The 288,358-nt window shown below is 41.7% G+C and overlaps 1 protein-coding gene and 2 pseudogenes across 4 annotated transcripts; 2 read left to right on the top strand and 1 right to left on the bottom strand.

Annotated features, from left to right (window-relative positions):
- Positions 1-36,237: 36,237 nt before the first annotated feature.
- On the top strand, positions 36,238-37,052 carry LOC308437557 (prohibitin 1-like; annotated as a pseudogene). Its single transcript has one exon. The product of its transcript is annotated as a prohibitin 1-like (transcript).
- A 29,302-nt stretch (positions 37,053-66,354) lies between these two features.
- On the bottom strand, positions 66,355-234,500 carry RNGTT (RNA guanylyltransferase and 5'-phosphatase). Of its 2 annotated transcripts, none has more exons than XM_080938781.1 (16): positions 234,355-234,500; positions 227,766-227,875; positions 223,291-223,394; positions 223,123-223,211; positions 218,654-218,729; positions 217,462-217,702; positions 213,360-213,469; positions 212,316-212,417; positions 196,755-196,890; positions 194,199-194,270; positions 192,272-192,436; positions 183,320-183,388; positions 162,176-162,276; positions 131,839-131,905; positions 70,295-70,418; positions 66,355-68,994 (listed from the first exon to the last, which is right to left on the bottom strand). In XM_080938781.1, the coding sequence occupies exons 1-16, from the start codon at positions 234,416-234,418 to the stop codon at positions 68,831-68,833; spliced, it is 1,794 nt and encodes a 597-aa protein (XP_080794907.1). In that variant the 5' UTR covers positions 234,419-234,500; the 3' UTR covers positions 66,355-68,830. The 2 variants fall into 2 exon arrangements, with proteins under 2 accessions (XP_080794907.1, XP_080794908.1); XM_080938782.1 differs by having other exon boundaries at positions 66,355-68,933.
- Positions 234,501-274,039: 39,539 nt separating this feature from the next.
- On the top strand, positions 274,040-275,315 carry LOC308437668 (aspartate aminotransferase, mitochondrial-like; annotated as a pseudogene). Its single transcript has one exon. The product of its transcript is annotated as an aspartate aminotransferase, mitochondrial-like (transcript).
- The last annotated feature ends 13,043 nt before the right edge of the window (positions 275,316-288,358 follow it).

The following is a 288,358-nucleotide window of genomic DNA, read 5'->3' as shown; positions in this document are numbered from 1 at the left end:
ACTATGTGCAATGGCCGGCTTGGATCTGTCTCCACCACCTCACTAAGGACTGGTAGACCTCGTGTCTACGCATGTTCAAGCATTTGCACAGTAGCTCCATCCCACATGGTCCCCTTTTGTCACAGAGTTTAAGGCCTACTGGATTTGCAACAATTTCATCTCTAATTAATTACATCTGCAAAGGAGGCTCATCTTCCAAATAAGGTCGTGCTCCCCAGGACCCATGGATTAGGACTTGCCTGTCTCTTCCTCTTCTTCCTCTTCCTCTTCCTCCTCCTTTTTTTTTTTTTAAGATGTATTCATTTATTATATATGTTCACTGTCGCTGTCCTCAGACACACCAGGAGAGGGCATCAGATCTCATTACAGATGGTTGTGAGCCACCATGTGGTTGCTGGGATTTGAACTCAGGACCTCTGGAAGAGCAGTCAGTGCTCTAACCACTGAACCATCTTTTTAAGGCACAGTTTCACTCACTGCAGACATAGCCTCCACATCCAATAACCCCAAGTACCTCCTATATGTTGCCAGAGGAAATGACTGCTCCCGGGCCTGCCAGTCACTTCCCAGTGCCCTGGGCGCCACCGCAGCTGTTCATGGGCTGTGGCTGCCCTACATCTGCCTCTGGTTCTCCAGACCAAGGAGAATCATTAAGTTCTACGGCCTGTGAGCCAGTCTCAGCAGCCAGAGCCACCGGCATCCTGCAAACATGGTTACAAACATGGCTCACTGCCTCCAGTTTCAGGAGTATGTGAAGTTGGCAAAAACAGGTTTCACTAGGGAGCATCTGCCTCTCCTCCTAACTCCACCGTCCCCTTGCTTCCTCTTTGGGGCTTTGAGGGGACAATACAAAGAGCCCTTTCCCTGTGAACTGTCCCCTTCCAGGCAGTATAGATTGACTGCCTGCGAGTCTAGTGCTAAGTTTCCAATTTCTGGCTACATTTCAGTCTTCCCGAGGTCCCTAATCAGACGCAGGTCACGCTCAAGAGCCGTGGAACAAGGGGACTCCCTGCTTTCACTTCTGTTGTATCTGGGAAAGGCACTGTTGTTCAGCAGTGTTCCCTACCGTCTTAAAAAGGGAAAGTACAATTTTTTTTCTTATGGGGAACATGTCTACTGGTCTCTCTATGTGACTCCAGAAAAACCGTTTCCTAGGCAGAATTCACTTCACATCTCTATTTTGTATTCTGATGGTGAGTGGAGCAGAATCCGTTCTCCCTGAAGTACTAATCAACTTACTTGCCAAGTTCTTTCCTAAACAAACTAACTCTCTGCTTCCCCTTCTTTCTCCATATGAAATACAGAACTCAAGCGCTTTGTGGTTTGCTGATGAGCCCTGAGACCATTTCATTACCCGGCAGTCCGCAGCCCCGTAGGGAGAACTGCCCAGAATATCTGTAACCTTCTGTTGTTGAAGTTCATTTCATCTCTGTATCCCGCTTCCATTGTGATCATGGACATGGGCTGTATACCAAAATGCTACCAGGCAGAGGGGAATGCATGAGTAAGATGATTGCCAAGGCAGAAGATTACAGTCTGCTTAAAATGCCCACTCCTCTGTTCACCTCGGCTTTATCAGCACCGATGTCTGATCATGAAGAGCATCATCAACGGTTCTGCAGTAATACATGTGGCTCAGCTGATCACATTCAGAGAGGAAGCTGGTTTGTATAAGAGCAATTGTTGCGCAGAATATTCAGACACTGTCAGACCTGGGGAGGACTATTTGGTGGGTTGAGTCCTTCAGCCCCCGCCGAGCCTCAGCAAGGACACTGACAACCCCGTGGATTTGACAGGGCTCATTTGCAGCTTCAGAGACAAGCGCCATTTAAATTCACAGCCTCCACAGCACTTGGATGGAAGGGATGATGGTAACATTGACATTTGCCCCTTTGTTCAGCTGTGAGTCAGACCTGGAGGAGATGGTGTTCATGCTCTGGTCTGAATTAATATGAGCAATACATATGCTTGTCCTATGCCCCGTGAGCATCTGCAGGGATGATGCCATTCGTCACTAAATTCAGACTCCTCTTGAGAGCAAAGGGAAATGTGCTTTTAGCGACTTTCAGGAAAAATATTAACCTGCAGGACCATCTCAGGTAAATATAGAAATGTCCAACCATCAACACCACCACTTTTTACGTTTCTCCCTCCTCCACTCACCATCAGCGCCTCATCCCTGAATGTCCAATCCTGCAGACCTGCAGTGACGCTGTGGTAGTGATAACCATGAGCCGGGGCAGAGCCGGGATGGATAGGAACTGGTAGCTGCTACTGCTCCAATGCCTCCTCTTACTCACATTCCGAGTTTTCCACTGTCGTCACGTGACACTACAAGGGACAGCTGACTGTGGACCTCTGCAGGCATACATGTGACCCTGAGTGGGCCATGATGACTTTACCAGATCCCCAACCAGGTGTATCAAGCAACCCAGAAGCATCTAATTATCATAGGCAAATTATAGAGAATGGAGGAGTCCGCTCAAAACACCTACAAGACCAAGTTCCCAACACAAAGAACCTTTATTTGTCCCAGAAGACATGGGTAAGGAACAAAAGAAGAGATAGAGGATGTTTGTGTCAGGGGACAAAGGACAACTTCTGGGAAGAGATGAGACAGGCCTGGCCCATAGGCAAATGACAGTTTATAAAGGTAAAAGGGGAAATCTTATGTTAAAAGATGACTGTTTAATTTTAATTGTTAATTAGGTGGCCCAAAGGGGGCTCTTGATTGCTGGACTTCAATACTTTGGTAGTCAGCCTCAGGAGAAGTGGCCAAATAAGGGAAGAGAAGGGAGGGGTTAGCAAGCCAAGGGAATGGAGAAGGGCAAGGCCCACCAGACTCGTGTTTGCCATTCTCGGGCTGGCTAGAGTTTCCTCACAAACAGAATCGAGCAAGGCCCACCAGCTTTCTGTCTGAGCCGCCTTAAGTCTTGGAGGCAGGAACAGATTTAAAGTCATAGATGTGGAAGAACACTCCAGAAACACAGTTATCACATCTTCTAATCTCCAAACATCAAAGTTCAGTTATTCCAAAATTATTGAGGAGGATAAATGTTGTTTTTAGAATTTGCCTCAAACTAAAGCTCTCAAAAACTATTTCAATTATTCTAGCTTCATGTTTGCTGATCCAGACAGAAGAAACTCTGTCTGTTTACCATGCACTACAGACCAGCGCTTGCTTCGCATCTGCTGACACAGAGCCTCTCTGTGGAGCTCTCTCTGTGGAGCATGCCTGTGGAGAACTCTGTGGAGCACTGTCTGTGGAGCACTGTCTGTGGAGCACGCTCTGTGGAGCACTCTCTGTGGAGCACTTTCTGTGGAGCACTGTCTGTGGAGCACGCTCTGTGGAGCAATCTCTGTGGAGCACTTTCTGTGGAGCACTCTGTGGAGCACACTCTGTGGAGCACTCTCTGTGGAGCTCTCTCTGTGGAGCATGCCTGTGGAGCACTCTGTGGAGCACTTTCTGTGGAGCACTGTCTGTGGAGCACACTCTGTGGAGCACTCTCTGTGGAGCACTGTCTGTGGAGCACGCTCTGTGGAGCACTCTCTGTGGAGCACACTCTGTGGAGCACTCTCTGTGGAGCACTCTGTGAAGCACTTTCTGTGGAGCACTGTCTGTGGAGCACTGTCTGTGGAGCACGCTCTGTGGAGCACTCTCTGTGGAGCACTCTCTGTGGAGCATTGTCTGTGGAGCACGCTCTGTGGAGCACTGTCTGTGGAGCACTGTCTGTGGAGCACGCTCTGTGGAGCACTCTCTGTGGAGCACACTCTGTGGAGCACTCTCTGTGGAGCACTCTGTGAAGCACTTTCTGTGGAGCACTGTCTGTGGAGCACTGTCTGTGGAGCACGCTCTGTGGAGCACTCTCTGTGGAGCATTGTCTGTGGAGCACGCTCTGTGGAGAACTCTCTGTGGAGCACTCTGTGGAGCACTTTCTGTGGAGCACTGTCTGTGGAGCAATCTCTATGGAGCACTCTGTGGAGCACTTTCTGTGGAGCACTCTCTGTGGAGCACTTTCTGTGGAGCACTCTCTGTGGAGCACTTTCTGTGGAGCACTCTCTGTGGAGCATTGTCTGTGGAGCACGCTCTGTGGAGCACTCTCTGTGGAGCACTTTCTGCAGAGCACTGTCTGTGGAGCACGCTCTGTGGAGCAATCTCTGTGGAGCACTTTCTGTGGAGCACTCTCTGTGGAGCACGCTCTGTGGAGCACTCTCTGTGGAGCACTCTCTGTGGAGCACTTTCTGTGGAGCACTCTCTGTGGAGCACTTTCTGTGGACCACGCTCTGTGGACCACGCTCTGTGGAGCACTCTCTGTGGAGCACTCTCTTCTCTATGCTCTTTTCTAACACATCTGTCATCTGCCTTGGTTCATGAGGTTTCACAATAGACATCTGAGGGTGGACCCAGGATAAATGGATTTTCTTGTTATTTCCAGAGCCTGGTAATGTGACTGTGTCATGACACCTATCTGCCATCCTTATTTATCTAGCCAATTCCTGCCTTTAAAACTTGGTTCTAAATATGTGATCCAGAGCTAGAATTTTAAGTGCCATATCCTGGGGTAAAGGGTTCCTGGGTTTGTAGCTTCTAATTCCTTCCCTGGTTAACTGAAGCCATTTCTACATCTCTGTGTTAATTAGGCCAATTAAGAGGAAAGCCATCACAAAGTTAGTTGAAATAGATCTATGAGAGCCTTGTCTAGGGAAAATGTATAATCTCTTGCAATTACTAGACACCCAATTTGTTTAGCGACTTGAATTCTGTTCAAGCTCAACCTGTCGTTTTAGAAAAATGTTCACACATTTGCAATGTCTACAGTGAAGAACCCATTACTTACCTCGGAGTGAGATCAGGATATATGGAATCATTAGGAAGGATTTGCTTCCAGTCCATGCTTGTGATATATGCTGAAGCTGAGGCCCCACTCCCTGAAGTATGGACATTAATTACATCCTTTACGGAACCAGTTTTGTGGCCTTAAAAAATTACCATTCTTCTTCGGGTTTGACATTCTCATTCATAAAACATGGACTGCAGATTAGAATTAGACTTGACCCCCTGGGTCATAAATGTCATTACCTCATTCCCACACTCGGGCAAGCAACACCATTTCCTTACGTTTGTAGAACGTGTTCGTGTGAAATGCTCAACATATACAGACAGTTTTAGAGGGAGCTAAAATATTTCTTTGGAACCTTGTGAAGGAGAAGAAGTTGAAGAAAAAGAGGAGGAGGAGAGAAGGAAAGAAAGAGGGAGAGGAGGGAGGAGGGGAAGGAGGGAGGGAGGAAGGGAGAGAGAAGAAGGGAGGGAGGGAGGGAGGGAGGGAGGGAGGGAGGGAGGGAGGAGAGCCAATAATGCCATGTAAAATCCTGAAACCTCTGTCTCACCTCAGCTGCCAGGACCTTTGGGATGAACACCTTTATTGGATGAGCTGGTGAGGTTCCTGTTGAGACTGTATCTCAGGACTCACCTTATCCCGTTAATCACCTTTGTTTTTCACCTGGGAGCTCACTTAGGCTTCCATCATGTCCTTGAACTTGGCTACTTGCTGTCTTAATCTACAAGTGCGCATGCTGAAGGAGAAAAACACCTCTGACCCTAAATTTTAGATTTTAAACATTAAATGAGAGTAGCAATTATGGAAAATGACTCCACTATGTAGTGAAGCTTCTCTAAAGAATCGTAAACAGCCTCCCATCCCCTTGTCCTGAAGAGAGGCAGTTCACCCGGATGTAAAGAGGGATGGTTGCATTTTGTTTCTAGCCAGTGTCTGTTGGGAAGGCTCCAAGGTCGGCTCACTAAACACTTGGATGGACTGACAAATGTCTCCCGCTTACTCCTCAGAATAGTCTCTCTTACAAGATAAGCTCAGGGGCTCTTTATCTTGCTGAGTGTGTTAGAGCAGCAATGCACACAGGAGCTTGAAAATAGACATGGCAGACTGTTCTAGATGCGAGGCGCAGGGCCTGAGTGGGGGGCGCTGGGGGGAGAGGACCGAGACAAATAAGAGCAGATTGTAACCTTTATTTGGACCGAAATTACACACCCTGTAATTATCAGACCAAAAGAAAATTAGAGTCAGCATTATTAAATCCACTTCGGCTAAAAATGGGTGAGAGCGTTAATGACCACTTACTTCTGACCATCTCACACTAATACAATTCTCCAACATCTGGCAGAAACCTCACTTCTGTGTTGTAACTATTTCTGTTCTAGGAATACTGTGAGTCCGTGCTATTAGATAAAATTGCAGAAGCCAAGATGTGAGCTCCAAGAGAGAGAATAATGCTAACTGTCCAGAGAAGCCTTGAGTCTGGGCAACAGAAAACACCCCCAAAACCAATTAGATACTAAGCTTCCAAAATAAAGTCCAAGTTAATTTTCCACTTGAGGAACATCTGCCAGATTAGCAGCTATTCACCTGGGACAAGACAGTTCCTCTCTAAGGGTCTAAGAGACTGGAGACATGTTTTTAAACTTGGATGAGGGCTATGTTCAGACAAAGCATCAAGTGGCCCTGTCAAACTGTTTGCCGTCCTGCAGCTGAGCCTCAAAAGTCAGAATGGCAAAAGAAAGGCTTCTGGGAACACCTTTCCAGCCTGTTACCAGAGTGACAAGTGACCATGGAAACCAGAAATGATGGAGAGACTTTCTTAAGCATGAAGAAGCAATCTTTACACCTGAGGGAGTGTATCTGATCTTCTAGGAAATAGTGAAAAGGAAATCCAACCTTGGTTTCACTCCCACATCATTCTCCCAACATTCCCCTAGCATTCTTTACTGCACAAAGCAGGAGTTCGACTCTGTCTCATTGACAAGAAGAATATCATTTAGAATTGTTTAAATATATTGATGCAATCCCATCTTACTAGGTCTATGATAACCGTTGATATTGACTGAACCACTGCTTTGTATAAGGCGCCGTGACCAAGGACTTTACATGCATCTCCCCACATCATCGATGCTGTGTTCTGTGGAAGTAGCATGGAGGGGTGTGAATAGATAACCCCTTATAAACAGACTTAGCAAAAAATCATGACAGTAAAGCAAAAGTCCATGGCCAGCCTATGCAGCGCTCGATGCTAAGATCACTGCTGTCTCTGCCCAGCTGTAATGTCTGCTTGGTTCGTGTCGGACAATCCAACCATGCCAAACCTCATTTCCCCTCAGCTTCTAGGTCTAATGGAGACTCTGCAATCATTTTTGGAAAGTGACCCTGATTCTGAGAAGGTCACACTCGGGACACAGAAAGTGCCATTTTCTCAGGCCCAGTGTCTATAATACATCCCTGAGTAATAAAGGAAATTCCACCTGAGCATCTGGGCTGAAAGTAGACAGAGGTGTGCTGAGAAGGGTCTCTCAAGAGGCAAGGTGGGTACTGAGAAATTGACTGCTATGACTTCTTTCTTTCCTTCTTTTCCTTCCTCCCTTCCTTTTCTCTTACAAACATAATACATAAAGGCTGAAAATACTCTGGGTGAGAAAAACAAGTCCACAAGTGTTGGGGGAAGTAAATGCAGTGCTGATTACACCAGCAGAACACAGACTCGCTCTGTAAGAGATTGATGGCAGGGTCTTAGAAACCAAGACCCACCGGTGCTCTGGCTTCCGGTATGAAATACCATTGTGTCTGTATAAAGTTTGTGCCTGTCTTTCTAATGTGTGTCAAATCATCTCTAAACTATGTATAAGTCCTAATGCATTAAACAGGGGTAAGTTATAGAGAAAATGTCTTGTGTCTGTATGGATGTAGCACGTGTAACTGTGGTGGCCTGTAGCTTAGGCAGAAGGTAGGAGATGGGACATCCTTAGGCAGAAAGGATTTGGAGACAGCACAGGCCTAGGGGATTTGTCTGAGAAGATGTGCTGAGAGAGATGCATGGTACCTGAGCACAGGTAGCCAGCCATGTGGCAGAATGCTGAGTAATATTTATCTTAAATTATAATCTAGTCAGAGAAGAGCCTAGCTATATGGCCAAGGTCTTTGTAACTATATTTTGGTCTGAGTCTTATTTCTGGGAACATGGGACTGGGAGGCAGAACCAGAACATAACTTCTACACTAAGTATACAGTGTTCATCTTGTTTAGGGACTGATGACAAGAGAAAAATCCCAACCCCAAATTTTTCCAAAACACACACACACATATATATATACATAGTTTTTGAGTCAGGATCTTCTGAGGCCCAAGCTAACCTCACATCATCTTAGAGGTGATCTTAAACTCTTGATCCTCCTGCCTCCACCTCCCAAGTGCTAGAATCACAGGTATGCAGAACCATGCCCCATTCAATACTGAGGATTGAACCCATGGTCTGATGCATATTAGGAAAGTACTCTCCCAACTAAGCTATATCCCTAATCTGTACGTCGTTTGGGTTGCTTTGCTTTGCTTTGCTTTGCTTTGCTTTGCTTTGAAGTCAGAGTCTTTTAGACCCCAGTCTGTCCTCAAACATGCTACATAGCTAACATTGGCCTTGAATCCCAACTCTTCCTGCCTCCAGTTCTCAAATACTAGGATTATAAGCTTGTGCCACACAAAGCTCTTCCCCGATGGTTTTGATTCTCAGTTGGCTGATGCTGCTCTTATGAAACCCATTGAGAGCAGGAGCCAACTGTACTGAGACTGAGGAGCAGGAAGCCCTTCTAGAGCAAGCTATGCCCATGATAGGCGAGCGCGTACAGCAGACCTGCAGTGCAGGCCCTGTTCAGTTGGCAGTAGTCACTAGACTTGGGAAAAATGAGATGAAAAATAATTGTAAAGACAAATGGTTTCTGGAAATTTGAAACAGAGATGAAGAGATGCAATTCACTTTTGTCTTCTTTCATGGTCCACCCCTGATGTCTCCACATTATCAATGCTGTTTGTCTTAAGAACAAGGACAACTGAGGGGTTTTAATGGGCTTTCCCCGCTAGACAAGGGTTGTAATTCCAGCACTCAGGGAGTGGAAGCAGGAAGACCAGAGGAACATTCTCAGCTACATAGTGAATTAGAGGCCATCCTGAATCACACGAGACCTTGCCTCTGAAGACAATTAATAAATCAATTAATTCACCATTCCCTTAAATGGAAGATTATAGACCATTAAGGTGGCTTCTTCTAAAATATTAATATAATCCTTGAGATTCAAAGGGCACAGCCTTGGCAAGAACTATGTGTATTTTATTTAATTATTATCATTTCTAGTGAGTTCGAGTCCCATGAGGATTTGGAACCAGCAGAAATGGCATTGGCACATGTGTCCCTTCCCACTGCATGGCCTCACTAACTCAGATGAGATTTTGTACCTGAGATATTTCCGATGAATTGTCAACCTGACAGGGTCTAGGATTACCTCGGGGACAGGCAGGGGGCATTACCCCGTGTCACTGTGCAAGGACAGTCTTACCTGTGTAAAGTAGAGAAAGGAGCTGAGCACCAGGAAACACTTGCTATCTATCCTGTGTCCTGACTGCGGTAGATGCTCCTGAGAAGCTGCGAGTCCAGCTACCATGACCTTCCTCCATGACAGACCGCGCCTTAAACTTCAAGTCAGAATAAATTCTTTCTCCCCTGAGTGGCTTGTGTTGGGGGCATTTTGCCATAGCCACAGGAGAAGCAAATAATTGCTTTACTGTTTGAGAAAGAACTATTTGACATCACTGGGTTTCACAGCTGAAGAGAGAGGAGGCTCTGTGTCGAGAGAACATAGAGTCTGAGGAGAGGCTTTCTTCCTGTCCACACGCCTACTGTACTGCGATACCCAGGAACGTGACGTGGTTATCTTTAATATCTTTAACGTGACGTGGTTATCTTTAACCACAGTTGACCTTTAGAGGGGGCAGCAAGGAGTCAAAGGAAGGACTATAGACCATAATAATAATAATAATAGCAATAGCAATAATAATGCCTGCTACAGGTTTTTGAGGAAAACTTGGAATCCAGGAACTATTTCTTTACCTCTGTTTGCAGGTCAGTCCCAGTTTGCCCTCGGTAAGACGTCCCATGGCAAAATTCCAAGGCATCTCCTAAATATGACACTTGTAGTGGCTCCTTCTACGTCACTGTGAGAGAACGTCTGATAAACATAAGCCTCAGATGGGAGGAGGCTCGACTCACACTGTCAGGGCCGAAGTAGCAAAGGCATCCGTAGCTAAGTGGCCCTGACCTCAGGGGCAAGAGCAAGCGGTGGATCTCCATATTTCTGGATATCTGGGGACCCCACGAGGAGCAGGGAATGGGCTGCAACCCTACAGACCTGCCCCTAGGGGGCACAGCCTCCAGCACAAACTTTTGTCCCAAGGTTCCCAGCTCCTCCCTCAACAACAGCTCTAGAGCACATAGTACGCGAGGAACGTTTCAGAGCCAAGTCCTCAGACCCAAGCGTTCCAACATGTCAACTAAAGGAAGCTGACTCCCCACATGGCCGTGTGCGCCCCTCACAGGCCCATGTCTGTTCAGGAGGTCTACACAAAACCAAAGACTTGGCAGGAAGCAGGCGCAGCAATCCACAACGAGGTCCGTGAGAAATCCGGGGCCTTGCACAGAAAGCCAGTCTAAGAAAGGCCGTTTCTTTCTGAGCTGAGAGGCGTGCCCCCTATTCGTGATTAACCTTGAGGAAGGCAGTATTTCCTCCCTGTCGTTGTGAATGTTCTATTGGGGAGGGTACCAGAAGCCCTCCTGATGGTCCACAGACCACCGGCACAAGCCATGTCTGACCTTGACTTTAGCTGCAAAGAAGGAACGGGACTTCTGGAGAGGGAAGTCAAAAGTTGGTGAGCTTTCTCCTCTGCCCATCCCAGATGCAACTGTTCCCTGCTACCTAAACACCTTCAGACTCTTGGGCTTAAAAAATGAGCTTTAGCTTACAAATATTTCCCCTTACATCTCAGCAGAGGCTATGAAATTTAACTGGAAGACATTTGTGATTCTGGTGAAAGGTGCTCATTAAGTGTAATTGTGATCATTATCTGGATTCTATTTTTACTTCCCTCTGCTTTTTAATGTATAGATGCTATGCCTGGTCCAGAATTTGCTGCAGAATTTGCGTTTTTCCTCTTCCACACATACCTCAAGTTTTGTCCTAGCCTACAAGGTGGGGATTTCAAAGCCCCAGGTCTGATGGCACCCTAGCTCTCCCGCTTACGTGCGTAGAGCAAGCATGACATTTCATTCCAAACGATTGCACCAATAATCAGCTGGCTGTGGGACAATTAGTCACTTCCTCATAATAAGGAGCAAAGGGCTAATTGTTCTGCAAGTGGACAATTGCTGCTGTGATTATTAGCCCCTGTCATTTTTCATCCACACATAATTGCACAGGCGGATGGGGAGGCTCGGCGGGCTTCGTACCCTGCACCCCAAGGCTTCTCTCTCAGGCTCAGGGTTTTTTCCACTCGTCTCTGCCACAGTTGGTTGTGTTTTTCCATGATTGTCTTTCTCTATTCTACAAAGTGTAGAACAGAGCACAAAGTATAAATGCAAAAGCAATTTTGAAAAAGTTCCCCCAGAATAATTTAAACCCTGAATCAGCCCTCTAGTTATGTGGTTTTTGTTAAAAAGTAATTTGAGTATTTACAAATGAGAGCTGATAGCTGGAAAGGAAGGAAGCTGTGAACATGCCCTCTGCTCTGCTCTCCCCTGTAGCCCGAGCTCTTCGTGGAAGATCAGGGGGGCCGGGGCGGGGAGCAGGGACGGGGGCGGGGCGGGGGCGGGGGAGAGGGAGGGGTCAGCCTTCTTCCTTGCTGGTGTGCTGTGGGATACTGAGAGTTCCAGACCTCATTCGTTCCAGGCTTCTGGAATTGGGCTGGTGGCAGGAAGCGGTTTTTAGTGGTGAACCTGTCTCTGGCCAGCAGTACCTACAGGCAAACTAACTGGCTTTAGTTTTAGTAAACCGGATAAACGGGTTTTGAAGCAGCTGATGTTTCTCAGGAAGCATTTGGCAAGATGGACTGTGCTCGCCTTTCACCCCTCCCATCTTCCATCTCCACACCCTGAACTCAGAGCAGACATCACAGAGCATCGGAGGGCGCACAGGGCAGCTGCCTCTACCTAATTTACAAAGCTGCTTGAGAACTTCTTGTAGCAAAGGGCATCCTATTGTTCTCCTCCAGAGCAAACAAGCTCACAGACACCCGCCGCGCTGCAGGCCTCTCCTCAGAAGAAAACTCGGAATGCTCGAGAAAAAGCTTTCAGCTCTGTGAGCTCTCATCAACAGGACAAGTCACAGAGCTTGGTAATGCTTGGGAAAGCAAAATTGATTTGGAGGATTTGGGGAGAATCGTACCATTAAGCAACACTCTGATTTTGTTTTTTTCCTCTCCCTTGTTTTTTCACTGGTCTCAAAGAAAAATGAAAGTCACTGCAAGATACAATCTGTACCTGATGAAGTCGAGAAGTGGCTCCAGCCAGATGCAGGCAGCTGGCAGATGGCAGGCAGGCACACATGCGTGCGCACATGCACACACACATACACACAAACACACAAACACACAAACACATATACACACAAACACACATACATACAAACACACACACATAACACACAAACACACATATACACACAAACACACATACATACAAACACACACAAATAACACACAAACACACATATACACACAAACACATATACACAAACACACACACATAACACACAAACACACATACACACAAACACATATACACAAACACACACACATACACACAAACACACATATACACACAAACACACACACATACACAGAAACACACATACACACAAACACACATATACACACAAACACACACACAAACACACACACATACACACAAACACACAAACACACACATACACACAAACACATATACACAAACACACACACATACACACAAACACACATATACACACAAACACACACACATACACAGAAACACACATACACACATACACACAAACACACACACATACACACAAACACACACACAAACACACACACATACACACAAACACACAAACACACACATACACACAAACACATATACACACACATACACACAAACACATATACACAAACACACACACATAACACACACATAACACACAAACACACATACACAAGCACACACACACATAACACACAAACACACCTCTAATCTTCCTGGCAGCCTCAGAATGTTGCCAGCTGTTCCTCTCTTTGACCCTAAGAGCTAGGACCCAAGCTCCATGGAAAACTGAGGATAGCTCCAGAATTCTCTTCCTGCTCAAATGAGTAGGAATCCAAATGTGCCACCTAAGCCTTTGTGAAGACACATTTGCAAGTCTGCCACAGTGCGAGAGCAAGGGCACCAGTGGAGCTAAAAGGAGGGTACTGATCTGAAGAGTCTTTTGTCCCTAATGCTCACCCCCAAAGGAAACGTGCTTCTTACTAATGACAGAGACGGAGACGGAAACCTAGTCCATTGATCAGCCCCAGCCTGGCGGTCAAGGCTCCTGCTTCCCGGGAGTGAGGTGCTCATGGGAAGGCTTGAGCAAGCCACCCCTTCCCATCTGCCTGTCTAAGGCCAAGGCCACTACATTTAAACTGGGGTCGGGGTGTACAACTGGGGAACGAGTTGACCGGAAACAGTGGTGAGAAGAGCAATCATGTCCTGGGCTGTGTGATGGGCACTAGCATGGTGACAGCTGGCTCATGCCTGTCACCAGTCCACAGGAGCCGCTCACTACAGCTGTGGAAGCTGATGCTGGGCTGAAAATGTTGCCCAAGACCACACACCCAGATGAGACACTGCCTGTGTGCAGTGCTGTGTGTATCACAGCTGTTACAGGGGTGAAGATGGGCTTATACATGCCTTCAATTAGTGTCAAAAACACGGAAGAGAGCAGACGGGCTCTCCTAGTCCCCAAAACATACCCATAAGGCTCCCCCCGTCATTCAGTGTACGTGTGTTCTCTCTTTAACTCTGACTTCAAAATCCGATGTGATTGTAAAAAACATAGTTGTGGGCCTTCACCCAGCAATAGTCTGCTCCAGATTCCCTTGGAGGTCCCTAAATGCATTTGCTGTACGGCACACATGCAAGAGTGTCAAGCTCATGATGAAGTGTCTGTCACACGACAGCACAACACATCAGATGTACAGTCGGTAAGGCTCCATCCAATGTGATACCTCCTCTTAGTGCTGGCTGCTAATCTCTGAGCTGCACAATGCCATCAGACAAGTCGAGAGAGCTCCACACATGTTACTGTCTCACATGTTACTGCCGCTCACAGACTCATCCTCTGATTAGGACCATCTCAAAATACCACAGGATAATTACTTCTTCACTACCTACATAAATATTCTTTATTACTTTAAAGCACGTTTTCAGAAGACATTGGGCTTTGCAAAAATTAAATAGCCCATAGTTTCTTGTTGTATTTGTCTGTTAAACAAAAACAAGATTTAAAAATAAAAAAAGTCTTAGGTGTTCATTTTAATATGATCAGCAGGATCTCCACAGATATAATCAGGAAAAATTACACAAATCTCAATATGAAAATCTTTCTGAAAGCCAAAAGGATTGGTGGCCGGTGTGCTTCCCTGGCTGGCTGGCTCGTTGTCTTATTTCTTCTGAGGTCACTGACCCACTGACACTGATGGCCACCTGTCCCCTTCTCAGAGTTTGACTGTGAAGCCAGAATGCAGTAAATATGCCTTCTCCCTAGCTGGTGTAGAACCGCCGTGACCAGTGTGGTTTAGCAGAACATCTTAATTTGTAAGACTGTTAAACTGATTGTAGGTTTTACACTACAGAATGCTTTCCTCCGAGTGAGAAATGGGAACCGTCCCTAAACCACCAATCTGCATCCCCAACCTATACCTTTCCAAGTGTACTTCTTATAACTAATAGTGTTTCTCTGCAGAGTCATTAACTGGAGGAGAAGCCAGCAATCTGCCTGGAGCTTAACCTTCACTGGTTTCCAACTAAAAACAAAAGGAAAAGAATCCAGCATTTGGCTGCTAGCCCAGTCCCTGCTCCCTGCCAGGACTGTTCTCAACAGGTGCTGGTGCAGCCAGGGACCTGGGGACATCAATTCTGAGCAGCAAATGCTGTTTCTCTTCTGCCTCCAGCTTCCTGGGTCCAGAGATGATCATATTTAACCAGTGACCTGCAGATCTCAGAGGAGTTTGTTTTTCTCCAAGCAAAGGAAAGCGCGAAGCCCATGTATATTTTTAAGCAGTTTCTAGCAGTACCGTAATTAAGTATTAACCTTTCTGTGAATAATTATAAATTGAATCAGATCATAAACGTCAACCAACGACATTTAAGACCCGAGCTGAACTTATGCAATGTTTCCAATAATAAGTGTGTCTATTTAAGATGTCATTTAAAAGTTCAAAACCTTGATTTGTGGGTGCCACTAAAGAGAACAGCTAGAGCCCACACACTGGGGTCTTTAGAAGGAATCTCCAGAGAGATGAAATGTTTTGATCGAAATTGAAACTTGTGGGTTGAAGGTGAAGGATATTTCATTCTCCCACCTTCCAGGCGCTTGGGTAAATCTCAATAACACAAGTATTTACAGTCGGACTCAACAATTCTACAACACAAGCTATGATGCCTTTTTTCCTTCTTAACAAGACAATCCCCTGACTGACATCCCTCATCCAGGAGTCATGTTCTTGCTGCCTCTGGTCTCCCAGAGTCCTCTGCTCTCCCAGAGTCATTTGCTCTCCCAGAGTCCTCTGCTCTCCCAGAGTCCTCTGCTCTCCCAGAGTCCTCTGCTCTCCCAGAGTCCTTTCCATCTACTTAAGGGAAAGAAATGGCTTTCTCTTCGTCTGTCTGACAGACGCCATAAACCGCATTTGTCACCCCTGAAGTCAGGGCATCGATAACTTCTACAGACAGAGTTGATAATCATCTCTTGGTATAAACTTGTCTTTTAAAACATTAGATAAATGTGAACCTCTCCACACTGTCACTGTTGTCAAAGTGGCTCCGTGGGCTTTGGCAGCCCCTGATAGCGGGACACTGCCAGCCACAAATGCGGGTGTTTGCAGCCCATTGTTATCCAAAACCTCCTTCTGAACTCTGGGCAGCCTGACACTGTGTTTGCCACACCTTATCTCCCCCACACACACACCCACACCCACACCCACACCCACACACACACACACACACACACACATCCCCCCTCCCCGCCGCCACCACCACCAAGTGGGCCTGACAGCCCTGTAGCCATATGCCTGGCTCTGCGAACTGCTGACACTAATGAATGAACCGATGGCCTGCCTCCTGATCGCAAGTCCATGGCCTGCCTCCTTCTGATCACAGCCGACGGCCTGCCTCCTGATCGCAAGCGGACTGTTTTTGTTAATTCTCAAGAACTGAGAAGAAGCGGTGACAAAGAACAAGTCCCAGCGTGAGCTGAGACAATGTATCACACTGTGACAATCACATTAGAGGGTTTTGGTTGTTTTGAAGATTTACTTTAACTCTAATTGTGTTTACGTCGGGGGCGGGGGTATGCACACGTGAGTGAGACGCCCGTGGAGGCCAGAAAAGGACATCATCAGATCCTGTGGAGCTGCAGTTACAGACGTTTGTGAGCTAACTGATGTGCTGCTAAGAACTGGCCTCGCTCAAGCACTAATTACTCTTAACCACCGACCGGTCTCCCCAGCTCCAATATTGAAAAAAAGCAGAGCCTCACTCCATAGCCAGGGCTGTTCTTGAAGTCACTGTCCTCCTGGTTCAGTTTCCTGAGTGCTGAGACTACACCATGTACCACTACACTCAGCTTGAAAGTCATATTAATTAAAGAAACAAAAGTCTTAAACATCTATTCGGTTGGTTTTTGTATGTGTTTATATGTACATGTGTTGGACATGTATGCCATAGTGCAGGTTAGGGTTAGGGTTGGGGGGGAGGTGTGAAAGCATGGGAATTAATTCTCTCCTTCTACCATGTGGGGTTCAGGGGTAGAACTCAGGTTACCAGGTTACTGGACTTGACTATTTTTCTGGCCTCAAAAGGATTTACAGTGCTTGTGAGTTGGTTAGTCCTGAACTATTTCCTCTAGTCCAATCTAGGTTCCAGGCTTCTGGAAGGGACCTCTTTCCTCTGGACCACGACTCTCCTGTAAAATCCAGCATCTGCTGCTTCAGAGGTTCTTCCGGTCTGTGCCCTCCGTCAGGCATCACTGAAGATGTAGATCCTGTCTTCCCAACAGGCATCTGAGACCCTACACACAGGCGTGTAGGGCATTGGTCCCTAGTTCCCTACTTTGGAGTCACATACTCAACAACTAAAACTGCTGTACCCTTTAAGAGTTCCTTCACTAAGATTTAAGGTTTGTGAGTTCAAAAAGATCCAGGACTAGTGCAGATCAAACTTGCAACAGTTTTGTTTCAGTCACAATAAAAGAAGTCCATAGAATAGTTAAAACCTGTATATCTACACACACACACACACACACACACACACACACACAAATGAGCATGCAGGCACATACTCCTACATGTGGACATGAATACAGTCACAGAAACACATGCACATACTCACACATGTAGACATGAACACACTCACAAACACACATGTACATACTCCTACATGTGGACATGAACACACTCACAAACACACATGCACATACTCACACATGTGGACATGAACACACTCACAGACACACATGCACATACTCACACATGTGTGCACACACACAAGTACAATAACAACATTTTTCTATTCCTTCCAGTCTAGCTCCTACTTCTGGCTGTTGCTTCTGCCTGGGACTTTCTTTCCCTCAAGTCCCCTGAGTTTACTCCTTTGCCTGCTTCAGATCTTTAGTTAAAAGCAACCTGTTCACTGAGGCCCAGCTGACCACTGTGTGTTCAACCACCTGTCCCTACCCTACACTCACGCCTCTGACCCCTTTACCCTGCTCTGTGATTTCCCCCATACATTAGCTATTTCCCTAACAATTTTGTATCAGCGGAGCCACAGAGTCCTAGGTATTTGGGTGAACCCTCGTCTGAACTTGTCTATAAGAACAGACAGATAAAGCATGTTGACATTGTTGGTGTGGGGTAGCCTTGCCACCGGAGGTCCAATCAGGACAGAGGGCAGAGGAAGATTCTGCACTCCTCCTGGTTTTCTCCTCTGCTCTGGGGCTGCAGCTAATAACAATGCTTCTCCGACTGTTAGACTTGGACAGAACTACAACCGCAGCTCTATCAGGTCATAGCCTTTGCAAAGCAGAAGAGCCTGGGTGGTTGGCTCGCTTTGAGAAGCCCCTGCGCCAAGGGAGAAAGAGCATCCACAGCAGACTGCAGGAGCCAGGGAGCTTACACAATCCATCCTGCACTTACAACAGACATTCTAACTGGAACAAAGGCAGCAGCATGAGTGGCAGCCACATTGGCAGAAGGAAGTGTTAGGGGGAAAATTGTGGTCGTGGGGGTGTTGAGTGGGGAGCTACGTTGTCCACAGACAGGGTACTTAGTACTCTACGGAGCAGAAACTGGGTGCTGTTTTTTAAAAGTACCCTCCTGGGCATCTTGGTAGCACTCTGTGACGTCTCGAGAAACTCAAGTACCAAGGGACTGTGTGCTGTCCAGCCAGTAGGCCATAGCTAGACAGGAGAAGATGCTTCCCATCTGGGTCGTTGGTAATTTGTATCTACAGGGTCATGCACATGGTACTTTGTATCTATAAGGGACACACACACACACACACACACACACACACACACACATGATATTTTGTATCTGCAGGGGACTTGCACAAGGCACTTTGTATCTTCAGGAGACTTACACATGGTACTTTTTATCTACAAGGGACTTGCACATGGTACTTTGTGTCTACACTTGCACACTGACAACAGTGCCCTTGACAGTGGAAAGGATCACAGTGAGTAGACCCGAATTTGCAGCCTGTACCCTGAAGGAAAACAGGAAACTGTGAGTAGCGTCCGAGACTCCACCCACAGATGAGCATCTATAATCAGACCATTAAAAGCCAGACCTAGAGGAGAAAGCAGCCACCACTGCAGAGGAGCTCCCTAAGTGAGACTCCTGGGAAGCAGTGCGCCCAGCTATCAGACCACGTCCCATGTCCCATTTTGCTACCCACTATTCTTCCCTCCTCCGTATCTACTCCTCCCTTACATAATACTCCCTGTCAATCTAGCAGGCCAGATCTGTCTGCTACATTTCCCCCCTTTTCTTCAATAAGCAGTCTAACAAAATGAGCAGGCAGTTCTCAAAAGATGAAATACAAATGGCTAATGAAGTCATTAAAAAAAAAATCCCTGTGAAACCACACTCGACATCAGAGAAATGCAAATCCAAACTTCTCAGAGATTCCAACTTTCCTCAGTCAGAGCGGCAGTGTTAAGAAAACAACAACAAACGCTGTTGAGGATATGGACAAAAGGAGCCTGATGTATTGCTGATGGGGATGTAAACTGGTCCATCCAGGATTGAGTCAAAAAGACGGAAATTAGCCCTAAACCGTAGGATGCAGCTGTACCACTTCAGGGTATTTATCCAAAGAAGTTCAAGTCAACATAATCACCAAGAGAGTTGTACATCAATGATTACTAAAGATCTATTCACAATAGGTAAGTTATGGAACCAACCTAAGAAAGTGCCTGCCAACAGAGACCTGAATAAGTGTGTGTGTGTGTGTGTGTGTGTGTGTGTACACGGAAAAATTTCCAGCAACAACAACAATAAACCAGAGCTATGCAGAAAATGGATGCATTTTTAAGAATCACGTTAAGCAAATCAAGTCAATCACAAAAAGGTAAATAATATATGTTTCCTCTCATTTGTGGCTTTTAGATTTTATAGAGATACATAAAATCATGTATACATACATATGTACAAATAAGACTGTCAAGGAGAACAAAGGGGGTCCATGGAAAGAAGGGGAGGAGGGAGAGAGTAGGGAGGTATGAAGAATATAGTCAGCATACAATATGTGTATATAAAAGCTTAAAGAAAAAGATTTAATAAAATTTCGAAAAGAAAGATGAAAGTAAAACTGGTCAGATATTTGTCAGTATCAACTAGGCCATTCCTTTTCCACTTTACATCAAAAGGGCCAATGAAAGAAAACACCCCAGAAAAATAAAACACAAACGACCTGGTAGCCCAGTCCAGGGTGAGCACACGTACAACAGGACGCTTTCCACCCACACATTCACTTTCCTGCTCCCCAGCTGGAGGACAGAACCGTGGCTGTGTCTGCATGCTGCTGTCCTCGCAGCCTGCTGTCTGAGAGCTGCTCAGACGCTGTTCGCTGTGTAGCAGGTCTCACAGGCTGCTACAATAGAAGAGGGACAGGAGGCAGGAGCCTGTTCTAGGAGCAGAAGAGTACTAGGCACCCTCTCCAAACAGTCTGGACTTCCAGAAGCTTCCTCTACTTCCTGGCTAACATTCTGTAGTCCTTCCTCTTGCCCCGCCTCTTCTGTTTCTCTAGTAATACCTTCTAACATTACTTCTGAGCTCCACCCAGCATCACCCAGGCTGAGTCTACTGAACACGAATCTATACATATACACGAAGCCCCTACCTTCATACCGGAAATGTTCTAGTGGTGCCACAATGAACAAAACAGTCAGAACTCTGCCCAGGAGCCTTATAGTCTAGCTGGTACAGATAATCACGACTAACAGGTCAATTATATGCAGGACAGAAGGTTGGTACTAGCTTAAAACCTGTAGTGGGTCCCCAATGTCCCTGGATAAAGTTCAAGCCACTGCACCCAGAACCCAAGAGCCCTTTTGTGTCAGCTTCTCCAGCCCCAAAAACGTCTGGCTGCATGCATCCCACATTCCAGACAAGACACATGCATCAGATTCAAGTGCACTGCTTGACACAACCATGCCTGCCGTGCTGTTGTCTCTGTGTAAGGTGCCCATCACCCTCCCACCTTCATTTGTCCATCTTGCACGATCAATACCCAGCTGAGCTTCAGGTTTTCTACAGGCCGTCTTCCTCCGAGCTTTATGACACCACTCACCCCCTAGCTCAGTCAGGAATCCCTCCCCTGCTATAAGGCCTTTGCCATCTCACTGGGCTGTACTGAGAGTTTCCCTGTCTGATTACAACTGTCTCGGAAAGTCTCTGATATTACTATTCCAGAGTCGCGGAATCAGTTACAGGCTACCAATCATTATTTGTGGAGAAAATGAATGGGTGGATGGATAAACGGGTAGAGGATGCTTTAATCCATCTTCTGCTGCTATCTCAGAACACTTGTGACTGAATAATTTCTAGTGAACGAAACCACATCTCTCCCACTGCAACCCACAAGCAACCCTGTCATCTCTGACTCCAAACACTCAGCTCTCCCAGAACTTGCATGCAAGCGCTCCACAATCCCAACCCAGTGGCCAAGTGATTGTAGCTGGCCTCTGTAAGGGACTCCTAGGCCCTCTCTGACCCGTACTCATTCCCCACACATATAGGACACTGTTGACCTCATAGGGCTTCAGTTTGGGGAATCTCAGGAAATGAATTCAGGAGACAGAGGAACAAGGCCCTCGGGACTGGGGAAAGCATACTGCAGGGAAAGACACTTCAGCCAACCAGCTTCCTGTAGTTCAAGCGGTGATTGAAGCCCTCAAGTTTGCAGTTGCTGGGCTGCTCAGCAGAGCCACAGAGGCGGGGAGTGGAGGAAGAAGATGAATGTGAGGAATGCTTATCTAGAACCTTTAGCTCTCGCACCGAGTGGTCTCCCTCTCATGCATAGAGACTCTTCTATTCATCTAACAATACACCATGCACTAGTAGATGCTTTGAAGCTCCCGCAGGGACACCTACATGATTGAGATGCTTGATGAAAATGGTCTTGCAACACCTTGGGATGATGAAGTTCACCTAGGTCTGGGCTTGGTACCATGTCTGTCTCAGAAAAACTATAGTCATAGCTGGTGAGTTGGGGAGAGCATTATACGAGTGCCGAACCCCTTAGCCCAAAAAGCAAATACCTCCGAATATCAGCTCAAAGACTGGGCATCAGGTCCTTGCCTTCACTCAAAGACTCAAGTGACAGTCAGGAACCCTGAAGACAGAACAAAGTCCCAATGTGAAACCCTGTGCCTGCCCATCCCCACCCATAGACATAAGAGTCCCTGTTCCCATTAACCAGCCACCTCCCAGGGTGCGGGGATAATCTCCTCCCAGTGGTCGCTCCACAGGGACAACACATAAGAATCATCCAAAGTGCAAGGGGATTGACCCTGCTCCGCAGCGTGCTTTCGGTTTAATAGGAACAGCTGGTCAGTGAAGTGTTTGCCAGCAATTTAACAAGGCTCAAGCAGAAAGACGTATCTGCCGATAAATCAAAAGGGAGCGTCTAGCTAAATGAGGTTTAATTTAAATTCCAATCTCGGAGAACAGTACATTGTGCCTCCTGGTTGTATTAGCACCAGCAAGACCTCAAACCCTGGCATCCATGCTGACCCCCACCCAGCCTCCTCTGCCCACGCAGCGCCCCAGGAGTGAGCCATCAAACCCAGCCACCCTGCTGGGAGGAGGCAGAGGAAGCAAAAGAGATAAGATGTCATTTGTTTTCAAGAGAAATAAAAAACAAAGGGGTCCATGTGGATGCTGTGAGCCCCTCCTTCATGTCCCCAGAACACCCAGGGGAGCTGCAAAGAACCAGAGGCCAGCACACAGGTGACCCTGTGGAAATGTCACCAGTCAGCCTGCTGTGGTGACATCGTAGGAACACAGAGCTGTTTTCTTCACAGGAAACTGGACAGACTTCACCACCCACATATGAGCCAAGGGCTAAAATACAGCCTTCCTCCCAGGCTGCCCTGCTAACAGCTGGTATTTTCATATGCAAACACTGGTCCTGGATGGGTCTGCCACATTCTGCTTTTAAATCAAGGCTCCTGAACTTTCATCAGGGATGAACATGAGCTGACTCATCCCCAGGGCAGATGGAGAACCAACTGGCAAAGGGTGGCACAGGAAGTGGAGCAGCTGTCACTTCAGGTGAGTTCTTCATCACGCTGCTCAGCCTCCCTTCTCCCGGGTCATCTCACTGGGACAGCATGTCACTGCATGGGCGGGGCCCCAAGAGTTACTAGGCAGCCCAGCTCCTAGGACCCACTAGTTGGGAATCTGACTCAGAAAGCTGCCTGCCCATGGTGTTGGGGGTTTGAGAGGGGAGAGTTCTATACCAGCTGACACCAAAAGTAGATCTTAAAGCTCACGGACATTCAGTCAGCGTCAGTCAGAAGGTATTAGGATCCCGACAACTGGGACAGAAATACGGAGTGGCCAACGCAGACCTGCGTCCTGATGACAAATGATGTCAGTAGCCTCCAAAACTGTTTCCTAAAACCAGAAAGAAGACAGAATCTTTCTTCCTGAACCAAAGGGCAGACAATAGGAAGCAAGTAAATATAGCGAGTAAGTGTGGCGAGTGTGGAGGCTCTGTGGGAGTCTTCGGAGGAGAGGAATGGGAAGCACGGGGAATATTTTGGTCTGCGTTCTGACAGTGGAGGCTGGCCCTGACGCCTCTGGGAGCTTAAACATACACAGATACCAATATGGCGAAGTAAATCATGTTTCTTCCCCCACATATTATGTCTGTGCTAAGTGGCTACGTACTGACAGGTCAATATTAGCCACTGATCTCCATCCTTTGGTTTCCAAGAGAGTCAGAAAGGAGATGCGGACAGTGGCCTAGCGCCCTCATGCCTAAGACGGCCTTGAATTCTTTCAGATATTTTGGGCACAAATGTGTCCGTTTGAAAGGTTTTTAGTATGCTTATTAAGGGACTGGATGCATTTTTTCATAATTTTTTATTAGATACTCTGTATTTACATTTGAGATGTTATCCCTTTCCCCTGCCCTGCTCCCATCTCCCTCCCCCTCCATTTGCCTTCACAAAGGTGCACTCCCTCCTAATCACCCTCTCCACCCCAGTGCCTTGCCATTCCCTACATTGGGAAAATGTGCCCTCCCATGGCCAAAAGCCTCTTCTCACATTGATGCCAAACACTGGTATCTTCAGCTACATATGCAACTGGATCAATAGGTCTCTCAATGTGCGCACAAAGGTTGGTGTTTTAGTCCATGGGAGTTTTGGAGGGTTTGGTTGTTAATAATGTTGCTCTTCCCATGAGGTTGCAAACCTCTTTCAGCTCCTTAGGTCCTTTCTTTAGCAACTTCATTGGGCTCCCCAGGAACTGGATAAATTTAATGGCCCAAAATGGGCCAGTGTCCACCACACTTGACCAGGAGCAATGCCGGCCTGCACACAGTGATAGTTAGAACTGTTTCTGTCTGAGTGTTTTCATTTCTTGAGATTTTATTTCAATTCTGTGTTAAATGCTCATCTGTGTAGCTACGTGCACATGACTGAAATACCTAAGCAGAGGTGCTGGGTCAAGATCTCTCTAGAGCTAAGTTATATATAGGTGGTTGTGAGCAGCCCAGTGTCTGTGCTGGGAACTGAACTCAGATCCACAAGAAAAGCAACAAGTGCTCTTAACCAGTAAACTACCTCTTCAGCTGCCTGTTGGATTTTAGTTTGCATGTCTCTATATTTTTGGAATGTTAAACTTTTAGGACTTATAAAAATAGGCAGGAATTCCCATGTACCTTTCACCCAAATTTCTCTATAACATCTTTAGAACCACAGGACAGTGTGTTCCTTCCAGCCACCCAGGGTCCAGCCCAGTGAGTCTCCTGAACCTCTCTCTTCCCCTCGTACCATATCTGCTACCCAAGAGCAGTCTAGCCATAACTCACCTGCTTAGCAGCCAACATAGAGATTTCCACCAGGACTAGAAACACTGGCCACCATTCACAGGTGACTTCTGCAACACTGCCAACCACCACAACCACCCATGCTGCCAAGCTCCTTCTCCAGGACCTAGGCAAAGGATTCTCCCTGACCTTTCCATCTATGTCTTCCCTGCAACCTGCTAGAGCAACCCTGGGTCCCGCCCCCTCTGCTTGCACTGAAAACAAGTACTAGGCTTCAACCAGGATCTGCCCCACCTATCCACCAACAAGACCCTCCTACAACATATCCAACCTTTCCCCCGGGCCAGAACTAAACCCACACTCCAGGTTTAAACCAGAAAGCACATCCCTTTGTCCATCTCACTTCATCCCACCCTATTTCCAACTTCTAGACCCAACACACCCACATAACCTCTCTTCTGCCCCGTCCTATTTTGTCCATATCAGAGTCAGAACTAACAAAAGGAGTTCACATATCCACTCTCATGGCAAAAAATACCAGCGATATGACGGATCAAGCCTATATCTTCACTCCAAAACATACATTCATATAGAACTGACAGCCGATGAGAATTACCTGTATATGAACCCCAGAGCACAGAGTTTAAAAGAAGAAGCACAATCTTCATCAAATAATCCAAGGAGTTTAAGGAAGACACAAAGAAACAGCTCAGTGAATGTGAGGAGAAAAAACTGTGGTAGGCCTGACCTTGTCTCCTGTTGACAGAATGTAGACTTTGGGGATCTGGACTAGAAAAACAGTTGAATACTTCAAACAGGGCTCAATGGACCACATCAGTAGAAGTATGGAAGACAGTGGTGCAGAGATTAATATAGATTATAATAGCTCAAGAGGTTTCAAAGGAAAGAAGTGGCTGGAAGACAAAGAATGTGGCAGATTTTTGCCCTTGTCCCAAAAGTCTGCCTGAGGCTAATTTGGAAAGTTTTGGATTAATGGTGTTGGCAGGGGAGATTTTAAGACAGCCTGACATTAACTGTGGTGCATAGTTATTAGTGGCCACTCTTGTGCATATCTATAAAGAATACAGAAAGTAGAGCAAGGAAAATACAAACTGTACCATTTAAAGAGTAGAGGAACACCAGGAAACGTAATGATGGAGACAATCCAGTGCTCAAGATGATAAGTTTAAAGAAAATCCTAAAGTTAAATGGAGTAAAAGGCGTGGTGACCTCAGGGCAAGACCCCATCCAACTAAGCTTCCAAACCGAGAGGAGAAATTAAAGAAAAAGCCTAAGCAATGAAGGCAAAAACTGAAAGCTGATACAAATGTATCAGGCTTTTGAAAAACAGCCTTATGATTTTTGGGTTCCTTCAGTGTCAGTTGACAAAATCCAACCCATTCGTGGTAAGGTCCTACAGAGGCTAGGGATACATACATACCTACATATAATAAAGGCAATTTACAGGAAGACTATAGCCAACATAAAATTAAATGCAGAGAAACTCAAAGCAGTCCCACTAAAATCAAGAACAAGACAAGGTTGTCTACTCTCCCCATAATTATAGTACTTGAAGTTTTAGCTAGAGCAATAAGACATGTGAAGGAAGTCAAAGAAAAAATTAGAAGGAAAAAAGTCAAAGTATCTTTATTTGAGCTGATATAATAGTATACATATATGGCCCTAAATTTTTCACCAGGGAACTCCTACAGCTAATAAACACTTTCACCAAAGTGACTGGATACAAGATTAACAACAACAACAACAAAAAACTTGGTAGCCCTTCTATACACAAATGGCAAGTGGACTAAGAAAGGAATCAGGGAAACACTACCATTCACGATAGCCTCAAGTAATAGAAAACATCTGGAGGTGAGACTAACCAAGCAAGTAAAAGACTTGCATGATTAAAACTAGAGGTCTTTGAAGAAAGAAATTGAAGAAGGTATCAGAAATTGGAAATATCGCTCAATGCTTCACGATTAAAATAGTGAAAATCCTACCAAAATCAGTCTACAAATTCAATTCAATTCCCACCAAAACTATGAAAAGACAATTCTCAATGTAATATGGAAAAACAAAAAACACAGGATAGCTAAAGCAATACTGAACAATAAAGTAACGGCTGGGAGTCCCAGCATTGCAATTTCAAGTCATACTCCACAGCTATAGCTGTGCAAAAATGAAAGAAAGAAAGGAAGGAAGGAAAAGAAAGAAAGAAAGAAAGGAACATAAAACAGACACATGGATGAATGGAGTTGAATTTAAGACCCAGATGTAAATCCACATACCTATGGACCTCTGACTTTTAATAAAGAAACCAGAAATAATACACAGTAGAAAAAAGACATCTTTAACAAGTGTTGCTGGTCAGACTGGATATCTGCATGTAGAAGAATGCAACTAGCTCCATATGCACCACCTTGCATAAAACCCAAGTCCAAAGGGATTGTACTGGCTGGTTGTGTGTCAACTTGAGAAAGGAGCCTCAGTTGGGGAAATGCCTCCATGAGATCCATCTGTAAGGCATTTTCTCAACTAGTGATCAAGGGGGGAGGACCCAGCTCAATGTGGGTGGTGCCATCCCTGGCCTGGTAGACCTGGGTTCTATAAGAAAGCAGGCTGAGCAAGCCATGGGAGGCAAGCCAGTAAGTAACATCCCTCCATGGCCTCTGCATCAGCCTCTGCTTCCTGACCTGCCTGAGTTCCAGTCCTGACTTCCTCTGGTGATGAACAGCAATGTGGAAGTGTAAGCTGAATAAACCCTTTCCTCCCCAGCCTGCTTCTTGGTCCTGATGTTTGTGCAGGAATAGAAACCCTGACTAAGACAGGGATCAAAGACCTCAACACCAAACCAGATACTGTAAATCTGATAGTGTGCAATAGCACTGAACCTGTTAGCACAGGACACACTTTCTGAACAGAACACCCATAGTTCAGGCACTAAGATCAATAGTTAATAAATGGGACCTTATGAAACTGAAATAGTCAGCAGTACAAAGTGTTATTCTACAGAGTACAAAAATATTTTACCAACTTCACTTTCAATAGAGAAATAATGCCCAAGATATATAAGAAACTCAAGAAACTAACCACGAAACAAAACAGAGCAAAATAATCCAATGTAAAAACAGGGAACAGATACAAACAGAAAATTCTCAATAAAGGGATCTCAAATTGCTGAGAAACACTTGAAGAAATAGTCAAGATCCTTAGCCATCTGGGAAATGCAAACTAAAACTATTTGAGAATCAACCCACCTCAAGACCCAGCTACACCACTCCTGCCCTTCTTGCATTTGGGCCAGTCTCTTAAGGTCCATCCAGATACCCAGAAGTTCACGGAGGAGGAGATTTGCAGATCGAGGTCCAGTATATCCTTCGCCCATCTAGAAGATCTGCATAATAGTCGCCCGATTGTTGCAACAACCTGCATGGGAACAAACCACCCAATATTTTCCAAGAAAACCTTTTATTTCTGTATTGGGGATGAAGCCTCCCAAATCAGTCAGGCCATCTGCCTGGGCCCACTTTTTCTCAGAGGTTTGTCTTAGTGGGGAAGCATCCGCATCTGTCTCCCCTGGGTCTACACCGGGAAGCAAGCGCTCTGGGCATGCGTGAGAGCTCGTTCAAGAGGCTGGAGTAGAACGAGAGTGCGGCTGTGCCGCTGGCCGTGTGGCACAAACGAACGGGAGGATCACATTCTTGAGCAATAAGCTCACATACGAAGGGAAACGAGTGTGGATCAGACAGTGTCCGACTCAGTGATAACCCTGCCCAACCTCGAGGATGTCAAGCTGAGCCTGGAGTTTTATGCTGATAACCCATGGCTGGCTGGAGTGTTTGAGCCAGACAATCCTGTTTGTTTCCTTAATACAGATAAAGTCCCAGATCCAGAACAAAATGAGAATGGTGGCGTGAGCAATAATGTCTCAGAACTAGACGCATCTACTTTCTAACCTTTTATAAAGGCAGGCAGGCTGCAGCACCGCAGATACTGCATGGTACCGGCAGCAGCTGCGGATGTCACAGACTTGGTCTTGTGTTGGGGTGGTCGAGGTTAAAACAGTAGTCACACACTGAGGAAGGGACAAGAGTCTCATCCCGGTGTCCTTTGTTAGGAATATTTGAGATTGGAACTCTTGGTGAGCTCCTGAAAGATTGGCGTAGACTCAACGTGGCAATAACCAGAGCCAAAGGTAAACCAATCCTGCTGGGCAGCGGCTAAAGCGCTTCCCCCCTTTGGAGAAGCTCTTTGACCATTTGAACGCAGGGCATGAGTCTGTGCCACAGCCTGAGTGACTGTCAGATTAAAGCACTGCACTGCTGCCCGCTGAGGCATAGGCAGTGACAGCGTCACACGATGTTCCAGCTTAGGTTTGCGGGGAATGCCACCCTGATTGAAGATGACGTTTAGCCAAAAGGTACAAAAGGACGTAGAGGTACTTTTTTAAGAGTTCCAGATCAGTTCTGTTTCTATGTAAAATTCTACTTTAAAAGTACTGGTGTGCCCACAGTTGAGAAGTCTGAATTTGGAAATACTTCAAGTGTGTCTGTGTATGGCCAAGGGGGAAAACAGTGAGATTTCCACCTTAAGAGCCTTAGGGTCTGTACTGGAAGGTGGAAATCTCACAAAACACACTAGGACTTGGGTCAGATTCCAGGATTGTGAAAGGTCAGACAGACCGGCTTGTCTCATTGCTTGAAGCCACCCTGTGCCAAGGAGACCAGGGTGTGATTATTCTTTGAATTTTGGGATTTCCTGGTTGTTTTGTATTTAATATTAGATGAGGACTTGATATAAAATGTGTTTCGATGAATTTGATATAAACCAAAAATTCTTTTGAGGAGTTCTGGTTTCTGAATTGGCGCCAGCTTGCGAGGCCTGCCTTGTTCCACCCTAGTTTGCCTCCTTGGGGTTGCTGCTCAGTTTTCTCACCTGAGTACAGGTGTTTTTATGAAAAAATTTACCACAAGTAACTAAGCACTTACATATATGGTGACATTTTCACATCAGGTCTTGTCTCCTGGAATGGAAAATTTTCTACTTCGCTTAAGTGGAAGTTAAAATAGTTAGTGCTTCTGCCTTTTTTATTATTTAATGTACAGATTAATACATTTTTGTCCTGATTTTTAAGACATTATGAAGTTAGCGGGAAAATAGAAGGAACTGGAAAAGAATTACCACGAGTGAGGTAACGCAGACCCAGAAAGATAAATTTGGTATGCATTCATTTATAAGGGAATATTAGACATTAAGTAAATAATAACCAAGATACTATCTGTAGGCCCAGAGAGGTTAGGCGTGGGGTGTGTATCATGTGAAGGAAGGGGAAAGAGAATAGAGTTTCCCGGCGGACTAGGAGTAAGTGGGGATGGGAGCAGGGGGTCATTTGGGGCCAGAGTTGGGGTGGAAGAAGAGAATGGGAGAAGAGACATTGGAATGGGGGTAAAGGGCATTTGAGGGATGATGTGGAGACATCCTAGAATCTATGAAGGTGATCCTAAAGAAGATTCCTAGTGATGGTGGATAGAGTCTGAATGAGCCATCTCTGGAGTCAGACAAGGCTTCCAGTGGCAGGCCTAGGTTGCATCATCTAGTCAAGGGGTCCCATAAAACCCCCCAAACATCCCAGGCTGTTGTTAAGACAAGAAGTTGCTGTCTTAGTTAGTTAGAGTTTTATTGCTGTGAAGAGACATCATGACTAACTCTTATAAAGACAAACATTTAATGAGGACTGGCTTACAGTTTCAGAGGTTCAGTCCATTATCGTCAGAGCAGGAAGTGTGGCAGCATGCAGGCAGACATGGAGTGAGAGGAACTAAGAGTTTTCTACATCTTGATCCAAAGACAGTCCAGAGGAGACTATTCCTTAGGCCGCCAGGAGGAGGCTCTTTTCCACACTGGGTGGAGCTTGAGCACTAGCCAACCTCAAAGCCCGCCCCAACAGTGACACGCCTCCTTTAACAAAGCCACGCCCACTTCAATAACAACTCCTAATGGTGCCAATTCCCACAGGCCAAGAATACTCAAGCCACCACACTCTGCTCCCTGGCACCCCTGGGCTTGTTCAAACACATGATTCTATGGGGGCCATACCTAGCCATAGTATAATGCAAAATACATTTAATCCAACTTCAGAAGTCCTCATAGTCTCAACTATGTTAAAAGTCCAAAGTTCAAAGTCTCTTCTGAGATTCATGCAATCTCTTATCTGTAATCCCCTATGAAATCAAAATCAAAAGGCAGACCACATACTTCCAACATCACAGGATATACATTTACATTTCAAAACATCTTAGTGAGGAAATACTAGACCAAAGCAAGATGGAAAACCAGCTGGGCAAAGTCCAAACTCTGCTTCTCCACATCTGATGTCAAAGTGCTCTTCAGCTCTCTAAATCCTTTCATCTTTGTTGACTACAAGAAATTCCTCTTGGGCTGGTTGCACTCCCTCTTTGTAACCTTCTTCAGCAGGTATCCTACAGCTCTGGCATCTCTAACATGTTGGAGTATCCAAGGTAACTTCAACTTTACAGTTTCTTGTTCCAATGTCTGAGATCCACACATGATCTCAGACTCCTCTGAAGGGCTGGCATCATATCCCAGCCCTGCCCTCTGTAGCACTCTAGGCTCTGGTTGACTCCACTCCACTGCTACTACTGTTCTTGGTGATCATCCCACGGTACTGGCATCTCCAATACACTGGGGTCTTCTGATGCAACTAGGCTTTACCAATAGCCTCTTATTGGCTCTCTTCATGGGACTCAAGCCTCAACACCTTTGACCCCTTCAATCCTGGGCTGTCAATAGGGCTTCATCTTCACCAGTGGCCTTTTCTGGCCTCTCACAGTACCATGCCTTTAAATCAGGACCACCTGGGTGACTCTTACACATTACCAAGTCCAGGTGCCAGCACAATGTGTATCTCTGGAACACAGTCCTTTGTGCTCTCAGAAAACATTTCCCATATTTCACTTCAGTGATGCAGATCTCTTCTTAATTCCTTAGCTCCAGATAACCAGCATCAATCATCCTGGTAACCTTTTCTACTTGTGACTCTAAAGTCAGAGCCACATGGCCAAAGATGCAAAGTTCTGCTGCTTGCTGGGGCTGAAACATGCCTCCTTGTTCTATTCCGTAATCACCAGCTTTCTGTTTTCTAACTCTTTCACTGCCTAAGCTTGGCTGTCCTGTAACTTGCTCTGTAAACTGACTTTTAACTCGAGAAATCTGAATACCTGTCTCCTGAGTGCTGGAACTAAATATGCCCGGACTTAAGCTTTTCTTTACTTTATCATGAGATCTTTATAAATTCTGGATTATAGCTCTTTCCAGATATAGTCAAGTTGACATCCAAGAATAGCCATCACAATCCATCCCTTGTCAATTTGAGACATAATTATATCTCCTTATGTCCAAATAAAAACAATAACTAGATCACAATGATGCCTAACATGATATAACTATCCCTGGTTTAACTGCAAATGCATAATGGGCTTACATGTGTGAAATCTTGCCCTAAGGTTACCACTCCATTAATTGTTTAATGTTTTTGAACACAGGATTTAGCTTCATTCTATTTCCTAGTGCCTCCTTAATCTTTGAGGAATAAATTTTGTAGTTTTTCCTTTCTAAGCTTGCTATGCTTAATTAAAACACTCCTCATAAGAGTAAACCACTGAACAAAGTCTATGCTAGGCTTTTTTTGAGATTTCCTTTGTCAATGCAATTAATCTAAATGTCTTTTACCTTAGCTTCAGGTAGACCCTTTGGACAAGGACAAAACAGCAGACACAGTCTTCACTAAAACACAACAAGAACAACCTCTAGGCAACATAGCAAATTTGTTCTCCTCTGAAACCACTTGAGCCAGGCTCTCAGGGTTTTTATTACCCTCAGCATCACTATCTTCCATGCTTTAGAATGGCCCATTAAGCTGCACATAAAAGCATTCCACTGCTTTCTGAAACTGTCTGATTCCATGACCATCTTCAACTGGCAGTTCAGGAGATAAGGCCTAAGTAGTAGGCAAGTTCAGGCAAGCCCAGGTAAGTCAGTTACTAGGAGGAGGGGGGGGGGACCAAAAAAATAAAACAAAAAACAGGCTTCAGGCAACCTGTCATAAGTTGCCCTGCCACCCAGCCTGAAGCAAGGGCAGTGGCTCAGCAACAGCTTCCAGCTCCTCAGAAACAGCTTCCAGTCCCTACTGTTGGGATAGAAGTCTTGGCTCACATCTGGACAAACCACCCCAGGCCAACACAGTTGCACGTGGAGAGGTTTAATGAAATGACAAGACAGGGGAGGGTCAAGAGAGGGGAGAAGAAAAGAGGGAAAAAGAATGAGGGATCTGTTTTCCATGTGGGTAGTGAGGTCACTTGCTCTCAGGTGTAGGTAAGCATCTGAACCGGTGTACACTGGGAATGTTTGGCTGTTCCCATGGAACAACTGGACTTTAGAAGGCGAGACTCTGTACCCTTGACTGGACAGGAAATTTAGAAGAACAGGGATGTCAGCTTGGCTAATTTTTAAGGAAAGACTACAAAGGAGAAGATCATCTTAGATTTAAATCTTAGATAAAATACAATCTTAGATTTAAGGAGAGACAAGAACAATCAGAAACCAGGATCTGGCCAAACAGGTGTGGGCTGTCCTGGAACCCCTGAGATAGAACAGTCCAGGTAAATTGAGTAAAGAAGTGGGTGTCAGGATCTGTCCAGGTAAAGGCAAATATGTCCTGTGACTGTGCATCTAGAGGGATAAAAGAAAATGCATACTTGAGATCTAGGACTGAGAAATGGGAAGTCCCTAAGGGGATAGTGGAAAGAATAGTATGAAGATTAGACACAATAGGATGGAGGGGAACCACTGCAAAATTGATGCCCCTGAGGTCTTGAACCAGGCAATAGGTTCCATTAGGCTTCTTAACTGCTAGTATAGGGGTGTTAAAAGGAAAAGAGGTAGGATGAGGAGTTTTTTCCTTAAGAAGTTAGAAATAATAGGCTTAAGACCCCTGAGACTCTGGAGAGAGAGAGAGAGAGTATTGAGCTTGGGGTACTACCTGGTAGGGTCTAGTAATTGGATGGCAACAGGAGAATGATGTTTAGCAACAGAGGGGTTCTGGATGTCCCAGACTCCGGGATCTACCTGAGAAGCAAGTAAAGGAAGCAATATGTTCCTATTGGTAGGTTGACTGGCCAGGAGAAGGAGAAGAGGGGCTGCTGGCAAACTTGGGTTCAAGTGACTGCAGGGAGCAAAGAAAATAGAGGTTCCCAACTTAGCTAGAAGATCCCTTCCCAATAAGGAGACAGGACATGTTGGCACTACCAAAAAGGAATGGGTAAGAAGAACATCCCTAAAAATGCAACTAAGCAGTGGGGTCTGGTAGGGAAGGTAAGGTTGTCCTCCTACCCTGACAATAGGAAAACAGGAGGGAGAAGTGGGTCCCCAAAATAACTCAGGCAGGACTAAGTAAGTGGCCCCAGTGTCCAAGAGGAAGGAGATGGGCTGCCCACGTACCATGATAGCTACCTGGGGCTCCCTGATAGTGATGACAGTTGTCAGGTCAAGGGAGCTTGGGGCTCTTCAGTCGTCCATAGCCAGGCCTAGGAGATCAGCTGGAGGGTTATTTTGGTGTGATGTCCCTCTGTCCTGTGCAACATGAGGGCTACCAACAGCCCAATGACCCACTTGATGGCACCTAGGACATGGCCCCCTTGGCTTGTGGAAAACCCTCATCTTGTTGACCATGTTTGTAGCAGAAGTCTGGTGGCCCCTTAGCCTTAGAAGACCAGGAGTCTAAGGCAGTATCTGGGGCCATTCAGACAGCCTTTGCCAGCAAATGGTATTTTTGTCTGCAAGCCTTCTCATGCCTTCCATGGTACACTTTAAATGCAATGCCAAAACTTCTGCATGTAGAGATAGGGGCCCCCTCTCTAGCTTTTTAAGTTTGTCTTTTATATCTGGTAAGCTCTGGGAAAAGAAATAGGTCATCAGAAGTTGCTTACCTTCTGGGTTTCCAGGGTCCAGATTAGTGTATTGCAATAAAGCCTTTGTGAAACATTCTAAAAATTGAGATGGGCTTTCCTGTTTGTCCTGGATGACCTCTTGGAGTTTCTCAAAGTTTACTGGTTTGAAGGCAGCTGCCCTGCAGAGACTAGCCAGGAGCCAGGTTATAAATCTTTCTCTGGCTAAAATAAAATAAAACAAATTATAATTCCATCAGGATCTTGGTCAGGCACTGCCTCAGCTCCAGTTGGGTGTGTTTCCTCTGTTTGATGAATCTCATGAATTCATTCTCGCCTGCTCCCCAACTTGCCGGTGTCCTCAGGAAGTGAATCACTAGTAAAGATTGCATGTACATTGTGGAAAGTCAAGCTATAAAACTGGGTAATGTAATGGAACTCTTTAATAAAGGCACATGAGTTAAAGGTATAGGAACCCAGTCTGTTTTCTATTTGAGAAAGTTCATTTAGCAAAAAAGAAATGTGTACCTATAGCCACACATTATGTACAGAGAGAGTCTGAATTGTAGGTCTCCATCAAATCCCTTCCTTAGAACCCACAGAGACTGAAGCAGCATTCAGAGGACCTACATGGGTCTGCACCAGGGCTTCTGGTATACTGTATAGTGATGAGCTTAGTGTTTTTATGGATGTGAGAACCAGCGGGTTTCTGACTCTTGTGCCTGTTCTAGGGACTCTTTTCCTCCTGTTGGATTGCCAACATCGACATGATGGTTTTTGATTCATTCCATTATATATTCTTTTGTTATGTTTGCTTGTTATCTCTTAGAAGCCTTTCCTTTCCTTCTTCTTTTCTTTTTCTCCTTTTTTTTTTCTCCCCCGAGACAGGGTTTCTCTGGGTAGCCCTGGCTATCCCACAATTCACTCCATAGGCCACACTGGTCTCAAACTCACAGATCCATCCACCTCTGACTTTCAAATGCTGGGATTAAAGGTGTGTGTCACCATCACCTCCCAACCAGCCAGTTCTGTTCTAAAGAGAGACAAAGGGAGTATATCTGGAGGGGAGGGAGGGAAAAAGGAAGTAGAAGGAGTAAGGAGAGGGGTAACTATAGGAAAGAGGGCAGGAGCCATGGGGAAGAAAAGCATCACCAACAGAACACAAGAGAAAGAAGAGAGAATCTGAGGTGCAGAAGATACCATAAAAACATTGACACAATAGTCAGAGAAATGCAAAATTCAAAAAGCTCCTAACCCAAAACATCCAGGAAATCCAGGACACAATGAGAAAACCAAACCTAAGGATAATAGATGTAGAAGAGAACGAAGACTCCCAACTAAAAAGCCCAGTAAATATCTTCAATAAAATTATAGAAGAAAACTTCCCTAATCTAAAAAAAGAGATGCCCATGAACATACAAGAAGCCTAGAGAACTCCAAATAGATTGGACCAGAAAAGAAACTCCTCCTGACACATAATAGTCAAAATACCAAATGCTCAAAACAAAGAAAAATATTAAAAGCAGTAAGGGACGAGGAATCCATGTGGAGGTCAGAGAGAAAGCAGGTGTGAATGGAAGCAGCAGAAGGAGTCATGGCTGCCAAAGAGTCTGAGTCCATTGGAAAGTTCTGCCTGGCGTTAGCAGTTGCAGGAGGTGTGAACTCTGCTTTATATAACGTAGATGCTGAACACAGAGCCGTCATCTTTGACCAGTTCCGTGGTGTACAAGACATTGTGTCAGGGGAAGGGACTCACTTTCTCATTCCTTGGATACAGAAACCAATTATCTTTGACTGCCACTTGATCACAGAATGCACCGGTCATCACTAGTAGAAAGACTTGCAAAATGTCAACATTATAATACGCGTCGTCTTCCAGACAGTGGCTAGCCAGCTTCCTCGTATCTACACCAGCCACTGGCAAGGACTACGATGAGTGAGTGGGTACTGCCATCTACCACCACAGAGATCCTCAAGTCGGTGGTGGCTCGATTCGATGATGGAAAACTGATTACCCAGCGAGAGCTGGTCTCCATGCAGGTGAGCGATGACCTCACAGAGCGAGCAGCAACATTTGGGCTCATCCTGGTTGACTCTTCCCTGACACATCTGACCTTCGGGAAGGAGTTCACAGAGGCAGTAGAAGCCAAACAGGTGGCTCAGCAGGAAGCAGAGAGAGCCAGATCTGTGGTGGAAAAGGCTGAGCAGCAGAAGAAGGCAGCCATCATCTCTGCCAAGTGACTCCAAGGCAGCTGAGCTGATCGCCAACTGGCTGACCACAGCAGGCGTGGAAGCTGGAAACTGCTGAGGACATCCGCATACCAGCTCTCCCGCTCTGGGAATAACACCTACCTTGCTCCTCCAGCTTCCCCAGTGAGGCCAATCAGGCCACAGCCTCGATTATTCTGAATGACTTCTGCCTCACCCCAGAAATCACTATGAAATTGAATGATTGGCTTAAAGTGAAGGAAATAAAGGTAAAATCACGTCAGATCTCTTAAAAAATAAAAGACAATCAAACAAATACCAAAAAGCAGTAAGGGAAAAAGGTCAAGTAACATATAAAGGCAGACCGATCAAAATTACACCACACTTCTCAACAGACTATGAAAACTAGAAGATCCTGGACAGGTGTCATGCAAACCCTAAGAGAACACAAATGCCAGCCTAGGTTACTATATCCACGTTACTATATCAATTACTATAGATAGATACACCAAGTTATTCCAGGACAAAACCAAATTTACATAATATCTTTCCACAAATCCAGCACTACAAAGGATAGTAGATGGAAAACTCTGCCACAAAGAGGGAAACTTTACCCTAGGAAAAGCAAGAATGTAATCTTGCAACAAACCTAAAAGAAGAAAAGCACACAAACATAATTCTACCTCCAACAACAAAAATAACAGAAAACAACAGTCACTATTCCTTAATACTTAATATCTCTTAACATCAATGGACTCAATTCCCCAATAAAAAGATATAGACTAGCAGAGTGGATGCGTGAACAGGACCCAGCATTTTGCTGCATACAGGAAACTCATCTCAGTGACAAGAGAGACACTACCTCAGAGTAAAAGGCTGGTCCCAAGAAACAAGCTGGATTAGTCATCCTAATATCGAATAAAATATATTTTCAACCAAAAGTGATCAAAAAAGATGAGGAAAGGACACTTTTTACTCATCAAAAGAAAAAAAATCTATCAAGATGAACTCTCAATCCTGAACATCTATGCTCCAAATTCAAGAGCACCCACATTCATAATAGAAACTTTATTACAGCTCAAAGCATACATTGTACCACACACAATAATAGTGGGAGACTTCAACACCACATTCTCATCAATGGACAGATATTGGAAGCAGAAACTGAACAGAGTCACGGTGAAACTAACAGAAGTTATGAACCAAATGGATTTAACGCACATCTATTAACATTTTATTCTAAAACAAAAAAAAAATACCTTCTTCTCAGTACCTCATGGCACCTTCTCCAAAATTGACCATATTTTATGTCCATCACAAAACAGGCCTCAAAGATAAAAAGAAGATTGAAATAATCCCATGCATCTTATCAGATCACCATGGACTAAGACTGGTCTTCAATAACAACCAAAACAACAAAAAGCCCACATACACATAGAAGCTGAACAATGCTCTACTCAATGACAGCTTAGTCAAGGAAGAAATAAAGAAATTAAAGATTTTTTAGAATTTAATGAAAATGGAGGCACAGCATAACCAAACTTATGGGATGCAATGAAAGCAGTACTGAGAGGAAAATTCATACCTCTGAGTGTCTCCAAAAAGAAACTGGAGAGAACATACACTAACAGCTTGACAGCACACCTGAAAGCTCTAGAAGAAAAAGAAGCAAACACACCTAAGAGGAGTAGAGGGCAGGAAATAACCAAACTCAGAGCTAAAATCAACCAAACAGAAACAAAAAGAACTATACAAAGAATCAACAAAACCAAAAGCTGGTTCTTTGAGAAAATCAACAAGACAGATAAACCCTTAGCCAGACAAACCAGTGGGCTCAGAGATAGTATTCAAATTAACAAACTCAGAGATGAAAAGGGAAATGTAACAACAGAAACTGAGGAAATTCAAAAAATTATCATATCTTACTACAAAAGCCTATACTCAACAAAACTGGAAATTTTAGAGGAAATGGACAATTTTCTAGATAGATATCAGGTACCAAAGTTAAATCAGGATCAGATAAACCATCTAAACAGTCCCATAACACCTAACGAAATAGAAGCAGCCATCAAAAATCTCCCAATCAAAAAAGCCCAGGACCAGATGGGTTTAGTGCAGAATTCTATCAGACCTTCATAGAAGACCTAATAAAATACTCTCCAAACTATTCCACAAAATAGAAACAGAAGTAACACTACCCAAGTCATTCTTCGAAGCCACAATTACGCTCATCCCTAAACCACACAAAGACCCTACAAGTGGCTCACCTCCTCAGTCTCTGTGGCGTATAGGCAGCTTGTGGCCTTAGGGAACTGGTTGCTTTCCTCAGAACCTTCAAAGCTACCGACATAGCATTGTTTGTACTTTGCCTTCTTATCTCAGAATCTGAACGATCTATGTAATGAACCCCCCACACCATCTTCATTCTAGATATTGGGCATTTGTGTCTTCAATCATTTTTGTCAGACTTGCTGGAAATTATGCAATGTTACTGATCCTTTCCCAGAATGAGCCTGCGGCTTTATAAATGCTACCTGGTCTCGTCTTCTGTCTCCTTAATTTCTGCTCTGCCCTTATCTTCTCACCCGTTTTCTCTTCATTTTCTGGTGTCCTGAGGTGGAAGCTTAGAAAGCCGGTCACAGCCTTTTCTATCATGAGCCTTTTGGTGCTGCAGACCCTTCTGAGCAGTACTTAGACCCCATCAGCCTCACCCCATTCCATGCATTTCAAGCATCTCTTGAGACACATCTTACAAAGGAAGATGTTGGCATGTCGGATGACGGCTCCACTGTAGTGATTAGAGTGTGTTTGCTGGTGGTATGTGTGGACTGTCTCACATCCTCCTCGCGGTCATATCTAGAGCTCTCGTTACTGAGAGAACAGGGCAGCCACAGTTGTTTGGGATTTTATGTTTGTTTGTCTCAGAGGAGATGGAGGTTTGTCTGTTTGGAAGAAATGAGATATACACAGAGACAACAAATCTCAACAGCTGGTATCCTCCCTCGGGAGCCTTCCCTTTGTTTTTTGAGGCAGAGTCTCTTACTGAACCTGGAGTTTACCAGCTTAGCTAAAGTGGCAGGTCAGTAAGCCCCAGAGCTGTATCAGCCGGCACCACTCTGGTGGTGCTTTTCTTTCTTTTTAAACCTTGGTTGCATGGCAAGCACTTTACCAACCACGCCATCTGCCTGGGTCTGGATTTTATTTGTTGAGACAAGCTCTTGCTGTATAGCTTGACCCTCCAGCCTTCCAAGACCCTCAGCTCAAAAAAGAGTGTATGTTTCAGATACTTGAAATTGTGTGGTGTATAGAGTAGGAACAATAGGTCTTCTCGCCATTTTCTAATATCCTTCTTTTCCTCTGGCAATTTCTTATGCACAGCAATCTGCATTGCTCGATATAAACACATTCAGTATTCCCTTTGATTCATTTACAGGCTTTTCTTTTCATGTTTTTACACTTTAAAAATCCTGTATCAGTCCCTTCAAGCGATTATCCATGGAAAACATGAGAGTTAGGCCATGTTTTTTCATCCGTGCTGCTAAACTCTGTTATTCTGTGTGTTTAGACTTTACACTTACTGAATTTGTCGGCATTTCAAGATTTTAATCTACTTGGGGGGCAGGGGAAACATGTAGTTTCCGTGCTTTCCTACATGTTTAACATTCCTGTCTTCCCTGGTGCCTTTAGAATATATCATCCTTTTCAGGATGCAGTGGAATTATCTCCACTTTTGTTTCTGCAAAGTAAATTGTCTTCGCTGCAAACTACAGCAGACTGTGCTGGCCCTGAGAGCGATGCAAGAAGCGCATGCTCACGATCGGCTAAGCGCATGCTCACGATCGGCTAAGCGCATGCTCACTATCAGCTAAGCGCATGCTCACTATCAGCTAAGCCCTCGCCGCCACCTTCCTTCATCACTAACACGCCCAGGTTTCTCTGTTACTCACCACTTGCCTTCTGACTTTAAAATGTTGCACTGTAATTCTTCAGGCAGATTTATGAACGATGGTCTCAGTTTCCCTGTGTCACGGGATTTTTGTTTTTATTTTACCTTTGTTTCTGAATGAAGTCTGCTAGATGTAGAATTGAGGGCTTGCAGTTCTGTTCTTCCAGCACCTGCGAAGCACACTGCCCTTCTTCCTAGCCCCTGGTCTCTGATGAGAAATGATCTGCCCTTTCCATCACTCTCTGCCCCATACTGCAGGCTTCCTGGAGCCTGTCTGTAAGACATTCTCTCTTAGGTTTAGGAACTTTGTGTGTGTGTGTGTGTGTGTGTGTGTGTGTGTGTGTGTGTGTGTGTGTGTGTGTGTGTGTGTGTGGTTGAGTTTGGGGAGTTGCTGACATTATTTCGTGCAGTATTTGGTCAGCCTCTTACTTAGTCTTTCCTTCTGGGACTCCGATGGATGCTCTGTTACGGTTCCACAGATCCTTGATACTCAATTTATAAAATATCTTTTATCCTCTGTTCGGATTCAAACATTTCTATTGACCTACGTCTTAGTCTCCTCTTTCCTTTGACATCTAACTCTGAAGGTGAGCCTGCTGTTTGAGTTTTAGAATTCTTTTTTTTTTTTCATTTCTATAATTTCGATTTCTTTTTCCTTTATATCATCTGAATTTTTAACTGAGAGTTTATGTTGAGAACATTCATAATTGATAGTTGTGTCACCTATATGATTGTTATAAACAAACCCTTTAAGAATGTTCTGTTATTCCTGTTCCTATTCTTTCTATAAAAGTTTGTCTTGAAGAGTTGGGGTATTATGTCATGAGACTCCTTAAGTCACCTACTTAAATATTCCACATTCATACAAACTTAATCTTCTAGGTTCTGAGCACAAATTTTCTTTTGTGGGAATGAGGCTGGTTTCCCTTTCAAGGTCTTTATATTGCTTTTCTCCTCTGCCCTCTTTGGGTGTGGGAGATCTCTACAAATGCCATGTCCAGAAAGCTGAGTATCAGTCTAGGGAAGACAAGAAGGGAATTTGATTCAACACAATTCAGTAGCTGGTGTTGGCTCAAACACTGAGAGGCATTTGGAAGAAAGGTTTCCTGGTGATAATTAACCCAGGTCTGTATGCACAACAAAACTTACTAAATGGTTACATTGAAACCTTGACAAGTACAGGTGGTATCATCCATAAAGATATTCTCTAGAATATCTTAAAAATAAATTAGACTCTCTAGATTAACTGAGACAAGCCAGCTCAATGTAGGGCCCGGGGTGGGGCAGTGTGGGGGTGGGGCAGTGTGGGGGTGGGGCAGTGTGGGGGTGGGGCAGTGTGGGGGTGAGGCAGTGTGGGGGTGAGGCAGTGTAGCCTGGCCATACTAAAATCACAAAGTCACCAGGCCACATTCTGGGTGGTAAAGTGGGTCTTACATGTCTTCTTTAAATAGAACGTCCTAATGTTTAGCATTCCTGTCTTCCCTGGTGCTTATCTGTGAGCCCAAGGATCTACAAGCCTTCTACACTTGGGTACCATTCAGGGCTTAGTCTGCAACCTGTGTGGTCTGATTTTAGTTCTCAAATGTATGTTCTGTTGATTCTAACCATGTTCATTCATGAGGCCCTTGTGGCCTGCCCATTAGTTCTTTAACAGAGCCTGACAATCTCCTGATTCAGAGAAGAACACAACATGGTCACAATGAAAAAGTAGGGGCATAATGTCAATCCCTTTGTGGGAAAGTGTTCTAATTTCATTTCTGTTGCTTTGACAAATACAATTCTAGCTTATTCTCCTCAATCGAGGAAGTCAACAGAAAACCAAAGCAGTGGGCCACATACCATCCAGTCAGAAGGGAGAAAGGAATGCAGTGGTTGAGCATCTAGGCAGCTGACACTTAGCCTCTCCTGCCTCTTACATAAAGAAAGGCTCTATTTACTGTAAAATAGTACCACACAGTGGACCTGAGTCTTCCTACATTATCAAACTGCTACCCAGGTGATTCTAAGTCATGTCCGGTTACTATTTATAGCCAATCATTACAGTTGAGGAAAGAATAGCACAGACACTTGAGTCACATCCACCACCAAAACGCCAGGGGAAGGGCATGGCTCAGTGCTTCCTTAGTATACGGTAGGAACGGCAGAGGTCTGTCTCACATTACCTTCCTTTCCCAGGGCTGCAGCTACAGAAGTCATGTTTAGCAAGTCATTTTTGTCTGAGCCTGTTAACATTTCCACATCTTGGGCTTTTCTAGTGCTCAAGCCAGGATACATAGGACTCCTTTCCCCATCACCACCCCCTCTCTCAAACACACACACACACACACACACACACACACACACACACACACCTTTATGGATGCCCATTGTCTTTCCTTTGTAATACAGAATTTTCTGGTAGTTAGCTTTTTATGTATTTTGTCCAGGATTTTCCATTGTATCTAGCGGAAGTAGTGGGGTACCATTATTCCATTTGTCTGGCATTATAAATCCTGTTTTTTTATGTATTTACCAGAAAGCAGTGTCCAAGTAAACTCAGCCTTCCCAATGAGAGCTCTCTGACACTAGGATTGGAGCTTGGCTGTTTCTGTCATACAGAATACCTGTGTCTTAGGCTGTGCTTTGGGTGTCCAGACAGCATCTTTTCCTCTGTACTAAACGTAGAAAGTTGATCAATTTTATTTTTATTCATTATTTTTATGCCACATAAAAGGAAAGTTAATTCTTTCGTGTTGGGCAGCTAACTCATCAGAGATACTAACTAGCATTGGGGAAGGTTTTAGACAAACCAATGAGCAACCAGGGGTCTCCCCACACCCAGGGGAGGTCATGTGAGAGACATTTGCAGTGTCTCACTTGCAAAGTCAGTAAGAGGCTGAGCAGTGAGACATTTTTCTTTGAAGGACAAGCTCCAGCTCCGTTCACATGTGCAGGGGCCACGCCTCCTCACGAGAGAGGCTGTCATCGTCTCAAACCATGCACACACACCTTCTAACTCTTTACTAAGCAAGGCCAGCTTGGCTTGAATCGGAATACAGATTGGCTCCAGCAGCCCACTTCAGGCAGTAGCAACAGCAAACAAGATAAAGCAGTGAGCTCTGTGGGAGGAAGCAAGCCTTGGGTCCCTGTGGATTTGCAAGGAAGACCTTGAGGGGTGTGAACTCCAGTCTGTCACCCACATCTAATCATCACCTCAGCATTAACCTGCTGGGGAAGCCTGGCAAAGGTGCCCAGCCTTTGTGAGCATCAGGAACGCCACCTGCTAGGCAGTGCTGGGGATGCCCTCTGCTGAAAAGTGAAAGTCTCTTTTCCCAGGCAGCTGTGACAAAGCCTGCAGAGGGAACCGCAGGGCCGACCAGAGAGTCCTTGGCTTGCCATCCTAACAGAGCACGGTTTCTCTTCCATCTTGGTGTTAAGGGAATTTACATTTCTGCCGCTGCTGTATCTTGACAGCCAACATTTTCTGTGTGTTTTTGGTGTGGAAAACGATCGTCCCACAATTGGCATGGTGAGATTCTTCCTTGGGCGAGGCATTTCCTTTGAGACTACACTGCCACTTGTGCGGTGTTGTTGTTGGAGACAGCACATTGCCAGGCTGCTCGGGAAACAGAACTGAGGTGTGTGAGAGCCATTCTCAGGTCTTGCAGAGAGAGAACGCTGGAATCAAGGTGCACAGGCAGGGAGCACCTCCCTCGCCTCACGAAGCTATCAGCCTCACGCCAAGCCCCAAGGTTACATACCTGCCCTTTACCCTTGTCTCCGGCAAACCCCCGAAGAGGCATTCCTTCCAGAGCAATGCAGAGTCTGAGCAAAAACTGTGAGCTAGCTTTCTCTCAAACTCCAGGGGGTGCTCGGAGCCCCTCACACCCTGGACTATGGATGTTCGCATTTTCATTCTCCATGGGCTTGGAATGTGTTCCTGAGGAACATAGCTGGAATACGCATTGGGCTTTAAAATGCAGGCACACATGTCTGTAAAGGCTAGAACATGAAATGATTTTGTTATACGGTGTTTGGTAACTGTGCCCTTAGAGGTACTTAGAGGCCCTTACCTCCAGGTACTACTGGTTTCTGTTTTTGTGTTGTTTTCCCAAATTCCAACGCCAGGAGGCCTTCCTGCCACTCTGCAGCTCCCCATAAAGTCATGTTCCTATCAGTCAAATGCAGATGGATGCTCTGTGGGACTGGTCAGCACTACAGCCTTGTCACCCACTCCCTCTGCCTCGGAGCCAAGGAGCCACACCACACTAATGGAGCCACACAAATCCCTCAGACCCATTAAATCAAGCATGTGGAATCTACCTGTGCTGGTTTGAATGAAGATAGCTCCCATAGGCCAATAGGGGGTGGTACTATTAGGAGGTGTGGTCTTGGAGGTGGGCTTTGAGATTTCAGATGCTCAAACCAGGCCCACTGTTACTCTCTTTTCTGTCTGCCAATCCAGATGTAGAACTCTCAGCTACCTCTCCAGCATCATGTTTGCCCACATGCTTCCTGCCGAGATGATAATAAACTAAACCTCTGAACTGTAAGCCAGTCCCAATTAAATGTTTTCCTTTATAAGAGTTGCAGTGGTCGTGATGTCGCTTTAGCAATAGAACCCTAACTAAGAATTACCCTTCCCCTCTGATCCATGTGGCAATATGAGGTTCCTGAAGAGTCATCAACTGACCCAGTGGATGGGTAAATGCTGGAGAGGTAAGGTAACTGGATAGATGAATAAATTGGTAGATAGATGGATGAGTGGGAGGATGGGTAGATAGGTGGATGTGTATGACAAAGGAATGAACGGCAAGGCGGTAGGGTATGCGGCTCCATGGTGCCTCGAAGCCCGGTCTGCAAGGGAAACTTTCAGCCTTGCTGACATCAGTGTCTGGTAGGAAAGCCCAGCTCCTTCCCAGTGCTGGCCCTGAATGGCGGATATAGACGTAATGAGCTGGACTTGGAGCTCTCTCGCCCACGCTGACATCTGTGCCTCTCCTTTGGCTCAAAGAAGAATATGGCCTCTCCTGGAAAAGGAAGAAACTCATTGGCAAAGGCCCTTGGCCATGCACCAAGGCGTGGAGCTATTCTATGCCAAAGCCAAGACTAACCGGTTACCACTGCCCTATTCTCTAGGTAAAAAAAAAAAAAAAGAGTCATCAAAAGAAAAGGGAAACAAATCTGTTGTGCTGGCACCTAGTCTCCCGCCCAGTGAACCCCAGCAGCAATGGGACACCAGTGTTAAGAAGGAATGCCAAGCTAAGCCCCTCCCTCCCCAGCTGTCAGGCAGCATAGCCAAGAGCCCCAGCCTGGCAGTGGGCAGGAAATGGCTGGGTGCCCACATATATTTCCTGGCTCTGAGCCTGAGGTCATTGGTTTTGGGACTTGCACCAAAGGAACTAGACTATAGGACTCAGAGTGCACGTGGTTTATAGCAAGTTCTTCAGGAAGTAGACTATCTTTCTTCAGTGACCAATCCATCACTGGCACATGTCACAAGGGACACGGTCTAAGCTGGCAGATGAAATCAGCGAGTTTCTCCTGGAGACAAGCCACTGAATCCAGAAAAGACACACCTGGGAGAGTACAATGGTCTCCAAGTTTTAAAAATAATTTATTTAATTTTATGTGCATTGATGTTTTTGTCTACATTCACGTGTGTGTGTGTGTGTGTGTGTGTGTGTGTGTGTGTGTGTGTGTGTGCGCGCGCGCGCGCGCACGTGTCAGATCCCAGGCAGTTGCTATGTGGATGCTGGGAATTGAACTCAGGACCTCTGGAAGATCAGTCAGTGCTCTAACCACTGAGCAGTCTCTCCAGCCCCAACAGTCTTCAACCTTAAGTTGTCTGGTTCTATGGTACCAAATCTTTCTTGTCACCTTGTCATGCCTGCCGGTTTGGGGGGAATCAGAAAAGCCTTCTAGATTATTCTTTCCTATTTCAGACTGAAATATGTGAGACTCTGACAATTCTCCAAGGAGTTATGTGCATGTGTGAGTGTGTGTGTGTGTCTTGGATCTGAGAACTGGACAAAGTCCTAATGAGGCAGATCTGAGTTATCATGCCCAGGGTGACTTCTTTACTTCTTTCTGAAATATCCCTCCTGCCCTCCAATTTGAAACAAGATATACATTCAGTTTTCCTAGCTTGGGTGGATTAGGTCAGTGTGGGCCATGTGGGAGGTTGACTGAATTCCCGACCCAAACAAGAGTGGGTAAAGTGCCCTTTAGAAGCTCCCTGACCTCTGTGGGGTAGAGGGCTACGGATCCTTCCCGCATGTTCTGTACAGCTCAGAGAACCCTCTGCAGCAGTCACTGTTTGTTTCCTTTCGTTTTGTTTGAATTGAGTCTTAAAAATATCCAACAGAGATGGATTAAAGGAATGCCTCTGAGGCAGTCAAATTGGTGAGTTCCACAGAGTCCACTGGGCAAAACAGTGCCCCTTCAGGTGAGCCTTCCAAGGGAAACATAATAGCAACAGGCAAGGGCAACGTTACCGAATGTTTGCACACAGCGTCCAGCAAAAACTGACCAGGGAAGCTGAGGCAGTCAGCTAGAGGTCTAGACGGAACTTCAGGAAATTCCATGCCAGGCAATAGACAAGAGGAGCCTGTGCTGGGTGTTGGGAAAGTTTCGCTGGGCTGTTTCCTTGTTTTCTCCTTCCCACCACAGAATTAGGGGCCAGCAAGGTCTTGGACAGAAAACACATTATATAACCACACTTGAGTCTGAAGTGCAGGGTTTGGGGGCTGGGGGTGGGCGGGGCATCAGACTCTCATAGTTTCTCAGTGAGCTCAAAGCATATGACAATGTGCATTATACCAGCTCCTTCCTCAGCCTTACCCTCTTCCTGCTGAAGATATGCCTGCCTCTCTTTGCCCTCCAATACTGAATGTCCCACCTCTACCATGATCCCTCTTCTCACCCGTTCGCTTATGATGGCTATTTCCAAACAGAGTTGTCAGGTCTGTTCTCCATACTGTTCAGGGAGGCCTCTGCATTGCCGCCATCTTGGCATCTGGACTGCAGCTGTGCTTAGCCAATGGGAGACACTGACAGATAGATAATAAGACAGAAGAGATTCGGGCAGTTATGACCTTAGCCTCGTCTCTTCTTGGTCTTGCTGACATTCTGGTGGACCTTTACGTTCCTCAATCTCTCTTTCATGTCACAGCTGCTGCCAGGCTGCTAGTCACCTGGTGCCCTGCCCTTGGAATGGCCCTTCCTGCTTGCTGTCACCAGGTCCAATCATGCCTGCCATTGCAAATCTCTTCTAGCTCCCTTCATCGTGGGTGCTCTTTGTATGTGCCATGTGCTTTCCACCAGCTCGCTCTTCCCATGTTCCACTCACCCATCATTGCATCAGAAGCCACCAGATACAGTGGCCCCGTTAGGCAGAGTCACCGACTCTGTTCCTGGCCTGACGTTGGCCCCGCCCTTCTGCTCTCTGACGTTGGCCCCGCCCTTCTGCTCTCATCCAGAGTCTCCCACAACACCGCAGAGAACATGGCTGTGAGCATCAGTGGCTTCCTCACTCATGTCAGCTGTCCTTTGGGATTTCACAGGGTACCCACCTATGGCTTTCCCATGTGGCTGGACCCAGAGCCTCAGCTGCTCAGGAGAGACCAGTGTAGAAGTGAGGCTGTCTTCTGGGAGCGAGTGTGGAAAGCTTCTGCTGTGCTCCTTCTGTTAAACTGAGCTCATTAGCACCGCATTAAGACAAATTCACTCAGCTTCCAGAAGGGAAAACTCCTGTGGAAACAGATGTAGCATCAACTACTGTAGCTCCACCTGCGATCAGCCCTGATGCATACCACCCGAACCCTTCTGGGTCCACAAGGCAGAGCAAAACAACTCTCCAGACTCCTCTCCTCATCCTCCATATAGTGGGTACCAAGGCCTGGAGACTCCAACCTCTCAGCTGCTGCAGCTGTCTCTCATTGTCTCCTCTGGGTCACCTCCCTCCTCTACAGCATTCCCAACCATCCCTGGGATACACCCCAAACCACCCACACCCCTGCACTCTTCTGACTGGAGCCTGACACCCATGTGTCTCCCGCTAGGCTGCTGGGACACAGGTTTTCCACTGGTCTCTTCTGTAGTCCCAAGACAAGATGACAGGACAGGAGGGGGCAGGCGATGGGAGGGTGGGGAGAAGGATGGAGGATCTCTGGTTGTTTGTGGAAGGCATTCTCCTTCCAGAGGCCTGAGATGGTTTCTTAGGCTTTTTATGCTACGACTGAATGCTGGGCTTTGCAAAGAAATTATTACTGGTGAAGCAAATAGCAACTTCCGTCATTTTCTCTCTCCTAACTTATCATTTAAATATGCGTGTCTAGATTTCCGAGTGTCATCTCAAGAAGGAACTATTCTTACTGTTAAGGGACATCCATGCTAAAATTGTGCACGACTCAGACAGAGGAGACAGACACAGAGAGAGACACTATGCTTTTCTTTTTTTGGTAAGGGTTGGGGGAGCGCAGCAGAGGGACAAAAAATAGAAAAGAATAAAGAGAGATCGGCACTGTGGCAGATGGAAATTGTCAAGAAGCAGCAAAGAGTTTGATGGGATCTGTCTCCAAGGAGAAGGGATTTCAGAGCTGCACGACCATTTCTTTATTTTTGCATCTGAAACTAGCCATTTTATGCAACTGAGAAAATCAAATACAATTAGGCCAAACGGAGCTTTAATTTGGGGCTTCATGTGTGATCCTTCCACAGAGAACGCCCTCTCACGAAATCTGAAATTACCAGTTCACTGAAAGAAGCTCCAGAGCTATCAGCCTAGATACTGTGAACTTATTGCCTGTCAGAAATGAAGATGCTGATAAGAGCCACGCTCCTCCAGGGAATCAGGAAGTCTAGACGAGATGCAGATTAAGGACACACCCAAGGAATGTTCCTTATGATGTTTCCTGGTGTACAGTTGGCCCAGCTTTGGACTGAGAAGGCTTGCAATCAGTGAGTCCAGCAAGCATCCTTAGAGCCGACTTCTCGTTGAGTTTTCTAGGATGAAAGCTGTTTGTTCATCTGTTACCTAGTCAGTAAGCCTAAAGCAAAATGGACAGGGCAAAGTCCAGGAAGCTATGGTATGTGTGCGTGCTGAGCTTTCCTCCTTCCCAAATCTCCGTCCTTTGCCAATCTGGTCTAAAATGAGAGGCCAGATGGACCTGCAGCAGGGCCAAGGCCAGGTGACCTGGAAAAATCGAACTTCTGCTCTGAGCTTTGGGATTTGTACCCATTAAGTGCCACAGGCCATCAGAGTGGTGCCCTCCTGGGCTGTAGATGAGCTGAGAGCCCAGGTCGAAGCCTGTGTGACTCTTAACCTTCCTTCGTACCCTTTCTCAGCAAAGGCCTGGGCAAGAGTTCCTCCTGTAACAGAATGCTTGTGTTGCTTTTCAGGAAAAGCTTCCAGAATCTCCTCTAGCAGCACGAAGCTGGCTCCTAAAACACCACCACACAATGGCACACCCATTTTATTTAAGCAATGACTCTAGCATGACAAGCTCAAAAGCCCTAGGCAGAACATAGTTTCCTCCAAGAGGACACATGCAACCTGCGGAGAGTCCTGGTGGTCATCTACAACCGCACAATGGGTGGATTCTAACTCCTTTCTCGTTAACCACCCGATGAGCACCTCTCCCCACTCCAGTGCCTGAGGGACATTCCATCCTCATACTGACTGGGGAAGAAGACTTAAGTTCCTCTGTGCTCCTGTCCCCTTTGCCAGCCAACCTTGCACTTGGTTTTGGTTCTGTTTGTCTTGAGGAAACGTGGACCACAGCATAGATTTTAGCTTAGCATCCTTTCTTTCTCTAGGGCACTGGTTCTCAACCTTCTTAATGCTGCAAATCCTTATACTGTGGGGAACCCCCCAACCATAAAATTATTTTTAATTATTGTTGCTGCTTCATAACCGTAATATTGCTATTCTTATAAATCATAATGTAAATATCCAATATGTAGGATATCTGATATGTGACCCCTGTGAAAGGGTCGTTTGATCCCAAAGAGGTTGCGGCCCACAGGTTGAGAACCATTGCTCGAGGCATGTGGCCACTGTTGCAGATTTCTGTGGGAGTGCTGTGAAACCAGAGCGGGGTGGTGTGTTCTTACTGCAAAGGCTATGAGGCTTGACACTTCATTCTTGTCTGGTGCCCTTCAACTGTTAGGAAGGAAAGTAGGATTGAAGCCACAGCAACCCGAGAAGAGAACACAAAGGATTCTATTACTTATTTATGGGTTGTTGTTGGCCATGTTGGGGATCAAAGCCAAGACTCACAGGAACAAGCGCTTTATCACTGAGCCACACATTCAGAACCACTCCAGACTTCAAATCCCCACTGGGGTCAGAAGCTCTCTGAGAGATAAGCTCAAGGCTTGATTCTTCTAGAGGGATGAGGACCAGGGGCATGGACAGCGTGTGGGGAGTGTTGAGCAAGTAGCATCTTAGCCCTACCCTCTGTGGGTGCCAGCTAGCTGGTTGTCAGAGACCAAGTCACAAGTACACCCTCTGCCTTTTGAAACATGACTGTCTTTCTCATCACACCTGGGTTGCCTTTGTTCTACAGGAACTGAGTTGAAAACCTTGCTGGACATAAAAGAAAGAAGAAAGGAAATTACCTTCCTCATTGATTGCAAGGGAAAGTGTTCTTGGTTAATATTTATTGTCAACTTGACATAAACTAGTTACTTGTGAAGAGGGAACTTCAACGGAAGACTCATCTTCATGGTGGAGGCCCGTGGGAATGTCTGTGGGGAACTGTCTTGACGTTGATAAGGGTGGGCCTGGTTCACTGTGGGTAGTACCATCCTTAAGCTTAGTAGGGTGTTTGGTGGGAGCTTGGGAGATAGAGTGTTAACAGAAACATAGACAGTGGAGGCTTCCTTACCTATGAACTTTCAGAGGGAAGCAAAGACTCTTTGAGGACCATTTGTGTGACATTTCAAATTAAGGATATGTGGTTGCTTGACATCTGGGGCTGAAGAATCGGCCATGATAAATACAAGATCAATGCCACTCCAGTGAAAATTGCTGGGAAGTATTTCCCCAGGGTCAGCACACTGGAGTAGTCGGAGAAGGGGCCAAGGCATAAAGCTATACGTCAAACTGGAAGCCAAACTAGGTGATGTGAAAAGATCCTCTGTGTGGTGCTGGTTCTGAAGGCATGAAGTGACCATGGAGAGAAACTGAGGCTTGCCAGCATGTGACTGGGAGACTCCTGAAGAGATGCGGGAAAAGGTCATGGTGAAGGTGTAGAATCAGATACAGGAGATACATGGAGATTTCAGGACCATGGGATGTGTGCCAAGGACATCAGCAGGTGTGCAGTGGAGCTGCCTGACACAGATTTTGTGTGCTGAGGATGGCAGAATTATAGACATGGATGACTAAGGCCTCTGGATCATTAGTGGGCCAGGTGTTGGACACTGAACTACCTTCACTGCTGGATTTGGGTTTGCTTAAATGTGATCATTTTACGTCCTTATTCTTCCCTTTAAAAATGAGAAAGTATGGGTTTGCTTTTTGTTTTTTTTTTTTTTTTTTAATTTTACATGGGCCTACAGTTAAGGGATTTTGGACCTTTAAAAAGTCATCGAACCCTTTGGTTTGGGTTTTATTTCTGTTTTCTGTTTTTATTTGTTTTCCACGACAGGGTTTTCTTTTTGTAGCCCTGGCTGGCTTAGTACTCACTCTGTAGACCAGGCTGGCCTTGAAATCACAAAGGTTTGCCTGCCTCTGCCTCCCAAGCGCTGGGATGGAAGCTGCCACTACCCATCTGACATTAAATATTTAAACATTGAAAAATTTAAAGACTGAAACTTTTAAAAGTTGAACTAGCTATGCTTTTTTAAAAAATCACGACAATAACATGAGATATTGGGGACAAACAAGGAAGGAAAGGTTATAGCTTAACAGTGATCTGTTTGTGTGTTAAACTGACAAGAAGTAGATTGAAGAGGCCCATGAAGAAAGGCAGATGGGGCCCATATAACAGAAGGCCCGAAGGACAGGTGATGACAAGCCTTGGAGATTTGAGACAGGGTACGAAGGACTAAATTTGTCCCAGCCACATGCACTCAGGAATGGTTGTTCTATTTCTGTTTTGATGAATTAATAGAGTGCTATTTCTTCATGTCTTGACTTAGGAATCAAAGCCAAACAAACCGACTTGATCTTTATTCTGTATCCAAGTATCATTTATACATGGGTTTAAGAAGTCAGCATGCTACAGGCACACAAGAGAAGACCACTGTGCCCGAGTCCACTCCTCCTTCCAATCCTCAAGTCCTGGTACTTTATATCACCCACATCCTTATCCAGGATACATCCTTGGGGAATTCCTTTCACTTCTCTTTCAGACACAAGCTGTATCCTCTTTACCTTCCCAGTGAAGCCGTCCCTGCTCCAAGGAAGGCAGTGTGTGCTTTATTTATTCAGTGATTTCAGAGCCAAGCTTCTCATGGAGTCTCCACTGCCTGTTGCTCTCCTTCCTAGAGCCAAGGCTGTAGTGGTGTCTGGCTTGGGTTTTTGTGCTACTATCATTTTTTTCTTCCCCATCCTCTCTACCTCATCTACCCCGCACAGCTCCCTCCTGGCTCATTCTGGGAGCCCACCAGCCTCAGTGGGAAATTTCAGGGGCCCTGTTTCCTTCAGTATAAAGAGTGCTACAGATTTTTTTTTTTTTATAGTGTAATAATTTTGAACTTCCCTGACAAGTTCATGGGAAATTACTCTTATCTGCATGAATGTGTTGGATTTCTAAGGGCACAAAATCGAATCCCATCTTTGGTTTCAAATTTGCTACTGCTTCTATTTTTACCAGACTGATTTATACAATACCCACAAGAAAATGCAGCTGGTGTTCCTTTCTTCCAGGTGCACAGTAATTTAACTCAACACTATCAAATCCTTCCCAAGTAAAAAAGGCGTCCCAGGCTTGTTTTAATGAATAGATAAAGCTAATTTGTAATTAGTAGACTCGGTCGTTAATATGCAAATGAAGCCTTCTGTTATCTGTAATTAGCACCAAATACTTGATTGCTAAGGATGCTACTGAGGTCCTTTCTCAGGTCCCCCGTGGACCCCCTCCAGCTGCACTCCTGTGGGTACCCTCCATGGGAACTGACCTCTCTCTTTTCCTTCCACCATCTGCCTCCCCTTCACTCCTCATGAGAGGACATACCACCATTCCTCTGCTGCCCCTGGACTCTGCATCCAGGGATGCTTTATACCCTTCAGTATCTCTCAGTCCTACTAAAATCTCACTAAGTTCCCAGGCTGTGTCTGGGACATTGGCATCTACCTACTGTGCTACCCCAAGGCCCCACTACCCTTTTCTAGACTACCTGTGTGGGGAACACCAGCTCTTGCCCCCTTTCAGATGTCAATTTCAACAGGATTTCCTCTGGAAAGGTGTCCAAATTCCTGGTTCTCCACCCTTGCCATAAAAGCATATTGGCCACCATTCAAGTGAACCTCCTATGCCTCCCATTTAACCACTGAGGAACTCAGTCTGTGTTTGCCTGCTGTCTCTTTCCAGTCCTAAGCACAGTACATGTGCGTGTGCGTGTGTGTGTGTGTGTGTGTTGCTATCTTTTATCAACTCACACACAGTAGAGCATCAGTTAATGTTTGTGAAGAATGATCAAATTATCCTGTTGCTTTAACGTAAAAGCTCTTTATCATTTTTTGTTATTTAGAGAATTAGCTTGGCGAATGATTCTACCTACTACACCTTTCACCAATGGTTAGGAATTCCGAATCAGGAAGCCCCATCCCCGGTGTGGGGGTTGGGTTACCTAGTCTGATTCCTGCCCTAGGTCAGCACAGTTCACTCCTGGAGTGCCCAGCAACAGAGAAGTTTCAAGGAGTCTGAGCCCTTCCCACCTCTAGAGTGTGAAAGTCAGCTGGCCAACTCCCTGATGGCCAGCCAGTTGAGTCCCTGCTCTGTTGGCCACATCTGCAGCCACTGGCCTCACAAGCATATTAAGTCTTCTGACAACAGCTCTAAAAACAGGAGAAAGATTTTCATTTTGGCAGGAACATTTGGAATAACATTTTTTCAAGTGTGTAGATCAGAATATGAATAGGCTGGGGGAGTGGTAGGAAGGGACTGGGAAGGAGGGGCTGGGCCCACAGCTTGGACCATTCTGAAAGGGCTGGCCAGCCAGGAAGCTTGCTTTCTTTCTCTACAAAATGACAAAATCACTGTGGGGACATTTACAGCCAGAATTTCTTTGACATTTTAAAAATCTCTGAAATCATCAAAACTAGAAGTGTGTGTACCATGTGCGCTGGCAAGGGAGCCGCTTATGGAATGGGGCTGATTTGGAAGGCTCCCTAGGGCCTGCTTGCTCTAGTCAGGTTTGTTGTCTGGGTTTTGCGTAACGGAAGGGAAGCACTTGTCAGTTTTCAGGGCAATTTTGACTTCATGTAGAAGCTGGGAAGAGGGCTCATTTACAAGTAGCTCTACATGCGTGTCTCCACTCTCTGGTGACAAAGTGGAAGGACAGGAATACGCACACCCGAGAGTAAAGATGGTTGCTGAATTCAGCTGTCCCTCATAGTAGGCACTGGGCGATTGTCCTAGACCCACAATGGGCTCAGGGCTTTGGGAGAATCAAATATACTCCCTCCACAGCCCGAGGGTCCTTGAGTCTTCATACCTGTTCTCTGCCTCCAGGCTTTGAGAGGCTTCTCGGAGAAACTCCGGACCAAGCATTTACCCCAGAAGGCAGAAACAAGTTGACTCCATCCTTCCAAACATGGGGTCACCTAGAATATAGCACCCCACATTCTACTCTCCACCTGGGATGCCTGACTGTTCTTCCCTCCATAATCCTCCCCCATCAATCATCTGTTAGGCTCTATGATAATGTTAAAACCCAGCAGCACTTGGGGACAACTTCCATGACAGGGAATCTGTCCCTGACCTGTTTGGGTAAATAAAAATGGTGACCCTTTATCTTGCGCTAGTTGCTGGCACCATTAGGGCCACGGGGTGTCTTTATCTCAGGGGCTCCACGCTGCCTCCAGGTGAACCCTGAGCCGCCCTCTCCCAGCTGTCTTCCTGCCAGCCCGGAACTGAGCTCATATTCCCCACAGCCCGGTAAAATCATGACTCAATAATCAGTAATTTATCAATCAAATTTATATGCTAAATTCTCAATCCACAATACATCCACACGATAAGTTTACAACCATTTGATGAAGATGTAAACCGCCCACCTAGATTTAAAAAATTGACCCACAGAAACCCTTAGAAATAATCATATCTACCTATCGACAATTAAGGCCATTAGAACGGCTTCCTTCGACTCCATCTTGATTCCCTTCTTTCTCTCCCGCTTTACGAAAACTTGGTCCCCGCCCCATCTCTACCGTCCAATCATGTATCACCTTGACCTAACTAGTGCCAGCCCTCAGCTGCATATAGACCTCAACCTACACTGAGCTGCAAATACTACTTACTCTTCCTTTATACAGGCAAAAGAAAGGGAGGAAGGGAAAGGGGTCTAGGTTTTCTGATTCTAACCTCAGAGAATGTGCCCTTTAGCTCAAGCCTGAAGCAACTTCCTCAACCCAGTGTGGCTCTTTCAGGAAGCTCCGCACAATCTACAGGCAGTTTTGAGGAACTCGGGCCAGTAACAGTACACTGTGTTCCACTTAACTGAGGCCAAGCACTGGGACCCTAGGTCACTAGTGTGGGATGGCACATTCTGAAACAGGAAGTAGATTAGCTTTGGGACTGGCATTCCTTCTCTGTCACTTTCACAGTGGAAAGGTTTAGTAACAAGATTTGCAGGTGACAAGGATGAAGTAGACTGCCAATCAACAGCTTACTAGCAGTGGCCCATGCAAAGAACAGTTCCGCGCTTCTGGGAACAGGTGTGCAAAACCATTCCAACTTTATCTGCCCAAAGAATTGCTTGCCAAGGCTGAAATTCCAGGATGAAGAATCTTTGGGGTACCAGACAAAAAATACACCTTGTTTCAGAAAGATTCTGCCAAGGACTTCTCCCAAAAGCAAGGCCCCCAAAGCTCATTGACAACCTTGACTTAAGAGTGTGACTGAAATCCTCTCCAAGGAGGGGTTTCTTGAAGAAGCAGGTGGTCTTCAAATGGAGAAGCTGAAGGAAATGGGCTTTCTCCAGAACTGGTATCAACTGTACCCCCAGGTCTAAGGAAGAGTCAGAGTTAGCCCATCCTGGGCTCTTCTCAGACAGTTTACTGCATTCTGTCCCTTTAAAGAGCACTGTTTGTCTAGGCCATGGCCAGTGAGTGTTAGTAATGGCCTTCAGAGGAGGCCACTGCCTATTTACAGCGGGTTCGATCAGCCGCCTATATGGTAAATGTCAAGAGCCAGCCTTCCTTCAGGTTCACTCTCTATTTTGAGGCCACCCACCCTCAGCATCTGAGATGTACTGTCTGGATCACACAGTGTTTTGGTCTGTATTCCTGATTTAGATAAAGTCAATGAAAAAAAAATGTTTTTCTAGGGATGGCCAAAACAAGCAAGATGCCCGTAGAGTGCTGGCAAACCAGAGAGAATGGAGAGGGATGACCGTGCCACCCTGTACAGCTAGTGCTCACCAAGGGCTGCCAAGGCACCACGCTGCTGCAGCCTCGTAGTATCTGGTGGCTTTAGACTTTGGCTTCTGCTTATGGGGCATGGATATCAGAAGCTGAGATCTGAAATGATCTGCAAAGTACCATCTCTTAAAACTCATGACAGATGACACCTTAGGGCCACGTGGACAAAAAAAACAGTGGCCAAGTCACAGCTCCCTGGCCATGTGATTCTGGGCAAGTTACCACAGACCTCTGAGCGTAGGTCTCCCGCAGAAGCACAGATGGTAACTATCCCAGAGAAGCTTAAGGCTCACTCACAGGGTGGTCACGATTCGGTCAACACTCAGCTCTCACCAGTGACCACACTCCTCCCTCCAGGAAGTGGTTCCTGGAGCCAACCAAAGACTGTCCAGCTTCTTGACCTTCTGCAGCAATATGTCCCTTTCATTTCTTCCCCAGTCACTAGTCAGCAATGTAGTCACACTGGCCATCTACCCCTGACCCTTGCCCCCAACACATACTTCATGTATAGCTTCTGAATCTCTAGCATGATTGGGGGTCAGCCCTGCCTGGGCTGAAGCACTGAGTAAATGTTCAAGCCCATAAAGAAAGTGCAGCCACATGGGTGGGATGGTAGAGGATGCCAAACTTGAAGATTTCCTGTGCAGCACTTTCGACCAGCAATCAGCTTGGCTAGCCACGTAAGTCATTTTAAACAGCCTACAGAATCATCATTGATTTCAATGCATTGATTTTCTACATCACAGCAACACATTAAGTCTCTTTTCTGAAAAAGACAAAGGAGAACTCAAAGAATAAACCATCACTCCAAAGCACAGCCACATTCATTCAATACGCTCCACACCAGGGTCTAGATGACTCGGAAGGACATTTGCTTCTGTCCAATAAGTTGTTACTTAACAAGCTGAAGACTGACGATTCCTCAGAGAAGAGGGGATATGACATTCCTACATATAAGTTGTGCCTGTGTGACAGGCTTCAGAGACACCCCCTTCACTGGTCAGGTGTGAATAGGCTCACACTCCAAATATACATACTCACACTCCAGATATACATACTCACACTCCAGATATATATACTCACACTCCAGATATACATACTCACACTCCAGATATACATACTCACACTCCAGATATACATACTCACATTCCAGATATACATACTCATACTCCAAATATATATACTCACACTCCAAATATATATACTCACACTCCAAATATACATACTCACACTCCAAATATACATACTCACACTCCAAATATACATACTCACACTCCAAATATACATACTCACACTCCAAATATACATACTCACACTCCAAATATACATACTCACACTCCAAATATACATACTCACACTCCAAATATACATACTCACACTCCAGATATACATACTCACACTCCAGATATACATACTCACATTCCAGATCAGGGGTGGCCATATCCCAGCATCTGGCTGTGTTCTGGAAACTGCAGAGTTTTAAAAAGAAGCTCTGACTTCCAACCGTGGCTCTCAACTCTGAGGAAGATCTCTAGTCACCTTTCATACAAATTTCCAACTCTTTGTTGCTGTGAACTTTGGTTCTCTTCCTACCTCAACAGACTCCCAGCAGAAAATGTTAATAGCAGAAACATATATACTGCTTTTTTATACTATTATATATATAATATATATGTATTATATATATACATGTATGTATGTACCTCCCGCTACCCTTTATTTTACCATCCCCCACTCCTTTAACCCCCCACCCCACTTCTATACGTAGTTTCCAGCTCAAGTGGATTTTATTTATTTATTTATTTTTAGAACTCGTCAGTTAAATCTGTTCGTCTTTTTTGAGTTGAAAGACTGGAAGAAATCACACATCGCTTCAGATGTGAGATGCGCATGGGCGGTTTGCGTCCTGCCCAAAGATAGCTCAACTTCATTTTGAGATGTTTTGCCTTCTTTGGCAATCAAAATCCAACTTTTCTGCGTAGGCATGTGCCCACGGGTTACAAAACCTGAATATCTTAGCATTGGTCGTGGTCTTTGCCTCACCCCCAGGTGCAAACTTGTACACCTTGGGGAAGGTGTAGGCCAGCACAGCATTCTAGAAAACCTGGGCTGTTCAATCTCCTGGGAAGGGGAACATGCTGTTAACTACACCTAGAAGACTGTGGGCAGAAAAGGAGGCACACAGGAAGGCGGAGAGCTCAGTTTTGGCGTATTCAGGTTGAGGTGACTATTAGACACCTCAGCAACGATGACAAGCTGTCAGTGGGATGTCTGAGTTCAGCACTCAAAGAATGAGAGCCATGTTCTAAATGCACTTGGAAACTTGGATGGAGTGGACGGAGGCCAGCAGTCCCTATGTAAGAGGCACCACGAGCAAATCAGCTCCCTCAAGGTTTCTGAAGAGTAGCAGATGATAGGCTGGCTTTCTCCAAGAGCGATCTGCCTAACTGAGGGAATCCACCTGCCCCCCCATCCCTATTTACAGAGAACCAATAGCAAACAAGCTGGAAATCTGAAAACCACAGTTATGTGAAAAAGTCACTTCTTTATCAGTCTGTTCAGATGTAAAATGGGAGCATTTTATCAAGGCTCCAGATGAGCATCTGGCTTTTCTTTCCTTTTGGAAGAGCCCAGGAGGTCATAAGGGGTCAGAAAGTAAGTTCCTAGACCAAAACTTCCTTCACAGCAGGTATACACCACCCCAAGCTACAGCTCATCTCTTCTCAATTACAATTGTCTTAGTCACTGTTCTGTCGCTATGAAGAGAAGTCACAACTACAGTAACTCTTATAAAACAAAGAATTTAATTGGGGGCTTACTTACAGTTTCAGAGGCTTAGCCCATTATCATCGCGACAGGGAGCCTGGCAGCACATGTGGTCCTGAAGCAGTAGGTGTGAGCTACATCCTGAGCCACAGGCCAAAAGAAAGAAAACCACTTGGCCAGCGGGTGTGTGCTTTCAACACCCCAAACCCATCCTCGGGGACACACTTCCTCCAACAAGGCCACGCCCCCTAATCCTTCTAATCATATCAGTTTCACTCCCTGATGACTAGGCATTCAAATATAGAAGCCTATGAGGTCCATTCTTACATGTAAAACACAACATAAACAAACTTGATAAATTCTTCTCCAAGACCTACTTAGAAATTCCAATTCTTTAGTTTTATTCTGTGGTTTATATCATTTTCCTGAGTTTAGAGAAATAGCTCAGTGTTTAAGAGCACTCGCTCCTCTTCCAGAGGATCTGGGTTCAATCCCCAGCACCCACATGACAGTTTATAATCATCTGTAACTCCATTCCCAGGGTACCTGATACCCTCCTCTGGCTCCCACAGGTACCACATGCTATACATATAAACATAAAGACAAAACAACCACATACAGAAAAACTAAAGTAAAACCCCCAATAACAACAAAACCACTCTTTTCTCTGTCAGAGTGTGTGAAGGAGGGAGGATTATTAGATACTTTGAGATAAAACCTTTCCAGAATGTCTGAAAAGATGAGCCTGCATTTTTAATATAGCTTAATGCTAGAGAGGATGCTCTTCATCCTCATAGTCTCCTCCAATATTCAGCAGTCACCAATGATGAGAAACTGCATGTTGGAATAAGAATTTAAAACTATTTTTGCAATCTTTCAAAAATGTCAACAGTCGAAACTATATTTAAAGAATCATCTTTTCTCATTTTCATAAACTCCTTGTGATTTCTTGCTGACATTCTTGGATGACTCAAGTGGACTTCTAATTCAATGGACATTTCAAACCAGTTCTTCAATCAGTGATGAGGCCCTAACGTGCAGAGAACGTTGCTACCCAATACGGAGAGGAAAGCCTCCCAAGCAGACCATCATCTGTCTCAGCCCCACTCCTGGACCCTCCGCAGCCTCCTCCACACCCCGCTCACTAGCTGCCCAGGCAGACGGGGCTGCAGCCAGCCCATCCCCAGAGAGCAGGCCACAGGGCCTTGTGAATTTGGTTGTCATGCTTTCATCTACAGGGACCACAGGCTGTTCTTGCGCAGAAGCCCATTCCAGGAAGGGACCAGGCTAGTGGGTTGAGAGGGCAGACATCTTGTCATCCCTGGTGACAAACTGCTAGTTTCCTGAAGGAAAGGTTGGTCAGAGTGCTTGTCCTCAGTCAGCATGCTCAAGTAGGCCTGCCGCTGTGCGGGTTGTCCAATCTCAACACACTTTTGCAGGATCTCCCGAAACTAGCCTGTAGGCGCTTTCCTCTGCCTGCATCTCTGTCTTTTGACTTAACTTTCTTGCTCACTTTTCTTGCTGTATTACTCAGCTGGTTATTTTTCTTTCCCATTAGCTAGTCATGCTGGGTCCCCAGGCCCTTTTTAACTTGACAGCAGTTGCTGACTGCATCTGAGTCCTGCTCTCCTTGATCCCTTATCATACTCAGCATAACCCCCATGGCTCTCTCTAGCCAACTCTTTGGACTCAGAAAACCTCTTTTCATCCAGCCACACATGGCTTCTCCTCCTGCCCCATTTCCACCAATGGTGCCACTGCTGTCCCACCTAGACTATGGTGGTGTCTGGAGATTTAACTTTCTGAGTGCCTATCACATCCATCCCGTCTAAGCTTTGGGCTGCATCCACTTAATACAATAGACTCCCAACTTGCTTTTCTTTGGTCTACTGTTCCTATTATCAGATGAGTCTCACACAAAGAAAGTTTGGCTTACACTCTAACTTCTTGGTCAGACCTTCAAAGCCCTGCACTGTCTGAATAAACCAGATTTTACCCAGATTCTACAAATAATTACACCCATACTTTATGCCTACATAGTTTAGGTGCTGGGAATATAGCCACTGAAAAAAATACTTCATACAGAAGTTTTCTAGAGGGGAGAAGACTTAAAGACAGAAAGCTAACACCACTAGAAAAGACCTGTAAGGAGGACATGGCACTCCAGGTAGTGTGGTCACTACAGGAGCAGTGGAGATGTAGACTTCTCATATTTGTGGGAAGAAAACTCCACAGTGCAAAGTTCAAAGCCCTAAGTTGAGAGCTTGTTTCACGAGTGGAACATAGCATAGAAACTGGAGTTTCAAGTAGGTTGAACTGGAGCAGGTCATGTTGCTACCAAACTAAGGGGAACATGGGGCACGTTGAATTAGTCAGCACCTTTCAGAGTGTCTCCAATAGGAAAGTGACTTGCCTCCCAAGGCAGTGCATCTACACAGGGAAACAGGCAGACGCTGGGTGTAACCAAGAGGCTATCTTAAAGGTCTGAACAGAGGTTGCAGAAGCTGTGGCGGACAGAGGAACTGCTCTGGGAGATGGAGGAGTTGTATTTTGAAGGTAGTGCTGACAGCATTTGCTGATGCACTGATTGTGTAAGAGAAAGAAGAGAGTCAAAGACAATACAAAAGCAACTGGAAAAGTGACTGCTATTTACTCTGGGAAGATGACTGTGGGCAGAGAAGGAAGCACACAGGAAGGGGAAGAGCTCAGTGTTAGCCTTTTGTAGCAAACAGTATCAGAAGTAGCCGGCAGCTTGAAGGAGATGGGGCTTAAGGACAGAGATTACAGTTCTCTTTCTAGGTAATCTCCCTGACAAAACTGTAAACAACCCCAGGAAAGCCTAGGTCACCCCCTGAATTCCACCCATAGAAGGAATCTCAGGCATTTTAGCTCCACCTACAAGTGACACTGTCCGGAAACTTTGCAAGACTTTAGTGGTGATATGTCCAAGACTCACCTTGATGTCCATCCCAGCACGCTGTGTTTATTCTAGACACCAGAGCCACACAAGGATGTCCAGACGGAGGAAAGCAGAACCTACATGGAAACCCCATAGTTTATTCCTTTAGATACTAGACGACATTCAAGAACAACCTCCTTCATTTGCTCCGGGACTTAGCCAAAGGGAAGCAGAACTTATCATTCTTTAATGTGCATTGGTGATTCCCTGGAACATGAGTTTCAGGCAGTTGTGAGTGACCATCTGGGTACTGGTTATTGAACCCAGGTCCTCTGGAGGAGCAGCCAGTGAGAGCCATCTCTACAGCCCCAGAAATGTTTGCTGGTGACGGTGGAATTTTCTGTTTTGTTTTTAGATTTATTATGTATACAGTGTTCTGCCTGCACATATGCCTACAAGCCAGACAAGGGCCCCAGATCTCATTCTAGATGGTCATGAACCACCATGTGGTTGCTAGGAATTGAACAGTGCTCTTAACCAGCTCCTAGAATTTATTTTTAAAACTGAAAAGTAAGTCCCAACAGTTACCATAGGGCCATCCTGTGGAAACAAAAGAAAATGGGTGATGGGCAGGGTTGAGCCTCCTACTTGTGACGTTGCAAGTTCAACGAAAATACACTTAAGAATAACGTGGTCAAAACATGGCCTCCTTTTTTGTCTCCCTGCTAACATATCCCCAAAAGAGAGAACAGGGCACTACTGCCTGCTCAAAATTGTCCCCGAGAGGTTCCCATTTTCAGGTGCTGCTGCTGGACTTAAGTAGGAGCTGCCCCAGACATGAGGATCACAGTGACATACTCAGAGCATCTTCATACAGCTAATCCAACGAAGACAATAGCACAAAAGGACATCCGAATTCCACTACTGCTAAGCTCTGTGACCAGGTCACACCGTTATGTCTACAGCCCAACGTCTGAAGGAGGAAACATTAAAGTACCCACGCGTGCCTCCTTGTGTGTGTTGGGGTGGAGACCTTGACCCTGAGGTGAGGGGAAGCTGAGGCTCCGGGACTCAGCACAGCCATGGAGTCCTGTGAACAGAGGGAGTACCACTGTTTTCAAACTTAGATGGCACAGGCGGGAGCCACATCACAGAGGACTCCCCTGCAATGCCAGGATGCTCTTAGTGGAACTTAAGAGGAACGGCTCCAAGTTTTGAAAGATGACTTTGAGCTTGTGATCTAAAGAAAAATAAACTGTGAAGTTGTAATTGAAAAATGCATGACTCCCTGTTGGTCTCATCTAGCAGTTGTCACCTGGTGTTTGGGACCCCTTGGGAGTTGCATATCAGATACCCTGCACATCGAATAGGATACTTAATGACAATTCACAACAGTGACAAAAGTCCAGTTGAGTAGTAAATAATTTAGTTTTATGGTTGAAGGTCACTACAACAAGAAATGTAAGGGTCACAGCACTAGGAAGGCTGAGAACGATGTTCTAGTCAAAGTTAAATTCTCTTTTTCTTTGTTGTGTTTGATCAGATTAAGTTGTCCCTTACATAGCTCAATTGCAGGGGTAGAGAAATGGCTCAGAGGTTAAGAGGGCCTATGTAAGGCAGTTCACAACTGCTTGTAAGTCTAACTCTAGGAGTATCCTACATCTCTGGCCTCCTCACCTAAACTCACAGCATACATACCCTAGCCCATGCATAAAATACACTTAGGAAAAATAGTGACAAGTTCATTCTACTTGTTTTTTAACATACAAGTAATTCTAGTTTTTAACCTATGTGCATTTTGCATGAGGGCACAATAGAATGACCCATACAGTTACCTGTTGTCATGTCCAAATATTACCTTCAGCTGTATAACCAAGAACTGGCTTCTGAGGGGCTACAAGCTGTCTGGTGGATTACCAACATAAGCATTTTACTTAGGTTTCTATGCTGTGATAAAACACAATAAGCAAAAATAACTTCGGGGAACAAAGAGCTTACTTTATTTCATGACATTATATTCAAAAAGGTTAGGGCAGGAACTCAAGGCAGGAACCTGGAGGCAGGAACTGAAACAGAGACTATGGAAGCGTGCTTCCTACTGGCTTGCTCCCTGTGACTTGCTCAGCCTACTGTCTTGTATTATCATGACCACCTGCTCAAGGGTGGCACTGTCCAAGATGTGCTGGGTCCTCTCACACCATTCATCAATCACGAAAACACCCCAGAGGCTTGTTCATAGCCAATTTGATAAAATTACTGTCTCTATTGAGGTTCTATCTTCCCTAATGACTCTAGTCTATGTCAACTTGACTTAAAACTAGTCAGCACAATTTGCCAACACAAGACTTGCTATCCTAGGGTGAGATACAGGTACAAAGAACAATACAATAAAAAAGTGTTCCATGTAAAGGCTTATATTTTCTTGCAAAGTAAGTACTCTTCAGGATTGAGATTCTTTTTATGTTATCAACTGATGGCCACAAATTTTTGAAAAAAAGCCTTTCCTCAAAAATACCTGGCAAGTCTGTGTATCCATGCACATTAAGGAATGTGAAACCTGGAAGTCCACTGGCCCTACCTTCTTCTCTTACTATGTACCATGGTCATCTACTATGGGAGGGGGGCATTAGAGTTAAACCAAGGCTGACAATAACCTACCAAAGTGCGAGATTTGACAGCTAACTGCCACAATTGAGAAAATGATGGGCTGCCACTTATTTTAATCACCACACTGCCTAATTACAGCTCTAGGGGCCATCATCTGAAATATTACGCTTCACATTTACTCTCCTGCTGTCATTTCATCTTCTTCACATGGCAAGAGGTCAAGAGCAGCAAAAATTCAACTGGTCAGACTAAGACACTGCCCACCCTGACTGTGGAGAAACACTTCAGCAGCAACTCCACTGGATACCAGGACCTGCTTGGGCCTCAGCACCTACCCAACACACTCTTAGGTTGGTGGTAACCATCAAGTTCCTTTTGATCAGGTCTAACCTTGACATTTTATAAATGGAAAGGGGGGGGGGGACAACCCAGTGGAAGGCTCAGCCTAGATTTCTTTCATTTTTTAATTTAAATTATTTTATTTATTTACATTCCAATTATGAGTTTACCATTTGGTTTCCAATTTTCAACATTTTATTTTACTGGCCTAAAGAGACTATATACATTGTTCAAAATGGTGGTATGTTTAAAGACAGCAAAATCCTATATTAGAAAAACACAGTCATTACAAGCATTTGATGGTTCATTATCTCAGGACATTTACTCTAAAAGAAACCCACGAATAACAATCCAAGAGGGTGTTTGCTTATTTGGCAGTGTTGAGATGAGGTGATGCACAGAAATAGATAAAGTACCTCCACCCTAGACTTCAGAAGGGAAGGCTTCAAACAATACTGCAATGTCCATCAGTTTCCAAGTCTTCAGATTCTTCTCTAGGATGCAACTAGCCAGATGGAGCATTCTAGGTGTGGCAGAGAGCGGCAAGAGCCAGCACAGAAGGGACACCAGATCATTGTCAGGGAGACAGGAAAGACACACTGTTACTTTACACCAGTAGTTTTATTACAATACACATTGACACAGTTAGAGAAGGAATGTTCTGGCATCTGAGCATTTCATGGAAAGCAAAGTAACCATCTAGGCAGGAGTCATTCATATCCCCAAACAAAAGCAAGCCTTTACATGCGACAACTCAGGGAGACAGTTTTCTTATTCTTGTCTAGAAAATACCAGCTGCAGAAAACAGCAATTGTAACATGAGCTGAGAAGGGAAGTTTTCCTACAAGACGCCCAAATTCTACCTTTCATCCAACAGCCTCAGTGACGGCTAGGATACTTCAGGGGGTGGTATGTTTGGGGACTACACGGATCTGCTTTTAAGGCCAATGATTACGTTACCACAATTACAAGGAAAGAGTAAGCAGGAGAAGAACGTCTTATACAATGCTCTTTTCACAAAACTCATTTGAAAGGTTAAAGTTATCATAAACGTTTTAATTCTATCAAAGATCGTTGGCAAAAGCAAGTTACTGTATCTTCAAAGGGGCTCTGCTCTTGCACCAGCTTGGGAGCAGACCATCTACGGTGAAAAGATTCAGTGACCCTGGGGAGCAGGCACTAGATTGTCTGGAGTCCACAGGTGGCTTTGGATCCACCATCTAAAAGACAGAAGGAGCCTTGACATTTTCCCCTCAACAATCCTGTAGCAGTCAGGTGTTTAAATCCCTTCAATGCCCAAATGTACAAAAGCAATCTAGGAAAAAAATTAATACAGCATTTTGAATAAATTTGCTAATACATTACGTAACTTGAGAACAAGAGACCTAAGCCCAAGCACATTCCCAGTATTCTATACAGAAAAGCACGGCAGAAGTTTGTTTAAAAACATTAAAACTCAGGTTCATATAAATACAGTTTTGGTAAATCTGTGCTATGCCAAACAAAAATTTCATCAGATCCTCAGCCTGCTAGGTAACAAATTCAGGTTTTCATTTCTGGCTGTATCAGTACAAGAAAATACACTGTTGCATATACTTTCAGATATGCTTATACATATATAAAATACAGATCATGAACATTTGTTTTAAATATGTATACTTAAAACCTGTGTTTCTAAAAATAAATACATTAAGTAAGCTGCTTGCTAGTAGCTAATTCTGAATTCCTTCGCAAGCCAATCAGAACAATTTTTACAAAGGCAGGGACCATTAGTTGCCTTTTAAGCCTACTGTCTAGCATAAACACTGAAGTGCAGCCTCAGGAGGGAAATACACCTCCAAGCACGCGTGCAGCTGTAGCAATGGGAGCAGCATCTTCCCGTCCTCCACGGTCAGTCTCTGCAGTGCCTCTGTTTCTGTCCAGTGGGAGGCCAGCATTTCCTAGAGACAATACTTTGTTCAACTGACATTACCTTCTAGGCAGAGCTGCCACTGTTTCTGATGCTTGAGGGCAGTAACACAGCAGCTGTGTCTGATGCTGCTCAGAGATCACAGTGAGTAGGTGAAGCAGAAGGAGCCCTGCTATCTGAACGAAGCAGACACAGCAGCACCCGGGACCCGGGACTCTAAGAGTAAGTGCCACAAAGAAACTCCAACCCATTGCCAGGATGGGAACACCAGACATCTGACACTGTGGTTCAAACAAGAGAAATTGTAAAATGCTCAAAATAGTTCCTAAAGAAAGGATAAACTCCCAAGAAAACGGAGCTACGTTACTGTTTTACACCCCACCCTCACAGAGAACAAAAACAAAAAACTTAAGATGGTATTGCCAGACAAAGCTGTTTAATGTACATAATACTTGACCTTGTTGTTGCTCACAATATAAAAAATTCAGAAATATAAGAAATCCATGATAAGTTAGTGAGAATTTCTAATGCCTCTGCCCACATTTAAAGAGGAAAACTTAAAATCCAACTTAAAAAAATTCAGTATGCTTACAACTTCAGATTGCTAGTTATGAATCAAATGTAAAAGTGTCTATTCACATACAAACAAGGCCTCTATTTCATTAACTTCAATCTGATTTAAACCTTTGGATATTTCAATCTGTAGACTCCACAGGGTAAGGCTGAATTTATCAGGTATAAATAAAATATTTAGGTCCATGATGTACTGTAGTTCCGAGAAAACCAATGTACCGAATATATACAGGCCGACCACATGTCTTCCCTTAAAACACACGTACCAGTGCCAAGCCACTGTGTCTTTAACTTGTCTGGTTGAGAAAGTGAGACGGCGGCATTTCCCTTCCTCTAGCCTGGAGCATGAGGTCAGAGGCAGGGACTAGGTCGGCCGGTGCAGTCTCTTGGGTGGTGGGGGCGGCATGAGCTCTGTGTCAGGGTCCATGGGACACTTTCTCTTCTGTCCCTGAGCAGCTGCTGCACATCTGTCAATGAACTCAAACAACATCTCCTTGGTGACGGGGTTCGAGATGCTATTGCACACAGCTGTGGACAAAAAGGACAACATCTCAGGTGATTAAGGCAGCTGACTCACTACAGGCTGAGGATGGTCTTCATGCAGCTCTGTAAAATAATGGTATTTCATGACAGGCAAACAAGCCTCAGGTGCTTCTTCAGTTAGTGAGGTCTGGTGCTTTTTAGTTAGTTAGTTAGTTAGTTAGTTAGTTAGTTAGTTAGTTAGTTAGTTAGTTAGTGAGGTCAGGTGCTTTTCAGTTAGTTAGTGAGGTTAGGTGCTCTTCCAGTTAGTTAGGTCAGGTGCTTTTCAGTGGTTACTCTTTGCTGGAGTATTAATTGAAGCACAGAGGTTACAAGATTTTAGTCTAGTACAGCATACTTCATGAAAATCCATAATTAACTAAAACTTCTATGCAGGAAAATATGCTACAGTGTGCAAGTCATTCTCTCAAAAAGACGTGCATTCTGTGAAATACAACAGTAACAACCAATGCTGCTAGGGAACAGGAAGTTTTCATGGTAGCTTCCATCCATGCTGTTACTTTCATCATTTAATTGAAGAACATAATAGAAGAGCCTAATGTTTTTTTTTTTTTTTTCTCCCTTTTTCTTTTTTTTTAGGGGGTGGTGCTGGTGGGGAAAAGACAACAATGGAATGATCTTATCTTGTCTGAGCATAGATACTACTTCCAAAAAAGGCCTCAGAGTATTCCAAAAAATACTCTGAAACAGTATCTTTTAAAGTGAAAAGCGTGAACTGGCTGTTTCTCCCTCCTGCCTCTCACCATCACGGTCAGCATCAGCAACGGAACACTGGACAAGTGAACAATCATCCATTGTACCTTATCGTCCTTTTAATAAAACCACCCCTACTATTAGTACACCTTATACACTGAAATGAGTTTGTGGTGTTCTTCATGAAAATAATAAACTATTCTAAATCTACAATGCATTCATATTGCCATTGAACATTCTGAAGGACAGCAGGGCAGTTTTTGTTTTAAATGGTATTCATTTACTTTCTCTCCATTGTTTGTAAAGTTATTTTAGGAACTAGAAATTACATTTTCCCTTGCTAATTCTGTTTCTTACCATCTGGCAAACAATTGTTTTAATAGTTTTGAACAGATCAGAAATTACCATGGCTTTTTTTAAGCCATTCATTAAGTTAAACTAGTGAGCAACAATCACCCTCCCCGTGCCCTTTCAGCACAGGGAGCCACCCAGCTACTAACAAGTCGCAGGCCTGAGTCCCCTCAGGACTGTCAGCAGGACATGTGGGCTCTGCCATGGGCTGCTGTAATACTGTGTTGGACACTCCCAGACTCACCCATGGCTGTGTTGTAGGCATTTGGGAAGCTCTTGTCTATCCTCTGTCGCATGAAGACCCAGCTGTTGCTTTCAAATTTGCATTCTATGATTTTGTTGTCGTACTGTTTCAGTTCTTTTGTCACCTGTTTTAAAAGAGAATTGACAAAATATCTTAAATCATTTGGAAGGCTTTTTGCTTCCATTATGTGACAGACACATTAGGAAATGCCAAAAACACCTCAGTAATTCTTCAAGCAGATCTCTTTGTCATCTGAAGTGTCTAATCAGGCCTGAAGATACAGTGCACGCTCCCAGTACACATGCTCACGTATCTGACACTTCAGAGTTGTGAAAAGGGTTGCCAATATACAGCAATTAAAAGAAGCTAAGCAGAAAGCAGCCACTTCTGGGCCAAATGCAAATATGTTACCATGGGGACAAACACTTCAACCCTGTCTGTGTTTCTGAACCCTTCCTGTGCTTAGGGTTCACCAACTTTCAGGACGATCTCACCATGTGGATTCCTTTGCCACTCCCCACCCCAACCATCTTTATTATAGGTTAAAGGGCTACATACAAATTAAATACTAGGACCAAACTAGGCAGTTTTTACATCCAAACTTACCCCTCAGGCTGTTTTCCCTTCTCATCCTTCCAGAGAGTATAGATTTAGAAAGGAAGCTACTTTGACTTTAGCTGCTGTGTTTCTTGGCTTCTTTCTCAGATGATTGAATATGGATTACAACATACTCTATCAAAGCCACCACGTATCCATGGTAACTATGGTAAGTCTGAGAAGATATTCCATCAGGCTAGGAGGATGCCTTTCATAAAAGGAGCCTAAGCTTATCTCTGCACTTTCCCAATCAAATGCCAGTCATGGTAATATTTGAATTCTGTCTTCATCCTTCAGAACTAACAACATTCTCTTACAATATGGTAGATTGTAATCACTAAACTTCATTAGCATTATTTGAAATGCTCTCATTTTCTGCCCACGTATTCACCACCACCTAGGAAGATGAAGGGATGCAAATTTTTAAAAGCTGCTTTCAATTCAGATTAGTCAGGGTATGTCGTCATAAAAACTTTCAGATTGTCTTCCCTCTAGATAAATATTGCTTTTGATTGGATGGATCATCTGCATTTTCAACAGGTCTAACAGGCCCAGGCTCCGTAAACTTAACCCCTCTCTCTACAAACACAGTTTAGCAGCCTAGCCAGTGTGTCCTCGGCGGATTCAGAGTACACAGTCTCACTTCCCTGTCCTTTTGACTCATCACTTACATGGACGACACATTCAGCCTAGGCACCAGTTCTGTTCAACAGAAGGAAGTCTCTAAATCTTTCAAAGTCTTCATTTTCTAATCACTAAAATCGTCAAAGGGCTTTTTTATACACTATGTTTGGAAAGAAAGTGCCTGAGACAGAGTAGAAAAATCTATAAATATGTAATTAAAGAGAAAAAAAAAACCCAAAATTTTGTCTTATGCATTCTAAGGCACACTTTAGCAGTGTTAGGCAATTCACTGTTGGACAGCAAACCTTTCTGATGTGTGCAGCTTGCAACCCAACAATTTTACATCTCCTGCATACCTAGACCTTCCTGTTTTCTGTTTATGACTTTTACTTTATACATTTCAGATTAGCAGAATCACATAGTATTTATCCTTCTAAAGCAATTTATTTTGCTTTAGCATAACATCTCCAGGATTCATTCACAGCAGCGTGTGACAGTGTTCCCTTTTGTTATATAATATTCCACTGTATTTTCTTCAGCCATCATCTGTTAATAGACATTTTTTCCTACATCTTTGCTATTGTAACTAATGCTGTAAGAAAATAGGGGTATAAATATTACTTGGAGATCCTGCTTTAAATTCTTTTGGGTATCTTTAAATTCTCACCCAGAAGTGAGACTGCTAGATCATACATGAATTTTATTTTTAATTTTCTAAGCAGCGTCCATACTATTATCCAAAATGGTTAACCATATCAGACCCTAATAGTGCACCATCCTTAATTCTGGCAATGCTGACAGGTGCCAGATGTAACGACACTATGGCTTATTGGTTGTACACCTTTCCTTGAAATAAAATACACACACACACACACACACACACATTTCCTTTGCCTTTTGTGGGGCAGCTATTGAAAGAGGGTTCCACTTTGTAGCCCAAGCTGGTTTTGAATTTCTGCTGTTTACCTCGGTCTCGAACTTGTGATCTGCCTTACCCAAGTACTGGGATCACAAACCTGTATCACATATCCAGCTAGTTTTGCCTATCTTAAAAAATATCTACATTAGTATATGTTAACCATAAAAATACCGTATTTCGGCCAGAGCGTTTCATCTGACCTCCCCTTTGACTCTGATGTCCCCCCCCCCCGAGTCCACACACAACACCTGTCATGCTTGTCTCCACCCCACAACCCATAACACGACTTTGTCCATTCCCCAAACATACGGCACACATACACTCATATGAGCTAGTCACTTTCAGCAGGAGATATACAATACAGCACAGCTGAAAGAATACAAATTTAATAGATATTAATATTTGAATGACAATAGTTTTACTTATGTTTTAATCAGATTTGACATTACTGATTCTATGTCTGGGCATTAGCCCTTATAAGATGAAAACGTGTGAACTTTTCTTCCCTGTTATAAACCACCATTCGGCTTTGACGATAAGCAGTTTTTGAGGCCAATGTCCTTATTTTTTGTTTTGCTGGCTGTAATTCTGGTGCCATTCACCGAGTTGTTGACAGTTTTCTTTCTAAAGTGTTTCCGGTTTTGTCTTTTTAGTGTGTTGAGGCTCAACAGTTGGGGTCTTATGTTTCAGTTTTGACTCTGTTGGAGTTAATTTCTTACGTAGTGCAGAGCGAGTTCCGCCATCTTCCTGCTGTGTATCCTGCTGACTCTGTGGAGTACCTTATGTAAAGACTGGTTTAGGCTGCCTGCTCCAGACTGTAATTACAATGTCCGTATCTATGTATAAATATCAACATGTCCACAACTCATGGTTTTCCAGTTTTAATTTCCCATGTGCTATGGCATCACAGGTATGTGCTAGCAAATCTGTCTAGGGTGCTATTCCACTCGTTCCTCTGATCAGCTTGTCTGTGTCAGTGATGAAGCATTTTAGTTAAAGCACTGTAGCTTTGCAGCAGAAGCCAGGGTTGAGGCCTGCAACTTTGTTCTTCGTCAGCTGTTTAGGATTCCCCAAGAGTCCATGTGAATTCTAGCACAGCTTTTCTACTTCTGCAAAAGACACTATTAGGATCTGATTAAGTTTACACAGCATCTCAAGACTGCTGCTAAGTTCTATGGATATTCTGATAACACTCTCCTGATCCATGACTACTCAACTCCGTTTTTAACAAAAAACACTGCTTATGTTTTTAAAGCAACTTTACAAGTAAACTCACTAAAGGAATCATGCTGACATCAAAAGACACGCTCTGAAAACAGCTGTCAACAAGCTTACATCTTGGGCATTTTAGAAGAATGCTGGCTAGCAACTGGAAGTTAAGTATCATAAAGCTCATCACTCTTAGTTTCAGACTTAAGCAGTATGTCTATCTATCTGCTATAGCTGCTTGGCCAAACACCACCAATCTGGAAAAATATTTTCAGAAAACTGGAATGCACCAGCTGCTACTACTTTAAATTCATGTCCATATTCAACAAGAAAGAATGTTCTCCATTAGTTACATGCTATATTCCCTCCACGGACAGGCTGCAAGATATTTATTTGATTGGGTGGTAAATACATTTAACTGAGAAAAAATACCATCTCTCATATGTGCACAAACTAAAGTTTTCACCAATGGTCACATGAAAACATTAGCGGAGTACAGAAGAGTGACCTAGTGCCGTCCATATCCATCACTGACTGGAAGAGGACTCCTGTCGTCTTCATCAATTTTGTTATCACTGTACCACTACTATATTCAATCAAGTTAATAATCTGAATAGGAGCATACTATCAAGTCACAAAGGCCATGCTGCTGGCAACTTGCACAAAGTGGGTGACAGCACTTCTGAGGGCAGAGCAGGAGCCCGAACACAGCTGCCCTGCTGAGTGGCCGTGTTAAGTGAGCACCCTAGAGACGCGGCTTCTGTTTGCAATATAGCCATTAAAAACAAAATGAAAATACAAAATGAGAAACCTAAAATACCCCACACCAAGAAAGCGATTACGGGGTTCCTTTATTTTTTAATTTAATTTGGAAAGATTTAAGATTGATAGGAAAGTTTTAGGGGTGGTAGGAGAATTTCCCGTTTTCTTCTGCTAACATTTCTATTTTATTTATCAGTACACAGCTACCAGTTAACATTGGCATAACATAAACTAAAAATTATCAAAATTTCTATTTTATTATTTATAATAGGACTTAATCCAGGAAACCACTTGAATTTTATTGCCACATGTTAGTTTATTCCACCTATAACAGTCAGTCAGTCAGTCAGTCAGTCTGTCTGTCTGTCTGTCTGTCTGTCTGTCTAGGCTCTGTAACTCAGGTTGGCCTTTTATTGTGGTAACCTTCCCACATTAGTCCTCTCAAGTACTGGGGTTACAGACATGAGCCACCACACCCATTTAAGTGCCTAAATACTTAAGAGTACCAGTTAGATATTTCAAGAATAATGCTAAAATTGGGATTTTGAAAAACTGGTGTTTGTTTGTGATAAAGAATTTCTGGGTGTGGCAAGAAGTACCCTTCTGGTCCTTCCACACTATACTAGTTCCCTGTGTTACTTGTGACAGTAACTCTGATTACTTAGTCAAGGTGGTTATTTGCAAGGTTTCTTCTTTAAGTACTCTATTGGCTGGTATGAGCTGTGACTAGTCTGACTTCAAGGACAGGGAAATGAAAGTCCACTTCCTGGAAAGGGTTACTAAAGAGTGTGTGGGGCTCATTTGCTTTACTTATTTTAAACTTCACCTGCATGGATGTGTTGTTGCCTGAGTGTATACCGTGTGAGTGCTTAATACCAGAAGAGATCAGAAGAAGGAGTCAGAGCTCCTGGAACTGGAGTTACAGATGGCTGTGATCCACAACGTGGGTGCTGGGGGTCAACCCCAGGGCCTCTGGAAGAGCAGCCAGTCCTCCTAACAACTAGGCCATCTCTTCAGGCCAATATGGAATTCATTAACAATACAACTTACAAATATGTGGGATATCTTCTGAGGCTATGCTGTAACTCCATTTCTCCAAATTCCAGTCATGACTTTCTCTTCTCCACCCACAAACCTGCCTACAGTAATTCCTAGTGAAGCATCCAGGGCCTATCAACTGCCTTCTTACTGCTCTTGCACTCGCACTGGACTTCTACATGGGAGAGTTGTCTGTTTTCTTTTGTACAATTTATCCATTCAGCATTTGGTATATGTCAAGCATTATAAATAGCAATTCATATTTGAACCATAGTCTTTTCTTTCTTTCTTTTTTTTTTTTTTTTTTTTTTTTTGGTCTCACTCTATGGTCTATGCTTGTCTGTAACTCACTACGTAGCTACTGGTCTCAAACTTGCAAACATGTGGACTATAAGGCTTCAAAAGTCCGTGTCATTCCCAGTTAGCTCTCTCTGCTTTGTGCCTGTAGATCGGACGGAAGCTCTTCAGTACTGGTCTATCACCACGACTGCCTGCCTGTTACCATGTTCCCTGCCACTGCCACATAATCATGAACTCTGCGATGGTTTACATAAGACTGCTCCCATAGGTTCATATATTTAAATACTTAGGGAGTGGCATTAGGAGGTGTGGCCTTGGAGTAGTGGGTGGTCTTGTTGGAGGACCTGTGTCACTGGAGGTAAGGCTATGGGGTTTCAAAAGCTCAAGCTAGGCCAGGGTCTCTCTCTCTCCTGTGGCTCACAGATCCAGATGTAGAGCTCTCAGCTGTTCTCCAGCATCTTGTCTGCCTATGCACCTCCATGCTTCCCACCATGACAATAATGGACTAAACTTCTGAACCTGTACACAAATCTCAAATGTTTCCTTTTAGAAGAGCTACTGTGATCATGTTATCTTTTCACAGCAATAAAAACCCCAAGTCAGACTAACTGTATGAAAAAGTAAACTCCCAAATTAAACGCCATTGTTTTATATGCTGCCTGCTCACAGTGTTTTGTCATAGAACAGAAAAGTAGCTAAGACACGTGGGGACGGAAGAAGGAAAAGCGCACTTCAAATTAGTGTTGAGCAACAGGTCCAAAGACCTACAGTAAAAACTTACACAATCTTAGCAAACTGAAGAACCAAAAGGAAGACAACTCAGGGCTGTATGCATGTGGCCTTCAAGGGTGGGTCCGCATAAACTTGACACATTCCCAAACTTCTTACAGCCTATATACTTCCTAAATATTCCACCTTTGTAAATTCTAGTTGCCCACGGGAAACCATTTTGTTTTACCTTGATTTCCTTTGTGATAAAGATAAAACCTAGTGCCTCAGGCTTGCTCATTATTCTACCACAGAGACACAGGCCTCACCCCTATTCCACACACTTCTCAAATCTAACATGTTCTACTTTTTAAAAAATGGCCACATTATTCAACCAATCTCTGACAGAAAACCAGATGTCCTGACTCTTCCTCTTCATTTATTTTTATATTTAATCCATTAAAGGGTTTACTAATTCCACATACAAAATCTGTTTTTTCTATTTATTTTACCAAAGCTAGATTTACTTTAGAAAAATATAAGCCTAATTGTGATGCCCTGCTTAAGAGAAAATATCCGCCAGGCTAGGAAGGAGAAAACATTTGTTGTGGCTCCCAGATGACAACACGCACACAGAAGGACTAGGTTAGGATGTTCTTAATAAGCTTACGGAACACAGGACACAACATACACAGAAGCCACTATTGGACACTAGGAGCTACAGTCACACACTGAGGTGTAGGTCTCACTCAGCTGAGCACGGCGGCAGACAGCTGTGATCCAAGCTGTTCTGGAGGCAGAGGCAAGAGGACTCCTGTAAGCCTAAGTTCGGCCTGAGCTCTATAGTCAAGACCTCATCTTAAAAAAAGAAAATGAGACTTGAAATTTGTAGCCTCTATATACAAATTACAAAATACCAATGAAAGAAGGGGGGGGGGTAAAGTAAAGAAAAATCCAGTATCATTGCCATCTTTCTTCCCAAATGATCTATAAATTCAACACAACCAAAACCAAAACAACAACAAAAAACAAAAACCTTTCCCCCATCCCCCAAAATACGGGGTTTTACTATGAAGGTCAGGTTAGGCTTAAACATAATAATTTTCCTGCCTCGGTCTCTAACTGGTGACATTTCAGGCATGTACCACCATGCCCAATTAGAATTATTATCAGACACTGACACCTACTTTTGAGTGAATTTTGTGAAAAGCCAAAGGAACTAAGGAACCAGGACTGGCATGGCTTCACATGCCTGTGATCTTAGCATCTGCGAAGTAGATGAGGGATCAGGAGTTTAGGGTCATCCTATGCCACAAAGTGAGATCACGGTTGGCCTGGACTCTAGTATCTTAAAGCATATCACAGACACAATACAACCTTAGCCTACAACACAGGAAGAGAGTATATATGCTTCAACTATAGTAAAACTACAATGAAATGCTATTAAGAAATACAATCTACTGATCAGTACAATAACATGGATGAATTTCAAATGCTATGTGCAAAGGGTAAACAATGATCCTCTAAAAGCCATTAAGTAAATCACTCCCCAGGTCATGGTAGAGAAAAAAGTACAGAAACAGATCAGTGGCAATGGGGTAAAGAAGGAGGTGAGCAACTTCAGGGACCACCTTGTGAGAGTCTGAAAAGGGCCGCTCTCCATACTGACTCCGTGGTAGCTGTGTGCTGTGTGTATCGATCGACTTACAGAACTGTGCACCAACAAGTTAATTTAGCATAAACAAACCCAAATGTAAATTTAAAAATCAAACTTTTCATTGAAAAATGCATGTAAATTTAATCATATCCTAGCTCAATGATTTCTTCCTTCAAAGTACTAAGTGAAACAGTCCCTATAAATCACCAGTGTGCTTTATACTTTTCATTTGCACTGTATATGATTATCTATAAATCAGCTGTTCACTGTCGATTTAATCTGTCCACTAGAGTGACTAATAATTATTACTAATAACTTCATTGGTATTGATTACTAGTCAAAGTAATTTATACATTAATTTTTTTGAATCATCATAACTCTAGGAAGTATGTATTATTACTAACTTCATTTTATATAGAGGAAAAACAGCCACCAAGGAGTTAAGTAATTTAACAAGTGTTTAATAACAGATAGTAAGTATTGAAGAAATATACTATGTCTAGATTTTTTAATAATCATATTTAGTCTAGGCTGAACAAAATCCAGAGGAAATTATAGATCCAAAATCCAATGCCAGAGAATTGATAAAATTTGTATAAGGACAGAGTTAACTTGTTTTATTATCAAAATTCAAATTTTTGAACTAAGTGGTAAAGTTGTGCCTAAAGTGGGTTGGGTTTGTAGCATTGAAATGAATTAAAATAAAATTTTGTTCTTTTTTTTTTTTTCTTTCCTCCCAGGAATCTAAGCTCTAGGTGAAAAGCCATTGCAGAAAGCAAAGGCAGATACACAGACAGACAGTTTTACTTCTGGCATGATGAACTCTATACATCTCCCTTGGAAAGGTATGAACTGTGCGATTGGTGAGCTTCTTCTCGTCCCAAGTGTGTGTCATCCTGACCTGCATCATTTCTACTGTTTGCTAGTCTACTTGCAGCTCTACCAGAAATCAAAGCAAATTACAAAATTTCTCAGTCATTAAGGATTTACAATAGGTTAATTTTAAAATGGGCTACATCTCACAGCTGCAAAGCTTTTGTTTGATGTTTAGACCAAATAAAAAGCCATTACTGATTCTACTCCTGGGCATATACCCCAAAGATGTTCCCACATATAACAAGGACACATGCTCCACCATGTTCATAGCAGCCTTATTTATAATAGCCAGAAGCTGAAAAGAACCCAATGCCCTTCAACAGAGAAATGGATACAGAAAGTGTGGTTCATTTGCACAATGGAGAACTACTCAGCTGTTAAAAACAATAACTTTATGAAATTCCTAGGCAAATGGATGGAACTAGAGAATATCATCCTGAGTGAGGGTACCCAGTCACAAAAAACCCACACATGGTATGCAGTCACTGATAATTGGATACCAGCCCCAGAAAGGTCTGAACACCCAAGAAACAACTCACAGACCTTATGAATCTCAAAAAGAAGGAAGGCCAGAATGTGGAAGCCTCAGTCCTTCTTAGAAAAAAAAGAAAACAACAAAAGAATCGTGTATTCATCATATAATATGTAACAAATTTTGTGAGCTATAATAATATTTTATAAAATAAATAAAACATACCAAAAAAGCCATTATTGAGGGAAATGGCCTTCCCTAGGAAGGGCTAGCAGAGAGAAGACCCCGTGGAGGAAATGGACAGTGAGGTGATGACGACGGCTCAGAAAACAGGAACTCTGTGACACAGCACACCAGCTCCCTCAGAAAACAGGAACTCTGTGACACAGCACACCAGCTCCCTCAGAAAACAGGAACTCTGTGACAGCACACCAGCTCCCGGTGTGCTTAGTACACACATGACGAGAAATACAGACAGAACACCGATTTACTCATGCTTGGAAAGCTTCACCTTCCAACAGGAGGAAGTTAAACGTGTGTCTGACACCTTCTTCTTTATAAACAAGTCCAAGTATACTGACAGGCTTTTCTGATCTTACTGGGTTTTGAAAGTTATAAAACTATATATACATACATTTTCACAAAGTATAGGATGTGAAGGCTACCTGGTCGGCTAGGCAGGTGTGCTCGTCCTCCCTCCTCTCTGTGAATCTGCCTGAAGCTATGTATGTGGGTGGAGGATGACCTTCCCAAGAGGATGGTTCTTGGGTCAAGGGCATACGAGTAGTTACACTCCAATGTCCAAAGACATTCTCAACTATTTGCTATAATGATTTTGAGAAACAGTCTATCAATTTTATTTAAAAAATTTTACATATAATATTTTGATTATACTCTCTTTCCTCCTCCAACTCTTTGTACAGTCTCTACCCAACCAAGAGCTCAAGAGGTTCCTCCCTCTCCCACCGCCTCTCAAGAAACAAAAACCGAAAGGTCAAAACAAATGAACAAGACAAAAAGCAAAGGAAGGACCACTGGAGTCTTTGTGTTGTCTTGTTTGAACCTGTGCAGCTTATTTTATGAGCTGTCACAGTCTCTGAGCCATCACACGTTTATCAGTCCCATGTTTCTGGATGACCGCTTCCTTAGTTATCAACCACCTGTGGCTCTAACAATCTTTCCACCTCCTCTTCCACAGAGATCTCAGAACACCGAGAAGAGAAATTTGATAAAGCCATCCCATTTTCCATGAGTGCTCTGAAGCCTTTTACTGTCTGTACGGATGGGGGAGCTCCACATTAATTGTTATCAACTACATGGAAAGGGTCCTCTGATGAGGGTTGTGCGATGCATTGACCTATGGGACAGCAATATGTCATTAGAGTTACTTTAGTACTACTTTAGCAGACTAATAGTAGTGAGTTTTCTCAGACTCGTGACCTAAGTAGTCTAAGGTTCTCGGACACTCCAGCAGAGTCAGAGATAAGTTTGATCTAATGGAGCAGGCCTATGTCCAAACAGAATGGAGTTGGCTGCTACTCCCAAGATGGTTGTGCTATTTTCACACCACTGTATTTTGCAGGCAGGTTACAGCTGTAAGTCAGAGTTTGTAGCTAGGTGATAGTGATGACTGCTTCTCTCTGTTGTATGCAAAGAAACTTCCAGTGCTACCTAGTCAGTAGGGCTTCTAGTCAAATATCAACTCAATTTCTTCATATTTGATGGCATATGTAAATGGTGTCCTCAGCAACAGGCCTTATTACCAGGTTGTGAGGGGCAATCACCAGTCATGACAACAGCCTGTAACGTTTGGAGGCTGGAATAATGGGATCCTTTAGGAATATGGCTCAACAAGATATAACCCATTACTGGCACTAGAGATTCTGGAACAGTGTTATTGTGACTCCGATTACTAACAGAGTTAGTTGTGCTTCCCATATTCCCTCTATTCTGTTTTCCCATCTCCCTCTCCATTTCATCCTATTCTAGCTCCCCTTCCACTCTTTATCACACTGTGTTTACCCTTCTAGAAAAACACACTTACTCTGCCCCTGACTAGTTAATTAACAAACATTGCAGTATTTGTCTTTTGGAGTCTGGGTTTCTTCACTCACAATGATTGTTTCTAGCTCTATCAATTTACCCACAAACTTTGCATTTTCTTCTTTTCTTTTCTTTTGTAAAGAAAGGATCACTATGTAGCTCTCACTGTCCTGGAACTCATAATGTAGACAAGACTGCCTTGAACTCACACATGTCCTCCTGTCTCTGTTTTCAAATTGCTGACGTTAAAGCTGTGTGTCACTATGCCTGGCTCAATTTTTTCTTAAGAGGTAAATAATATTTCATTAAGTAAATGTACCACATTTGTCCTACAGAGGGTTTTTCACTGTGAAGAGATGCCATGGCAATGGCAACTCTATAATGGAAACCACTTCGTTGGGGCTGACTGACAGGTTCAGAGGTTCAGTCCATTATTGCTATAGCAGAAAGCATGATAGCATGCAGGTTGGCATGGTGACGGAGAAGCAGCTAAGAGGTCTACATTTGGATCAGCAAGCAGCAGGAAGAGAGAGTGGCACTGGTCCTGGCCTGAGCTTTGAACACCTCAAAGCCTACCCCTTGGGACACATTTCCTCCAACAAGGACACACCTCCAATAATACCACTTTCTATAGTTGATTTTATGAGGCCATTTTTATTTAAATCACCACACTATTCATGGATATCTAAGCTGTTTCCTATGTCTGGCGATTATGAATAGAGCAGCCATAAATATAGATAAGCAAGTATCTCTGTGGTAAGAGATGAGTGGCGTTCATTTTTAGCTTTTGATGGAGGCCCGCATCTCTGTGCCTGCCAGTCTACGCTCCACTAGCAGCGATCTCACCAGTGGAAGCTGGCATGGTTTTAGGATCTCGGTCATTTTAACTGGGTAAGACGAAAGTCAAAGTAGTTTATTTGTGCTGCTGAACATGTCTTTAAGTGTTTCTCAGCCATTTGTGCTTCATCGTTTGAGAGCTCTCTGCTTCAACACCCCATTTTTAATTGGGTTGTTTCTGATGTCCAGTTTCTTTAGTTCTTTATATATTCTAAATATTAATCCTCTATTCATTCAATATGTAATTAGTAAAGATATTTTCCGATTTTGTAGCCTAATGCTTTGCCCAAATAACAGTATCTTTTGCTATACAAAGCTTCTGTGCTTCATGAAGCCCCACTTACTGATGTTCTTGGTGCTTGAGCTCTCTGCTCCTTCCTTACAATGTCTTTCCTATGCCACTGAGTTCAAGACCGTCCCAACAATTTTCTTTGTTTTTAAAAAAGATTTAGTTTATATACGTAAGTACACAGTTGCTGTCTTCAGACACACCAGAAGAGGGCATCAGATTCCATTACAGATGGTTGTGAGCCACCATGTGGTTGCTGGGATTTGAACTCAGGACCTCTAGAAGAAGTCAGTGCACATAACCACTGAACCATCTCTCCAACCCAACAACTTTTTCCTCTATCCATGCTATCTTGATCTCTTGCTGAAGTTTCTGATCCGTTTCAAGTTTAATTTTGTGCAGGTGATAGATACAGATTTATTTTCATTCTTCCCCATGCAGCTATTCCATCTAACCAGCACCATTTATTGAAGATGCTGCATTTTTTCCTTTATATATTTCTGGCTTCTTTGTAAAAAATAAAATCAAATATCCATAGGTATACAAAAATTTGTCTGGGTGTCCAATTTGATTCCACGGATCTATGTCTGGTTTTATTCCAATATTATGTTGGTTTTTATTATTATAAATCTGTAATACCCAACTTTGTATCTGGGATGGTGGTATCTTCAAATGTTCTTTTATTATTCAAGATTCTTGCCTATCCTTTGTGTGTGACACACATCTGTGTTTCCCTATTAGAGTTTTCTTTTCTTTTTTTTTCTTTTTTTTTTTTTTTCTCTCCAATTTCTGTGAAGAACTATATTGGAATTTTGATGGGTACAGCATTGAATCTAGATTATTTTTAATAGGATGGCCATTTTTACTATATTAATAATATATTGATCCTTGAATGTGAGGTCTTTCCATCTGATGAAAACTTCCGTATCTTTTAATAATAATATTTCATTATATAAGTCCTTCAGTTGCTTAAGTAGATCTAGCTAAGGTTATTGCTTCCCTGATTTCCTTCTCAGTATGTTTGTCATTTATATATAAGTTGCTGATTTTTCTGTGTTAATTTTGTATTTTGCTGAAAGTATCAGCTCTAGAAGTTGCCTGATAGAGTCTTTAAGGAGTCTTTTGACTCCTTCCTATTCTATCCATAGCCCCTTGATAGCATTCAGTTGTCTTATTTTTCTAGTGAAAATTTATTATACTGAATAAATATAGAGTGTATATCTTTGTCTTGCTCTTGAATTTAGTGAAAATGCTTTGAGTTTCTCTCCATTTAGAATGATGCTGGCTCAGTCTATCAATCTGTTTGTTTGCTTTTTAACCTCTGGCTGTGCTAGAACTCACTAAGTAAACCAGGCTAGTCTTGAACTCACAGAGGCCTGCCTTCCTCTGTTTCTAGAGTTCTGGGATTAAAGTCACACACCATCATACCTGGCTCAAACCATTGACAACAGACAACTAATTAACTGAACACCTTTTGTGCTGTACAGGAAAAAGAGGGCACCCCTAGGTGGAGAGTTTGTCTACCATGCCTGAACTCTCGGTTTGATCCCTAACATAGTAAATAACTAGACAAATAAAATGAAATAAACTCAGGGTCTTAGACTCTTCTTGCTGCTTCCCAGATGCTAGGATTATAAGCATGCACTACCAGACCTGACCTGAAATTTACATAATTGATCTTTAAATATCCAGGTATGACAAAGTTTCCCAAATAATCAAGCCAAGCAATTCATTAAAATATCAGCATACAGTTCACATGAGTCTTTTGCCTAAAGTATTTGTTATCAATTTTGTTCCAGTCATATTCACTAAAAATTCCATCTATTACTACATACGTCTCATATACAAATTTTCTCTTTCCTCTCAACTATGTTCTTCTTAGAAGGTAGATAACTGTCTACCAGATAGATTCCTTCCTGTCAGTCTAGCCCTTAGAACTGCCACCAGCAATGCTCTTGATCTTCTATGACCTGTTTCTCCTTTAAAATGATTCAATTTGCTTTATCAGCAGTAACATACATGGAAAACCACACAGCCTTTGAAGTATTACTGTTTAGAACAATAACAATACTAATTCACAATGCAAAATTGCTTGGGTTGGTGAAAATGTTTTGTGGTCTTTATGATTCATCTCAGCAAACAAAGCTCCCTGCCAGGAGCTAAGTCCCAGGCTGGGTCCATTTTGGAAGGCAGCCTATGAGGGCAGGCGAGCTTCCGCAGGGGAGCCACTTGGTCTTGCAGAAGTAGAGTTTGTTTAATATTAATATTTATTCTCCTTGATTTCAATGGCTTCAACCTGTTGCTTAACAGCTGTAGGACTAAGTAAAGAATTAATTGCTAGGGCTCCTTTCTCTCTTGCTGGGGAGCCTCACCTCTCACTGGCTAGGTGAGGGAGGCTTGGAGCAATTAGCTTTCATTGAACCAAGAAAAGAAAGTCACACTGGCAGATGTGAAGCACTTTTCCACATGCAAATATGCACAGAAACATATATTCATACGTATTTTATATACATACTTTGGCCAGGCCCAGATAATAACCTACACACCTCAAACACATGCACACACTCGCATTCGCGCAAACACACACACACACACACACACACACACACACACACACACACACACAATTTGGTGGCTGAAACAAAATCCCAAGTGCCAGCACTGAAAGAACTCACTGGTTCTGAATGAAATCTAAACGCCAACCTTTGTTACATAGAGAAAAAGGTTTCTACCTTCATTGAGCATGAGAAAGCCCTGTCCTTGTCAGTGAGAAGCAGCCTGCCTGCGGTTCCCTGCTGTGCTCTCCTGCCCACCTCATTCATCATTCTAAGTTTTTGTACTTCTGTAGAACTGATCACATGCTATCCTAAGCATCTCCCCCTCAAAAGATCACAAGTTCAAACATAAATTCAAATCATAAATTGAACAAGAAATTGCAACAAAGATGTTTACATGTGTTTCTATCAAGATTAGTTATCTAAACATTATCTGCCACTAGCTCCACAGGTTCATTTAAAGTTAAAAACTGTAATTCTTTTTTAAATTTTAATTGTTTTTACTTAATACTTTACATCCTGCCCCCTTCCAGTTACCCCCACCCATAATCCTTCTCCCCTCCCTTCTATTATGAGTGGGGGTGGGCGCAGCTGCATAACCCCCCAACCTGGCTTCAGGTCTCTGCAAGGCTAGGAACTTCTTCTCCCACTGAGGACAGACAAGGCAGACCAGCTAGAAAAACTATAATTTTTATGTCTAAGTTAACACGGTATGTCAAGAGTCAAAGTATCTACCTAGTATCTCATTGAAGTTTGGGATAGATAAATCTAGTCAATATTTTATCTTTTGTCCTTGCACCTACAATAAATCATTCATTTCCTTTTATGACTTTTAGTTAATAGTTTTACAACCTAAAGGAACATATTCCTAGATTGTAAATGTGTAGCATGCTAACTTTCTATCCTGACACATGAAGACTGACATGGTCTTAATTGCATTTTCATATTACAGAGGGTCCTAGCTGTAGCCCTTTTTATAAGGGCTCAATAATTACTAGTATAAATATGCAATTCTTATAGAACCATTAGGAACTAAGAAATCATCTATTTGTATATATCTGACCAATAGAGTGGGCTAATGCTTAGGGGTTGTTATACCAATTTAATGACAGGAAAGACATTCAACAGGAAAAAAAACTCAATCCTGAGATGAAGTCCCTTAGGCCTTGCCTCCAAGAGCTCATTCACCACAGTTCACACCGAATCTTCTCAGGAAAATCACCTGCTAACCTTCGATCCATCCTAGATGGCTCCTGATAGCCTCAAGGACTGCCCTTTTCCTTATTTTATTAAAAATAGAATGTCCCCCTTATCAATATATTGTGATTACAAGTTCCCCTCCCTTTGCTCTTGTCCACCTCCCCTTCTACCAGGACCCACCCTACTTCTGCCTCCCTTTAGAAAACAAAGCAGGCTTCTGTGGGACTGTGAAAGGTAACCTGGCTCCAAGTTGAGCTCTAAGGCTCCTAACCCCAGAAACCCTGAAGGAACGGTAGACGGCTTCACCTGTTCCCCGGCACCAGGCCTCTGTCACTAGCCATAGCCCCCCATAGATTTGTGGCAATAAGACTTGTAGAGACAATGTCCCAAAGCCCCTCTACAGGTAGAGAACATGACCTATGGTCACATAGGTTCGAGACAGATCTCCATTTTTCATGAGGTACCTAAAGGCCCGGAAGCTTAGCCAATAAGCTTTCCTTCCCAGTCGCTCCTCCCTGCAAAAGGTATTTAACCTCAGGCCCACCCTGAGAAGGGGGTACAGTTTTACTCATCCACTTTCCGCCATGACAATAAATGCCTCAAAGACATGTATTGTCTTTTCATCAGGATCTGCCATGGGGAGCCATAGAGAAGGCCTTTGCTTATAGTGCCGCCATCTGATCTCCTATAGGAGGCTTCTCTGTGATCCCAGCCATGATCATCCCCAAGCCAACCCCAAGTCTGTCCAGCCGAGGACTCTCTCAGACCAGCTGGAGCTCCCCTTTCTCCCCTCCACCCCAGGAGGCCCTACTCAGCTCTCAGCTCTTCCGTGGCATCCAGCAGGGGCCTGGTTGTCTGGCTTTTTTGCAGGCCTGGGGACACCCTCCCCTCCTTCCAACCAGCTCCGGTTATGGCTATCCCATGCCTCAGACTGTGCTTCTCCACCCCTGGAGTGGTGTCCTAGGGCAGCTGAGGGTAAGTTCGGTCAACTCCCTGTCCGGCCTCCCCAGCAGCCCTACAGGTTTCTATGGGAACTGTTTTCTTACAAGTCAGTATTTGAATTTGAAACCACAGACACACAGACCCTAGAGCAGCTGCAGCCTGACTTTGGTACAGTCAGCCACACAGAGGAATTTCTAACTCTATGATATAGGAATCATGTTCCCTCTTCAAGAAAGAAATCTGAAGAGTTACAGAGAAGGTATACAAAGAGGAAAAAAAATGGTATCCAGATTGAGGTTCTGCTTTGTGTCTATGGACTCCCTGAATAAGGACTTTATAGAAACCTGCCCCATCCTAAGACACATGAAGTTTGAGGTGGTTGTAATAAATAACTACCAACATCATACTCATGAAACACATCCTATAATCTCATAGAATCAAATGTTTTAGAACTAGAACTTCAGACAGGAACCCAACAATCACCAACCTGAGATTCTAATTCTGTAACGCTTAAGTGCTAATGGCCTCAAGTGCCCCCACTATCCCTATTATTTGTAATAAACACTCATATATTAAGGTAGTTTTTAAAAATGGAAAAAGCAATTGCATTATTTTAATAATTTGTACTAAAGCTTATTTAAGGACTTATTACTGGTTAGGAATCTTCCCTTCATGGGAAGAGGGGACGATCACTTTTATTCATGTCTGTGGAACAGGGAGGCACTTCATGCCCGTCATCAGCCTGCTAAACTGCTTCTCCTGGACCAGGCTCTTACAGATGTCAAGCAGGAGCTCTACCACTGAACTGTATTTCCTGTCCCTGCTACTTCTATAACAATGAAGTAAATGGGACATTCAGCACAGTAAAAGAAAACTATTGCAAAAACTGTTATCAAGAATAGCCAGACAGTAGGATAGTCCCAAGAAGTAATGACATGAAGATCACAAGAACATCCTGGCACCCGGGAGATGGTTTGGTGGGTAAGGATACTTGCTAACAAGCCTAACCACTTATTTCATTATCAGAACCCACCAACTCCTAAAAAGTTGTCCTCTGACTTCCACTAGTATGCATTGGTATGTGTGCTACCACCCCAATAAATAAAAGAAATGGTGGGAATTAGGAATGCAGTTGAACAGAGGCCCTGAACTCAATTTCCAACTCTAAAACAACAACAAAGAAAATGAATGAACAGTTAAACCGAAGAGATAATGGGATGAGCCAATAGGTATACTTCCCCACTTCACCTTTAGGAGACATATGGACTAGAATCTAAGTCATAAAGCCATGTTATGTTCAAAATATCATCTTCAAGAATCTACTGCAAATCAGGGAGCCATGGTAAAATTTATTATTATATTTTAAAAGTTTACTATTTTTGCGTGTGTGTGTGTGTGTGTGTGTGTGTGTGTGTGTGTGTGTAATGACATAATAAAGAAGTAAGAGAACAACTTGGAGTCTGTTTTTCCGTCTTATGGGTACTAGAAATAGAACTCAGGTAGTTAGGCATGGTGGCAAGTGCTTTTACCTTGACCCATTTCCAGATTCCCATATTTTGCTAGGATGTTACTTTTGAAGTACATAAAATTTAGTCTGGGAATAACTAAGGTAGATGTAGCCGTTTACTTCCCCACTAAACTCCACTTTAGTAGCTATTAAAAATAAAACACCAGGTAAATGATATGCTCAGCAAGAACGCTATCCACTAGAAAGCAGTTTATGCTTGCCAGAAAAGAAAACAGGTTGGCTCAGGAGCCCTGGGGAAGAATATGAGCACAATGAGCTATGGACACTGAAATCATAGATCAACTGCATTTAACAGCTACCTCCAGGCCCTTCCACCCAACAGACAGGGAAACATGTCCTTCAGTGGTACCTACAGCCTTTTCTAAAACTGTCCACACAGCAAGCCTTAATACATGTAATAATAGTAATTAATAATAATAATAATAATAATCCCCTACATCTTATGAGATCACAAAAGACCATGATATTCAAAAGCTATTTATTGTACAGGGTATAGAGCCTACATATGGGAGGCAATCTTTGTCAGCTGTTCACGCAGGGGCCGATGAGGTCTAGATTACTCAGAGAACTGCAACAATTAAACACCAAAACACCATACATGACAACTGGCCAATGAGTTCAATGAACAGCTCTTCTTCTTTTTTGTTTTTTTAAAGAGGGTTAAATATCCTTAGCTATCAGAGAAATGCAAAGTGAAACTACTTTTAGGATCCTATGCCACCCTGGCAGAATGATTACTATGAAATAAAACACACACACACACACACACACACACACACACACACACACACACACACACAAAAGCAAGTGATAAGAAATGCTGGTGAGGAATATACAGAAAGGGAAATCTACTGTTCAATACTGATGACAACCACTATGGAAACCAATGTGCAAGGTTGCCAAAATAAAACCTCCACTTGACTTAGTCTACATGCTTTGTTCTAGTTAGGTTTTATTGCCAACTTGAGTCACCAGAAAAGAGGGAAGTGTAACTAAAGAACTGCCTCCATCTGTGGCCCTGTCTGTGAGACACCATCTTGACTGACAATCGACGCAGGAGGGCCCAGTCCACTGTGGGCAGCACCATCCCTAGCAGGTGGGCCCGGGGTTTAAGAAAGCTAGCAGAGAGCAAGCTAGAGAGAGCTCATAAGTCACACAGTGATTTCCAGATGTCGTTTCCTTCAGAATAATCCAGGAGCAGTAATCCTTTAAATACAGCTATCTCAGTGGCTTTCACTGGAACATCTGCCCATTTAAGTATTTATTGTAGTGCCACTGTAGTTTCACAAAAAGAAAAAAAATAATCAAACTAACTTTTAAAAATGACTTAGTAATAAGTAATAAGATGTTTTTAAAGTTTTATGAAGAACTACTCTCCCCTCTAACATTTTAATGTTTATTTGTTTAGTCCAATACTAGAGGTTGAACCCAGAGCCTACCACATGGTAGGCCTGTTTTTTATCTCTTATTTTGGAGCAGGTTCTTAATAATGTGCCAGGTAAGCCTTAAACTTGTGATTTTTCTACCTAATGTTACAAAAATGCCCAGATATAATGCTGAGTTTAACTTCCCATCTCATTTGTAACATTTTGTATTTTTACTATTATTTTACCTTTTAGAAAAAAAATTTTGTTATACATTATAAAATATTTACAAAGCACTGAATATTGAAATCTGTTTCAAAATGATGGCTATCCAGCTACTGTCCTTTCTGAGTACCCAAGCCTATCTCCCAGCTCGCACATCAAATGGCTCCATCCTCCTTGAATTCCAGCTCCAAGTCATCTAATGCCCTTATCTGGTTTCATGGGCATCTTAACACACAGCATGCCCTTACACAGACACACACATTCATACAGTGAAACAAAAATAAAAACCTTAAAAACCTATACTACTAATACAGCTTTCTTGTGAAATCTAATAGTTCTGCTGTGGAATTATGTCTGTCTTAATCACCACCCCTACCCCCGCCCCACACATCTCCAACATAGACTAAGTCATCTTAGCATAAAAGGGCAGCAGGAAGATCTTAAAGGATCTACACCCTAATGTTCCCCTAGCATGTGGATGCCACAGCCAGACTTGACAGGCTGATATAGCAGCAACAAGCTGAATTCTACTTACTACCCTGTCAATCCTGAGGGAACAGAAGAGCTTGGCTACTCAGGAAATAACAGCAGTTGCAATCTCTCCCCTCCCCTTTCCTCTCTCATCAAGACAATAACTTGTTACATTTCTTTTTGCTTGTTTTGTTCTTTTAGCAACTTGCTCTTTATCTTAAATTACTTTTTTCCCCAAAATCAAGATCCAACAGTGGAAACAATTATGTTAATAATGATAGGGAATTTGTTTGCGTTGTTAAATTGAGATTCAAAAACACTTCAATTGACCATACATCTGGGACTGCAAGTAATGCCTATTCTTATATCCCTTTTAAATGTCTCCTTATTACAACTTATTAGAAATGTTAAGTCTGAAATGCAGCGCCATGGCTGTTCAATTTCCAGGCCACAATTTTATGGTAATCACATGCAATGTATTCATGTGTCAACAGAGCTGCCTAACAATGCCCCAAATGGGGCCGTCAGCAGCTCTTTCCCATGGCCACAGACAGTGAGTGCTCTTGGAGGATTTTCACTCTGAAGCATATACTAATTTGCTAACTTAGTTTCCTTTCTTCGCTACTTGCACAGTAAACAGACTCCAAATGCTCAAAGAACTAGTTGTTACTTGTGGACTGGCAGGATTTTCTTTTTAGGCAACCTTCCAATCCAAACGTAGAAAATGCCCTGGCACTTTATAATCACTGGTACTCAGAGTGGCACAAAGGGATGAGGGATCAGCTCCAGAAACACAGTGTTCTCCAAAAGACTCAGGCTCTCCTCACCATGGGCACCAGCAGGCAAAGTAGCCGTGTCCTGTACAGGAGCTGTTATCAACGGAGGCTCTTTCCCCCACCAAACACTGACCCCCAACCCCTTTGGTACCAGGCCAAAAGCTCTTATGCTCGCTGTATTACTCCGTTCCCCTGAGACAGAGCACGCACTTGAGGGGGAGGGAAGCAAGCCCTAAACAGTAGGGTCAGGAGATGGCACTCACACAGATGCACACATAAGTATTTCGTTCCAGGCTTTAAGAAAAAGCAACAAAACCAACAAAATACTACTCTAGGATCAAGAGTCCCCCCCACCTCCCCCACAAAATTCTATGAAAATATTCAACCAAGAAAATTTATTTCTTATACCTAATTGCTATTGAGGGAGGGCCGGGCCGAGGTTTGAATCTTGGCTGGGAGTGAGCATGAAAGCTCGTGTACACTAACAGTTTTAGATAAGTCACTAAGGTTACAGAGTGTCTAAACAGAGTATGCTTCTTTGGGGCTAGCATTCAAGGGCACTGACTCTAGGCTGGTCTACAGAAACTTTCTTAGTCAATGTAAGGACAAACTTTAAAAGCCAGATTCTGCTTTGAGTCATAAATGTTTTGCCAGAGACACGCATTTGATCTGGGCTTTCTAACGCGTTTGTGCACGAATATATGTCTATGTCCACGTCTGTGTCTATGTCTCTGTCTATGTCCTAGATAGGGTTTCCACTGCTGCCGATAGACACCATGACCAAGGCAACTCTGACACAGGACAACATGTAACTGGGGCTGGCTTACAGGTTCAGAGCATTATCATGATGGGAAGCATGGCAGTGTCCTGGCAGTCGTGGTGCTGGAGAAGGAGCTGAGAATGTTATATCTTGATCCAGGCAGGCAGGAGGAGACTGCATTTTGCAAGCAGCCAGGAGGGTTTCTCTTCTGCACCGGGCAGAGGTTGAGCACTAGGAGACCTCAAAGCCCACCTTCATAGTGACACACTTATTCCAACAAAGTCACACCTTCTAATAGTGCCACTTCCTATGGGTAAGCTTATCAACACCACCACTACACACACACACACACACACACACACACACACACACACACACACACTCCAACCTACTACAGGCACAGCATTTTACAAGCTTGCTTATTATTTATTTATTTATTTGGCTCAATGCATTGTAACTGTCTTCTATCTTATTTCATTAAAACAGAAACAAAAGAGGACAAGATCTGAGACAATGGCCTTAGGACGTTTGAGGATAATTCTGTCTTTCCATTTATATTCTCCCTTATCGAAGCACTGGCTCCTTAAATGGACAGGGCCATACTCTGCTTACTGCCACACCTCCTGAACACCAAACAGGTTCTCAGTAGCCCCACTTCTGCATCAGCCAGCGATGTCCCTTTTACCAGAACCCCCTTGTCTGGAAGCCTCTTCTCACCTGCACAGGCTCTTGTGCTTCATTAACAACAGACCTTACTTATCCTTTTTTTTCGCCCCCGAAATATAATATGCCAAATTTTCTCTCTTGACTGTAGCCTTCTTCACAATTGCTTGTGGTATATATGAAACGTATGCTTGCAATAAAGACGGGCTAAAGTCAGAACAATGGACAAACAATGAAACCCTAGCAGATCATCATAGTATGTGTTCAATTAAAAATTTCGTTTGCATATATAAATAAAAAAGTACATATTTTTGATCCAAAAACAAAACCAAGCAGGGTTTGGTGATAGACACCTATAATTTCAGCACTTGGGAGGCCAGGGCAGAATGACCTTTTTTGAGTTTGAAGGCAAAGATCCTATTAAAAGAACAAAAATCAAACCAAACAATCCCAAACAAGTTCAAAACAGAGTAAACAAGCTAATGACCTAGTCACTGTGTAATCAGTTTTCTCAGTAGAAATCTTTTAAGACTGTTTGCCAGGATCAGACTCTCCTACCTCTGTGATGCATGATTTTTTGCTAGAAAGTAGAATATTAACTATGGTCGCGATGAAAGGAACAAGAAAGGACACAGAGCAAATAGTTATACCATTTTGATCACATAGGAAGGAGCAACATAATTAAGGCATTCAAATGTACCATAATTGAGAGTAATAATATCTGTGTCCTTCCTAAAAAATGAAAAAGGTAAGGACCTAATCATTAGCTTTTATTGATACTGTTCACAGTAGGAAACATGCAAAGATTAAAAATAGTAAGACTGTATCAGCCCCTTTTCATCACACAGATGCATAGGGGAGGAGCTACACTAGGTAGCATACACTAAATAAGAAACAGATACCTGATAGGAATTTGAAAGTTATACAAATACCAATCTTTCCATCAGTATGAGCTAGTTTTACACAATTTCTATTTTAAACCACAAACTTTATCATGTGTGAAGATTTTAGCTGTCAACTTGGTACAATGTTAAATCGCTTCAGAAAAGAAGTCTCAAAGAGAATCTGTAGATTATATTAGCCTGTGGGCATATCTGTGAGACATTACCTTTGTTAACTGAGGTAGGAAAAGGCAGCCTAAAGTGGGTAGACCATTCCCTAGGCAGAAGATCCTGAACTGTGTGAGACTGGAGAAAGCCAGCTGAGTGTAGCTCTGCATACACTCACTCATTTTTGTCTGCTTCTGACTCCAGATGCAACATAACCAGCCGCTCCTGCAAAGATGGGCTGAAACCTGGTATTAACAACTAAAATAAAGCCTTTCTTCTCTAGGTTGCTTTTGACGGAGTATTTTATCACAAGGAGAGAGAAAAAAAAGATATTCTGCAAACAAGAATTGAAAATGTTTCTGCCTTACTATGCTCATGCTAAAAATAAATCTGCATTGCTTCCTAAAATAAATTCCCATTAAAAATTTGTTCATCATATTTCCCTACAAAATCTGAAAAGAGAAGGGCATGGTGGCGTAAGGAGTCAGTGCAGGGCTGAGCTCCTGTTTCAGTATGATCAGGGTCTCCTGAGACACTCAGGCTTCGGTCTCAGCAGTCTTTACAGTCGCTGTGGGTCTGAGGGCTACATTTCCTAAGTTGCAGTAACCACTGTAGAATCCACAGTCCACGCTGCCATGGTCCCAGAGATCATTTTGGATCATTAAACAACAAATAAACAAGCTAGACTTGGGGAAGAAACAACCTGTTCCAATATAAGAACTCAACAATCCCTTGAAACTAATATAGAGGAAGAGGAAAAAAAATTAATAATCCAGCAAAGCAGAACTTCACCAAATAAAACAGAAAATAGCAAACCCATTTCTGTAATTGACCTTAAATGTAAATGGCCACAACAGACCACTAAAAAGATACAGATTAATATCTGGATTAAAAAACAAAATCAACTATATGCTGTTTTCAAGAAACACACTTGGCTAACAAAAATATCAAAAAAATAGTTACAAAGGGTGGAAAACTACAAACCAAAATGGAAAATAAAAGTAAGCAGGCAGAGCCATCCTTATATCAGACCAAATAAACTTCAAGAGAAAACTGACTAGAGGAGAGTACACATTAATAATAAAAAGGAACAATTCACCAAGAAAAATGAACCTGTAGACTTTTAAGTACTGCATGTTCGGAGCTCCAAATTTCATATAAAAATATTAAAAGGTATAAAAGATCAGAGTCCTCACACAAAAATAATGAAAGGCTTTAATATTCCACTCTCTCCTCTCTTCCCTTCCTATCCCATCCCCACTCCCCCTTGTTCTACTTTGTTTTGAACAAACCTTGGCTGGCTTAAAACTCTAGGTCAGCAGTTCTTGACCTGTGGTGAGTCATGACCCTGTAGGGGCCACAAATCAGACGTTTACATTACAACTCATAAACAGTAGCAAAATTACAATAAAGTAATATTATAGTTGTGGGTTACCACAGCATGAGGAACTGTACTAAAAGGTGCAGAATTCGGAAGGTTGAGAACCACAGCTCTATGTAGATCAGGCAGATTGGTCTTGAACTAAGAGAGATACATCTGCTTCTGTTTTCCAAGTGCTAGGAATTAAAGACAGGTGCCAATATGTACAGCTCCACACTCATATTTATGTAGGTCTTCCCAACTAAAAACAAGTAAAGAAACTCCAGAGATCAAATGATTTACAGGTCAACTGGACTTGATGGGGTATATACAGAATATTCTACCCAAGAGACAGAAAAATAAACAATTTTCTCAGCAGCACACGGAAACATATCATACCACAGAACATAAAACTAAACTTCAATATTATTTTTAAGAGAAGAGATAATTCAATGTATTCTGTCACACAACGGCATAAAGCTAGAGATCAACAATAAGAGATTACAGAAACAACAATTCTTCTAGGAAACTAATACATTTTAAATAAACAATAAATGATCAAAGAAACCAGAGAGGAAATAATTCCTAAAAACTAATGATAATGAAAACACATCATATTCAATCCTCTATGATGGATCCAAGGCAGTCCTAAGAGTAATAACCGTAAGTACGCATACTAAAACATCTGAGGGATACTATGGTTTGATAAAAATGGCCCCCATAAACTCATGTGCTTGAATGCGTGGCCCATAAGGAGTGGCACTATTAGGAGGTGTAGCCTCATTGGAGCACATGTGGCCTTTTTGGAGGAAGTGTGTCACTGAGGAGGTGGGCACTGAGTCATATATGCTCAAGCTATGTCCAATGTGACACAGTCTCCTGGTCCCTGTGAATCAAGATGTAGAACTCTTGGCTCTTCTAGCACCATGTCTGCCTGTACACTGCCACTCTATCTGCCATGATGATAATGGGCTAAACCTCTGAAACTGTAAGCTAGCTTTAATGGTGTCTTATCACTAATAAAACCCTAAGTAAGACAGATAGAAAATAAGCAATCAAACTGTGTACCTCAAGGCTCCGGGGAGGTGGGGTGGGGGTGCAACCAATCTCAAACACAATAGAAGGCAAGAACTAATATGGATCAGGTAAGAAATTAATGAAATAGAGACAAAAAGAACAATACAGAAGTCAACCAAACCAAGAGTTGGTTCTTTGAAAAACTTGGCATGACTGACAAGCTTTTAGGTAATCTGACAAAAAGAGGAAAACATAAATCAACAAAATTAGGAATCAAAGTAATATCATGTTTGTGGTCCATATTACCAACAAAGGCCATGTGAGCTTCCCTAGTCTGGCTGCTGCCTGGGCAACCCAGTAGAGCTGTCCCTGAAGATGGGGGGGACGGGAGAGCCGTCTCTACCCCTTGCCTGGGCAAAGCAGGAGAGCTGGCCCTAGTGGCACAGGACTTTGAGTTGACCCATCCCATTATCTACCCCACTGGAGTGTGTATGAAGACCCAAAGCTGCAGGATCTCCGATACACTGGAACAACCGGAGATCTGAGAGAAGTTCCAGTGAAGACGCAGAAGCAGAAGCCAGAGGCCTCAAAGCAGACCAGTGATTCAGTGTAGTAAAACACTGTGTGACACACCATGACACAGACACAGCTTTCACAGAGACTTTGATTTTGTTTTGTTTTCTGTTTTCTTGGGAGGAGGGGAGATGACATGGGTAGAGGGCAGATATGGAAGGAGAGGGAGAAATGAGTCTGGGGTACATGACTCAAAAAGAATGAATAAGTTTAGTGTGTGAGTCCACGCATGAGTGCGTGTGTAGAGCCAAGATAAGAAAGACCTCTATAGTGAAAAATTCAAAACAATGAAAATCTCCCAAGATACTAAATGAAGAAAAGGACTTCTATGCTTCTAAATTGGCAAAATTAGTAAGTAAAGAGCTATACTACCAAAAGTAATCTACAGACTTGATGCAGTACCTATCAAAATCCGGATATGTTTCAGATTTAGGAAAAGGTTGTTTGCTTTCTTTCAAGATAAAAGCCTCACTATACTGCCCAGTCTATTTAGACTCAGGGCAGTCTGTCCCCCTTGGTTTTCTGGGAAGACTACAGACACTGCGCTGTCAAAGCCAGCAAACAGTTCCCATACCTTCAAAACAGAGAGCTGCGCTCCCCAAGTGAGTATACAGATGTATGCTTTGTTTTCTTTGGGGAGACAAGGTTGTGTTACTCAGGCTAGCCTAGAATTCCTGACCCTTCTGCCTCTGCTCAGTGTGGAGGTCACGGGTACCACAACACTCTGCTGCCAACAAGAGACTGACGGAAGAGAAGACATTGGTGGAGCTAACGTTCGCAGGGAGGGCCTGAGGTCAGGCCTCAGTAGTGGTTTCTGAGTCCTTCTTACCACTTTCTGTCTCCATCCAGAATCTACAAAATGCCTAAAGTAACGGGATCACACACAGGGCTTCCTGTGTACCTGGTTCCCGTGTACGGTTTTCTATTTGCAGATGGAGTAGCGAGTACGTGTGGTTTACAAGTGTGTGAGTATGATACCAAAGCCAGAGCTTTTAGAAAGCACATAGCTGATATCTAGATAAAAATAATCACAAATTTTAGGTTAATAAATCCTTGCAAGTGAGGATGTGACAAGAATAGAAAGCACTTTCATTTTTCAGCCCTTCCAAAGACTAAAAAGATGAACATTTCAGTACTTTAATGAATATAACACAATTGCCTGTGCAATCAGAAAATGAGACTCAAAAAAAAAAAAAAAAAAAAAAGAACCCTCATCTTTGAGAGCATGAGTCATGGAGCCTTCTCCTCTATACCAAGCTTTATAGCACATGCTCTGATCTGATTGTTTGGATGTAGGTGATTATTTTTAATGGGCATACCTGTAGGTTCATTACTTGTGATTTCTATGAAGTATTCTTTTATCTGAAAATGATTCAATCTTCCAGGGTTCAGAAGTTGGGGCATATTCTTTGTAGAAAATAGAGATCAAATATTTATATAATAAATACTTCTTAAGCTCCTACTATTAGTGTACAACTACCTACATTCTGTTGAATCAAAGAAGCTTCCATGGCCAGAACCTTGAAGTTAAGTGTCAGGAGTGTGCATTCTGGGCTGGAGCTTAGCTTAGTTGGCACGCACAGAGCTCTGGGTTTGCTCCCCAGCACTGTATTAAACCAGGAGTGGTGGCACAAGCTTTATTTCCACCACTTAGAATGTGAAGGCAGGAAAACCTAAAGGTTCTACAGGATGGATGGATGCCAAGGCTACCTGTGATACCTGACCTCTTGACAAAGTAGGAATGGCTAGACCAGAACTTTACTTAAAAGCTGTATTTGATTAACACAGTCTCAAGAACCTCTTAGTCAATATAGTTCTTTTAGAAAAGCCAATTTGGTCACAACTTACACATTTTACTTAGATTTAATTCTGAATCATGTGGCATATAAATATTGCTTTTAGAATAATTCTAACTTATTATTGCAATTAATATATAGGTATTTGGCAAACTCTATAAAACATCTCAGAAGCAGAGATCATCAGGCCAAACAATGACTATGTATCAGGAGCTAGTCATCTAAGTATAAAAGGTCTCAATCTCGGCTGCCCTCTTCCAGTTTTAATGGCAATTTTCAAGTAGTCCAAGCTGGCTTTAAGCTGTGTCCAACTTTGGGGAACTATAGGTGTACACCATCAAGCCTGATTTATGCAGTGTTTGGAGACTGAACCCAAGGTTTTGTAATGTTATTTTAGCAAAGTACTAAACTAATCTGTAGTCCCAAAGGTATCAATTTTCCTACCCCTTAATGCCAAATCACTTATCCATACAATTTTTAAAGTTTCCAAATTTATAGATTTATGATTTGTGGTTTCTAACACTGATTCTGTTATCTGAACAGAACTGTCAACACACATATTTATTTGACCTACTCATTTTTGCTTCATAAATCCTTAAGTCAAAGATAAATAATTAATATGTCAGTAAATAAAGCCCAGTATCGTAGTTTTTCCATATCTATGGAGGACCTCTAAGAGTCCAAGAAGATAACTTTCCTATTATTGTAAACAATACATCTGAGACAATCAACTTAGAAGAGTTTGCTTTGGTCCATGGTCACTTGGCTTTTTTGGGGCCTGTGGCAGTGCAACATTGGTCAGAGGACACAGCAATGGAAAGCCTGTCTGCCTCAGGGAAGGCGAAAGGACAGACAAAGGGTCTGAATCCCAGTATCCTTTCAAGGGCATGCCCCAACTCCCTCCCACTAACCTCTTAGGAGTTTAGGATCTACCACAGGGATCACAGGCTAAGATCAAGCCTTCAACCCATGCCTGTGCTTGAGAGAAATACTCAAGATACAAGCTACAGCATTATTGTAATGTAACTCATAAATTAAACATATAAAGTAATTAGCAATAACAATGGCAAGATAATTACAAGAGCATACTTTATTATTTGAAAGTTACTCTAAAAACTTTTATTTAGTATATTTAGACTACAGATGAGCACAGATAACAAAGCACAAAAAACAAGGCTGCTACTGGAATCCTAAAAAACCACTTTGAATTCTGTGGTGGTTTGAATAAGAATGGCCCTTACAGGTTCATATATATAAATGTTTGGTCCCTAGTGTTTAGGATTTGGAGATGTAGCCTTGTTAAAGGACAAGATGTGTCACTGGGAAGGGCATGAGTAAGTCAGGCCCAGTCACCCTCCCCTCCTCCACCTCCTTTTTGTAGACCAAATATAAGATCTCAGCTACTGCTCCAAGGCCATGCTTGCCTGTCTGCAGCTACGCTGGTCATGGACTCACCCTCTGAAGCTTTAAGCAAGCTTTCAATTAAATGCTTTCTTTTGTAAGTTGCCTTGGTTATAGTATGTCCCCACAGCAATATTAAAGTCACTAAGGCAGTTTTGGTTTCAAAAAACCTGCTACAAAGCCTGATTATCTGAGTTCTGTCCCTGGAACCCACGCAGTGGAAGGGGAAAACCAATTCCTCTGACCTCCACACACAGGTCCACATTCTCCCTCCTAAACATGTAAAACCCAACCAACCAAACAAGCAAACTAGCAAATCCTCACCAACTCTAAGAGCATCCCACAGGTGAGTGCAGAACACAGAGTTGCAGGGCAATTTTATACTACCTGTCTGGTCTTCTTCAGTTACTGAGACACTTTGAGGAAGAGATTATAAAAACTCTAAAGTAAACCAAATTATATTAAAACCTGCAGTCATTTTTTTAAAAGTAACTGGACATCACACCTTGGAAACATTATGTTAGTCCATGTTTTTACAACTGTTTCTCTGTGCCTTTTACTTGACTGCTGTTGTGATGATTTAAAGACGAGATCTCATATAATCCAGACTGGTCTTGGGTCACTTACCTTCTTGCCTCTACTCCTTGAGTGCTGGGATTAGAGGCTTGCACTGTCTCACCTAGACACTACTCATTTTAAAGGTGCGCAATCTGAAATACAGCAAATAACCACTATAACATTTGGTAAAATATTGGGAATATCAAATCTTGTTGTATGTTTTCCTAATATTTTTCTGAGCTATTCTATATTTAATTTATATAGGAAAATATATATAAACAGAATTTTTATTTCCATGTTAAACACCAAGAAATTAAAGCCAAATAAACAGAAAATGAAACAGTGGTTCACTCACACTTACTCAACACGAGGTTCAGTGTAAAGCTACAAATGACTCTTCTGTCCCCCGACAAGCACTGCAGGCATGGTATGAACAGACACAGAAGCAGGCAAAGCGTTCACACAAACAAAACAAAGATGAATGAGAAAGAAGGAAAGTACAAAGTCAGTGTCTGAGTCTGAGGACTGAATACTTCCACAGAGGTACAGCAGGATCTTTAGGCTCCTGGGTGGAATGTGGGTGGGGGTTGCACAGGCTTAGATCAAGGTTGAACATTAGCACTTCCTGGATTATTGGAAAAAACTGAAGCAACAAGAAAAACTGCAGGAATGTGACCTTAAACAATGACAGCTGAGATCCAATCTGCAACCAGAAAAGGCCACTATAGGCCGGCCACTTTTCCAGCAGCATCTGGCTTAGAGCACTCAAGTTGTTTTATTAAAGTACAGAGCAACAGCCAGAAATTATACTACAAATGAAACATCTAAATTATAGCAGACTTTGTTTTAAAATGAAATTTCTAATATGTAACAAAGGAGAAATTAATCTACAAGCTACACAGAGAAGCCAAGTATAGCAGGCTCAGCGGGTGAAGGACTCCCTGGGCAAGAGAGAGGAACCCGGCTCGGCGGTTAAGCTCTGCCACTGAGCTGTGTCTCCAGTAGGACCTGAGTTTCACACCGCAAGCAGGAAGATGTAACAGCTGCACAGAAGGCAGATACAGGGATTTCCAGAACAAAGTGGGTAGCCAGGCCAGCTCCATCAGTGAGGCTTTGGTTCGGCAAGAGACCTGCTTTAGTATTTAAGGTGGAGAGTGACTGAAAAAGACACCTGAAAAGGCCCTCTGCATGTACACACATGTGTGCCTGGATACGTGTGTACCCACATGCATGCGAATAAGCACATATTCAAGCACACAAACCATTCACTTATAAATGCAAATGTAAAATAAAATAAAAACTAAAAAATATAAAGATACAGCTAAATACTTTTATGAGGGAATTGAGAAATGACTCAGTGGTTAAGAGTGTTTGCTGTTCAAACAGAGGACCTGAATTCAGTTTCTAGCATCCACAATGGTCTATAAACTCAACTGTAGGAGACCCAGTGACCTCTTCTAGCCTCTGTGGGCAAATGTTCACATTTTGGTTACAGACAGACAGACACTCACACAAGCATGCAAGTAAAACAACAACAGCCACAAAAACTGGGACAGGAGGCAAACACTTTTATCTACTGAGCCATCTTGCTACCTCTATACTCTTTTTAAATTAGTACTCTGTATTTACACTTGAGATGGTATCCCTTTACCCCGCCCCACTCCCGTCCCCCCTCCCCCTTCATTTGCCTTCACAAAGGTGCACTCCCTCTGATCCCCCGCCTCCACCCCAGTGCCTTGGCATTCCCCTACATTGGGAAAAACGTGCCCTCCCTGAAACAAAAGCCTCTTCTCACATTGATGCCAGACACTGTAATCTTCAGCTACATATGCAACTGAAGCCATAGGTCTCTCAATGTGTGCCCAGTGGTTGGTGTTTTACTCCATGGGAGTTTTGGAGGGTTTGGTTGATTGATAATGTTATCTTCCCATGAGGTTGCAACCCCTTTCAGCTGCTTAGGTCCTTTCTTTAGCAACCTCATTGGCAACCCTGAGTTCAGATTGATGGTTGACTGCAAGCATGCTCAGCTGTATCTATATGACTCTAGCCTAGTCCCTGAAGGGGCATCTCTGTCTGGTTCCTGTCAGTAAGTACTTTTTGGGACCAGCTATAGTGCCCTTGGATTTGGTGACTGCATGTGTGGTAGATCCCCAGGTGAGGCGGCTTCTGAATGATCTATTCTTCAATCCCTGTTCCTCTATTTTATCTTGCATTTCCTCCCATGAGAGTTTTGTTCTCTTTTCTAAAAAGGACTGAGGTCTCCCCATTTTGCTTTCCTTCTTTTTGAGCTTCATAAGGTCTGTGAAATTGTTTCTCGGATATTGGGTATTCAGAGCTTTTTGGGGCTAGTATCCACTTATCAGTGGGTGCATACCATATATGTTCTTTTGTGACTGGGTTACCTCACTCAGGATAATAGTCTCTAGTTCCATCCATTTGCAGGCTTTGTATATATTGGATACTAGCCCTCTATTAGATGAAGAATTGGTAAAGATCCTTTCCCAATCTGTAGGCTGCCATTTTGTCTTCTTGACAGTGTCCTTAGCCTTATAGAAGCTTTAGACACAATTTCATTGCCTCTCACTGTACACCTAGTACCGGGAATTAAACCCAGAGTGTTAGCATCCTATACAAGTACGATACACTCAAAAATCAGTTTTAAAATAACTCCCTGAAGAAACTGTGAATGTATTCAGAATGGTAAATTTGATCATTACTAGGGAGAAAAGTACATGAATCTTGCCACCCAAGCCCCATTACTACAGCCCAGGCTGATGAAGCTTCTACCTCAGTCTTCAAAGTGCTGGGCTTACAGGGATGCATTTGTGGTATTTTGAATGAAAGACGTATCTGAGATAGGTTGGGAAGGTTTAGGGGTTCTGCCCTTGCTTAAGGAAAAGCACTAGGAAGAGGTCTTGGGAGTTTTACTGCTTTGCTCAATTTCCAGTTTGCACTCCATACTTTGTGTTTAGGGGTAAGGATGGAATTGCTCGGCTTCTGACTGCAAAAGCCCGTGGCATGCCCACTCTGGATCTCCTCCCCACTTCTCCTACTGTAAGCCTAAACAAACTCTCTGGAAGTTACCTTCCTTCTGGTGTTTTATCATAGCAACAGACAAGTAACTATTACAACACTACCACACCCTAAATAACAGGAATGAAAAGTGTATGAAACTAAAACAAGAAGGATGAAAAAACTCAATTCAGAACCTGGAGAATAAAGTCAGCAATATAGTTATGAAAATCAACATGAAAAATGAGATTTGGGGATAAAAATATATAGAAATGCTGGAAATGAAATACTCAATGAATCAAACAAACAAAAACCAAAGGGAAGATCATCAATAGACTAAGCCAAGAGAGAGAGAGTATGTCAATTAAGAACAGAAGACAAGGAAATGCTATATTCAAACACCCACAAGGAAAAAATAAGGGCTGAGGAAGTTCAGTAAGTAAAGGCACTTGCCCTGAAGCCTGATGACTTGAATCAGATCCCTAAGGCCAATGTGATGGAAAGAACTGACTCCATCAAACTGTCCTCTTTGTCCTCTGACCCCTACAGGTATAGCAAAACTCAAAATCAATCTTTCAATCTCTCTCTCTCTGTCTCTGTCTCTGTCTCTGTCTCTGTCTCTCTCTCTCTCTCTCTCACACACACACACACACACACACACACACACACACACGGGGGGGGGGGGGGGAGCCAAACCTACGAATCCAAGGGACAAGAGCTAGTGAGATGGCTTAGCAACTAAGAAGAACACTTCCCAGTCTCACAGATAGAAGTTCTATTCCCAGTACCTGTATCAGATGCCTCACAAGCACCTGTAATTCCAGTTCTAGGAGACACAATACCTGCTGGCCTCACACTTGTTGAATATACATACACATATATTTTTAATTACACTTTTTAAAAAGAATCCATGGTGAAAAAAATAGAGATTAAAATGTAAGAGGAAAAAAAAATCTATTCAATATAGCACAAACATTTCCCAATTCAGGGGCACCCAAGCATAAAAGGCATTTGGAACTTCTTCTTTAAAAAAGACCAGAAAAGAACCTTTCCACACACATTACACTCAAGATGCCAAACTAAAAACCCAGAAACAATATTTAAAAGCTTAGAGATACAGCTGGAGAGATGGCTCAACAGTTAAAAGTGTGTACTAGTCTTACCAAGAACCCTAATTCAGTTTCTAGGATCTGTATCAGGAGGTTTGCAATTCCCAAAACTCCTGGTCTAGGGGAATCCAATACCTCTGGCTCCAAGGTACCAGCACTCTTATGCACTGACACATACATACATGTAATTTTAAAAAGTAAAATAATCCTAAAGATTAATTTTGCTTAAAAAGGAAACTAATTAAATTATAAAAATGAACAGAAAAAAGCTTGCAGATAAATATATACAGACTTTTTTTGTCTAGCTGCATATTTGTTTTAAGCGCCACCCACATGAGTAAACTATTTTTACAAACGTGAGGTTGGGACCAGTGGTTGACTGCTAGCCTCTTGGCAGTGAGAACGGGAGGACTGCTGTACGTCTAAGTCACCCAGGCTACATGGGCTCCCGGCTGCATAAGACTAGTTCAAAAACAAAAAGAAAATAGAGGCTGGAGATTGTTCTGAGGGCAGCTACACACATACACAAGAATAAAAATTAAATCTTTCTAAGGATTAGCTAAGTCGGCTAAGTTCTACACAACCAAAACAGAGTCAGTAAAATCAAAGTAGCTTGAAAAGTTCATCATGGAGAGATAGATGGTACGGTGCTAAAAGCACTTGTTCTTACAGAGGACCCAAGCTGTGGCTCAAAACCATCTGTAACTCCAGTTCCACTTCTAGATATGTGAGCATCAGGCATGTATGTGGTTCATACACGCTCACATACATACATGAATGAAGGCAAAACATTAATACACTAACTTTTTATATGCTTAGAACTTATTTACAGTTTATAAGTTAAAAAGCAGCACACAACCAAATTGTAAATCTCATTCATATGCACATTAAACTTTTCAGGGAAACACGTAAGTTCCATTACAAACAATTGTGTTCTAATGTATTTAAGACATAACAGTTTATCAAAAAGTATCTGAACACACCAATACAGGAAAGGTTATGTGTGTTCATTAAAAATCACCGATTTAAGGAATACCTTATTCTCCCCTGAACTTGCAATCTTCTTGCTTCAGTGTGTGTACCGACTGTGCTGACTCAGAATTAACACACTGGGCACCGTTATAGATGTCCTTCATTTCTCTAACACCAACTTATCCCTTTACCCATACTTATATGCCAAGCACCCTCTCCTCCCACAGGAGGAAAACAGGGAAAGACCCACAGACATGCGATCACAACCTACCTCCCATATAATCAGTAAGGCAAAAACAGTTCTTGCTTCTTTGTGGCTCCTTCTCCAATTGCCCAAGTTCAAAGCTGTTTCTCTGCTTTTGACACAGCTAATTCTAAGCACCTAACACATCTCATCTCAGATTGTAGAGTTAATGATTGTTAAGAAAACATCCCTTCTATCAGATGCTAAGTCAAGAACATGCAAAGTATCTTATTAATTTTAATATGCCAAAAAATTTTCATATGTCATCTCCAATAGTTTGTTTTGATCAGAAGGTAATATTTGATGCATATAAGTTACCAGTAAAAACATACATGACATTATAAAAAGAGAGAGCTGTAAACACGCCATTATTTAGATGTTAGGGGAAGTAAAAGTACAATGGAAGGAGAACTGACAGAACTTCCTACTCACTAGACTGCTGAGTTTCAACGTAAACAAAACCAATACAAAGTCAATACATAAATGTTCAGAAATCCATAAATACGAGATTGATGCTATGCTAGGGTGTGTCATACCTAAAACAGAGAGTATTAAGGAGTGAGATTCTGAGCAGGAAAGGCAACACTGACCTGCAGCGGTGTGCGGGAAGAGACGGTGCCGACTGCTGTGGCTGGCAGAGCTAACTGAAAGAAGCCTGAGCTCATGATGTGAATCTGAAGAAAGTAACCTGGGACTCCAAAGAATGAACAAAACTGTCTTTACTTGTTTCCTCCCAATCTTCCATGCTTTGAAAACGGTTGAATTTTACTTAAGATTTTAGCTATTGTGCAGAAAGGTAATTTCTAGAAATGCCTAAGGCTGGATACAAGAGCCTGGGTCAGTTCATCAGTACCAGTGCAGCCCCTCCATGACTACGTCCACTGCTCACGTAACCCCATCTAGACAGCTCCCGTTCACTCAGTAACATCTGATGACCCCCACACCATGTGCATGTTGCTTTAGTTCATTCATCCTTTTGCTAAGCCACCGTCACTATGGAAACAGTAGTGCTGGCAGCCTTCTGCATCATCCTATTACCCTGTGCTATGCAACCAACCTACTCTTTCTGAACCTTAAACATCTGTTCCCTCTCCTGCACTTCTGCTGTGCTCCACTGTGCAGCTGAAACCAATACTGAGTCATCAAACTAACTCCAAGAAACACCGAAGGAAAAACATTAAAACGTTTTCATTCCAACTATGCTGGTACTCAACTTTCAGCTAAAAAATATCAAACTGTTTCACTGTACCAAGCATAATTGCCATACTTGGATGAAAAAAAAAAATCCTGCAAATGAGATTACTTCTCTTTTATGAACTAATTAACACTCAGATACACAGGGTATTTGTTTATATGTCTAATTTCCTACCATCTGGTTTTCCAAAAATAAAAAAAAAATAATACTGAAATGGACTGCTAAAGTGTTAAAACCTATGATAGCTTTAATCCAAAGCTCTTGGACATTAAGAAATAATCAAGGGTGTTGGACACAGGTAACTGCAGGGCCAGCCTTCCTGTGTGCGTGTCACAGGCCTGCGTGCACCTGAGTGACAGGCAGCCACACGCTGGTGAATAAAGTCCGTTTGATTTGCTGTCTGCACCTCACACAATGTTCAGCCTCCAAGCGCTCTGACCCTCCAGTACCTCATTCCTATCTGATACTATGAGCAGGACGCACTGCAGCACAGCAGACCCCTGAGCCCTAGTGGACCTGCTGTCAGCAGCAGGGCAGGGAGAAGAGCAAGGCCGCTGAGAAGTGACCCCGATGACTGAGAGCTGAGCATGTGACTTAGAGACACAACACAGAAGCTCAGGAGCTCGGCATTCTCACCGCTGAGGGGGAAGTTGGAGCAGCTAGCTTCTATTACCACCTACCCTTTAAAGCAGTGTTTACAGGTCCCAAGAGTCGCTAATGAGTGCAGCTGGTACAGGTTGAAGACAGTGAACTACCAGAGACTATGAGTAAAAAAAATTCCTACATGCACTTAATACTGATAGTCCAAGAGTAAAAATGCAAAAGTCAGTTTAATCAATCACTCAGTCACTCACTCAATCACTCATATCACACACACACACACACACACACACACACACACACACACACACACACACACGCACAGTGCCCGGCTCTCCACAGGTCATTTGAGAAGCAGTGTGTCCTGTGTTAAAACAATCACTGTCCGTGCTCAGAGCTGCAGAGCTCTTGCATGTCCTATCACTCGGCAGGGCTGGCACAGGCGGAACTGCAGTACTCTCCAAACGTAAACAAGTGTTTTGGACCTCAGCAAGTAGGGGTCCACAGCTAAGAATATCTTGGGGTGGGGTCAATATGTCCAGTGAGGAAGGGACCAGAGAACACTGGAGACCTCTTGTTGAGCTCATATGCACTGGTCCCCAAACCCACCCCCAATAAGCCAAGGGCTGAGGCTGAAGCTGACTGTTCCTTAAGGCCATTGGAGCCTGAATGATTTCCTGGTCAGTGCTATACGCAGATGGTCAATCTTGGACACTGCCCACTTGGGAGCTTTGGCCCCTCAGCCATGTCCAATGTTATGTTCTGCTATAGCTCAATGTGTCCTAGTGGCACACGCTGAGAGGGCTGGCAACCCTCCAAGCAATGACTAGAAGGTCACACTTCTGAATAGGACTGTGAAGACAGTGGAGAGGAACCATCACTGCCTCCTACAAGGGCCGTCAACTCCAAGAGTGGTCTGCAGGGCCATGCCAGTGTGACAAGGCCAATACACAGCTCTACGATGTCCACTACAGAAGCTAAGTGAAATCTGAAAAGTGACTGCAGGCCAAATAGCAGTGGAAATGGCTCAGTGGATGAAGTGAATGTCACAGAAGCATGGTAACGAGAGTTCAGATCCCCAGAATCCAGGCAAAGAAAGTGGCCTCCTCTCGTTCCAGCTATTGGAAACTAGTCAGGGGAGCTCCAGAGCAACCTTCAGTAAGTAAGCTCCACAAGGACAAACACCTGAAAGCAAATGGGCTTCCATGTTCACTGGCACACACATTAGCAAATAATAAAAAGGAAATAAAGACCAAAAAAGGCAGGAGGAAAATAAAGGGATAAAGGCACTTCTCACCAAGCCTGATATTCAGTCTTTAGGACCCAAGTGGTTGAAGAAGAGGATTCTGGAGCTTTCCTTTGATCTCTACTCATTCCCTGTGCTACATCCGTGTGCACATGAGCACACAAATCCACATGCACTAAACACATGAAATACATACATAATTAATAACTAGGAGAAACATACAATACAGTATACTTTAAAACAAGATCTTCTGGATACAGAAGGGAAAATACTTCATAACTATGTAAGAGGACTTTGTAACTAGATTCCTCTAGCACCTCAGGGATTCACAAGTGTTCTCAATGTACGAGCTCTCAGCTCTTCCTATTAAGCAAAAATGAATGTAAACACTCACAGTGACTAAGTGGAAGGTGAGGTTTAGAGCACTGAGCTCCTTTACACATTCTATTTTAAATGCAAGCAAAGCAAAATTCTCTGCTTCAACTTTTTTGGTAAAAATCAAATGCCTTTAGTGAAGTTACAAAAAAAAGACTTACAGAGATCATTTTGGTCTACTATATAAGAAAAAACACAGAAGACATCAAGGTCTGTAAGATGCACTGTACATCTAATAATTCAACATGAACAGGAAATTAATTGTTTTAAAGAACTATACCTTGAATTTGGGCAAGGGTGACACACATTTGTAACCCCAAAACTTGGAAGGTGGAGGCGCAAGGAGTTCAAAGTCAGCCTCAGCTACATAGCTAGTTGAAGTCAGCCTGAGCTGTATGAAATTAGTCACTCATATAGATAAACGGTATATACTGAAATAACACTCTATATATAGCTGGGTGTCTTACCCCATATTACCTAGTCATCCACATACACCAAATCTGCAAAACTGAAATGCTAAAAGCATCCAAACTTTACCAGTTTGAGGACTTATGTGAGTAATATCAAAACGGTCACAATAACACATTTCAATCTGGTAATAATACTAACTAAAGTTACAGATGTGCTATGTGTTATGATAGCAATTAGGAAGTAGAGGTAGAAGGATCAGGACATCAGGTCATCCTTAGCTCAGATGGAGTCTGAGTCCAATCTTGTGGTACATTAGATTTTACCTCAAAAAAACTTAAAAGTATAGTTGCTAACTTTTATTTTTGCTATCATAATCTTCACCATCATCATCATCACCATCATCATCATTATCACCACCACCATCATCACCATCATCATCACCATCACCATCTTCATCATCACCATCATCATCACCATCATCATCTTCATCATCACTATCATCATCGTTACCATCATCATCACCACCACCATCATCATCATCATCATCACCATCATCATCTTCATCATCACCATCATCATCACCATCATCATCATCACCATCATCATCTTCATCATCACCATCATCATCATGTTTTTACAGACTAGTCACTGCCCGTTCCCAGTTTGCTCTCCCACAGTTCATCTTCCCCATCTCCATAGAGATGCTTGCTACTACTTCCCATCCCCCAAAACACCTCCCCGCCCTGGGGCCTCAATTCTCTCCAGGGTTAGGCACTTCTTCTCCCACTGAGGCCAGACCAGCCAGTCCTCTTCTGTGTATGTGGGGGGCCTCGGATCATCCTATGGGGTTGCCCTCCTCCTCAGCTTCTTCCAGCCTTTCCCTAATTCAACCACAGGGGTCCCAACTTCAGTCCAATGGTGGGCTGTATCTGCTTCTGTCTCAATCAGCTGTTTGCTGAGCCTCTTGGAGGGCAGCCACGCTAGACTCCTGTCTGTAAGCACAGCACACATCAGTAATAGTGTCAGGTCTCGGAGCCTCCTCTTGAGATGGATCCTTTCCCTCAGTCTCTTCTCCATTTTTGTCCTGACAGTTCTTTTAGACCAGAACAATCCTGGGTCAAAGTGCTTGACTGTGAGATGACAACCCCATCCCTCCACTTGATGCCCTGTCTTTCTACTGGAGGAGGACTCTAAGAGTTCCCTCTGACCACTGTTGGGAATTTCATCTAAAGTCCCTCCCATTGAGTCCTTGGAGTCTCTCACCTCCTAGGTCTCTGGTATACCCCCAGGTTACATATTTCCATTCATTCTGCTGGCCTTCAGGACTTCTCTCCTGTCCTTCCCACCTCCCCAGCCATACCTAATCATGTTACCCCTCCCCCTGCCCCTGCCCTCTTCTACATAGGTCCGTCCCTCCCTCTGCCTCCCATGATGGTTTTCAGCATTCTCTCTTGTGCCCTTCGGCTTGCTGACCTTCTTGAGTTCTGTGGATTGTATGCTGGGTGTTCTGTACTTTTGGGATAATATCCACTTATTGGTGAGTACATACCATGCATGTCCTCTTGGGTCTGCGTTACTCACTGAGGATGATATTTTCTAGTTCCATCCATTTGCCTGCAAAACTCAATGTCCTCGTTCTTAAAACCTAAATAGTATTCCATTGTGTAAATGAACCACATTTTCTGTATCCATTCTTCATTTGTGAAATATCTTGTTTCCAGCTTCTGGCTATTACAAATAAGGCTGCTATGAACCTAATGGAGCACCTTGCCCTGTGGTATGGTGGGGTATCTTTGGGGTATATGCACAAGAGTGGAATATCTGAGTCTTCAAGTAGATCTATTTCCAATTTTCTGAGGAACCTCCAGTCTTACTACACAGTGCTTGTACGACTTTGCAAACCCAAGAGCAATGGAGGAGTGTTCCTTTCTTCAGATCTTCACCAGCATGAGCTGCCACCTGAGCTTTCAATCTGGTTGGTGGGAGGTGAAATCTCAGGGTCATTTTGATTTGCACTTCCCTGATGACTAAGGGCTTCTTAGCCAGTCAAGATTCCTCTGTTGTGAATTCTCTGTTTAGCTCTATACCACAATCTACCCAATCTGTAGGCTGCCAAATCTGTCATATTGACTATGTCCTTTGCCTTACAGAACCTTTTCAGTTGGATGGGGTTGCATTTATCAATTATTGATCTTAGAGCCTGAGCCATTGGAGTTCTGTTTAAGAAATTTCCCCATGCCAATGAGTTCAAGGCTCTTCCCCACACTCTCATCTATTAGGTTCAGTGTGTCTGGTTTAATGTTGAGGTCCTTGATCCACCTGGACTTGAGCTTTTTACAAGGTGACAAATTTTGTCTTGCTACATACAGACTGCCAGTTAAACCAGCAACATTTATTGAAGATGCTTTCTTTTTTCCACTGTATATTTTTGGCTTCTTTACCAAGATCAAGTATGCATAAGTGTATGGTTTTATTTCTGGGTCTTCAATTCTATTCCATTGATCAACATGTCTGTCTCTGGATAAATACCATGCAGTTTTTAACACTATTGCTCTGTGTACAGCTTGACGTCAGGATGGTGACTCCCCAGAGGTTCTTTATTTGTTAAGAATTGTTTTCACTGTCCTGGGGTTTTGTTCTTCCGTGTGAAATTGAGACTTGCTCTTTCCATGTTGCTGAAGAATGTCTTGGAGTTTTGATGGGGATTCCACTGAACCTGTAAAGTACTTTTGGTAGAATGGCCATTTTCACTATGTTAATCCTACCAATCCATGAGCATGAGAGATCTCTCCATTTTCTGAGGTCTTCTTTGATTTTTCTTAAGAGAACTGAAGTTCTTGTCATACAGATCTTTCACTTGTTTGGTTAAAGTTACCCCCAAGATATTTTATATAATTTGTTAAGTATTGCGAGGAGTACTGTTTCCCATTTTCTTTCTCAGCCCATTCTCACTTGTATAAAGGAGTTTGAGTTAATTTTATATACAGCCACTTTACTAAATGCTATCAACTGTAGAAGTTCTCTGGTAGAATTTTTGGGTTTGATTATGTACACTATTATATCATCTACAAATAGGGGTACCTTGATTTCTTCCTTTCCAATTTGTATCCCCTTGATCTCCTTTTGCTGTCTGATTGCTCTAGCTAGAAATTCAAGTACTATATTGAATAGGTAGAAAAAGCATAGACAGCTTTGTCTTGTCTGTGATTTCAGTGGGATTGCTTCAAGTTTTTCTCCATTTAATTTGATATTAATAATTGGTTTGCTATTATTGCTTTTATTATGTTTACATATGAGACTTTAATTCCTGACCTAATACTTTTAACATGAAGTGGTGCTGTATTTTATCAAATGCTTTTTCTGCAACTAAGGAGATTATCATGTAATTTTTTTCTTTGAGTTTGTTTATATGGTGGATTACATTAAAGGATTTTTGTATATTGAACCTACCTTGCATCCCTTGGATGAAGCCTACTTGATCGTGGAGAATGATGGTTTTGATGTGTTGTTGGATTTGGTTTGCATGAATTTTATTATGTAATTTTACACTGATATTCATAAGTAAATTGGTCTGAAGTTCTCCTTCTTTGTTGGGTCTTTGTGTGGTTTAGGTATCAGAGTAACTATTGCTTCAGAATGAATTAGATAGGGTTCCTTCTGTTTCTATTTTATAGAATAGTTTGAGGGGTGTTGGTATTAGTTCTTCTTTGAAGGTCTGGTATGCACTGAAGCCATCTGGTCCTGGGTTGTTTGTTTGCTTGGGAGATTTTTAATGGCTTCTTCTGTTTCCTTGGGGGATATGAACCTGTTTAGATAGTTGACTTAACTACCTTTGATTTAACTTTGGGACATGGTAACTGTCTAGAAAATCAGCCATTTCATCTAGATTTTCCATAGGCTTTTGAAATAAGATCTCATATTTTTCTAAATTTCCTCAGTTTCTATTGTTATGTCTCTGTTTTCATTTCTGATTTTGTGAATTTGAATACTGCCTCTGTGCCCTTTATTTAGTTTGTCTAGGGATTAACCTATCTTGTTGATTTTCTCAAACAACCAGCTTTTGGTCTTGTTGGTTCTTGGTATCATTTTCTTTGTTTCTATTTGGTTGATTTCCACCCTAAGTTTGACTATTTTCTGCTATCTACTCCTCTTAGGTGTGTTTGCTTCTTTTTGTTCTAGGGCTTTCAAGTATGATGCTAAGTTGTTAGTATAGGATCTCTCCAATTTCTCTACCAGGGCACTTAGTGCTATAAATTTTCCTCTTAGCACTGCTTTCATTGTGTTCCATAAGTTTGGGTGTGCTGTGTCATCATTTTCATTGAAATCTAGGATGTCTTAAATTTCCTTTCTTATTTCTTCCCTGACCAAGTTATCATCAAGTAGGTATTGTTCAGCATCCATGCGTATGTGGGCTCTCTGTTGTTGCTGTCACTGAAGTCCAGTCTTAGATCATGGTGACCTGATAGGATGCATGGACTTATTTAGATCTTTCTGTATCTGTTGAAGCCTGTTTTGTGACCGATTATTAGGTCAATTGTGGATAAATTACCATGTGGTGCTGAGAAGAAGGTGCATTCTTTTGTTTAGGGTGAAATATTCTGCATAAATCTGTTAAACCCATTTGTTTATAACCTCTATTAGTTTCACCATGTCTCTGTTTAGTTTCTGTTTCAATGATCTGTCTACTGGTGAGAAAGGGTTCAAGCCCTTGCATTTGGGGTATAGATGTTCAGGATGGAGACTTTCTTTTGGTGGATGTTTCCTTTGATGAGTATGAAGTGTCTTTCCCATCTTGCTTGATAACTTTTTGTTGAAAGTCTATTTTAATGGATATTAGGATGGCAACTCTGGCCTCTTTCTTAAAACCATTTGTTGAAAGACTTTTTTAACTCTGAGGTAGTGTCTGTCTTTGCCATTGAGTTTCAAGTACCTAAGAAGCCAGAAGACACCAGATCCCTTAAAATTGGAGTTATAATCAGTTGTAAACTGTATGTGGGTCCTCTATAAGAACAGCAAATGATCATAACCACTGAGTCACCTCTCTAGTCCCCCCCAAAAGTATGTTGATCAGCAACAATATATTATTTTAGCAGATGAGTAATCAATCATGAAGCTACTTCTTGAGCATGGAGAATTTTTGGTTTTGCTATTTAAAAGCTGGTAACGTATTCAACGTTAACATACAATTATAAGCATCTAAATACTGCTGATTTATTTCCAAAGTTAAATTTGTTATACTTTCATATTTTACAGCTCATTATGCTTAGCATAGGGTGAGTTTCCTGAAGTAAAAATTGTCATGCTTTTAACTATAGGCAACGAATTCTACAATAAAAGTTTAAGATATGAAGATAAAAGTTTTGCTAGAAGTACTAATAACTATTTCATGAGATTAGACTTATTTAAATATACCAGTTCAAATTAGGCATCTAACATGATGGAACATGAACCAAAAGCTACTTGGGGAGGAATGGGTTTATTCCAGCTTATAGGTTATTCCTTGGATGGCCATCATCCAGGGAAGCCAGGGCACAAGGCAGGAAGCCAGAGGCAGGAACTGCTTATTGGATTGCTCCTTATACTCAGCTACCTTTCTTATATAACTTATATATCCCAGGCTCACCTTCCTAGGGATGTCACTACTCACAATATGGAGCTAGGTCCCTTGCACATAATTAGCTTGAGTGACAACAGCCCAATATAATCAAGGCAATTCCAAGAATGTCATCTCTAATTCAAAGGTGACTATTTGTTATGTTCATAATAAAAACTAGCCATGTCAGTATCTCTTTATTCCTATTATAAAATTTGTTGGTTTTATTTTGAGGCAGAATCTTTCTATATAGGCCTGGATATCCTGGTATTTGCTATGTAGAACAAGATGGCCTCAAACTCGAGACCGGCCTGCCTCTGCTTCCCAAGTGCTGTTATTAAAGATATATGGGTTACCATGGCAAGTGTTTCAGAATATTTACATTCCCTCTGACTTACTGCAAACATCTGAAGATGTTGAAATACCAATTTTAAACAGTTCTATTATAATTTGTGCCAATGTAGCTGGTTTGTATTATGTAGACTCAGTTTGCCGCAGCTCTTTGTTGAGAGGAAGAGAATCAGGCAGCCGACCTTGCTATCTACATTGGACTTGCTGTCTCCCGGGCATGGTGCAGCAGTACAAGCCTGTGACCAAACAGTGAGGAGACTGAAGCAGAAACCAGCCTGGGCTGCACAAGATGTCCAAGACCTGGGGTTCCAGCTCAGTGGCAAAGCACTGCAGGTGGAGTCTGACCTCCATCCCCAGCACCACACACACACACACTCACACACACACACACACACACACACACACACACACACAGAGCCAAGCAATTCCCAACATATATATCTTTTGGTAAAGAATCTAGCTTGAGAGGTAAAAGATGAGGAAATTTTTAATTAAGAAAAAATCCTAATTTTGTTAATAGAAAAACAACTTCAGTACTATATTTAAAATGTTTTCAATGTAATACATTCATAAAGTATACATTTCAAATAAAGTTACTGCCAATGTTAATAATATACTACCACAATCTTAGACTACATGAGAGCCTGTCTCACAAAAAGGAAAAGACTAGTTTTAAATTAGAAATTAAAATGAACATACACTGCCACAAAGATAAGCACGAGTCAGGTGGTAATAAGAGAACAGAGACCATGGCAGGCATGGCGGCTCCGTCTTCCATGCCAGCACTGAGAGCAGAGGTGGGCAGACCTGTGGAGACCAGACTGGTTTATAGAGTGAGTTCTGGCCAGTGAGGGCAAGGCAGGCAGACTGGAGAGGGAGAGAGGGAGAGTGAGCCCCCGAGAAACTGTTTGGGGTAAGTTAGTGTTCTTCCCAGACTGGCCTGTGTTCCAGGCCTCCATCCTCCAATTTCAATATCCCATGTGAGGACACTGCAGATGTTCATACAAAGCTTCCCTGTCCAAATCAGTCATGGTAAGCTCTTTAATGATGAAAAATAACAGCAACAGTATTACTTTCTAAGGACTGCTCAATAATAATGTTAACAGACACTTATTTACTACTTTTATGTGACCTGCAATTACAACTTACTGATAAATTATCTAAGATGTGGCGATGAGAATTGTGGGACTGGGAAGCTGGAAGGATGGCTCAGCAGTCAAGAACACGCAGAGGACCTAAGTCCAGTTCCTAACTCCTACATAAGTGCAGCTGCAAGGGGGATGATGCCCTCCTGGCTTCTGAGGGCACTGAACACACACACACACACACACACACACACACACACACACACACACACACACACACTGACAAATACATATACACGTAAACATAATTTAAAAAACAAAACTAAAAATAAAAATTACTGAGACTGACTGGGCAGGATAACAGATGCCTGGTGTCGGTGAGACAGTTAAGAGATCACCCTCAACTATAAGAAGAGCTGGGGAGCACCCTAGGCTACAGGAGGACCTGTTTCACAGAAAGGACAAGAATAAGGCTAAACTGTGGTTGAGGCCTGAACTGTTATTTTAGCAACACTGCTATCCAAAGCACCTATGCAGGAGAAATCAGCAATAGTGTACTTTCTAGCATTCTGGTCAGTAATTACCATACGGTTTCTTAATAGCAATGTGCAATTTTGTGCGTGTGTTTTCAAATGTGTCCACATATTATTCACCTGTGTGTGGAGGCCAGAGGCTAACACTCAGTGAGTACCTTACTACTTCTGCAAGGCAGGGTGCGCCCCCACCCCCTGAACCTGGATCTCCATGTTTGACCCAGAGACCTATCTTTCAGTCTAGAATTACAGGCAAGGAACTAAACTCAGACTCCCAAATTTGTATGGCAAACACTTACCTACTGGACCACCATGTAAAAAATATTAGATCTCTAAAGTAGCAGCTCCCTGATTTTGGAGATCTGAAGGATAACTTAATAGCTATTTTTGTGGAAAAGGAAACCCTCGGAGCTTCAGTGATAAGTCTGTTGTAGTTCATTTCTTTTTCTTACTAATCTTGCTTTCAAAAGCTAGATAACTTCTTCAATCATTATTACTGCAAATCCAAGACCTGAAAATGCTTCCTCATTATTAACAGAACTATGAAAACCTTAAGTCATCATTTAATGAATATGTCATATAAATCTAAATATGATGCAACCGCTTTCTCTCAAATTCTTCCTATTTTTTCATTAACAGGGATTTGATCTTTCTTTCTTTGTCTATCCTAAAGTACATGAAGTCACTTGGAAGACAGAAGTGTAGAAGGCTCCCTTCTGTTCTTTACAGTTTTATAAGACATCCTAACTCTATTCTCACGTATATCTTCATTCCATCCCTGCCCTCTACCCAGCAACTAGGCACATACTTTTGTCTTTTTCTTCCTCTGCAAGGCCTCTTAAGAGCTAGCTTTATTGAACTTAGGGCAAACAGCTTCCTTACTGTCGCCGGTGTGGCATTTTCCTGCTGGAAGCATATGGCAGCATTAGGTGGAGGAGTCTTATTCTGAAGCAGGATTTGCCAAACTGAGTCAGTCTCAGGAGAGAAAACTCTACGGGCTGAGTCCAGCACTGAACAATCAACCGAGACTCACAAGATGGATCAGGGGTTAAAAGGGCAACTGCCGCCAAGCCTGGGGACCCGAGTTCTGTCCTCTGATCCCACATATGCTCCCATCACGATGAACACATGGAAACTAAACTTTAAAAAAAGCAGAAGGGACAATGTGACATTGCATCTACTCTCGGAGTTCAGTTTGTACTGTACACCTATAAGTACGTACAAAATCTGACAGGAGCACACTTCTTTCTCTCCTGAGACAGGGTGTCATCAAAAATATACCTCTGATATTCCTACAGAAAGGAAGGCATTTTAGAGCTGTGAATATGAATATGAGCATTAGTGTATTTAAATAACACTGTTGGTCTACTATATCAAGTACGTACTCATGCCAGCCCTGAGACAGGGCTGATAGCACTTCTGGGCATATACACAAAAGATGCTCCACACTGCCACAGAAACACTTGTGCTCAACTATGTCCACAGCAGCTTTATCCATAACTGGGGACACCTTAAATGACTGTCAATGAAAACCGGATAAAGAAAATGTGTTACATCTATACAATGTAGTATTACTCAGCTGTATTTTTGTTTCATTTTGTTTTAAAAATACATCATAAAATTTGCAGGAAAATAAATGGAACTAGAAAAAGAAATTATCCTGGAAGTAACCCAGACCCAGAAAGACAAACGTGTACTTACTTATAAGTAGACATTAGCTGCTACAATCCACAGACCTAGGGGGGCAATGTAGCAAGAAGGGCTCAATGAGGGATGCACAAATCTTCCTCAGAAAAGAAAACAGAACAGACATTACAGCTGAACTAGGGGTGGGTGGAAATGGTAACAGGAGTGAGGGAAGACAGAGGGAAAAAATATTTCAAGATACAACTGGAACTGAGGGGTATTTCGAGAGCAAGGTAGAAAACTATTGCAATGGATACTCCTAGGAATTGGAAAGAGTAACTTCTAGAGTAAGGACAGACAGAAAGCTTGAACTGGCCATCTCCGGTAACCAGACAGGACTTCCAGTGGAGGGATTGGGACACCATCCCAGCCTGAAAACCTTCGACCTACAATTTGCCCTGCCTACAAGATATGCTGTGGTAAAGGTGGTTCAGAAACTATTAGAGTGCCCAACCAAGTCTAGTCCAGGTTTGAGACCTGGGCCATGAGAGGGAGCCCACCCATCACTGCCTGGAAGGCCAGGAACCAGAGGTGACACAGCCCACACTCCTAGGATAGAACCAACAGGAAACAAAGAAAGAAACTAACAAACAAAGTCAACAAAATGGCTCCCAAAGCCAACAAAATGGTCCCTAATGATAGACTCATAGACACAAGCATAGGATGACATAAAGGTTGCCTCACCCAGCAACTGATGGAAACAGATGCAGAGACCCACATCCAAACATTAGGCAGAGCTTGGTGGATCCCAAAAAAGGGGGAGGAAAGATTCTAGGAGCCAGAGGGGTCAAGGACACCACAAGAAAGCCCAGAGAATCCTACAGCGGTTCAGAGACTGAACTGACGATAAGGGAGCCTGCTGGGTCTGGCCTAGACCTTCTGCATATATGGTATGATTGTGTGGACTCTTACCAGTGGAAGCAGGGTTGGGGAAGTGGGGCTGTCTCTGACTCTTCTGCCAGCTTTTAGGACCTCTTTCCTCCCACTGGGTTGCCTTATCCAGCTTTAATACAAGAGGAACTGCCTAATCTTATTGCAACTTGATAGGCCATGTTTGTTGATATTCCTAGGAGGGCTGCCCTTTACTAAAAGGAAATGGACGCGTGGTGGAAGGGGGTGGGTGGAAAAAAAGGAGCTGGGAGGAAAGAAGAAGGGGAAAGCTGTGGAGAATGTAATAAATAAGAGGAAAAAAAAGTCATACTTAGCCTCGTCATCCCTCACACCTCTTGGACTACAGGAACTGAAACAGACAATTCATATAAAACTGGCCCAAGAGTGGCAATCCTGTGGCCTTCAATCTTCAGTAACCAGCACACTTGGCTGATTAAAGTCCACGTGGAGAGCCTTTCACTCCATGAGAGTTTATGGATTCTGCCTGTTGAGTCTTTAAGATCAGTGTAGCTTTGTAAAATACTTATATATAAAAACCTAGTTTGTTACCTAAAACCATATGAACTAGGTACGGTGGCTCATCCATACCTGTAATCTGAGCACTTGGGATACAGAGGCAAGAGGTTAAGAAGTTCAAGGTCACCCCTGGCTACATAGTAAGTTCCAAACCAGCCTTAAAAACAAACAAATAAACAAGAGTTCCCTACAGTAAGCTCTGGGAAACAAAACAGAATGGCAGGTATGGAATAAAGCAAGACTGACCAATGGTCTATCACAGGCTGGCAGTCAACTTGCTGCACAGGATGAGGCAGAAGGCTCACAAACTCAATGCCAGCTTAAATTATACCTCAGGCTAAGAACAGACAATTCAGTGGGGGAAAGGGGAGAGAAAAAGTATAACATGTAAAACGACTGAAATGTAAATGATAGTACATACAAAGTTAGCTGTAAGTAATGAGATAGAATTAATCTAGGTACTAGGCAATGATTTACCTAATTCTAACCAGTCAGACGTCTAAAAGACTTTGATAAATTAAAAATTTAGAACTAAATCAAAACATATTTTAATTAAAACTGGTATATACCTTTAATCTTAGTACTCAGGAAAAAGAGAGGTCTCAGTGACTTAAGGCCAGCCTAATCTACAGTGAGACTCTATCTCAAAAAAACTTCAAAAAAAACTTTTTTCATTCTGGTTTCTTCTCACAGTCTTTATGTAGTTCAGAAACCAATGGGAACCCTCGTGCTTCTACTTCCCAGATGCTGGGATGACAGGTGTGGGGCATCCAGGTGAGCGCTTCCCTTTCAACTCTAAAGATAGCACATAACTATACAATGAACTACTATGCCCCAAGTTAAGTACAGCTCAATGCATTTAGAAACTTAATCCACCGATGATTAAGTTTAATGTAGTTTTAGTTTTAAGAATGAATCTGTTTATTGTAGAAAATAGCTTAAGAGTCATAAAGCAATTCCTTTTTATTCCACGTTGTAAATTATTAGAAAATGATCAATATTTTATTTAATTCATTAAACTTTATATAAATAAGCATGTTTAAAATCAAAGTCCTTAATAAATACTTCCTCTGAAGACAATTTTTAGGTATTCAATATCTTGTAGTTAATAGCAACAGGAAAATACATTTGCACACATACACATAATTAAAAGCATCTTTAAAATGAAGTATTGAGAAAGACTTAATGGTATAGACCGACTAACTTATTATAAAAGTCAATGATCAATTCGATCATAAGAAAAGCAATGCACTCCCCATTGTTAAAAGGTTATGTGTTAATCTATGGCACAGAACACACCCTTGTTACATTTCGTGGAATGGGAGAGCGAAACATATAACAAAATGCTGGTATTTTCAGAAGTCAGCACAGACTTAGACAAGAAATTGACCTTAAATTTCAAGCATCATCTCAAACATTTGACCTATTTTTATTGTTCTCACTGAACTCCTGCATACTGTAATTAAGAGATGTAATCAGCTATAACCAAGGAATTATGAAAGATCTTAAACAATTTTAAGGTTAAGAAATCTTTTCACGGTGACTCAGAGAACATCAAAAGAATAAGATAACCTAAAATTAATATATTTTTTAAATTTCAATCAAATTGATTAATCAGGCACAGAGAGTTGACGAAGAAGTGTCTTCCATCAAACACCCTGCTAACTAGGACCTAGATAAAGAAGTTATTCCTGTTAATGAATCAGGTGGCTGATAAAGGAACTGACGCTCACATATAACTCACATGCACACATGCTTGCTCTGTCTCTCTTCCCCATCCTTCCCCTACTGATTTTTCAAGCATAGACGGGGTGCATGGATGGAAGAGAAAGAGAGGAGAGAGAAGGAAAGAAGGAAGGTGCATAGAGAGAAACTACACTGCAGAAATGTTCCTACTGAAACACAGCAAGCTTTCTGGCTCTGCTGTTAAACTCCATGACTGGGACAGTGAGGCAAAGTTATAGACATTCTTGCCAACATCACTAGTGTTGTAGAAACACAAAAAAGAAAAAGAAAAAAAAAAATACCTGAATGTTTGTCATCCCCTAAGAAATCAGGAAGCACAATTTATAATGTTAAATAATGGCAGACTTTGAAGTATTTTAAGATAGATTACTGGTAGGTACTATAGGTAAAAGATACTGATACCGTAATCATTATGATATCATTTACAATAAAATAATGTTGATATCAAAATTGGCACTGAAGGCAAAGAAGAAAGCCCCTGCCCTTCCTAAATCCAAAGCCAAGTGAATGCCTTGAAAGCCAAGAAGGGAGTGCTGAAAGGGTCCAAAACCACAAAAAGAAGATCCACACACCACTCAGTTTCCAGCCTAATCTGTGACCCCTCCAAAGAGTACACCCAGAAGAAACAAGTGGACCACTACGCCATCATCAACTCCCCCAATTACCAAGTCAGACATGAAGAAGGTGAAAGACACACTTGTGTTCGCTGAGGATGTCAAGGCCAATTAACAACAGATCAAAACGCCTATGAAGAAACTCTATGATACAGACGTGGCCAAGTCAATACCTCGATAAAGCCAAATGGAAAAAAGGTGTAATTGGCTCCTGATTATGACACTTTGGGTGTTACCAACAAAACTGTGATTATCTAAACTGAGTCCAGCTGGCTAACTCTAAATATGTTTTGTTACCATTAAAAATGTTGATATTAAGATTAATTATCCTCTATTAAAAGGAGGCATAGCCTGTTCAAGCTAAGTGGAAAAATGTTTTTTTTTCCTAAAGTACAAAACTGTATCATGTATGGAGATAAAAAGAAATTTAAGTACAACTTTCAAATAAGTAGCAGAAAAATAACTCCTGAGGCAAGAAAGAAACATTGAAAATTTTTCAGAAAACTAAACTACAAACTCCCACCATCAAATTGAACACACTGTAAGAACTAAAGTTATGTTTTAAGTTTTAATTACTATGCTTAAGAGATCTATGAAACAAAATGCTTCTAACCTGTAAACCTCATCTCCCCAGGGACAGATAACTTCCTGGGCTGTTGTTCATGAAAGACTGCACAGGGCGTGCTTGAGCACATGTAGGCAGGAGGTAACTAGGCAGAAAGGGGGTCAGGATATATGATATACAGGCTTGAACAAAGGCAAAAAGGACATAGTCTGTGGATGCTGCCTTTACTAGCTAGCATGTGTCCTGGTATGGACCTGGCTGACGTTCATCAGGACAGTATTTTTAAATAAAACATGCTTCAAACATGTTCAAGATCTGTGGTAGTGGTCTTACTTTCACCCAATAGAATTAACATTTTTCTGGAGGCCCCAGTGAGATCAGACCACCACCCATGCAACTTCTAAAGCAGGATCTCCACTTCAAATACAGTGTTGAAGGGTTACCTCAGGAGTGTACACCTTCAGATGTTCCAAGGCTCCTCACAGTGCTTTTGTTTTCCTGGACTACCAGAGTGAACTGCAGTGCTGAGAAACGCAGCAGCCATCTACAGAGGCCTCCCCAAGTAAGTCACAGTCTGATCTATGCTGTGGAATCCCAATCTAGAATGTAGATGGGTTTGATGGGACCCAAATACACCCTGGTTCAGGTCAAGGAGCAAGATGTCACCTGCCTGGCTCTGGTTGTTTGGAAAGCTTTGTCTGTCTGTGTGTTTTCTAGTATGTATGTAAGTTTGTTGTAAATGTGGTAGCCAAGACGAATATGAGTCAGGGTCAGGGTCAGTTGAGTGTTTGAATGATGATGATCATGTTCTGTTTCTTACTGGTCTTTGAGTAAGTGGTTTTTCTGTGCTCCATGTTATTGGTTTTGTTTCTGCTATTTCTGCTGCCAGCAAGCACCAATAGTGAAGCCACTTGCCATGGCCACTCTGATGGCCAGGGCTAAAAGTTATTTCTGAGCTTTCTGGTCACTGGATTCAGTTTAGCAGGAACTCTTAGGTCTTTTGCATGTGAGTAATATAAAAGTTAACTTACGATGTTCAACTTTTTTAAAAAGCTAGTTCTGGAGTTGGACTCTGGCTCTCCCTTCTTTAGACCCAAGCATGCTTATTTAAAAGCATTTTCCTCTGTGCCCTGTGTCAGGCAAGCTGCCTGATTCTGTGATAGGGAAAAGAGAACAAAGAGAAACAGCCAAAAATTGGACTACTGGTTTCATTTACTGCCTAATACCTTTGCTAAGATATCAACCTTATCTCAAGATTTGTAAGACTATCATGTGAACTTTCTGCATCTCAAGATTTGTTAGCTTATTCAGTATGGCTAAAATTTCCAACAAAAAAGGTTAACTTAAAACTTGTAACACAGGGTGTTGAAAGTTAGAATTCTATACATAGATAGGTATCTTAAAGAAACCATGTGTAGTGACGCCATTTTGGGATATAAGCAACATGTAGCTTGCCACCATCTTATCTGCTGTCCCCAGTCAGAGTGGAAGCAGCCACATGGCTGCCATCCATCTTTGCTAGAGTTGTAAAGAGTGAATGTCATGAGACTTCTCCACTGCCTTGATGAAAAGGTATCCACATAGTAGACACCAACCAAAGTCTCCAAGACATTCTGAACTAGAATAGATTTTTATATGATAATTTCTCTCCTGAAAACAAAGTCATAAAAACTGAGGTTTATGAAAGACAGTATTTAAAGTAGTGACTTCTTTTATAAGGTATTAAAGCTGCAGCTCCATGGACTTATATACAAGAAGATAACGTGTGCAGGTAGTCTAACCTTATAGTATCACCCAGGTGATCAGTTTTAAAGTCATAAAGGGGTCATGAAGAGCAGCCTGAGACTTTGCATTGTGCGTGGCAGGGCTGAAGTTTCTCAAAAGAGCTCAGGAGAGGAACCCCAGCAGTTCTGGAAATGCTTGTGCCAAGTGATGGCCACCAGAAACAAATAAAATGGAGCCAAATAGAACATAGAAGACAGGCTGTATGCACCGACACGGCTGGGGCTGGAGAGGTGACCTAAGCCCCCTGGGGAAGCCCCGAGACTATGAATGAATACCAGATATTGAGTTACTGAAGTGTTTGCACTGCTGAAATTTGGTTTCATCTCACTGTGGTTATACCCTGTTTCTTCCCACTTGAAGTAAAATTGACTACTTTTAAAAGGGCACTTTATTTTTTACATTGAAGGAGCCTAGAGTTTATATTTTAAACTTCTTTTAAAGAAAATATAAATTTTAAAAAAACAATTCTTTTAAAGACTCACTTTTAAAATATTTAAATTTATAAGACTATGGGACATTTATAAAATGCTTTACATTATGATGTTGTTATTAATATGTAATCTTAAATAAACTAACCAAATAAATAATAAATGGGTGATGTTGTGGCCACCGCTATAAGCACCAAACACCAGAAGCTAGGATATTCCCTTTTTATGATACGACAAGATAATGACCTAAGAGGTCTGGCAAAGAGCCCACAAAATGTCTCTTCTTAACTAAAGTCTATCCAGTCTAGCAGAGACTGATTTGCAGATGTAGGTCTAACCACATTGTCTTCAAAAACCTTGTTAAGCTTTAGATAGTTTGAAAATCAAAGTCATATAAGAAAACTGCAATATTCTGAAATGGTACACTAAAAAAGCACCAGGAAAGTAGTTAACACTTTCCTTAGGAACTGTGTGATTTAAATTTTATTTTTATATTAAAAGAGCTTCAATTCAGAAAATGTTATAAGGCTCGAACTTAACAGAGATAAAGCTGTAAAATCCTAATCTTATAAACGCTACCAACTTGTTATAAACTGTTAAAGATAGTTAAAACATGGAAGCTAATAGAACTATACTTAGAACTGTGCTAAATTCAAATGTAATTAATTATAGAAATAACCTTTATTTAGTCTCCTAAAGTTCAAGGTTCTCAAGGTTAGACCTAACACAAATTTAATAGCTGGCCCTCAAATTCTTTAGATATCTGCTCACAATGGCATTTTAAATGCTTCCCATTATATGAGAAATTAGAAGGAACTCTAAGGTCTCCAAATACAATGGGACACCCACTATCCAACCAGGGTTGTAGTAACACTAATCACTGAGAAAACTTCCCTATGCCTTGCCTGTTGCCAGGACTCTGCACACGGCTGTAAACACTTTTGGGTTGACTGCTCTACTCTGCTTGGTCAAAGAAAGATCAGCCTCTCACGTTTCTCATCTACAGGAAAACCTCTCAGACTTAGACCTGGCAGCCAAAGGCCAATACCGTTCTGTGTGATTCAAGATCAAATGCAGTCCTGTATGACAGACGAATACTGACCATTGCCACTAACGAAGCCTTCGAGACCACATGAGCCTATGGCAACCAACTAGATGGTAGGTATGTCTCTGTCATTTTGATACATAGACCATTTGGATTATACTTCCTACAATACTTTATCCTCAGATCTCTGATGACATTTAAGGCAAGGAAATTGTAGATTTATCAGTTTAACAGCAGCAGGCAATCAGCTCCTTCCTAGAGGCTACCATGTAAGTTCATTTCATATGTAACAACCAGGCCTTGCTTTTTCCTAGAGCTACTAGTCTGCTGAGAAAGGCAGACAGGTTTGTCTTGCTAACAGACTTTATATTAAAGACTAAACAAGTTTCAGATTTTTTTTAACTATCCCTTTACTTAAAATAATTTGCTTTGCAATGACTGCTCTCAATAAGAACCACTTGTATCTCTGGTAAACGACTACATGAAATTAAAAGGTTCTACATTTATGAAAGTTCTGAGGATCTAAGAGTGTTTCAAGGTGTGTAAAGGTCTGAGGATGTGAAAGTGCTAAGTAATTTCTGAGTGTCTAAGATGTTTTAAGGTATGCAATACAAGTTGTAGAAGTATAAGAAAGAGATTTAAGTAGTAAAGAAGGTTTCAGATTCTCTTTATGCTATTGTTATTATATTAAGAGTTCAAACTGTCAGAGTCTTAGCATCGATCAGTGGACGTCTGGTGAGCTGGTAAAGCACTACCACTATCAGCACAAGCTAGAGATGTCAATTTTCCTTTGGTTATCTTCCAAAGTATAGACCTAAAAGTGCTTCTTGTCAGGCTAAAAACGCCTCTGCCCAGTCCACCCATACCCAACTCTGGACAGAGAAAAGAATGTTCATGCTCTTTAAGTCAGTGCGCAGCTCTTGCTATGACTCAAAGGCACGAGTCTACTCCAGCTGTCTTACAGACACCTACCTGTTAGCTGCCTTTTCCACACTCTGGATTTTAGTACCAGTTACAAACAGTGGTGATAGTACAGCTAAAATTTTTATCTCTTTTTGTAAACTAAAAAATTTATGTAAGCTTCAGGGAGTTGAGGAAGTCATACAAGTTGGAACCACCTCTCACAGGTCAAACAGACTCCAGGTAAGTACAGCCTAAGTTTCTTACCTTCCCTACCTGCTTATTCTTGAGGGTGTGATTATGCAACTTTCCCCTCCTTGGGAGGCCTCCAACTACAGACTATGGGTCTGAAAGTTCCAAATGTAAGCTTTTCCTTCACATTCCTAAACTGTAACTTCTGTGCGCAATCTATATCTGTCTCAGCAGATTTCCACTTGGCTGACAGACACCATCCAGAAAACAGCTGCTAACTACAAACTGTTCCAAATGGTTGCCAGGAGTTATGCCTGCCCCTGGCTGAACAAAAGCAGGAAGAACAGAGTCTTATGAGAATTGCCTTTTTAAGTGTGGCACTAACACAGTCTGTGGCCATTCTCTGGTAATTCCTGAGTATAGACCTGACCAGCATCTATCACCTTGGCCAGCATTTAATAAAGCTTGCTTCAAATGTGGCTCAAGGTTTGTGGCTGTGGAATTTGATATGTGGTAGTGGTAGTATTCCTGACCAGTGGAATTAACAAAACCTCTTACAAAACATTAACCGAAAGTTAGAATAACAAAGAAAAGAAAAGGTTCAAATCTTACCTTTTATTTACTGCCTTGTTAAGACCCCATGTGTATTTAATGTGTGCGTGGCACAGGTCAGATACACACACATTCAAGTATGCTCTCCTATTTGCCACAGCACACATAAAGGTCAGAGGACAACCCTGTGGTGAGACACCTTCCACACACGGTGTCCTTGTTTGCGGTCATGTGCTCTGCCTTTCATCTTGCCATCTGAGCACTGGATTACAGACACAACCTAGTGTACCCAGCTTTGTGTGGGTTCTGGGGATCCAAACTCGTGCCCCTCACGCTCACACAGTAGATAAGTACTTTACCTACTGAGCCACCTCACAGCCCTACTTTTTTCTTTCATTTCTTACAACAATGCAAACTAGAATCAGTCAACTCTTAAACTGTATCTCCTTGTTTGTGTGTATGGGTGCCCACAAAGGCCAGTGGAGGTGGGCCCACTGGAGCCGGATGACAGCCCGTTAGAAGCTGCCTGGGTACTAGGAACCATATAATCAATTCTTAACTTATATTACTATGGAAACAATTTTGACAAAAGACTAAATGTTTTCCCTTTAAGATAGGAAGATGGCCAAGGATAACTGTTCTAACCATTACTGTTCAGCCTGGTGTTCATTACAGACTGCAGTCAGAACAATAAGAAACTGCAGTGAAATGCACCCAGAGCAGACAAGGATAGCCTTTCTCAGCAGATCACATAATTATGTGAAAAAGTCCTATAAAATATACCAAAAAATCACTACCAAAACCAATAATTGAGTGTAATAATTGTTGGGATTCTGTAAACCCCACCTCTCAGTTACCTAGCAACAGCCAGGTATACCCCACCCCTCAATTACCCAGCAGTGGCCAGGTATGCTCCGCCCCAGTGACCTGACACTATAAAAGGAGCTGCTTGACCCCTCCTCTCTCTCTCTTGGCCTCTCCTGCCCTTGTGCTCTTGCAGCCTCCCTCTTCCCTTCCCTTCCCCCCTCTCTCCCACGTGCTCATGGCCGGCCTCTACTCCTCTACTTCTCTCTCTCTGCCTCTACCACCCTCTTAACTCTCCCATGACCTGAATAAACTCTATTCCGTACTATACTGTTGTGTGGCTGGTCCCTCAGGGAAGGGATTCCCAACATGGACCCCTCAGAGGCATCTCCCTTGCCCTCAGGCCTCGCCGCACCTCCATGGGCCATATGCCTCCCACTCTCTTCATCCTTCCCCTAACATTGGTGCCGTGACTCAGATCGTTATCCTTTCACAACATTGGTGCCCTGTGACTTTTCCTTTCATTGGTGCCCCGTCATCTTTTCCTTACAATAATACTACAGAATTTAAAGTCAACATATTTTAAAATCATCTTTTTGGACATTAGCAGTAAACATTCATAAACTGAAATAAAAATACTTTTATAATAGTATCAAAAACATGAAATACAGATGTGCATGCATTGTGAAACTATACAAGACTACCAAAACAAGAAAATATCACTGAGAGACATTAAAGCTGGATTAAATAAAAGCCTTCTTGTAGGTGGTCCTGAAACTGTTTGTATTTTAATGTCAATTCCACTTCCCCGAGAAGGACTGTCTAGACACGTGACTCCGACTGAACCTTCCCATTTTAATTAGTAAAATAAAGAAAAGCCAGTGACTGGGCGGGTAGAGGGACGTGGTGAGAGAGGGTCAGAGGACTGAAGAGACGTTCCAAGATGAACTTCGATAAGGATGAGCTAGATCCAGGTGGGCTTAATTGGCGTTAAATAGCTATGAACATTTAAGAATTTTATAGGTCTAATATCACATAATAGAAGGGAAGTTTGTATCTTTGTCTATTTGATGTAATCTTATTGTGTAGAGGGTTTGTGGATTGAGAACTGAATACGTAAACCTGTATGAAAAGCTATTGGGCTTTACAGTGTGTTTGTGTTGAGTTTTGGGGTAACAAAACACCCTGGGATAGAGGCAGTCACAGGCAGAGTAAAACTGCCAAGGGAAGGGAGTCACGTGGACAAAGAGAGATCATGGGGTGGCTCAGACGGAGCAACAGAGGTGCCCACAGCTCCGAACTAGAAGCAGGCCCTCGGCATGAGACCACAGGACTGCTAAAGAGATAAACCATTTTATCTTTTAAAACTTACTGAAACACAGTCTTGCTTGATGAACTAAATGACCCTGTGTTACTACAATCTACCTACCTCCCTCTTCTCCTGGGGTCCATATCACAATACTGTTGAATTTTCAATGTATTCAAATCTATCTATAGAGTCTTCATACTCCCAAACAGAATCCAAATAAGTCCTTTCATACAAATTGATGCAATTATTTTTTAAATATAAAAATAAAAAACTAGATTAACCAAAACTACATTTAAAAGAAAGAGAGAGAGAGAGAGAGAGAGAGAGAGAGAGAGAGAGAGAAAGAAAGAAAGAAAGAAAGAAAGAAAGAAAGAAAGAAAGAAAGAAAGAAAGAAAGAAAAGAACAAGCTGGAGGGATTTGTACAATTAGACTTTGGAACTTACTATAAAGCATTAGGCATGAGTCTGGTAGGTCAGTGGTACAGACCTATGAATCAACCCTTGAAAAATACAAGGTACCCTACTAGCCAAGAGAAATGAAAGCACATATTCCCACTGAGAAACTATAAGCAAAGGTGACAGTAGTACTTAGCACATACAAGTCTCCTGGTTTACTTTCCAACATGATTACACAAGGAAAAGCAGTAATTTTAAGTCAAGAGTGTCAATGACTTTTAAAGTAAACATGCTGAGTGAAAGATAGGAGCATAAGAGAATGGTAAGAAATGTATAATTCCATTCACGTAAATACTAAAATATATAAATTCCTCTGTAATACAACATGGTTCAGTAGTTTTTAGGAGACAAGATGACAAAAACAAGAATAGAAAGAAGTTCCAAATCATCCAAGTATGTGTTTTCAAGTGATAAGATATATTTCATTATCTTAATAGTTTTTGCATAAGTAGATATGTTAGCTTTTATCAAACTGGATGTCTAATTATAGTATTCTGCTAGAATCACTCCCTGATAAAGGAGAGCACATACCCTAAAAACACTGTGGAAAGTAAACTCTAGAATGAGCAGAGTTTTAAACACTGGCTCTGATACTGTTTAACAACTTTTGCAATAGACATAAGAAAAATCCGTCCACAAAGTTATTCCTTCATATTCACAACATCTTTGATTAGGCTGGTGGTTTGACTAAGTTTTTACTAAAGAGTGGGTTCCAGATAAGTGAGCATCAAAGAGAAACACAGAAAATGAGCAATCATACCTTGATTTGTGCAAATGGTCTTTCATAACCTCCAACATAGAGTAGCCCAACATTCTGTGGAAGTAACCTACAAGGTGGGAAAATAAAATGAAAACACCTTATTTATAAAGTATTCTGCCGTTAACACAAGAATGCATAATAATGAAAAGTGGGGAAACTCGAGCGATAACTTCACCAGTCAAGTGTGTGCTGCGCAAGCATGAGGACCCAAGTCCAAGTCCCTAAGATTCATGTGAAAAGGGCAGGTATGGTGGCAACAGCTTATAATCCAAGCAGCAAGAGGCAGACACAGGATCACCTGCCGACCAGTCTAGTCTACCTGACAACTTTGGGGCCAAGAAAGAGACCATCTAAAAAACAAGGTAGATAGGATCTAAAAAATTAGACCCAAGTTTGATCTACACAGACAGACAGACAGGCAGGCAGGCACACACACACACACACACACACACACACACACAGAAAGAGAGAGAGAGAGAGAGAGAGAGAGAGAGAGAGAGAGAGAGAGAGAGAGAGAGAGAGATTTCTCTAATAGATACTACAAAACACAAACACACAATTATTGTCTTTTGTGCACCAAAGGAATACTTCTATTGCCGAGGAGGGGGGTTATGTGTGTATAATATTAGAATAGGGCTGGGAGGTACCTCAGGCAGGTAGGGTATTTGCATGCATGAAGCCAGTACAACATAAAACTGGGTGTGTTTTCACAGGCCTGTAACACTAGCATTCATGAAATAAAAGCAAAAAGATCAAGGGTTTAAGGTCAGCTACAGATAAACAAAGAGTTCAACTCTAACTTGGGCTACCTGCTTCTACATCTCAAAAAAACTCAATAATAATTCTGATCAAATTACTAGTGTCTCTGGAAATGAAGTGGTGAATATTATATTAAAAAATTTGTAAAGATTTAATTGAAGAACTAGTGAATGCATGTCCACAAATGTGTATTATGGGAGATAATGAGCTTTAATTCCATCCTAAAATTTTACCAAAAACATGACGTAAATACTAACAAAAGGGTGGCTTTGACCCATGGCATAGTAAAATGCCTGTCACTGCACAGCAGTGGGGTGTGGGGCCCTGGTCATAGAGCCCTCGGTTAATGTGTGAGTACACAGGAGCTGCAGCTTGAGTAAGGAGTGAAAGTCAGTCTGCACATGGTTGCATTCCCGCACTCACCCTTTCTTTTCCTCCTAGCCACATCTCTAGAATGTCCACCATGCCATTTTGTTTTGGTTTTGTTTTCACTTAAAAAGTTGTATGTGTGTGGATACTTTGCCTGTGCATATTGCTTCTTACTACATGCATGTCTGGTGCCCAAAAAGGCCAAAAGAGGACCTTAGGTCCCTCAGAACTTGAGATACAAGAGATGGGTATGCTAACAAAGACTCCTAGTAATAGGGGTCAGGGAGCCTGACCCAGGAATCTTCTGTAAGCAATAAGACCTAAAGTGGAGGGACGGGGTTACCAACCTTCAACCTGGCTGCAGAGTATTCTGGGACTGGAGCCTAGCATAAACTGTCAGAGAGACCAGCCAGACTCATGCAGCAGCTGATGGGAGCAGATGCAGAAGTCAGTCTCACAGTCAAGCATTAGGCAGAGCTCCTGGAGCCCTGTGGAGGAGGCGAAGGAAGGATCTGAAGAACCAGAAAGGTTAGGGACACTCCAAGAACATGGCCTGCAGAATCAACTGACCAGACCCATGGGGCCTCGCAGAAATCAGGGAGCCTGCATGGGTCTGACCCAGGTCCTCTGATACATGTTATGGCTGAATAGCTGCATGTTCTTGTGAAATCCCTAACCGTCGGAGCAGGGGCTCTCTGACTCTTTTGCCTGCTGGTGGGAACCTGTTCCTCCTACTGGGTAGTCTCACCCAGCCCTGTATTGATGATGGTATATGTCTTACTGTTGCTTGTGTCTGATGTCCTGAGAGGCCTGCTCTTTTCTGAGGAAAAGCAAAGTGGGGGAACAGACATGGAGAAGAGAGAGGAAGGCTAGGGGAAAGGAAGACTGCAGTTAGGATGTAATACATGAAAAAAAATTATTTAAAGATGATTTCAAGTACCCACATAGGCATTGAAAATCAAACCGGAGTCTTTCTAGAAAAGTACGCAGTGTTATTTACCCCTGAACTATCTGAGAAGCCTCTTATTTTCCCTTCCTAAGACAGACAGACTTACTTGCAGCCCAAGAGGGTGTTTAATTCACGGTGCCTACCTAAGCCTCCCAAGTGCTGGAATTATGGTTCTATTCTTAATTGCAATCAGAGGTTTCTCATTCTTAATTGCACCAAAACTCCAGATGGGTTTTGTTCATGGTGCTTGGACTTGACCTTAGAACCTCATACATAAAGATAAGTCCTCTACAGACAGCTATATTCACGGTCTATGTCAAAATACTACGAATGAAGAAATACTGCCCTATAACTCTGGAGTGATTAGAAAGTAATTAGTGGAGTGGAGTAAGCTACGGGACATATATACTGACCGTAGTATTTCTCATTCTTCTATATATTATTTGTCCTAAACGACATAAATAAATGAATATAACTTCAGTCTTAGCACTAATATTTGGGGGAACCCTGTATTATCTCTATGTACAGACAATTTTAAGAGTCTACACGATGTTAAAAACTTCTTCATGACAGGTAACAGACCTCAGATGAGCTGCAGGATAACTATTCATTCTACTGCATGAGTCTGAGAACATAACACTCAAAGATATATATAGTAAACAAGTGCAGATCCAAAAAAGCCCATGGAACCCTTTCAGTGTACCATATGGCATAATCACGGAAAATTAGAATATTCAAGATTGTTTTAACAATCTCCTTTCTGTGGTGTCTGGTTTTGGCTTCTGAAGCAGGGCTATACAGACCTCACTTCACACTGCAGGCGACCTTTACCTCCGAGTGCTAGGGTCCCAGGTGCATTAGCAGGAGACCTGGCGTAACAGTCCCTACTACTGCAGCCACGGCTTCAAACCCTCTACTTCAAGAGTTTTAGAATTCACATTTATTAATAACTTTTCTGTGTAATCTTTAGTTGTCACTGGAGGGAGATGTAGGATGCTTATGTGATTCTTCTCCATTGGCATGGACTACCTAGTGAGATTAAGAAAGTAAGCATCCTAAAACATGAAAAAGGGCAGTTTCAGTCTCCTTTAAACACCGCCTGCTCCTATAGCCTATCTGGCCAATCAAACACACATGCAGAACATATCAATAGCAGGCATTCATAGGACTGAGATAAACTAATTTAGACCACTTCCTTTTTCCTCTCAGAACGGAAATGCTATACCAATAATACGCTATAAGGTACAGAACTAAGAGCATCGCTTACTGAATTCAAGTTCAAAGCATAGGCCGTGTCCCCAAATCTCAATAATGAGATGAGAAAATCTTGGCAATGGTTAACAACTAAGAAATTCACCAAGAAAACCTTGAACCATTGCTGGTAGCAGCTATATATAGTAGTAGTAATTAACAAATGTTCACAGAAAAAAACGATAAACCCCCTTGAAAAGTAAAATTAATCACTGTTCATACAAATAGAAACTAGGAAAGGAAGAGAATAAAAGCTGGCTGACATTTAAAAGTCAATACGCCTCTAATTACCATGCACATGCATCTCAGGAAGTTTGCCAATATACCATTTAGCGTGCACCTCTATTCCTTTAATTTGCTATCTTAAAACTACATTTCCTCAGCATTTTCTTAAATGTAACCAGTTAGACTTTTAATCTGTTAGGAACACCTATTATTCCTTATCATATACCTTACCATCTTCAGTGGAGCAGGGCTTTGCTGCTGTTGTTTAAGACAAGGCCTCAGTGTATACCTTTGGCTGAAACCTCAGAGATGCACCTGACTCTGCCTCCTGAGTGCTGAGAGTAAGGCACTAAACACCATGACTGGCTTCATTTGTACAGTTTTTATAATAATTTAGAGTAAGAATGGGATATAAGACAGTAGTTTGGGAATATAAATTACCATTTTTTAAAGTCAAATACTTCTTTAAGTTTTCTCTTTTAAAAGATTGTTTTGCTAAATTGTATACATGGTTATTGCCAGGTAATAAGCAGCATTTGACATGACTTCAGTACAGCAATCGCATGTTTTCAATCTCCACAGGAAGGTACCAATGCAGCACTAAAGACACAGACTTTAAGACAAATTCTGGCTCATTGAAAACCATGAAGCTGTTCTGCCCTTACGTTAGTGAACATCACCATGATCTTTATAAACTACTAATGGCCTTAAAGTGCTGTCCTAACTAAATGCTTGGTAGTATGGCTACCGAGCAGAACTCTGAAAAACAGTTACAAAGGAGCAGTGTGAGCCGAGAGGATTCCTACTGCGGCTTTCAAAGAACTAAAAATAAGTAAAACTAGTGTTCATTTTTCTTTTGACTTTCCAAACACAAATAGTAACAACTGTCTATTACTAGAAAAGTCTCAACATTGTTCTCATAAACACTTCTCAATTAAAAATGAGCAAATCGTGTTGGGTAACAGAACAAGCAGTAAATGAGCTTCATTCACTGTGTGCTGACATCAGACATATCCTGATTCACAATCACACAGATACAAAAGCATCCCTTCAAAAACAATAAAGCCGACAATTACCTCAAATTAACAATTTAAAATAAAGATGGATGTAGGAGCGCACATCTATAATCCCAGCACTCCAGAGGCTGAAGTAGAAAGATCCAGTCGGGATGAGAATGAGATCTCAAGAAGTAAAAACAAGAACCTAATAATTCTAAATTGACTGTAGGAAAGAGAGAGATCGCTAAGCAGTTCAGAGTACATCTACTCTTCCAGAAGAACCAGGTTCAATTCCCAAGACCCATACGGCAGCTCACAATCTTCTGTAACTCCAGTTCCAAGGAATCGGATGCTCTCCTCTGGCCTCTGCAAGCATCAGGCATGCATACAGTGCACATGCCTACGAAGAGGTAAAACACTAACACACATACCACACTTACAACAGATATCATTTCAACTTCCAATGACGGTCTTTGCAACGACGTACAGTGTTCTTTCACCTGCATATATGTGATGTGTCAAGTTGGAGGGCAGAGACAGGAGAGTCCCTTTAAACTCAGCACTCAGCTGGCCACACATACAAAGATCCTGCCTTAAACAAGGTGGGAGTGAAGGACATACCTCAGAGGCTGTCCTCTGACCACTATAAAGGTGCCTTTACACAAATGTGACCACAGGTAAACACATCACATATATACAGGTGCACACAAACATGAGAAAAGCATGATCTCATCCAGCTTTACATGGGTTCTGGAGACTCCAACCCAGACACTCACACAGAAAGCATTTTATCCACTGAGCCACTGCCCAGCCAACACTGAGCATCATGAATATTACTTGGAAAATATTTCCACCTCTAAGGCTCACAGATGAACTGAAACGTATGTAATAAACAGTAAGCGTACTACAGAGGATCTAAACACTAACCTTAAATGATAAATTGATTTCTAATAAGACAAGAGAAAAAATAAAGCACAAATAATCAGAACAGAATCTTTTAAATAGACAGATGGGTGGGGCTGGGAAGGTAGCTCAAGTCAAAAGTACTTCCTGATCTTCCAGTGTGACCTGATTTGAGTCCCAGCTCCCACATTAGGGAGCTCCAGGAAATCCAATACCTGCTCTTCTGCCTTACAATACATGAGTACTGGGTTTGGTCCCCAAACCCACAAAAACCAAATGTAGTGGCACATGAATATAATTCCATCACTTGGAAGGAGAGGCTAGAGTTTCAGGAGCTCAAGAGCATCTTCACCTACATATCAAGTCGAGAAAAACCTAGGATACATCAGAATGTCTGAAAACAAAATAACTGTAGCTTGGTACAGAGAGATAAGTAATTATGTCATGAAAGAGTCAAGAAAGACTCACAGGTACATATGTGGAGATCAGGACAACCTTTCTTTACCACATGGGCCCCAGGAACTGAATAACAGTATCAAGACTCGCACTTATGTGTTTTTACCTGCTGAGTTGTCAGCCCCACATGCTGTTCCCAAGTTAGTAAATTACAATGGCGTCTATATTCTAAAGGTTGAGTTTAATAGCTAAGTCATTAAAATCATAGTTCCCCGCATAACTGGCTATCCAGTAGTGCTAAGAATTATTTTATGCTTTACCTTACCTACAGATAAAGAGAAGAATAGTTTATTAGGGAATTAAACTCCAGTCTGAAACCTCAGCCACCATCATATTCACGTATCCCCCTCCTCAGCACTGACCCCGGTAGGATAAAGACAAGCACAGTATTTTGCTGTGTGGGAAAAGTGCATTATGTTTACTGTAACTGTAGTGGCCCGCCTCACTCTGTACACTGCTGTGAGCTGACCCCTTTTCAACAAGCACAGTGGACAGCCATTCATGCAGGGGGAGCACAAAAGATGTTCTAGAAACCAGATACAGTCAAATTCAAAAGAAATGTATATAACTCTCGAATCAATTATTAGTCTAAATTATAGACTATGTCACATGCTACAACTTGCTTTAATAATGGCTATGATCAGATAGAAAAGATTGAAATTCTCATAATGATTAGGACTTATAATGCATCTGTAGATTAAAGGTTTCAGCAATTCTGAATTTCAGATGGGTGGTGGTGTTACATGCCTTTAATCACAACAATTCTGAACTTCTAGTATAATTTCAAGCTCACATAACTCTCCAAAGTGCTGGCTGCCACATGAACAACACAAATCTAAAGAAGTGTTCAAATGCCTCATGGATAGAATATACGCACTGCACTTGCCTTCGCTCTATTTATAATTTTAGTTTGAATTAAATTATAGAAATATTGAATAGTTTTTCACTATAAAACACTGACCCTTATTTTTAAGGTAATTATCATTTTCATGACTCCTATGTATGAAACAGCCTACTGAGTGCAGACAGGCCCTGCCTTAACTGAACCAGCTTTGTTCTTGTTAAAATAAAGTAACTACTGACAGGCTATAGTTTGTAAAGGCCATGAAGAGCTCAAGTGCTCTTAGAAGGGAATCTGAGCTGTTAATTCATTCATCTTTCCTTCGCAGAACAGCTCCCATCACATTTACAAGTAATAATGTTAGATGATAACTATCTTAATTACTAGAGATTTAGAAGTAACTGAGTAAAACCTCACAGAGGTGGTTTTAAGAATTTTTTCTTATAAGGCAAATAGATATCTTTGAGTTCACGTCTAGCCTGATATATGCAGTAAGAACCTGTCTAAAACAAGCACACACGCGCACACGCGCGCACACACACACACACACACACACACACACACTTTGGTAGACTAACAAAATATGAGGTAGTTTTATGTCAATACTATGAAAACTATAGTGTATTCTTTTTTTCAGAACAAACTAAAATGATGCACGTTTTCATATACACTGAAAATATAACAGCCCATCAGAAAATAAACTAAACCAAGTGTAGTGGTTCACACCTTCTGCCCTAGCACTCGAGAGGCAGAAATAGGGCATCTCTTGCGAGTTTGAGGTCATTCTGGTCCACACAGGCTCCCAACCAGCCAGGTCTATTCAGTGAAACCCTGCTTAAAACACAGAAACGAACGGAAACACAAAGGAAAGCATAACAGACTTCCGGCTGCCCTGCCTGCCCACAGTGTTATTCTTAAAAGCATACCGATCACAACATTAAATCAATTCAAAACCACCAGTCCAGAGCCCCGTCCCCGGAACAGTACCACCTGAAAAGTGGGTGGACCCCACTTCAATTACCATAACCTAGATCATCTCTAACAGGCTCCCAGAGGACCATTTCCTGGGGGACAATAAACAATAACTACAGCAAATTGTGAATTCCATTTTATATGTATTTTAACCTCTCTATGTTTGTATCTACCCTTCCAGATTCAAACTTTTCTTTTTGTCAATAGTTCTATTCTCTAATTTTCTTCCATTTTCTCAGTTATGGAGTGCTACAAGACTAGCAAAGGATATTCTGAAAGTGAGTCCACTGAAAACGGCCACAGAATAGACAGCATCTGCAGTGACTCGCTGTCAGGTTTGTAAATGCTTGCTCATTGGGCTGTTCCGACTCTGTGCGAAGGTGATCATGGAATGAGGCCAGCTTCTAACTGCGGTGCTTGTAAACCCCACCCACAACGACAGGCAACATATTTAACTCTTTAACCTCAGTATTTTATAAAATTATATTCGTAAAACTTCACAAAGATGCTTTGAGTATTAAGTAAAATAAATATACATGATTGGTTTATGTTTAAACTAATTGAATTACATTAAAAGAACAACATATTCTCTAGGAATATGTATTTAATAAGGGAGAAAAATTAGTTGCTTCATATGAAATATTGGAGCTTGTGGTCAATGACAACACTGTTTAGAATTAACTTTAGGCAGACACTCATAGGCTAGACTTAAACATGGTAACTCTTCTGTTTCAGCCCACCCCCCAGCACATCCCAATGTGCTACTACTGCAGTCATGAGTCAGCTATCACGCCCATCTTCAAGGCTTAAAATTATAATGTATCAGAATCCATAGGGTCCATGCTGGTTTTATATAAACAAAACAGAGAATAGAGAGGCAAGCAGTTGACTGAAAACCAGAAACTCACTGACAGAAGAGATGGATAATCTGAATTCCAGATAAGTGGATTTTCAAAGTTTTACAGCTCAAAAATTTTTAAATTATCCTTCTGGGCTATTTTTCATTCCTTCTTTCTTTCTCGTTCCCCCTTTCTGTTCAATCACACATTCACAAAAAGGCCTTCTGATGACTGATCACGTTTCCAGACTACTCAGATTAAAATGGGATGCTATAAATACCAGCCTTAATATCTATGATATATGAATATTAGTGAAGGTGGTGTAAACTAGCACTAGGAAATACAAAGGCGAAAATAAAACTACAGAGATTTAACTGGAATTTCAATGTACAAGGTCCTATGCAAGGCTTAATTTTATTTTCTATGCTTTCCCTATGCTATTCATTTGAATATTCCTTTAGTATTAGGAATTTGAGATTATCAGTTAATCTCTTCAAAGAACCCCGAATTAGGTATTATGATTACCCTTCATTTAATTAGAAAGAAAGCTATTAAAAATGAGCCAGTTTGCCTTGAGTCACATGGCCTGTGGCTCTCTGTTCTTAATTTCCACAGTCTGACTAAAGATAATTAATCCTCCAGAATACAATCAACTTTGAATGATAAAATGACAGCTTTTTAAAAGTTCTACCCAACATGTTCAGACGGTCTCTTGGTTAAACATGATCTGCTACTTGTGTGTATTTCTTTTTGGAATTAAGAGTCTCATATGGGCCAGACTTAAACTTTGCACCCTTTAGCTTCTGATCCCTTTACCTCCACTTCTCGGGACTAGACCACTGCACTCAGCTTCTGCTGCACTGGGGATCCACGCACATTATGCAAGAGTTCTCTGACTGTGCGACCTCTCTACGCTGCTTGGCTTTAAAAAACAAGACAAGTAATCATAGTGGAGAAACACTGGGTCAAACTTCTACTCATCTTGGCTCTTTTCTTTCCGACTTCGTGGAAAGTTGGTCACTCAATCAACCACTCACAACACTTAGTTTTAGTTTGTATGAGACTCTGGACCAGGTAACAGAGACATAAAGATTAGCCACATGTTTGGCCACTTATAGTTTAAAAAAATTGCATGTCTCAAGAAGTTAATCTAACCAAAAAAAAAAAAAAAAAAATTGCTAAGTATGGGCTTATACAAATCTTGTGGTGACTAATCAAACTACTAAATACTTTTAAATGATGTGAGCTAAAGCCTGCATATTCTTTTAGAAAGAGTAATAGAATTACTGGTAATGATTTCCTATTTTAAGTTTCTTTTACCATCTGCTGTCAAATGGCACTTCCTTAAGAATTTACCTTAGATTAATATGGTGCTGTATGCCTGGGAAGCATTTTAGAGGTCAAGGCAGGAAGACTACCATGGGTTTATGGCCACCTGGGGCTACAGGTAAGACACTATTCAAAAAGGAAAAAAAGGAAAAAAAGAAAATAATGGTACACATCTGTAATCCTAATACCGTAAGCTGGGAAACAGGGGCCTCAGGAGTTCAAGGTTATTCTCACCTGTACCTACACAGGAAATCAGAGGCCAGCCTGGGTTACTGCATGAGACTTCATTTATTAATTAGTTAATTGATTTAACTAATTAAATAAATACTAAAGGCACAGGCTAGCACCTCTATATATGAGCTTGAGGCTATCTTAGTCTCTACAGTAAGCTCAAGATCAGGCAGTCTGAACTTGATACTTGACCTACAGGGAAAAAGAGCTAGTGTGTTCTTTTCATTGAACAGATGTAAAGAAACTTTATAGGTCGATTACTATATAAAAATACCTTTGCCATGAAGTACTTTGATAAGTAGGGTGAGGTGATGCACCCTTTGAATCCCAGTGTTCAAAAGGAAGAGTCAAGAAAATGTCTGAGTTCCCACCAGCTTAGTCTACATAACAACTTTAGGCCAGGCCAAATAAACAAAACAAGTCAATATGGAAAAACAAAGAAAGCTAACATTTCAAATGCAAGATAACAAGATAAAGGCAACCTGGGTCTTGGGAAACCTAATGGATTTGTATGGAAAGACAGCAAACTGACTTATAGGAACAAATACAAAGATTAACAGTATCCCCAAATTGTCACTTGATCTAGATTTTAATAAACAAAGCAGGTATTCATGAAAAATTCAAAACCACTGCTACATCATATGCTTAGCTGGTAGTGAAACATCTAACATCATCTTGGCACTCTAACCAACAAGCATTTTGCAGATGTTCTGATTATTGTGAGTAGCCAGGGCTAATTACCTCTAGGATAAAACTTGAATATTCCACTTCGTTTCCCCATGTTTGATTGTGCTTACAGTGCTAACAAGCTCTCTTGTACTTCCTAATGGGTAATATTTGAAATAGGTTGGTAAGTCTGAGGCTCTCTCTGAGACAAGAACTTGTTTACAGAATCTGATGTGAATTATGAGCACAGGAGTCAGGTGTGCTACAGACAAAAGTCAGGGCTTCGACAAATTAGCCAAGTGCCAGTTTCCCTTGATGCCATTTCTAACACACACACACACACACAAAGCATGCACATTAACATAACCAAGCAAGCATCATTAAACAAGTTTTAAGATCCTACAAATACCAATCACGTCACCAGAGAACTGACACCATCACTAAGCAGGTTATCAATACACCAAAATGTCTGTATTGAGTGATAACTAAGGTAAAACAATGTGTTGTTTCTAAGATCGGATTCTTTTTACAAAAGCCAAGGTATCTTTATATTTTGTTGTATGAAGTACAACCTTTACCACAAGCTATGAACCATGGCTAATAAAGAAAAAGACAGTAATATATTTATCCATTACATATAACTTAGAGATGGATATAAGTAACTGTCACTCCTACTAAGAACATTAATGGATTTACCAGGTGCACACTACTGTGATTATGATTATATTAACAGCTCCAAGCAACAATTTGAAAGCTAAAACCACATTAAACTTATTTTTAATTATAATTTTATCACAATACCTGGAAAGAATAAGCACAATGTTTTCAATTACTTTCCTAGGCAAAAATATGAGCTAGTAAAACGAACAATAAGGCAGCTTAAAATAAAATTAAATAGGTTCTTTGAGCGAAACCTGATGACTTGGACTTACCCACTGTGGAAGGAAAAGAAACCAATTCTCCAAAGTGGTCCTCCAATCTCCACACACATGTCCACACTCACACAATATCTTTTACACAAACAATAGAAAATAAAATAATAAAAAACATGTAAATCTACAAGAAAGCATCTGCTACTCAGACGCTGTAAGGTTTGGGGCCCCAAAGACAAATCTCTTCTCTTCCAAAACGACTAGTTATATTCATTTTTCCAGTTATAACTACATTTGAAGAAAGGGTAAGATTCTACTTCTTCAGTGGCCATTATTCCATAAAAATTAACTCTTCAGTGAAAACGTCTCAAAGCAATAATGAAACTGTGATCATGAAAATGGAGAAGGAAAAGGTCTTAGTAGCATATTAGACTTTACCAAGATACCAGGACAAGATGAAATCTATAAAGGTTTCTTCACTCCTAACATTAAAACGTGTGACCATAGCTGGGCATGACGGTGCTTGCCTCTAATCTCAACACTTGGGAGACAGAGGCACAATGATCTCTAGTTTGATACTATTCTGGTCTTTAGAGAAAGTTTCAGGGCCACTAGGGCTACATAGAGAGACCCTGTCTCAAAAATAAAATATCCTTCCCCACCCTAGAAAAAATATGACTGTTTTTGGAATCTTTCCTAACAATCTTCTTGCATACCAGGCAAGGCAGACAACATCAAGTATCTGCATCATTTATGCTGACCTCATACTAATACAATCATAATCAGCACAGAAAGAGATGCTCTTAACAAATAGTACAGATATTATGTTATTCCACCGAAAGGTTACCAGGTGGAAATCCATATAAGGTAAGAAGAAGCCCTAGAATTGATTCTTCTATCTCAAAAGTCTGAATTGTATTTTTTTAAAACACCCTGTCAATCACGATAGCCAAAAGCCACTATACAGTATCAAGTAATCAAACACGTGGCAAGCCTCAGACATTCTATTTGGCATATGCCAGACAGTTATGACCAATCCATCTTACAGCACTGTCTGTTCTTGACTGAGGTGCTGCTGGCACTGAGAAAACAAAGAAGGCGCTCACAAAACCCACACATTTGGTTTGTTAAGTGTCTTGTGACTTGACAAAGACATGGTAAAAGTAGCAGGAGGTCTTCATTGTTGGTGTTTGTTTCTTAGAAAATACTTAAGAGTTCTCTGAAGTGTGGTGCTACAACTAGCTCAGAAGGCAGCGGACACACTCCTAGTTCAGAGAGTATTTCCAGTGATGATGATGTAATCACCAGCTCCACAGTACTAAAGGCCCTGTAAACACCAGCCTGGTGGGTTTTGCTACAACACTTTGCTCTTGCAATATCGTGTCTTACTGAAACACATCAGAAATCAAGACACACAATTTAATGAGGGGCTACTGCACTGTGGGGCAACCAACCCATATGGCTTCTTATGGTGTGTTTAGTTTTTTTTTGTGTTAGAGAAAACCTACGGCCTTGCACAGGCTACACAAATGCTCTCGTCATTTGGCCACACCTAAACCTTGCCTTTTGTATCAAAAGTACACAATAGATTAACACTATGTCATTGCCTTCCGCAGAGATTAGAATAGGAAGGAAGCTTGAACTAGAAAGTACCCACTCAAATTGGGTAATCCAAGGCCCTGTCATATTCACTGAGTGTTCTTGTCATATTCATTCCTTCTTTAGTGTCACTGGACCCAGGAGGGCTTCTGAAGAAAGCTTAGCTGGCCACAGTTGCTCACTGACCACTATACCCCAGGAGAAACAGTCCACTTCCTCAAGGTAACCCATAAACTACAGAAATATCTTTATGTGCTAAAGTCTGTCCTCGAGCTGCTTTTTCAGCCTATTCCTCTCTCTGGCTCCACTCCATGATCAGGGAATTACTGCTTAGGATCAGGTGTCAGCTGTGACCATGGTTTCACACAGACTCGGCTACTGTGGATGGCAGGGTGTGCTGTGTTTTCTATCAATGCTGCAGCCAGGCAGTTCCTGCATACACAGTGTTATAAGGCAGATTTCAGCCTTTGAGACAGTACTTCAGAGTTTCAAGATTGTTCTAAAAGACAGAGTTTTCCATGCTATATATACTTTCTAGGAATAAATGGTGTTTTTAATCCTACTGTAAACTTAGACTTTAGCAAATGAATGCTAATCTTTGTTGTCAACCTGACACACAGAACTAAGGAACCACTATGAAAAAACAGCCTCCACCAAATGATCTGTGGGTGTTGTCTATGGGATATCTTCTTGACTTCTAGCTGATGTGAGAGGGGCAGCCTGGTGTGGGTGGTGTTATCCCAGAGATGGCCTTAGGATATATAAGGAAAGTAGTTGCCTGGAACCAAGCCAGTAAGTCTATGCTTCAGCTTCTGCTTCCTTTAATCATGGATTCTACAGTGTTAGAGGAAATACGCCCTTTCGTTTTCAGGTGCTTCTGGTAATAAATGTATTATCACAGCACCAGGGCAACACCAGAACAGCAACGATAAGACACAGGAACACAAGAAACGAATTTGAAAGGTGGCTGAACCACAGGTTTCACTTATTTAAAACACACAGGACATGGTTCTCATTAGCTTAGGAAATGCCTTGCCGATTTCTATAATTTCTAGAGAAAGATGAGGTTAGGACTTATCTCAGTTGTGTTACCCTAGAGCACACAAAACCTTGGGTTTGCACCCCTACACCACGGAAAGAAGGAAGGAAGGAAGGGAGGGAGGGAGGGAGGAAGGAAGGAAGGAAGGAAGGCAGGCAAAGGAAAGAAGATGAAATTTTAGTTTATAAGTATTTATCTGAAAAAAGATTAAACCTACTTACCCTATCTAAAACCAAATGCATCTCTCTTGTCCTGCTGAATTAACTTTTTCTTACACTATGTATTATTTCTTTATTGGTAATCTCAGCCTCTATAAGGAAATTAATTGGAGTTATTCAAAACTTCCTCACACTCACGACCAAACATTTCTTTCTTTCTTTCTTTCTTTCTTTTTCTTTCTTTCCTTCCTTTTTAAAAAAGTGTGCTTTAAATTATTTAGAGGTGTTAAAAAGTTCTTCAGAGAGAAAAATGATACAGAAACTGAACATGAAGAAAATGTAAGTCAAGGACTCAAATGAGTATAGCACAAGATCTTCATAACATAATGTGTAAGAGTTCAAACAGTAACAGTGGTGATACACAGCGCACGGACAAGTGAAGTGAATGAAAATGTTACAAAGGGACTGAGAGGAACTGACGATACTATCAGGAAGCGCATGCAATCCCCATGAAACAATGTAGTGTTATTTGAACAGAGAGCACATTAGTGACAAATGTCATACAAATGGGGTATAATTATCTAAGAACTGTAAAGGATATTATTAATATACTGACATTAAAGCATAAGTAGAAAAATATAAAATACTGGATTTCAAGTAAAGATATCAGAAAAAGAGAAAGATTTGTTTTAATTATTAAAGAAAAAAAAAGGTACTGAGTCTGGAGAGATGGCTCAGCCGTTAAGAGCACCGACTGCTCTTCCAGAGGTCCTGAGTTCAGTTCTCAGCAACCACATGGTGGCTCACAACCATCTGTAATGGGATCTGTGCCCTCTTCTGGTATGTCTGAAGACAGCTACAGTGTACTTATATAGAATAAATAAATAAATCTTAATAAAAATAAACAAAAACTAAAAAAGGCACTGAACTGCCAAGACGGCCTATGGGTAAGAACACTGACAATCTAAGTTTGATCCCTGACATCTATACACATAAGAGTCTGTCTCAAAATTAACTGATTTTAAAAATATAAACAAAAGCAATAACCAAAATTAGGATAAAGCCAGAGCATTAAAACATTGAAGCAAGAATTAATGAAACTCAGGGAAAAACCACCAATTCCACTATAACTCTGACAGATGTCTCAACACCCAAAGGCACCACTCAGCAGAGTGTTCTTCTCAGTGATTCACAGATCTAAAAAAAGAAAACCAAGAATATAGCTTAACTAAATAGCAACATCAGTCACCTCTACTCAGCTACCATGTATAGAGTACATTCAACAACAAAAGAGGTGGTAACTGTTTGTTGTTGTTTTCAAGTTCACATGGAACACTTTCCAAGAGAGAATATATTCTCAGTCACAAAATTATAGTAATATTTTAATGAAGGTGATTTACGTTTCCAAACCTCAATGAAATCCAAGCAGAAATCAATGATTGAAATATGCTAAGAAATCCTCAAGTATCTGAAATCTAAACATTATTCAAATTAATATAGAAATAAAAGACTAAAATATTAAAATATCTTAGATTAAAATTAAAATGCATGATTCATCAAAATTTATGAGATATAGTAAAGGCAGTATGTCATAGAGTTTCTATTGCTGTGATAAAACACAATAACCAAGACAATTTGGTGAAGGGGGAAAGTTCATTTTGACTTACAGATTGTAGTCCCTCATTCAAGGCAAGAACCCAAAAGGAGTAGCTAATGTAGAGTCCACAGAGGCTTGCTGCTTCCAGGCCTGTCGTGGCTTGCTCAGCCTGCTTTTCTATAGAACCCAGGACTACCAGCTAAAGATGTACTACCCACGGTGAACTCCCACAGCAATCATTAAAATGTCTTATAAACTTCTCACAGACCAGTACTATGGACTTTTTCTACTTCCTTTTTCCTACATGACCTTAGCTCTTGATGAGTCAACATAAAAACTAGCCAGCACACAGCAGAGGAAAGTTTATACACACAGTAAAGTTTATAGCACTGAAATAAATTTTTGAAAATAACTAAAATTAGCACGTTTCCATCTTAGAACATTCTGGAAAAAGAGAAAATGTATTTAACCGATCAGAAGAAATAACAGTTTCAACAGAAATTATAATAGAAAGTATCAGAGAAACAAGCCTACTACCATAAGAAAGTCTACCACAATTAAAGTCATCACTACTGATCCTAAAGACAAAAATATAATAAATAAGTATTTCTGGGCCCAAAACATGGCTATGTCAATAAAGGTGCTTGCCGTACAAGCCAGGCTACCTTCATTTGATCCCCAGAATCCATATAAAGATGAAAGGAGAAAATTGATTCCACAAAGTTGGTCCCTGATCTTAAGACAAACACAGACAGGCAGGTGTGCGTGTGTGTGTTCATGCACATGCACAGTAATTTTAAAAGTTAATTAAAAATAATACTATAAAGGAAATGCAACTCAAACCCATGGTTAGGAATCATTTTATCCATTAGGATGGTTATCATCAACAACATAAAACTGATGAGGATATATACGTGAGGCTGTGTGAGGGAAGCTCCTGCACACTGCTGGGAGAGATGTAATAATGTCCTAATACAGCCATAAAGGAAAACAGCGTCAAGGCTGCTGCAAGAGTAAGAGTCGAAGTGACACATGCTGCAGCAATCCCATTGGTAAGTACAGTCAAAGGGTGTGACGTCACAGGATGGCAAGCAGAGGTCCCAGTGCAGCACTGTGAACAGCAGCTAAGAAATGGAGGTAGCCTAAACCCACACCAGCGGATGCATGAAGAAAACGTGGTGCACATGCAAACAACATTGAATATCAGTAAAAGACACTTCTGTCATAAAAGATGACACAGAATTAATTGTTTCACTAATTTTAACTTTGACATACATTTTCCCGGGTTTTGGTGGTGGACAATTGTATGAAATATTTAAAGGTGAAAGTGCAAACTACAGTGTGAAACTCCACAGTTTCAGACTGACTACTTTAACTATACAGAACTATACTGTAATGTAAAGTCTTTGGGTTTGGTCAATTTCGTTGCATTATGTTATTTGCAAGTTCTTTTATAAAAACAAAATATAATATATTAAAAATAAATAATAAAACAAATAAATGCACAGGAGGATGCAAGTCCCATGAGGAGAAGTAGATAATCTAACAAGATAGATTGTTGCTGAAGGCTGAACTGCAATCGGTGCAACTGACCTTTAGGTGAAAAGACCCTAAGCAGCTCTAGGGTACATTACCATATAAAACACACACACACACAATGAGTGAGTCAGCAAGACGCACAGACAGAGAAGGGAACTGTTAAGCAAATAGCATCAAAACTTACAGATTTGGAAATTTTTCATTCTATACAAACGTAAAAGCTAGGAGTGTTAACAGAACACACGATCTAGCTTGGCCACTTGCTTGACAGGAGAGAGTGTGGGATTACAGCAGTAGAAACATGGCAGAGGAGAGTGGGAATGAAGATCAGGGGACGAGTTCTGCAGGGTGGGCCCATAGCCCAATCGTGTTAAGAGAATGCATTAGCTCCCACCTCAGGCTCCTGGGCCTGAGCTAGGCAGCCCAGCTCTGCAGTTTCAATGAGCTATGTGGAACTGCATGTGTGCTCATGGCTGTGGCACTACACTACAACCCACAGCACTACACTACAACCCACAGCACTACACTACAACCCACAGCACTACCCTACAACCCACAGCACTACACTACAACCCACAGCACTACACTACAACCCACAGCACTACACTATAACCCACAGCACTACACTACAACCCACAGCACTACACTACAACCCACAGCACTACACTACAACCCACAGCACTACACTATAACCCACAGCACTACACTACAACCCACAGCACTACACTACAACCCACAGCACTACACTACAACCCACAGCACTACACTATAACCCACAGCACCACACTGGGTTCTTAGGTTCCAGGGATGGGATCCCTTCCTCATGCTTACATGTTACACTTCACAAAATGAGGCAACTCCTCTGCCCGAGAAAACAATTCCATCTCCCTTAATAAGTCTAATCTTATTAAGTAATAATTTTTAGTTGGCTCCTTTCCCACACCAGTCAGGTTCTATTCTCTAACACTATCAATCAGAATCTGCTGAAGACAACATTAGATTTTTGAAAAATCTGGCATTATAAAGGCAGCCTATGTATTCAAGAAATGAGAAAGGCATAGAAAAAAAATGTCAGAAGAAAAGAGCAAAGATGGTCCAGCAGGTAAAAGGGCTTTACCATAAATATGATAACCCAAAGTTCTATCCCTAGAACTCAAACTGGAAGGAAATATGATACAAAAACTGACCTCTAATCTACTCAGACACACACATACACTGGTTAGGGGTACAGTAATAAAAGTTCTAAAAATCTAAGGGGAAAGTAATGTCAGGTGAGAACATAGGAGCCATCCACCAGGCTATATGTGTAGGAAAACAAAGCCTGTGGGGTGAGGGAGAATCCGTTCTCTATCAACAGCACCTTACCAGAGGCAGCAGTAAGCACAGTCTCCCAACAGACTGCAGCTTGACTGTCTTTGGGAAGACAAGATGGTAACTAAAAGTTGAAAACAGTTTGCGGTGCCAGGTTTAAAGCATTCCATTCCCAAGTAGTTCATCCACGAAGCACTGGGTTAGTAACACCAACTTTCCTGCCAACCCTGCTGGTCCTGAGCAGTTTCTACTCATGACCCTTGACTAATTTCTCCACCCTCCTTCACCTCTTTTTGCTCCTATGGATGTATTAGCTGATCCTTTACTCCACTTTCTTTAAAACTTATTAGCGCTACAAAGTAAGTCTGAAATTCTCTGTTCTACCACAGTCTAGTCCTGGTGTACATTATTCACTTCTTCAGTCCCATAAATTCCAACAGATGTATAACGTTCTTTTCAACCATACCAACTTTATTATGTGTTGTTTCTTGTCCTTGTTCACTTGTATCGTTCTAGGACGCAGAACTGACAGGCATCTGCTGTACTATGTTCCCTGCAGAGGGAACCATCCCATCCCATCAGTCATCTGTGTACTGTTTAGTCAGGACACACATTCCTTCAGCTCAGGTACCCACCTCTCTGTATTTCCTGTCCATACAACACATTGATGGCTCTTGGAGTACTTAATGAACAGTGATAAATCAGCTGTAACTAGCATTTCTATTTATAAAGTTTGAAAGACAAGCAGGAATAGTAATTTTTCCTTATTCATAAATTATAGCATGAAAAAGATAAAAAGGTCTTTGTTCCTTGGTAATGAATTCATGTAATTTACAGTTAATTTATTCTAAATTCCCTTGAGAGCATTAGCATGCCCTGTACTTCCTACGATGAATGCATACTTACATGTCCACTAAATCTATATATGCAAGTAACATAAAAATGAGGACACTAATGAAGAGAGAAACTTTATATCTGAGGAATTTAGTAACTTCACAGTGCTACATAAGTAAAAATATATCTAACATTTATACACCCTCCCATTTTTTAAGCAAATAAATGAATATATATATATATATATATATATATATATATATATATATATTCTAAAAAGATGTGGTCTAGACTTCTTTTGATAAGTGAAACATGATTCTGGGATCTGAAGTAGATTCTGTTTATCAATGAGTATAAAGTATCTTTCAATGATAAATACAGATACTCTCCACCTCCAGTTTATAGAAATTAGGTTGCTAATTATAAGAACACAGGCACCAACTTCAAATAGCACAATGGTTAAATCTGTCTTGTTCTTAAGACAACACTGTTGTGGTAAAATAACCAAAGCTGTCACTGAGGTGAAACCCATTCCTATGAGGAAGCATATTTCTTAAACAAAAGTCACACAGTGGGGAACAGTATAATAAAAATTAAAGTGCTGGAAACTACTAGCTCCACCACTGTACACAGCTCTGCACCAGTTTTTGAATCATAAGTGTCTCCACTCCCTTTTTTGTAGACCTGGCAGTCTAGCTTGATAAGACAGTTTTCTGGTTACACAAAGAAAGAAGCAAGCCTAGCTACTCCCTCCCCCCAAACAACCCTCCCCTGAGACTCAAAGCTGATATGAGTTCTATTTCCTAGAAAGAAAAGGCCTGCATTAACAATGATGCACCCTTTCTTATAATAAATTTCCATATTTATATTTTGAAGCTGTCATATGGTAGAGGATATTAAATATCCGCTCATTATAATTAACTCTTAAAGCCAAAATAAATTACTTGATGCAACGAACACTGAAAGTTAAAGAAATATAATTATAACACCAATTATTTTGAAACTATTTTAATAATTAAAGCTATTTAAGCTATTCATGATTTTTTTTTTTTTTTAAAGGAAGACACACTGGCTAAAAAGCTCAAATCTCTTCTCCTTTTAACCTTAAGATAAAAACAAGAATTTGAATTTGGGGTATATAGTAACAAATAATAGATCGAGCCAAATCTTAGTAAGATATCAAAGCAAACTTTTAATTTTAAATTCCATATTCAATCATATAAACATAAACCACTGGATTACAACGTAGTTTCACCTTACTAAAGTTATTCTAACAACTCTTTATGTAGTAAGCTATTGTAATGCTATAAAAAATATTTTGCCCCTTTAAAAATGTCTATACCAAAAAATTAGAGAAATACATTTTAGGAATTAACAGGAGCTCTCCACCCTCAGGACCAATATACAAAATATCTTGGCTTGAGTAACCTAAACATTTCTGATGTTCCAAAAGAAATCACCTGGATTCTAGAACCTAAAGACTAGGGTCAGAGCAGACTTTAAAGTTAACTTACAGAGCTGTAAGGAGAGTAAAGTCTGAATGGAACCAGCACTAGCAGACCTAGAAATCGTCTGCACAGAATAACTAGGAGCCTCCCTCCCACCCCCCCCCCCCGGGTTTCTAGCCAGAACAGCCGTGTTCCATGTAAAAGTGTTCTAACAGGGAGGACTCTCTGGGCCTTCCCTCCAGCTCCCTTGCCTGTTCCTACTCCTGAGAGTGCTTTCACCGACTCCACACAGATCACTCAGTTCTCAAGCTCATGGCTCTCTTCCATCTAGCAGCTATATGGAAGGACATGGCAGCTTTCATTAACCTTAATGAAAAGGCACAACTAGAAGAGAAACTCTTCCTCTTCCACCTTCTAGCTCGCCTTCCCTGCTGTTTTTCCATTTCTATCAAAGTTTAGAAAATGGTCCCCAAACTTTCTTACAAACAGGGCAAGTTTCAGAAGTCAGTCATTTCCTTCCACCAACTAGAGTGGGTTAGGGTACCAAAGACATGACTCAGTTCCAACTACACTTGGCAGCAAACACCTTTATACATTGAGATGGCTCGGTGTCCATTTCTAAATTCTGTTAACAAGACTAAGTACCCACAAAAGGGAACCCTAAATTCCCCAGCAACATTCGGATTTTAATCAAAAGACAAATTAGTGAGATATATTGTAAGATACTCTTTTATTTCCTTGAAATACTAAGATCATTATACTTTGGTATTAGTTAAATTTTTCTTAGCATCATTCTTGGTTCTTAGGATAATTTTGAAATGGACTCAGAAGGAAACTGAGAACAATTTTAATGGCACTTGAGAGACAAACATTAGGGCCGCACACTGTAAATCTCAGCAGCAGCTAAAAGAAGGAAGAAGACAGAGAGATGCTTTGTGAGGTAGAACTCAGCAACAGATGGATGTCTTCAAGTCTGTAGAGTGAGAATGGGCAAAGTTGGGGCAAGCAGGCCTAGTATTTGGGCCTCTATACAAATAAAGGAAAAGGGAAAGAAAGGCTCTATTTTCAGAATCTAAGCTCAGAAAACAGCCAGGCTTGCAGTGAGGAGCACTGGGAAGGGGCTACTCTGTATCTCACTATGAGTACAATTATTTCTCTACTCATGTCTTCAAGTATACCATCATGACTCTTGAAGTTAGAACTTTTGTTGGGAGGTTTCCTTTTTTGGGTAATTGACAGGCCCATTTGCTTAACAATTAAGTGAAAGGAAAAAGCATATCTTTCTTATTTTGATTCTGAGTTATAAAATGGAAGAAATCTACACATACACAAAGGATTACATCAACCTACCTTTGCAAAGTAGAAATGCAAGACACAGTGACTTTAAAATTTGCGAGCTTCTCTGATACACACACACACAGAGAGAGAGAGAGAGAGAGAGAGAGAGAGAGAGAGAGAGAGAGAGAGAGAGAGAGAGAGAGAAAGAGGGAAAAAACTAAAAGGCTGATCACTTGACCAAAGGAATAAAACTAAGCCTTTAAACACCTGACAATGGTTCCCCTTCAAATATAGTCTGCTGGCTAAAGATCAGAAGAAAAACAGTGAGGATGCTGGCCCACTGTCTTCTCTCCATTCTTGTAGTGTGGACTACCACCAACCACATAGAGGAGTCCTTAACTAAACTGGAGCACCAATCCAAAGCAAGAATAATGAGCAGTAACCCACAAAGAGATCTAAACATGATAAGGCCTACATCCGTAAAGCACTGGTTTCACAGTATGAGGACTGAATCTCAGGACCCATGTAAAAAGCCAGGTATGGTGACTAACGCTTGTAGTCTAGATGGCAAGATGGAGAGTGAAGCTTGCCAGCCAGCTAGCCAGGGCCACTTGGCTAAGTTCAAGGTCAATGAAAGACCCTGTCTTGAACAAGAGAAAGAAGGCACCTGCAGAATAAAATACCTCGACTGTCTTGTTAGCTTCACAAACGCACACATGACCTATACACAAACATGCATATACATGCACACAAAGAAACTTCAAGAATTCGGTGAAGGATATGATAACCTTCCAGGAAGAGATGGGTAGCAATGCAGAGTAACAGCCTGTAACTATTCCTAAGACAAATAAATCTGGATTTTAAAAAAGAAAAAAGAAAAATGAAGAAAACAACAGTAAGCAGTCCATCTTAGAGCATACAAGTGCTCTTCAATTTAATTTGGAAAACGTAACCTAATACACACTAAAGTTTTGTATACTAAGCTAATGTATTTATGTATACTAAACTAATGTATAGTAAGATTAATGTATACTAAGATTTTTTAATTACATGCATGTATGGCTTTAAAAGGGAAACTAAAAAAGTAATTAAAGTAAACTCTGCGCATGGCATCAAATATCTTTAATCCCAGAACTTCAAAAGCAAAAGCAAGCAGATCTCTGGTGAGTTCAAGGTCATCCTGGTCTAGGCCAGCTAGGGCTACATATTTAGACCTAGTTGCAAAAAGGGTGGGGGAGGGGAGGTTAGACTAGGGTCTGATAGCTCAGCAGCAATTGCTGCTCTTGCAGAATTCACATAAAAAGAAACTCTCCCCAACCAGTTATTTATCCCAAATGGGGACCTCTCTAGCCTATTTTTCAAAGCTTCTAATGGGACTCAAGTTCTGGCTCAGTCTTCTACCCTCTTTGAAGATTTCTCCAAAAAGTAGGCTTCCTTTTTTGATGTACAGGGTAACAGGACTGGGTACACAGACTACGACAGAGTGTTAAATGTTCAACCTCCCTGGCAAGATGTATCAGTTGGTACTACAGGGGCACAGTGACCAACTGCTTTCTGATTGGATCTGAGGCCTATTCCACAAGAAGGAATCTATATATAGCACTGTAAACCTAGTCAAAGGCCCATAGCTTAGAAAGAAAGTCACAGGCCCTACGGTTGTTAAGTGGACAATGTACTCAAAGTCCCTTATAAATATTTATGACAATATACAGAAATTGACATTTCTCTCAAAGTCAGACAGATGAGTATCAAGGCTCATAAATACTCAAAAATAAGTGGCTATTTAATGCTTAGCCCTAAATAGAAAATCTGTATCAACAAATCAAGACTCAGAACACAGAAGAAGGTGGATAAAGAATGTTAAAATGTGGAGAGGATAGGGAGGAGTGTTGTGAAATAATGGACAGGGTACGAATTACCAGAAAATGGGGAAAGGAGAAGGGAAAGAAAGAGGCAGAGAAACTGTTCAATGGATTCTAAGCTATAATTTCATGGAAAGAAAAATAAAGTGTTATACAAATCAAAGCGATTTGACCACAGATAACAATACTGAATTATGTATTTGAAAAGGTAAGAAAGCAGTCTTTTGTATGTTTTCACAATGAGGAAATTCTTACCCTAATTTAAGCATTGCTGAAACTATGAAGCCCAGTTATTTATATGGCAAAATGTTTGTGATTTCATCTATCAAGTAATAAATAAATAAACAAACAAACAAACAGACACAAACCTAAATAGAATAGCTTGTCCACAAACAGAATTTGTGCTTATTTCCCAATTATTGATACATAATGAAATACTTGGCAACTGGACGAATTTTTACATCGGCTCTCTGACTCTTAGAGTAAGAGTCATCTTTCTAAGAGGAAAAAAAAAAAAAAAACCATGAAGGCCCTATAATTTACCTGTCCCACCAAAAGAATAAACCAAAAGTGGTACAGTATCTTCAAAGGAACTGCAGAAATCAATACCATCAAATGCATAGAATGATCATGAGTTATCACAATTTAATCAGGTTGTTATTCCAATCACACACTGACCTTTAGATCGCTAAATAAGACAAATCAGCACAGCCTCTGCAATCTTCTGTAAAAATGTAAGTTAGCAAATTCTTGGGTTTCTCTATCAACCTGCAATACTATTAGGTGCTTGCCTAACTCGGTATGATCAGTGGTCATAGTATACATCCACAGCACATGGTTCCCCTGCTCTAAGCAATAGTGTGATCCTTTTCAAAAGAGAAACAAGTATTCATTATGTCACAGACAGCAGTCCAAACATTGGACATAAACTAGATAAACATAAATGAGCTTTCAAATCCCACCAAGAGGAATTTCAGGGTCCAGAGGCCCCTTGCTCTGTACGAAACAAGGCATTTACGAGCATATCTGAGAACTGCTATCTCATGTGATGTGTCTTCTCATCAGCTGGTAGACATGTGGACCTTCTTCGGATCTTAATTAATAGTGTTGCCAATAAAATTCAAGGTTTTTTTTTCCTATAGAAACAGCTTTTATTTCTCTAAGAAGAGTATAGCTGGGTCATTTGGTTGAGTTCATACTTCGCACTTTGAGGAACTACCAAACTCTTCCAAAGCAGCTAAACCAATTGAAAATGTCAACCTCAACACACGAAGGCTTTCATTCACACACCCATCATCATTTATTAAGGTCTTTTCATTATTTTTTTTTCAAAAACATGGTCTCTGCCATGATTTGAATGGAAAGAAAAGTTCTAATGGCTCACATATTGAACACTCGATCCCCAACTGGTGACACTGTTTGGGGAGGTCATGGATCACTGGAGGCAGGCTTTGAGAATCTATAGCATTGCCCCACTTCTACTTTGCTTTTTCCATTTCTGGGGTGCAAACAACACCAACAAAAATGTAATCATCCAGCTTCCTGCTCCAACCACCTGCAGCCGTGCCACACCCACCATTACAGATTGGAGCATGAGCCAAAATAAAATGTGTTTCTTAAGTTGCTTCTGTCCTATCTTAATCACAGCAAAAGAAATGTAACTAATATAGTCTCTTTCAGCAATTTACAATTATGTTCATTTAAAAAGAGAAAATTAAGAGGGATATGAATCAAACAGGAAATAGTTCACAGAGAACCTTGAATTTACATAGTACAGCAAGTAACAGGTAATTCCATAGGAGAGGCAAGGAGAAAAATATGGTATTTTAAATCTATTTGCATAAAAACGACAAAAACAGTAGCAAATATTTAAATGTATCTTTCATGTACCTAGGTCTGTTCTAAATATTTTACACATTTATTCCCATGAAAGTCCTATGAGACCAGTGTCTAGTTTTACTGATTTGTGGTAGTTGGAACAGAATATAGACTTATGTATACTTGGTCCCCAGTTGGTAGAACTGTTTAGGAAGGATTAGGAGGTGCAACCTTGTTAGAAGAGCTGTCCCAGGTGGGGTGGAAATGGTGCAAGATGAAAATGAGCTTTCAAAAGCAACCCCTCCCCCAATCCTTCTGGATGTGTCAGGTGAGAGCTCTCAGCCTCTGATCCTGTGGCATGCCTGGCTGCCCGCTGTCATGATCCCTACCATGATGGTGTTCATGGACTCTTTGGTGATCTGGATATGTGTGGCCTAGGGAGTGTCACTATTTGGAGGTGTGGTCTTGTTAGAATAGGTGTGGCCTTGTTGGAGGAAGTGTGTCACTGTGGGTGTGGGCTTTAAGACCCTCATCCTAGCTGCCTAGAAGTCAGTCTTCTAGCAGCCTTCAGATGAAGATGTAGAACTCTCAGCTCCTCCTGTACCATGCCTGACTGGATAATGCCACGTTCCATCCATGATGATAATGGACTGAATTTCTGAATAAATGTCCTTTGTAAGAGTTGCCTTGGTCATAGTGTCTGTTTACAGCAGTAAAACCTTAACTAAGACAGACTCTTAAGTAGCCCTAAAAAGAATCTGAGACACTGAAAGAACTGTGCTGAAGGCCACAGAGAATTAGAAAAACAATTTCAACCCAAGCAGTGTGGCTCTCAAGTCTGGTTCTTAACTATGTGCAATACAATAAATCTACACCCTTCAGTATAAGCCAAAATTATTGCACTCAAAAGTTTACAATTTCCAAAGGGGGGGGGGGGACTTTGGAATTAATGGTTTGAACAGTAATTGTAGATTGGGGGCTATAAACTACTTAATAATAATAAACTTTATGTAAAAACCACAATATTTTCAAAACAAAAAAATTTTAAAGCTATGTTTATAAAACTTAACCTTTAAATGCTAAGATACACAAAAGTTATTTTTGACCATGATGAAATGATTAGATTAATATCTAAGAATTGAAAAACCAAGCTTATATTTTTACTGCAACCAATACAGTAATAAACATGACAGGACAGAGTTTTCTGTTCATATTGAACTTTAATCTAGCAGGAACTATTATTACTAATACTATATCGTCTAAATGAATTAAAAAACCTAAAATATCTCACTTCAAATAACTCACTGGAAACCTTTTCAAAATGTGTATTATACCATTCAAAACACTGTTACATTTTAAATTTCCAGAAAATATTTGGAATTAATTTAAAAAGACATTAAATTATCTCCTAGTACTTCAATATTTATGCCTTACTTGCACATGGTCTGTTCCTTACATCCCAGATGCTGCCACTTTTAAAATATTTATTTTTGTGTGTGAGAGTGAGTGTGTGTCTGTGCACCACTTGTGTGCAGGAGCCTGCAGAGGCCAAGAAAGGGTACTAGATCCCCTAGAATTGTAATTACAAGTGGCTCTAAGCCACCATGACAACCAAATGTAGATCCTCGGCACAAGAAGTACTCATGAGCATTGAGCCTCTCCCTTTCAAACAGGCACACTTCTAGCAACTGAGCTGCGGTGGAGTGTCAGATACAACCTCACTTACATGGCTAAGATAGACAATGCAACATTCCTTACATAAAGAAGGCATCCTAGCTAACCAATATATATCCTATAACAGTTACACATTAGTAGGTCACATTATTATTTTAATTGACACTTATTTTTAAATTAACTATGTATTTATGCTGACGTACCTTTAAGACATTAAGAAGTCACATTAAATTGTGAAATTTTGATGTTTAAAACATGTCTTTTTGTTCTTAAAAAGTATAAATTTGTTAAGGAACAAAAATTTGGAAAAAAAAATCATAAAAAAAATTCACTGTATTACACTGAACTACATGACTTTACAATTTGGAGAGATAGGCACTCTATTTATCCTCAAGTGGCTTTTAAGTATTACTGTCAGAACCATGACCTATAAAAACCAAAACTCAAGATTCTTCAAAATTGGATGAAATAACCCAAACTAGATACAAGAGCCAATATTTACTAAACAAATATTACAAATATAGTACTAGAGAAAAATATTAGTAATGAAAGAATTTAATAAATTTTACTTTCTTGCTGGAATCTTACTTGTCAGTGTGCTGGAGAGATGGATGACTCAGTAGTTAACAACAGTGCTACTATTAGCACCTGCTGCTGTGCAGACCCAGGTTCGATTCCCAACATCCATATGGCAGTTCACAACTACCTATGACCCCAGTCACAGAGGATCCATCCACTGGCCTCTTCTGACTTCCTTGGCTATCAGACATGCATATGGTACACATATACAGATTAGGCACTCACACATTCACATCAAACAAAAATAAATACATCTTTAAAAGGAATATCACTTTCCAAGGCCAGGTTTGATGGTTCCCACATAAAATTCCAGCACTAAGGAGGCTGACAATGACTCTCCATTAGTTCTAGGACAGCCTGGCTAGAGAGAAGGGCTCTCTTAAAACAGCAAAGAAAACGTAAGTTTCTAAACCATCATAAATCTCTGTTTTTGAACGCATAGCTCATCCATGCACTGCTCCACAGTGGGGCATGTCCGTCAGTCTGTGCTCTTGCTTACTGGAGTCCAGCCTCCACAGCTAACTGGCTAAACCACACAGGGTGGGGAGGGGTTTGAATCAGTATCCACCAACATATATACAAAGTAAGTTGTTTTCATAAACAGCCTACCAATCATACAGGTGTGCCTCTGTATATACAGCATGTCCTATGGTCTAAAATTCCCTATACGAGCCAGCTAGATGGCTCACCAGGTAAAGGTTCTTGCCACAAAGACTGATGACCTGCAGACCCACATGTTTGAAGGAAAGAACTGACTTTTACAAGTTCTCCTCTGAAAACTATACACAGAGAGAGACACAGACAAACATACATGCATGAAATAAATAAATTACCCATCCATGGGGTAATCAAACAAAGAGACTTAAATATGGACTCAGGAGCTAGAGAAAATTAATCTTTAACTAATTTTTGCTATTAAAACCAATGGCGCAAAAAAAAAAAAAAAAAAAAAAAAAAAGACCAATGGCAAACAAAGTCATAAAAACATTAAACACTTCAACATTAAAAGTAGCATTAATGTACATTATTAACCAACCACCTTTCTTTACTTAGGATTCACACAACATTCCTTTCTGAACATACACATTTCCTTAAAAGACTATTGTCTAATCTGTAAGTCTGGACTCATGTAGGCAGTAACACACCCTTGTCTCTATTACCTGCACATTACCTTTTACAGACAAAGTAAATTCCAATGCTGTGCACTGCAAGCTTTATCTGTTGGCCAGCATTACCCATACTTCCTCTTTAACTTTTCCTCAATTAAGCATTTCCTATTATGTTATATTTGATTTGATTAACTAAACGTTCTTCAAACTTATGAGACAGAGAAAACAAGGTTTTGAAAATGCAAGCCTATTCCCACTAAAGCATCCTTTATAACAGTCAGCAGCTAAAAGGAAACAGGCAGTGAGTGAAAACATTAATGAATATTGTGAAAACTCCAGATCCATTACTAAAAACTTCCCCTAATAAAGTATAGTCAAATGCCCTTGAAATGAAGACCCACTGATTCAGCTTCTGTGACTATAAAACTAATGACCTCATATTCAGAATATGATTGACAAGATTTTTAGTAATATCTAATTTCATATTGAAAACTATTTCAAATTTGAAAAAAAAAAACCTAGTTGACTATCGTGGGTATGTACAAAAAGAATAAATGATACATGAAAATAGGAAACATATGGAAAATATGTAATATTTTACTTTCTTTTTTGGAGTAATATAAAGTAGTCTATAGAGAGTAAAGCCTTATAAGATATGATTTCATGTAAATATGGCAGGCAATATGAGGGAAAACCTCATGAAGATAACCACATAATCCTAATACTTGGGAAGCAAGAAGATCTTAAATTCAGGAATAGCTGGGACTGCAAAGCAAGACCAAATTTCAAAAACTAAACAAAATCTCTATTTGGACCTGGAGTCCACACTTACCCTTCTCCTCCCATTCTTGTTATCTTAAGTCGAAAATCCACAGAGTTTAAACTGGGAGGTTTCCATTTCAAAATGTCATCACATCGACCAGGTTTGTATTTCTAAAGTGGATTAAAATAAAAGCAATTAATAAAAAGCTAAAATTCAGAGTTCAATTCATTAAACATACTGTTACTTTTTATTAAGCAAAATTGCTACTTTTTATTTTCATTTTGGTATTTTTAATTTATTTGTTTCTGTTTTATTATTTGTGTAAGATGTATACATGCCAAAGCTTATGTGTGGTGGTCAGACAAAACGTGCAGGTTGTTAGGTCTCAAGAAATTTCTTTTCCCAAAATCTGGCATTTAGATAACAGCCAGCCTTCCCTCAGCTCCTCTCCCTGTATAACGCAGTCATTTTGGCTATGTGGGGTCTTGGTCTCTTGGCTCATCAGACCGCTTAGCCTCCCCCGCTCCTCTCTCTACTCTTCCTCTCTCGACCTCCACTCCCACCTCACTCCCCTCAACCCTTCCACTCATGGCCCCGTGCAGTCCGAACCTTCCAGAAGTCTCTGGCTAAACTCTCCCTAATAGCTACAATAACCCTACTCCACCATACCTAGGAGCAGCTATGTCCTCGTTTTTTTTTTTTAAATTCATGAATGACATAAATGAGTTCCCTTCCAAAGGACCTAGGAACTCCACACCAAACTTCTGATTTGACTGTCCTGAAATATGTATGGATCATTCGTTTCTGCTCATTTCTGTGACCCACCAAACCTAGAGTCCAATTCTTTATCTGCTTCTTCCCCACAGCCTCTCCTCATCTATTCTGTGAATGTCTCTCTGGCTCTTACAGCCTGTTACACCCTCCTGAGGCATCTCTCTATGCCCTCCATGTAGGCACATCTTTTTCTTTAAGATAGTTACTAGGTTCCCTCTTACCAGAACTTTCCCCAAACCCTCTCCTAGTCTCCATAGAAACTGTCTGCTCTGGCTTTTCAGCTGCTTTCTCCTCTTCTCCTCTACTGGGTAAGTGTCATCCCAGAGGTACCTGCTTTGTTTACCATAACTACAAATGCACTAGAAAGCTCCTTCACTATTGAGGCCCTGTCACCTGTAACTAGATGCCTTTCCCCTATGATTTAGGACATCTCATTTCCCATGGGGACACCTGAAATTCTTGTGACCACTGACATGCATATTCCTCGGGCCTTTGTTCTCGGCTCCTTCTGAAGATTCATCTTGCCTATCTCTAGGAGCTGCCTACAGTCCCAAAGCGTCTAGGAGCCTGATCACTGCACTTTCGGGACTTCCGCAGAGTCTGGTTTTCTGACCCTGTCTCCTTTTCTTCTTGAACTCAATTTCCTCCAGGGAATCGCAGGTTTTATTAAAGCTTCATTATCTTACTATATCAGTGACCATGTTTCCAAATTCTCTCACATGGTAAAAACTTCTGCTACCACACAGACAAATGATTGCAAATCTCATATATCTAAATTTGCTCTGCTTTATACTGTCAAAGGTATCTATCTCTAAGATTTATCAATTTTCCACTCTGAAAAATCTTTCACTGCTACAATTTCTTTGTTCTCTAGTCTCAAAAGAAAATAATACTTTTAAGAATACACTATGAACTATTTCAGGATTTGTAAGCTCATTAGGTATGATTTAAAAATTCGTAATAAAATTTAGCTTAAAACTTATAACAAATGTTTAAAAATACATACACAGGTAATCTTAATTTGTTATAGTACACTACATATGTGACTCAACCCCTGTTTAGAATTTACTGTATAGGTAATTTGGATATTTGATTAGATGTTTTAAATAGCAACCACATGGCCCCTCTCCATCTCGGCTGATGACAGGCAATTTAACTTCACCACAATCCTGTTTAAGAAGACTACATGATATAAGCCAACTAAGGCAGCACTTATGAGGTTTCTCAGTTCTACTGGGCCCTTGGTTTATCATTCAATCGACTCTTTAGACTAAGGAGGCAACCTCAAAGGTTGCTAAAATATTTTGGATTAGTATAAATTTTTGTGTAATAACAAATTCCTAAAGTTATAAAGATACACTCGCATTAACAGTAACTGACTTAAGATGGATGTCCAGCCTCTATGTTTTTGCTTACTTTGCTAAGCTTCAGCTATTTGGATAAACTGAGTCACACAAGACTGTGACATTCTAAGATAGTACACTTTAAAGGTTTTCAGTCTCTCTGTGGACTGTATTATTTATAGTCGAGTAAAGTTCCCAGTTTCTCTATGAACTGTTCACAGTTTAAAGTTTTATTTTTATGCTCAAGCATCTTCAGTTAAATCTTCAGCTCATATATTTAAGGCTCAAACTTAACAAGAATAAAGCTGTAAAGATCCAACAAAGACAGAGAATTCAGAACAATTTTCCTTATGAATATTAGTGTAAAACTACTCAATAAAATTCTCACAAACTAAATCCAAGAACACATCAAAACGATCATCCACCATGATCAAATAGGCTTTATCCCAGGGATGCAGGGATGGTTCAATATACAGAAATCCACCAACATAATCCACTATATAAACAAACTCAAAGAAAAAAACCACATGGTCATTTCATTAGATGCTGAAAAACCATCTGACAAAATTCAACACCCCTTTATGTTAAAAGTCTTGGAAAGAGCAGGAATCCAAGGCCCATACCTAAACATAGTAAAAGCAATATACAGCAAACCAGTAGCCAACATTAAACTAAATGGTGAGAAACTTGAAGCAACCCCACTAAATTCAGGGACTAGACAAGGCTGCCCACTCTCCCCCTATCTATTCAATATAGTACTGGAAGTCCTAGCCAGAGCAATTAGACAGCAAAAGGAAATCAAAGGGATACAAATTGGTAAAAAGAAGTCAAAATATGCAGATGATATAATAGCATACTTAAATGACCCCAAAATTCTACTAGAGAACTCCTACAGCTGATAACCAACTTCAGCAAAGTGGCTAGATATAAAACTAACTCAAACAAATCAGTAGCCTTCCTCTACTCAAAAGATAAACAGGCTGAGAAAGAAATTAGGGAAAAGATACACTTCACAATAGTCACAAAAAAATATAAAACATGTTGGTGTGACTCTAACCAAGCAAGTGAAGGATCTGTATGATGAGAACTTCAAATCTCTGAAGAAAAAGATTGAAGATGAAAAGACCTCCCATGCTCATGGATTGGCAGAATTAATATAATAAAAACGGCCATCTTGCCAAAAGCAATCTACGAATTCAATGCAATCCCCATCAAAATTTTCAACTCAATTCTTCATAGAGTTAGAAAGAGCATGTGCAAATTCACTTGGAATCACAAAAAAAAAAAAAAGTGAAAATTATTCTCAACAATAAAAAGAAAAAAAAAAAAAAACATCTGGGAAATCACCATCCCTGATTTCAAACTCTATTACAGAGCAATAGTGATAAAAAAAAACTGCATGGAATTGGTACAGAGACAGGCAGGTTGATCAATGGAATAGAACTGAAGACCCAGAAATGAACCCACACAGATATATGGTCACCTCATCTTTGACAAAGAAGCTAAAACCATCCACTGGAAAAAAGACAGCATTTTCAAGAAATGGTGCTGGCTAAAGTGGACGTTGGCAAGTAGACGAATGCAAATTGATCCATTCTTATCTCCTTGTACAAAGTTCAAATTCCAAGTGGATCAAGGACCTCCACATAAAACCAGATACACTGAAACTAATAGGAAAAAAGGTAGGGAAGAGCCACGAACACATGGGCACAGGAGAAAATCTCCTGAACAGAACACCAATGGCTTATGCTCTAAGATCAAGAATCAATAAATGGGACCTCATAAAATCGCAAAGCTTCTGTAATAAAAGGACACTGTCAATAGGACAAAATGGCAACCAACAGAATGGGACAAGATCTTTGCCAAGCCTACATCCAATAGAGGGTTAATATTCAATATATATAAAGAACTCAAGAAGTTAGACTCCAGAGAACCAAATAACAACAATATCAACCAATCTATCAGACACCCCACCCCCCAGAGCTCCCAGGAACTAAACCACCAACCAAAGAGTACAGATAGAGAAACCCTTGGCTCCAGCCGCATATGTAGCAGAGGATGGCCCTGTCTGGCATCAATGGAAGGAGAGGCCTTGGTCCTATGAAAACTAGATGCCCCAGCGTAGGGGGAATACCAGGGCAAAGAGGTGGGAGTGTGTGGGAGGGTTCAGGAGCACCCTCATAGAAGCAGATGGGATGGGGACTGGAGGGGAGGGCTGGGAAAGGGGATAACATTTGAAATGTAAATAAAATATCCATGTTAAAATAAAATCCTGGTCCTGTAAAAGCTACTAACTTGTTTATAAACTAATAAAGATAACTAAGACACCTTACAAATGATCAAATTCTTTAATGTGCTCAAAACTATACTCTTAGTCACAACAAGTACAGATGAAATCCATTTAGTGATAAGCTTTACTTTCCTATGTATGTTTCTAAGGTTAAGCCTAAAACAAATAACTAAAAACAAATTGTTTTAATTGAGGTGTTCTTAATAGGTGGTCCTCATACTCTTCAGAGATCTCCTGAAAATGGCACTTAAAATGATTAATTTAAAAAAAAAAAAAAAAAAAAAAAGTCCCAGGCTGGAGAGATGGCGCAGTGGTTAGAGCACTGACTGCTCTTCCTGAGGTCCTGAGTTCAAATATCAGCAACCACATGGTGGCTCACAACCATCTGTAATGAGATCGAATGCCCTCTTCTGGTGTGTCTGAAGACAGCTACAGTGTACTTATATATAATAAATAAATACATCTTTTAAAAAAAAACTTATTTTAAAAAAAAAAAGTCCCCATGATAAACAGAGATGCCAGGTCTAGGTCTCCAAAGATGACAGATGACTCTAAACTCTTGAGCTCTCCTTCTGTCCCTAGTCTTTATCTATTCCATCAGAGTTCTACCCAACTACATGCAGACTGCTCTAAAACTGTCTACAGACACCAACCCGGGTGCTCCTTGGAACCTGCATCCTAGACCCCTCCAAAGCATCCTGCACTCCCTAGCTCCATGTGGTCCTACAGAATGGGGCAGCAAGCTAAATAGATGTCCTCCAGCCTGCACCCCTCCCCCAATTCTTCCACCATTATCCCAACCATCCAAATAATGATGCTTCAATATCAGCGAGAAATACTTATAGCAAAGACTACATAGAAGGCTGGAATGTTGAATCTCAAAAAATTCCTTTCCCCTGTGTCTGGGAATTAAACAAAAGGCAGCATTCCTTCAAAAACTTAAGATCATCCCTACCTGCTAAAAGGAGTCCTCCAGCTGATCTCTGGCTCCTCCAGGAACCTGCCTGTGGGACCTGTTTAACATATTACACACTGGCCACCAAGCTCTCAAGTGGTCCTGGGGGTATAGCCCACCTCATACCCTCAAGCTCTCCAGCCTTGAGCCCTACGGAACCTCAGCGATTCAGGCTATGTGCTTTCTTAGTTCCTCCTGCAAACTCTCTTGGGTCTTAGTCCCCTCTTAGCTCTCCTCTCTTCTCTTTCCCTCTCACTTCCCCCTGCCCCTCTCTTCTCATGGCCTAGTTTGGTCTGGACTCTTGCAGATGTCTCTGGCTGTGCACTCCCTCACAGCTACAAGAAAACCCTTCTCTTTATCCCATACTTAGAACAGTCCCGTGTGCATCTTCACTCACAGCAGCAGTTACCTCACTACACGTGTGGACTACAAGGACCAATAACAACTTACAAATTCAAAACATCTGCCTACAGGGAAAAATGATATATAAAGTTAAGCAATGGTTTTGTTTAAGACAAGACTTAAGTATCCCAGCCTGGTCCCCAACTTACTACCTCTCAATATAGTAACTTGTATTTCTTCATTTATGTAGTTGAAATCTGAATGCTTTCTTTGCCAATGGTTTCTAGCCCTGACTGCTTTTGCTTTGATCTTTGGTCTTTTGTGTGTGTGTGTGTGTGTGTGTGTGTGTGTGTGTGTGTTTTGTTTTCTGGGGAGGGGGTGGGTGCATGTAGAAACAGGGGGTCAGCATCTGGTGCTCTCCCTGAGTCTAAGGCTGCTGACTCGCTGACCCTCTCTTCTGCCTTTCTAATGCTAGGATCACAAATACGCAGCACCACACCCAGGCAGTGGTTACTGTTGGATTCTACTGATACGCACACTTTCTGTGCATTTTCTTAACTAATCTTTCTTCCTTTTCTTTCCTTTTATCCCCCCCCACCGCCCCCATTTATTTTTAGGATTCTGGATGCTAACTCCAACAAGAGCCACCTTCCCCTCCCAACCCTTTCTTTACTATTCATTTGAGGTAGGAGTCCTACTAAGTTGCTCAACTGGTCTTGCTCTGGATACTCCTGCCTCTGGTTCCAGAGAACCTGTGCCATCTGAACTGGCCTTAACAATTTATTTTGCTGAGCAAACACTTTTTTGTTTTAATTAAGTCAAAATTAGAGTGGAAGAGTTGGTTCAGCCATTAAAAGCTAGGAGTACAACCAAAATTATAAAAATAGTCATTTTTAAATTACATTATTATAATTATGTCTGGTTTACTCCCCATCAAAGAAAAATTTTTCTAAAACCACTAGAATTTTCTACTACTTTCTTAAAGACATTTCATAATTTTAGTGATTTTTTCTCAGTAGACAATCTACCTAAAGGAGATTCAGACACAGGCTAAAGGCACTGCCATTTAGGCCTGGCAACCTTTTTAAGTGGGTAAATTTAAAGTCAAATATATATTGCTTCAGTGAGTCAGCAGGCAATTCACCCCATGTGTGCCACACAGACTCACCAGGTGACATACACACTTCAATGGTAACTGGAGATAAATCTCTTCAGACTTTACATAGTTTTCTTAGTGCTGAAACTGAAATGTGTTTCCAATTGTCAACTCATCTCTGAAAAAAGTATAATAGTTTATTATTTTTGCCAATTAAGGCTATTTGATAGAAAGCTCATAAAACAGGCTATGAGGTAACAAAGAAAATAAGGAAATAAGTCATACCTTCAGAAAAAAAATAGCTGAAAAATAAGACAGCAAGCCCTGTGCTCCATAATGCCTCGATCTAGCCTCCCTGAATCCAACACAGCCCTGGCCAAAGAGATTCATACTAAGAAACAAATTATTATTTAATTCATATCTGCTCGGTTTTTTATGGTGTTTGCAAAAAATACAACAAAGAAATTTTTTTTAAAAAAAAGTTTAAGTCTCTAAACAAGGGCCAAGATATTTTATTAAAAGAGGTAAGACTTTTAAAAATAAATATAACATTTGAAACACAAAATCTTAAGTATAAACAAGCATACATATACGCTAGTGTACAGTAGTAAGTAAATTTTAATTATACTGAATTCACCAACATGTACTCAGATAAAAATCGTTATCAAAGCTCTTGTTAACTGCTAAGTATAATACCTAGTCTAGAAATAAACCTGATTTTAACTAGTAAGCTGGTTAAAAAAAAAAACTGGAGAATACTTGAGTTTGGATAAAACCCCAATATAACGTGAGATGTCTGTGGTCTTTAAAGAAGCAGCAATCCAATTCACATAAGTATTAGGAATATTAAAATATGAGGAGAAAATGCTTATTAGAACATAGCAGAGCCTCTGTTCCAAGTGCAGTTTCATACGGTCATAAAGCAAAACTGTATCAAGACTAGACAGAGGGAATACTGACATATGTAAAGCAGCAGTTTTCAAGTAGAGGTGGGCCCTGGAGAGTTGGCAGGGCTGGAAAACAGGAGAGTGAACAAGGTGCATTACTGCCACCTAGTGGCATCATCCAGAGACAGTGCTGCAGACTCTACATTGCCCAGGACAGCAGGGCCAAAGGAAGAAATGGAAACAAAGTCAGAGATGGTAACAGCAATTATGATTAACTAACTTAATAATGTGAAGAAAGTTTAAAGTGTGGGCTTCCTTTCTCATTTGTAAAAATACAGCAATAGAATTTCTTGTCTAAAACTGGGTATCTAGACCAAAGTTGTATGTTTCTTTACAGTCTCCAGTTAAAAAATGGTTGGAAAACATTTTCGGATTTACCACAGGACCCTGTCTTCACCTCTTACCATCTGCTGTTGCCCCACCCTTCAGTTTAAATATGCTCTTTACTCCATTAAAGACAAACAAACAAACTGGTTTTCACCACTAACTACTCTCCCAGAAAACAGCCATAAAAATTATTCCCAAGTCTTCATTTCTAGTCCTAGTTACTCTCAAAGAAACCTAGACGCTCCTCTATAAATATGAATAGGCCACACACCAATCTAACACCCCTCAGGCAGCACCCTGGGGGTTAAATCTGAAATGAAATCAGTCGTGACCCATCCCATCTTAACCAACAGGAACCTCCTACCTACTCCAGTCAGACTTTCTATACTGTCACTTCTGAACTCATCAGTCATTCCCAGGAGTTTCCTTCTCTACTGGGATAACCCAGCTGCCGTCCCTAGAGCCAAAAGACCCTGTCAAATGTAACTAACTGGTCCTCAGCACAGCCGGTAAGCTAGCTGACTAAGACTCAAGCTCCTGAAGCTAACAGTAAGGCCCCCAATCTAGCCTCCATTGACTCTCTAGTTTTCCTCTTTTTATTTATGGAATAATAAAGACAATCATAATTTCCAATAACTATCATTTACTGTATATTTTCCTACCAACCACAGGTGCTAAGTGCATGGGTGGTAAATCACAGGATTCTTAGAACATTCTATAAAAGAGATTAATTCATCATAAGCACCTATCTTCATAGATCACATACAATGAAGAAAATAGACAATGTGTCTAAACAGTAAACATTCAAACCCAGGTGTATTGTTTCACATTTAAAATGCACACTACTATAATAAACTGGGTCAATGGAAAAACAGGTATTCATATCACATCACACATATATAGGGAAATTTTTCAAGACATCTTGAAATCCATTTTCTAGATACAACACTAAAAGAACATACAACAAATATTAACATCCATCACACTAAGAGAAGTTTGCCTAGCAAAGAAAACACATTACAAGGTGACCTACCAGAAGGTGGAAAGTCATTTTAAAACTGTATCTAAAAAGTTTAATGAAAACTAGTATGCAGTAAGTATCTAAAAACTTATCTAATAAGGTAATTAATATACAAAAATATAGAAAATCATACTCAAAAATGAAGTAGAAAGAACACAAGTACAACAGGAATGAAGAACCTGAGCAAACACTTCTCAGAAGAAGAAACTGAGGTGTGGACAGGCAGGTGAGAAGGCACCGACCGACCTCCAACTGCCAGAGACTGGAAAACAGCCTCAGTGGGAACTCAACTCACATCTACTAGGATGAACATTATCAAAACAACGAAGGAGAGCAAATGTTCTTGTGAAAGCTACTGAAGTATATGCTGTGACACAGTAGGGACAGCAGTATAGACATGGGGGGGCAGTACCAACATACAGTAGCACTTAATGTCTGAGAGACCCGTGTGTGTTTAATGGTAAATAACGGTTTGCAGTGGAATACTATTCAGCTTTTTAAAAGGTGTCTTGCCATTCTCCACTGCACGGGTGGAGCTAAAGGACACTCTGCAAACCAAAACATAGAAAAGCTGTGCCCTCCCAGGTGCAGCCTAAAGTAAGCACTCACAGGAGAGGGGAAGGATGATGCTGCCAGGGCTGCCAGGGCTGTAAGGAAGGTATGAAGCTGACCAAACAATGGTACAAAACTAGTTAGGTAGAAATGATTCATGTTAATTATGTGGAATAGGTTGATTATTTCACAATGACTATCAAAGTACCAAGGAGCATACCTTAAAAATGAACAATTTAGGGGCTGAAAATGGTTAGGAGCAGAGGATAAAAGCACTTGCTGTTCTTGCAGAGAACCCAGCTTTGGTTCCCAACAGCCACATGCTGGCTTGCGGCTGTGTCTAACTCTAGTTCCAGGGCATCTGACACCATCTTCTGTCCTTCGGGGCCAGCAGGCACACAAAATGGGGGCAAGACACTCATATGCATAAAATAAAAATAAATCTTAAGAATGCACAGTTTGCATAAGTCAAAAAATGTCACAAAATAAATTTAAAATACAGTTAAGTGTTCTTTGATATCTTCCGAAGTCCTATATTTACGAGTGTACAGATCTAAAATATTATCAAGTGTAAGGATGACCGAGCGGAGTCCTCCAAAGCTGCTCTGCATGCTCTGATGTCGCAAAGCATCCCCTGGCACCAGAGCAGTCATACACACTACAGATCACCTCAACTACCATCCCAATGTTTGGAGGAAGGAAGCGTATCCCAATACTGATCTAAAGTGTGTATTCATTTTCTCTACCCTCAGCAAATATTTCTCCACCAGCTACTGAAGCCAGAGGCATAAAGACCATAGGCAAGCCCAGGCAAACGTTTGGTAAACCCTGTGGATGAGTTAATAACAGAAGTTCAGAGTATGCTGAGAGCATCAGAAGCAGCACTGGAGAGGAGTGGAGAACCCGGGACGTAATACGAACAACAAAGTAAGGTAAGTAGAACCCGGAGCAAATCTGCATAATAAATACATCCTAAGTGCACCAACTGCAAAGTGCTCAAGTCTCTAGAAAGCAATTCTGCACAGGCACCAGAACTGTTGACGTAAAATAGGCAGCCTCAGTATCTGTCTGCAGGACACATCGATCTACTAAAGAAAAAAGAAATTTTAAACATGGCTGAAATTCAATAAATGCTCTGGGCCCAGTACCGCTTACCTGTCAGTGAAGCTTCTCCGGGGAAAGAAACATACCTAGGTAGCACATGAAGGAAAAATGAGAGAAACAAAGAGAAGAAAACACAAGAACAGCCAGAGTCACTTACATAAACACATTTAAACTACTTCGGTTTATGACTCTTAACCAAATGCACTGGTGACCAACAGAATGCACTACTAAAATTCTGAACTTCACCAGGGAAGCATGGGGTTAGAGGGATAGCTCGGCAGCTACGAGCACCAGATGATCTTCCAGAGAGCTGGGTTCCAATTCCCAACACCCAACCAGCAGCAAACTGGGACTCTAGTTCTAAAGGATCTAGTACCAGCACTGCACATACAATGTGCACAGAAAAACATTCAGGCAAGAACAATCAAACATATAAAAGAAAAATATTTTTTAAAGTGTTCAAGTAACTAAAACAGTACTTGGGAGGCAAAGGCAGGTTGATCTCAGTGAGTTCACAGGTCAACATGGTCTACGTAGCACATTCCAGACCATTTAAAGCTACATAGTGAAGAACCTATTTCTAAATAAATAAATGTAATTAAATAAAGCAAACCCTATTTTCTTCTTCTAAACTGCACAATGTTTAGATGAAGAAGGGCTCAGGGACCTAAGCAAGCACAAGACCATGTGTTCAATCCCAGAGAAAAGAGAAAAATGTATACATATCAGCAAAATGTTCATCTTTAAATGCCACCTAAAAAGTTGAATTGTTACAAGCATGAGTAAAAAGCAGGGTACAGTGACAACCAGTATAGGCAACAAGTCTATCTTTTTATTACGACTCTAATATGAGACTACAGAAGCTAAGACCTTATCGTTAACAAAGTATATGCTAAAATGAAAATATCTAGACAAATACTAAAATGCAAAGTGTAAAATAATACCAGTTTTGAAGGATGGATGGAAATAAGAATGTGTTAATGTACTAATACTTGCTCGGATTGGCATAAAGAAACCATGCAAGCAGAAGGAAAAGCCTAACTGGACGTGAGGTCATGAGGGCACAGGAGGCAGAGAGACAGGCAAGATCTCAGTGAGCTTGAGACTACCCTAGGCTACAACATGAGACCTTATGTGAAATCCAAAAAACAAAAATAACTGAAGGAAAGGAAAAGTGTGGAGAGGCTTCTCTGACGTCACTTATGGATTTGTTGCTCCATTCCTGTGACTACTACTGTCTAGTGAAAAGGGAGTAAACGTACACCACCATAATCTCTTCTTAAAGAGAAATCACCATTCATGTTTCCACAGTAACACTAGAGTACCAAGAAAAGGACCTATCCTGCTTCCTTAGGTGTTTAGCTGTCATTTATGGGGGCTGACCTTCTGTGTATGGTATTTCCACTTTCAAAGACATCACTGATTCTTTCATTTTCTGAAGGTATTATTAATATTTATTTCCCCTTTCAAGCCTCCAACGTGTGTGTGTATGTGTGTGTGTGTGTGTGTATCCAGCTAAAACTGACTGCAAATTACTCATCTGTAATTGTTTATTTTGTTGACAAAATTCACTGGAAAACCTATATTTTATGAATTATAAAAAACTAAATAATGTTTTTCACCTTTTCCTTTCCTACACAAACCAGTTAATAATTGCTATGTTCTGAAAACTGAACAAGAAAAATATTTTAAATGAACAAGGTATATTTCTTTCTTGACATGTTACTATTACAATTCCTCAGAAATGATTATATTTCTCAATTGAAAAAAAAAAATAGCATAGGTGGGGGTGGGAAGATGACCCTCTCCCAGTCTGCCAGGAAACAGAGCCCTTCTTCAGCTGAGGACCTATCAAAATATGCAAGCAAATGTCATGGAAACAGAAGCTCTCACCATGGCAACGCCACCCTGCTAAAGAGAAAAACCACTGTAATTCATCATGTACTGCAAGACAAGGCATTTAGACTAATTCCAATTTTAATTTTATAATCTATCTATAATAGTCACTAGATCTAGCAGTAGTAAAAATTTAATAAAAAAATTAATATTTTACAAGAATGAAATAGTAGATCCAAAGCTGACTCTAAATTTACATGCAAATTGATTAATGTCAGAAACATAAAACCAAGCTTGCCCCAAATCAGGAAGAACACATTACAAAATAATTATGTCACTACTACTTCAAACACTCTAGACTCTGTATAGAAGCGATTAAGTGTTTCATCAACCAGAAAAGTAGTTTAAAAAAAAAAAAAAAAAAAACATATGTACAAGATTTCTATCCTTACCTCAACTATAGAATCTACTCTATATAACTCTTTTAGTTTAATTTAGTCGCATAAACATCCTTGTCTAGAAATATTAAATGTTTCCACAATATTAAAGTAAATTTTAAGCAAGGCTTGGTACATACATTTAATCCCAGCACTGGGAGACAGAGACAGAGGCAGGAGGATCACACTATAAGTTCAAAGCCTGCCTGATCTGGTCTACAAAGAAAGATCTAGGCTAGCCAAGGCTATATGGATGGATGGATGGATGGATGGATGGATGGATGGATGGATGGATGGATGGATAAATGGGTAGAGCAAGCTGAAGACAACCTTTTTAAAGTTAAGTATTAATTTATTACAATTAAAAATATACCAATAAAATTATCACTAAAATAGTCTTATGGAATTTAATAAATAAGATTTAATGTTAATATCAACTCTGGAAATTAAATGTTCTAATAGCTACCAAGTAAAACATCTACTACTTATATTAAAATGTCAAGTACCATTTAAAAATATCATAACAAACCACAAAAGAGTAAGTGTTTCAAAATAAAGCACAGAACTAAAATCATAAAAATTAACTGTCTAGTAAGACCTATTTGGCTTATGACACAGACTGATAACACAAAGGTTCAATTTGAAAATTGACTTATTTTCAAAAGATCACCAATAGCTTATGTCATGCCCTTCACAAAACAGTGCTTTCCAGCCCCTTCTCAATTAATAAAACTAAGTTCATCAAAAAGTTCTAGACTTCTGGAGGAAAATTTTGAAAGGCTGGCAAGTTTTATTTTAAAAGGTTTTGGTATGGCCAGGAGTGGTGGTGCATGCCTTTAATCCTAGCACTTGGGAGGCAGATAAATCTGTGTGAGTTTGAGGCCAGCCTGGTCTACAAAACTAGTTCCAGGACAGCCCAGGCTACACAGAGAAAACCTATCTCGAAGAAGAGAGGAAGGAAAAAACAAAAAGAAAAAAAAGAGTTTGTCGGTTTGATCAAAGGTCCCAAACTTCTATTTAGAACTTGGCTTTAATAAAATGCCTAACAAAGAAAGACAATTTATACATCTTACCAAAGCAATCAAAAATTATACTGGACATTAGGACTACAAGAAGCTGTATTAAGAGAAACTAGAATAACTCATTTTACATTAAGATTAGTTTCTTTTAAGTTTCTGTTCCTGTTCACCAGAAACCACCCTCACTCCCGAAATAAGTAACTAAGAACAAGTTTGTTTAAAATCAGGTACACTTAATAAATTCGATGATGGCCCTCAATCCCTCAGAGAGATCTGCTAAATACAGCACTTGGGTATTTCATGATCTACATAGAAGAGGAGGCTAAAAGATTTTAAGAAGCCAGAGGGGATGGATGACCTCCAGACAATAGGACTGATACACATGTGAACTCTCAGAGCCTATCAGAGTGTGGGAGGACAAAATAGACACAAGGCACACACTCTTAAGGAAGAAGCTTTGTGCAATTCACACCTGCTTGCGATGGAAAAGTGCTTTGCTCCAATGAAGTCGCACTGGGTATATTAACCACACTTCAGGTAGGTCTTGTACCCAGAGTAGTTGTTTAACACAAAACAGAGTTAACGGTAGTTTTGTAAACATTTTATCTCATATTGCTTAATTTGGGCATTGTCTGTCTTATAGGAACTTTTGCATGCATATTGCTATTTCTGATTTAGTGTTTTTATAAGGTTTCTGTTTTGTATTTGAGTTTCTAGTGTTTATTTGGTTTGTCTGTTTGTTTTCAAAAAAGAAAAAGAGATGTTCTAGATAGGGTGGGTGGAGAGGTGAGGACCTGAGAGGAAAAGCATCAACAGAATATATTATATTTAAAAAGAATAAAGAATTGGTTTTAAACTGCTACTTAAAAATTAATTTTAAAAATCCATTTTTATTAAAAGATCAGGATTATATCCAGGTACTTCTAACTCATACCTTGATTATAAAACATTCTTGATATTTAATGTCCTACCTGGCATATTTCTAAGTGATAAGATAATAAATAATTTTGTTTGCAATGATGCTACAAATGAAAATATTATGTCCTTTCACTGAATCAAACCATTTTGCTATGACTGCTTGCTTACCCTAAACTCTACCTTAATCAAAACTAGAGTTTAAAAGACTCAAGTGTTTTCATTGTAGGTAGAGAGGTGCGTGCGTGCGTGTGTGCGTGCATTCTCATTCAGCATAATTTGGATAAAACAAAAATATAGTTCTTGAATTAAATTCCATTTATTCAAGCTAGAAATACCCAAATGGTTTGAGTGAATGCTTCTCATTCAAATTATACAAAAGAAATTAATCTCTAATAACAATGTTTTATGCTTTAAGTACTGATTTTTTTTAATTTAATTAGAACCCAAAATGTTCTACAGTTAGTCCGGATTCATATATTAATGTATATTCTAGTAATAAAAGGTGGGGGGATGACAAATAGTACAGTGACTCCTTCCAAAGTCCTGTTTACAGCCATTTAAATATAAAATAGTTCACCAACTGCAAATAACTGTAAATACAGGGGAAAACATAGGCAATCTAGTTTTTACATCTATGTAAATCTTGGCTATTTTGGATACATGTTTTCATCTGTTATGTTTACTTCATCAAGTCAAACTCTATTTATAATTACTTAATTTTAGATACAATAATCCTTTAACACATATAAATATTATGTCAGATACAAAGTATGAAAAAATCCAAATTGGAACTAGATTATGAAGGCTAATAGTCTAAAAGGATACATGAGTTTCTTTCTTAATAGCCTTTACCAGCTATTCCTCTCTCCTCAAGACTGGCATCCTATCCACTACTCAACCTCATCTACATCACATCATAGGAATGAGATTTCCTAGCTACGACGGACCTTATAATACTTAATACTATTTGGCCACCTGCATATACAAAATGGATCTTGGAAATTGCTAATGAAAACTCCTGAAATCAAAAAAAAAAAAAAAAAAAAAGCTGTGTCTACAAAGACTGATTGACTGAATGGAAATCCAGTAATGTGGAAAGACTGAAAGACTGCAGGCCCAAAGGCTAATTTACCTTATCTTGGCTAGCTGTGTGATAGGGTAAAGGTTCTTCTGTCTTGTCTCAGCTGGGGCCATCATTAGCTTATCCCCCCAAAGTAAAAAAGTACTATGGAAAAATACCCAGCCCTGTTCTAGAAACTTGAGACTGAAACGCCTACATGTTTGGCTTCTGTTAAACTGATTGATTGCTTTACTTCCCCCTACAACTGCTAACAAAGATGTAGTTTTTCCTGTGTTCTTTGCCTTTAAAAACTCTGAGTAAAATGTGTTTGAAACTACTCTGTGAGAGGTGTTTCTTTTCAGGCAGACATCAGCATCTTAATGCTGTCGTGCTGAGTGGTCTTTAGGTTTACTACCCCTGCAACATTTGGAGGTCCACATCATTTGACCAACACTCAGGTCTCAGCTTGGGTTTCCTCCTAGAGAGTATAGAACATGAGATGTTCCAGGATTCCAAGAGAGAAGAACTAACTTCATGATTGCAGTGGTCCAGGACCTCTGACATCCCTGTCTAAATTTTCTTTAGTGAGTCACCTGTCCTGTCACCTCCAGAGGTGGCCACCCCTAATTTGTCTTATTGCTTTTGTTTGTTCCTGTCCTGTCTGACTCTCTCTTCTGATCAAGTGTGTTACTTGTCATTGTGAATTAAGATCCAGAAAGTGAAACTACAGGCAGCTCTGCTTCAAAACAGCTCACTCCTCTGGAGTATTTCTACCACTATTTCTAGGCAGCACATAAGACAGGGAAGCAATGAAAAAGCTGATTTTTCGAAAGAACACCTATCAACTTGTGATTTAAACTGGCCTTCTTTTGATGTCAAATGGCGTATGCGGGCATATATGATAAAGGCAGATAACGAGCAGTATGACTAGGAGTTACAGGAAAACCTGGCCACCATACATCAGTTTCTCTCCCTAGATGTTTGGTTAAGTCTACTACAACAACCTCCTCTACAGGTTAGCTTAAAGCTGGTACCAAAGTTTTGGTAGCTAAACCCCAAGGGGAAAAACCAAAAATTCTATCCAGTGACCCAGAGGAGGAAGAACTACCCCCACACTATGACCCTAAGTGAAAGGTGATCCCATCACAAGTCTGAGCCCCACAGGCCTTTTCCTCTTCCCCTACAAAGGCCTCCCAAGTTTGTGTCTTCTCCACATTATTCACAATAGCTCCAATTATACCCTTCCCTAAATCCAGCAGATATCTCAACTGCCATTCCTGATTCCCTTGATTTGCTCCATTCACCCTATACCCCAGCAGTTGCTGCCATTATTCTCCTCCAGCAAGCCCCCTAGACTCACTCCTTTTGAGCCAAAGAATCCCAGTTAGAAGCCCCTACCCTTCTATACCTGTAAAACTTAAGTCCTAGAACCCCATTTCTCTGAGAAAATGTAGACCTTTATCTCTCTCAAGACTGTTTTCTATACCAAGCAGCCCACCTGAGCTGACTGACAAATTACTGATACCCTGTTCACATCAGAAAGGGACCTCATAAAGCTGGAAGCTAAGAAAGAAGTCCTGGGTCCAGAAGGAGAATCTCTGGTTAATAACACTTATTGCATTTAGAGCACATTTCCATCTAACCAACCCCACTGGAATCCTAACACTGAAAGGGGGCACTAGAAGCCTACTGCTGAGCTTCCTAGCTAGGTTCCAAGCAGCAGTGTGTAAGTTCACAAGTAAAGCTACGCAGGAGACCTCAGAACATCCTGCTATGTTCCTAGAGCATCTTCTAGAGCTTCACCATGTGTATATGCCCAATAGATCCAGAAACACTGGAGAATGGGTGGGTGCTCAACATTGCCTTTGTCACTCAGTTGGCCACAGATAATAGAAAAAGTTACAAATGTTAGAGGGATTTCAAGCTATAGATAGGTCCCAAGTGCTATAGATAGCCCAAAAAGTGCTTAACAACAGAGAAGCAATCAAGAACCAGAAGTATAGGAGACATACTATGGCCATAGTGTCAGACCTAAGAGAAAATCCAGACAATAAGCCAGTCTGGTGCAACAGGGAAGAAGCGAACACAAGACAAGTAGACCACCATCAGAGGAAGACCAATGTTTACTGCAAGAAGAAAGGACTGAAAAACTGAAATCCCTAATTGAGAAGGAGGGTAGTATATAAACACTATACTCAGAAAAGTGGTAAAGAGACAGGCCCCAGGCCCCTATGCTTTAAGCCCCTAAGATAACATCTAAAGCTGGAGGCAAAGATACCAGGTTGACATATTCAGCCCTTAAGAAGCCCCTAGGCCAATTGACTGATCAAAAAATTGCAATCCAAGGGACAACAGAAAACCCTAGACCACTACCCATTCTGTCTACCTAGTAAAGATGACATAACCCATTTGTTCTTGGTCATGCCTGATTACCTCTACCCCTTTTTGGGTTGAGATCTTTTATATAAACTGAGAGTCATCATCAACTTCCTTAATGAGAAACTGTTAGACTTTACTCTGCAAAATGTTGGTGTCTTGCCCTCTATCAAAGGAGTATCTCATAGCTGAAGATCCTATCCTCCACCAAAAGATACAGTCGGACGAACTCTCAGCTCTACAACAAGATTCCTAGGGATATGAACTGGTCCGACACCAAGTTCTTGTAATTGTTCAACTAACCAGTTCATGTACCCCTGTCCAAAGGAAGCAATATTCAATGACCCTAGGAACAAAAAGTGGAGCTGCAGTACATATTAGAGACAGGCATCTTAGTGTCCTGCCAGTCATCCTGAAATGCACCTCTCCTGACTATGAAGAAACCGAGGACCTCTGATTATAGACCTATACAAGATCTAAGAAAGTAAGTAAGAGGGTCAAGACTATCCACTCCACAGATCCAAACCCATATACTCTCATGAATCTGATTCTTTTGGTTTGAACCTGAAAGATGAGTTCTTCAGCCTCCCATTGGCAGAAGTGAGTCAACTCGTCTTTGTTTCTGAAAGAACAGATCCAGAGGCAGGTTAAAGTGGGCAACTTACCTGGACCAAGGATTTAAAAAATTCTCTAACCCTGTTTGAAAAGGCACTAAGTGCTGACTGACTGCCATTCCAAGACTATACGTAGATGACTTCTTCCTAGCCTCAAAAACCAAAACAGAGTGAAAAGGTCACTGAGGGACTGCTGCAAGAGTTACAAGATGGGGTACAGAGAAACCCAACTTTATATATCAGAGGCTACCTATCTCAGAAACCAACTAAAAGAGGGCGAAAAGAGCACGACTCAGACGAGGATTGCTGCTGTCCTTTAGACTCCAAGTCCAAAGACTAAGAGACGGGCTAAAAAGTAAGTAATTGTAGTTGAATATTGCTGCCCAAGGTGGGGCACCAAACCCCTGATCTGGACTGAGACTGAAAAAAAGGTGTTTGAGGCTTTATAAACTGCTCTGACTTTGGCTCCAGCACTAGCATTTCCAGATTATCTCAAAACCTTCTCGTCTGTTTGTCTATGAAACAAAAAGCATTGCAAAAGAAATTTTAACCCAAACTTTGGGGCCACAGAAATGCCCTGGGCATACCTTGGCAGATGACTGGACCCTGTAGCCACAGGGTGGCCTGCCAGTCTATGAGCTGTCACAGTTAACCACCATTCCAGTCAGAGAAGCAAGCAAATTAACTCTGAGTCAGGATCTTATACTCACAGTACCTCACGTGGTTGAGGCCTTCCTATGAGGAAAACGTCACTCAAGGCCCACAATACTAGAAGCCAATTGTTTGGGTCCATGAGCTGGGAGGGCACATCTTACATGCAAACGAAAACAGACTCCTCTGCAGCCATTTCTTACTTACCAAACCTCATATGTATACAGGTCTGAACTATGAACTTCAAAAACTTCTATTTTTACTGTCAGATTTAGACTACTTACTTTATTCTAGAAAACTAAACCTAGAAAATAATGCAACTCAAAGACCCAAACTCCATTTTCCTAAGAGTATTCTCTGCAATTTCTGTCCCTGGCTTCTAGCTTACTTCATTTCTCCCTCCTTCAACCTCAGAAGATAAGATTTTTCCTCCTCTATTTAACAAGAGAGCTTGGAAAACATAGCATATTATATCTAAATATTCGTTAAAGGTTTTACTACATATTTGCAGCACATATAATCTAGTGTTGTTTGCCTAGTGTTCCTTTTCTTTGCTGCAGTTACCTAATTTAATGCCTCTGTAACTCCTCAGCAATTCAAACCTAATTTTGTTTTTTTTTTTAAGAATTATTTATTTTATGTATATGAGTACAATGCAGCTGTCTTCAGACACACCAGAAGGGGGCATCAGATCTCATTACAGATGGTTGTGAGCCACCATGTGGTTGCTGGGAATTGAACTCAGGACCTCTGGAAGAGCAGTCAGTGCTCTTACCCACTGAGCTATCTCTCCAGCCAGCCCCCAAACCTAATTTCTAAGGACAGGGTGAAGAATTACAAAATGCAGCAAATGGGAAGGTGTTCCAATATAGGACATAACTCCTACAGTAGTTCTTACACTTGAACATTCAGAAAACATTTCAACACCATATTAAAACACAAGTTGGTAGATCCCATCAGTGCTTGTATCGCTACTCATCTCCTGAATGATACTGACTCAATTCCATGTGGCATGCTCTGAAAAATATGGTTGTATGTAGCTTTAGTTATCAAGTGGTAAACAAAATGGGAATTTACTGTCAGTAGAGAATAAGAGTACTGCTCAACATATTCTACTGTGACCAAACAGTGCCATATCAAAGAACTGTAAGACCCAGCATCAGTGCTGATGAGTTGGGAAAGCTTACCATAAAATACATCACAGCTTACCCAAGTGTACAATCTGACCAATACCATGGCCAAGGTCCACATGAAATAAGGACTCAAAAAGTTAATTTTTCTTCATTTTCTTCTTCAATAACCAATTGAATTTTCCTCAACTACAGCAAACTTAGGTTTTAATTAACCCATAAATGGTATAGCAAGCCACAGGAGGAAATAAGCATTTACTTATTTTGTAGATTTATAGCAAATATAAATCAATACATTTCATATGAATTACAAGAAAATATTGAAAAACCAATTTCCTTTAAAATTAATAATGAAAAATATATATACACACACAAATATGCATATGTACATATACAGACACATACATATACATGAACTTACTCCAATAGGCTGAAAAATAAGTCCATCCATTTCATGACTGACTTCTTTGGCAAAATTTCCTTCCAGAAGCTATAAAATAAAAAGATATTCTTTAGAAATAAGTGATCATTTAAAAGTTACTTCAACTTCTTGCTAAGATTTATGAAATTTCCTGTAACAATTAAGAACTGAGAAACAGGAGAGAGGTGGAAACACTAGATTCAACTCTGTGACTATGAGTCCTAATTTGTGACTTCACCTTTGCTGGCATATCGTTTTCCAAAGTCTAGTTTCTCGAATGTGAAAGCAGTGCATATTGAATGTGCTTATTTCCTTTAAGGTTAATATAAAGTCTTTTGCTGTACCCAGTGACAGATAATCTGAGGAGGCTGAAACAATACGCTGCAGCAAAAGTGTCTTAAGTTTCGCCTCCTGTCACAGTGCTGAGACCGCAGGAGCTTCCGCCATACCAGCTGGGGTTCAATTCAGATGGGTGTACGATAAAGCAAGTGCACTTACTGTGACTAGACTAAATGGTTAACATTAAGACGGCAAAGTTTACTATAATGTTCTTAAATTTTTGCTTTGTTTTGTTTCCCCTATATCAGCAAGTGAGCAGAAAGGTGGTAAACTCAGATTCTGAGAGCCATTACTATGTATTTTGGCCAAATTTTAGGACTGCTCAAAAATTCATACATTTCTGTTCAATTCATTCACAGGGTTAAGGGACACAGATGGGGAGAAAAGTTTACCTAAGTAAAAATTTACTATATATTAAGATCTTTGACTTCTTATAAATAAAAATAACCTCTGAAGTACAATGAGTCAAGTATCTAATTACATTTATTATGAACATTAAAAAAATCATCCAATTTTGTTGAATACATACAAACATCTTTATCTTAGAGAGAAAAAATGAAATTAATTTTCATACTGACTAATACCAGGTAGACTGACTGGCTGACTGAGCCCAAATATTTACACATAATGGAAAAGTTAAAACAGAAGTAAATATGACTTTGGTAATCCCTACACTACCACATGGAAAGCTGCCCAGTGTTCAGCACCTAAATAATGAGCTTCTAAGAATCTCTGAAGAAAGGAAGAAATCAAAGCAAACACTTTAAAGCATTTAGAGCTGAGTAAGAACAAAATCAAGGTAGAATGTTACTTGACAGCTCACACTGTGAGAAAAATTTGGTTCATTAAATATCTAATTTGGAAATAAAGAGGGCAAGCGCTGTGTGACAGTCTCTTGCAGATTGAGACATTCCATCCTCTAGGATAAACAACTCAAAATAGTTTCAGAAGTCCCAGAATCTGACCAGATTCATTAGCCCCCTCCCTGACACAGTAAGTAATGAAAGCCAAAATGCCCCTCAGACAAAAGGAAACTGAGCTGCAAAGAAGGTTCTGAGAAGAAGAAAAGCTGCAAAGACTTTGAGACCTGACCTGGAACAAGCAGAAAGCAGGCGAGCTGCCTGGAAGAGGTCTAAACTGGGTCACTTGGAAAGGACACTCGGAAAGGCTGTGCAGTGTGCTCCAGGCCTCCCAGCTATGCTGGAGGGGGATTTAGTAATGCTGCCATCTTCTGCATCTTTTCTACTCATGTAAGTAGCTCCTCACCCAGATTTCTAAGGGTAGTCCCAATAAAACTCATTGGTTCATTAAGTTAGACTTTACTGGTATCCGTACTTTGCTCTGATGTAGGATCCCTATCTGGGGTGAACAGGCATGTGTTATGTCTCCCCAAGAAAAGTTTTGTCACACAACAGTGAGAGGGAAGGAAAGGAGACAGACAGCCAGGGCACCAGACACTTGTAGTCCCAGCACTTGGGATGCTGGACTAGGATGACAAGTTTGAGACCCGCCCAGGCTTCAGAGCAACTTCAAGGCTAGCCCATGACACCCAGTAATAAATCAACAGAAGATGCATAGACAGAGGGAAGGAGGCAGGCAAAGTAGCACACCTATAATCCTACACTCTGAACGGTGATCACAGATTAGAGGCCAGCCTAGCTCTCACGGTAAGGTCTTAAACAGAAAAGAACAAAGAAAGGAGGAGAAAGGGAAGACAGAAGAAAACGGAAGTCACAAATCAGTGACCCAATTTCTACTAGAAAAGAATTCCAACAAATTTAAGAACTGTGATTCTAAAATCAGACAAGCTAAAGCAGTTACTGAGGAAAGTAAGCAGGCTCAATGAAAACGGTCTCGTCCCTCATCTCTAGTGCTCATTAAAGAAGCGTGCAAGGCTCACAGGATGATTTCAAAAAGCAAACAAGCAAAAGGTGGTTACTTCTTTAAAACATCTCAGGCATTTTTAAAAGTCCAGGTCATGACCAGAAACGTTCTGATTTTCAAACTGGAAAGTAGGAATAATTGCCAGGAACAGGATTTCAAAGTGACGATAGTGCACATGCTCGGCCCAGGGAGTGGCACTGTTGGAAGGTGTGTGTGGCCTTGTTGGAGGAAGTGTGTCACTCTGACGGTGGGCTTGGAGACCTTCCTCCTAGCCTTTTGAGGATGCCTAGTCTGTTCCTAACTTCCTTTGGATGAAAATGTAGAACTCTCAGCAACTCCTGCACCATGCCTGTCTGGATTCTTCCATGTTGCTGCCTTGATAATAATGGACTAAACTTCGGAACCTATAAGCCAGCCCCAATTAAATGTTATCCTTATAAGAGCTGACTTGGTCCTGGTGTCTTCTCATAGCAGTACAACCCTGAGTAAGACACAATATCAAATTGCAGAGAATATCACTGATGTGTCTCAGTTATTAGTGTTCTCCCAACATACAAACAGCTGTGTTCATCTATAAATCCAAGATCATCCTCACTTACACAGGGATTGAGGGTCAGCCTAGACTTGAACATGAGACTCTGTCAATAGATAGACAAACAGATAATTGGTAAACAGATAAGATATAAATGTATAGCTATAAATACTATATAGATTTTTTTATTAAAATAAAGTCACTGACAAAAACTTCAAACTGGTCAAACCAACAGAATAAAGACACATTAGCTCAGGATATGTGTAGTCTTTGAAACTCAGGTGGTCCCCGTAAAAAGTATTAGCTAAGGAGGAGCCAAAAAAGTTCTCCCAGTTCAGATCATATTCTTCTAATAACTTGAATGTAAGGCATGATTTTAAGCTACTTTTTAAATTTTATTTCTGTCATTATATGCCTCAATAAGATGTCTCTAAGGTTTTAAACTGCATTCCCTCTCTCCTTACCTATATTTAAGTGAGACCTACTCATGAGTTGTCATGAGAGCCTAATGCAAAGCACATTATACCTTAATTTCCCAGATGACTAACAGCTAAATTAGAACTGGTGGTCTGGCTCCATGGGTAAAACAACAAACTGATGCTGCTGCTAACCCCAGAACTCTTGTAAAGTTGGGAAACAAGAACCTACCTCTTAAAAGTTGACTGCTGACCTCCATAGGCACATCACTACATGTACACACATACACTCACACATACATATACTCGCACACACACACACACTTAAACAGGCATCATACACATGCATATCATACACAATCATACATACACAAGCATTATACACAAACACACATTCATCACATAAAGCAAACATTCACACATATGTATATCATACATACATACTAATATTTTTTAAGCAATCAATTTTATTGGATATATTTTACTTAAATTTCAAATCCTATCCCCTTTCCCAGATTCCCGTTCATACCACTCCATACCCACTATTCCATCCCCCATCCCCTGCTTCTGTGAGGATGTCCACCCACCCACTCCCTCCCTGCCATGACATTCCCCTACTCTGGGGCATCGACGTTAGGCTAGACCTAGGGCTTCTCCCACTGATGCCCAACAAGGCCATCCTTGGCTACATGTACACTGGGGCGATGGGTCTATCCATGTGCACTCTTTGGATGGTGGTTTAGTTGAGAGCTCTGGTTAGTTGGTATTGTTGTTCTTATGGCGCTGCAAACCCCTTCAGCTCCTTCAGTTCTTTCTCCAACTCCTCCATTAAGGACCCCATTCTCAGTTCAAAGGCTGGCTGCAAGCATGCGCCTCTGTATTTGTCATGCTCTGGCAGAGCCTCTCAGGAAACAGCTATATCCTGAACAGAACGCCAGCGGCTTATGCTCTAAGATCAAGAATCAACAAATGAGACCTCATAAAACTGCAAAGCTTCTGTAATCAAAGGACACTGTCATTAGGACAAAATGGTAACCAATAGAATGGGAAAAGATCATTGCCAAGCCTACATGCAATAATATCCAATATATACAAAGAACTCATGAAGTTAGTCTCCAGAGAATCAAATATTCCTATTTTTAAAATGGGGTACAGAGCTAAACAAAGAATTCTCAACTGAGAAATATTGAATGGCTGAAAAGCACGTAAAGAAATGTTCAACATCCTCAGTCAGCAAGAAAATGCAAATCAAAACAACCCTGAGATTCTACCACACACCAGTCAGAATAGCTAAGATCAAAAACTCAGGTGACAGCAGATGCTGGTAAGAACATGGAGAAAAAAGAACACTCCTCCATTGTTGATGGGGTTATAGGGCTGGTACAACCACTCTGGAAATCAGTCTGGAGTTTCCTCAGAAAATTGGACATAGTACTACCTGGGGACCCAGCTATATCACTCCTGGGCATGTACCCAAAAGATGCTCTAACGTATAATATGAACACATGCTCCACCATGTTCATAGCAGCCTTATTTATAATAGTCAGAAGCTGGAAAAAAACCCGATGTCCTTCAACAGAGAAATGGATACAGGAAATGTGGTGCATTTACACAATGGAGTACTACTCAGCTATTAAAAACAATGACTACATGAAATACTTAGGCAAATGGATGGATCTAGAAAATATTATCCTAAGTGAGGTAACCCAATCACAAAATAGCATCCATACTCACTGATAAGTGTGTATATAAGCCCAAACGCTCAGAATACCCATGATACAATTCACAGACCACATGAAGCTCAAGAAGAAGAAAGACCAATCAGTGGATACTTCAGTCCTTCTTAGAAGGGGGAACAAAAATATTCTTGGGAGGAAATATGGAGACAAAGTTTGGAGCAGTGACTGAAGGAAAGGCCATCCAGAGACTGCCCCACCTGGGGATCCAGCCCATACACAGACACCAAATCCAGACACTATTGCTGATACCAAGAAGTGCTTGCTGACAAATAATATTTAAAGCTAAATAAAAATATTTTATTCAGTATTATTAGACAAATATTTTCTGACTTCATACCAATGATTAAAAACCAAGTAAGGATATTGGGGATGCTATGATAATATATGCTTCAACCTAAATAATATCTTAATCGTAACACCAATATTTACTTGTCTCAAATAGCTCTTATTAATGATTTTTTTTCTCTCATTAAATTTGGCTTACAAACATATTTATAAATCGGGTTTCCTTACCATTAAAAAAATACCCATTTTTCCATTTATCCATTTGGTCCTGACAACATTAGTCATGAAATCTCAACAATGAAAACTAAATCTACCAATTTTAATATTTACCAAGACAGTTTTGAAAAGTGAGGGCTTCATGTCAAGTCTCAAGGTATCATGAGTAATAACCACCATTTTTCCTTAAACCAGGCACAGGGGTGGGGGGACCTCATACCCCTCCTCTTTAACACCAATATTTAATGTAATGGTGTAATGAGCTATTTCTTCCTGTCAGTCTAGTTCTACTTCATTCTACTTAAACTTTCAAGTTATTTTTAAAGCACTTCAAATCAATGAATTTGTAAGAATTTAGTTGGAAAACCTGCAAAGAAATTTTGCTGTGGTGTAAGCAGTGAGTTGCCCTAAGTTACCATGACAGTAAATTTAAAATGTCAGATACAATCTGGACTCCTAAAAGAGTTCATGTTCAGACATGCCTGTGAGAGAGTTAGGTTAACTGAGGCGGGCAACAGTAGCCATTAGTGACAAGGAGAGGGGAGCCTTGCACAGACACTCCTCTGTTTTTACTGTGGGTGTGACGGGACTGGCTGTCTCAAGTTCCTGTCTCCCTGACTCCCTACTATGGCAGTGTGTAACCTGGGATTGTGAACCAGCACTTCCTTTCATAAGCTGCTTTTGTTAGGGTATCATATCACAGTAACAAAATAAATAAAACTAGGACAGTTATCATAATATTTAAATTTTCTATTTCTTTTCCCTCTAGATAAAATTCAAAGATAACTGGAAGAAGAACAAAATAGCGGACATATGGAACAGGACAGAGTGTGATAGTGTTTCATAAGTTTTCACTTCTGGAACCTGAGTTTGTTTATTGAACATAATTTCATTTCTTGATTATTTTTTTTTTTAAAACAGAAGGCACACAACTTTCCATAGACCAAATATTTGAAGGTTTTTTTTGAAATGATACTTTATAGGCTATGAATCACTTGAAAACCAAGTCATTATAAATGCATAAGCAGAAAAGATAGATAGTGCTTCAAATCTGAAACATGAGAAACAAAACAGAAGCTGTAAAATACAGTACATCGAAAGGAGACTCTAAAAAATAATTTTTAAAATAGTACCTTAAAACCACAGAGAAGTAGAAAATGAATCCCCACTGCTTCTGGGAATACAAGTTGTCATTATCAACTCACCAAAGTATAGCAAACTATATTTTGTCAATATTTGAAAAGTAAAAGGATAAATTGCATTCACCCTGCACTCATTGCATATTTGTAGAGCGAATAGCCCACACAGCTTCAACTGACTTCCTGAAGAGACTCAATACAGTATCTGGTGACTTTTTATGAGATCTCATTGCTCCCCTAAAACTCAAAGTTTAGTTTCTAACAATCCCCACAAAATTAAAGCTTGGGTTTTAACCTTTAAACAATGTTAATAATTAATGTACTTTATTCTCAAAGCCTAATACTATTTCCAGTTAAGTTCATTCACTTTGTCTACATGCTAAATTTTTCTCTTAACTAGTAACCAACTGTCATAAAAATTTTTTTAAAAAATCAAAATAAAGATTGACAAAAAAATAAAGGCCAAGTGTGACAGTAACAGGGTTAGAGGACTCGAGATGAGACTGTCAGACTAAAAATTAAATAAAACAAAACAAGAAATGCAGAACAGTATAAAAAGAATCATCTCTTGGTTAGGTATAACAAAACTATGAATCTATGAACAGTATGCGTTTGTGTACTATAACAGGATTCTAAATACAATAAAAACTGAGCTGTTACTTTTCTGACTCAATGCAAAAATGAGATATGTCAAAATTTTTGCTGTGTTCTTTTAAAATTTTGTCAACCATAAATAATCTGTTCAAATAATTCCATTTTAAATTAGTCTTTAAACTGAAGAAGTAGAATTATAGAACTCTCTTGTAGAGGAATTTTAATCCAGCAACACTGCTACTCTGATGACATCCAAGGACTGTGATGTAAAAGCAGGCATACCTGGATTCAGGGTTATCTGACTGGAGTACATGCCTGCCCTCAATACACAGCTCTAAGTGAAATTAGTTTGTTGAAGGAAGCAGTCATGTTTGTTTTCTAATTGAGATGTGGACAAAGTGACAAATCTCAGGAAGATCTGACATATGGGTCAGAGACAGGACACACACCTATCTCATAGAGCAGACAGGAGCAGCTCAGTTGGTCAGTTGGGAGGCACGCAGTGAGTGCTGTGCAGTGGAACCGAGATCACTCGTGAGATCACGCAGTCCAGTGCAGGTCAGCAGAGACAGCTGCATCCAGAGAATACGGAGTCAGAAGATTAGAACAAACTGCCAGAGTTTGAGGCCAGGCAGAGAAACTCAGTAAGAAACTGACAGACGCTAGATTGAATCAGTGAGCTGGGAGAGGACATAGAGCTGGAACAGCCTCGCTGAAGCACCCAGCCAAAATTCAGAAGATCACTAGACAGGGTGATCTTACTCAGCAGTAAGCCTCCCAGATGAGAATTACATGAAGCACATTTACACTCTACTTCTTATTACTGTTGTGAAAGGTATTTCTAACTGCGTATGTGAACCTGAACAACTCATCCTTCCCTGTACTGGCTGTATTAAATAAGCAACATAAAGAGACTGTTAATAAAGCTAGATTAAGTCATTCCTTCCTTTTCTTTTTCCTCTCCCTCACTCTTCCTACCTCCCTCCACCCATCTCTCCCTCCCCCTCTCCTTCTCTCCCTCCTTCCGTCTCTCCTACCTCTCTTGTTGGAGGACTCATTCTAAGTGACTCAATGTGTTGCAGTGTTAGGGATGGTTGTGTGTACTGTGTATTCAGATGCTGATTTCAATGCCCAGCCATCTGATTGCAGTCCTGATGTATGGTCAAGAATCTTCAGTCTCATTGTTAAATAAAAATTGGTTTCCATCACCTCTGATTGGTTAATAAAAGAGCTGATCAGCCAGTTAGATAGAAAAGATAGGGTGAGACTTCCAATCCCAGTCAGGAATCCCAAAAGAGAAGAGAGGGTAGAGAAGGACCCCAAGGAGCAGTGAGTGTGGAGAACCCATGTGGAAGGGCCAGGAGGAGTCTCCACGAGAACACACATGAAACAAAGCAAGCCAGAGCAAGACTCAGATTGAAGGTAAAGGATCGTGTGGCTGGAGAGCACCAGCTTTAGAAGGTTAGAATAGCACACAACCTGGCAAGGTTAGTGACTGAGGTCTCGCTGCCATTTACTTAGGAGCTAAAACAGGCAAAAGCAGGTGTAGAACCACCCAAGACTTACATTTACATTGTAGCTTTTTGTTTGTTTGTTTTAATGAGAATATGAACCAGTGATTAGTCACTAACTATTCTAATGAACAGGGAACCCGCATGGTGTCAAAGCCACCCTGAGAACACTGCTGAAGAGGAGACCCTGGGTGTCACCCTGGAAAAGACATAGCAAAAGAGTAGTAGTCATCCATGTTCCTCTCACAAGCTGAGCAATGGAACTTGGAATTCACAACTAAAACAAATAAATTTTACCTTTCTTGAAATATTGATGTCAAAAAATTGTTTAGGTCTGACACTAAATGGTTCCTGTGTTTTGTCAATGAGCCCAGTCTTCATTTTTTCGTGTCGTGGACTTATAATTTCACGTTCAATACACTGTAGACGAATATTAAAATCACAGTCTCCAACTGGTTGTGCCTGAATGGAAAAAGAATTTTTTTTATTTGATCACAACTACATTGTCAGCATAACTATAAAGGCTGCAATATTATATGCTATAGTCTATACAAATAACAATCCTTGGAGATGTCTAGTGAAGAGTTTGCACAGCATACATACCAGTCCCAATAATTAGACTAACAACGGCCATTTTTAAATTGTAATTACAGGGCTGGAGAGATGGCTCAGTGGTTAAGAGCACTGACTGCTCTTCCAGAGATTCTGAGTTCAAATTCCAGCAACCATATGGTGGCTCACAACCATCTAAAATGGGATCCGATGCCCTTTTCTGGTGTGTCTGAAGAGAGCAACAGTGAACTCACATATATAAAATAAATAAATCTTTAAAAAAAAAAAGAAAGAAAGAATGGCTTTAAGTTAAAATTACATAAGACGGCACAAGAAAATGGTATCTATCTAAGCTGGCTCAGATTTCAAATCTGAATTAATATATTAGCAAAATTACTGTATTTTATTATTTAACTATATTAGTAAAACCTAAAACCCAAATTCATTAAAGTATAAACATTCAAAACAAACAGTATACTCACTAGTGATCAAACTTCACAACATCAGTAAGAAGACATTTATTACACAGATGAACCTTCAATGTGAAAACTAATAGTAAGATTACATATGTACCCAGTTACACAGCTGTAAAACATAAAGCTCTTAGCTCCTAGCAATCTTCTTTAGTGTCCTTCAAGTGTATATAATTTCAGCCATGCCTTTGGAAGTGTATGTGCACTCGTGTCCTATTCAGACACATGGTGCACATACACATAGGTCAAACTCGTCCCTGGTTGAGAGTAACTGTCTAAGACTTAGTGACTTAGACACTGGAAACGTCTGTGGTGTCTGTGACACCGATACCACCTTGCTCCTCTTCTCCAATCGCTATCACCCAACCTAATGTTTCCTAAGAGGCAGCACCTTTCAGCTTTGGAAGGATAACAACTTTTACACTCAACTAAGAACAAGGAGCGAATACAGAATGACCGGAAACTTGTTATAATTTCTAAAATGGTCTCTCTGTGAATAGCAAAACTGTCATAAAGGAGACTCACTAAGGAAAAGTTATTAAACAAGGACATAGTCCATGTGAGACCCTATTTTAGGAAATCCTAAACTGATAGGCTTGCTTATAGGCCTGTTAGGAGAACTAAGATACCTGTAAGAAGAAACACAGAGCAAGCTGATGTTTCCTAACTCTGAAAGCTTTAATTTAAATTATAAAAATTCAACCAAAAATTAAAGTTACACACAATAAAAATATTCAGAAAAAGATGCTCTTAAGAAACCAGGATTAATGTAATCCTGAATTTTAATATTACAGTTTACTAAGGTAAAATACACTTTTCCCCAAAAAACACCTTTTAAAACACTGCTAGAAATCTTCAAATCTTAAATAGTTACAAACACCGAATACGTTTTCAGAATGGTTTGAGTAAATGACATTTTTGTTTTGTTGAGACAGGATCTCATGAGGGTGGCCTTTAACGCCTGATCCCTCTTGTCCCCTCCTCTAGGCATATGTCACCATATCTGACATAAATATTTTTTCTGTTCATTCCAAACACTTGTAATGTTATTACTAGAGGTGCAGCTCAATGGTAGAGCACTTGTCTAGCCTAACTATCAATTCAGTATCTAGAACTACAAAAATGTATTCATATACATAAGCATACACATTAATTCAGGGACAATTCTGACAATTTTTTAAATCATAAGAGGTACTTACATTGAACTTAATTATGTCATATATCAAATATCTTGGAACAGCCTGTCCATTTACTTTGTCAATGATCATTTCCTTAAAAGAAACAAAGATGTATTTTTACTTTAATAGCAACTTTTTTCATTTTATTAGAATATAATACACACAGAAAAAAGGTATAAAGCTTCGACATGTCTTGATAAAACTTCAAAGCATGCACACTTGTATTCATAAAGTCAGTATGTTTTCAGAATGTCAAAAATCTTTACTATGAATTTATAATATATGTTGAAATAATCTATGCTGTTGCCTCCTTGTGTTTTGGGTTGAAGATTTGTAGCTTTGTTTGGAGTCAGGGTCTTGCTATGTATGTAGCCCCTGGTTAGCCCCTGGCTAGTTCATGAGTTAGCTAAGGCTCGTCTGGAACGCTCAGCAATCCTCCTGCCTCAACCCTAAGTGCTGGTCTTATACAACTGTGCCATCACAACAGTTACATGTTCTTTACAGCTGAATGACTGCACTCCATTCTGCTTTACGTTTGGATTACTAGCAATGTTTAAAAGTATCAAAACCTCACATTCTGAATTTCAGCACTGTTTTGATAATTATGTTTAATCACTTTAAAATTGTTATATGCTAATTACTTTAGTCTTATTATAGATTAAATTTCCTATGAGTTTTAAATTTTTCATACAAAGATCACTTTAAATCTACCATAGTTATTAAAAAGGCAAAGAAATTCTGTATAGGGCACAATGGAAATGAAGCAACCTCAGCATCTGGGGGACAAGAGCAGAAAAGTGGGACTCAAAGCCATCCTCCCCGTGAGGGCCATGGGCAGAGCTGAGTGCTACAATGCTGTAGTTATGCAGCAGTTTGGATGGAACCAGGGTTCTGTTCTTGATATCCAAGTACATCTCCAGTCTCAAGTTTGTCATTTTATCCTGTTTGGTGAAATGTGCTTACTTAAAATATTTCCATATGAATACCTGATGCAGATACAAAATGGTACCATGATTTCATTTAATGCTTCTTCTCAAAAACTGTGACTAGAAAAAGTGAATTTTACATAGCCAACAAAGAATTCCCCTCAAAAATTATGTGTAAAAAAAAAAGAAGAAAAACAAAAAGATTTCCTGTAAACATTGGTTTAAACAGCCTAAAAAAAATATATTATCAATAAACAAAACAGAACATAATAAACAAATGAGCACGTGTTTGTTTGTTTAATGACAGCCCAAAATATACAACAGACAAGCTAAGCCAGGCTGGAAGCTCCTTGCCTGCTAGCTAACCTGCAGAGCTCTGGAAGGTACTAGGCTCAGGGAAAAATTGTCACTAACAGTCTTGCTCAGCTATTGAACCCATAACCACACTATGGAAGGCTAGGCAAGAGGTGCACACAGGTACACACATATGTTGTTATACAGGTAGCTAACCACATGGAACTGAGGCCCCTCCCATGGGAGGTTATTTACATCCAGTTCTATAAACCAGGGTAGGTCAAAGTTACTGATATTGACTTGCTAAGTACCTGTCAAATTGCCTCCCAAATAATTATATTCTTATGCTTAGAGAACACTTGTGCTCAGGAGGCAGAGGCGCCAGGATTTCTGTGAGTTTAAAGTCTGCCTGGTCTACACAGTAAACTGAAGTCATCAGTCACCACTATTCAGTGGACCCGAGAGGAAGGAAAAGAGAGGGAGAGAGGACACAGAAGAGTGACAAACATTCAGATGAGAACTCCAGATGTGTAAATAGGATCCTTAAATATGCATGTGGGAAGACAACTGAAAGCCATGTCATGTGTGTGGAGATCTGGACAGTTCTGTGGATTAGGTTCTTTCCATCCACCTTATGTGCCTTCTAGGAATTGAATTCAGGTGACCACACCTGCTCGGAAAGGACATGCCCCCTTGCCATCTTGCTCACCATGTAAACAATTTTTGAAGCTTGTGATTTCTGTCACCAACAGTTTGGAATGGCTGAAAATAAGGATCTGGTGCTTAGGAGCGACCCCAGATCTTCCTGTTTCGGCTTTTCCAGTGTTGAGATTAAAAGCATATGCCACAATGCTCAGCTTTTACCAGACTTTTTGTAGTATTCTACATTGATTTTTATTTAGAAGAGCCCTTTTTTGTTAGAAATGAATAGGGAACAGCTATTTTCAGGGATGAAGGTGAAAAGGCACTTCATAATTATTAAAAATAGCTACTTTTCAATAATAAAAGATTTAATTTTTAGGATTTACTTAATTCATATCTCATATCATAAACAATTTTTCTACTAAAGAAAATATGAAAAATGCTGTTTAGACTCAAGGATAACTATCTGGAGTTTGTTTTGTTTGTTTTTAACACAATTTCATTATGTGCTAGTGCTAGATGGTGCTAGTGCTTTGCTGCAGACCTGCTTCTGCCACTACACACTGGGCCTATCGAGACTATAGGGACTATAGGCATGCACTACCATTCTCAGTGAGATTCCCCATTAGAGAGGAATTAATTCAATGTAAATATAGGTAAAAGTAATGAGTATACAATTTAATTTTTTTAAAAAACATACATATAAATTTCTTACCCCATCCAAGAGAGTATTTGATAAATGCATGCGGAGATCTTTACGAAATGGAAATTCCAGGTTTGAAACATGAAAAACGGAATTATCTCTGTCAATCATAAAAACTTCATTTGTGCCATCAATCAACATCATGTAACTGTAAAAAGACATTAAAAGGTAGTATTAACACGGTGTCAAAACGGATTATTACAACAGCTGACGTGTTTTCCCTTGTGACAACATTTTCATGGAAAGATAACTACAGTCCCTCTCTCAATCACACAAAATTAAAATATCACAACTTTCTTTTTAGGGAACACAAAAATAGGAAACTTGATTATGAACACAATGTGATGTATGTTAAGAAAAGTATTTTTGTAATTCTGATTCTATATCAAAGTATTTGAAAATGTGACATGTATGTATAATACATATGAATATATTTTACAAATTAGACATTATACTTTCCATATCAAAGGTGAAGAAACACTGAGCTTAAACTATTCAACGCTCCCTTTACCATACCAATGCACAAGTTCTTCTCTTTCAACCAACATTATGGTAAAGTAAAATATCAGTATGTCAGAATTCTCATTCCTTAGTACAAAACTAAAGTATTTTGAACACAGCTACAAGAATTTTCATTGGTTTTTATTCCCAATATGCAGAAATTTATGCCTCTCCAAAATTCAAGTTACATGAATGATATCTGAAAGTTTATAAGTACTTGGAGTTGTTTGTTTTATTTTTAGGACGTGATCTCAGGGTATTCACATGTGATGGTGGTGTACATCTTTGGTCCCAGCAGCAGAGGCAGGAGGATTGCTGAGTTCAGGGCAACCAGGTCTACAGAGAAAGTTAAGAACAGTCCAAGCTACACAGTAAGATCCTGTTGGGAGGACCCCGCCTTGGCAGTGAAGCTTGTCTCTCTTTAAAAAAGAAAAATGGTGAGGAGCTAAGGAAAGATGAGTGAAGTCAGTGTTTCCTAAGCAAGCAGGAGACTGATCTCTAGTGCTTCTGGTGACCTGAATGAGAATGGCCCCAACAAGCTCCAGTTTGAATACTGGATCTCCAGGATGAGATGTGGCCTTGTTGGAAGAAGTGTGTCACTCAAGTTTCAAATGCTCTGCCATGCCCACTGTTCTCCCTGCCTCCTGCTTGAGGCTCAGGATGTATGATGCTGTAGCCACCTGCCTTCTGTTCTGCATCATGGACTCTAACCCTACGAAATACATTCTTTCTTCTTCAAAGTTCCTTTTCTTTATTACAGTAATGGAAGAGTAATTAATATAGTAGTACCCAATAAAATATCAACTGTTAAAGCCCCAAACTTGTAACCCCAGTGCTAGGAAAGCACAAACAAGTGGAACGCTGTGGCTCACTAGCCAGCCAAGTGAGATAAAGCAGTGAGCTTCTTGTCCCTGTAAGAGATCTTAAGTCTTTAAAAAACAAAAAACAAAAACCAACCCTCCACATACATCACATATATAGATATGAACAAACAAATAAAAGCAGTGCTCAAATTTCTCATCACAAAAATAAATAAAATACATCAATAAACTCCTGGGGTAGATGTAGGAGGATTAAGAGTTGACAGCTTGTCTAAGTTACATAGCAAGATCCTGTCAAAAGCAAATAAAGTTCAGCCAAGTTGCTTATGTCTGATGTCTGAAAGGGCTAGGCTAAATAGTGTAGCTCAGCTTGTAGAGCGTTCGCCTGGCTTACACAAAGCCCCAGCACAGAAACCCAGAATGGTTGGAGACTCTTAATTTAAACACGTGGAAGACAGGAGCACGATAATCAGAGGTTTAGGGTCAACTGTGCTCACAGAGTTCCAGCGCACAGGGATGTGGAAGAATATTCAAGACAGACCACTGAAAATAGAGAAAAACAATGACCACCTACCAGAGAACACAGTGTGACAGCAACTAGTAGAAGATGGAGGGAAGCAAACAGGAGTCAGAAGACAGAAGAAACAGTAAGTGAGGAGGTAGGGCTCACATATGTGTTACTGTATGCAGTTAGTGAAGGTGAGGGGATGGGAACCCAGTTAACCTGCAGAACAGGAGCACAGTGGACATCTACCAGGCTTGTATCTGAGGGTTGCCCTGGGATTCTTTGCCGTTTCTAAAGTAACTATTCCATCTGACCCTGAGGCAGGTGATAGATCATTCAGGCCCTTGTTACATATGGAAATAAATTGGCCCTGACAGAAGTAAAGGGCAGAAACTTAGTTTCATTAAGAAAATATCAATCAGCCTCACTCTGAAGAAAAAAAAAATGGTGAACCAGATGCTAATCCAGCAAGCTCAAAAGCAACAGACTACTTACTTCCCAAGGCTCTCTTGTACATGCTTTTTGCAAGTAGTAATTCCTAGCATATAGGAAATTATGTTTTTTGAAAGGAGTAAAAAATGTTCTGGGTTATGTTCAAAAAGAAATTTAAATCAACATAAGAAAATGTCATGCAACAAGCAATTACAACACTGTCTACAAACATACCATACAAGATACACAACCCATCATCTTTAAGGTCTTGGGCCAATATTTAAAAAGGTATTTAATTGAAAACTATGTTAGAAGACAATCATATTCTCTTAGAAAGTTCAGATGTGCATACACATTAGGGTATGTTAAAGCACAGGAAGAGGTGCAGTGATGTGTAGTATCAGCCCTCAGAGGTACTGCAGGAGCAGGGGATTCTGGGGTTCCAGGGCAGCCTCAGCTACACAGCCTGAGAATCAGTCTCAAAAAAGAAACTGAGTCAGGCTGGAGAGATGGCTCAGAGGTTTAGAGCACTTGTTGCTCTGGCAGAGAACTGAGACTCGATTCTCAGCATCCAGATGACAATTCACTACCGTCTGTAACCTTCAGTACCAGGGGAGCCAATGCCCTCTTCTCAACTCCTTGACACCCGGCACCTATTATATGTAATAAGCACAACAATCACATACACAAAATAAAATGTAAATATCTAAAATTCAAAACTTTTTAAAAACTTAAAATCATGACAAAACATATAACTCTTTATTGAGTCCTAACTTTCTAAACTTAGCCTTAATCTGTATTCATAATTCAAGAAAAACTGTCTTATATTGATATGGTTTTATATTTGGGGGGGAAAATGGTTTACCTCTTCTGTGCCTAAGGCAGATATTTCATTTCTCTTTACTTGATACTCAGATGCTAAGAATTGATGTAACATAAAGTACACATTAATTTCTAGAGTAGTGATATGCTAACTTCAGATACAAATATACAAAAATCTATGTATCTATCTTATAATTTAAACTTTCTTCCCTATTTTAAATAGATTATCAGTTTAAAAAAAAATACTGTTTTAAAAAATACTATAAGGGCTTAAGAGATGTCTCAGTGCTTGAAACATTCATTGACTTGCTCTTCCAAAGGACCTGGGTTCAATTTCCAGTAGCTCAAAGTCATCTAGAACTGCAATTCCAGCATTCAGTGCCTATGCTAGCCTCCCCAGACACTGCAGGAACATGGTGTACACACGTGATACAAGAAAATATAAGCAAATCTTTTAAAAAAAATACTATACACCCATGCAGATCAACAGTTTAAAAGATCAAAAGCAAAACAACTTTAAAGGACAGAATTTACTACAAAGAATTGATCGTGTGAAAACAGCTCTATCTAGAGAGATAACAAAGAGTTATTAAGTAATTAGCATTCAGAATTCCTCTAAACGTATTAAGACTGGGCTTTGAAACAAGTTGCTAAAGTACAATGTTGGGGCTCAATTCTAATCATTCCAAATGATATATCCTTCTACGTGATACTTACAGGAAGAAAGGAGCAGGGCCGGATACACATGTGCAAGAGCACTTTACTAGCATACACAAGACCCTAAGTCCAGACCACAGCACCAAGATAAATAATGAGCTATCATGCTTGGGAGCAAAGGTTATAAAGACTATAGAAAGTATTTACACATCACTCCTAAGACCATGAAAGTAAGCCAAATTATTTTTGAAAGAGACAACTACCTAACACATTACTAAATATAAACTCAGTACCTAACAAGAGACCTACTATCAACACATAAACCACTAATATAAATTTCTCTTTAGGAAAGTATCTCAATTGTAATTTTAATATTAAGAATTACATCCATATATTCATTAAGACATAAAATTTCACTGAATCCTTTCATTTTATTCTCATGTTTGCTTGTGTTTGTTTGTTTTTACAGGCCTTGTCAGGCTCAAGACTCCCAAACTGCACAGCACTAGAAAGCCTCTCCAGCCTGCGTTTGGAACCACAAACTTACATCACATCTAGATTTGTAGTGTTCCTTCTACAAAGGTACAAACAAGGTAAGTACAGATTATAGAAATGCCAGAATCATGTTTTACTGTAAATGTAACTTTCCAGCTGACCTAGAAACAATCCAGCTATATCTTTCTCACCACTGAGATTATACAGTCGAGTAAAATCCCCAAAAAGCTGCGTTAGTAAAATGTAGGAAGTTGTAGAAAGAGTGACAAAGCTGTGAGCAACAGCACACTAGAGTCTCAACTCACATTCCTATCAATACTGTGAACAGAAAATAATTCGGATTGTCACATCACCAATTCACAATTTTGATGACTGATTTACACTTCAGACATTTATCTTAGACTCTGAAAGCAGAGATCTGTCTTTACAGACCAGATCCATTTAAACACACACAGAAAACTCAACAAAGGTTTAAGCAAGATGAGATACAAGGAAGCTCGTCACACTATTTTATAACAATGAAAACTCAAGTACCTATCACAAAACAAACAGACTAAATACTACAAATCCACAGGAAAGTGTATTATCCCACTATTTTAAAACATAAAAATATCAATTAATATGGAAACTCCATCTCTGATCACGTCTTTTGTAAAATACCGTATTTTTAGATTCTTCCCAACTGTTAAAACAAACTGAAACTTTCTAAAAGATTTATTTATTTATTATGCACAAAGCATTCTCCAGATCTCATTATAGGCAGCTGTGAGCCACCATGTGGTTGCTGGCGATTGAACTCAGTTCCTCCTGAAGAGCAGCTAGTGTTCTTAATCTCTGAGCCATCTCTCCAGCCCCCAACTAACTGAAACTTTAAACACGTTTTATATACTGTTTAAATTCCTTCCCCTAATCCCCTTTACTGAGTTCCCACCCATGAACCAAAGTTAGCAATGTATCTGCATCATCAAACAAAATGACAAGTCCTAAGACCTGAAGAGAGTGACATCCCATTATTCCACATCCAGGAGCTAGAACTTCTGAAAGGGAGAACAAGACTGGTGATAAAGCTGTCAAAGGACAACTTCTAAGATTACTTCTCACAAGAGGTGTCCAAGACGGTCCTTTAGATCCATTAGTCACATCAAGAATGCCCCCCAGGCTAGTTTTGGGTGTGTGTTTCCCCACTCTCCCCAGCTGAGTGGACATTAAATGTGTCTATAACAGTAGTGTCCCAATACTAGGCATTTCTATAGAATGACCCTGTACCAAGACAAGGCACCTACACCTCACCCTTTGAGAGACACCCGCACAAGGCTGAGTTAGCCTTCCATGTGGATCATTTCTCTCACAAGACTCCATTTCCTAACCACGGCTACCTTCCACTCACAGCTAATCCCAGTGAGCTTAGAGTCACTTTACAAAGGACAATTAGAAGCTTTCCTGACCTAAGAAAAGCTAGTCAGGCCTACCCATTACTCACCAACACACTTTCACACTTGCCAGCTTGAGCTCCTTCCTTCCCCAAGGGAAGAACACACACTGGCCTCTGTATCTCTCACTAGTCCCACTTACTGTTCACCAAATTCTATCCCTGATCACTTCTTCTGCAAAACCATACTATGCCCTCTTTAACCCAAACTTTTTTTAGATTCTTCACATCTTGTAACAGAAACTAAAACCTACAGCCTCCATGGTGGATGCCTGTCTCCTCATCTCCTAAAACCACACTGCTCTAAGAGTTTCTAAACTATCCAATACAGTTTTTATAAACTTGTAACGCTGCAATTATACTGTTTAATTAACAGTGCCACTGCAGTAAGTTTCATTATCTTTGTGGCAGATATAAAAACTAAGTAATTTAGCTACCTCAGGAATTAAGTAAAACCCATTGGTTAATTTAGGAATCAAATCATTATTCATGCTAAAATTCTATAAAATATAATTTAAAGGAGCCAAAGAAAAAGAAACAAGATAATTCAAAATCTTGTTTCAGACATCTCCAGAACACAAGAAACAAGTTCGTAAGAATAAAATCCAACAGATTAGTTTAAAATCAAACCTACTACTGTGTTTACCTGGCTCATAAAATGTTTCAACACCTTAAAGCAATAACTACTAGAAGAGAAATCCATCACTTAAACTCCTAAAACTTCTAAACTTCACATTAAGGTCTTTGTTTTCACAACTTAATATTACACTAACACCACAGTCTAATCCCTGTTCCACCTCCCAACCTCCTGCCCCTGTTCCAGAGAGGGTATGAGGGTTTTGCTCTATCACTATCTTACTCTCTGGGGACAGGCAGGGTCTCTTGTTCACCCTGGGTCTAGGTTAGCAGCCAGACAGCAGTTCTCCTGTCTCAGGCCCTCCCTCCATGAGCCGCAGTTACAGGTGCTTTAAACCAGAGATCCAAAGTCAGGCCTTTAAGTTTGAGCAAATGAGATGTCTCTCACAAATCCAGCCCAAGCATTTTTTATTACTGCTAGTAACACTGATAAAGACAACACTTAACTAGCTAAGCATGCATTGAACACTATTAAAATACTGCAATACTACAGGTATTGTAATGCTGGTGTATTGAGTCTATACATAAAGAACACTTTATAAGAATGAGCCTTTCTTGAATCCTCAAATCACATTTTTAGTCATGAAACATGTGATTAAGGCATTGTGTCTTTGACTTCAGGCTGTCAGCTTCACTCTACTACAGGATGACCTGCACACACACCATGATTGTACGGACAACATGGATTATTTCATTTTAAACTGTGAAGCCCATTACCCCCTTAATAGAAACATCAATTCTTTCTAATCAATCACTTCTCTTAGAATGAATTGGATACTAAATGGAAAGCCAGCAATTTGCCAGTACTTTGGTTCTTTCAGGTAAACAAATCATTTTTATTTTATGTACTGTTTATACTACAAATGCCCTACTATATCTTACTAAACTTTGTCTGTGAAAGTTATTAGACAAAAGAGTAACTTGTTTCAATTTTAATTAATTTACAACTAAACAGTAAAGAACTCAAAATGCTGACAATAAACAGCTAAATCTCCAAACATTCTTAGAAATTGATCATTTTCAAAACTATAGAAGCTTCTAACTCAAGTAATTCCTTCAACAAGAAAAATAGACTTCTACAAAGCATAAGCACACACACACAAACAGACACACACAACCACCGTTAACAGAGAGTTTGCCTAAGGACAGGACCCAGTATCAGAGTCTAGACTCCTCCATCCTACCTCATGAATAAATAAATGGCAGGTAATACCAACAATCAGTAGTAAAATAAGAGAGATAAAATTTATTGCAAGCCTTTCAATTTTAAATCATCTGAAAACTAAAACTACAGCTCATCCCTTAGAAGGCTTTCTGATCCTGCGTAGATCCTAAGAACCCAGATCACGCAACTTACAAATATAACTCCAGCTTTAGATATGGGACACATCTGGCTTCTGCCTACACCTAAACTTACAGGTACCCATAAGTAGGTCTTTGTGCTGACACAGATAAGCACTAATGGATCAGGAATGTCACTTCAATAGGAGCAGTCTTGGTTACTAGCCTGATGACCTCTGTGCTATATCCGTATCCCACATGGGCTCCCTCAGACCCTGGTTCATCTCAGCCAACCTCTGGTGCTATCTTCCTCCCAAATCTTTATCTTCACCCTGGTTATCTTGAGCCTGTTTCATCTGTTTCTTTTTGGAAAATGTCACCTGTACTTTCCAAGACAGTCTCAGTAGAGTCATGCCTCAAGCTTTACTGTGCACCTGGGACTGAGTTAATAATCACCAGGAAGCTTCTTTTCCAAATTGGGTCCTGCTCTTAAGTATGCCTATCTAGTGTCAAATTCTCTCCAAGTCTGCGCCAATATCAGCTACTAAAAAACCTCTCCTTGTCTCCCTGGACTGACCCTGTTGGCCATGTTTGCAGAGACCCTCTACATGCAAACATACAATTCAAACAGAATGACCAGTGTAGTAGTACACTCCTTTAATCCCACAGCTCGGATGCAGAGGCAGTAGGTACATAAGATCCCGGCCAATCAAAGAGTCTGTTTCAAAGGAGGTGAACAGTGTTGTGAGAACACACCAAGGCTGATCTCCAGCCCTGGTGTGTGAATTCAGATATAGAAACTCGTGCTACTGTGGTGCTTTGAATAGAAATGACCACCATAAGTGTGTACTATGATTTTTTTTCTTTAAAAACACAGACATTCTATGAGAATATGTTTTGTTTTAATCCCAAGTATGAGATAAGGATTGTCCACAGCAGCTGACTATGATTTATCTCATGATCTGGCAGGGGTGTGATTTTACCAAATGAAGGTACTTTACGTTTGAAATTCTGGTGTCTATTCATAGCAACAAAACCCTAAACACCCATCCATTCAATTATACCCACATACACATTAACCTGCAAATATACATATGCACCAGAAAAGAAGAAAAGAGAAAACTACGGTATCTTTACTCAATTTCCCTAAATTCATTCCTAGTCACCAAAAGTCTTCACCTCCTAAGGTGGTCATCAAAGTTAGAGTTAGCATGTCCATGATTTCAGCAGCATTACTCACAATAGCCAAGACACAGAAGAAACTCATGTATTCTCTGATAAATAACCAGACTGTGGTACATAGAGAACATGGTATATTATTCAGTCTTCAAAAGAAAATGCTCACATATAATACAGACGATTCCTAAGAGCAATATGATAAGCCAGTCACAACACTGTATGGATTCACAGAAAGAATCCTGGGTGGTTAAAATCATACACAGAGAATGGGGTTGCCAGTGACAGGAAGAAAGGAATGAGGAATTATTATTTCATACAGAGTTTCATAAGATGAAAGAGTTCTAAGTGGAGATGATGTTACTGATGACTGCCTTAATTTTACTGCACTCTCCCAGGTGACAAAATAAGCTGCCATGGCAACACACATCTGTGATCCCAGCACTTAGGAAGTTAAAGCAGGAGAATCACAAGCTCCACGCCAGCTGAATAAAAGGACCCTGTGGACCCTGTATCAAAGAGAAGTAAGAGAGGGTGGTTGTAATGTTAAGTGCTACATTGCTTATATTTTGCCATAATTTTAAAAGTTAAAAATAATTAAATGTATTAACATATAAAATGTATGGAACAGCCGGCACTGTCAGAAAATACTACCCCAGCACACTTCTAGTGCCAGGTATGGAATGGAAGTGCCCTGAGAAGTCTAACTTAAAAACCTGGGCCCACATTAGCTATGCTGGGGGGTTATAAAACTACAAGAAGTAAACCCCAGTGGAGGCCTTAGGTACCTTCAAATTGCAGTGGAAAAAAAAAAAAAAAACCTGTTCTAATTATATTCTATATCCTACAATCCCAAGAGTTTTACTTTTTCAGGCAAAACTAACACACACAAACCTTAAATGCTAGTCTACAAACTTCATGAAACAACAAAACCTAATTCTCTATCATATAAAAGTATTTTTTAATTAAGGTTCCTAAATTCCAAAATATTATTAAAACTGAAAGCTTACCTGCCAGAGACACACTGTACTAAGACAGGCTGCCTATAAAAATCTTTGAATTGGATTGTACAATTAATGCACTCAGTTCCCCATTTCTTTACTAATTTCACAGATAACAATTCATTTTGGGAACCAAACTTCTATCAAACAAAATTTGAATTTAGCTCCTTAGGAAGATAGAGTTAAAAAACAATTCAAACAAACCAGAAAGTAGAGACGAAACTCAGTTTTAAAATGCAAGGTTATACAGCTTTTCCAAACTATACCACAAGGATAATTCTCAGAATTAATATTCTTCCCAAGCAAACTCAAGATCTTGACCTTACAAATATCAGCCTTCATATGGAAAACAGAAAAGCCAGCACCCACGTTGTGTTAAATTTATTCACTCCCAACAATTAAGAGAAAATAAACATGAGATAAGGATCTTCTCACTACCTATTTATGAGGCTAACAAACCACTGCTTCTTAGTTTGTTTTTTTTTTTTTTTAATAGATTTGTTCTCGTTGTGGGAATCTAACTGGTTTGAAGCTTGCTTTGTAGCTCAAGCTAACCTGGATTTTGGGTTCTACCTGCCTCAGCCTAACAAGTGTTGTGCCACTGTATCTGGCCGTGTGGATAATTTTTTTTTTAATAACGGTAATTGCAATGCACAAGAGAACATGTCAGTATTACCAAAGAAGGTGGATTTTCCATAATGTGTACATAACCTCTTGATCTTTGCTAATTAATTAACCTCACAACAGACAGTATTCTGAGACATCCAACAGCTACTATTACAAGTCTACTGCTTTACAACGACACCAAGTTAAAGCTACTCTTCCGATGCCATCTTGTTGAGGTCATAAAATGCCACCCCTAAGCCAGGAAGTTTCCAGCAATAAAACTCTAATAAATCATTAAAGTAAAATATTTAAGAGTATCAGCAGTAGGGAGACAACAGGAGAGATCTGTGTGCAGAAAACATTCTAGTAACTACAGTGTCGTTCTTGTGCGTCCAGGCCCTGAATTCAAACATGGCTTGACCTTGGCTCTCCTGACGTTGCCTTCCTCCCTTCCGTGGTCAGAGGCGAGCAGTTGGAATCTTTGCTTTCAAGTTTCAGATGTGGAAACAGTATGTCTGGCTGAAGTCTCTGCCTGAAGTTCCTATGTGAGGCTCTGAGACTCCCTCAGCACCTGTCGACTCTCACACAAGCTCAGGTTAGAACGGGGCTCCAGCTGGACTGCACAGATGCTGGGACCCTCTGTGTTGGCCACATTTCACCAGAGCAGGCAGTACAGGACCACACGTACCACACAGAAGTAGTAATCCTTTCAAAGTCTACCTGCTCACTTCCTACCATCTCTGCTGAGACCATCAGAGTATCGGAGACTGAGCTGGAGACATGCTTTTTTGTTGTTTAACTACCAGATACTACTTAAGACAAAAGGAAACTTTGCTATCCGTTTGATGGTGTCTTGTGAGCCAGCAAAATCATTCTGGATCCTTATTCCACTGTGTGAAACCACTGGACTTTGACAATGTGTGTGCCTCCACATTTAAAATGTTTGGAATTTTTTGTTTTTCGTCTATGTCATTGTTCTCGGGAGGGCAAGGGGTAGTTAGCTGGAGCCTTGCTGTATTGCCTATTTGGGGCTTGCTTTTAGCTCATGAATTCAATAAATCTTTTTGCCTCCGCTTCCTAAGTAACTAGGACGTCAGGCATGTCACATGTCTTTATAACAATACTACTGTGTAGTTAGCTCACTCAATAACCAATAGAGAGCCTACCAGCAACCATATCATATTGGAAGATTTGATTCACAGAAGCTTTGGTAAACAGTTTAACTTCAATGTCATGAAAGACACTCAGAACTACCCAGCTAAAGTGTTCTCAGATACTAAGATGTTTGATATTTTAAACTGCTAAATATTGGGTAACCTTGACAAAGTATAAAAATAATAAAAGAAAGAAGGAACAAAAACATGTATACTGTCTCAACAAATGTCTAGATGACACAAAGTATACAAGGGTCATGAACCACACACAGTGGCAGCAGGCACCTCAACAAGTGGAGCCACTACTATTTTACACAACCCAACGTCAACAAAGAATAAAACACATGCAGACTAAAAAAGAAACTTACTCTAAAATAAATTTTCACATACATAAGACACACATGTAACCAATGGTGACAGATAAAGAGCCCTCTCCAGCACAACAGCTGTCAAGTTCCAGCCAAAAGCCCATAGGCCAAGAGCTGCAGAGAAGCTTTCTGCCCCGTGGTTCTCTAGTCTGGGTTTTGCTGGGGGAAGGAAACTATTCAGTACAAACTGACTTGACTTTACAGCAGTGTGGGCTCCAGCTCCTCACTGGAGAGCGGGTGATGTCAGTAGTTTCTGCCACAGTGAGTACAAGTCTAGCAACAACCTCACCCCAGTAAGCAGACAGTGCTAACCAGGCTGGAAGAAAAGCAGTAACCACTCCTGATCATTTGAAATGTTAAAGTGGTTTCTTGACATTTAAAAAAAAAAAAAAAAAAAAGGAAGGAAGGAGGGTCTAAAGAGATGGCTCAGAAGTTAAGAGCACTGGCTGTTCTTCCAGAGGACCCAGATTCAAATCCTCACCCAAATGGCAGCTCACAGCTTCTGAAACTCTGAGATCAGATACCCTTACATAGACATACATGTAGGCAAAACATCAATGCATGTAAAATTTTCAAAAACTAAGTAAGTTTTTTAAAAAGATCCATTCTACTAATGTAAAAGTATTTCCAGTAGGGAGGAAAAAACTTACGTTCACCATTTAATTTCAACCATGCCACTGGGCAGGGTGATCTGTGCCTTCACTCCCAATACTTGGGAGGTGGTGCCAAGACAATCACTGGTTCAAGGTCGCCTGTGCTATGCAGCAAGCTCCAGGGTGTCTAGGCAGTGGTAAGACCTGGCCTCTCTAAACAATCATCATCATCATCATCATCATCATCATTAATTAAATCACAGAATTGGTTTTGTTTGTTTTGTTTTGCAGGGCTACAGAGAGGGAGCAGTTACAAGCACTTGCTCCTCTTCAAAAGAACCTGAATTAGATCCCCAGCACCTATGATTACTTGTAAGTCCAGGGGTTCTGATGCACTCTCCTGGCCTCCGTGGGTACCTGCACATATGTGTGCATGAACACACACGCACAGTTTTTTAATTTATTTAGTGTTTTTAAAATCTGTTTACCAGGGCTAGAGAGATGACTCAGCAGTTGAGAATACTCTGCTCTTGTAGAGGAGCCAGGTTTGACTCCCAGCACCCACACATCAAGAGTCACTTTCTGTAACTACAGATATGGTAATTCTTCTGACCTCTGACGGCTCCTGTACACAGGTGCTACACACGCATACATTGAGGCATATACATATATCATAAAATAATTTTTAAAAACTATGTTTACCAAAGTGTCTATAAATAGTTAACAGCTGAAAATATTAAAAGTTAGGACTTGAAGCCAGTGAGATGGCTCAGCTTACCACAAAGCCTAAAGACCTGAGTTAATCCCAGGAACCCACATGATGGAAAGAAAGAACCAACTCAACAAGATGCCCCCTGACCTCTATACATGTTCCGAGGCACACACAGCTGCCCTTATGCAAACACAGACTCACAAAAGCACACATGATAGATAGACAGACAGACAGACAATAGATAGAGACACAGACAGACAACAAAGAGTCAAGTCGAGACTGGAGACATAGCTCAGATACAGACTGCCTGCCTGGGAGCACTGTTTAGGGGTTAATAAAACAGCAACAGGAAAGACTAAAACTAGAGCCCGTGAAATAACTGCAATGGGAAACTAAAAGGAAGGGGACAGAGGTGCTGGGACTACATTAATGGCAACTCACTCACAGCTGAAAGCAGAAACATAAAATAGAATTTAGAGACTTGGGACAGCACTCAAGTAGTAAAACACAGAAATGGTGGAAAGCAGCTGCTTTCCGGATAAAACTGATGGAAAGGAAGAAGGATAGAAACAGACCATAACATTTATCATTGTAAGCTTCCCAGGATTATTTAGCTTAACTACATACAAAAAACAAAAAAAAACAAAAAAAAAAAAAACTGTAAGTTTTTATTAAATAAAAAAATGTTTAATGAAAAGGAAATAATATTAAAGATTACATACAAACATGAGCCACCACATATGGTTTCCTTTACTTCTGATTTAAAAAATGAACAAAGACAAAGAAACCACATTTCTTAGACAGAATTAGACTTCAGATCTGAAGGTCAGAACACCTGTAGTCCAAAGCGCTCAGCTCTGAAGCGTATGCAGTACCAACTCGTACGTAAGAGCTGGACATACTGCCTTTCGGGTCATCTCCACGAGTCCCACCCCAGCGCCTCACAGCACTCTGGCTCCCAGTGCTTCAGACAGAGTTTGCCCATTAGAGCAATGAACAGTATGTCCACAAGATACCGCTCGCACATCAGGTGACAGGTACCGGGCAGTTCTAACTGACATTACAAAACAAGGTGGAAGAAAATCCACATGGTTTTTTCTACAGCTTATAAGAGAACAATTGTTTCCATGGAAAATCTGAGAACAGGGAAATGGAGGCAGGCAGAAAAACTGAGGAGTGTTGTCTGAAGCAACCAATACCCAATTCTTAACACCATTTATCCTAAGACAGTAGACAAATACCTTCATGAAAACATGTTTTCTACCTGAGGTTTTATAAAGAAGACATTATCAAAAAGAAATAAATGGAAATCAAAATAGCCAATAAATTTTTTTTAAATAATGAAGACATCACTTGGTAATATGGAAAATACTGTGGCAGAAGCTCACATGATGAGACCTAAGATTCAATTCCTAGCACCACCAAAATTAAAAATAGTTCGTATAGCTGAATACTATTTTGTCTGTATTCCAGACCCACTCTTGCTGCTTACTGTACTGTGGCCTCAGAAAAGCTGCCTCCCTCTTTGTTCACCCTCCTGTGTTACTAACGGATGATACAGTAGCCGTGTTAAAAGGAGATGCTCTGCATACGAGCTTAGAAAAATGCCTGATATCGAGCAAGCAAGCAGCCGGTAACTGCTACCTGCCTTCACTGATGCTACAACTGACACATAGGATGAACGCTGTGTAGACATGCTGCTGCTTACACGTATGAACTGAGGTGTAATGAGTCTTGTTGTTCCTTTAGTTTTATGAGTATTTGTATCAGTGAAATTTGGCTTTGTTTTAGGAAAAGCTTACTTTCCGATTGTCAAACTGGCTGTTTCCTCACAGGGCCAGTGAGGTGATGAGCTAACACAGGCAGTGCTGGACAGCCCTAGCAAGACACACTCACCAAGCTCTTCTCTAAGTAACACTGCTTTATCATAATCCACACAGAGACAGGTACAAAGAAGTCAGCATGCCTAGTTATAACTAAGAACTGGTATTATTCTTAATGCCTCAAAAACATCTTGGCAGCAATCAAATTTTTGGTGGTTTTTTTGTTGTTATTGTTGGTGGTGGTGGTGTTTTTTAGTTGGTTTCTGGTTGGTTAGTTGGTGTTGATTTGGGTGGTTTTTTTCCTTGTTTTGTGTTTTGTTTTATTTGTTCACTTAGATTTATATAAAACTAACAGAATATAAAGCCAAATACTCACAGAATGAACTAAAACTGTTTATACAGCTTAAAATACCAGTAAAATGAAAGCTATGTAATTTCTGAAGCACATTTATTTTGCTGTTTAAGTCAGAAACTCCCATCCTGAAGAACACACTTTCCCTAACAATGTAATATTCTTCAAGCATTAGTTACTCTGGATTGATTTTTAGTAGTGGAACTTACCGAGTACCATCTGCTTTCCAGCTTACTTTATATGGCTTCTGCTCTAAAAGTCTAATATTTTGCTTGTCCATGGAGACAGGCTGTGCTCCAGGGAACCCAGACCTTAAAGAAAAAACATGACTCTGTCATGACTACAACCCATAATGCAAGCTTGTGTTACACCAATCTCATGTCTCACATGTTGATCACAATGTTCTTCCTATCACAAGAGTAATTTCAAATGGAATAGCATCAGCTATCACAAAAGTTCTAACAAAAGATTATCACTGTCAGCCAGGGGTTAGTGGAGCATGCCTTTAGTCCCAACACTCAGGAAGGCAGAGGTAGGTCTACTGAGTTTCAAGACAGCCAGAGCTACACAGTCTCAGGGGGGAAAAAGTTTATCAATTTCTTGACATTTTAAAATACTAGTTTACAATGAACTAAATTGTCACTGCTATAATATAAATATTGGACTAATTTAAGAATGTTTTATACAGGATTGAAGGAGAAACTCAGTGGCTAAAATGTTTATGTAAAAATGAAGTGCTGGGGTCCCCAGCACCATGTAAGAGCCAAGTCTGGAAGCATGTGCTGTAATGTACCCCCAGCAGGAAGAGAGTGGGAAGGGCTGTGGGTGTCCTGGGGTCTGGTACTGTTAAGGTAATTAAGCTAAAATTCAAGCTTTTCTCTGAAGTATAAGACTGTGATCATGCATGCTAAATCTGTGGGGAAGCTCAGTGGCAGCAGAAATCGACTCTGGAGTCTCCCTGTTCTCCTGCCCTGGTCAGGTCAGCCAGACTTGGGTCAGCAGCAGACACAGAGGGATCGAAGAGAAAACTCTGGCGACAACGGCAATGCTGCATTCTGGAGAAAGACTTGAGTCACATATGACCCTGGTTCAGTGTGACTTTTACTTGTTTCTTTGGAAAAGTCTGAAATCCTCTTAAGCACTCAATGTTCACACTAACTTTAAGAAGCAAAAAGCGCCCAATTAACGTCTGTATTAGCTTTAAATATTACATAAAGAATAAATTTTATTTAAAACTTGAAAATATCTCTTACCCTTCCCAGCCACAGAACTGATGACATTTCTGCTGCACCTCTCCTAACTTTGGTTGAGTTGTTACTTGAGTTACACCTTTAACAGTTATGCCTTCCAAGAAAATAGCACCCTTTAAAGAAAAGAGAAGAAAATTACAATAAACATATGTGCATAAATATGTATACACATATATAATGAAAGGATAAACATATTTACAAAAAAAATAAATCAATTTATTTTCACAAACCTAAGAAAATTCACATTGAACAGAATGATTTGTTCCAGCTGCTGTACTAGTGACATCTATAACCAGTTACAGAAGGGGTACAGGAAAAGAGAATAATTCTAAAGTTACCTTCACCTATATACTAAGACCCATTCTCAAAGCTAGAGAAAACAAAGGGTGTCCTCTAGGAAAGTCTATAAAATCTTCTAGGCTTGGGTTTTTATACTTTTTAAAACTAGAACATTAGTCTAAATGTATACTAAATTAGTTTCAGGTACATCTGAGGGCTGCTGCCATTAGTATCAATAAAACTCTACATGACAACTCTGGCTGATAATGTCATTAAACAATAAGAAAATCTGGTCTACAAGTTGCAAAGTTCTGCATTCTTCTACATGCCTACATCTAGATAGAACAGCACCATTTGTTGAAGATGCTTCTTTTTTTCCACTGTTATGTTTCTGACTTCTTTATAAAAAATCATGTGACTGTTATATTTATTTAAACCCCAAATCTGCTTTAAAAAGAGCACACCCTAGGGTGTTACAAATGCTAGCCAATCAAGTACTCTATCAGTCCCTTGGTATAACTCTTCAGGTTCTTTCTGCTGGCAAAGATATAAACCTTCCAATTGTATCTCATTATCTCATTGTGCAAATCAGAAGCTTTTAAATTTTTTTAAATCAATCAAATATTATTTTCATAATTAATCATACATGCTCAAATTAATGTTGCTTTTTGAAAGTGTATTTGAAAAGTCAGACATCGTGGGACATGACTGTAATCAAGCACTAAGAAGACACAAGAAGATCTCCAAATCCAGACTAATCTGGGTAACAGGGTGTGTGAGATGCCTCAGGGTGTAAAAGTTCTTTCAACCATGCCTACAAGACATGAGTTTGATCTAGGATGGGGGTGGAAAAATAGATATGACTCCAAGTTGTCCTCTGACCTCCTACAGGTGTGTCATGGATGTGCACATGAGTCCACACATGAGCACACATACAAATAAATGTTTTTAAGAAGTAGGCAACTACATACCTATACACATATGTATGTATATATTTGTAAGAGAAGAGCATGTCTATATGTTTGTCTATATGCATACTCACATGTGTGTCTGAAGATGGGTACACATGTGAATATATACATATGTAGGTCATATACACATTATTTTTTAAAAGGAGTAAGCAGTTACAGACACATATTTGGGGGTGGGAGTATGTATTTATATGTGTACATACATGTGGAAGCCAAAGGTTTAGCTCAGTCATTTGTGGGGTGGGGTGTAGATGACAGCATATGTACACAGAAGACATGAATTATATATACGCACATCTGTATATAAAATATACGTGTGTTTGTCTACATGTAGGACAAAAGAATTATGGTTCACTTCATCAATTGCTATTGACTTTATATTTTAAGACCTCACTGAATCTGAACTTATCAGTTAGGTTAAGCTACCAGCAAATGTGCACTGACATACTCAGGTCTCGTATGGGTGCCAGGAGCCAAAACTTTTACTAGCTGAGCCATCTGTCCATCATCTTTTGAGGAAGTCTGTCACTAAAGTTTGTCAACTCAGAAAGAATGACTAGCCAGCAAACCCATGAAACCACAGACATGCACTACTATAAATGGCTTTATGAACACTTCATACATGAGTGTTTGTCTGTACACATACATGTGCACAATGCAGAGTCTCTGGAAGTGAAGTTACAGAACAGTTATGACTGCCATGTGGGTGGTAGGAACTAAACCTGGGTCCTCTACAACAGTAAGTGCTCTTAACTGCTGAGCCATCTCTCCAACACCACTTTAAATTTTATGTGCGAGTCTTTGTCCTCTTGGATTGTCACACGGTGCTGGGAGCAGAACGCCAGTCTCCCAGCCTGTGTAAGTACTAACTGAATGAGTCCTCTACCAGGAGTTAATCTTAATCTTGAAAATATTTCTCTTTTCACGCAATTTACACTAGCCAGTGGCCTTACAGTCTTCAAGCTAGAAATGTATAAACACAATTAAGTTTTCCAACTAAGAATTTAGAGAAAAAAAAACCTAAAGTAACAGCTCTATTGTTTATATAAACCAGTCAAGGCATTTTCCCTCGTTTGTCAACTGATACATTGACTAATCTATGAGTTGTAGTGCCCACTGGTTAACCATAATATGTCGTAATTACTGAATCAATACTTCATTTCCTCCACCATTCTTCCTTTGGTCTACTGCAAGTAGGTCTATGTACAAGTAAGAGAGTACTAGTCCCCTCAGCAGATCTTTTCCCCTTCAGTACAGAGGAGGATATCTCAACCCTGTCACTTTTTATTGAACACAGGATCTCGAGCATCCCACCCTCACCTCCAACTGAGTAGCAGAGATTGGATTTGAACTCCCGACTCCTGGAATCAGCACCACTTATACAGTGCTAGGGAATGATCCCAATTTTCATGCATGTTTGTTTGGCAAGTCTTATACCAACTTAGTTGTGGCCACAACCCAACTCCTAATATTCCATTAGACTGTCACTGCTAGAAGATAAGAAAAGGTGCAACTGTATACAGTACAAAGGAAACACCACCTATGGCGGGGAATAGTTACACTAACTGTGACTATTTTGAAAAACATTCTCACTGGTTAGTAACATGCCAAGTTTATTATTAACACTAAATGTATTTAGTAGTTTATAAGCTAATCTCAATATAGCATCTAAGAGTTCTTTGATTTACATAAGGAATAGAACTTCCTAACTCCAGCCTTTTTAAGACTGCTGGGCTTGCAAGGCGGTTAAGCAGGTGAAGACACTTGTTGCCAAGTCTGATAACCTGAGTTTGCTCCCAGGACCCACATAATGGTTGGGAGAAATGAGTCACACAAGCTGTCCTTTGACTCCCACCATGATATGCAAAGCGCCTCCACCCAAAGAATAAATAATTTTGTAAGACAAATTTTTAAAGTCTGATTTCTAGCTAATGTTTAAAATCGAGACTTGGTGGAACATGCCTAGAACCTATCTCAGCACTAAGAAGGCTCTGACAGGATGACTGGGAATTTAAGACCAGCCTTGGTTTCATAATGAGATCCCACCACACCTTCCTCATGATGTCAAGAGTTACTTAATAGATTTCAGATACAATCAAAATCAATTTCATAAAATCAAAGGCCATTATTGTTCTTCATCACACATACACACACACACACACACACACACACACACACATAGTGACAGAGAGACAGAGAGAAAGAGAACAGAAATAGAGCCTGAGGTGGTTTGTATAAGCTTGGACCAGGGAGTGGCACTATTAGGAGGTGTGGCCTTGTTGGAGAAAGTGTGTCACAGTGGGAGTAGGCTTTGAGACCTTCCTCCTAACCGCCTGGAAGACAGTCTAGTCTGCTCCTGGCTTCCTTTGGATGAAGATGTAGAACTCAGCTCCTCTAACACCATGCCTGCCTGGACACTAATCCTTGTGATATGCTATGATGAAATAGAATGAACCAGAACCTATAAGCCAGCCCCAATTAAATGTTGTCCTTTATAATAGTTGCCTTGGTCATAGTGTCTCTTCACAGCAATGGAAACCCTAACTAGTACAGAACCAATAACCCACAATAAGTTTAAACAAAAATATAGAGCAGTATGGTGTTTGGGAGCCACCATGGTGGCTCAGCAGATAAGGGAACTTGCAGTTTGCCTGACAATCTGAGTTTGACCCCCCAGGATCCAAACATACATAACAAAAACAGAGAACTGACTCCCACACGTTGTCCTCTGACCTCCACAAGCATGCTGTGCCATTCCCAAACCAAGGCATTCAAGCATGTACACCCACAAAATAAATAAATATACATAATTTAAAATAATTTGAAAAGAGTATTATAGTATTTGTGAACATTACCAGCTTTAACCGTTCTTTTCTCCTTTTACCAAAGGATGCACTTGACCCTGGCTCTGAGTCCTTCTTTCCATCTTCATCGTCATCTTCTTCATCATCATCTTCAAAACACCAATCTGGCAATACAGGTGGTGGTGGTGCTTCTTCTATATCTCCATAGCGACGAAAAAGTTCCTTCAAATAATCACCCTTATAGATTCCTGGTGGTCTGGCTTGGGCAAACGTAGCAACTGCTGCTTCGATGCTATGGAAAACAATGATTTTCTCACTAGTGCCCATTTAGTTTAACTGTTATCAAACAGACAAATATAAGTCTTTCTTCACCTGCAAAGCTTTCAATCAATGATAAACTGATTCTAAAAACATACAGCCATGCTATACTACAACATATGGTACACACACATACACACACCCACTACACTGCCTGGCCCACTATAACATATGGTCCACTATAATACACGGTACAATATATGGTATACCATAATGTGTAAAGCACACAGACATGAGTACTTATGACAGACTTGGATAATAATGAAAAGAATTTTAATACAACATTGAGGGTCACGATCCCTAAATGTGAGCAGCCAGTGAACAAAGACATGGTTTATCAGAAGCCATCAACAGACCCAGGAACCAGGAGTCACGTCTTGCAAGAGCACTAGCACTGAGTCTGGCACAGGACTCTGAAAGGCCAAAGCTGAGAAGTGCACAATGTAGACAAGCACCGAGTATGACACGGGACACCATCAGACGTGTGTTTACCTGACTGCATTCCAAAAAGGGACCTAATGTGTAAAAGGCTTAGAAACATAAACGATGAACCACAACAGAAATAGAAAATCCCATTAGCAGGATCTTATTCTCATAGGAATTTTAAGTAATTGGGAATACAATCCTTCAAAATCTAAAAGTAGAATTCACAAATAACGTGCTCAATAACACTAATGCCATCCTAAAATGCTCCTATCATGGAGCACTGGAGCCTTCCTAGTTCTTAGCAGCCAAAGATGACAAGCCTTAAAGGAAAACAAGCTTCCAAAGCTGAATACAAATCCAAACATTGGAAGATCCAATCTCTGATTATTCCAGAATACTAGGAAAATATGGAAAATTCAATATATCATCTATAGGATTCCTAAGCTTCACAAACTGTCACACGCATCTTCTTCCACTACAGTAAGACTGTATAATATACCTCCAATCCATTTTCTCCACCAAGAAAGCACATATAAGGAAACCAGTACGGTTGAAGCCATGGGTGCAGTGCACACCTAAAAGAGAAAGTAGCTTTGTGTTAAAGTCAATCACTTCAAATGCCACATGCTGCATCAAAATGACAACTTACCTTTAACACACTTCAGTTATTTAAGCACACTACATATTCATACATTTTAAGAACACAAAATATTCCTCAAAATTAATAGTTTGTCTTAAGTTGCTTAGAATGTAAAAGAGCACTAGAGGGCTGGAGAAATGGCTCATTGACTGCTCTTCCAGAGGTCCTGAGTTCAAATCCCAGCAACTACATGGTGGCTCACAACCATCTGTAACAGGATCTGGTGCCCTCTTCTGGTGTGTCTGAAAACAGTTACAGTGTAGCTCCTATAAATAAAATAAATAAACCTTTACAAAAGAAAAAAGCACTAGACAGAAATCTAAAACTAATATACTGGTTTATTAGTTTAAATTCTCTACTGTCTAAATTTGTCATTAAAACTTTTCAAGCTTTTGGGTCTCAAAGACACACAAATACAAGACAACTATATTTCAGGAACTTTGGTCTAGTTTTTTCAGCCTTCCTCATGATCAATGTGAAATACAGTCAAACTATATTGGAAAAGAAAATCTAAACCAGACGGGGGGGAGAAAAAGTGTTTCATAAAATCATCCAAGGATTGATAGTAGTGGACTGTGAACAAAACTGGCCCCCACAGTCTCAAAGGAAGTGGCATTACTTAAAAGGATTAGGAGGTGTGGCCTTGTTGGAGTGTCACTAGGGTGGCCTTTGAGGTTTCAGAAGGTCAAGCAGTATCCAGTGTCTGTCTCTGCCGCCTGTGGTCCAGATGTAGAGCGTTCAGCTACCTCTCCAGCACCATGCCTGCCTGTGTGCTGCCGTGCTTCTCACATGACAAATGGACTAAGTCACTGAACACGAAAGCCAACCCAATGAAATGTTTTCCTTTGAGAGTTGCCATGGTCAAGTGTCTTTTCACAGCAACAAAACACTACAATTGCTACAGATAACTGATTGACTAATTGATGTGCACTATTTTGAAATGGTTTTAGAAACCAACTGAGTGCATCTTCACATGGGGCTTATACTATTTTTAAATCAAGTTTTACAAGAAAGAAAGGTGGAAAAAATAAATTCATTTATCTTAAACCCTCTTTCAGAATATATTCAAGCTCATCTTCCTGGGCATAGTGATGCTCCCAGTTATCAAGGGCATCAGGAAATATAAGGAGGATCAGAAGTCCAAGATCATTTTCAGCTACACAGCAAGCAAGGCTCAAAAGGAAGGAAAGATGGGGGGGAAGGGATGAAGGAAAGGGCAAGGGAGAGGGAAAGGGGAACTGAAGGGCTCATTGAGCCGTTTTGAGTTCTCATCCCATTTTTCATTCCAGCCCTTGAAAGACTGAGGCAGGACTAGTTCACACGTGATGCCACTCCAGGATATATGACCATGTCTATTAGCACAAAACAAAATACAAGAGTTTTTAAAATAGTAATTAAAAGTTCTATAGACATTACTAACATAAACGTCACTGCCAGATCAACTGGCTCTCCTGCGGACTCAGAATGAACTCTCACAGGAGTCAGGTGTGATACCCACACCAACAAACTGAATGAATCAGGAGTGGAGGCCAGTCTAAGGCACAAAGCCACATCAATTTTAAAGGTGGTGGCAAGATGACTCAGCGAGAAAAGGCGTTTGCCACAAAGCCTGTCTACCAGAGTTTAGTCTCCATAATCCACATGGTAGAAGCAGAGAACCAACTCCTGAAAATGCCCTCTGACTCCCACACACTTACTGTGGCATCTGTGCAGGCACGCGCATACACACACACACACACACACACACACACACACACACACACAATATAAAAACCTGTTTAACAACTAAGGTTATTTAGGCACTGAGTTCGACCTCCAGCATTACGGTACATTATCATAATCCCAGTTCTCAGGGGGTAGAAGCAAAATGAACCTGAGTTCCAGGCCAGTACAGGCTACAAAGAGCCCATCTCGAAAACCTAAACAACACAAGTATCATTTTCATCTCATTTCTACATGTAAGATTTCTCTACAGAAGTGTTTTTGCTACTTAAAATGACTATTAGTTGAGAAAAAAAAAAATCAATCATTTTTACCTCCATAGCATAATCATTAATATTAAAAGTAAATCTTTTATAAGAGTAATTCTCAATAAATGATACAAAGAAAGTACATCTAATAATTTAATTTAAACATTTAATATGTTCAAATGTAAATATAGTAATCAGAAAGCACATATGGCAAACTATAAATCAAGCAGTGGCATGGAATATCCTAAGAAGTAAATGCCAAATGCAGTCAACAAAACCCTCTGGAGGTCAGTGAGATGTCCCAACAGGTCAGAGGGTAAACTCGCTTGTACTTAGGGTCAGCCTTTTATTTTTTTATTTTTCAGACAAGGTCTCTATATGTAGACTTGGCTAACTAAGAACTGCTACGTACATCAGGTTAACCTCAAACTCACAGTGATTTGTAGATTGTCCTGAAGCTGTTAGTATTTTAATGTTAACTCCACTTCCCCAAGAAGAGCTGCCTAGTCACATGACTCCAACTGAACCTCCCCATTTTAATAAGTAAAACAAAGGAAAGCCATTGACTGGGCGGGGCGAGAGAGGGGGAGAGGACCTAGAGATCTGAGAAGGTCAAAGGACAGAGGGTGGAGGTCTTTGCAACATATAAGTTCCCAAGGAACAGCTGGACCAAGGTGGGATTGATTGGCACTAAATAGCTATGAACATCAATAATTTTATAGGTCTAATATCTCATATAAAAGGGAACTTTGTATTTTTGTCTATTTGATGCAATCTTGTTATGTAGAGGGTTTGTGGATTGAGAGTTGAATAAACCTGTATAAGCCTGTATGAAAAGCTATCGGGCTGTAGAGTTGTATTTATGTGGGATTTGGGGGTACAGAAACACCCCAGGACAGAGGCGGAGAACAGGCAATGTAAAACCGCCAGGGAAGGGAGTTTCTCGGACAAGTTGGCCATGCTGGCGGCTCAAACCGGGCACCAGAGGTGCGTGCGGTATCAGAGTTGGGCCGAAGGAGTAAGACCTCAGGGCTGATAAAGACATAAACTGATTTTACTTTTTAATATTTACTGCAACAGTGGTTACACTGCTTAATGCTGGCACGGAATTAAGGTAGTATAACACCTTACCCAGGCCAACAGTGCCTCTCTAAAGTTAGTTTCTCAAAACACAATCTAACAAGTCCACATATGAAATTTGTTGTTATATCTTACCTCTCTAGTTTTCTCTTTTTTCAAGCTATTTTAAGTTTCTTTGAAAAACAAATCATTTTCTTATAAAATATTCTACACCCTAAATTTCTCTGCTTGCTTTCCCATGGTATTAATCACAGCTTATACAAACAATTTGAGAGCACGGTGGTTTATGACTTGAAGATATTTTGTTTCCATTTTGGAAATTTTATTTTGGGGATAGACTTCACAAATAAACATGTTTTATGTTTATGTTTCATATAAACCTAGCATGAAAGTAATATTGTCGAACTACTCTTACAAAACTTTAACTATAGTTTCGCAGTGTGGGGTTTCCTGTTTATTGAAAAAGTCTGGTGTAAAGCATGCTGGATGTGGGGTTTCCAGAGTACGAATGCCGGGCCTACACTGTCTCCTTATCTATTATACCCCGTAAAGCTAGACTAGAGGCATACCTAAACTCATGTCCTGACGCATATATATCTAGTTGCTACAGTTTTCTTTTTCTGTGTATGTATGTGGCGACCAGAGGTCATTCCACACCCTGTCCCAAAACACCAAAATTTAAAAAGATAGTTAAGATGAAGTGAGAAAATCCAAAAGAGAACTGGTTTTATCTGACATTACAAATTTTTAAGTATTCTGTTTCACACACTAATTGCATGGTGATTATATAAAAACCAAAATGCCTTAGCAATTAGAGACTAAACTAGTGAAATAAGATGACATCTATCATTTTCTTTAAAATGGCAGAGAAGATGAATCGATCAGAAAATTCCCTGCCACACAGGCATGAGATCAAATCCACAGCACCAACATAGAGCATACAGCTCTAGCCCCAGCACCAGGGGACAGAAACAGGCAGATCCCTGCTCAGAGGCCGCTACTCCAGCCAAACTGATGTGCTCCAGGTTAGTGAGAGACCTGTCTTGACCTCTACAAAAACACACATCCATATAAACATGTACATACGATACACACCAATTAACTAAACAATTAAAACTAGTAACAAAATACTAAAAATGAACGGAAAGATGAAAATATCAGCAAAATATTATTACTGAGTGTATAGGGTTTCATTTTACTTACATAATGGGCTTTATTTTACTTGTCAATTTCTATAACAAAAAACAAAAAAGGACTGTCCTAAGGAAACCAACATACCTATAAGTTCAGGTGGGCTTCTTTCATTAAACCTCTCACACAGGCGAATGAACGTCTCAGTATTCTCTGTCGTAGGGCATTCCCCATGTCTGAGAAGACAAAAGGAAGGTGCTTTGAAGAGATCCAGACCTCAATGAAAGCTTTCACTCTTGATAACTTACAGCTTACCCTTTACACTGAAGTTTGATATACTTGATTCCTTCTTTCTCTATGTCATTTCTGTCATAGAACCTTGAAGTATTTGTCAGATCCACCAACAAGCTCATTTTAACCTTTAAAGAAAAGCAGATTTGATAGTTACTACAATTATGTTCGAGCCAAGACTAGAGCCCATCCCCCCACTGAGGGATACTGCTTGCTCATTGCTACCAAGCAGCTCACAGTGAAAAGCACCTGCTGAACTAAGAATCCAAGCATTCCACACAGAAGACCTAAGTGGGCACTGGAAAATAACCCTAAGCTAGGGAGGGCAGAAAGTATAAGCAAAATAGACTTCCACTCTCAATATTCCAAATGTGAATTCAAAAGGAAAACATGGCCACATTTCTCTCTATCTCTAGTATATTATCTCTGATATTGGTATCTATATATAAATCTATCTTCAGAGGCCGGAAGCTTAGAAGCAGTCTGCTTTATTGTGGAAGAGCACAACTCTGGCTCCAGGCACACATCACCCCAGGTTTGAAGCAGCCACCACAACCCCTATGTGTATCTATTCACCATACTATAGCTGAGCCTTAAATTATGTAAGAACAAAATTATGTTTCTTTATGACTTAATTCTTCTATTTTATGAAAATACACTAATGCCTAGAACTTTATTTTTATTTCCCTTTAAAGAAACAGTAAAAAAACAAAAACAGAAGCCAAGGGTGGTAACATACACCTTCAATCCTAGCACTCATGAGCCAGAAGCAAGCAGAACTCTTGAGTTTGAGGCTAGCCTAGTCTAAAGAGCAAACTCTAGGACAGCCAGGGCTTCATGGTGGGATGAGGGGATGAAAACAGACTCTTATGCGATTTTTTTATGCAATTCCCAAGCTGAGGAGATGGCTCAATGGGCAATGTGCTTGCTATACAAGCATGAGGTCCTGAGTTCGGATCCCTAGCACCCACTACAGAAGGCAGGTGTGATAACACACACCTGGAATCCCCAGCTGGGAGGTGGAGACGGGACGATCCTCGGGGCTTTGTTGTCCAGCTAAGTCTAGCCAAAGCAGCAAGCTCCAGGTTCAGTGAAGGACCTTGTCTCAAAAAAATAAGATGGAGACTGACAGAGGAAGACATCAGACATCAACCTCTGCCCTCTGCACGTTTATCTCTCTTCCTGGATATCAGAAAGAAACAAGATAAGGGTTTGAAAAGAAATTAAAATCCTAATTTTATTTTCAATAAATGAAAATATATAATAAAGCATATATAATCTAAGTGGTTTTTTTGTTTTGGTTTGTTTTCATATAGTTCCAAAGCCTCAAACACGGGATATGGACACAGGAGAAACAGGATTTTAAACAGCTATATAGCAGTTTTAGGCACAGACTGAGCTACATGAATTCCAAAGAAATTCACAAAATAAAAATAAATTAAAAAAAATAAATAGAAGGGAAAGAGAAGAAATTTATTCCTGAACTGAACTCCAGAAAAAGTTCACATATCCTCCACAATATTCTACTATATATAATTTGTAAGAATAGCAAGAAAATACAACCAAGGGAACTGAAACTGGATTGGGGAGCCTACCAAAGGCCCTACAAGTCTATGAGTGCAAGCCTGCCACTTAAACAAATAGAAAGACAAAGCCACATGATCATTTCATCAGATGCAGAAAAGGCTTCTGACAAAAATCTAACTTTCCTTCACGATAAAAGTTCAGGAGAGACTAGTGATAAAAGGGACATATAAACCTAGCACTTGAGGCAGAGGCAGGCAAATCTCTAAATTCAAGGGCAGCCTGGTCTACAAGAAGTTCCAGATCAGTCAGGGACACACAAAGAAGCCCTGACTAGAGGGGATTTAAAAACAAAACAACAAAACAAAACAAAACAAAAAAAAACAAACAAAAAGGAGATATAAGCAAGCAAACAACCAACATCAACAGAAACTCAAAACATTTGCACTAAAACCAGGAACAAGACAAGGACATTCACTCTACCCACGCCTATCCAGATAGCATTGGGAAGTCTTCACGGGAGCAGTAAGACAACTGAAGGAGATCCAGGGGTAACACAGGGAGAAGTAAGGTATCCTTATTTGCAGAAGATATGATGTAATATATAAAAAATTCTAAAGACTCCACCAGGAAACTTTCACTGCTGAAAAACACTTTTAGCAAAGTAGTAGTATTCAAAATTAACTCACAAAAAAGTCAGTAACCTTCCTATATACAAATGACAGATATACTGAGAAAGATATTAGGGAAATGGTACCTTTCATAGTAGCTTCAAAATGTGTGTGTGTGTGTGTCTGTCTGTCTGTATGTCTGTATGTATGTCATGTACACACATACACATAAACCAAGCAACTGAAAAACCTGTACAATTAAAATGTTAGGACACTGAAGAAAGAAAATGAGGAAGACAGCACAAGATGAAAGATCTCCCATGTTAACATTAGGAAGGAACCATCCTACCAAAAGCAGTCTACATATTCAATGCAATCCCCACCAAAATTCCATGGCAATTTTTCACAAAAATTGAAAAAACAACCTTCAATTTCAATTTGGAAACACAGACATACAAACATATACAAACGAAGAAACAGAAGAAAAAAGCAAAGAAACAGGAGAACTAAAACAATCCTAAATAAAGCATCCCTGGAGTTAACACCGCCCTTACCTCAAACTGTACTACAGAGCTACTGTAATAAAAGCAGCCTGGGATGGGCATAAAGACAGACACATTGAACAATGGAATTAAAGACCCAGACATATATATTTCTACACACCAGTGGGATCTGTTTTTTTTGTTTTTTTTTTTTTTTTTACAAAGAAGCCAAAAATATACAAAGGAGAAAAGACAGTATTATCAACAATGATGTTGGTCAAACTGCAAATCCAACACATAAGAGAATGCGAATAGATTCATATCTATTAATCTGCACAAAACTCGTCTAAAAAAATGCATTAAAGACCTCAACATAGACCTCATCCCTAAACCTAATAGAAGAAAAAGTAGGAACTGGAGTTTCCTACGTTTTTATACAGAAAAACTCATTTACACAGAAAAGAATTTTCTTAACAGGGCACCAACAGCACAGGCACTAAGAATAACAATAAATGGGACCTCATGAAACTGATGAATACTATCATTCAGGACAGAGTCGTAGGCCACAGAACAGGAAAAGATCTTTAACAATTAAACATCTGATAGAGGATGTATGTAGAATACATGAAGAACTAAAAAAAAAAATCATCAAGAAATCAATTTAAAAATGGGGTACAGAATAAAGTATAAAGTTCTCAAAAGATAAAATAAAAATGGCTAAGAAACAGAAAATGTTCAACATCCTTAGTCATGAAGAAAATGCAAATTAAAATGACTGAGATTTCATGTTACACCAGTCAGAATGGCCAAGATCAACAATAAAACAAATGCTAATGGGGATCCTGGAAAAGGGAATACTTATTCATTGCTGGGTTAATGGAACAATCACTATAGAAACCAGTGTGGCAACTCCTCAGGAATCTGGGCATCGCTCTACCCTAAGACCCATACACAGTACTCTTAAGAATACAACAGAAGAACTGTACATCCTATTACAGAGACTTAGTCATCCATGTTCAATGCTGTTTGATTTATAAATAGCCAGAAATTGGAAATGGCCTAGATATACATCAATTGATGAATGAATCATGAAAATGTGGTACAATTACACAATGGAATGTTATTCAGCTATTTAAAAAATTAAATGGGGGGGCTAAAGAGATGGCTCGAGTGGTTAAGAGCACTTACTGCTCTTCCAGAGGTCTTGAGTTCAATTCCTAGCAACCACATGGTGGCTCACAACCGTAATGGGATCTGATGCCCTCTTCTGATGTGTCTGAAGACAGGTACAGTGTATTCATATACACTAAATAAATAAACAAAATTTTTTTAAGAAATTAAATTGGGCGTTAATGGATAGAGCTGAAATAATTCAACATGGGTGAGGTAACCCAGACCCAAAAAGACAACTATTGTATGTTGTTCTCTTATAATGTGGTTATTTGTTTTAATTAGGTACCTAGTAAGGGACCAGTGAGGAGGAGAAACCCTTCCAAAGAGAGGAGATAGACTATAGTGTTATGGAGAAGTAAAAGAGATACTATAACAGGAAAATTAAATAGGGAGGAGATGGGAGAAAAGAGAAAAGGAAGGAATACAGAAACAGACAACAAACAAACACTAAAGGCCATTTCAAAAATCATATAGAACTTAATACTATAGAAGTGTCCAAAAATATATGCATAAATGAAAGCAATCACTCAATTAAAAAAAAAAAATTTTTAAATCTCATCTCAAAAAAAAAAAAAATGGTGCTTAAGGACCATAGACTGTCTTCTGGCCTCTGTGCCCATGCACAAACATACCCCTCACTTACAGAAAAGCCCTAGAACAAAGCCAAGAGGGGAGTACTACACGAGTAGCAAAAAGCTTTGCTTCTTACCTTCAAACTCTTTAGATAATTTGAGAGCATACTAGGATGGAACCGGTTTTCTTCAGCCACTTGACTATCATATCTTGGTCCCAGCATCGTCTTCAGAGGTAAGAATCTTCCTAAACATTAAGGTGGATAATAATTTTCGTTAACTAAAATTCTGTAATTTGCTATTCTAAAGTTGCCTTTTAAAATAATAAAGTGTAGTCTCACATATCCCAGGCTGGCCTCAGACTCAACATGTATTTGATGACGACCTTAAATTGCCGATTCAGCTGGGCAGTCAGTGGTGATGAGCGCTTTTCTGACACTCAGGAGGCAGAGGCAAGCAGATCTCTGAATTCAAGGGCAGTCTGGTCTACAGAGCAAGTTCCAGAACAGCCAGGGCTTATACAGAGAAACCCTGTCTAGGACAAAAATTCTGATTCTTTTGTACCACCATGTCTAGTTCTATGTACCCCTAACATACTTTCACTCTAAACAGTATTTTAAAAGGCTAAAGCACAGATTACTTCAAGTTAATTCTAAAATTTGATGATATGAACAAAAGAAAATTACCAATAAGACTTCCATAAAGAATCTAAACTTGGGACTGAAGTGATGGCTTAGCTATTAAGAGCACCTACCAAATGGGCCTGGGAACCAAGCCTGGGTCTCTGTATGAGCAGCATAATACTGTCAGGCACTGAGCCATCTCTCCAGCTTGCACCTTTTCTTCTAAGTTTATTTCCTCAGAAATGTCGTCACAATAGCAGAACTCTAATCCAACACTTAAACTAATTTACATTTTCAAATAATAAAATAACAGGTAACTAAAATATTTACTCTTAAAAATATCATTCACCCAAATATGACTTTTTTTAAAACTTTTGTTTTCTATAAAACTCGAGATCAACAATGAGCAACACACTGCTAAATTCAATGGTCAAGTCTCACTTCTCAACTTACCTGGACTCTCAGAAATATATGAAACAACTATTCAAACCTGCTGATAAAGGCCAATAACCCCAGCTATCCAGAAAGATGAGGCAGGAGAGAAACACCAAGGTCTGCTACAAGGACTACAGAGAATTCAGTGTGGTCAACTTCGAACTGACCGACAATTAGAGCTGCAGATAAAACTCTGTATTAATAGAGTACTGCCTAGAATACAGAGAAGACCATAGGTTCTATCTTCAGCACATGGGGAGTGAGGATAAATATGGACAGACAATTACTTTTTTTAAGAGAAACAGTTTTGCATGTACAAGTGCAAAGTGTGTTTGTGTGCGTATGTGTAAAATTAACTGCATGCATTGCATATATGTATGCATGTGTGTGGAGGCCAGAGGTCAGGAGACACCCATCTTTAATTCTTAAACTGTCTCTCACTGGGAACTCTGGCTGTCAGATGAGGCTACATGGTGAGCCCCAGTGACTTGCCCATTTCTGCTTCCCAACTGCTAGTATTACAAGTATGAAGCATGGCAGGGTTTTTACATGAACAAGAGTGGTAAGTGTTAGGTAAGTGTTCTTACTAACAGCTAAGCACCTTTCCAGCCCCTCATTTTTCCTTTAACTTTTCTTTCCATTTCTCTACTATCATCTCATTACTACACAACCTTCAGAAAAGAAAGTTCCCTTCTTCCACTATGAGAAAAAAGACACACTTAGAACCATGATCAGACATGACCAGAAAAGAACAAGACCCAAGCCCACTCTTCCTGATGGTGCTTTTTCAGTGCTCACAACGTTCTTTTTTTTTTTATTTCTTCCCGTGTGTGTGTGTGTGTGTGTGTGTGTGTGTGTGTGTGTACATATGCATGTAGTATGTATATCCTGGGCAAGTGTTCTACTACTGAGCCCTATCTACAGCTCACCAGGCATGGTAGGGCACTCCTTTAATCCCAGCATTTGAGGCACAGAAGCAGATAGATCTCTGTTGAGTTCATGGCCAGACTAGTCTATATATCATGCCATCCTGAGCTAAATATTGAAATCCTGACTCCAAAAACAGGAAAAAATGAATAAAAATACTTATTTGTACATGTGGACAAAACTGTAATGACTTCACCTAATTCACATCTAATGTTGAATTCTCATGCAGTCTAATTAGAATTCTCTCCCCACACCTTTAAATCCCTCTCCTTCCTAAGGTGATTACATTACATCCTGAGAGGCATCTTAACATCTCAGCAGCACTTCATGGACCCAACAACCCAACCCCTTTCCTGAAAAAAACTGTCTTGCCTTCCCTAACACAAGACTTATGGGGTTTGGGCTTCTACCCCACCTAAACCCCTAGTTTTAATTTTTTTGGTTTGTTGTTGTTGTTGTTTTGGTTTTTTTGGAGGATTTTTTTGGTTTTTGTTGTTGGGTTTTTTTTTTTTGTTTTTTGTTTTTTTGTTTTGTTTTTTTTTGTTTTGTTTTGTTTTGTTTTTGAGATGAGGTCTTACAATGCAGCATACACTAGCCCAGAAGCTCTAATTCTCCTGCCTCAGCCTCTCGATGTCTGAGAATACAAGTGAGTATCAGACTCTTGCTGTCTCCCACTCACCTAACACTAGACAGCCTTCCTTCCTCCATTCCTTTGACCCCTTTATCCTCTATCCAATTTCTAGATGCCAACCTTCTATAGGTTCTGCTCTGGACTTCCTCCACTCTCTCTAAATTATGTAGAAAGTCTTCTCCACTACTGAAGTATAAAGAACAACAATTTTTTGCAAATTAATGTATTTTCCCAGTACACATCAAGAGACCGTACTGAGCTTCTCCTGCATTTGAGTAGGAACAGGCCTAGGAGTGTTGACACACACCTGTAGCTTCAGCAGAGGGAAAGAATGACCTTAAGGTTATCTCATACTCCTCTACATTGTGAGTCTGAAGCCAACATGGGCTATGAGACCTTGCTTCAAAAGAACTTTTGGCGGGGAAGGCACACAAGCCTCCTCCCCTACCTGAAGAGCTACCGACAGCTATTCATGCTAAGTAAAGGTGAAATCACTTTTCTTAGGACTGTGGAATATGCTTCTGTGGATAGTCCCCACATCCACTTGTATATGGAAAACATAAACTGAATTCAATGGGCTATTTAAAAAGACATGGTAAGTCCAAGGCGAAACAAAAGGACAAGTTGAGAAAGTGGGGGACAAATGTAATAGAAATGTCATGTACATGTATAAAATTCTCACATGTTAATACTATAAGTCCACATATTAGAAAATCAGATCTCGCCAGGATGATGGTGCATGCCTTTTATCCCAGCACTCAGTAGCAATTTCTAAGTGTTCAAGGCCAGCCCAGTCTACATACAGAGTTCTAGTATACCCAGGATATACAGTAAAACCCTGTCTCAAAGAGCGTGGGGACACTATTCCAATTGAAACAATACTAGAGCAACAGTGTACTCACATACATAAAAGAAATAAATGAATACCAATGTTAAACCGGACACGGTGATGCACACCTCTAATCCCACACTCGGGAAGCAGAGGCAGGCAGATCTAAACTAACTCCAAGTGCAGGGAGAGAGAGACCCTTTCTCAAGGACATTCAACATCCTCCAGCCTCTGAGCACTGACCTATACATGTCCATCACACACACACACACACACACACACACAGAGAGAGAGAGAGAGAGAGAGAGAGAGACAGAGACAGAGACAGAGACAGAGACAGAGAGAGATACACGCACAAATAAATAAGACAGGAATACAGATCAGTAGTATAAGTGACTAGTATGTGAGAGGTTCTAAATTCAATCCCAACATAACTAGGTAAATAAGTATTTCTTAAAAGACTCACACAAGAATGATCAACTTGGCTGAAAACAATAAAGCTATCAAAAAATATCGTACCTGAAAATACATAACATTATGCTGAGAATAAGAAAAGGTTCCCTCTTTTGAGTTTCCTCATACTACAATTTGTTTAATTATCTTTCTCTTTCATTCAAGGGGTTGAGTTTCTCTAAAGTTTTTTATTTTTTCAGACAGGGTGTCCCTATGTAACCCAGAATGGTTCTGCCTCCGCCTCCTAAGTGCTAGAGTTACAGGTGTATGCTACCATACCTGGCTTTAAATTATCCTTTTTCCCCCTTTGAAACAGAGTCTCACTCTGCATCCCAGACTAGCGTTCAACTCACACCAATACTTGGATTACAAACATATGCCACCACCTCCGCTTAAAATCTTTCAAATCACTTTTGTTAATTGTTTATATATTATTGACTGGGGATTTCGTATGAAACCTTTTTTAAGATGTATTTATTTTATTTTTATGAATACACTGTAGCTGTCAGACACACCAGAAGAGGACATCAGATTCCAGATGGTTGTGAGCCACCACGTGGTTGCTGGGAATTGAACTGAGGACCTATAGAAGAGCAGCCAGTGCTCTTAACCACTGAGCCATCTCTTCAGCCCCCTTCATATGAAATTTTAAGGAATGCTTACAAAATACACAATAGAAGAACCAATGTGAACAAGTACAGTACCTGCTTCAAACAAATTCATACACTGCTAAGGAATACTGTAAAATATATTTAATACATACATATAAAATCTTTCATCATTTTAAAAAAACAGTAAGCTGCAAGTTAGTTAAAGCTTGAAACTTTCAGTTTTTCTAATTTTGAGGCAGGTTCTCATTGTGCCGCCCCAGCTGGCCTGAAACTCAGTAGACACACCAGCTTCTGTCTCCCCTATGCTGGCATTAAAGGTCTGTCCACCACACCCAGCAAATGTGAAATTGTTAGGAGAAGGAAAAGGCAAGCTACAGAATGGAGTTGACAAACATAAGGAGCTACTCTACCAATTCAAACTCCTTTTAAAAGATGGGTTCACAGTGAAGGGGGGGTCACATTTGTTCCCAACATCTCGGAAGCAGAAGCAGGAGTGAAAGGCTGTCCTCAAACTACATTGGCCATAGTCAAGGCCAGCCATACAAACACACAAAGTGAGTACACGATATTTATTTTAAAACGTATGCCATCAATGAAGAGAAAGCAGGTCTGGGAAAGAAAGGATTAGGAAAGTTTCATACAACAGTGTATAGAAAGACTACACTATTATTTGGAAGCCAAGAAGTCACACTGTGGGTTATATGAGAAAAAAAAAAAAAAACGTATACACTAAAGTGAAGTGTTTTAGGTGAACTGGATGGAAGATATACCAAGAGTGTGAGATTTAAATGTATATGGGTTTCATGTTTAAACTCCCTTTTTTGAAGGTTTATATGTATGTGTGCATGTGGAAATTATGAGTGTAGGCCACACGTGTACAAGTACTGGAAGAAGCCAGAAGAGGACCATCAGACATCCTGGAACTGGAGTTGCAGGTGTTTGTGAACCTGTGGGTCCTCATCAGTCTTAGAATGCCACCGCTCCCATTCATCTGTCACCACACAATTGGTGTTGACTGGAATTTCCTGACACAGGTACAAATGCTACCTTTTCCACATAACTTTGCAAAGCAACAATAATATAGCTGGGGGGCAGCAGGAAATTTTGAAGGTGGCAAAAAATTCTGAGACTCCCTAAATTTAATTACAAATGCCAAATGATGCCAGAAAAGATACCCAGTTACCACCACATTTTGACCCATAACACAACAGTTTCTTCCTGTATGTGCTGAAATCTTCACATAAGCTCCATCCTAAAACGTTCTACTTTGTGTTACTGAGAACGGCTTTGAGAGAGAGACAGACAGACAGACAGACAGACAGAGACACTCAGAATAAAAATGACCAGAAAACAAGGGTGTGGCCTTCTGAGAGGGTGAGTACCAGCTCATCAATGGAGAGCCTTTTGCATTTTGCCTGGTGTTCCAACAGCTAAAGAGAGAAAGGAAGCACTTAAATCTGAGTTAGAACTCTGATACTGGGGTGTAGAGGATCTTTGCCAACAGCTGCCTGATAATTACTCTATAGCTGAGTAAACCCAACGTAAAGAGTTCGTGTATTCCTTCCTCAATTTTATCACAAAAATGTTTTTGGCTACTAGGTCCAGCCGACAAAGTTCCTAATTGCTATCTAACCTTGTTGCTAGTAACTGTGGACTCTGGTCCTTTAAGTTACCCTGTGTGATGTCTCCACAAATTCAGAGAACTGTGCCTCCGTTATTTCATGTGTATTCCCTGGAATGTGTGTGTGTGGTTCAAATCTATCTGTACACTTTTAAGTCACTGTCTCTCAGCCAAGAAGTGACACGGGCCTTTAATCCCAGACACACTGGAAACTCGAGAAAGCAGCTCAGAAGTTCGGGGATGAGGCTAGTCTATGTCAAACTCAAGATGGCAACATTCCGCAAAAGTCAATTTAATAACAAAACCAAAAAATCCCCCGCTTCCCAGCCTCACTTCTCTTTAAGCTTTCCTCAATTTCAAGGCTCACACTCAGCTACTCTCTTTCCGAGAACCAGTCTTGTCAAGACAGCGAGACCCTGTCTCAAAAATATCACAAAGAGGCTAACAAACTTAAAGCTCCAGAAGCCTCTTGTCCACCTCCCATCCTCACTCCTCCGCCTTGCCGGAGCCCCGTCTGGAGGCCACCAAGCACGCAGTTCCCCAGACCCGGCCAACGCAGTGGGATTCGAACCTGCCCGCAGCCCCCTCCCGGGTACCTGCCACTGGCTGGCCGCGCCGCGGACAGTTCAGCCACCGCGGCGGGATCTTGTTGTAAGCCATGTCTACGCCGCCTCGCCGACAGCTCCCTAGCAAGCCAGCCCGGACCCCAACGGCAGCAGCTCCACCCGGGTCCTCAGCGGCGCGCCACTTTCATTCAGGTTCGACTCCGCGGTTCCCGGCGAGCCCACAATGCACTGCGACTTCCGCCCCAAAGGGCCCGCCCCCTTTCTTCCGAGGTCAGGCGAAGTGGAAGCTCCGCCCAAGTGAGGGAGGGGAAGCTGCTAAGAACTAGAGTGACGGTTCCACCTGGCTCCGCCCCCAGCCCCGCCCCTTGCATCTCTGGGCACCGGCCTCTGCCACGCCCCGCTCCCGTTTTGCATTTGTGAATACTCAAATGACTGATGTGCCTTTTTTCCATCTAAAAGAGAAGCTCCCAAAGTAAAAGGGATCCAAGCTTCTTTCCACCTGTGGTCTGACTTGCTACATTCAAAAGGTGAAAAAGTGCTTTTCCACTAATTATAGCTCAATTTGATGTCTCTGCTGGTTCTGGATCATTTGAGAATCCACCCATACCTGCATCAAAAAAACTCCGGAAAACCAGAGTCTACATTATTACAAATGAGGAGTTTCTTTATATCGGCCAAGAGTAGAGCAAGTACTGCTGAGGACCCATGAAACATCAAAAATTAGTTCCAGAAGCCTTAAGACTATCATTTCTGGAGCAGGTGGTTTTTGATGTGTTTTGTTTGTTTCTTTCTTTGTCACTGGTTTTCATCTTTTTTTTTCTCACACACACACAAGTATATTTAGGGTTTTTGAGAGTCTCTGTCTCAAGGAATCACTAATAATGTGCATTTGTCTGAAGTAGGAATGGACCCTGATTACTACTAAGTCACATAGATCAGGAAGCCTTGTATTTTCCCCATTCGTGAGATTTAAACCACAATACGAAGAGCTGGAGCTATAAGGGCTTTGTTGTGGGCCATTGGGCAAGCTGGTTCTTCCTTATAACACCTTCAGACATCAACTTGACATGCCTAAGAGGAAACCTAAACTGAGGACCTAATTGATCTGTGGCCATATCTGTTGGATATTTTCTTGGTTGCTAATTGTGGTGGTTAGGAGGTGTGGTCTTCTTGGAGTTGGTGTAGTCTTTTCAGAGGAAGAGTGTCACTGTGGAGGTGGGCTTTGAAAATTTACACACACACACACACACAGGTCAAGTCTGGCAGAGTCAGCCTCTCCTAGTTGCAATTGGATCAAGATATAGAAATCGCAGCTCTTTCTCCAGCACCATGTCTGCCTGGACACTGCTGTGCTTCTCACCTTAATGATAATAATAATGGACTGAACCTCTGAACTTGTAAGCCAGCTGCAATTAAATGTCCTGTTATGGAGTCTCTTCACAGCAATAGAACCCCAAACTAAGGCACTAATTGATGGGGGAGAACCACGCCATTCCTGATCCGATGGGTCAGTGGTTCTCAACCTTCCTAATGCTGAGACCCTGGTGTTACGGAGGCCACCAACCATAAAATTATTAGTGTTGCCACTTCATAACTTAATTTTGCTACTGCTATGAATCATAGTGTAAATATTTTTGAAGATAAAAGCTTTCCAGGGAATTGTAATCAGGAGATTGAGAGCCAAAAACCAATTGGCTGGGCTGTTTAGGAAAGCTAGCTGAGCAAGCCAGGAATGTCAGCCAGAATTTCTCCAGAGTTCCTGCCTTCATGTTCCTGCTTGGATTCCTGCCCTTGTTTCCTTCCTTGATGAACCAGTAGACCAAATTAATCTTTTCCTCCCAAAATGCTCTTAGCCAGTGATTTCTTTACAGCAACAACAACACACAAAAAAAAAATCAAACTAAAACACTCTTGGTCAAATAAATAGACTCTAAAGCCTACCTCTGGCCTTAGGTGAAGGGAAACATGACATTATAATCTGGCTCAGAACGTACAACTTTTTTGTACTATCGATCCCTCCCTTTAGAGTTAATCCAATAGAGTGTAAATCATCTGGCCAGGAGACTTCCCCACTTCAAGTTTACCTAGGAAGGCTACTGAGGCTTTGGAAGGAATAATTATCCCCTTAATGAGATAGTAGCTACATACCCCAAGTCCCTCCCCCAGTATAGTTAAAGACTTTCACTAATGCTGTTCTGCCTTCTGCTTGTTTCTTAACAAAAACAAAACAAAAAAACATAACTTTCTTTCTATTTGTCTTTTGTTTTTTTAATACTGGCCACAATCATACACATACACTATCATACACAATCATACACATGCTTGCCCTGACATGGACAAACTCATTCTTCCTGTAAAGCCTCCTATCATATGACAGGTCCTTCAGATTTACAACATTCCTTCAAATTGAAACATTCACACAGGAAGTGTGAGACCTCAGAGCCTTTGCAAGTAAACAAAGAGTTATCTAAACAGGAAATTGGAAGGTCTTTGAGGGCTGTCACCCAGCTGTATACAAAGGAAAGCACTCCTGCAGGGAGGTAGGATAAAAAGAACTAGTCAATGATAGGTCTGCCTTTGAGCTGCAGAGAAAGCTCCAGGGTTGTAGTAGATTTTCTGAATCATCTCCCACATTGGAGTAGGCTTTCTAGCTTTGCAGCTGCTTTTGAGTTACCCTTGCTCCTCCCCAGTAACCCCTGACCCACACTCCTGTTAGTAACCTCACTAAGTTGGAAACAAGTGTAGTCATTACTCTAGTCGGCTCCCTTTGGGGGGTAAGTAAATACATGCGTGGTATCTGCCCAGCAAATGAAGTTGCTCTGGGCATCCATAGCCTAACCATGCGCTGCTGGCTTTCTTGCTCTGCATCTTGATGTTCTTCAGCCCCTCTTCCCAGCAACTACCAGTGCTTCCAGAGTACCTGCTTTGTTTGTTTTCTCTGCCCTAAACTTCCTCCGGTGTCTGTTTTTAAATCAGTTCCTGCATGGTTGTACTTTGTTCCCCATGTCTTTTTCATTCAGAGTAGAACTTTCTATCTCAACTCAATTTAGAAAGTCCGCCATAGTCTTGTAACAGTCCGTCACAGTAATGTAACAGTTCGACTACAGGGACCAGTTCTCTCCCTGAACCGCACTGTGAGCTGTAATGGTTCCTCTGGTAACACGACTTGCCACAAGCCAGACAGTGGAAGTGGAGAGCTAACTCCAGAAATTATCCTCTGACTTCCACACCTGTGCCGTGGCACTTGCTTGTCTAAATCCAGGCACTCCTACAGACATACTTAAAATAAATGTTTTTTTAAAAATTTATCTGTGTGTAAAGATCCACATCTTTAATCCTAGACCTTAGGAAACAGAGCAAGCAGAGCTCTAAGTTTAGGGCCAGCCTGGTCTACGTAAAAGAGTTCCAGGCTAGACAGGACTACATAGTAGACTTTGTCTCCAAATAAGTTTTGTTTTTCGTTTCCAAACATCTTATTGATTCGTCATTTCACATCATAGACCCCAGTCTCACTCATCTCCCAAGCCCCTCAAATCCACCCTTGCAGCCTCCTCTCCAAAATAAAAACTACACAAACAACAACCACAACAGAAAGCACATAGAACATCTCATGGAAGCTGTAGTGTGTCAGTGTGTCCCACTGTAAACTCCTCTGTGCACACATCTTCATTCCAATTAGTCACCGAGTGAATCACTGGTCTGGTTTGAAGTCTCTGGCTTCTGTGACACCATCAATATGGGTTTCTCCTCATGACTATTCTGCTGTCCTATGTCATGGAGATCTTGCAGTTTTAGATCCAAAAGACTGAATCTTTCGTGTGCCCCCAACAGTTCACAGATAGTGTAGATTTGGGGATGGGCCAACTCAAAGCCCTGGATCTGGGCCTGGATTGCAACCAAGCTGGTCACCCCACCGGACATTCCTTCCCCTCACCACCAGGGCAAGCTCTCCAGCACCAGGACAAGCTCTCCAGCAGGGCTCCAGTAAGGTCACCCAATGCCACCATCAGCACAAGGCCAGGTTATCTTTACACTCATACCCTCAGGGCCAGTTCCCCTGCACCCACACCTCCAGCTCCACCGTGCTTCCCAGTCAAGACTCAGGGCCCATTCTCCCAGGGCCCACTCTCCAGGGGACCACTCTCCTGCTGAGTCCTGCAAGGCTGTGGAAGGGACGGCATGACACTGTTCCCTCCCCCTGCTAAGCAAACTATTTGTATAATAATGTACATAAGTAACTTTATATTTCTCCTTCAGGAAACGTTCTCCCTAGGACGGAAACTAGTGAGGGGTTGGGGCCGGTTGTGCACGTGTTCCTGGTGGCTGCCCAGACCAGGGATTTCCCCATCTTCTCAGGTATGCAAAGAACACCATATGCAGCATGGGTGTTGGCACCGGTGCATAGCTTTCAGTCTACAGAGCAAGTTCCAGGACCGCAAAGCCAGGACAGGGAGGGAACTGGGTAGGGAAATTAGATTCCGAGATTTCTTTTCTCATCTCTTTCCTTTCTCTATCTTTCTTGGGTAAGGAGAAGAGGGTTAAAAAGAAAAAAAAGGGGGGGGGATATAGAAATATTATTTTAAAAGTATACAAATGGGGGTAGATTACTGAATCTATTTTTAAACTAGAAAAGCATTTTATGGTCATAATCTTACATTGGTAAAGATCTTTATGTGTAATACATACTTGAGGTTATATTTTGTTAAATTGGTACAGATTTTTGTATATTGATACAAAAACAGGATTATTTCGATACATTGGCATTGGTTATTGTGTATTGATACAAATTTAAGGTTATTTTTGATGCACATAATGTATATATGTTCTTAATGTTTATTTAAGATATTATACTTATATAAATAATTCTTAGAGATGAATATAAAGTTCTAGTCCTTTTAAAAGCTGCTATTACAATCTACTAGGAATGGTAAAAATGCAAGTTACAAACTATTAGGAATGGTTAAGAAATACAAATTAATAGTCAGATTGTCAAACTCATGGTCACATTAGATACTAGTTTAGTTAATTACAATAAAATCGTTTCAGAGTTATTCAGATAATAAATAGCTAAGAGTAAACAATATTTGACCATTCCGATATACTATAGATAGATAGTTGGTCTTCAAGAACCTCAGAGATCCATAGAAGATGGCATTTAAAATTATTTCATTATTAAAAGATCTTTTGACTGTAAGACAAATCTGTTCCTGACAGTACCGCCATTCCACTTTGAAGATGAAGAGCTTCAGTAACCTCCATATGGAATAGCTTCAACTGCGGCAAACTAGCCACCGGGCAAAGAAAGTGCCTATGCTTATACAGACAAGTCTTTACAGAGAGGACAAACATGCGGGGAAGTCAGCTGCCAAGCTCTGCCAAGACATGTAATGAAGTCCTTCATAATTCCCGGTTCACAAAAAGTCTGTTAGATAAACTGAGCAGAAGGCTGAAGAGGGATGTTCCATTACAGAGACAATTCTGGGTAGCTGTCCAGGCAGCCAACTGCCTTTCAGTCCTTAATCTTAGAAGCTGCTGCCTGCACCTCCTTTAAATTCATGTCATATTTATCCCTTCTCAGATCTCTGATGGGAGTGAAGACTAGATAGTTAGAGTCTTACTATAAGCTTAAGTTGTTTAGAATTTAAGAAGATGTTCTAGCTCTATAAAGATGTTTTTAGGATGGCAATACAAGGAAAGAAAATGATTTAGATAAGATAGATCACACTTTATCTAAGCTGCCAAATTTAAATGGACTGGACATTATAAATTAATATTATACCTTATAGTTTTCATAATTGTTCCATAATTGTTGTAATTGTATTTAATTCATATTCAAATTGAAAGGAGAAGAGCCTTTTGTTGGAATAAAAAAGGGAACTGTAGAGATCGTATCTTGTATATTGTATGGATGCATCACCTGTCAATTAAAAAGTCTACGGCCTATGACTTAGGCAAAAAATACAAGGCGGAACATTCAACAGGCAAAAAGAATTCTGGGATAGAACCAGGCATGAAAAGATGTACCTGGGAAGATTTAAGGAGATGAACACATGGTATCTGAGCACAGGTAACCAGCTACATGGGCAGATGTCTCAGCTCCTCCTGCACCATGCCTACCTACACAGTGCCATGCTTCTGCCTTGACAATAGTGGGCTGAACCTCTGCACCTGTAAGCCAGCCCCAATTAAATGTTGTCATTTTTAGTGTTGCCTTAGTCATGGTGTCTGTTCCCTGCAGTAAGCCCCTACCTAAGACAGTATTTGTAAATATATATTGAGTCTGAGTCTTACTTCTAGGAGCACGGAGCTGGGAGAAAAACAACAGGCCAAACGTCTACATGAGAGGTCAGCCACCTCTCCAGAGCCCTGCAGCCAGTGAGGGGCAGAGCCAGTTTGCACAGCCCCTGAACACCCACATTGTCCCTGGTGGCTGCCCGGGGACGTTCCCATCTTCTCTAGTGGTAATGCGGAGCCTGAACACTGACACTGACTCCTGCTGGTGCACAGCCACGGACCCAGACTCTCAGGAGTGGCTCTCAGGAGCAGCATGGGCTAGGATGTCCCCATGTCACGGGTAGCACAACCAGTTAATGACAACAGGCTCTCCCTTACCACCCTCGAGTCTCCAGTTCCATAATTCTCAAGCAACTACTCCACCACGTCCCTTTCTTATCCGTCTGTCCACCAAATACTAGCACATTGTAGTGGCTGCCACTTGTGCGCCTTTGGATGACCTCCTCTGTCCTCACTGTGTGGTGCAGCCCTTTCCCCTTCCCAGACCACACGCAATGGGTACCAGAGGGGCCCTGTGTGTTCTCTGCCTGCTAGCATCCTGCAGCAGAGGGCAGATCTCTGAGCATCTTTCGCCACCGGTGCCATGTAGCATGGTGACAGACAAGTCTCTGGCTATCTTCCTTTTCCCACATTATGCTGCATGGCAGTAGCCTAGGCTCTATATGTTTATATGCTCCTGTGCCATTCGGCAGAAGAGGATCTGTGGGAGCCCACCCCAAGCCACCCTCCACCTCCTTTGTGCTGAGAATGTGCTCCTGGGGACCCTGAGCTGGTGCTTTTCCCAACAGTGTAATTCAGAACACGTGGCCATGGTGTTTCATTTCAGCAATGGAAATGCTGCAGTTATTACGGTGACTGTGATCCGGCTATATAATTTAGGCTGCCCCAAATTCCATATGGCTAACAGTTCTTACGGTAACAGAACAAAGACAGTCTTAAACCAACAGACTTTTTAAATGCATCGGCCAGTACTTCCGCTGGCAGGTGCATTGCTTTTCCAGTCGTTGTGATAAAATACCCTGACAAAGGCAATTTACAGGGGAAGGGTTTGTCTTAGCTCACAGCTCAGAGTTGCAGGCCATCAGAGAAGGAAGTCACAACAACTGGAACGAGAAGCAGCTGCTCACAGAGCATCCAGAATGAAGAAGTGGAGAGCACTGCTTGCTGGTGATTTGCTCTCTTTCTCCTTTTTATACGGTCCCAGCTCAGGGAATGGTACGCCCACAGTGGACAGCTCTCAACACCTCAAGCTAATCACAAAACTCTCCCACAGACATGCCAGATGCTCGTCTCCCAGGTGATTCTAGATCTCAGGTTGACAGTTGAAATTAGCCATCATAATCCAACCCACTCTCGGCCTGACACTCAGATGCGTCACACTTTAGATCATAATCTTCCACACTTTGTACCCAGAGTCTTGTGTTAACTGCACAATGCAAAAAGTAATACAACTTCAACATAATAGTCTTTAACAATTTCAACAGCTTAAGAGTCCCCAGTGTGTGTCTCATTTGAAACTCAAGGAACGCTCTTAACTGTGAACTCATTTATAATAAAAATGAAGTTACATACATCTATCATACAATTGCACAGAATAACATTTATGTTCCAGAGTAAAAGAATTGGGACATACCAAGGAAAGACCAGACCAAAGCAAGGCCCAAACCCAGAAATACAAGCACCAAATACAACTCCACAACTCCATGGGTTTTCTGATGAAATTAACTGGGCTCCAAAAGACTTAGGTACTTCTGCCCTCCAATCCTTCTGTCCATAACAAAATAGCCTCTCCCTTGGGCCAGTTCCATTCCGTGACTGTAGCTTTAATTCTTCCAAATCCTATTTTTAATGGTGGCTCTTAAACACTTTGACCTCCCTTGTAGCTTGCTACCCTCCAGAGGTAGTGGGAAAGGAAGGATTCTGAACAAATGGACCTGTTTAGAAAGATTCTTTGGAGCAACTCCAAGTGTGTTGTCTGGAAATCTATGGTTTGGTTCACAGGTTAGAAGGCAACAGCAGCTCAATCCACTCACAAACATTTCACGGACACACCAGCCGTCCAGTTCGGTAGAGTCAGGTTAGAAACAGCAGTGACATGACCTAGAAGAGACAGCCAGGCCACAGTCTTGGCTGAGTCAGCAGGAGGGACCAACAGGAACACCAGAAGACGCTCTCAGCTGTGCCTCTCAGAGGGCAGCAAAACTCAGCGAAGATTCGAGACCCACAAGAGTTGCACAGCGCGAGTTGTACCAGCGAGCCAAGCTCTGTCTCTGTCACTCTGTGGAGTCCTATTTATACCCGCCAAACACCACACATCCTCCACGTGACTTGCCTCAGCGTGTGCATCCACCCAGCCCAAGTTGGCAGAGTCACAACTGTAAGGCGGACCAATACATGTGTGCTGTTATCAAAGAACCCTTCATGGGCTGGAGAGACGGCTCAGTGGTTAGAGCACCAACTGCTCTTCCAGAGGTCCTGAGTTCAATTCCCAGAAACCACATGGTGGCTCACGACCCTCTGTAATGGGGTCTGATGCCCTCTTCTGGTTTGTGTCTGAAGACAGATACAGTGTGTGCATATAAAATAAATAAGTAAATCTTTAAAAAAAAAAAAAAAAAGAATTCTTCATCAAGTGTCCTTTCTCACGCTTGCTTTAGCAGAACATTCTCCTGTGTCTGCTTCAGGAAAACACCCCTGCATGTGTTTGGCCCAGCAAAACACCATCCAACACAACTGACTCTCCAAAGAACCCTCCCTGAAGGTTCCTCTTCACATGACTGCAACTTTCCTTGGTGGGTTAGGTCCTAACATTCCCACTATCCTGGATTCTCCACTGCAGCTGAGGATGAGCCTTCACAGTGGCTCCCGAGGCCTGTTCGCAGGGACTCTGTCTGATCCTGTCACAAGTTTCCTGGCGTCAGATGCTCTCTGCAGCTGCGTAGCAGGACGTCACACACGTTGAGAGCTCGCTCCATTCAAGGTGTTCTCAGGGGAACTGACAGAAGGACAAAGGGACACTAGCTCTAGGTCCGTGCTCAGGAGCACACCTGGCAAAGCCTGGGCTGAGGCTGGAGCCAGGGTCTCTAAAGAGTTAGTTTTATTCTCTGGGAACCTGGCTCCTTCCCAAAGGGTCTGGAGTTATCAGCCCCAGGTTCTGTGCTCGGTCCCTGATGCCCTCGAGGTATTCCAGGTTTCCCTCTCTGCAATATTGCTGGTTAGCTTCCTGATGACTTTGTCCTATGTATGACGGCTTTCTGCTGATTCTTCCCCATTTCTCCCCTAAAACTGTCTATAAGGGGCTGTATTTCTTAATAAATTTCTGTGTGAGCCACCATCTTCGACAAGACCTGCTGATCCCAAACTCTTCTGTCTTCTTTCTCTTCCCATACCCCCCTCAGTACTGTCACGGAAGAATGACCGGCTCGTCCCGGTCACATGACCTCCTCGTCCCGGTCACATGACCTCCTCCATCTAGTATCTTCCACGCCTCCAAGAAGAGCAGGAACTTAGGATGTGCTGCCACCTTAGGCTGTGCCCTGGCCCCATGGACCGCACTGTGTGGGGAAACATGTCTCCGAGCAGGGGATGTGTGATTAAACACATCCTTCAGCCTCGAATTCCTCTTTCAAATGAATTTGATCTTCATGTGATGGAGCCGACCGTGGTGCTGTCAGCCCAGTGTTTTCCTGGGGGCTGCAGGTCTGCCTTCTCTCAGTACTCTTTTCTTCCACGCACCTACCGAAATACCCTCCTAATCTCTGCTGGTTTCCTATTCCAGTCTACCAACCTCTCCTGTATTCTAGTCACAAAACAACCCCAAAGGCCGAAGAGCCACATGGTAATACGGTTTATCACCTCACTGGCCCTATTTCTCAACACTATTTTCCTGTATTAGCTTACTTTCCCTGATATTATAAAATAGTCTGACAAAAAAAAAAAAAAAATCATCTTCAGGGGGAAAGGTTTTATTCTGGCTGGCTGCTCAGTTACAGTCTATCCTTGCCGGGAATTGAAAGCTCACAGCTTGAAGTGGCTGGTCGCATCACATCCAGAGGGAAGAGGCCGAGAGCAAGGCATGCTGGGACTCAGCTCGCTTTGTCCTTTGTATACAGTAGGTGGGTCTTACCGCTTTACCCTGGTGAGGATGATCCCCATAGGCATTTCCAAAGGCCCATCCTCCAGGTAGTTCTGTCTAACTGTAAGAGCTCAGGAGCGTGACCCACAGAACGCAATTAGACGATAGGCCGCTGTAATAACAAGAGGTTTTTATTCCATGTACATGGGGTCGCTCATCCTCGAAGGGAGAGTCAACCCCAAACTCAAAAAGCACACATCTTTTATACTTTTTTATGAGGGGGGGTGATAGAAAGAGGGGAGGAAGGGGGAGAGAAAGTTTTGCATTCTCCTAGGAATTCAGTGCAGGGAGGAGTAGGGGAGCTGTTCCTAAAGCAGTCATTTTTGTTTTGTCTTAACTCAGCTTGGTCAGTATAGCTTGACCTGTCCACTAAAACTTTGTTTTTACATTTTCAGAACCTTGTTTATATATTTCAAAACGCTGAGGGGTTCTGTCCTTGTTTTGTTTCGCAGAATTGGGTGCTTAGAGCATGAGCTAATTATGACATGTCAGGACCCTATCTAGGGTTTTCTAGAGCCAGATGGCTATCAGTCAGTATATTCTGTGTTTTTTCTGAGAATTACTCTGGGCCATTGTTTTTATTTGTCAGGCCCAGGCAGATCTCATAGCCTTGGGATGACTGGAAAATCTCTGAGTCTGACTTCAGCCATTTCTGTGTCATTAGGGTCTCACATTCTAGTAAAGTCTGTCTTTGTCTACTTTCTCAAAAATGGGTGTTTTGTAAAAGTCTCAGAGCCCCTAAAAACTTTGTTTTTTTTTACATCATTATCAAGTTGACACTTGAGGTTCAGCATCACAGCAAAGTGGGGACCGCTTTCCTCCAGGCCTCAGCTGCTGCTGGCTGGTGACAGCTTTAGCTTTTTGGTTCATTGGTTAGAACATCCCAATAGGTTCCTTCCTTCGACAGTCCTGTCAGGTCACACACAGAGGCAGGCAGTGAATAGCTATGAAGGAATCTGAAGATGCTAGAGATCATCTGGCTCTAGATCTGCAAACTCCCCACCACTTCACGGTCACTGAAGTTCCTCAAGTTCTGATTCGTCCGTCAGCCCTTCCAAACACTCACTAGTTCAAAGCCCCTCCCCCAGCACCACAGCTGGCAATGTGGGGACCAAATGTTATTCTGATGTTTTATGTCCCATCCCTTGGAACTGATGCAGATGAGACTAAGTCAGAAGCAGGAGTGTGGAAGAGAAAAAAGGAAAAGCTGGTAAAGCCATGATGGGAGAAACTTCTGGATCATGTCAAGTCTATGAACAATCATGATCCAGAGCTGGTTTGGTGGTAGGGTCTGAAAAAATGTAGAAAAAATAACACCCTCACTGGTTTAGAATCAGGATTAGCATTATTTTTATCACTTTGATCAAGCAAAATACTAGATGGACTGGATGAATTTTCATATCTAGATAAGTGTATAATTACTGAGTTACTTGGGACTCTTCTTGTCGGTATTACTGGGGGTGAATAGCAGGCAGCACTCCTGAGGTCTATGAGATCATGCTCACAGAAGAAACTGTAACAAATTTAAGGTGAGAAATAAAACCTAAGAGTTTATATCCTGGATTTCGGCCCCTCTGGAGCTGGCTAGTTAGTTGGTAGTTGGTGTGCAAAACCATGAGGGTACTGCTATTTAATTTATGTTTAAAAGCCCCTTATAAAAGTGTAGGATTCCCTTTGATACAGCTCATATGATTTTAGATTAACTGTTATAAGACACTGAGTGCTTATTTTATAAGGCGATACTGGATGCTTTCAAAAGGGAGAGAGATTTAGGAGAACCAATGCAAGTGTCTTAGACTACAAAAGCCAACACTTCAATTAACTTTACTAGCTGATATCAGGTCTACAAGGGCAAATGGAGCAGAGATGACGGCAGGTGGTGTGTTTGGAAGCCCTGTGAGCATTCACTGCAATGACAAGACATGGGGACCAGCTACGGGGAGACAGATCAACTTTACATGGCGTGATTCATGGGTTATATAGTTTGGGGGAGAGCAGGGGGACAGAGAGAGAGAGAGAGAGAGAGAGAAAGAGAGAGAGAGAGAGAGAGAGAGAGAGAGAGAGAGTGTGTGTGAGAGAGAGAGAGAGAGAGAGAGAGAGATCTGAAGGATTATCTCATCCCTTCCTTCATTATGCAGATAAGGGGCTATAAAGACGACTCCACAATTAAGAGTACTTAATTGCTGGTTTTGCAGGGACTAAATTTGGGCTTCCAGCGTGCATATCAGGTAGGCATCTACACACATACACATGAATAAAAATAAAATCTTTTAACAACAGCAAAGCCCACGCAACAGAACCCAAAGGCAACATTAAATTAGTACAAATGGTACTCGATCTTCTGAAACATTCATTCTCTTGAGGCTTGAGGACAGAATGGACTAGATGATGCTATTATTGTGTTCTTTGTAAACACAGGGCCTTATGAATCCCAGTCTGACGTCAAATCATCTGTGTACCCCGAAGATGCCCTTGAACTTCTCCTGCCTGTATCTTCCAAGTGGGCCAGCATGTGTGGGTTATGCAGTGCCTGGGAACATACCCAAGGCACCACACATTTGAGGCAAGCCCTCTACCAGCCCGATCCATTATCAGCCTTAAGTATCACAAACAGAACCAAACTGTATACACCAAATACTGAGGAGTTGGATATAATCGTGTGGAAGATAAAACCTAATTCTGCGTATTTCCCGTGCATGAAAACTGAATAATACACCTCACGTTGCTCCACCAGATGGCGCTACAACCCAGGGAATCTATCTCACTGATTTGTGACTCAAAAGAAATGAGGTTCAGTCAGTTCTTAAATTCAGCTCCATTTCTAATGTTGAATTTGACTCCACCTCCAGATTCATAGTAGCAAAGATCAGCCTCACCTACCCATTCTGGCTGTCTAGCTCACGTGGGTAACCTTGTTGCAAAAATCTAATGATGACTGGGAGAGGACTCTCTAGGCATTGCTGTTAAACCCCTCACAAATAGTAATTATCAGCTTCCGTGTACCATAAACAATTAGTTCAACTGTTTTCAATGACATGGGATACTGTTTGCCCTTTGAGAATCACACAATTTCACATAAACTATTGGTTCTGAGATCATGGACACGAGCTGGTGCGCACAGCTACAATCTATGTGGAGCGAGGACTTTGCGAGAAGCAGGTTTCCCAGGCCGGGAAGGATGTGTAAAACTGCTACCCAACCTGCTACCTCCGTGTTTCAGACCTTCTCTTTCCTCTTAAGAAAAGAAGGATCTGCCTCTGTCACCCAAGTGGACCTGGAACTCCTGATTCTCCTGCCTCAGCTCTCTTAGAGAAGCAGGATTATAGACATTCTCCACAAGGCCCAGGTGGGTTCCGTTATGAGACAGCCTTGAGTAAGTAGCTGAGGCCAGCCTTGGGCTCCTTGTTCTCCTACCTTCTCCTCTCAAATGCTGGGATTATAGGTGTGTGGTGTCACACGCAACTCCACAAAACAGCTGATGTACTGACTCTCAACCAGGACTTCTTTCAGTTCATTGACTTGTGGTTTGGGAGTTTTGTGTTTGTTTGAGACAAGTCTCATGTGTCCCACGGTGGCCTCAAACTCCCAGAGTACTGAAGGGTGGCCTTGAACATCCGATGGTCCCTACTCTACCCAAGTGCTGGGATTGTAGGCTTTCTCTACCACGTCTCACTTTATGCAGCTCTGGGGATGACACTCGAATTCTGTGCATTATCGGCAAGCATATCATCTGAACTACACCCAAGCCTATACGGTTACCTGCTCATGCAGTTGTGAGGCCTAGATTTACTGTATATCTCAGTCTGGTCTGACCCGAAGATCCTCCTGCTCCAGCCTCCGAAACCAGCGGCCTTCACCATGTTGCCCACACAGTACAGGTTCTGCCAACCTTCTATCAGACACAGATGAAGGCTTTTGCCAGGCACTGCAGCAGGGACCTGTGATCTCAGCACACCAGAGGTTGAAGCAGGAAGACCTGGGACCCAGAGCAAGCTTGGACATGTATTAGATTTTAAGGGGGGGGGAGCCCAAGTTTTTAGCTTTGCCCCCGAAACCTAAAAGCACAATATCAGCTGGTGAGCTCATCAAACATAAAATCGAATCCAACGGGTTTGGTGTGGATCTGAAATTCTGCATGACACTTATTTATTTCTCTGGAAACAGATTCTCAGGTAAATCATGTGGTTGGTTTCAAACTCCCTTTATATAGCTAAAGGATGACCTAGAAATCCTGACCCTTCTGCCTCAACCCCCCAAGTACTGAAGCTTGCTTGTTGCTTTCTTTCTTTCTTAACTGGTAATACTTTTTCCCTGTTCTCTTCTTTTTAATGTATGAGTGCTTGTGCACCGACAGGCTAGAAGGGGACATCAGATCCCTTTATAGATGGTTGTGAGCCACCATGTGGTTACTTAGAATTGAACTCGGAACCTCAGGAAGAGCAGCCAGTGTTCCTCCTAACTGCTGAACCATCTCACCAGCCCTCTAGACACTTTCTTATATACGAGGTTAGTAACTAATAACAGAAATAAAAGATGTTTTTCTAAACAAAGAATGGAATAAACTATCTCTACATCAGCATTTGTAATTTCATCTCTGCACTGATTAAAATCTCAGGTCTCCACTTCGCCCACTAGACATCCCTTAGCCCGTTTTTTGTTTGTTTGTTTTTTGTTTTTTTCCTTCCAGTATTAAACAGGAAGGGCTTCACGCACTTAAGCAAAGCTAGAGAACAAGCCAACAGTTGAGCTCTACACTGTTGCCTATGGCTACCTTTTTAAAGCCCCCAGTTTTCTATGGGATAGTTGGAGCCACTCCCTGAGTTGTGAAAAACAATCATTTAGGAAGCTTCTGCTTCGGAGAGTATTCACACCCCTTAGGGAAGGTGAATTTTTAAAACGGACGGTGTTCTTACGAGGTGATCTTAGAGAACTGGCATTTTCTCCAAAAGCCTTTGTAACAGGGGAAATTACGATTCCAAAACACAAGCTTTAAAGACCTGTTAGCACGTCGTGGATTGAGTAACCCTTGGAGACCAAGCAATCTACTGGCTAGACAGCCTGGAAACAGCTGCTCAACCAATCCACTGCCTGGAAACAGTCTTTGTCCAATCAGCTCCCTGGAAACACTACCCCAACCAATCAGGAATTTTCTAAGAATTATTTTCCCCTAAAATCTGCCCCTGTTGTCTGACAAACCGAAACCAGAACTATAAAATGTACCTGAATTTGCTTCTACACTGACTTCCTCAGCCCCTGATGGGCTGTAGCCAGCTTGACAGACAAGTATCCTGTTCTCGGTGGGATTCTTGCGGCAACCAGTAGATTTTGTTTTTAACCACATCATATCACTTTTGGGCTGAGGTAAGAAAGAGATTTCGAAATATATTATTGTAGTTGTTCCAAGGTGTGTTCATGTGAGGAAGTTTCTGTTTGGTGTGCAGTCCTGGCTACCTATGAGAATCAGCTGCATAGTGTTTTAAATTCCTGGTACCCAGACCTACTAAGTCCGAGTTTCATCTCGTTCCTGGTTAACTTCAGCAGGTGATTGGGTGCAGATGTAAGCAGAGAAGCTTCACTTCACTGTGTCTTAGCAGGATCAGCAAGAGATGGTTCCTGGTGAGTTAGCTTTATTTTGTTGTGTGTTGTATAGTAAGTTTTTCTGCCTGGGGACTGTAAATGTGACAGAAGTTACAGAAAGGCACCAAGGACTTGGTAAGGGCAGGACTGGGTCATCTGAACTCACCGGGGGCATCCTGTGGTGGTGAGAGTTTATGGCTGTAGAGTTGCAATGATTTTACCTTCCCTCATTTTCCCGTTATAACACCGTCATTCTACAGCATTTGCTGGGGACACGGGGCCTGTGTTTGAAGTCTAATTCTATCATTCACCTAAAGTCAATCAGAATGGGGAGTGAGTTATCTATTTGGTGAGGTATCACAGGGTAAAGCAGTCAGCTCTGCGGTCGGTACATTCACTACATACAGCAAACTTAAGAGTTAATACAAAATGGTTGAGGTGACCCAGTTGCAGACGCAGGGCTTCCTAAGAGGTGGTCAGGAAGCTGCAGTGCTGAGTCTCAGAGAGGAGCCTGCGGCACTGTGTTCAAATGCATCCTCGGGCCTGCTCTGCAGCCAAAAAGATTGTGATCTAGTCACTTCTCTAGTGTGGGTGAGCTTTTCAGGTACCACCATAGTGATGGAAGGTGTTGCTGGCTGCGTAGCCTGGGAAGAAAGACTCTGGAGGCAGGCAGAGCGGGAGCCTCTGTGCATTTCTGACACCATATGAGACAGAAAATACATCTCTACAGGGGTTCTTCTCTAAGGGGGCTGCCTTCCTGAGCTATTGGGATGGAGGGAAATCTACAGATACTCTAAGTCCACCCAGTGGAGCATCAGGCCCTTTTGGTCGTGGAACTCCTTGGGGGAGTATCAAGCCAGATCCAGTCACAACCTGGCTCTGGGAGTTCTCATCATAGAGCAGCCTAGTCCTTAAAAATCTCTCGTTAACCAGGCACCACAGCATTTTCCTGTCATGATGAGGTGACCTCCCGGCCAGCTAGGGCTGCCTTACAAGACCTGCGCTCAAAATTCAAAGGAGGGATGTCAAGATGGTTCCATTGTACAGACATTTGTCACTAAGTCTGCAACTGAGTTTTATCCCGATAGTCACACAATGGAAGGAGACAATCCACTCCCAAAATTGCCCTTTGACTTGCGTACAAGCACTGTGAGATGTGTCCTACCCCTTATGTTTTCCCTCTCTCTCTCTCTCTCTCTCTCTCTGACACACACACACACACACACACACATACACACACACACTTAAAATTAAAAACAAAACAAAAAGAAACTCCCAAAGCACAATATACAATAGGAAAATATTTTTTAATAATTGTGGGTTTTTTTTGAGATTATAATATAATTATATCATTTCCCCCTTCCCTTTTCTCCTCCTAAACTCTCTCATGTCTCCAACCCACACTGCTCTCTTTCAAATTTATGACTTCTCTTCTTTTAATTATTTGCAGACATGCATATGTGCATAAACACACACACTCACAAGTACATGAAGACAACCTACTCAGTCTGAATAATGTTACTCACGTGTATGGTTTCGGAACTGACCATTTGGGGTTGGGTACTATTGGCGTGCCCTTCTCTGGGGGAGACTAGTTCTTAGCTCCCTGTAGTTCTCTCTGTGTGAGGCACTGAAGTCTCCTGGTCTCCCACCCCCCATCCATGTTAGTCTTTTGGGTTCAGACTCCATCTTAGAGAACCTGACCTAAGGCTGGACTCAAGTTAGGTAATAGGCCTATACCTGGCACCAGTTTCTAGGTTACCCCCCAACAAAACCTGTGTCTAGCCCAGTTTCTAGATTATTCCCCAACAAATCTACACCCCTAATTTACAAGCCCACCCCTGACACCTCACTTCCTAACAGCCACCAATCAGGAGGGAAGCAGAGTTAAGTTTATGGTTTGGCTGCCAGCCAATTATGTTATAGACACATTATAGACAGTAACATGATAGACAATTGTGCTAAAGGCCATAATGGCTCACCAGTCAGATGTGTACCAGGCTAGACACCCCTTTTCTTGCCTCTATAAATGCTTGCCTCAAACTAGGCTCAGGGCTCCACCTTCCTGCTGTGTCAGGGTTGGTGGGGAGCCCCAGCTCTAGCTTGAGTAAAGAGGCCCTGATGTGACTGCATAGGAATTGGCTCCTTGGCGTTCATTTGGGGGCCACAAATGTTTTCTGGCAGTATTTATGGCTGTTCTTGTTCAGCTCCTGATCAGGCAGCTATGCTGGTGAAACCTTATGAGTGTGACTTCTGGTGATACTAGCAGACACAGTGTCATGGCAAACTCCCTGGTGCTCTGGGTTTTGCCGTGGTTTTGCTTCCTCTTCTTCTGTGTACATGACAATTGAACAGGGGCTGTAGTTCACTTATATCAGTGGGGCTGGGCTATACAGCTCTACATTTTTTGATTAGTTTTAATTTTCTGTAACAGTCTGTGTCTATTGCAAAGAAAAGTTTCCTTAACAAGGGATGGCTGTATTTATGTGGGTAGACCCTGGAGAAGGATCAAGATTTTTTTTTTAGTTGTGACAGGGTCTTCTGTAGCCCAGGCTAGCCTTAAGCTGTAGCCCAGGCTAACCTTAAGCTCTCCATGTACCCAACAATGATCTACTGAGCCTTCTGGCTCAACTTCTCAATTTCTGGAATGACAGGCTGGGACCACAGCTCCCAGCCTATGCTGTACAGAAGCAGGCCCTCTACAGCTCATGCATGTCTGTCTGTGTGTCACATGTGTCCCTGGTACCATTGGAGGCCAGAGGAGACATCAGATCCCCTAGATTCAAGTTATGGGCGGTAGTAAGCTGTCATATGGGGCCCAAACCCAGGTCTTCTGAAAGAGCAGCTAGTACCCTCAAACACCCAGCATCTCAGCAGACCTGCATGTATATGACCTCTTAGTTAGAGCTGGATTTTCTTTTTTTTTTGTTGTTGTTTTTTTTTTTAAGGTTTATTTATTTAATGTATATGAATACACTGTAGCTGTCTTCGGACACACCAGAAGAGGGTATCAGATCTCATTACAGATGACTGTGAGCCACCATATGGTTGCTGGGATTTGAACTCAGGACCTCTGGAAGAGCAGTCAGTGCTCTTAAGCACTGAGCCACCTCTCCAGCCCCAAGCTGGCTTTTCTTATTGACCTCCATTAATACATAATTAAAATAATATATTATTTCGTTGTGGGAGAATCAGGTGTTCAAGGTCATCCTTGGCTGTAAGGGGGATTTGAGGCTAGCCTGGGCTCCACGAAACCTTGTGTTCAAACAAGCAAAACCATTTAAATAGATAATATTAACTCTTTCAAGCTGTTCGGCTATTTGTGAGATTTCTTTTTCTTTCTTTTTTTTTTTTTTTTTTCTTTTTTCTTTTTTTTTTTTTTTTTTTTTTTTTTTTTTTTGCCAGGAGATGGCACCTGCTTTTCCATCCCAGCTAACAAACACACAAGTATGTACTGTTGGCCATAAATGGGATGAGAGTGTTTAGGGACAGAGCTCTTAGCACAGTGCCTAGTTCACTTGCAGCAAGATCTGGGTTCATACCTAGCCTTGGTCAAAACCAGGTAAGGTGATGCATGACTATAGCCCCAGTACTCCTGGGGTAGAACTGGAAAGTGGAGGTCTTCTTCTGCTCCAGAGGAAGTTCAGGGCCAGCCTAGTGCTACAGAACCTGTCTGTAAATAAATAAATTAATTAACTTGCTCAATGACCTGCATAGAAATCTTTTCGTTAAAATATATGAGCTTTGATGACACTATTAAACATGTACTTGTTCTCAAATAAGAGCAGAGATGAAAGCATTTGAAAAACCATGTTTCATTCTTAGGATTTCTCTTTAGAAAGTTAAAGGAATGGATCATTAAGACTTTTCCTACCCAGTTCTCTGAGATAGTACCTCTGCTTATCCCTTTCCTTTATTGGGTGATTGGCCTTTGCTTACTGTATATTCTGAAATGAAACTGTGATTTTCCTTTCTGCTGCTCCAAGACCTCAGTGAAATAAGAGGACCCTGCTCGCTCACACAGGCCGGCCCCAGACTACAGGCTTTAAACAGGTCCAGGAATGAGAAACTGGCTGGCTTACGGTTCCCGTCAGTCTTTCATAAGGAGGAAGTGTATGTCTGATTTTTAAAACGTAAGACTTGCTGAGGCTGTTGGTAGAGGCGGCCTGGCAGGCCCTGAGGGGGTGGGGGTGGGGACTCTGGGTTTGATCCCAGATATTGGTAGAACTTGCCTGGCAGGCACTCAGGGGGGCTCTGGGTTTGATCCTCAGCACAGAATGAACTGGGTGCAGTGGTCTAGCTAATCCCAGAAGTCAGCAGGCGAAGGAAGAAAAATCAGAAATTCAGCGAGGCCAGCCCAGGTACTCAGACCTGTCTAAATAAATAAATAGGCTGAGAAGTTTCTCTGTAGCCCACAGTGGCCTGGAAATCAGCTACGCCACAAAATATTTTCATTTTCCAAATACTCTTTGTCTCTTAACCCTGCATTTCTTAACCTGTAGAAATACTAGCTCAAAAACCAAAACAAAACAAAACGCTTTTTATGAGACCGGGCCGTGGGTGTTCTGACTCAACCCAAGCAAAGAGAAACACCGCAGTGTGGTGTAGGCTTCTCTGCAGCACGGTGGATCCGCTTCAGAAGACAGGACTACCTTGCAGAAGCCTCTGGGTTGTTACACAGAAGGCACTTTTTAGCAGGTTAATTTCCACACACCAATATCTCTGACCTGATTTAGGAGTTGTCTGAAGAAAGCATTGCCTAAGCAATTCTCAGTCATACTAGACTTCCTGGTTTGTATGGAAGGCTCCACAAACCTCAGATAACCATCACCTACTATTTACAAAAGGTGGCGTCACCCTAGGTGCCATCACAACAGATACAATGGCTCTGCTAACATTCTGCTGTGCCTTGGCTTATGTAGCCCAGGCTGGCCTTGACCTTCTGACCATCCTGTCCCTACGTCTCATGCACTTGCTCGTATTACAGATGTGTCTCGTTACACTTGATTGCTAATAGCATTGCTGTGCTTTGGGTTTGCTTGGGATAAACTTCCCCAGCCTTTAACTTTAATATACCTGAGGTTATATTTAAGGTGCTGCCTTCTATGCACTATAAAGAGTTGGGTTTTCCTTTGAGATTGTTGGCTAACCGTCCCTGCTTTGTGTTTGCTGACTGTTAGTTTATTGGGTTAGCTCTTGCTATGACCTAGCTCCTATAAGCATATGTCCTAGGCTTGAACTTGCCTTTGCCTGCCTAGTCCTAGAATTCTCTCTGGATTTACCACCACAGCTGGGCTCAGTTGCTAGCTTTTAATTCAAAGACTGAACACATATGTGTTAGGCTGGGGCCCCTGCTTGGTTCCCTGCAGAAGCTGGGAAACCCCATCTGCCCTCCTCCCCCCCAACTCCGCTGGTAGAGAAAACTCGTCTGCTTGGAGAAACTACCCCGTTATCACTTCTCATCCCTGAGTTTCTGGCAACCCACCCAAGAGTGCCCCAGGGTTCAGATTCTGACCATGCACGGACACCATCCCGGCCTGTTGCCTAAAACCCCCTTGCTTTAGTCTGTGTGTGACATCACTAACCTCCACCTGTGAGATCAGTGACCCCACCCCAGAGATGCCTCCTAATAAACCTGCCTCTATTTTTAATCTGGTCAAATCTGGCCTATACCTGTGTCACCAAGGGAGAGAAGATGCCACTAACTAATTATGTCCCGCGTGAGCGCACCCATTCACAAAGACCTTGCTGGCTTTTGTTGTTTGTTTAGTCTTTATGGTCTCTGTCCTTTGACCTGTTTACCCTACTTGCTGTTTAGTTTGTTTGGTCTTTTTCCCTAGTCTATCTCCTTGGCTCTTAAGCACATGTTTAAAAGACTTTTTTTTTTTTTTTTTTTTTACAATATGGTTACAATATGTATTCTTTCCAGATGTGGCGGCACATGCCTGGAATCCCTGAACTTAGAAGGTTGAGGCAGGAGGACCCTATCTAGTGTTACTGGCCAGCCTGAATTATATGGAGAGACCATGCCCCTCTCTCAAAAAATCAAAATCAAAAAAAAAAAAAAAACCACAAAAAAGAAACCAAAGATCTGGGCATGTAGCTTGAGGTAGAATGCCTGCCCAGGGCGTGTAAAGCCCGGATTTTATTCTCTAGAACGAGAGAACAAATACAAAGCTGGATGCGAGGGCTGTGTCACTCACCCTTACCTGATGGTTTCCGTCTAACCCAGCCTCCTCCTCTTCCTCAGTCAGCACAGCAAGCAAATGACTCCCTCGAGTCTGCACATGGCCCCACCTAGATTTGGGCTTAAACCCAACCTTCTTCTGGAAAATTCTTCCTGCTCTTCAGGCCCCTACTTGAAGGTCACTTCCCAAGTCACGCAGTCCGTGGTCTCCCACGCTGGCCTGCTGCCCTAGAGGAACTACTGGAAAGCACCTCACAGAGGCTAAAACCCTAGTCATAATGAAACCTCGGGATTTCCCATTCCAAAAAAGGAGATGTCATTAATAGATTGCGACCTTTGTAATTATTCTGAGGAGGCATGTTCCCTGTCAGAGACAAGAAGCGACAAGCATATGTAACAATCAGAAATGAAAAACCTTGTTTTTGAGCCACAGATGGTGGCACAGGCCTGTAATTCTAGTGCTTGGGAAGTAGAAACAGGAAAAGCAGGAATTCAAAGGCATCCTCAGATACAGATCCTTGAAGCGAGCCTGGGCTACAAGAGACTATCTGAATGTGGGGGGGTGTGGGGTATTTGGGTCTAGAAAATTACATGTGTTTGTTTTGCATGACATGTAATTGTTGAGGTCCAGGAGTTGCCTCACAAACCACAAGGACACCAATCTCAGGGATAGTTTATTGACTCTACACCCCGGGACTGTTTGATCGGGGCCATGGTCCAGATTCAGGAACTGAGCCATGACCCCCAAGTTAAGGTCCTACAAGGTTTTTAAGCCCAAATTTCACAAACATTATTCCACCAGTCATGATTTAGGGACAGGGGACTTCTTAGGAACATGTCTTTGTACATTTATCCTGCTCCCGTTGGTTGGGATATTCAACTGTGACAGGGGACTTGTCCTATGTAATATTCATGTTCTAACCTGTCTACCAGGATGGAACTTGTCTAACATTCATGTCTTAACTTGCTGAACAGGATGTCAGTTTCCCACGTACATGTCCCTTTCTGCCAAATAGGATGTCAGTTCCCAGGGAGGTCTTGAGAACTTAAACTTTACTAAAGGACTACTCAAAATGGAAGTCTTATTTCAAATAGTTTGTCTCTCCTGTGTTGGGGTCCATCTCAGGGACAGTTTATACCATAAAAGCTTATACATAGGTACAGGAAAGCTGCCGGGTTGTTGCCTCGGGTCCAAGCTTATTGTGACTAACTACACAAAACAGTTCCACTGACTGTTATCGTGGTTTCTTTCCAAGGGCACAGAAGAGAACAGACTATGTAATAGATCTTGGCATCACACAGTTTCCTAGTAACAGCAGTAACACATGAGAAAGTTTCCTTATGATGACAGACTATACAGGTAATGGTGACCTAGGCCTTAACAGTAGGAACGGAAATATACTGCCTCAGTGTCCCACAAGTAGTAACAGAAGCTCGTTACTATGATCTCACACTTAGTAGAGTGGTTCACACCTATAATCCCACACTCGAGTAGCAAAGTCAGGAGGATCACAAGAAGTTCAAGGCCAGTCTGGTCTATATAGTGAGTTCTAGACTAGTCAGTTCTAGGCTATACAATGAGAAACTGTTTCAAAAACAAGACAAAGCAAAATGAAACAAAATGAGACTAAAGAATTCTGATCCTATATTACCTGGACCTATCACTACTTCAGGAAGACACACACACACACACACACACACCCAGGAAGTCAACACATACAAATCAACACTCAGCCACACCCCACATATGTTAGCTAGCTGAGATAAAACTCCCTTAGCCTGTCTTCTCTCCACAGTCAGTCTCAGTGGGTGGTTTTTAAATGCAGTACTGAAGACTGCACAAACTCCAGGCACATCTATTATAACTAGATGCTGGGTTAACAAGCCAAGAATTCGTGAAATCTGGCTTGGTTCCTGCCTTTTGCTAGACAAGATAAGAAAGGGGGGAAAAGACTTCAATGTTCTTTAAAGACCTGAACATCACCCCCAAAATGAAGAGTGAATACACCGGTCTGTCTATTAGAGACACTGCAAATTGTTGGCTGAGATGTGGTCAGAACAGTCAGTCAGCTGCTGGTACCATCTTGTCCCTCAGGGACCAGCAAGACGCTTCTTTCCCAAGCTTCAGCAGAACCTGGTTTATCAGTAAAATGCAGTCCTCAGACTTTTCTTTTGCTTTATTGATACTTGAATTTATTATCATCATCAATGCTGAGATGCTGCCTAAATCTGTAATAAAAACGGCAGAAGTGTTTAAAGGGACATGAATGGTTGTAAATTCTGTTCTAACCCCAAGCCAAAACTCATTTCGTTCCTTCTTCTCCTCCTCCTCCTCCTTCATCTCCATCATCAAAACTCAAGTCAGCAACTAAAACATCAATTTTATTTTACCATTTCTGATTTCTTTATTTTCTATGACCTTTGGAAACTTAACCACATGAAAAACAAAATTGGCAAATATCTTAAAATCAGTAAAATATAAGTTCCCTCTACTCTCAAACTTTCATTACTGTACTATTATTCAATCTTTAAAAATTAAGAAAAGAAACCCTCTCTCCATGCCCCCTCAGAAAGAAAGAGAGAGGGGGGAGGGAAGGAGGGAGGGAGGAGGGAAAGAGGGAGGGAGGGAGGGAGGGAGGGAAAGAGGGAGAAAGGAAGGTTGGTTGGTTTCCTTTCATGGAAAACTATTTTTAAAAAAAATGGAGAAAATGTGCCAAATATTCAAGGTGAGGTTGGTGTTGGGATCGTGTATAAGATATGTTTTCTTTGTCCTTTTCACAGTGTGTATGTTTTTACTTCTGTCTTTGTGCAAGAAACCAAACACACAATGGTGATTGAGGTGAGAGACGAAGGCACGTAGAGCATCAATGTTCCGTGGCGGTTCTGTGCTTAAGAGAACATTGTGTTCTAGAGGATCCAAGCTCAGTTCACAGCAGTCAGGCAGCTCACAACTGCCTGTAACTGCAACTCCAGGAGGCTCAGATGCTGCTGGCTTTTGAGAACACCCACATATCCATAAGTTCACATGCATTTCTCATTTCTTTATTTTCTATGACCTTTGGAAACTAGCCACATGAAAAACAAAATTGGCAAATGTCTTAAAAAATCAGTAAAATATAATTTCCCCCTACTTTCATTTAGTACATAATCCATTTTCAAATGATATTATTTAAAATTAATAAACTTTAGCTGGGCATAGTGTTACACGCCTTCAATCCCAGCACTTGGGAGGCAGAGGCAGGCAGACCTCTGTGAGATCGAGGCCAGCCTGGTCTATGTAGTGAGTTCCAGAGAGATATAGTGAGAGCCTTCTCAGGAAATAATAACAACAACCTTTGTAAAGAAGACTGTTCCTTGTAACTATGTACCCACCCACACCCATTCTTAAGATACTTTATCTTGTTATTATTTTGCATGTATTTTATATGTAGGGGTTTACTGTCACTGTCTTCAGACACACCAGAAGAGGGCATCAGATCCCATTACAGATGGTTGTGAGCCACCATGTGGGTGCTGGGAATTGCACTCAGAACCTCTGGAAGAGCAGCCAGTGCTCTTAATCACTGAGCCATCTCTCCAGTCCCCTCAAGATATGTCCTAGTCATGAACATTTTCGAGATGAGATTTTATTTGTTTCCCACCGCTCTGGTTATTAAAAAGCCCACGCCTCCCTTTATGGAGGAGTTTGGTCCGGCTAATGCTAGCATTTCCCTTCCAGGGTTTTTCCCTCTCAGCTTTGCTTCCGAGGCATTTCTTCTGGTCCTCCACCTCTGTCTTCAGTGGAAGGCACTGAAGTGGTATTTGGAGCAGGAGCAGCAACAATGGTCCTGGTTTACTTGATGGGGTTGGTGGATCAAGTTGATGTTTCCTCTGTTTTCTGACTATCTATGGCCACTCTAGACTTGGAGATTTGTGGGCTTTGTTGGGAGGTCTACGGCTTCTCCAGCTGATCCGTTTCAGCCCTGTTCTGGAAACATCTCCCTCCAGGGTTCCAGTGGTTCTGATTTACTGTACTGCCTCAACCAGCTTCTCTCCGAATTTCCTGTCTGCGTTTTATGCCGTTCTAAAGGTGTCTGCCCTACAGTGATGCCGACTCAAAACAGTAATGCCAAAAATCAGACATAGAAACACAATGCAATCCACACATATATTGATCTCATACATGCTACTGAGGGATGAGGGTAGAGAAATGTTATGAGCCTTTATTTTCGCTGATTAAACATTATGTTTCTGTAACAACAGAAGATTTAATGCACAGCAAATCGCTTTAATTTATGACTCTTTGGATTGTTTAGAAACTGAGCAGAGGTGTTCAAGGAAGTGTTTGTCGTGCAGGTCTGGGTAGTGCATGCTCTGCCTTGAGAACTCAGGCTGCTGTGAGCTGCACCACACTGTTAGGAATGCCTCGGGCTGGAGAGAAGGCTCAGCGGTTAAGAGCACTGACTGTTCTTCCAGAGGCCATGAGTTCAATTCCCAGCAACCACATGGTGGCTCACAACCATCTGTGATGAGATCTGATGCCCTCTTCTGGTGTGTCTGAAAACAGCTACAGTGTGCTTACATACATTAAATAAATAAATAAATAAATAAATAAATAAATCTTTAAAAACAATGTCTTGTATTCATCCCCATGTGGTAGTTTCAGTAAGAACAGCCCCCAGAGGTTCATATGTTTGAATGCTTAGGGAATGGCATTATTTGAAAGAACTAGGAGGTGTGACCTTGTTGAAGGAAGTGTGTCGCTGTGGGTGGGCTTTGAGGTCCGGAAGCCCTGGCCAGGCTCAGCATCCCTCTCTGCAGCCTGTGCATCCGGATGCAGAACTTTCAGCTCCTCTTCTGCACCACGTCTGCCTGCTGCCACACTCACTGCCATGATGATAATAGAATAAGTCTCAGAAACAGAAAGCCAGTCCCAGTGTTTTAAATAAGGGTTCTTTCTATTATAAGAGTTGCTGTGGTCACGGTGTCTCTTCACAGCAATAGAACACAGACTAAGATACCCAAGTTTTGTCAAAATTGTCACAACCACCACATTCAGTCACAGGACTAGCAAATGTTTATAATATTTAGTATTAAACAGTGAAAACAATGTGGCAGGGCTGGAGAGATGACTCAGTGCTTAAAAGCACTGGCTGTTCTTCCAGAGGACCTACATCCAGTTCTCAACACCCACACAGTAGCTCACAATTGCTTGTGATTCCAGTTCCAGGGGATCTAACTTTCTGGCCTCCTTGGACACTGGGCACATAGGTGCACAGACATACACATGGATACTATACTCACACATAAAACATAAATAATGTTTATAAAAGGAAAGAATATGGGGCTAAGGGATGGCTTGGGTGTGTACTGTCAAAACTGACACCGTGGCTTCAGTCCCAGGATCTATAATACACTGATTGTCCTGATACTGTCACCCTGTAATAAAGCTCCTGGTGCTGTGGGGACCCCCAACCATAACATTGTTTTCATTGCTACTTCATAACTGTAATTTTGCTACTGTTAAGAGTTATAATGTATATATACGTGTTTTCCAATGGTCTTAAGGTGAACCCTGTGAAAAGGTCGTTGGACCTTCCTCCCAAAGTGATTGTAACCCACAGGTTGAGAATCTTCTAGAATGGAAGGCGAGAACCAACTTCCACAAGTTATCCTCTGACCACCATACTCTGGCACGTGTGTGCTCTCCCATACCCACAATACAAATACAATATAATTAATAATAGTATCAAAAAGAGGGCCAGGCATGATGGAACATGATTTTACTCTTAACACTCCAGATGCAGAGGCCAGTGGCTCTCTGCGTGTTCAACGCCAGTCTAGCCTCATAGTGAGTTCCAGGCCAGTCATAGCTATTTAGTGGCATTGCTTAAAAAGCAAACAAGTAAGCAAGCAACAGAAACAAAGCCAGGTAGGTCTCTGTGAGTTCAGGACCATCCGGGTCTAGAGAGTAACTTCCAGGCTAGCTAGAGATACATAAGAAAACCCTGTTTCATAAAGACAAAGAGAAAATGGGGGGGGGGGGGTATTGAAATTTTAAGCCCTTGGAAGTGTCCTTCATAAGAAACCTCTGGTCCTGAGCTGGAGTGATGGCTCAGTGGTTAGGAGCACTGGCTGATTGCGCTAATTAAAGTAAAATGTGCTTCCTTGTCGTGTAGCTACATTTCAAGAGCTTGTGGTCAGAGGCTATAGTTGCAGAACGTTCTAGTGAAGAGCATTGATCTGGGGCCATTGTGGGGCGGGAACAATATGACTAGGAGCAGGGGCGAGCTCGCTCTTCATGTACCAAGCAAAGCAAATGGAGTCTCACCTCCTTTAGCTCCCTTTTCCTGTAAGAAAGAGAAACTGAAGAAAAAAAAAAATATATATATATATATATGTTGTATGTGCATGTGCACAATGGGTGCATTATGCCATAGGTTAAAGAAAAACTTTTCTTCTTTTCATTTTTACATGGATCCCAGGGATCCAACTCAGGTCTCCAGGGTTGTAGGGAAAGAGCCTTTACCCATTTAAGGTGCCTGTCTCCTTTCCCTCTCTTAAGACCTGTCATCCTTATAGTCACACACTTTGCAAAAGCAGGACAGGTTGCCTGACCCCTTGGCCAGATCTCTGGGACTATGTCGTGGTCGGTTCAGTACATGGGCATTCCTCTCTAGTTTGGCTGGCTAGTGCTTCCTGAATCCAGTATGGGTGTGGAAAGAGTGTGTCTTTGTGAATTAGACCCAGAGGGACTACCACAAGTCTGGCCTTCCTTTTCTGTCAGTTCCTCTCACCGTTTCAGAATGCTCTGTGCAGGACCTGCAACCAAGTAGGCCCTCGGGTTGAAGAGGCATTTCCAGGATGATCATCCACTTCCTGAGGCGGAAGTATTAAGCAGTACCACTTCACACCTAGTCTCAGATTCCTCCTGCTGTTAGCATCCCAGCCGGAGCTTCAGATGACTGATCCTTGTTAACACTGAAACATAAGCAAAGCTGGATTGTGTGTGTGTGTGTGTGTGTGTGTGTGTGTGTGCCTCGTCCTGGTTGTCTGAGTTCTGGTTAGAGGTTTGGGGCTGCCTTTCTCTGTTGCAGGGTTATATTGGTCATTCCCCGTCCTACTCCAACTCCTTATAAAATTGTGGTCCTATTGTGAAAACAAACAAGCAAAGACAAAAAGAGAGAACTGGCAGCTCTTCCTGAGGACCCGGGTTCGATTCCCAGCACCCACATCAGATAGATCATAGGAAATCTGACACCTTCTGTCCCCCCCCCCCCCCCGCCGCCCTTGCGCTGACACGCTTCCTACCTTCAAACATCTGTGTGTAAAGTAAAAGACAAAAAGAATCCTCTGTACCAACTTCGAAACAGAAACACAACCAGGAACAGCTTCCTGGAAGGTACCAATTTGTATTACGTCAGAAATCTGTTCTTTTGATGTTAGTCAAAGTAGCCACTTAGAAACAATCAATTTTTAAAAAGAACACAGAGTACCTCTAAAAAAGATTTATTACCAATATGGATTTCCTTTTTTAACTTAATGACTCACCAGCAAAATCCTCTAAAACCGGAGTCGTCTTCTGTGCAAGGTGACCAGTTAGCTGCTGTTCTGCTCCCTTGGATGGAACCTGAAGCAGCCGCTGTGTGGACCTGTTAACTAGGAACCGCTGAGAACCATTTTTCTTATTTTCTTATTAATGGCGTCTAACCTTGAGTTAGGAGTTAGCGTGGGCCAGAGGCCTCTCCTGTGCTGAGCTTCTGTGACAAGCCCACTGCATGGGGGAGGGCGGGGGGGGGGGGGAGTAGCAGTGGATCGAGCTGGGGTGGTGGCCAGGAACTGGACCCTTGAGTGACAAGCTTAATTCCGTAACCACAGCAACAAGGACTGATGCTCTCAGGTGTGTGAGTACTGCTAGAGAGTTCTTGAGTGTATACAAACAAAAGAAGACGCCGGGGGAGAAGTCATTACTTATTAATAATTCTTATCACCTGTTCTTGTGAGACCCTACCGCAGGCAGTCAGGCTAACCTTGAACTGCTAATCCCCTGCTTCCACCTCTCAAGTGTTAGGATCACAGGCACACGCCACTACATGCTTATCTACCTGTTTACCTGTCTGTGTGTCTGTCTATGCCTGTCGATCTGTCTCATCTACCTACTTGCCTGTGCCCGTCTGCCTGTCTGTCCGTTCTGATAGTCTCCTACTTGCTACTGTACTCAAGGCTGTCCCTGAACTCCTGCCTCTCCTTCCTCCATCTTCTAAAGTGCTAGGAACACAAAGGTACAGCGTCATACCTAGCTAGGGTTTTTTGTTTTTTTTTTTCTTTTTAAAATCTGCTTACAAAACTGCATGTTCTCTTATGACACTTTCATACATACTTAGGTTGTAGATATGTATGTAACTTAGGTTAGAGGTGGGTTCTATTCTCACTCCCTCCTGTCTCACCTGTCTGCACCCAGCCCCTGCTCAAGCCCCTCCCCTTGCAGCACCCAGCCTGCTCAAGCCCCTCCCCTTGCAGGACCCAGCCTGCTTAAGTCCCTCCCCTTGCAGGACCCAGTTTGCTTAAGCCCCTCCCCTTGCAGGACCCAGCCTGCTTAAGTCCCTCCCCTTGCAGGACCCAGTTTGCTTAAGCCCCTCCCCTTGCAGACCCAGCCTGCTCAAGCCCCTCCCCTTGCAGCACCCAACCTGCTTAAGCCCCTCCCCTTGCAGTTTCTCCTCCCACTCATATCACATGTTCTCTGGTACTCACCCACCCCTTTCTCTGAAGGCCTCTCTCACCTCCTGATCCTTTTTTGTTTCTCTGGCTTCTGTTCACATTCACTCCCACATAAATACACACACACACACACACACACACACACACACAGAGGATCTGTAAATGTCAGCATGCAGAATTTGTTTTTCTAGAATTGGGTCACCTCACTCGATATAGTACTGTCCAGGTCTATCCACTTGTCTAGAAATTTAATATGAAATTTATTTTATTTTATTTTGTGTATACAAGTGTATTTCTACATGCAAGTATGTGCACCATGTGCATGTTTGGTGCTCACGGAGTCAAAAGAAGATGTCAGATCCCCTGGAACTGAAGTTACAGATGGTTGAGACACCCTGCGGATTCCGTGCGCCCCTCTTCCTTCTGTACTGTGTATCCCCACCACACATTTCATCTACTGGTGGATAGATTGTTTCCTTTTCCTCACCGTTGAGAGCAGAGCAGCAGGGAACACGCAGGTGTCTGAGGTTGGATGAGGAGATATGCCCAGGCATGGTACATCTGAGTCATAGGGTTGTTCTAGTCTCAGACTGGGAAGACTGACCTCTGTAGAAGTTCCAACAGCTCACACTCCCACATCAGTAAATCGGGGTTCCCCTCCTCCGCACCCCCTTCAGCATTTCTTATTATTTATTTTCTTGATAACAGTCTTCTGCCAAGAGATGACATTTTAAGTTTGTATTTTCATGATGGCTAAGGTTGTTGAATACTTTAAAAAATATTTATTGGACCTTTCTAGGCCTTCTTTTGGAGATGCTTTGTTCAGGCCTTTAGCTCACTTTTTCACTGAGTTCTTTTGTGTTGGTTTTTTTTTTTTTTTTTTTAAGATTTATTTATTTTGTTATCTTATGAGTGCCCACCTGGTGCCTGGTGCCTTCGGAGGTCATAGGATGCTGTTAGATGCCTTGGAGCTAGAGTTAAGGATGGCCGTGAGCTGCAATAATTACTTAATTTCAGTCGAGGGTTTTTTTCCCCACCTTTGATCATTCAGTTCCCAGGTAAAAGATGACTTTTATATTTATGACAAGCCTTTAAAGCGCTAGAGCTGGCCAGGTACTGTTAAGTTTATGTCCCTGCCAATAACTCCCAGATATGACTTGCTGTGTTCAGCCTGGGCCACTCTTGTTCTGACTGGTGAGCCTTCACGGCCAGTACTCATGGTCTTTTTCCACTCTCCATCTTCTTTTTCCTCTCCCCTTGTGGTCCTCCTCAGACCCCAAGCCAAGGGACAGAAACACCGCCTACCTCTCTTCTGCTCAGCTATAAACCGCGGCATCTTATCTTTATTCCACCAATAGTTTTAAATTAAGGAGCAAGGTTGTACAGCATCGCTTAGTGTACATGAGGATTCGTTCCCTGGTCCCTGGGGGCAACCAGTCTTTGGGAGCCAGTATTAAGCATTACAGTACATAGCAACAGCCCAAACCTCAACATACTCTCAGGTCCTTTGCAAGATCAATAAGTGCCCTTAACCACTGAGCCAACTCTCCAGTCCTGGTTCTTTGATTGCTTAATCCGTGTTTTCTGATTTTTAAAAATTATTCTGGAAATTAATCCTTTGTCAGATGGATAAAGAGGTGCTACTGATGCAGAAAAAATTGCTTCCAAAAACTGGTGGTTGCTGGACAGGACAAGTTGTACAATTCTGCTTGGGCAGAGCTCTATGTGCTTGTATCTGAGTCTGAGCTCTCTGCTTTCTCTATGGACATGGCAGGGGTAGTCATGTGGCCACAGAGTTCGGACTCTCTTCCGGTCACTTCAGCGGATGATCAGTTATCTTGTGGATTGCCTCAAGTTTTCTAAGGGTTCAAGGGCACAGAGCCACCCTCATCTTTCAAAAGGCTTTGGCCTCAACTGGCACAGCCTCTTTAGGCTGAATTCTGTTAACTAAGAGTCATGGGGGCCAGGCAAGATGGCCTATGCCTACACATCTGAGGCAGAGAGAATTGCCAGATTTTCAGACGTACAAGGCCCGGGCTAATGATCCTGTGTCGTTTCACCTAAACTCCTAATCTCACTGATTAGAGCAGAAAGAAAACCTTACATGACAGGAAGTGAAGTGTCCCTCTGATAGCTTATTTTCTTAACACCCCCAGCCCATCCCCACCCCCACCTCGGCTTAGGAAGTCCCACCCCTCAGCCTGCCAGGCCCCACCCCCACCTCTGCTTAGGAAGTCCCGCCCCTCAGTCTTTCAGGCTCCACCCCCACCTCTGCTGGAAACCCTGCCTCTGATCATCCACTTTCCCCTTCCCTGGTTTCTTTTTTACTTCTGCACACAACCTTGACATTTTCCATTTACTGTAATCCCAGCACTCAGGAGGCTAAGGCAGGAGGCTTGCTGTGAGTTTCAAGCCAGCCTGGCTACAGAGTAAGTTAAGTTAGTCTGAGCTACGAAGCAAGACTGGACTCAAAGCTGTTTTAAACCCCATTTATAGACACTGAGTATGTAAAAACAAAGTATTTGAAAAGAGTAGAGGAACAATAAATTATTCAGTTAACAGCATGGAGATGATTCATTTGGAAAACAGATTAAAATGTGAAAGTCAAGATTGCTAGCCTGTAAACCTAGCAGGTGGATCAGGCTATTAGGTAATCCTCAGCTACATATCATGTCGAAGGCTAGCCTGAACTACATGAGACTAGCTGAGACTTACAGGAGTGGACCACCAACCTCACTAACGAGGTCACATATGAAACACACACACACACACACACACACACACACACACACAATTTGTTTTTATTTATGGAGAGGATGTAGATTTTTGACACAGGGTCTCACATAGCTCAGGCTGCTCTCAAACTCCTATAATGGTTTGTTTTGACTGGCACTTTGATAGAATCTAAAGTCACCTAGAAGATGGGACACCTGGTGTGGGACCATAGTAGCCCAGGGTTACAAAGGAAGTGTCCACGGAACTTCAAGGCTGGATACTTCAAACTTCAGGAGGCAGGAGCTGGCTACCTCCCACTTCCACATCCTGGCTCCATAAAGCCAGCTTCCTGACCAGCAACACTAGTAATAATTTATTACCTTGACAGTCATCAGGTTTCACTCCTTGTTTGACCTTGTAAGGTTCCTCTCTCCCTGCTGGGACTCTACAACCCCTGAGTATGTAAATGAAGCATCATGCCCTTGCCCTGGCCAATGGTACACAGCCACATAACCCTTGCCCCAGAGACCCTGGCCACCTCCCCAGGAGCATAAATACTTGCTTTACCCCTCCCCCCAATAAATGAACATTCCCGGAAGCTGTTCCCTGGTATGTTCCTTGCCCACACACTTGTTGCTGACCAAGCATCCCTCCCTCCAGTCCAGCTCAGTGCACTACGGGCCCGGCTACCCTAAGGGAGAGGCAGACACCAGGCAGCATCCTAGCATGGCTGTGGGGGATCCTTGATTATTTTATTATTGTGGCTGGGACCATTCCTTAGACAGGATCCTGAACTGTGCAGGGGAGTTGCCGGGTGGTAACAAGCATGCATTGCTCTCTTTCTGAGACTTAATGCTGGGAGCAAGCAAAAGAAACTTATTCTAAGTACTAGCATTTCAGTTTCAGAAACTAAATCGAAGGTCCCAGGCCCTAGGGGAGCTGGGAATTACCTATAGCTGAACAGCTTCTAATATAAACAGCTGTCTGAGTCCAGACATCTCAGGGACAACTTCTCCATCTTGCTGGCAGGGTCAAGCAAGTTCCCAGGTCCCAGGCCTAGGAAGAAACTCCTATCCTAAGTCTGTGTGTTTTCTTAAACAAAGTAAAGACTGCAGAAACTGCTGATATCTAAATCAGGGTGCGTACATTGTAAAAACACATAACCAGTTGCCTGTTAAGCCCTAATTACCTTCATGCAGCTGACCTACTCCTTTGTCCCCTTATCACTCTGAGCTCCAGACATGTGTCTAGGAGGGTGAAGTAAGGGCCTTGAATCCAGGTGCCTTGGATACGGTCCAATCTCCAATGGGCACTCCCTTGCTTGACCCATGATGTCAGAATACAATTGGATAACACCGAAGCTCCCTCAGGGATATCTCCCTTTATGGATACAGTTGAGATTCCCTAAATGGGCACCTCCTTGAGCACTCAGAAAAGAAAACTTTCACTTTTAAGCTTCTGTATCTGGAGTTTTCTTGGCTTTCACTTGAACCTAACACATGTGACTAGGTGTTTCAACTTCCAGCTGCCTTGACTTCCCCGGCATGATGGGCCAGACCTTCAACCATGAGCTGAAGTGAACCCTTCCTTACGTTGTTCTATCAGAGTCTTATCACAGCAACAGAACAAAACCTAAGACACCTCCCTGTGTCTTGTAGATCAGGATGTGAGCACTCATCTGCTGCTCCAGTAACCTGCCCTCCTGCCTGTTGCCTTGCTCCCCACCATGATGGTAAGAGACTCTTGTGCCTCTGGAAGTGTAAAGGCCGCAAACCCTTTGAGAGGCCAAAGACATTGGGTACTTGGAACTGGAGTTACAGGAGGCTGTTGGGAACCAAATTCATGTCTCCTGGAGGAGCAAACAGCATCTTAAGCTGTTAAGCAACCTGAGAGGAAAGGGTATATTTCACCTTACACTTGAAGTTTATAAAGAGAAGACAGGACAGGAACCTGGAGGCAGGAACTGGAGCAGAAGCTATAGATGAGTGCTCTTTACTGGGTTGCTCCTCATGGCTTGCTTAGCTTGCTTTCTTATATATCTATCTTAGTCAGTATTGCTGTGAAAGATACCATGACCATAGCAACTCTTACAAAAGAAAGCATTTGATTAGGGTTGGCCTACAGTTTCAGAGATGTAGTTTATTATCATCATGTTGGGGAGCATGTCATCCTCAAGCAGACATAGTACTAGAGATACAGCTGCGAGTTGTATGCCTGAATTCAAGGCAGCACAAAGAAAGAAACGCTGGGTCTGGCTTGGGCTTTTGAATCCTTAAGACTCACCCCCAGTGATACACTTCCTCAACAATCCATATCTACCCCAATGAGGCCACACCTCCTAATCCTTCTCAAATAGTACCACTCCCTAATGACTAAGGATTCAAATATTTGAGCTTCTGGAAGTCATTCTTATTCAAACCATCACAGTGTCTCAGAACACCTTCTCAGAAATGGTACTGACTCAGTGGACCGAATCCTCTACACCAGTCAGATGTGAGAACTGCCTCATTTTTTTAAGTGCCCTCTTCCCAGATGACCCTGGCTTGTGTCAGTCTAACAAACAACTAATCACCACCATACCTAGTATGCATGAAGTCTAGGATCCAACACTAAGCACAGCATAAGGTATGGTATTAGGGGCATAGTGAGGAGCATAGCCACCTTCCAGATCCTATGTAAGCAGGCATAGCATTACCACCTGATATCTCAGCCCTTGTGAGACAGAAGGAAGAAAATCAGGAGTTCACGGTGATCCTCAGCTAGTCTGATCTAACCTGGGATACATGAGATCCCGTCTCAAAAAATAAAATAATAAAATGTTCTGGGGCCAGGTGCTTCTCAGTGACAGTCACACTCCTGAATTTTATGCAATTATTTTTAAAAAGCATATAAAATAATGAGTTTTAGATGACACTTTCATTCATGTGAACTGTTGTTCTCATTTTCTATAATTATCCTCATCTTCTATAATTATCCTCATATTTTCAATCAGTTCCCTTGACACATTTTCCAGAGAAGCGCTTGCCAGAGACTGAACTTTACTTGATTTGAGAATCTACATATGGCTCCTCTTTTTTTTTTATTTTTCTTTTTACATTCATGTGTGAACACCCATATGCTTGCAAGTAAGCACATGCATGTGCCACAGAGTTCATATGAAGGTCAGAGTACCCCTTGTACCACTTGAGCCTCAGGGATGGAACTCTGGTCATCAGGCTTGCTAGCAAGTCCCTTCATGGTTGAGTCATTCCACTGTCTAGCTTTCACATGGATAGAATCCAAACAAGACAGGTATCACCTAATATCATAATCTTTCCATTTTTGAATATTTATGTAGATTGTCCTGAAGCTGTTAGTATTTTAATGTTAATTCCACTTCCCCAAGAAGGGCTGCCTAGTCATGTGACTCCAACTGAACCTTCTCAGTTTAATTAGTGAAATAAAGAAAAGCCAGTGGCTGGGGGGGTGAGGGAGGGGGAGAGGGCTGAGAGCTCTGAGGAGGTCAGAGGATGGAGGTTAGAGATTGAGGTTAGAGATCGTGGCACCATGGAGCTTCCCAAAGACCAGCTGGACCCAGGTGGAATTTACTGGTGTTAAACAGCTATGAACATTAAGGATATTACAGGTCTAGTATCTCAATAGAAGGGCAGTTTGTATCTTTGTCTATTTGATGCAATCTTGTTGTGTAGAGGGTTTGTGGGTTGAGAGTTGAATGTATAAACCTGTATGAAAAGCTATCGGGCTGTAGAATTGTGTTTGAGGGATTTTGGGGTACAGAAACACCCCGGGACAGAGGTGGAGAGCAGGTGGTAGTAAACCACCAGGGAAGGGAGTTTCACGGACAAGTTGGGCTGTGGTTTCAGCTCAGACTGGGCTCCAGAGGTGGCGTACGGCTCCATATCAGGGTCGGGCCTGAGGAGTGAGACCTCAGGGCGGGTAAAGAGATAAACCAATTTTTATTTCTTAATATTACTGCAACATATTTATTGGGAAAGTGCCAGGCACTGTGCTAGGTATGTGGAGGTGCAACTGGAAGGTGGTTTGTAATGTTAAGAAGCATCAGACAATAAGAAACACAATCTGAGCACCTGATGGGGTGAAGCTTGTAATTCCAAATCACTGGGCTACACAGAAAGATGCCTTCGAAGGAATCAGTCAATGGACCTCTCAGGACACAAACAGAACATTTTAAAACAGAAATAAAAGTCATTTTAACCTTTAAGGCTTAATTTTTTAATTTTTCGAGAATTTCATGGAGTGCTGTATTCTCAATATTTACCTCCCTCCCCTCCCCCTCCTCAAGTTCCTGTCTCTTCTTCACTTTTACTGCTGTCACACAGGTAACTTACGGAGCTTACTTCGTGTGGCTTGAATGCACTTGTATTTGGGACAGAACGCTTGGTTTTGACAACCCGTCAGGGAACTCATGTGAAGGATCCATGCTTCCTCCTTCGGTGGAAGTGATATCTTCGGTGCTTTAGTGATATCTTGCTGAGTCATCATGGCTCATAGGTTTCTGGCTAGGTAGGATCACAGATTGTTCCTCTCCCTTGGAAGCTTGCATAACATTTTCATAACGTTCCCTGGAAAGGAAACTTCTAGGTCATGTTTAGCTCCATTTCAGCAAGTCCTATATCCAGTGAGGTCTTACCGGGGTTGTCAACTCTTTGTTTTTTGAGTTCTTTGCGTATTCTAGATATTAATCCTCCATCAGCTCCATGCAGCTAGCAAAGATTCTCTCCCACTCTGGGGCTCTGCCTTCTCCTCGCTGCTCTCTGTGCCGTACAGTAGCTTTTAAGTTTTATGAAGGCTTATTTTTCAGTTGTCATCCTGAATTCCTGAACGGACAGAGCACTACTTATAAATTCCTTTCCTGCCCATGTTTTCTTCTAGAAGTCTTAGGGTTTCCAGTCAGGCTTCACATTAAAATTACTTATAGTTAATTTTTGTGCTGAGGAATAGATATGGATATAATTTTATTTTTCTTCTGAATAAGGATACCCTGTTTTTCCAGCACCACTTGTTGAAGATGCTTTCTTTCCCCCAGAGTGCATTTTTGGCATCTCTCATACATCAGTTAGTGAGCTACAGGTATAACTCAGTGGTAGAGTATTTGTCTAGCATGCATGAGGCCCTGGGTTTGATCAACAGAGAAAACAAACCAAGTATATTTAAGTTAGGTGTTAGTTCACACCTGTAGTTTCACCCCACTGGAGGCCAAGTCAGGAGGATTGCTGTAAGTTTGAGAGCAGTCAGGACTACATCGTAACCCCGTGTCTCACAATTAAAAAAAACAAATATGTGTGACTGTTTTGCCTGCATGTATGGATGTGCATCTTGTACATTCCTGGCACACAGAGAAGTCAGAAGAGGAGTCCAGTCCCTGGTGATTGTGAGCCACTATGTGGGTGCTGGGAACTGAAGCCAGGTCCCCTGCTAGAGCAGTCAGTTAACCTCTGAGCCATCTCTCTGTCTTAATTTCTGTTCCTTAGTGCAATGAAGACACGCCATGACCAAGGCAACTTTTACGGAAGAAAACATTTATACGGGGTTTTTATTTCTACTTTCAGAAGTACGTGACCATGATGGCAGGAAGTGTGGAAGGCAGTAGGCAGGCATGGGGCTGAGAGCTTACTTACATTCTTGTCTACATTCAGGTGTAGAAAGACACTGAGCTTTTTAATATTCAAAGCCCACCCTCGGTGACATATTTCCTCCAACAAAGCCAATGCTTCTGATCCTTCCCAAACAGTTCCACTAATTTTTGGGACTGAGCTTTCAAATGTATGAACCTATAGGGGCCATTTATATTCAAATCACCACACACCCTCAAAAATTATCTAATTAATGAATCGCAATGATCCATGTATACCATGCTCTTGAGTGGTAGCAATAAGTAATACTTGTCAGGCACTGTGCTGTGTGGTCACATGCAGCTGTCAGAGAAGCTTGCTGCTATTCTTATGACTTACATATGAGGAACGGGAAGTATGAAAGCGTGGAAACTCTCCAGGCTGACAAAAACAGAAAAAAAGGGGGGAAAAGAAGAAAGAAAGAGTCTTCCCCTGATCTCTGCTCTACCACCATCCGCTGCTGTCTTACCGTCCACCATGCCCCTCCTACACTCCGACCCTGCCGTCTCCGGAATGGCTGCTGCCTTTCACCCAGGCCTTGCTGCTGCAGCCTCTGCCAGAGCTGGCTCCTGGTGGCCCCATGTTGAAATGGGACCTCCAGATCCCATCCTGGGAGTTACTGAAGCCTTCAGGAGAGATACCAACAGCAAGAAGATGAACCGGGATTTGGTGCCTACCGGGAAGGTAACGGAAAGCCTTACGTGCTCCCCAGTGTCCGGAAGGCCAGAGACCCAGATTGCTGCAAAAACTTTGGACAAAGAATACCTGTCCATTGGGGGACTGGCTGAATTTTGCAAGGCTTCTGAAGAATTGGCCCTGGGTGAGAACAATGAAGTGTTCAAAAGTGACCTGTTCATCACTGTGCAGACCATTTCCGGAACTGGAGCCTTAAGGGTCAGAGCCAGCTTTCTGCAAAGATTTTTTTTTTTTTTTTTTTTTTTAATTCAGCCGAGATATTCTTCTGCCCAAACCGTCCTGGGGAAATCACATGCCCATCTTCCGGGATGCAGGCATGCAGCTCCAAGGTTACCGATACTATGATCCCAAGACCTGCAGCTTTGATTTCTCGGGAGCCCTAGAAGACATATCAAAAATCCCAGAGCAGAGTGTTCTCCTCCTGCGTGCCTGTGCTCACAACCCCACGGGTGTGGACCCTCGTCCAGAGCAATGGAAGGAAATAGTGTCCGTGGTAAAGAAAAAGAATCTCTTCACATTCTTTGATATGGCCTACCAAGGCTTTGCCAGTGGTAACGGTAATAAAGATGCACGGATGTCTGCCTCTGCCAATCGTATGCCAAGAACATGGGCCGGTACGGTGAGCGTGTGGGAGCCTTCATGGTAGTCTGAAAAGATGCCGAAGAAGCCAAAAGGGTGGCGTCACAGCTGAAGATCCTGATCTGTCCCTTGTATTCCAACCCGCCTCTCAATGGGGCCCGGATCGCTGCAACCATCCTGACTTCTCCAGACTTGTGAACGCAATGGTTGCAAGAGGGGAGAGGCATGGCCGACCGCATCATCAGCATGAGGACCCAGTTGGTCTCCAACCTGAAGAAAGAGGGCTCGTCCCACAACTGCCAGCACATCACCGACCAGATTGGCATGTTCTGTTTCACCGGCCAGAAGTCTGAGCAGGTGGAGCGCTCACCAAGGAGTTCTCGGTCTACATGACAAAGATGGCGGAATCTTCGTGGCAGGGGTCACCTCCGGCAATGTGGGTTACCTTGCCCATTTCATTCACCGGGTCACCAAGTAATTACCAGATGCAAAAGAACAGAGACCACTTTCCCGTCAGCCTTTGCTCTTGTGAGAGTCACGTGCAGGGTGAGGGGGGGTGGGTGGTGGTGAGTGGATCCTGTTTTCAACCACGGTGCATAACACTGGGCAATTGAATGTGTTCCTCAGGGGGAAAAAGGGGCAGGGCAGAGGCTTCCACGGCTGGTATCTGGAACTTCGTCGGCTCTAAACCAAACTCTCCCTCATCCTTTTGTCTCCAGCTTTTCTAAAAGTTTACACACGCAAGAAAATCACAACATCAGAAACCCGTCAGCCATGGCATTGGAATAGGTCAGAAGCTTTACCCAAAGCCTCAGATGGTAACAGGGACTCCCCTGTGGACCCCAGTAGAGCCTCTCATATCAGAGGCTGTAAGAGAAAAATAACTAGTTCTGTCATTAACAGTTGTCCTCGAGTTTATCCTCCTGGTGTGGAGCAAATGTGTCAGCAGACCACGTCACAGAGATCATGCTTTACAAAAACCAACAGGTTTGCTGCCACTTCAGCAGGGACAGTAGACGATGTAGTGTCATGTCCGCCTGTCATTGTCATTGCTGTTCTATAGCCTGGTTTCATCCCGCTCTACCGCTTGGCTGGCCGTCAACCTCACCCTATCGGGAGTTATTCAGGAACGGAGAGCATAGGTTTCCTGCTCAGGCCGGAGCCTCCTCTCGCAGCAAAACGCCGTGGAGAGGGGGACCCTGCCCTTGACTTCAGTGTCCTCCTCAGTAATTGACTGGGCCTACTGGGATGGGGCCTCAGGCCAGCTAGATCTCTTCATTCATCCTGGCTGCGCAGCCTGTCTCTTCACATGAGGCAGACAGGGTAGGATCAGAAGCAGATGTCCTGGGGTTTGTGAGCTGCCGACCCAACTCAGACTCCGCCCTTGAGAAAGATAACCACCATCTGCTCTCATCAGGTAGATGTACCGCCACCTGGTTTCTCTGTTACAATAAACTTACTATAGACCCCCCCCCCAAAAAAAAAAAAAAAGGAAGGAAGAAAGAAAAGAAAGGAAGGAAGGAAGGAAGAAAAGAAAGGAAGGAAGGAAGGAAGAAAAGAAAGGAAGGAAAGAAGGAAGGAGTGAAGAAAAGAAAGGAAGGAAGGAAGGAAGAAAAGAAAGGAAGGAAGGAAGGAAGGAAGAAAAGAAAGGAAGGAAGGAAGAAAAGAAAGGAAGGAAGGAAGAAAGAAAGGAAGGAAGGAAGAAAGAAAGGAAGGAAGGAAGAAAGGAAGGAAAAAAGAAAAAAGAAAGAAAGAAAGAAAGAAAGAGGAGAAAAGAAAAGAAAGCATGGGCTATTGGGAGGTTGGTAGAGGACAGAGCTGGGAAGAGAAGATAAGGGTACCACAGTGATGGACTTGACAGTAGTGATGATGGAGGTTGAACAGTTTATAGTGAATCATTAAAGGTTTGTTTGTTTTTTCCAAGACAAGATCTCACAGTGTGTTTTAGTCCAGGGTTTCTATTGCTGCAACAGAACATCATGACCAAAAGCAAGTTGAGGAAGAAAGACCTTATTCAGTTTATACTTCCACATCATCGTTCATCACTGAAGGAAACCAGAACAGAAACTCAAACATGGCTGCACCTGGAGGCAGAAGCTGAAGCAGAGGCCATGGAGGGATGCTACTTTCTGGCTTGCTCAACATGGCTTGCTCAGCCTGCTTTTTTTATAGAACCCAGGACCACCAGCCCACAATGGGTTGGGCCTTTCCTCATTGGTCACTGTGATGATTTGCATATACTTGACCCAAAAAGTGGCACTATTAGAAGGTGTGGCCTTGTTGGAGGAAGTGTGTCACTCTTGGGGCTGGGCTTGGAGACACTCCTCCTAGCTGCCTGAGGATGCTCAGTGTGTTCCTGGCTTCCTGTGGTTGAAGATGTAGAACTCTCAGCTCCTTCTGCACCATGTCTGCCTGGATGCTGCCATGCTCTCACCTTGATGATAATGGACGGAGCCTCTGAACCTGTAAGCCAGCCCCAATGAAATGTTGTCATTTCATTTATAAGACTTGCCTTTGTCATGGTGTCTGTTCACAGCAATAAAACCCTAACTAAGACAGTTACTAATCAAGAAAATGTCCTACAGCCCAATACAATGAAGGCATTTTCTCAACCAAGGTTCCCTTCTTTCAAATAATTCTAGTTTATGTTAAGTTTGCATAAGCTAGCCAGCGCCCTGTGTAATGTCAAACTGTGAACTCCCTGTGTAGACCAGGCTGGCTTTTAGAGAGCCATCTGCCTCTGCTTCCCAGATGTTAAACTACCACCAAGCTCAGCCATTAAAAGGACTGACAAGATGATTCAGTGCATAAAAACACTTGCTTGGGAGCCCGAGTTTGATTCTTGGGACTCACGTTCTAGAAAGAGAACTGACTGCTCCAAGTTGGCCTCTGATCTCCACACACGTTCCTTGGTACACATCCTTCCCTGTACCCCCCCCCACACACACACATAAACAAACAAATAAAGGTAATAATTTTGAGTAGGGTTAATAAAAAGACAACTCGGATGTGGTGGAGCATGCCTGTAATAGTATCACTTGGAAAATAGAAAGATCAGGAGTTCAAAGCCAACCTGAGGTACATGAGATCCCATCTCAAAACAAAACAAATCTCCAAAATAAATTTAAATTAAATAGAAAAAAAGAGTAAATATAGCTGGGTGCTATGTGCAAACTTTTAATTCTGGCATGTAAGAGGCCAAATCAAAAGAATTGGCTTGAGTTCGAGTCCATCTCCGGAGACCTAACCAAGTCCACATGCCACAGGGCTACATATTGAGAGCCTGTTTCAAAACCAAGAAACAAAAAAGGAAAATGTAAACCACAGGCAAATAAGTTTCCAAGAGAGGACGATTTGTAAGGACCAAACAATATAGAGGCCCAAAGTAAAACATGGCAGGTGATAACAGGGAAGAGGGACAAGTCAAACAGACACCCTAGAAAAATTGTCCCACTTCATGTGACACTAGGAAGAGCCAGAGTGTGAAGTCTGGAGGCACTTCATTCTCAGAGGTAAGGCACCAGGAAGACACAACTAAGCTAAGAAGCTCTGTGGAACCAGGTAGGTGGTTGGTCTTAAGTAATCTGAGGGGCTGAGAGGATTGCTACAAGGTGTGGCTATTCTGGAATATAGAGTGAAACCCGAGTCTAAGAAAGCAAAAACAAAACAACAGCGGGCAATCCGGGCAGCAGATAGGTCAGGAGAACACCAGGATAGAAGAGGCCAGGCCAGAGAATGGCTGGCAGCATCTTCCCACCACCCATTTTGAGGGGGACTTCGGGTTGGCCTGTCACTGCTGTGTTTCAAAAGCAGTTTCAAAACACAGTGTAAGCCTGGAATGTTCCCGGACTGCTCACCATAGTGAACAACGATTACAGTGTCACTTCTGACTAGGGATTTTGACTCAGCCAGGCTCACCCCAGGCCCCTCGGGGACTTTCAAGGGTCCACGCAAATTCTGCCAACACAGCATTCCCATCACTGCTCAGTATCAGTCACACCCAGATTCACCTCGATGACTAAGTGTGACAGTCTGGCAGGATGGCTCACACGCATGTTCATCTCTGCCTTATTCCTGCCAGCAGCCTTCATGGCCTTGGCCTCCCAGCTGTCTGCCTATTTTGATATTAAAAGCAGCCACACCCTAGAAGTCAAGCACATCCCACCAGCTGGCAGGGGAAGGAAACATGAGTAACAACACTCTGGACTTTGCCAGGGAGGGAAAGGGCAGGTGCTGGCCAAGTGTGTTGCAATTCAGGAACTTTCTGGCCTTGGGCAAGCTGCCGGCTCCCTTGCAGTGCAGTAGCCTAGCTTCAGGGTAGTTTATCTCACACTGGAAACAGTACGGAGTGACCCAGTTCTTTCCCAGTGTTTTTTCTTTCCTCCGTGTGTGCTCTCTCGGAGACTTCTTGACAACTAAAAATCACTACTCACTGCCAGTTCAGCTTCTCGATGACTTTAAATTTCAAATATGTCATTCCATTTGGGTGGAATCAATCAATTCTCTCTCTCTCTCTCTCTCTCTCTCTCTCTCTCTTTCACTCTCTTCCTCCCTCCCTCCCTTCCCTTCCCTCTTTTCCCTCCTTCCTGTTTTTCTTTTTAAGTAGAGTTGGTGTTTATTAAGAACTTTAGCTAAGCATTGTAGAACATGGCTATAATCCCAACACTCATCAGGGGGGATTCAACATTATCATCTGCTACAAAGGGATCTTGGGGCCAGTCTGGACAACCTGAGGGGGGTGGGTGATAAAGGAGGGTGAGAAAGAGGAAGAGGGGGAAGAGGAGAAGGAGGAGGAGGAGAAAAGAAAAAGTGAAAACAGACAAAAAAAAAAAAAAAAAAAAAAAAAAAACCCAAAAAGCAAAAAACAAAACAAAACACCAGGGTGAGATGGATTAGCAGGTAAAGGTGCTTGAACCTCATAACCTGAGTTCAGTACCCCCAGACCCACACACATATACACACACTAAATAAATGAGTAAATAAATGTTTAATTTTTTTATTATTTTATTTGCTTACATTTCAAATGTTGTTGCCCTTCCCAGTCTCCCCTCTGAAAACCCCCTACCCCATCAGGCCTCCCCTTTGCCTCTAAGAGGGTGTTCCCCCACTGTCTTAGTCACGGTTTATATTTCTGCACAAAACATCATGACCAAGAAGCAAGTTGGGGAGGAAAGGGTTTATTCAGCTTACACTTCCACATTGCTGTTCATCACCAAAGGAAGTCAGGACTGGAACTCAAGTAGGTCAGGAATCAGGAGCTGATGCAGAGGCCATGGAGGGATGTCACTTACTGACTTGCTTCCCCTGGCTTGCTCAGCCTGCTTCCTTATAGAACCCAGGTCTACCAGCCCAGGGATGGCTCCACCCACAATGGGCTGGGCCAGGGATGGCTCCACCTACAATGTGCTGAGCCCTCCCCCTTGGTCACTAGTTGAGAAAATGCCTTGCAGTTGGATCTCATGGAGGCATTTTCTCCAGGGAGGCTCTGTGATAACTCCAGCTGTGTCAAGTTGATACAGAAAACCAGCCAGTACATCCCCCAACTCCCATGTTTAAAACTTTTAAATGAGCTTTAAGAAAGAAGTGTACACACCCAGCTGTGGTTCCAGACTTCTCGGGATTGAGTTAGCATTTTGTCGCTGGTGTTATTTTATTCAGGGGTGCAGGGGGATTTTAGTGTTGTTGTTTTAAGAATTTATTCTTAATTATGTGTGAATCTGTGTGCAGGTATGGGCAAGAACCTGATGAGACGGGAAAAGGGTGTCAGATACTCTGGAACTGGACTTAGACGCTAGGAACCAAACTCAGGTCCTCTGTAAGAACAGCACAGGCCCCTGACTGTCCTAGTGTGGAGACCAAACAAGCACAGAGTCCTGCTCAGAGGCCTTGGCAAAAAAGCCTGCTAACCCCTCTTCCTTTCAGTGTCCTTTCCATGGAAAGGACATCTTAACTATATTTGTCACAAAAATATTCGCCATAAAAATATGGAACAAATTAAATAAGACTGTAGTCGTTCTTTGGGGTTTGTGTTTTGTTTTTTTGTTGAGATTGGGTCTCACTATGTAGTTCAGGCTGGTGTTGAACTTGAAATCCTCCTGCCTCAGCCTCTCAGATGCTGGAAACACAGGTGTTCAGAGCCATTCCTAAAGCATAAAGATTGTATTATTTTATGTTCGTGTGTGTGCATGTGTGTGTGTATGTGCATGTGTATGTGCGCGCATGTGTGTGTGTGTGTGCTACAGGAGGTATGTGGAGGCCAGAGGACATTGCTGGGTGTCAGTCCCTGCCTTTTACCTTTAGGGTCTCTCTTTGTTGTTTGCTGTAGCATAAGAGATGCTGGCTGGACATCTATCTGCCAGGGAGTCTCCTGCCTCTACTCCTCATCTCTGAAGGCACCTTGTGATTATAAGCATCCCCTGCCTCAGCAGCCTGACCCATGTTCTGGGGAAGCCAAGCCATGTCTTCACACTTGCTCAGAAAGTCTCTTCCCACAGAGCCAGTTCTCCAACCCCCATCATTTCTACTCATCTTTGCTTTTTGGCATTGCTGGAGATTGAACCCCTGTTGTGGTAGTCATTTAATCTCAGCCTGGGGGTTCTATTCCAGCTCTGATCATTCAGTTCCCAGTACTTTGTGTTTCTAATAAGCCTTTAAAGCAGCTGGCTGATAGCCTCTATGTTGTTATGGCTACCTCCTGCCAGTAACCCTGGGATCTGATGAGCCATGTTCCATCTGGGCTGCTCTTAACTCCAATTGGCCAGCCCTCATGGCCATGTTTTCATGACTCACCTACCCCATGGCATCTTCTCCTCTCTCCATCTTTCCTCTTTTCCTCTCATGGTCTCCTCAGACTCGAAGCCCAGAAACCAAAACCCCACCTACTTCTCTTCTGCCCACATATTCAACCAATCGTTTTAAATTAAGGAGCGAGGTCACACAGCATCAATTGACATATGTGAGGGGTTTGTGCCTAAAAGTACATAGGCCTAAAACAGATTCCAGATTTAGAGTAGCTTCCCTCCCATGTCTGTGTGAGAGAAGAACACGTTAATAATAGAGCAGAGACAAGCATTTACCTGTAAGCCCAACACAGGTTAGAAGATCAAAGAACATCTGATTTACATACTGAATCCCATGCCAGCCAGGGCTACAGGAGCCAGGTATGGTACACACCTTTAATCCCAAGATTCAGGGCAGAGACAGGCGACTCTTCGTGAATTTAAGGCCAGCCAAGCCTACATAGCATGTTCCAGGATAGCTAGCCCTGTATGAGCCAGGTGTCAAAAATTCAAAACCCAAAATACCACCACCCCACAAAAAGACAGGGGGCTGGGGAGAAGACTCAGTGGTCAAGAGCCCTGGCTGCTGTTACAGAAGACCTGGATTCAGTTTCTAGAGTCACTGCAGTTCCAGAGCAGTGACCACTTCTGACGTTTTGGCACCCCTGTTTGACAACCCCCCCCCAGCTTCTTAAAATTAGGCTAGAATCCTCACTTCTCACTCAGCTTGAAGTTTGTGCTTGAACCGGACTAACGTTCAGTAACGTACAGACCGCCATCTAAACTACTGTCCTGATAAGAGGTAAATTCCTGACAGGGTGAGAGAGGCATGGTCTTCGGTGAAGTGAGAAGATTTGGTATCCTAACAAAGGGATGAGGTGGAAAACGATCGCTAGGAAGCTGGTCGGATGTGAGAAGGCTTGGAGGATGCTGAGGCAGGACCTCTCCAAGGTCAGCAGCCTGTGAGATAAAAGGTTATTAGTGAAGGACCAGCAGATGAGGCCCGAGTCATCTTCTGAGGATAGATGGAAAGTGGTCTCCAGGCAGACACAATGTCCAGAGCTACCTGGACTATTATTAAACAGATAACCATTTGATCCAGGCCCCATAAAGCTCTGAGCCTCACAAGACTGTTGCATAGCCAAAGGCCTTCTGGTAAAACACACCACAGGTCTATGAGGGGCCCTACTGAGCTCCTTTCTGTAAAAGCCAAACAGACCTGTCAATCACTTGGAGAGAGTATGACCTGAAAGAAAGGGTTTTGTTCTCCTGAGAAGAGAAAATAGTACAGACTCTGACTGGTGTGTTGGTTGGGGCACTGTGGTCTCTTTAGCCATTGTCCCTGTTATCTTTGAAAGTAAACCGTGTGTACTTCTCAGTGACCTTTGCCTGTCTTCCACATCGCATTCTGTGTCTGAATTCTTTCCAGACTTAGACTGGGGGAGGGGATGTGAGAGAGATTTCAGAAAGGAAATCCTATCACATATTATTAGTAACCAGGGCAGACAGATTAAAGATGTGTAAGTATGGGGCAGTGCAACTCAGTAGTACTGGACTTGTGTGAGGTCCTGGCTATTAGCCCCCCTTCCCATCCCACCCCCACTACAAGTTAAACTCAACAAATCCACCTCAGTGCCAGTATTTACACTGAACAAAGAAAACAGGCAAGGAAGGTCAACCCCCATGTCCTAGAAGGAACCAGTCCTCAGCCTCAGGGGAGCATCTCAGTAAACAGACAGTAGAATGGGGAAGCTTCTGAGGCTTTCCTGTGAACACCAAGGAAAGGACTGTAGCTACTGCATTTGATACTGATGAGATAGGGTTTGCATTACTGCTCAACATGGCTACTTAAGTGTCTTGGGCCCAAGGCTGGAGAGATGGGCTGGTTAAAGCACTGGCTGCTCTTCTAGAGGACTTGAGCTTAATTCATATCAGAAATAAAATATATAAATAAAGTCATTTCGTAAAGTGTCCTGGGGCCGTGAATGCCACGTTTAACCCAGCAGATCTCAAGCATGCTATAGTGTTTAGTATACATGAAGTTTTAGTGAGTGAACATTTTATAAAATGGTGGTGCATGTGTCTTTAATTCCAGCACTCAGAACACAGAGGAAGACAGATCTCTGTGAATTCCAGGGCAGCCTAATCTCAAAGCAAGTTCTAGGCTAGTCTACCCAGAGCTACACAGTAAGATCTCGTCTCAAAGGAAAAAGAAAGAAAGAAGGGAGGGAGAGAGGGGAAAGAAGAGAGGGAGAGAGGAGGGGAGGAAAGAAGGAAGGAAGGACAGACAGATAGATGGGCTCTGGGGTTCTTATTGAACGTGTAGGAAATACATACATTTATTTTTCCTTCATTACCCCCTTAATTAACCTGTTCATGTTAAGGCTGGCTCCCTAACATCTTGAAACAGAAAGTACATGTGAAACCTTTTCATTTGCTTTTAAGCCTGTTGGTTTACTTTGCCATCCTATTACCATTCTACATCCAATTTCCTTATAATGATCCCCAAATCCTTTAACTTATAAAAAGATTTGTTTTTGTTTGTGAGTGTTTTTCCTAAATGTCTCTATTGCACCATTTATATGCTTGGTACCCATAGAGTTCAGAAGAGGGCATCTGATTCCTGGAACTGGAATGACATATAGTTGTGAGCCACCATGTGGATGCTGGGAAGTGGACCTGAACCCAGGTCCTCTGCAAGAACAGCAAGTGCTTTAAACCACTAAGCCGGCTCCCCAAACTTGTCCCACCCCCCACCTAAATCCCCTTAAAGACATTTACTTGATTGCTTTTAGAAAATAGCTTTCTTAGATGATATTCAATGAAACAGCGTGTGCTCATACATGAACCCTGGAGTGGGACGCGGTTCATCTTAGGGTGAACTTTCATTGGCTGAGGCTTAAAGTTCTGGGGATACTTCCTTTGCATGGAGAGGCATTCCAAGAATTTGAACCTGTAACTTGGCCAAAGACTATATGACCTTCCTCAATTAGGAGATTGGGGGATCAAGATCCCCAGATCAGGTGGAGAAGAGGAAGCCCCCCCCTTCAAGAAAAGGGAGTCTTCCATTTGCACCGAACTCAGGAAAAGCTGTCCAGACATGGTAGACTACAACCTTAGTAGCGAGGTGCAACATGGTATGTATATTGATTTTTATTTTTGTTGTTCATTTGGTGGCAAAGATCAAATCCAGAAACTTGACCATACTAAAAATACACTCCATTGGCTAGCCATCCCCTCAGGCGAAGATGCCGTTTCTCTGGCCCATCGGTACCCAGAATCCCTGACATAGACAGACATCTATGTATATGCATGTCTTAGGGTCTCAGGCAGACCTGGTGCAGGAGGAGCTGAGAGTTCTACATCATCTGAAGGCTGCTAGTGGAAGACTGACTGCCAGGCAGCTAGGGTGAGGGTCTAAAGCCCACGTCCACAGTGACACACCTACTTCAACAAGGCCACACCTCCTAATAGTGACACTCCCTGGGCCAAGCACATACAAACCCTCACAATTGCACACATCCCATTCCTGCTTTTCCTAGTGTCAGCATGTCATAAATTTGCAATCTCTGGACTTCTGTTTCTTGTACTTTTGTTTTTTTTTTTTCAAATAAATAGTGTGGCTGGAGGTATAGTTCAGTTGGTGAAGTGTTGGCCTAGCTTATCTGAGGGACTGGGTATGGTCCCTAGTACTGTGTGAGGCAGGCAGGTTGGAAGAGCATGTCTGTAATCCTAGTGCTTGGAGGTGGAGAAGGAAAGGCCTGGAACTTTCCAAAGGGATCCTCAGCTATACAGTAAGCTTGAGGCCAGTCTGCGGTATGTGAGACCCTGTCTTAAATATTAATAATTTCCCTGCTCCTTTCCTCGATTTTTCTTTCCTTCTGTCCATCATTTCTTCACCCCAGAACTCTCTGACTGAAGAATACATCTCCTCTCAAGTCCTTCAAACACATTACAGATTTATGTGTTACCCTACCAACCAAGCTCTCCAGGCCACCCACACAGCCTTTACGATAAGATCACCTCTCAGTGTCTTACCCATAAACCTTTGCACTCATTTCCTGAGAGGAACATCATCCTTTGCCTTTCAGGGTTGGTCACTGCAAAGAATAGCTTCCTAAGGACAACTTACAGAGAGCACATGTCTTAGGCTCTGTGGATTAGAAAATGTTTGTTTCTGTCCCGAGGCTTGATAGTTTGGGAGAAGCAGTCTTCTGTGTTGGCATTCACATCCCTTTGGAATGTCCAAGTCAGCTTTGCATTGTCTTCTTACTTCAAGCTCAGTGATGATACTACCCAGGTTTTAATTTGTCATGTAAGACCTGTTTCTCTCTGGAAGGGTTGGTTTTAATGTCCATCTCTTTTCTGAGCATTATGGTATAGGAATATTTCCAACTAGTGTGCTGAACAACTTGTGTGCCTTCAGCCTAGAGATTTGTGCTCCTTATCATCTACACTCTTGATATGCTGGGATAATTCCTTAGAGCACATTACAGCTAGGATCCTGAATGTGCTCCCAGAGGCCTGAATGTTGGATGCTTGGTCATCGGCCTGTGGTGCTATTGGGAAGTGAACTCTCTAGAGGAAAGGCCCTAGTTGAAAGAAGGTAGATTATGGGGGTAATGCTCTTAAGAGGGTGATGGCCTCTGACTCCCCTGACTTCTGCTGACATGTCTTCTTGCTTTGGCGCTTTTTGCCACCATAGGTCCAAAGCAAATGATCAGGGACTGAAACCTGAGCCAAATGAACCTTTCTTCTGTCCAGGTGTTTTCTCTAAGCATATGTGTTGCCACTGTGACAAGAGCTAACACGGAGGTGCTCCTGTTTCTGTTACCATTCAGCCCTCCATGACCTAGCTGGGCACGATAGAGTATACCTATAATGCCAGCAATTGGAAGGCTGAGGCAGGAGGATCACGACTTGGAGGCCAGCTTGGGCTACAGAGTGATTCTAGGCCAGCTGCTATACATAAGGAAACCTGTCTTTTAAAAAATGAGAGAGGGGAAAGAGACAGACAGACTCTGATTGTAGTCTTTGTGTGGAAAGCATGAATTATTAACCGAGTGGGAGTCACAAAGGGACAAATAATTTGACTAGGCTTAGAGAACCAGGACATTGTGACTCAGAGAACACTGTAATTACAGGACAGAAAGGAAAGGAGACATAGTCAGGTATGGTGGTGTGCTCAGAATGCCCGCACTTGGAGAGCTGTCGCTGGAGAATTAAGCATTCCAGGCCAGCCTGAGCTAGACTCTCAAAACCCATAGGCAGGTAATAGATATAGATCTGAGAACAGCGAGATCTCATATCAGAGAAGAAAATATTGGCATCAATATTTAATCGCACATTGCACACCTGTACATGTTAAGAATGACTGTAACATGCTAACTTACTAGTAAAGCTAAACTCTAGCTATTCTCGCCCAAACCTCAAAAAGTGATGTAATCCTTATTACATCACTTCAGATACGGCATTTATAGCAATGAGTCATCACCAATACTGAACCATGACTTGGCAGAGCTCCAACCTGCGCAGCTCCTTCCGAGTCTCTTGAAAGAGGTTTCATTTGGTTTTAGCTATGTCAGCCACATTGCTGGTCTCTCTGTGTTCGGCTGGACTTACGTTGTTTGCGACAGGGTCTCATATAACCCAGGCTGGTACTGAACTCACCATGCAGCCAGGGATGACCTAGAACTCGCGATTCTCCCGCCTTCGTCTCCCAAGTGGTCAGGATTACAGGCATGTACCACAATGTGGGGTTTTAAAAATGATATAACAAAAAATTTATTAATATATAGTTTATTTTTATTTATTGCAACTGGTGGGGGACAAGTCTTCATGCCACGCTGCAACTGTGTAGGTCAGAGAGCAATGGCGCGGGTTGCCTCCTTCTACCTTTACATGCTATGTCAGGGATCGAACTCAAGTTGTTAGGGTTACAGCATCAGGCAGCAGTCACCTTCAACCACCCAGCCCTCTCCCTGGCCCTACTTTTGTTTTCTGAGTTACTTTTCTCAGAGGGTTTAGCTAATTAGGAGAAATGATTGAACTGAATATTCTAAGACAAGGAAAATAGACAAGATTGGCTGGGTGTGTTTTAATCCATCTCCCTTAGTTAGCTTGTTTTATTTTAATTTTTTCTGTGGCAGCAGAGATTGAGTCTGGGTACCTGACTACTTAAGTAAGTGGTTCTCAACCTCCCCAATGCTTTAGTTCTTTAACACAGTTCCTCATGTTGTGGGGACCCCAGCCATAAGATTATATTTGTTGCTACTCCATACTGTAATTTTGCTACTGTTATGAATCGAATGTAAATATCTGTGTTTTCCAATGATCTTAGATGATCTCTGCAAAAGGGTCGTTTCACACACACACACACACACACACACACACACACCATGCCCCTGCCTCCTACCTGTAGGTTGAACACCAATGACTTAAATCTTCAGCCATAGTTTCATATGTTTGAAACAGGGTCACCTATAGTAGAAGCTGGCTGTAAACTTGCTGTCTAGTTGAAGCTGATTATAAACTCTCGGCAGAAAGTTCTAGAATCCAGTAGTTGTTCAGTCCACAAGGCTGGATGTCTCAGTTGGTCCTCGGTACACATTGGAATCCTAAGTAGGCTCCAATGCCAGTGAATAAACTTGCTAGCAAGGTAAGAACAAGCAGGCAAAGAGCAAAAGCTTCTTCCTTGGCTCTTAACTGTCAACTTGACTACATCTGGAAGGATCTAAAATCC

Source organism: Micromys minutus, assembly GCF_963924665.1.
Source record: "Micromys minutus genome assembly, chromosome: 26".
NCBI classification, from domain to species: domain Eukaryota; kingdom Metazoa; phylum Chordata; class Mammalia; order Rodentia; family Muridae; genus Micromys; species Micromys minutus.
This window is presented reverse-complemented; position numbering and strand designations above follow the sequence as displayed.

Coding starts and splice junctions, on each gene's coding strand:
- RNGTT (XM_080938781.1), bottom strand. CDS start 234,418: ATGGCTTACAACAAGATCCCGCCGCGGTGGCTGAACTGTCCGCGGCGC. Junction 218,730..223,122: donor AAGCCCACCTGAACTTATAG/GTATGTTGGTTT, acceptor TTTCTCTTTTAG/GTGTGCACTGCACCCATGGC. Junction 192,437..194,198: donor ATGACATAATTAAGTTCAAT/GTAAGTACCTCT, acceptor TTTTCCATTCAG/GCACAACCAGTTGGAGACTG.